General features: G+C 42.1%; 4 protein-coding genes and 1 long non-coding RNA gene across 19 annotated transcripts; 4 read left to right on the top strand and 1 right to left on the bottom strand.

Moving 5' to 3' along the window:
* Window positions 1-43,593: 43,593 nt before the first annotated feature.
* On the top strand, window positions 43,594-228,042 carry BTRC (beta-transducin repeat containing E3 ubiquitin protein ligase). 13 transcript variants are annotated; one of them, XR_004346243.1, is made up of 17 exons: window positions 43,598-43,726; window positions 96,694-96,801; window positions 139,003-139,080; window positions 155,938-156,027; window positions 199,115-199,346; window positions 202,640-202,826; window positions 207,780-207,876; window positions 208,527-208,664; window positions 209,136-209,254; window positions 211,071-211,320; window positions 211,817-211,935; window positions 213,145-213,255; window positions 215,115-215,193; window positions 221,159-221,351; window positions 223,339-224,157; window positions 224,472-227,081; window positions 227,407-228,042. XR_004346243.1 is itself a non-coding variant. In XM_032608676.1 (15 exons), exons 1-14 carry the CDS (start codon window positions 43,679-43,681, stop codon window positions 221,318-221,320), a joined length of 1,818 nt encoding a protein of 605 aa, XP_032464567.1. In that variant the 5' UTR covers window positions 43,600-43,678; the 3' UTR covers window positions 221,321-221,351; window positions 223,339-228,042. The 13 variants fall into 13 exon arrangements, 1 of the variants encoding a protein (XP_032464567.1); XR_004346244.1 differs by having other exon boundaries at window positions 43,600-43,726; window positions 224,472-226,801; window positions 226,950-228,042; XR_004346250.1 differs by lacking the exon at window positions 96,694-96,801 and having other exon boundaries at window positions 43,600-43,726; window positions 224,472-226,801; window positions 226,950-227,081.
* Window positions 68,363-69,308, top strand: LOC116741890 (BTB/POZ domain-containing adapter for CUL3-mediated RhoA degradation protein 3-like). The gene has a single exon (XM_032609059.1). It carries the CDS (start codon window positions 68,379-68,381, stop codon window positions 69,306-69,308), a length of 930 nt encoding a protein of 309 aa, XP_032464950.1. The 5' UTR covers window positions 68,363-68,378.
* A 5,218-nt stretch (window positions 228,043-233,260) lies between the features above and the next one.
* On the top strand, window positions 233,261-238,611 carry LOC116741725. The gene is made up of 3 exons (XR_004346254.1): window positions 233,261-233,373; window positions 237,878-238,033; window positions 238,507-238,611. It is a non-coding gene; the product is annotated as an uncharacterized LOC116741725 (long non-coding RNA).
* Window positions 238,612-248,183: 9,572 nt separating this feature from the next.
* Window positions 248,184-256,663, bottom strand: POLL (DNA polymerase lambda). 3 transcript variants are annotated; one of them, XM_032608683.1, is made up of 9 exons: window positions 256,586-256,663; window positions 255,598-255,738; window positions 254,566-254,860; window positions 254,242-254,404; window positions 253,566-253,883; window positions 252,644-252,817; window positions 251,953-252,081; window positions 249,515-249,683; window positions 248,196-249,066 (listed from the first exon to the last, which is right to left on the bottom strand). In XM_032608683.1, the coding sequence occupies exons 2-9, from the start codon at window positions 255,710-255,712 to the stop codon at window positions 248,702-248,704; spliced, it is 1,728 nt and encodes a 575-aa protein (XP_032464574.1). In that variant the 5' UTR covers window positions 255,713-255,738; window positions 256,586-256,663; the 3' UTR covers window positions 248,196-248,701. The 3 variants fall into 3 exon arrangements, with proteins under 3 accessions (XP_032464576.1, XP_032464574.1, XP_032464575.1); XM_032608684.1 differs by lacking the exon at window positions 256,586-256,663 and adding an exon at window positions 256,274-256,549; XM_032608685.1 differs by lacking the exon at window positions 252,644-252,817 and having other exon boundaries at window positions 248,184-249,066.
* Window positions 256,664-256,705: 42 nt separating this feature from the next.
* Window positions 256,706-279,137, top strand: DPCD (deleted in primary ciliary dyskinesia homolog (mouse)). The gene is made up of 6 exons (XM_032608686.1): window positions 256,706-256,801; window positions 265,141-265,221; window positions 270,843-270,967; window positions 271,312-271,445; window positions 277,993-278,095; window positions 278,810-279,137. The coding sequence occupies exons 1-6, from the start codon at window positions 256,738-256,740 to the stop codon at window positions 278,912-278,914; spliced, it is 612 nt and encodes a 203-aa protein (XP_032464577.1). The 5' UTR covers window positions 256,706-256,737; the 3' UTR covers window positions 278,915-279,137.
* The last annotated feature ends 345 nt before the right edge of the window (window positions 279,138-279,482 follow it).

Raw genomic sequence — 279,482 nt, forward strand, 5'->3', positions numbered from 1 at the left:
CCTTCATGTCTAGAGCTTAGAAAACATACTTTTGTCTGTTCCTCCAACTCCTCAACCTCCCCAGTTCCTACCTCCCCTTGGAGGCCATGATCCAGCCCTGAGTCGCCACCCTGAAGAGGCCCAGTCTATCTGAGGGAACTGCTCTGAGCCTCCTGGGCCATGACCAGCTGTTGGAGTCTGAGCCCGTCTTTCCTAGGGAGTTTTGAATGAGGGTCAGGCCCACATACTCCTGAAGTCTCTTTTCTCCTACCCACATGTAGGTACTCACCAGGCCCACTTACCTGGGTATGAGGACCAAGTCTGGACCTGGAGATGCACAAGGGCAGCAGCTAGGTGGAGGAGATCTGAGGTGTGGCCTTGAGTGAGATGAAAGACCAAAGCCTCCTAGGCTAGAAACATTCCACTTCCTGCCAGCATGGCACCTTGTAGCCTGGTTGGAAGTGGGGGCGGGGGTGTGGGTAGGCAGAGCATAGGCAGGTGGGGAGGGTGCACAGTAGGGGCAAGGGGAGGGCGCTGACCAAGGAAACCAACATCTCAGTTGCTGGCAGCTCAAAGTTAGGAAACTAGAAGGAACCCAGAGGCTTCAAAGTTATACCCTGGGGCAGAGAGAACATCTCCTGAGGGGCCACCTAGGCATGCAGTAGAAGGAGCTAGAGAGAGAATGGCCTTGGTTTGAGGATGATCTTATCCAAAAGGAAGGTAAGACTGACCAGGTTCTTCAAGAAGAAAGAGGGCCAAAGAGTTCCCTTTGAACCCTTACTGAGGTATGAGTGGCTGAGAGAACTGAAGATCTAGACTCTGGGAAGCAGAGCTGGGATCCCAACAGAAAGGAGCCCACATGCTTGTAAACTAGTACAGCTACAGAGAGGCAGGGTAGTGGAATGGCAGGATGGCACTTGTCTCTCTCACCCAGTTTCCTGTTGTTGGTTTTAAGAAACCTGGGGCTCAGAACATCTAAGATGTAAGGCAGCAGGCACCTTACAGATCATCTAACCTACGCCCATTTTACAGATAGGGAAAGAGAGACTCAGGGGAAAGGGAGGCCCTAGCTCTGACTGTACCGCCATCTTCAGTCCTGCTTGGCCATCTTCCAGCTTAGTTCTCAGACCCCAAATAAACTTATCCTATGGAACCCCAGGCTGTTCTGCCTCTCCATAGATTTGTTCCCAGATTAAGTGCCCCCTGCCCCACCCACCCTATTGCTGCTCTAGGTTTAGATCCCTCTGGGTCTGGCTGAGCAGGGAGCCCAGGTTGGGAAATCTCCCCTCTCTTTCCTATTCCAGACTGGGGTTTCTTCGGGGCTCCCTTTGCAACTTGACCTGTCACTGTCTTTCTATTAAAATCTCTTTCCCACTCTGCCTCTGCCTCTGCCTCTCCCTCTTTCTCTCTTCTCCAACCCTCCCCCACCCACCACCTATCCCTCCTCTAGATAGAGCCCCTGAACTGCTGAGATGAATCTGTGAAGCTCGTGGTTCTGGCCTGTGTTCCTGGTAATTGAGTTGTGCTCTCTGGTCATGACAGGGGAGTGGGGGAGTGGCCGCCTGTGGTCCAGGTCTCCGCCCTGCCCGCCTGGCGGGCCATCTTAGCCCACCCCACTGTAATCCAGCGGAGAGGGTGAGCAGGAGAGAGGTGGTGATGCTTCCTCTTCCCTAGTCCGCCTTCTCCAGCTCTCTGACCCCCCTCTCCCCCTCCCTGCTTCATCTCCGGCACAAATCACATGGTGACAGCCCCATCCAACCTTTGGGGAAGGGTTTGTAAATGTGTCTTCCTTAGCTCTGATCTCCAAATTGTTCCTTTTATTGCATTTGTCACGGTGAAGATTAAAGTCCCTGGGTGGCCTGTACCACAAATCACAGAGTCTGCTCAGGGAGCAACCGCAGGTTGGGAACCAATGGAGGGGTCTGAGCCCTGTTACCATGTGTGTGTGTGTGTGTGTGTGTGTGTGTGTGTGTGTACACGCGCACTCACAAGCACACACTCCTATCTGTGCTGTGGACTTGTACCCAGGAATAGGAAGATGTGCCCTTGTTATTGTCATTCTGAGCTGTTGGCCCCCTTTATAGCACAGTTTGTTACCTCTTCCTCCAGGCTGTCTTCCGGGATCACTCTGCCCATTCCATGGTGGGCATTGCTGTCTCCACTGATCTCTCCTTTATCTTCCATTAGGCAGGAGGGGAAGCTGTGTTCACATCACAGATATTTCAGAATATCGCTCTGGATCTCTGGCTGCATCAATCGCTAGATCGTATCCTGGGAACACTCTGAATGGGTCAAGGGCAGCTCGGCCCAAAGCCCTCAAACAACCCGCATCCAGGCCTCCGAAAAACAGCTGACCTTACCCTGCCCTAGCACCCCTAGACTCTGACTTTTTTCTCATCCTGGAACACAACTTGGTACAGAGGGGGCACAGCTGAGACGGAGGAGACACAGCTGAGGGACCCAGAGGACAAAAGCTCCCTTGTACACATGCACTGAAAAACAGTCCGTTTCCTTCCCCCTTACGAGGTAGGCTTCCTGCCTGTCCCTCATGCACATTCATAACATTCAAATTTATGCCGTAATCTCCACCACTCCATATGTATGAGCCTTTGATGGGTGTTTGGGTTTATGGGATGCACCCAGCCCTCCGTTCCATCGCCCGCCCACCGCCTCCAACCACTGCAAAGACACTTGTACATAATTGACATCGGCAGATTCTTTCATTATACAAGATTTAGCATCTGCTTGGGGATTGCTCGCTCCTCACTCACTGTAGATGACTTTTCCCTGCCTTTCCTATTATCAATTCAAATTAGCCCCATTTCCACACCAACCATTGCAGCATTTACACTTGACAGTGAGGAAACAGGGAGGTTGTAATGGGCTCCTCAATTATTTAGGCCCAGTTAGGCCAGGACCCAGAAAGCCTCGATAAGGGGGTGTGTGGAGGTGTGGTCATCATAGCGGGGAGGATAGGGTTGCCACTACTTGGTCTTTGTTTGGCCTTTTTACAGCCCTGCACCCTCACTTTCCACCCTGGGGAACCCTTCCTCTCCCATCTGGGATTCTAAGGGGTGGGGTAGTCCCTTCCTGCCCCTGCACTCAGCAGCAGCTTTTCGCCCTCCACCCCACCTTCCCCATCCCCCCACCCGCATCCTCTATTTGCTCCACATGTGTACCTAATGGGCTACCAGCATAAACCAAAGAAGAGGTCATTAGCAGCGGCCAAGCTGACCCCCCTCCCCTTAGGATGTTTGTCTTCAACTGAATTTCTGGGAAGATTTGAGGTGATGGGCCAGGAGTTCAGAGATAGTGGCCGAAAAAAGAGACAGACGTCAGGGAAAGACATTGAAATCGTGCTATGGAGCCCTAAGAAGAGAGAGGAACACAGACCCAGAAATGGAGAGACGTGTGAGAGCCTAACGGAGCTGACAGCGATGCCGCTGGAGCCTGGGGAGAAGTCACAGGGAAGCAAAAGGCTTGGGCGAGGCCCTTTCTCAGACCATGCTGGCTGTGCAGAGCTGTAATTGGGTCAGTGCTGACCCCCCACTGGCCTGCCTAGTCCAGGCCCGGTCTCCTGTAATAACTCTTGGGCCATTCAGGTGGCTATTGAGGAATCATGGGCCCCCCTGAGCCCACTAAATGTCCCAAGTACAAGGCAGAATCGCCAAGTCAGCGTGGCGCTGGGCCTAGGTCCTGATTCCAGTCAACCCATCTCAAGGGGGGCCCTCCCTCACCCCTCTCCTTGGTCCCTCCCCTTTCCTCTCTAGCCCTCCAGCCCCTCTGCTTCCCCAACCCAGATCGGTTTCCTAGTGCAGTCGTGGGGGGAGGTGGCAGGCAGGGTCTGAGAGGCTCTGGGATTAGAGGTGTCTTTTCCATGCTCGGCTTCTTCGGAATCAAAGAATTCCTCTGTCTGATTGGATTTACCCTAAGTCACGGGCGTGTGGGACCTTCTTTCCCTCAGCAACAGCTGGAAACAGCCCTAAATATGATTAATTAACGCTGTAAAAAGCTCCGGACACAATTAAGATTTATGTGTGTGTGTGTGTTGAGTGGGGACAGGAGTTGGGGGAGACGGGTGGATTACCAACTACCTCTAGGGCCCTCCAAGGAGAATAGAGTGACATTTCCTCAGAGGCATTCCTTTGACACCCATTTCAGGGGTCATTTTATCCAGCCTCCAGCTTTTGAGCAGATTAGCCCTGTCCTCTGTCTCAGGGGTAGTGGGTGGTTTCTGCTTTATTCCTTGATAAGGGGCGCGGTTTCTGGGGCAGGTGCCTCATCTCTCTTTCCTTTATCACAAGCAGAATGTTCTCTGCCAAACCTCAATTCCTCTTGCTGGGTCATTCTAGGGATCAGGGACATATGCACAAATCCCAACATAGCTGCACAGACACAAGCCCAAAGGGATGTAAAATGGGAACCTCAGAGGAAGCTGAATAAATGAGCTGCCAGCCAAGCTTCCTGCCCTTGGAGGTATCTCGCTTTCATCCTCAAAGACTCATGCCTCCAAGACAGGATAGAGGTCATCTCTTTGGACTTCCCCCTGCATCTCTAAGATGACAAAACCTTATTCGATGGGTCCTCTCCTGCCTCCTGTGTGATTTGGGTAATCATTCCCTAAGATGTGGACATCCCAGCTTTGATAAGATGCTGGTGATGATCAATGTTATTTATAATCCTGAAAGGGAAGGAGACAGGAGCACAGACAATTCCCAACAGTGAATCATATGAAAATCAGTTCTCAAGAATCTTTGAAAGAGCCCTTGATTTTAATTTATTTTCTTTATTACAACTGATTGATCTTCTGTTTTGCTGAGATGACTGAACCTAGGAAGAGGTTGCCTAGGTTCTAGCACTAATGGCCAAAGATGGAATGGACCAGAGGAGCTTGGAAAATTCTCAGGCTTGGCATCCCCTCTCAGGATCCTTCTAGAGTTAGTGGCCTGAGTGCCTGAGGCCTCTGCTTTATGGCTTAGTCCCCAGGGGAGGGACCCAGGCAGGCTTAGGGCTGCTGAATGGTCCTTGGGAGAGGGCCATAACACATCCTGATGGAGTTTATGACAGGCAGGGACCTAAACCACTGGGACTGTAGTTTGACTTCCTGATATCAATGCCAAGGAGTATGTGGATACTGCTTGTCAATCCCCTACCCCAGTACAGGCTTGTTGTGAGGGTCAAAAGCAAGAGGGGCATTCCAGGGGCCCCGGATGCATGTGTGTTGGCTCTACCATATGGATCAACTGTGTGGAATGCTCCCCTACCATTTCCATTTACACTCTTTGGGCTCTACCCTGGGTATCACCACCAGGGAGAGAGGGGAGTGGGTGTGACGACGTGAGCAGCAGACTTGGGTCCCAGTGGGCAAACATGGAAGAGGAGGCAGGGGGTGGGAGGTTGGCAAGAGGTGGGCAGGAAGGCAAGCTGGGGATGAGCAGCTCCTCTGTGGGTGTCCTATGCTCTGCTCCTTTGGGTCTGATAATGGTGTAGACACAGATTGCTCCATGCATCTTTGTAGGTCAGTGTGTCTTTGCACGTGTTATATCTCTACTCTGTGTCAATACTTTGTGACCCTATGGCTAGGGATAGGTGTGCCACCAGAAAGATCAAGAAACTAGGGAGTTACCCAGTAGACCCAAATCAGGCCCACCTGGGTCTTTGGTTTGCTGAGCACAGTATTTAAAATAAGCAAACAAACATGAAATTGAATGCCTTTAGGAGAAGCAGTGCTTTTGAGCCACAGACCCCACCACTCCCTATTGCCTTTCACTGGTGGTGTCACATTTTTATAATCTGCCTGGTACTGCAGTCTTGAGTCTGTGACCTCTTGAAAAGAAGGAGATATGCTACTATTTCCCCATGAATTGTCTCCTGAATAATTAGTTTCCTTCAGAGACAAAGGCTGGAGTCCAACCACCAGACTCCCTGGGAAGGAGGGGTACTGGGAACCACTTTTTTTTTTTTTTTTGCAGATTCAGGAACACTTGTATTGAGGGAAGGAAACAAGTCCCATCTTTCTATGAGAGAGAGGTTCAAGATCATACAGATGCAACTGGAACCCAGGCTGCCTCAGTGGGACTCTTTGCACACTGCCTCTTCCCTTTACTAAGTCAGTTCTGAGCTGAGGATGAGATATGAGAGAGGCAGAGGGAGAACAAACTCAGAGACACTGAGGGATTCACTAATTTCAAGCTGGTGTGTCCTGGACATGGGCCCCTGCCAGAGGATGGAGAGGGGTTTGGGCTGACACCCTGATGGGATGGCTATTGGGCAGACTGGTTGCTCAAACAGCCCATTCTGTGGCCACACAAGAAGGCAGAGCCCTTCCTGTCCAGTTTCATATCACTACCCTGCTCCGTCGTCCATCTTCCTGGGAGAAAGGGAAACTTGGGAGCCCAAAGGAAGGTAGACTCTATTTTGTTCTCAAAGCTTAGAAGAGGTACCTGGGAATATGTGAGGCTTGATTTGGGGCTTGGGTTAGGACTTGTTCTTTGTTCCTGCTCCACCTTTGCAATCAGCCTTCCAGAACTCTCAGTGGATCCTGTAGGGTAAGGCCCCCGGGGGGACCATAGTAGGATCAGATCCTCCATTCAGCCAGCAGCTTCCAGAGTAGGAATCCTGATACAAGGCTTTAATTTGACTTCCAAGAAGCCTAGGATAGAGATGAGAAGGGACTAAAGGATGCTTATGTAAGGGGGCTGGTATTTTGTAGTTATCATTTATTGAGTGTTTATTTTGTGCCAGATAGTGGACTGGGTAGTATTTTACATATTATATCTCATGAATTTTACCTACTATATCTCAATCATCCTCTGAGGAAGGTACTACTTACTATTTCCTAGTGCTCAGATAAAGGAAATTGAAGGTCTAGGAAGTTAAAAGCCACACAGTTTTTTAAAAAATTTATTATTTTTTTATTTTTGGCTGTGTTGGGTTTTCGTTGCTGCACGTGAGCTTTCTCTAGTTCCGGCGAGCGGGCACTACTCTTCCTTGCGGCTTGCGGGTTTCTCATTGCAGTGGCTTCTCTTGTTGTGGAGCGCGGGCTTCAGTAGTTGTGGCACGCGGGCTCAGTAGTTAAGGCTCGCAGGCTCTAGGGCGCAGGCTCAGTAGTTGTGGCACATGGGCTTAGTTGCTCCACGTCATGTGAGATCTTCCTGGACCAGGGCTCGAACCGCTGTCTCCTGCATTGGCGGCAGATTCTTAACCACTGTGCCACCAGGCTAGTCCCCACACAGCTATTCAGTGGTGAATCTGATTAAATTTGAATTTCACATAAACAATAGTTTATTTTAGCATAAGTGTATCCCAAATATCCCAAATACCCAAAAAAGCATGGGTATACTTATGCTAAATGTGTTGTGTATCTGAATTCAGATTTAACTGAACGTCCTGCATTTTCTCTGGCAGCTCTAGGGTGGGGCCCTGCTTTCTGTCCCAGAAAGCCCTGAGGGAAATAGGCCTCAAGTAAAAGGTGGCCTGAGCTCAAGACTGCTCAGGCTGCAGTGACATCCCTTTTCTCTCTTCCTGATCGTGGCTGATACCTCCCAGAGCAGTCGGGGCTTGGAGTCTGGGCTCACCTACCCCCCCCCCACCCCCACACCCCCCACACCCCCCCACCCCCCACCCCGGCTCTGTGCTGTAGGAGTCACAGGTCCCACCCCTTCACCAATCAGTAGGGATAGGCTGCTCAATAGGCAGCGGCAGGCCACAGGTGGGGCGCAAGCACAGCAGGGATCCCTGAAAGAAATTTAAAATTAAAGAAAAAATTTTCAAGAAATGTGAGATGGCAACAAAGCGACTAAGCAGTCATCATGGGAAAAATTAAAACTTCCTGACATTAGTTGTCCGGTTTAGCACTGAATTTTTTTTTTTCCCGGTACACGGGCCTCTCACCGCTATGGCCTCTCCCGCTGCGGAGCACAGGCTCCGGACGCACAGGCCCAGCGGCCATGGCCCACGGGCCCAACCGCTCCGCGGCATGTGGGATCCTCCCGGACCGGGGCACGAACCCGCGTCCCACGCATCGGCAGGCTGACTCCCAACCACTGCGCCACCAGGGAAGCCCAGCACTGAATTTTATACATTGGGGGTGGCGTGGGGTGGAGTCAGTTGGAGAATCCGTCAAGGTTTCCGGCCTCTGAAGGTCTAGCGCAGCCCGCCCTCCAGGGCGGACCTAGCTCTGGGCCGGCCTGGAGGGTGGAAGATGGTGGGAACTACTCGTTGCCCCCATCCCCAGGATCTCGCGCCCGCTCTCCCCCAACCCAACGTCAGGCCTCGGTCTGGGCCCAGGCCTTGGTCCTGCCCGAGCTGCCACTCCTTCCTCTGCAGCTCCGCGCGGCTCCACCCCGGGCTCCATCGCCTGCTCCAGCGCTTGCTCAGGCGTCAGTTCGCTTTCGGGCTCCGGTTCCCACTCCCGGCACAGCTTGCTCAGCTTGCTCGGGGCGTCTCCCTACTGAAGAATTATGTTGCATGAAGCAGCCGCCACCATCTTGAACTGGCAGTGAACTTTGCTTTCTACATATAAATACAGATAGCAATCACACCCCAATCAGCGCTGAGGCTTCAGGGCATCATCTCAGCAACTCTAACTTTCCCATTACGATAATGTGATTTTCACTCAGTCTATAATATCACCAGCCATGAATAAAGCAACTGGCTCTTTCTGTCTCTCTCCTCCCTCCCCTCTTTCACTGCCTCTCTCCCACCCTCCTCGGTCTCTTTTCTTTTCCTCCCTCACTCCCTCCTCTTCTGTCTCTCTCTGCAACCCCTCCTGGGGTCAGCCTCCATCTCTATCTCTGCATCTCTGAGCATCTCAGCCTTCCTCTCCCAGTCTCTCTCTCTCTCTCCCTCCCTCCTCCTCTGGGACTCACCTTCCCTAAATACTAAAGACAGGGATTTGCAGTGCCCCCAGGGCTCAGTTAAGTTCTGTTCCCCAGCTCTGCCCTCATCTGCCTTTGCCTGAAGGTGAGAAACTGTGGGGTTGGAGGTGGCAGGGTAGCCTGCAAGGCTTTGGGGAGGGTGGAGAGATGGGGAGGGGAGGCCAGGAGTTGGCTGTTTGCCTCCCCTCTTTCTCTTTCCTTAGGTAACAGGATGGCTCTCTGCAAGGATTCCCATCAGGAACTTAAGGATCCAGCAAGGAGAGCTGAAAACTGCCTTCTTAGGAGAGGTCCTGGAGGTTTTCTGTATTTTGGAGGCCCCAAACCCGATCAGATTCCAAGTGCCAGACTATTGTGAGTAGATACAACTGGTGAGAGGGTGCTCTGGAGAGGCCTGGGGAAAAGGAGGAGTTGGCCCAACCTTCTAGGGCTACTTCTGAGTACACTGGGTTGTGAACTTGGCAGAGCTATCCAGGCTGGAGCTGCCTTTGCCAGGACATGGCTTAAAAGTCCACTGACAGCCTTTATCAAGGTGTCAGAGCTCCTGGAAAGGCCTTCTCTTGCCTTCGTGGGTATTCTCTAAGATGGTGGTGGTGCTGGTGGAGAGATTGTCTATGCTGGTTGTTCATTTATCCATCCCCCTGGGTTTGTATTCCAGTTCTTTCACCTCCTAGCTTTGAGGCTGCGGACAATGCTCTTAACTTCTCTAAGCTTCAGGGATCTCATCTATAAAATGGGAATAATAATAGTACCTATCTAGTGAACAAAATAATGTATATAAAGTGCTTAATACCGTGTTTGGCACATTGTTCAATAAATGTTAGCCATTATTATTACTATCGGCAAATATTGAATAATCGCCTGCCATATATATTAAGCAGTACACCATGGAGATTATGAGCCTGGGTTTTTGGAGTCAGATTGAGTTTGGGTCCTAGCCTAGCCACCTTTCCAAGGCTTAATGACCTTGGAAAAGTCACTTAGCCTCTCTGAGACTCAGTTTCCTCATCTGTAACAGCAATAATAATTATCCTTACTTATAGTATTGTTGTGAGGGTTACTCAGGCTAAGATAGTGCTGGCACAGTGCTGACGTATGGCAAGGGCTCTAGAAATAATAGCAATTAAGGGTCGGGCATGGCAGATCCAGCCATGAATGAAGCACACACTGCCCTGGGTGTCCTGGGGTTATTCCCTGGGCTCTGACTCTTTCTATTGTTCTGGACCACTGAAGGCCTTGACCTTTCACTTCTGTCTAGGGTGGGGGTTTGCTTTAATTTCTCTGGCTGTAAAACGTGGGCTTGCACCTTTTCAGCTGCCCACCTGGCGGAAAAGGGGTGGGACTAGGATTCCTGCTTAGCCCCTTCCCTGGGTAAGAGTGGTGAGAGAAGCTGGCTTTTGAATGCGCTGTCTTAGGCAAAGATGACAGTGTCCAGAAGGCGACTCTTGAATGTGCTCCCTAAGGCAGGGGTGACAAATTAGAATCAGACATCTGCATTCTGTCCATTGCTGTGTTTCTAAGTGCTTATGGGTTGGTCGGTTTGTTTGCTTGCTTGCTTTTAGTTTTCCTTGGTTTCTCTCTGAAGATCCCTTTGGAGGTATTCCCAACCTAATCTCAGATGAAAGAAAGGAAAGAAGACTCTACTCACGTCAGTTGGGCCATGAAGTCCAGACAATCAGAGCTTCCAGCTCTGGGGCCCGGAGAGGCAGACCCAGAGGAGGAACCTAGGGGCACAGTTTCTGGCCAGCGGTTTATTTGGGTCTCTTTGCTCATACCTAGCCTCTCTGCTTGGCTCCAGGAGAAAGGAAGCTACCCTTCAAAATCCAGAGCCATAAGCCAAAGCACTCTTAACTAAGTGCTTTAGCCAGGGGAACTTAGAGTCTGCTCTCCTCCCTCCTCACGTCTCTTCTCAAAGGCAAATAAGACATGGTCCGATTCTTCCAGATACCACAGTCCAGTGGGGGAGTCAGGCATGAAAACAAAGAAGTAACATAGAGTGAGAGACAACATAATAGAGACAATTACAGGGTGCAGTGAAGACAAAAAAAACGGTGGTCAGTTCAACCTGAGGTAACATTCAGGTAACGCTTCCTAGAGGAACTGGTGCTTCAGCTAGTTTGTAAATGTGGGCAAAATGGGAAGGGGAAGAGAAGGAAGGGCATGTAAGGTGGGGGAACAGCATATGCAAAAGCCTTGAGGCATCAAACAGCCTGGCACATTTGGAGAACTGCTGTACAGAAGGTGGGGTAGAGAGGTCACTTTGGGGGAGGCCAGGGGAAGGGGACAGATAGTAAAGGGCCCATGCGAAGTTGTGCTTTTATCCGGAAGGGCATTAGCAGTGGAATGATTTGCATTTCAGAAAGATAGCTCTGAGGATGATGAAAAGAAGGGGAGAAGGATGCAGCCAAAAATGCTGGAGGCTGGGAGACCAGTGAGGAGGCCCTTACAATTGTGCAGGCAAGAGACAAAGAGGACCTGAGCTGTGACAGTGGTGGTGGGGGTCCTGAGGAGTGAGACTGGGGAGAGCCTTACGAGGCAATTGACAGGATTTTGTACCTGGTTGGATGAGGGAGGTGATGAGGGAGAGGATTCCTGGATAACCGCCTTAGGTGAATGGTTGGGAGTGACAGAGATGGGGAACAGAAGGAGTAGAATGTGTTTGGGGAGAGTGCAGAATACTGAGTTCTGATTGGGACTTGTACTTGGGAAACCTAGAGTACATCTCAGTAAAGATACCCAGGAGGTTAAGGGACTATTAAGAACAATTTGACCTCCATACATTTGGAAACTAAGATGTCTAGTAGGGAGTTGGAAATACGTGTGTGTGAGAGAAGTCTTGTCAGGGTATATGGATTTGAGGGTCACCAGCATATGAATGGTAATTACAGCCATGGGAAGGAGGTCAATTACTTGGGAAAGACACATGAGGAGAGGGACTTCCCTGGTGGTCCAGTGGTTAAAAATCCGCCTTCCACTGCAGGGGACGCGGGTTCGATCCCTGGCTGGGGAACTAAGATCCCACATGCCGCGGGGCAACTAAGCCCGTGCGCTGCAACTACTGAGCCCGCGTGCTCTGCTGCAACTAGAGAGAAGCCTGTGCACCGGGGCGAAGAGCCTGCACGCAGCAGCTAAGACCCAGTGCAGCCAAATTAATTCATGAGTTAATTTTTTTAAAAAGCTGTGATGTTAAACAATTGCAGGTGATTATTAAAAAAAAGAAAGACACGTGAGGAGAGAAGGCCAAGAATAGAGTCCTAAGGAGTATCAACACTTCGAGGAGCGGTTTTCAGCCTTGGCAGCACATTTCGATGAACCAGGGAACTTGAAAAACACTAGTGTCTGAGCCCCACCCCAGACCAACTAGATCTGAATCTCTGGAAATGAGCTGTAAAAGTTCCTCAGGTGATTCTAAAATGAAGTTGGGGCTGATAACCAATGACTCAGAGGGAGGGCAGAGGAACAGGGCTAGCAAAGAAGGCTGAGAAGGAATGTTCAGGAAGATAGGAAGAGTTTCAAGGAGGGAGAATTCCAAAGCATCGAATGATGCAGGATAGCAACGGTTGAACCCTACCCAGCACTTATGCTATGTTGGGGACTTTACATGAACTCACTGAATCCTCCCAGAGACTCGATGAGGCAGGTCCTATTATTACCATTGTCATTTTAAAGATAAGTAAACCGAGGCACACGGATATTAAGTACTTGCCCAAAGTCACATAACTAGTAACCAGAAACCAGGATTCAAGCCCAGGCAGGTGACTACCTGAGTCTGTGCTCCTAACTGCTCTGCTAGACCACCTCTTTTGCAGAGGGCTGTGTGAGGTGAGCACTGCCCGTGACTTTAGCAGTTAGCTGGTCCGTACAGCCTTCAAAGGGGGCCAGCTGTTATCTTCTCTCTTCCCTTCTTTCTGTCTCTTTCCCTTTTTTCTCTCGTCCTTTGTTACTAAGGCAGCTGCCTCTCACCTCTCTGGCCTTCCTCTGGCTGATGGGCCAGGTGGAGCTGGTTCTCCTCCCTCTTCGTGAGACCACATGTTCTGCCCCTTACCGGGTGGCCACAACTGTGAGCACATGGCTGGTAGCCTCTTCATTCATCAGGCTGAGCTGAGCATCCTTTTAAGTCTCCACAGTTTGGAAGGGGGTGGGGAGTTGGGGTGATGCAGAAGAAATAGAGGCTCTTACCATCCTGGGAAGTAAGTCTTCCCGGGAAGTTGATGCCAAGATAGACCCTGAGGAGGAAAGAGACTGGAATCCATGTTCACATGGAGGGGATGTGAGACTAATTAGACACCTGGGACGCCCCTGTGCGCAGCTCCTGCCTGACTTCACCAGGCCCGGAAGCAGTGGTTCTCAACTAGTCTGCATGTTAGAATTTTAAAATATACCACAAGGACCACCTTCAGAACAACTGGATCAGAATCTCCGGGGGTAGGGCTCAGGCATTGATGGGTTTTAAAAGCTCCCCAGGGGATTTTAAAGTAGCCAGAGTTGAGAAACACAACCTCAAGAAAAGAGGTCTGGATAAGTATGAAAAGACTCTTTCTAACCTTCACTTAATCATTTCCTAGCTGGTGGGCTTGGGCAGCCCATCGAACCTCTTTGAGCCTCAGTTTTCTTATATCTGTAAAATGGGGATAGTAACCTTGACCCTGCCTACTTTATACAAGTTGTTATGATGCTCAGGTAGACTGTTAAATGTGGTATATTTTGTTAATTATATAGGGCACTACATAAAAGTGAGGTGGAATTAACCTATACAGACACTAAAATACAAATAAGCACACAAGGGACTTCCCTGGTGGCACAGTGATTAAGAATCCGCCTGCCAACACAGGGGACACGCGTTCGAGCCCTGGTCCAGGAAGATCCCACATGCCGCGGAGCAACTAAGCCCGTGCGCCACAACCACTGAAGCCCACGTGCCTAGGGCCCATACTCCGCAACAAGAGAAGCCACCGCAATGAGAAGCCCGCACACCACAACGAAGACTAGCCCCCGCTCGCCGCAACTAGAGAAAGCCCACGTGCAGCAACGAAGACCCAATGCAGCCAAAAATAAATAAATAAATAAATTCATAAAAAACAAAAACAATGTGTATCCCTGGTGGTGCCTGCCAATGCAGGGGACATGCGTTCAAGCCCTGGTCCAGGAAGATACCACATGACGCAGAGCAACTAAGCCCATGCGCCACAACTACTGAGCTTGCGCTCTAGAGCCCGCGAGCCACAACTACTGAAGCGCGCATGCCTAGAGCCCATGCTCCGCAACAAGAGAAGCCATCACAATGAGAAGCCCACGCACTGCAACGAATAGACCCCACTCGCCGCAACTAGAGCAAGCCTGCACGCAGCAACGAAGACCCAACGCAGCCAAAAATAATAAATAACTAAAAATAAATAAATTTATTTTAAAAAGACCCCAAAACAAATAAGCACATGTGTTCACTTGGCACAGTAGGTGCACTTGAGTGAGTACACACACATGTACACAAGACTAGACAGCTGCTGGCTGGGTTCTGAAAGCAGAGCCGTGGTTCTCTAGACTTGGCCTTTTATGTTTTTAGCCTTCAGAATATGCCGTTAAAATATGGAGAGATGATCTGTGTGCGTGCGTGTGTGTGTATGAGTGTATGTGTTTAAATGATTGCTAAAGTGTGGCATCATTTGAGTCCGCCTGTCAGCCTATCGGAAGCGTCATCTATAACCTTCACTGTTTGCAGTTTAATCTCCCCTGCCTCCCTGAGGGCCCTGTTCTGACATTTTAAACCCCATAAATGACAGTAGTGCTCTTAGCGATTTTGAAAAAAGCCAAGCATTTGGAAAAAACACACATAGACACATAACCCTAAATTCCCTTTCCCTGAACACATGCTCACTCACGCTCATAAGTGGAATCACAGACCTGCTCACACCCTTGTACTGGCCAATTTAGAAGTCACAGATATTGGCCAACATAAGTGCACATGCGTGATGGCAGGACACAGATGTATGAAGGCGCAGCCGTGCATCTGGTGCCTGTGTATGTGCTCCAGTAGACACACAGCAGACACACCTTTCTGCTCTCATCCTCAAGTCCTATCTATTCCTCTGCTCCTTGGCCTTGAAAGAGAATGGAAGAATCCAAGGTCCTTGGAAGGCTGGTGCTGGGAGCAATGGGGTGACATGGGAGGCTGAGGGGCCCCAAATCTTGGTTTAGTGTTAGGCAAGGTTGTACATTAATAGGCTCAAAGTCTCCACTCTTAGAAAGCCCATGGGTAGAGGGGATAAAAAGCAAATTGTACCCTGCCCTACCAGCAACCAGAGAGCTCACCACATTTGGGGAACTGGAATGAAAAAAGAAAACCCAGAGATGCATATTAAAGGGTTGAGCATGTGAGTATAGAAGGACATGGTATAAGATGTTGACAGTGAGCTCCATAAGGCAGGGCCCTGTCAGCTCCTGGCTGTATCCCTAGGGTTTACAACACACCAGAGGCTCATCAGTACTTGTTGAATGAATGATTGAAAGAATGTGTAAGCTCTAGGGTGAGTAAGTAGTAAGGGGAATGTGTGTGTCCATGTGTGTGTGTTGTGTGTGTGTGTGTGAGAGAGAGAGAGAGAGAGAGAGAGAGATGGAGATGGGGATGGGAGATTAGATAGTTAAGGACAGTTTCTTAGAAGAGATGACTTCTGATCTAAGACTGAAATAGAGGGGTCCACATCATATGTGATATCCATTTATTCCAGGGTAAGTGGCTGGTTTTTATTGCTCTGGACTATCTCTGACTTTGCAGCAAGGTCTCCCTACTCAAAGACAAGACAGACTTTTCTCCTTATATGTGAGGCAAATGTACCAGCAGAGGATAGGGACTCTGGGCAGCCCTGCTTGATTCTGAGGGGCTCTGTGGATTCTTCGTGGCAGAGCTTGCTCTTATGGCTCTCCTTCTCACCACCTCAAGTCATCATGCACTTTAACGAACTTGTTTCCATGGCAACCAATTAGTGTCAGAAAATGAGGTCTGTGACATCAGGATGAGAGTGGGGTGAGAAACCTCCATCTTCCATATTCCTGGCTCCCTGCTCAGTGTCTGCAACCTTGTGGGAGGACGCGGGGAAAGCTCCAGAAGAGAGATGCAGGACGTTGTTCTCCTGAGGAGCACAGATTCGGGGTCAGGCAGGGCCCAGGAATAGGGACTGGGTTCGAGATCTGATTCACCTGGCAGTGTCCCTACCTGCCATTCCACTCCAAAACGCTGACAAGGCTGTGGGCCCAGTAGTGAGACAGTGTGGGAATACTTAGAAGGGTAACAATAATCTGGGACCATTGCCTGTTCCCTAAGAGAGAGGGATCCCAGACTTTATTTGGGAGGCTGTAAACATGGCCCAGAAGGAAGGAAATCTTAGCTCTAGGAGAGGAGACCCTCCCCTTAGGCCTCACTTAAGACCTGTTGCCACCCCCTAGGGATGGATGTTTTGGTCTACAGGAGGAAAGTACATGCTTTAAATAAAGAGTAGGAAGCGCAGCTAGAAAGGCATCTGGAGAATGTAGGAGAGAGAATCCAATGGGCACTTAGCTCACTGATTCTTGGTGCAGAGAATGAGTTGTGGGTAACAGAACTGCACCAATCTGAACCCCTAGATCCTTAGGACCACAGCTGGCTTTCTGAGGGAGTCTGGCCAATTTGGGAAGGTCATTCTAATCAGAAGATAAAAGGAAGAATGCAAAGGACCTTGTCCTTAGGAGAAAAAAGAAGGCTGGATGTTCATTTACTGGACTTCCAAAGTATGTGAACCTCATCACACCAGCTGGGCAGGCTCTGCTGTGAAGATGATGGAGAGGACAGTGATGATGATGAAGGTAAACGGCAGCAGCTGTGTTTCTCATGGCACTTTACAAAACACTTTCATCCTTGTAGTAGCCCAGTCAGCAGGTAGGCAGGAATTGAATTGCCTGCAGGTTGGGTCTGGAAGCAGACTCTGGGGTGGAGATTACTGTGCGGGAGCTTCACTGGGGAGTGCCCTTGGGATCATCACAAGTGCAAGGGATGGAACTGGAAAGAAGCAGGACTGAACAGAATGAGAAGTTGAGCTGTGCTGCAGTCTCAAAAAAGGCCTTAGTGGACCACAAGGAGGGCTCTGAGGCTGGAATGGCCCTTCAGGACTGTCCCAGGTCGGGGAGAGGGGGCTGGGCCTTCATATGCTGGGGATGACCAGGCATTGGATGCAGGCTGCCCAGGGGAAGGGCATGACCTTAAGTGAGGCAGCTCCCTTTCGACAGAGACAGCTCCAAGGAAAGCTGCCAAGCCAGGGCAGCACCTGGAGACCGTCCTTGAGTACTGAGGGAAGCAGGGCATTGCAGCGCGGCCTCCACAACAGCAGTTACCACTTTCCTTTTGAAGATGAGGAGACTGAAGTTCAGAGAGATGCAATGACCTGCCTCGGCATACAGCTGTCGTACAGGTAGGGTTGGAGTTTAGTTTCAGCATCGAAGTCTTAAGCCTTGGCTTCATGGAGAAGGGATTTCAGTGTAAAATTCTTCAGTGTGACTGCATGAGTAATTCATTAAGGGAACCCTCTCGCTGGGCTCCATGGAGGACAGGCCACTGGAGCTGAGGGTGCCTGGGGTGGGAGGCCGCAGGGAAAGCTCCGTGCGCTGTACCCGGGCAGAGTCAGGGTGCAGCGACCCTGTGCCAGGCCTCCTGAGAGCCTGCTCAGCTCTGCCGAGGTCCAGGGAGCCTCCTCCCCCTCTGGAAAGGGGAGACTGTGGCTTTAATCCTTCCCAGCGCTGAGGCCACAGAGCTGGCTGGTCTGGGCCATAAGAGAAACTTTCAGGGGTCCGGCCAATGGTCAACCTCCCTGGCCAGTCCCAGGGGCCACCAGCTGCCTCAGGAAGGCCTGGCAGAAGACTTTTGTTTGCTGAGGGATTGACAGAGGTGAGAGAAGGAGTGGGCAAGGTGGCAGAAGGTGAGAGATACCAAGGCGGAGGCCAAGAGAACAGAGAGGGGGCTGACGCTCTCAGAACTGGCCACCCCACAGAAACAAGCTGAAGGAAGGCAGTCCCTCGGCTGGGCCATCTATGCCCTGTTGAGGATTCCGGAAGTCTCCGAAGAGTGTTATGAATACGTGTGGTAGGGTGGGGGTGGGGCCATGACAGGATCAGGTGAGCGTGGGAAATGGAAGGCCACCTGCACGTTGGAATTGCTGGGTCCGCAGGCTGGGAGTGACAACGGTTCTTGCTCTTGTTTCTTACAAGTGTCCCTGGCTAGGAGGTGGGAAAGAGCCCTGAGCCACTAAGGGGGAAAGACCCAGAGATGCCAGAGGCAAAGGGACAGGAACCTGATGGCAACTTGGGAGGCTCTGCCAGGGAGACTCACACGGATCTACTAGCCTCTACCCAGTTGCCCTTTTGCCCTGAGGGCCATGGGCATGTGCCCCAGGGACCCGGTCCTTCTTGCTCTTTTCTGGGAGGCAAGAGTGAGTGGCTGGGACTTCCTTGGTGGCATAGTGGTTAAAGAATCCATCTGCCAATGCAGGGCACATGGGTTCGAGCCCTGGTCCGGGAAGATCCCACGTGCCGGGGAGCAACTAAGCCCATGAGCCACTACTGAGCCTGAGTGCCAAAACTACTGAAGCCCACGTGCCACAACTACTGAAGCCTATGCGCCTAGAGCCCGTGCTCCGCAACAAGAGAAGCCACCGCAATGAGAAGCCCGCATACCACAACGAAGACCCAACGCAGCCAAAAATTTAAAAAAAAAAAAAAAAGAGTGAGTGGCCACAGCTTCTGTCCAGGAGACTCTGATCAGAAAGGAATTGTTGACTTTTGTTTTTTTTAACTCTGTCACCTTGCCCTTCCCCCATACATTTCCCTTCATGACCTTGTGACTCCTCCATTAGGTCTCCTTTCTTCTTGCTTCAAGCAAAAGCCAAGCGCGAGGGCTGGGGGCCAGGGAGGGAGGCGAGGCGGCAGAGAGGCTGAGCCAATCACAGGTCTGCAAGGTGCAAAGCAATCAGCGGAGCCGCTGGTGAGCGGGTCACTCAGTAGTGTGCACATCAGGGTGAAATCCTTTCAGCTCTTCGCCAAACCCCTAGTGAAAGACAATCAGGCTCGCTGTCACCGAGCTAATTCTGTCTATATAAAAGCAGTAATGAAATTCACGGCAGGATTACCCTCTCCATCCAATGGGCCAGCGTCACGGTGACATATCTCTCTTATTGCCCGAATGTAACACACCATCTAATTTACGTCGTGTAGCGAGCAGGAATGAAATGTTCATAAAGAATTGCTGCATCTCGTCACCTTAACTGCGGCCTGGGGCTCTGAGGCATCTGTCAGGGAGAGGAGCAGGAGGGAGGGCGGGCGGGGCTCAGGGAGCAGCAGCCGGGGGCAGGGGTTCTGGGGGTGGTTGTTTCTCAGTAGAGGCAGAGGGAAATGGGGGCTGGGTCAGGGTAGGGAGAAGAGTGGGAAAGGGGGCCACGGAGGGCTTTGGAGAGGCAGGGATAAATAAGGGTAGGATGGAGTGGTCTGTAGGGAGTGATTGGAAGTCTGTGTAAGTCTGGGGAGCCAGAGAGTTTGAGAGAGTGTGTGTGTTTGGGTGAGTTTGGGAGGATAAATGACTGCCTGGTTCATTGGGGAAATGACCCTCTAGGTGCTTCCCAAATACTGCGGGGCCCCTGGTAGTCTCTCTCATTCTCTGGAAGTGGAAATCCATCCACCTCGGAAGGCTATCAGAACCAAACTCTTGGGTTTGTGAGAAAGAAGACCTTTAATAGAGGTGAGCAAGGAGCAGACAGACACTGGGAGCAAGTTTACAAACCTAGCTCTCTATGGCTCCTCTGGCTCCTCCTCTGCCCTTCAGGACCTGACCATCAGCTAGCCCTTTCTCCTCCCCTCTAAAGTGTTTTACCCATCCATCCTTTTTTTTCTGTCTCCACCACTGCAGTCCAAGGCCACTGCCATCTGTTGCCTACCTAACTCCACACCCCACTGACTGCTCCCCCGCCTTGCCCTCTTGCCCCCTCAACTCAGCCAGGCAGTGATCATCTCACTACTATCACCCCTCGACGTGAAACCCCGTTATGGTGTCCCCTTGCTCTTAGGACAAAGGCGAGAACCCACGCCTCCGACTTCTTTGCCCTACGCTCTCAGTCTCACGTTTTGCTCCAGCCATATTGGCCTTTTCCTGTTGCCTGAACGTGCCATGTTCTAACCAGCCACTGGGACTGTGCACAGGTTTCCTCTCCTTGGAAGACGCCTATCGGCGGGAGCAGCAACACCCCCGCGTGGCTTTAACACCCACTCTCACTTCTGATGTCAGCTGAAGTGTTGCGGCCTGGAGGAAGCCTCCTGTGAGTACCCACACTTCCTTACCTTGCTCTTTGATATGCTTTCGTGTCGTCATTTACTTCCTTTACAACAAAGACCACATATTGTAAGGAGATGTTTCCTTTTGTGACTATCTGATTACAGCCTGTATTTTCCCACTGGACTCCGAGCTCCATGAGGGCAGGGACCCTTATGTCTCCAACACCTGGTACAGTATTCAGGGACATTGTAGCCGCTTGATAAATATTTGTGGAATGAAGGAATGAGGGGCCTGCACAACAACTACAGGGCTAGAAACCCTGCTCCTTCTTTCTTCCATTCATTCAGCAAACATCTACTGAGTGCCTTCTGTGTGCCAGGCACTGTCAGAGGCACTGTGGTCACAATGCTAAACAAGTAAAGACACAGTCCCTGCCCCTGAGGAGCTCACAGTCCAGGCAGGGGGACAGGCAAGCACCAAAAGCAACCGGGGCACTAAACATGTCCTGTGCTGCTTTACTCCGGAGACGAGCCACATCCCACTGTCAGAGCCCCTATGAGGAGGGGCTGATCTTCTGGGGCTATACAAAATTCCCCTAGACACAGGTCAGACACCTTTGGGGGGAAAAACTAGCAAAAGAAAGCAATTATATATATATATATATATATATTTTTTTTTTTTGGTATGCAGGCCTCTCACTGCCGTGGCCTCTCCCATTACGGAGCACAGGCTCCAGACGCGCAGGCTCAGCAGCCATGGCTCACGGGCCCAGCCGCTCTGCGGCATGTGGGATCTTCCCGGACCGGGGCACGAACCTGTGTCCCCTGCATCGGCAGGCAGACTCTCAACCACTGTGCCACCAGGGAAGCCCAAGTAAGCAACTATATTAAAGAGACATAATTGGATTTCTCTTACTAGTGCTAACAACAACGAGAAGCATTTATTGAGACTCAGCTATGTGCCAAGCACCTCACAACGACTGTGACTCCTATGGATTATTTTCCCTGGTTTATAGATGAGGAAACTGAAGCCAACTGAGTTATACAGCTTACCCCCAAAGGTCACACACCTGGCACACAGTTAATGCTTAATAAATATTTATTGAGTGAATGAATGAATGAGAAGCTGGTAAGTAGTAGAAAGGGCAAGCATTAAACACAGGCTTCTGGCTCCAAAGCCCCTGGGCTTTCTAGTATTCATTTCAGGTAACTATTTTTGGACTCTCAGGGGCTTCAGTATTAGAGAAATAACCTGAGGTTGGACTCTGGATCTATGCTTCCTTCCGACCCAGACCCTAGTCTGAACATCCATAGCCTTCCCGCAGGTACACATGATACCTCAGATACCAGAGAAGATCAGACCTTAATCCCTTTGGGGAAACACCTATAACGTGAACCCTTTCCAATCCTGTCCTGTCTTTGTCCAACACCCCAGGCTTAGGTTAGCTTATCAAGAAACCTAGGAAGGGGGCGTTCCCTGGTGGCCTAGTGGTTAGGATTCAGGGCCCCAGGTTCAATCCCTGGTTGGGGAACTGAGCTCCCATAAGCTGCCCAGCACAGCCAAAAAAAAAAAAAAAGTCTAGGAAGGGATCTTTTTGGGAGATAGAACATCATTCTCATGTGTATATAATCAACCACATCTTACACTATGTCTCTTGAGCCTAAGCTATGTGGTCTTTTCTTATTGATTCAGACATATTACTCACCAGATGATCTATATCTATATGGGATGTTGTGTGTGGACATGTGTTCATGTATGTATACATACACATGTATCAGTAAAGCCATCATTTCATTAGCTCTCTCATATCCCAGTGGTATCTATTCTCTGTGTATGGAGACACCTGAGTCTGTACCCTGAAGTTCCCTTCCCCACAGACGTCTGGGGATATGTGTCCCTGAAGCTGTCTTTCCCTCTTGCTTCTACCCTCCACTCCTAAAAACTATGCATGACCTTCCAGCTAATGCTGGCAGGACACAGAGTGGGATTATGTGCCATGTGTTTCCTCTTATTTTGAGGAAAGTTCTGCTCCCTGGCAGTGGGTAAATTTCTCTTTATCAAAGAGCTAATGCATGGATGTATCATCAAAGAGATAATATATGCCTGGCACACAGTAATCTCCTAATTCATGCTAGCTATTAACATTATTATAGCTCATTTGTCCTCCCTGACCAGAGGGCGTCCCTCCTTCTCCCCACAGCTCTCCTTGGGCTGGAAGTACAAGTAACCATATCCATTCCTGCCAGGGAGCTGTGTGAGGCTTGGTGAACTTACAAGGATCTCCTGGGGTGAGAGGCTCCGGGCCATTGTCATCTATATCTCTCAGTAGGTTAAAAATCTCACACACCCTTGGCAGGCAGGACTCCCTCATATTTTTTTAAAGTTTCCATAAAATAAGTCTCAGGAGTAGCCTTAGACATCGCATCCAAAACCTTAAACTTCTAAGACACAGATTGTTTCCTAAACCCATCCTCTTGCAGCTGACATCTTTCCTCCTAGACTGGACCTGAGGCCAGACCCACTGGCCAATGCCCACCAGAGAAGAGCAATTGCAGTCATGACACCTGATAATCCTAACTCCTTTCCTTTGGCCCAGGCGGCCTATCCTTCCAGCTAGTGATCTGTTTTGTGGCTCTGCCAGGAGCTGACATTCTAAACCAGACCCACTTCTTCAGGTGAAGCAAGATATCATTCAAGTTGGATACAGAGCATTCAGGAGCAGAAGCAGGGGAGGGTGGGAATGAGAGAGAGAACAGCTATTGAAAAGAATCAGGATTCTCTGGACAATATCAATCCTTAAATTGACATCAGGCATTCTTTTCAGGGTCTCTGGAAACCCAGGGGTTTCCTCTGTACCTAGAGGTGTATTAAGATAAAGATTTGTTTGATTGTTTTTGGACAGGCAAGAGGGGGAAGGAAGAGTCTATGGAACAGATAATCTAGAGGAGGTTGGTGATGGATTGAAAATTGAAATTCAACCCTGTCAATGTGTTTATTTGATTTCTACATTTTCCTCCCCCCTTTATTCCCACTCCTCCTCCCCTTCCCCCAGACTGACATAAATGAAACCCTGATGGCTATTTCAACTGCAACCTTTCATATCCAGGGAAGCCTGAGCTTCCCAGCTGCCAGCCAGCTCTGATCCTCTAAACCCAGAGAGACCAGTTGGTCAGAGTTCTCAGGGATGGCAGACCCCAAGTGCAAATTTGGCTTCTGCCACCAACAAACTCTGATCATGGCAGGTCACTTAACTTCTCTGGGTATTGGCCTTAATATTAACTTCCTCCTCCCACCTCCACACACACCACCCCAGGTGAGAGTAAGAAGCATCCTGAATTTCATGAAAAATGATTCTAGAAATTCACCTTTCCATTTCCCAGTATAATCACCAGATCAGAATGTAATCCCCATGAGGATTAGCCTGATCTGTGTGGGCCAGTCCTCTTCACTGTTGGCCTGGGCAGCTGTGTAGTCATCAGCCAGCAGAGAGAGTGCGAGTGGGTGGGTGCAGCTCAGCCCTGCTGCTGAGTGCACGACCCATTGTGATAACAGCAAAGATAATTTTCCAGCTTCATTGCTTGTCTGAGGGCTTTGTGTGTACCTCCAGATACCACATGGTTTAAAACTGTGTCAGTCCAGGGAGTTCCCTGGTAGTCCAGTGCTTAGGACTCTGTACTTTCACTGCTGAGGGCCTGGGTTCAAACCCTGGTCAGGGAATCCCACAAGCCAAGTGGCACAGCCAAAAAATAAAAATAAAGCCGTGTCAGCCCAAAGGAACTGCGTCCAACCTGCTTAGAGTTCAGTATGATGGCGAAGGGATATCTAGCATGTAGATAAAACTCAAAGGCCCTCAAAATGGAGACTAATTGATGACTTGAAGGAAAAGGCGTAAATTCCTGTTAAGTATGGCTCAACTCCCTTGCTCTCCAGGTCCTCCCAAAGCTAGAAATTTGGTTTTGGTGGTCATTACCTGCTCAGTGTCATTAAATTCTCTGGTAATCTGCAGGGATATGTAATTATGCTATAGTTAGTGATTGTTCACTAAGTAAACCCTTGGTGTAGTTACCATGTAAGTCAAAGGTATTTACAGGGTATTTTTTCTGCCTGTAACTCAAAGCCTTACTGAAACAAATTGGAATTGCCTTCTGGAGGCCGTTGTTATAAATTACAGACCCAACATCTGTCCACATCTGCAATGTCTAGACAGCCTGTCTCAGCTACAAGAGAGGGGAGAGATGAACGAGGAAAAGCAAGGGAGACATGAGGAGTGGCAGAGGAAATCTCAGATTCGCACAATTTTTCTCGGCAGAGGTTTACCCAGGTGATTCCTGTGCTGGCTTCTGAAATGGGTCTGAATCTTCAGAAGCCTAACATCAAGCTCTGGAGGGTTCAGGACCTGACCATCACCCCTGAGTGGGTTGGCAATGCAGCCACTTCCTTTGGGCCACATCTCTGACCCGACAGGCTCTCAGGTCACAGTGGAGTCTGGAAGTTACAAACACAGGGACTGATCACGTCCAGGTCAGGAGAGTTGCCTGCTTCTCCAAATTCCCTCCATCCCCTCACCTGCTCCTCCCTGCCTCTCACCCCCACCTGGCTTAGCTTTTGGGGGGTGAGGTATTCATTTGCCTGCCTTTCCTGTGGTCCCTCTCCTGCACCCCCATAAGGAGCCTGCCCATCAGCTGAGTGATTGTGTTTTTTTACAGTTCCTAGCACAGACCTTCTCATTTATATGTAAAGCAGCCATTAGTCATAGCTCCGTTCCCACACACTGCCTGATGTACAATCACGTTTTGCAGCGGATGGATCTTTCCACACAGCTGCTCTGCTATGAATAATCCGTCTCCGGGCCCATAAATCAGAAAAAAATCATGCACCTCGTTCGCCTGATCCTTACACAAAGTCATATATTTTACATGAGGACGAGCTAAATATTCATGAGTCTTAAAGGCTTTTTTCATAGGCACTTGTTGGGGTTGTTTTCTACTATTGGGGGGATACCAAGGTTGTATTTAGGAGAACCAGGGATTTTAGAGAAGAGAGAAGAAGAGGGGAAGGAGAGAGAGAATCTCTGTGTTTGAGTGTGTATATGTGTGTGTGTATGAGAGAGGGAGGGAGCGAGAGAGAGAGAGAGAGAGAGAGAGAGAGAGAGAGAGAGAGAGAGAGAGAGAGAGAGGAGAGGAGGGAGAGAGAGGTTGAGATTCCAAGCTTATCTCTTAGTCTAGGAGTCATGTGGGACAAAGGATGCTCATGTGAGGTCTTAAAAACATGATATATACTTGTTCACCTGAGCTTCTATCCTGCTCAGAGCCATGAATATTGCCTCCCTGACCTTCAAGTTCATTTCATAACCTTTGCCCTCTGACCTGTGCAGCAGTGACTTTGGCCCTTCTCGGTGTAGGGAGGTGCCTGGGAGCCCCACCCTGATGTGATAAAAGCAGAATTCAGGGTGAGGGAGGAGAGACGTGGGAAATGAGCAGATACAAAGAAAACCATTCTGATGCTAACAAAGCCTCTGGACCCACACACAACTTCAGGCCTCCAGAAGCTTCCTGGGGTTTTTGTTTATACCCCATTCTGGTTCCAGAGAGCATTTAAGGTAGTTTTCTTCAACCTCTGCTTTATCTCCATCCCCTGGTCTATTTCCCTCCACTCACCCTCTTAGCCCCCCAGGCCCTGATCCCTGCAGTCTGCTCAGAGGGCCTACGTGCTCTGCCAGGATTACTCTCTCTGCACAGCCCTTCCAACTCCCCCTCTTTTCTGAAATGCAAATTTTGACCCCTCCAAGAAGCCTCCTTCCACTATACAGAGGAGAAGGAGTTACTTGCCTTGCCATGCAAGACCCGCTTGCTTTCCCTAGCTAAACCACTTATCATACCAACTCGTCTGCTGGCAGGTACTTTTTCATTTTATTCTGGCATTCGCTCAACATTTGTCTGTGTGTTCAGTGACGCTGTCTGTCTGACTCATTAATGCTGTGGTCTGCAATGGAGATGATGATGTGTCCTCACTTCCCTTGAAAGGGTAGAAAATTCTTCATCCTGGATTTCACTGACTAGATGAAGAACATATTGCTATTTCTAGGTAGATTTCTTGGATTTAGCTTTAGATTTGGAAACATATATAAGCTTCTCAGACCCTTTCTGCCTTCAGCGGCTGATGATGACTTGTGTTCCAGTAGCTGTCCTCAGATGAAGAACTGTCCCCACACTGTAGTGGCACCTCTGTGGAGAAAATCACTTCTCTGTTTAATCACTTCCATGCCTCAGATGGACAAACTGAGGCATAACCTTGGCAAACTACTTTCTCAAGACAAATCAAGAGGAGATGATAGGAAGTTGCAATTGCATGCTAGTTAACTTTTATGATTTTGACTCAGGGCATCAAGTTTTTCCCACCAACCCCCAGGGTGAAAGGCCAGGCATCAAAGCCTTTTCCCATTTCTCCAAGTTCCACGGGTTTATCCTCTCTGCTACCCTTTGCTTCTCTGGCTCTCAATACACTTGCTAATGTTCAGAAAGAATTAAAAACCTGCCAGAGAGGAGGAAAAAGTCCAAACTATCACAGATGGTCGACTCGCAAATTTAATTTAAAATCATTCTTTATTATCCAAAATATTAAAATTAAAGCTATAATGCCCAAAGGAAAACACAGATTAAAACCCCCTATGTTTCACAGCCTCTTCCTCAGGGGGTCCCCAAAACACTGAGTAAGAATGCTTTGAAAAGAAAGCAGGCATGCAGGAGCAAAGAGCCAGCTGTAGATCATTGAGCCAAACTCTCAATGAGTGACCCAATCAGCTTCCCTTAAAGCCAAACACCAACTGTTTCATATGCAATTAATGATTGCCCTGGCAAATGAAAGTGCATCAAGTCATCACAGGCATCATTGAATGAGAAGACACACAGCAGTCACAGGTAGCTCATCCCTGGCATCTACATAATGATATTACCAGGCTAATCTAGGCTCAGAGATTTAATTCTGCAAAACACCATGCACTAAATATTTATATTCATAAAAGGGCTAAGGGGGGGAAAAAGCCCATGTGCTCCCTCTAGGCTCCCCATTTGTCTAGAATAGGCTGCTGGCTCATTTGCTGGGGTGTATGGTTGGGGTCAAGGGCATCAGTCATGTGTCAGTAGAATTCCAGTGTTTCTGGCCCCAACTTCACCCTTCAAAAAGGTTCATTGCTGGATTGGGTATTTAGAGGTACCCAAGAGAAGGCAAAGCAGAAAAGGAGGCCCCCTCATATATCAGCTGAAAAAGGGGCAGTAGAATGGATGAGAACGTCTGTTCTCCTTTCTCTGGTGCAAAAAAAAAAAAAAAAAAAAATGTCCAGAGAAAGACCAGAGACTGTTAGACTCATTCCTTACAAATTTCAAAATTTCAATTGCAGATATAGTTCCAATTTTTGGTACTACCACACTTGAACTGTAAAACTGAAGAAGAGAGTCTTTCCAAATAGTCATAAATAAACCAATGCTGATGGAAAGAACAAGTGTTTTCTTTGGCTTTTTGGATTTGTCTCCATTTCCTCTGCTGGAGCCTAATTCTGAACTATGGCCCTTATTCAAATGTTCTTTGCAGTGCGCTCCTGGGCCTGACACCTCCAGCATACAAGGCACAGGACCTAACTTGGCTTGGCCTCAGGGGTTGCCAGGATCATTTCTGGGTCCATCCTGGAGACTCTTCCTCTCCTCTCCCCACTCCCATCTCAAACCCAATTCTTTTTTTTTTTTTAATTGAAATACAGTTGATTTACAATGTTGTGTTAATTACTGCTGTACAGCAAAGTGACTCAGTTATACATATATATATTCTTTGTTATATTCTTTTCCATTATGGTTTATCACAGGTTATTGAATATAGTTCCTGACATTGTTGTTTAGCCATTCTATATATACCATCTGCTAATCCCAGACTCCCACTCCATCCCTCTCCCACCCCTCTTCCCCTTGGCAACCACCAGTCTGTTCTCAATGTCCGTGATTCTGTTTCGGTTTCATAGACAGGTTCATTTCTGTCACGTTTTAGATTCCACATATAAGTGATATCATATGGTATTTGTCTTTTTCTGACTTACTTCACTTAGTATGATAATCTCTAGTTGCATCCATATTGCTGCAAATGGCACTATTTTGTTCTTTTTTTTTTTTTTTTTTTTTTTTTTTTTTTTTGCGGTACGCGGGCCTCTCAGGCCTCTCCTGTTGTGGAGCACAGGCTCCGGACACGCTGGCTCAGTGGCCACGGGTCGCGGGTCTAGTTGCTCCACAGCATGTGGGATCTTCCCAGACCGGGGCACGAACCCGTGTCTCCTGCATCAGTAGGCAGACTCTCAACCACTGCACCACCAGGAAAGCTCCCAATTTTGTTCTTTTTTATGGCTGAGTAGTATTCCATGGTATATATGTACCACATCTTCTTTATCCGTTCATCTGTTGATGGACATTTAGGTTGTTTCCATGTCTTGGCTCTCGTGAATAGTGCTGCTATGAACATAGGGATGCATGTATCTTTTTGAATTATAGTTTTGTCTGGATGTATGCCCAGAATTGGGATTGCTGGATCATATGGTAATTTTATTTTTAGTTTTCTGAGGAAACTCCATACTGTTTTCCACAGTGGCTGCATCAACTTACATTCCCACCAAGAGTGTAGGAGGGTTCCTTTTTCTCCACACCCTCTTTAGCACTTGTTATTTGTAGACTTTTTAATGACGGTCATTCTGACCTGTGTGAGGTGGTACTTCATTGTAGTTTTGATTTGCATTTCTCTAATAATTAGCAACGTTGAGCATCTTTTCATGTGCCTATTGGCCATCTATATTTCTTCTTTGGAGAAATGTCTCTTTAGGTCTTCTGCCCATTTTTCGATTGTGTTGTTTGCTTTTTTGTTGTTGAGTTCAAACCCAGTGCTTTTAATCCAGCCCCCTCTGCCCTTCTTTCTCCTTGGCAGAAAATGCAGATGATGGAGCCTGTCGGTTCCCTGTGCACACCATGACTTGGAGCCTTCAGCAACTTTTCCAGTGCTCTGCATATTATAATGGAGATGAGATCAGCTAATAAAAATGACTTTGGTTACAATCCAAAAAGATTAACCAGCCTTAAGTGTCTCACGGCTATGCATTACACTTTTCAATTTTCCTACAATTAAGCTAACGACAAATACTATTGACAAATAAACTGCCAGATCTGCTAGCTGAAGCCCTGCCATGGCAAGAGTGTGTTGTTCTGCTGCTGAGTGATTGTCTAGCCATTGCCTGCTTGTAAGGTCCAGCCTGTGAGTTCTAACACGCTGGGGCACTGGCACTCTGGCTGCCTGGCTGAAGGGGCTACGAGGAATGGTTGTTGGCTTTGCTTTTAAAAAATAATTTTTAAAAAGGTGATAGGGCTTCCCTGGTGGCGCAGTGGTTGAGAGTCCGCCTGCCGATGCAGGGGACACGGGTTCGTGTCCCGGTCTGGGAAGATCCCACTTGCCGTGGAGCGGCTGGGCCCGTGAGCCACGGCTGCTGAGCCTGCGCGTCCGGAGCCTGTGCTCCGCAACGGGAGAGGCCACGGCAGTGAGAGGCCTGCGTACCCCAAAAAAAAAAAAAAAAAAAAAAGGTGAAAATTCTGACTCTTGCCCTCCTGCCACCTCTGAAGAATATTCCTGGTTTCCACTGATTTGTCGACCTCCTGCTAGAGAAAATCCAAGGTGAGGAGACCTATATTTTCGTGAGGCACAACTACAACTACAACTCATTAACTAATATGGAGTCACAAATCCAGGGCCCAATATAACTAGACCTAGCACTAATAAAATCTGGGGATGTGCCCAAGTGTCTCAGTGAAAAACCCCTCCCACACAGATGCTGCCAGAGGTCTATGGAGGTCAGACTTCACCCTGCCTGACTGCCCTGGCGTTGGGAAGAATAGAAAGCTGCAAGATGTTTTGGATCCTGTCTATAAAGCTAAGGTCCAATTACTTCTCCAGATATTTCTATTACGCAGTGTTGGAGAAGAAGACAGCAGGAGAAAGGGCTAGGAGAGGAGAACTACAAAGGGAATAAAGATTATTGTTACCATTTAATGAGAGTTTACCATGTGCCAAGCACTGTGGTAAGTGCTTTCACTCAGTAATTTACTTAATCCTCATAATAATCTTATGAAGTAGACCTGCATTTTACAGCTGAAGAAACCAAGGCTTGGAGAAGTTAAATAGCAGTTCCAAGAATTGCACGCAAGTTTTGGTTGCAGAGCCTGTGCTCTTTACCACAAAACCAGTGAAAACTGCCAAATGATTATAAGTATAGAAAGTATCTTTCTATAACAGAATCTAAATTCTGATCTAGGGATTTCCCTGGTGGACCAGTGGTTAGGATTCTGTGCTTCCACTGCAGGGGGCATGGATTTGTCCCCTGGTTGAGGAACTAAGATCCCACATGCCACGCAGTGCGGCTAAAAAATTAAAAAAAAAAAAAAAAAAAAAGTTAAATAAATAAATTCTGATCTAGGTTAGAAACAGGACATCTAGCCTCAGTCATGCTCACTTTGATACAATGTTTGATCTTCATCAAAATCAAGAAATATCTGACAAGAACCTAAGCTCCAGGGCCAAATGGGAGAGTAAGAGAGTGTTGTTTCTCCAATTATGAGAAACAGAGGACAGTCTTTAAATCATTGGAGAAGCTTGTTAAAAATGCATTTAAAAATGTTAAATTCATGGGCCCCACGCAATCTTCTTGATCAAAATCTCTGAGTAGGAGGCTCATGAGTCTACTGTTTAACAAGCTCTCCAGATGACTATGCATCCCCAAAAGGAAAACTGAAACCATGCACCTCAGATTGGGACTTGAATCCACGTGTCAGGACTTGAAACTGGCCAAAACCCACAGTCTTCCAACTGAGATCACACACCTGGTTTCAGGACTTAATGAAGCTCAGGTTCTCGATGTCTCATTGCAGAAAGAATTCAGTGAGCGACAAAGTGATAGGTAAGTAGTGGATTTATTTAGAGAGAAACACGCTCCACTGAGTGTGGGCCATCTCAGAAGGTGAGAAAGGCACCAGGGTATGGGGTTGTCAGTTTTCATACGAGTGGGTAATTTCATAGGCTAATGAGTGGGAGGAGTATTCCAGGTATTTCAGGAAGGGGTGAGGATTTCCAGGAATTGGGCCACTTCCCAATTTTTGATCCTTCTGGTCGGTCTTGGAACTGTCAGGGTGCCTGTGGGTGTGTCATTTAGCTTGCTGATGTGAGTGTATACTGAGGTTCAAGGTCTAGTGGAAGTCGACTTGTCCACCATCTTGGACCCATTTGGTTCTAATCAGTTTATGTCATGTACTCGGCTATGTCATTCTTTCAAAGGTTGTGCCCTGCCCCTTTCCCTCCTGTTTCAAAACCATTGACATGAACTATGAACACTGCCCTCAAATAGTTTCTAATCAAACCCAAGTCCCCTGCCCTGGCATCCAGGCCACTAATCTGACCCTAGGCAGCCCTCACCTCCTTCACTGTCCCCCTCCCTTCAGTCTTTCATATATACCAACTGCATTTCTTCCTCCTGTCTGTCTTTGTTCTGTTTCACGCTGGTCCCCTCACCTGTGCTCGCCCCTCAATCTGTGTTTGGGTTTTATACACCGTGGCCTGCTATGACCTCTTTTTCTCTCTTCTCTACCTTTTTAAAATGTAATTTTTATTTAAGTATAGCATACATACAGAAAAGTACACAGATTAATAAGGTTACAGCTCAATGAATTTTTTCAAAGTGTATATACCCATGTAGCCAGCATGAAGTCTCTCTCTTTTTTTAAAACACAAATTTGACTCTAAATAGCACTGAAGAGTAATTTAAGTCTTTAGTCTCTTAAAGGGGCAGCAAGAAAGGGAAATTCCACCGTACATCACTCTTTAAAGACCTCTCCTTATAGAAGCTTCTCCCCACCGAAATTTCTCTCCCTTCTTCCCTTCCTTTTTTTCCTTTCACACGTATTTATTAGGCACCTACCGTATTATGTGCTGGGTTGATAATGATGAACAAGATATACCTGGGTCCTGCTTTCATGACACTTACAGTCTCGTGAGGGAAACAAATGAAACACAGGAAGGAAACAATAATTATAAATAGTGACAGTTGCTCTGAAGGGATTAACTGGATGCTCTGATGCCTGGAGCGTGAGGAGGTGAGGGGAGAGTCTGAATAGCAAGGGCAAAGGCCCTGAGGTGGGTGGGACACACCTTGGCTCAAAGCAGGAATTCTTTCCTTTCTCCTCTGACTTTGGTGGCCTCTCTTCAGCCCTCTCCTCCCATCTTCACAACCTCTTCTTTTCCACCAGAAGTTTTCTACCTTGTCTGCCTCTTTTTATAGGAACAATTCACCATTTTCTCTCTTACAGCATAATAAAGGTTCATCAACACAAACCCTGACTGTTTAGTGAGTTAGGGAAGGGGGAAGAATGTGAACTTGCACTTTCTTTTTTTTGGTTGCATTGGGTCTTCGTTGCTGCACGCAGGCTTTCTCCAGTTGCAGCAAGTGGGGGCTGCTCTTTGTTGCGGTGCGCAAGCTTCTCATTGTGGTGGCTTCTCTTGTTGTGGAACACGGGCTCTAGGCAAGCAGGCTTCAGTAGTTGCAGCACACAGCCTCAGTAGTTGTGGCACACGTGCCCTAGAGTTCACGGGCTTAGTTGCTCCGTGGCATGGGGGATCTTCCTGGACCAGGGATCCAAACCGTGTCCCTCCATTGACAGGCGGATTTTTAACCACTGCGCCACAAGGTAAGTCCCCGAACTTGCACTTTAATTTCTTTGTTTCTTCCTTTGTTTCTTTCCCTGCTTCCGTCCTTCCTTCTGAAACCGTGCACCTTAGATTGGGACTTGAACCCACGTGCCAGGACTTGAACCCAGCCAAAACTCAGATTGGGACTTGAACCCATGCGGCTGGGACTCGAACCTGGCCAAAACCCAGTCTTCCAACTGAGATCACACACCTGGTTTCAGGACTTAATGAAGCTCAGGTTCTTGATGTCTCATTGCAGAAAGAACTCAGTGAGAGACAAAGTGATAGGTAAGAAGTGGATTTATTTAGAGAGAAACACGCTGCACTTAGTGTAGGCCATCTCAGAAGGTGAGTAAGGCACCAGGGTATGGGGTTGTCAGTTTTTATAGGAGTGGGTAATTTCATAGGCTAATGAGTGGGAAGAGTATTCCAGCTATTTCAGGAAGGGGTGGGGATTTCCAGGAATTGGGCCACTTCACACGTTTTGATCCTTCTGGTCGGTCTTGGAACTGTCATGGCGCCTGTGGGTATATCGTTTAGCTTGCTGATGTGAGTGTATACTGAGGTTCAAGGTCTAGTGGAAGTCGACATGTCCACCATGTTGGACCCATTTTGTTCTAATCAGTTTATGTCATGTCCTCAGGCTATGTCATTCTTTCAAAGGTTGTGTCCTGCCTCCTTCCCTCCTGTTTCACTTCCTCCCTCCCTCCCTCCTCTTTCATTTTCTTTCTTTCTTTCTTTCTTTCTTTCTTTCTCTTTCTCTCTCTCTCTTTCTTTCTTTCTTTCTTCCTTCCTTCTTTCCTTCCTTCCTTTCTTTCTCCCTTCCTCCCTTCCTCCCTCCCTCCCCCACCTTCTTTCTCTCTTTCTTCCTTTCTTCCTTTTTTATTTTTTCCCCAGAAATGTTTGAACAGGATTTATCTACCTACTCATTGGAATCAACACTCAGTCCATCCTCAATGGAGTTGTCCCTGATCTAAGTCTACAGGAAGCCTCTGAGTTGCCTCCTTTTTCTGGTTTCTCACAGTTATCACTGAGACTCACAGAGGTGTTCTGTTCAAGAACTCAGAGGTTTAGAATCAAGAGGTCTCATCAGTGGATTTAGCAGCTACACTGCTTTGTTCCCGAGCTAACACTGTTACCACCTGGCATTAAAGGGAGGGGACAGCACAGTCTGTGCCCGAAAGAGTTTGGCTGTGAGCCATTCAGATTCTCACCTACCAACAATGACTTGATATTGTTTCAAGCACAAACAGACCTGAGCACTCAAGTGTGGCCCTCTGTCATCTGGCTTTCTTCCCCTCGACATCAATGTGGGCCCTTTGTGCCCTCTGACCCTAGAGTGAGGCAGAGCAAGTCCTTCTACTAGTCTCTTCTCTCCCTTTCCACCTCCACCACACAGCGCATCCTCAGATCCTGTTTCAATACTGTCTGCCACGGTCTGGCCTCTTTTCTGAAGAACTGCCTCAGTCAGACTCCCTGACAGGTGACTGAAGTAGAGAGAATGTTGGGAGGTGAGCCCTCATAACAAAATAATTAGATCTTTCAAAAGCCCAGCTTTACAACCCTTTGTACTTTTCCAATATTATGTGATATAGCATCTAATTCTGTTAAATTCCATGTTCTAGAGAAGGTGAATTAAAACAAATTAAAAAAAAAAAAAAATAGGGCTTCCCTGGTGGCGCAGTGGTTGAGAGTCCGCCTGCCGATGCAGGGGACACAGGTTCGTGCCCCGGTCCGGGAAGATCCCACTTGCCGCGGAGCGGCTGGGCCCGTGAGCCATGGCCGCTGAGCCTGCGCGTCTGGAGCCTGTGCTCCGCGACGGGAGAGGCCACAACAGTGAGAGGCCCGTGTACTGCAAAAAACCAAAAAACAAAAACCAAAAAACAAATAAACTACTGTTCCATACTGAGATTCAAGTTAAGGCCTCAAAGCCAAATCTTGGTATATGAATCTTTTTATGTCCTCTCTCTGTCCCAGTCCTTGACAAAATTCTGTCCAGTCCTTATCATTGTCATCACCACCATCTAACATTTACTGAGTCCCTACCATGAGCTAGGGCCTGGGCAAAGTGCTTTATGTGCATCTTTTCATCCTGGTCCAGCTAAACCTGGACTGCTAAGCCTGACCCAGGACAGTGGTTCTGCAGGTCGATCTCTAGGGCTGTGCTATGAATGAGGCAGACCCTCAGGCCAGCACTGGAGCCAGCAGGGAGAACCCAGGGACTGGGGATAAAGTTTAGATATGTTGCTCTCTGACAGTTGGGACATGGTTGGGATAATTCTCTGACAGAGACTAGAGAGTAGAATTTGGTCATGTGTCCATTTAATAACTAGGAGAATGATACTAGCTTAGGATAGGGGAAGTCTGAGCTCAGGGAAACCTTTTTTTTTTTTTTCTGGTCTTGAAATTTTTTGCGTGTTTAATTTTTTATTTTTATTTTTTGGCTGTGCTACGCATCATGCACAATCTCAGTTCCCCGACCAGGGATCGAACTCTCGCACCCTGCAGTGGAAGCGTGGAGTCTTAACCACTGGAGCGCCAGGGATGTCCCCTTATTGAAGTATAATTGATTTACAATGTCATGTTAGTTTCAGGTGTAGAGCACAGTGATTCAGTTATATATATATATATATATATATGTATACATACACATATAGGTATACACACAAACACATATATATAAAACATATATATATTCTTTTTCAGATGGTTCCCTGTGCTATGAGGTAGGTTCAGGAAAGCTTTGAGATCAGAAGTCAGTAAGGAGCCTTATGACCTTATATATTGCAAGCTACCCACATATTCATAGCTGAAATGATATGAGATTTGTATCAATATACTCCAAAGGATGGGGGAAAGAAGTTGGTGGTGGTACAAATGAAATATAAGTGGCCATAAGTCAATATTTTTGAAGCTGAGTAATTGTTGCAGGAGAAGGGGGAGCAAGAGAATGGTCATGTCCCAGGTCTCGGACTAGTTCCTGGGATGGGCCACTAAGTGAGGGTCCTTGGCATCGTGCAGGGAAGAACTCAAGAGTGAGCCATAGTAAAGTGAAAGCGAGTTTATTCAGAGCCCACATTCCATAGGCAGAATGTGGTCCATCTTAGAAGGTGAGAGCAGGGACTTCCCTGGTGTCCCAGTGGTTAAGACTCTGTGCTTCCACTGCAGGGGGTGTGGGTTCCCCCAAGCCACACAGAGCAGCCAAAAAAAAAAAAAAGGTGAGAGCACCCCTGGGGTATGGGGTTGTTAGTTTTTATGGGCTGGGTAATTTCGTATGCTAACAAGTTGGAGGATTACTCCAACTATTTAGGAGAAGGGTTGGGGATTTCCAGGAATTGGGCCACCGCCCACTTTTGGGCCTTTTATGGTTAGCCTCGGAACTGCCATGGTGCCTGTAGATGTGTCAGTTAGCATGCTGATATATTACAATGAGCATATAACGAGGCTCAAGATCTACTGGAAGTCTAATCTTCCAACATCATGGGCCCAGTTGGTTCTAACCAGTTTTTGTAGTAGTCTGTTTTTCTTAATGGCTGTGTCATTCTTTTAATGGTTGTTCCCTGTCCCCTTCCCTCCTGTCTCCTAATGAGTAGAAGGAAGTTCACTATATTCTTCTCTTTATCTTTCTATGTGTTTGAAAGTTTACATAATCGAAAGTTACACACACACACACACACACACACACACACACACACACAGAGTGCCCTTTCTTTGTGCGCATGTTTACTTCCAGGTGTTTTCTTTTCCTCCCTCCTTCCCTTCCTTTCTTCTCTTCTCTTCTCTTCTCTTTCTCTATTTCTTCCTTTTCTTATTGTTAGTTGCTTTGTTATTGTTTCTCAAGTAAGGTGCCTTTATTTATTTTTTAAATGGCAGCCAGTTTTGGCTGTGGTAAGGACAAACCAAGTCAAATGGGGCCACTGAGAAAACGGTTCCTTGGACCCTAGGGACAGTAGTGGTAGAAGGGACAATCATCGGACAGCCCCAAGAAGACAAATATTCTGGGATAGGGAACTCAGACCTAGGTGAAATAGGAGAGAAGGGGGAAGGGCACAAACTTTAAAAGAATGACATAGCCCAAAGAGATGACATAAACTGATTAGAACCAAATAGGTCCAATATGCCATTGTAACACATCAGCAAGCTAAATGACAAACCCACCAGCACCATGACGTTCTGAGACTGACCATCAAAGATTAAAAAGTGGGTGGTGACCCAGTTCCTGGAAATCTCTGCCCCTTCCCCAAAATAGCTAGAATACTCCCCCACTCATTAGCCTATGAAATTACCCGCCTCTATAAAAACTGATAACCCCATACCCTGGTGCCCTTCTCACCTTCTGAGATGGCCCACACTCTGTCTGTGGAGTGTGTTTCTCTCTAAATAAATCTGCCTCTTACCACTTTGTCCCTCACTGAATTCTTTCTGCGATGAGACATCAAGAACCTGAGCTTCATTAAGTCCTGAAACCAGGTGTGTGATCTCAGTTGGAAGACTGGGTTTTGGCCGGTTTCAAGTCCTGGCACATAGGTTCAAGTCCCAATCTGAGGAACATAGTTTCATTTGTATAGCTGTCCTGGCTCCCTCCTCTAAACTGCTGCCCCTCAGAATTGTTCCCCTCAAAAATTGTCTCTTGGGACTTCCCTCATGGTGCAGTGGTTAAGAATCCACCTGCCAATGCAAGGGACATGGGTTCGAGCCCTGGTCTGGGAAGATCCCACATGCTGCGGAGCAACTAAGCCTGTGCGCCACAACTACTGAGCCTGCACGCCACAAATACTGAAGCCCCTGCACCTAGAGCCTGTGCTCTGCACCAAGAAAAGCCACCGCAATGAGAAGCCCATGCACCGCGATGAAGAGTAGCCCCCACTCATCACAACTAGAGAAGGCCTGTGTGCAGCAACGAAGACCCAACACAACCAAAAAAAAAAAAAATTATTAAAAAAAAGTTGTCTCTTGCTATATGGAGGAGATTGCATTTGATTTAAGGGGTTATTCTTCAACATCAAAGTTCTGACTCTACCTCCCCCACAGCCACCCCCCAGTCTGTCCCCAGACCTCTCTTGGGCTGACAGCCTGGCTGTCTGGATTACTCTCTGTTTATCTACTGATTAATGTGCCTCATGTGGAAGCTTCTTTCAGCTGCAAGGCCCCAGGGATTTCCCCCTCCCTGAATGACCTGCCCTGCCCTGCAGGGCTGTCTACATTCCAGATCTCATCTTCCCCCACACCCCCATACTGTTGCCAAGAGAGCCCTGAAGTTAGTATATATTTTATGTTTTGTTTCCCTTACAAATAGAAAGCTTCCTAAAGGCAGGTCCTCTCTCTTGAGATTCATTTCTTTTTCTTTAATATTTTATTTTTGGCTGTGTTGGGTCTTCGTTGCTCTGCGTGGGCTTTCTCTAATTGCGGCGAGTGGGGGCTACTCTTCATTGCAGTGCACGGCTTCTCATTGCAGTGGCTTCTTTTGTGGAGCACGGGCTCTAGGGCACTTGGGCTTCAGTAGTTGCAGCACGTGGGCTAAGGAGTTGCAGCACGCAGGCTCAGTAGTTGCAGCACGTGGGCTCTAGGGCACACAGGCTTCAATAGTTGTGGTGCGCAGGCTTAGTTGCTCCACGGCATGTGGGATCTTACCGGACCAGGGATCGAACCCATGTCCCCTGCAATGGCAGGCAGCTTCTTAACCACTGCACCACCGAGAAGTCCCGATACTATTGTTAATAAATGCATTTAGGCTCTGGGGTTAGACTACTTGCAAGAGAATCTGTATTAGTTATCTATTGCCACATGACAAATAACCCTCCAACTTAACAGCTTAAAATAACAACAAACATTTATTATCTCATATGGGTCAGGAATTCAGGAACAGTTTAGCTGAGTGTTCTACCCAGTGTCTCATGAGGTTGTGTTCAAGATGTTGGCTGGGTCTGTAGTCACCTGAAAGCTTAACTGTGGCTGTTGGATCTGCTCCAAGATGCTTCACTCATGTTATTGGCTATTTGGTGCTGACTATTGGCAGAAGGCTTCAGTTCCTTGCTCTGCGGACCTCTCCACAGGGCTGCTTGGGGTTCCTCATAACTAAGTACCTTGTTTCCCCCAGAGCAAGTACTCCAAGTTAGTAAGGCAGAAACCACAATATTTTTTATAACCTAGCCTTGGGAGTCACCCTCCATCATTTCTGCAGTATCTCATTGGTTAAACAAATCAGCCCTATTCAGTATAGGAGGGATGTGAATACCAGGAGGCAAGAATTATTGGGTGTCATCTTGGAGGTAGACACCACCACGTCTTTGTTCTTCTTACTGCATTGTATCAGGGACACACAATTTCAATTTGCCCCATTCCTGATGATGTTCACCTTACTTTTTTTTTTGGCCGTTCTGTGTGGCATGCAGGATCTTAGTTCCCCAACCAGGGATCAAAACCGTGCCCCCTGCAGTGAAAGTGTGGAGTCCCAACCACTGAACTGCCAGGGAATTCCTGATGTTGTTCACCTTGATTGCTTGTTTAAAGTTATATCTACCAGGCTTCCCCACTGTGAAGTTACTCTTTTCTTTTTCAAATCATTAAGTATTTGGGGAGACATATGTCCATTATTCTTTGAGTACTTCTTTGTGTTCTGGCACAAAATGTTCTAGGCTCATCTTGTATTTTCCTTGTCCTAGCTCTGGAATCAGTTATTTCCCCAAGGAACACTGATTTCTTTTAGTGGAGAATGGTACTTAGAAGCTAAGATCTGGACGCTAAGTGTACTTATTGTCACTGGGTATTGCTGCTCCAAGACCCTCACAGTGGGCAGAGCTAGAGAATGTATGTATGTAACCAATCTCCCATTGCTGCTGCTAGCTTCTTCCTTCACCTGGATGCCCTTACCACACCAGTTGGGCTCCAACACCCCATGCCAGATCACCTCTCAGCATGGACACCAACTTTGTTCTGCCCTATGTAATAGTTTTAGGACTAAATTATTCAGGAAGGAGAAGGTCCAAACTGAGCCCATCTTGATTGTATATGCAAATTATACGAAATTTAGAGCTATTAATTGTTAACATTTATTGAGTACTTACTATGTGCCAGGTAATGGTCTAAGAACTTTCCATGAACCTTCACACCAGCCCAATGAGATAGGAACTATTATGGTCCCTGTTTTGCTGATGAGGCATAAAGAGGTTAAGTAACTTGCCCAAGGTCACACAGTTACCAGTGAGATATAGCAGAACTGTTTTATTGGACTTTTAGAACATATCCTTCAAAAGGAGGAGGTATCCTGTGTCCTCCACAGCATTTTTCTGCCGTAGGCCCGGAACACAGATATTGCTAAATGTCCTCTGGGGACAAACTGCCCCCAGCTGAGAACCACTGGTCTAGAACAACATTAATCGAACCTAAGGAAAGTTACTTCTTGATCGTTTGTGCTAAGAATGAAAGAAAGGGGGTAAACATAATCCAGAAGGGCAGAACATGCAAAACTCTCATTTCTTTGTGCAGCAGAGATTGCTGGTTGCCTATTCCAACACCCATTAGAAGTGCATTTCTTTAACCTTTCTCCTCCAGCTCTATGCCCCACCTGCCTTTGCACCCATACTCTCTCCCTTCCATTTCTGTCACTGGAGGCTAATCCTTCCAACTGGATTTCATTCTTTTTTTTCTCAGGACCTGACTCCATCATTACGCCCTCCTCTTTCTTTTATCTTCAACCTTTCTCTCTCTAATGGATCCTTTCTATCACCATTTAAATATGCTCAAGTCTCCCACTTCTTCTTATTCCCCAAGTTTTAATTTTGGAAATTTTCTTTAATTAATTTATTTTTAAATTTTTTATTTTTAATTTTTTTGGGCTGCACTGCATAGTTTGCAGGATCTTAGCTCCCTGACCAGGGATTGAACCGGGGCCCTCTGCAGTGAAAGCACAGAGTCCCAACCACTGGACCGCCAGGGAATTCCCCATATTTAGTATTTTATTTTATTTTATTTTATTTTATTATTATTGGCTGTGTTGGGTCTTCGTTGCTGCACGTGCGCTTTCTCTAGTTGCAGTGAGCTGGGGCTACTCTTTGTTGCAGTGCGTGGGCTTCTCATTGCGGTGGCTTCTCTTGTGGAGCATGGGCTCTAGGTGCGCAGGCTTCAGTAGTTGTGGCTTGTGGGCTCTAGAGCGCAGGTTCAGTAGTTGTGGTACGTGGGCTTAGTTGCTCCACGGCATGTGGGATCTTCCTGGACCAGGTCTCAAACCCGTGTCCTCTGCATTGGCAGGTGGATTCTTAACCACTGTGCCACCAGGGAAGTCCCCAGAGCAGAATTTTAGAGTTTAAAAGATCTTAACCTCCCACCCAAACTGAACCCTCCTAGACAATCCTGCCTCTATGTTTTCAGACAATATGGTCATCCTGCCTCTATGTTTCCTTTGTCAGGACAGCTCTGATTACTAGAAAACTCTGAGTCTGAGTCCTATGTTATTACAGTGTGGTTCAGGGAAAATAGCACAGGCCTTGGAGTCAAGCAGATTTGGGTTTCAATCCTGATGATGTAATTTGCTGTATGACTTGAGCAAGTTATCGCCTCTCAGTCTCACTTACTTCATCTGTAAATTAGGGATAATAGTACTTGTTTTTACAAAGTTACTCTATATTTGAGATTATGACTGTAAAACACCTAGTGTAGTGCCTGGCATAAAGAGCTAATAAAGTGACAGCTGTTATCATCATCATCATAATTATTATCCCACCCAGTGGTCCTAGTTTGCCCTATAGAGCTATATACATATGCATTTCAGTACTTTCAAATACTTGAATTTAGCTGCCATGTTATTCCTAAGCGCTCTTTTTTCAGAGTAAGCATCCATCAATATTTTTTCTTTCAGTTATCTTGTCCTTGGCTACGCTCCTGCATATGATGATTATAGAACATGGTGCCCATAACTGAATAAAGTACTCCAGGTGTGAGGACTTCCCTGGTGGCGCAGTGGTTAAGAATCTGCCTGCCAATGCAGGGGACACAGGTTTGAGCCCTGGTCCAGGAAGATCCCACATGCCTCGGAGCAACTAAGTCTGTGCGCCACAGCTACTGTGCTCTAGAGCCCGCGAGCCACAACTACTGAGCCCACGTGCCACAACTACTGAACCTGTGTGCCTAGGGCCCATGCTCTGCAACAAGAGAAACCACCGCAATGAGAAGCCCGTGCACTGCAACAGAGTAGACCCCACTCGCCGCAAGTAGAGAAAGCCTGCACGCAGCAATGAAGACCCGATGCAGCCAAAAATAAATTTATATAAAAAATTAAATTAAACAAAACAAAGCAAAAAACCCACAAAGTACTCCAGGTATGGTCTTAGTGCTTTAAAACAGAGTAAAACCATAAAACTCTATTCCCCAGACACTAGTCTCTTCAAGTTGCCTAGGATTGCTTTAGCTTTTTTGGCAATCATGTCACATACTGCCTTAGTCCTATGAGAAGTTGCAGGTAGTTTTCATATGAATGAGTTTTGAGTCTTCATTTTGCAGTAGTGTAAACCTTTTTTTTTAAAATTCAAGAGTAAAACTTTTTATTAACTTAAAGTCTATTATGTATTAGGTATTGTGCTGAGTTCTGAGGATGTAGGGGTGAGTAGGACAAAGTATCAACATACTAGAAATGTAAGCTCCATAAGACTGGGTCTATTGTGTTCACTACTGAATCCCCCCCATCTCTTGGCACAATGTCTGCACACGGTTATATGCTGTTTGTTGAATGAAAGAATGAATAAAATAGTTTACAATGGAAAACTTCCTTATAACCGAAAAGGTATTTCCCTAATTCACTTATTTTATAAACTCAGGTATTTTGTACAGCGTATCACTTTTAGCCCAACCCTAGTGTTTTTTCCACTTAGGTTAAACCCAATTTCCAAAATAAATTCGTACTGGCCCTTTTAAGGCCAAACTAAATACTTACATGCTTTATTTGCTGGATGGCCATTATATTCCACCATTAAAGCCCTTTTGCAAGTACCCATTTAACCCTTAATGCAGGGCTTACATCTCAGGGTTAGCAGTAGAGGCCATGGTTTCTGAGTGCTAAACACCCGAGAATTTCCTGAGCCGAGTTCTATTCGGCCCTGATTTACTGTGGATTAGAATAAGGTGACAGGCAGAAATGTGCGGCGATGACTTAGGAAGACCTTGAAATTCTGCATTAGTCTATAAGGTGCTGCCAGGTGCCCATAGGCCAAACGTCTCTGGGTTGAAATCCGTCCCGCAGACGCCAGACATATGAATTTTGGGGGCGTCCAGTTTTCTACAACCACAGTTAGGGAGGCCCTAGGACCTTTGTCCTCTCACAGTTTTTTCCAGTATTTGGGCTACAGGTGAGGCACTGGTCGCCATCTTGATATCAATTGCCAGGCAAGACGCCACTGGCGTCGCTCGGTAACCACGGAGACACCGCTGCCCCTCCCATTTCCCAGCCCTAGAAGCTGTAAACTACGATTCCCATACGCTGATTCTCTACTTGACTGCCCGTTGTCTAGATTCGGCTTGTCAGCCACCGCGACCCTACCGCAGTGAACCGCGGGAGTTGCAGTTCGCGGTGTGGCCTCATTTTTTGCGGCGGGAAGTCCCAGAACTACAAATCCCGTGAGCCAGCGGGCTCACGCACGCGCACGGAACAGCTGATCCTCCCTGGCCCCCCTGCGGGTGCCTGAGAGGTAAGAGGGCGGGGCGAAGGAAGAGGAGGCGGGATCCGGGCTCTGCGTTGGTTGCGGCCTGGCACCAAGGGGGCGGCCTCGGCGGAGTGCGGACTCGGTGGCCGTTGACGAGTATGGACCCGGCCGAGGCGGTGCTGCAGGAAAAAGCGCTCAAGTTTATGGTGAGGAGAATGTGCAGGCCGGGGAACGGTGGAGGCGGTGGCGTTGGCGGCGTCGCTCAGGCTCGGGTCTGGGCCGCCATCCCGCTGGAGGAGGGGGCAGGGGGACCCTGGGCCGAGGCCGGGGCCGGGGGCGGAGGCGGCTGAAGGGACGGGACGGGAGTTCCTGGGAGGTAGGAGGGGTTGCGGAGAGGACCGGGAGGTGGGGGCAGCAGCTCCGCCATCTTGTGGATGAGAGGCCAAGTGACAGCAGGAGCTTAATCGGGGAGGGGCTCTGGGCGGCGCGCAGGGCCCTGGAGGGAAAGGGGCGTAGGGACAGTTACTGAAGAGCGGAGGAAGCCAGGAGGAGAGACGCCGTGAGGCCGCTGGCAGGGCCTTCCTTGTGTGAGGGTTACGGGTGAGGCCCGGGAGAAGAGGTGCATTCAGGAGTGGGGAAGGGGAGCGCGGGATAGTGGGAGGAGAGATATTGGGAGTGGGAGGTGGGTGGGAAACGGGCAGCGCTGGGTGCAGCTGGATCCAAGGTTAGAGGAGAAAAAGACAGGGCTGGTGGGAGACATAGATTTGTAGAGTTAGGTGGGAGAGAGAGCCTTTGCCTTCAGGGTACAATCCCAGCTTGGCCAAACTAATATTGACAAACTCTGGAAAGGACTAGGCCTTACTTAGGAAGAAAAGGACTGGGGATGGGGATCTAGCGCTATGATGACAGTCTCTGGGAATGGAAAGGGGTTGACTAGGAACCAGAATTACAAATATCAGGAAAGGGGCTACATCCTCTAGTTTGAAAGGAGAAAACAGGAGAGGTTCATTGGCTGGGGAAACCTAGGTACAGGAGATTAGGGGCAAAATTAATAACTAATAGGGTAAAACAAAACTTAGTGCTAAATTGTAGAGATAGTAAAATGAGGGGACCGGATGCTGTACTACTTTCTGGGAAAGGAAAGGCCATGGAGAAGCCAAAGACCCATAAGAAGTGATAAGATCAATGGAGAAATTCAGGAGATAAAAGGGGGAATGCAGGTAGTGAGGAATGGCTGATGTCAGGATTGGTAGTTTTGAGTTTTAGGTTGAAGCACAGTATGAACTTGGACTGGATTTTGTGGGTGTGTTTAAATCCTTTGGAATCTAGTTCTTTAACTTTGAATCATGCTTTTCTGTTTTTGATATGTGTATGTTTGGCAAATTTGTGGAGTCTGATATTTGATGCTTTTAATCTGATGCTTCATTTGTATATCCTAGATGTAAAACCAGACTTTGTGGTTACAGAATGATGGGTTGCATAGACTTACTTCTGTCTTAGCAGGTGGCCATAGAGACGTTGATATTACTTGCAGTCTAGTTTTGTTTTTTCCGTAAGTAATTGTAACCTGTCACTCCAAATCTTATTTCTTTTGTCAGTTATTTTGTGTCTTTGCCTGAGATACCCAAATTTAAACAAACATGGACACTAACCTAATTGAATTTAGGCTTTAAACTGTCCCATTTACAAGAATACTGGTTAAATTTACTATGACTTTACTTACTTTGTATTAGTACTTTCAGAAACACCTAACTAAAGTTCAAGTGTATCTTTAATAAAATTCTGTTAGGCCTGAAGAAGGTTCTTGAGTTTCTACCAAATTCTAAAATATTAAGAAGAGGCTTTGAAATTTTTTTGGACTATAGAAGTGAGAGGAAGTTGCTTTGTATCTACAGCCAGCTTCTAGAATTGAGTCAGAAAAGTGGCAGTTGCTTATTTTTGTTTTCCTGCTTAGAGATTGACTCAATCCTAATCTTGACATGTATCAGGTTTATGGAATAATGTGGTTTGAAGATCATAAAGAGACATTATGAGATCATCTTCTTTACTCCCCATTAGACGTCAGCCTAGGAACATTTTCAACCAATTGATCTCTGCTTGGCACCAGTGAGTTGTTTTGATAATGGTCTCCTGATTGAGTTAAAGTTGAGCTAGAAATGGCCATGTAGTAGTTTACAGCTTTTGGGACACCACACATTATTAAATGTTGAGTCAGTTTCCATAGGGAGAAACCAATTCTTCTTCAGTTTTACAATAGTTACTTTCATTTTTGACCTTGCCTGCTATTGTGGCTGCTGTTTGAGCAAAGGCCAACTGGAAGAGGGTCACCAAGAATGACACCTTAGGGCTTCCCTGGTGGCACAGTGGTTGAGAGTCCACCTGCCGATGCAGGGGACACGGGTTCGTGCCCCGGTCCGGGGAGATCCCACATGCTGCAGAGCGGCTAGGCCCGTGAGCCATGGCCGCTGAGCCTGCATGTCCGGAGCCTGTGCTCCGCAACAGGAGAGGCCACAACAGTGAGAGGCCCGCGTACCGCAAAAAAAAAAAAAAAAAAAAAAAGAATGACACCTTAATAACTGAAACAGAATGGAGAGTTAGAGATTTTGTATTCCTTTTTAGCTCAGTAACAGTCTTATTATGAATCTGAGTAAGTCACAACTTGCCTTTGATCCCATTTACCCTGTTATAACATGTCTGTTTCCTTAGTCAATTGAGATAGGAAGATATTTTGTGTTTGCACCTAGTAATTAGTGCACAGTACACACGCAAGGATTATCCTTTTAATAAAATTGAAGTTGTTGATAGTATTTGGCTTTATTTTGTCCTTATCCCTTCCTTCAGTTGTGAGTTGTGAATGATAATTTTTATACCGATGCCTGATTTCCACTGTTTAAGAAAATGTAGGGCTTCCCTGGTGGCGCAGTGGTTGAGAGTCCACCTGCCAATGCAGGGGACACGGGTGCGTGCCCCGGTCCAGGAAGGTCCCACATGCTGCGGAGCAGCTGGGCCTGTGAGCCATGGCTGCTGAGCCTGCATGTACGGAGCCTGTGCTCCGCAACAGGAGAGGCCACAACAGTGAGAGGCCCGCGTACCGCTAAAAAAAAAAAAAAGAAAATGTAAAATTTGTTTAAAATAGCAACATGAAATGATATTCTCTTTCATGAATTTTGTTCATTATTATATTGACATAGTACTTTGATTAGAAATTTTATAATAAAATCTTATCAATGAGACTGGTAATTCAGATTTGACCATAATTCACACATGGTCTAGACTTAAAGTTTACCTTTGGATTTTTGAGATATATCTATCTGTCTATTCTTCTGTATCCTATCTGTCTATATGACAAGTTGAGGGATGAATTTGAAGGTTTTTTGTTTGTTTGTTCTGTTTTTATTTTTGGCTGCATTGGGTCTTCATTGCTGCACGCGGGCTTTCTCTAGTTGTGGCGAGCCGGGTCTACTCTTCGTTGTGGTGCACAGGCTTCTCATTGTGGTGGCTTCTCGTTGTGGAACATGGGCTCTGGGTACACGGGCTTCAGTAGTTGTGACACACAGGCTCAGTAGTTGTGGCTCGTGGGCTCTAGAGCACAGGCTCAGTAGTTGTGGCGCACGGGCTTAGTTGCTCCGTGGCATGTGGGATCTTCCCGGGGCAGGGCTCGAACCTGTTTACCCTGCATTGGCAGGCAGATTCTTAACCACTGCACCACCAGGGAAGTCCCTGAAGTTTATTTTTTTTTTATTTTTTTATTTTTTTGCAGTATGCGGGCCTCTCACTGTTGTGGCCTCTCCCACTGCGGAGCACGGGCTCCGGGCGCGCAGGCTCAGCGGCCATGGCTCACGGGCCGAGCCACCCCGCGGCACGTGGGATCCTCCCGGACCGGGGCACGAACCCGCGTCCCCTGCATCGGCAGGCGGACTCCCAACCACTGCGCCACCAGGGAAGCCCCCTGAAGTTTATTTTTAAATGGACAGGATAAACCAATCCCAGGATCTTAGAACTGGGAAAATTTGACGCATGCATGAAATAATTTTAGGACATATAAAATAGTTTTTTAAAGAATTGAAAGATAAGTGAAAGCGTAAAGGGTAACTTGCTGTGTAACAAAGATAAATCTGTGGTTGACTGATGCATTTTCTGTTTCACTTGGTGTTGGCTGGGGTGCCAGCGTTTCTGGAATGTTCAAAATGGTCACCTTCTGTCATGGCTGGCCACTGGATGAAAGTTCAGCTAGCAGTAAGGCCTTCTGTCCTCCTTTATGTGGGCCTCCTTTCTCCAAATGGCCTTTCAATTTCCTTAAAGCATGATGCCTGGAGTCTAAGAAGGAGCATTCCTGGAGATAGGAAATAGAAACCAGTCAGCCAGTTCTCCTAAGTCCTAGGTTTGGGAGTTGAGAATGTTGCCATTGGTCGAAGACAGTCAAGGCCAGCCCAGAGTCAGAGGGAGGGAAAATAATCTCTACCTGTAGACAAGAAGAGAGGTATGCAGAAACAGAGAGAAACTGCTGGGGGCCATGCCCTTTTGAGAGTGGCTACCACAGATGCTATTCTAGTTGGATGCTCAGGATAAAAATACAAATGGGATCAGCCAAATTTGTGGGTAATAACGCTAGGAATGCTTTGGAGGCATCTCTTTTTTGAGGTTAACTTCTTAAGGAACTAACATGATCTCCTGCATGACTTGTCTTAATAATGTTACTGTAGAGATAATACTGAATGAATTGATAGGATTCAGGAACTTTTCTTTTTTGCCTGAGAACCATATGTATCTAAAAGCAAGAAACTGCATTTTAAAATAAGTATTCAGATTTCTCACTATGTTGGGCTTTTCTTTAAATCAGTGAGATTGATTACCAGCTGGTTGGATGGACATTTGAAACTAGTTCTTAGTTTGTCAGAATTTCTATATATCTGTTACCTGTTCTCAATTTAAATTAGCCTTCAGTTTCTTTTCTGAATACTCATATAGGTATTGGGGTATGGAATTACAAATTAATGATAATTCTCTGCGCTCATTTTCTTGATTCATGTTTGTAATGTACATAATAAATTATTGGAAGTGAATTATTAGATTGGAGTAAAAATTCTTCTACTTTGAATGATTACCAGAAATTTTTTTTTTTTTTTTTTTTTTGCTGCATGTGGGCCTGTCACTGTTGTGGCCTCTCCCGTTGCAGAGCACAGGCTCCGGACGTGCAGGCTCAGCGACCGTGGCTCACGGGCCCAGCTGCTCCGCAGCATGTGGGATCTTCCCGGACTGGGGCACGAACCCGTGTCCCCTGCATCAGCAGGCGGACTCTCAACCACTGCACCACCAGGGAAGCCCTGCCAGAAATTTTTTATTGCTAAATTAGAAAATGAACTTTCAAAGGAGACTACTTGTTATTCTATATTTTTTGTGTATTGTTTAAATCCTAAAAGAAAATAATTGGTTAAGAATTTTTTTCCCTTTCTAAAGGGAGATGGTACATTATGCAAGATCTTGATCATGTATAGATAAAATTATTTGTGGTAAATGGCATTACAATTAAAAAAAGAATGAGAATGAAGAAAGAAAAAAGGATCTTTGTGTTATTAAAATATTTTAAAATACCATGTGCTTTCTAGCAATATTTTAATACAGCATGAAGGTGCTTTCTAAATGTATATAATAAGAATTCACTGTGGATAAAGTAGAAAATATTTACCAATGTTTAACAACTTGGTCACTATAAAGAAAACTGCTTTCTTCCTTAATAAATCAATCCCAGCATCCTAACATTGGCAGTGGAGGAGGGGAAAATCTCTATGGGAAAGGTCCACCTGATCTTACCATTTCAACTAGTATTCCGTAAGATTCACCTTGTACTGGGGAATCTCTGGATAATTCCCTTTAGATTTCTGAAGCCTGATTGAAAACAGAGCTAGAACATTTTACAGAAGACTCAGAGATAACAACAGAAGAATAGATACTGAGAGTAATTTTGAACTAAGAATATGATTTGTTCTCTGGGGCACTACAATCATAGTTCCTGGATTGCCTTTGTATGTGGCCAGGGTGAGGATGGGGAGCAGGGGAGCAAAAGCCACAGAGCTGGGAGAGAATTCCTGCCTGCTTAAGGTGAACACTTTGAGTTGGAACTTCCTTCTGAGGTCTTGCTCCTTTCTGAGATTTGGCTCTCCCTTCAGGGTATACTTGCCTTCCTATTCCTAGGCTTGTGACTGACCTGACCTGACTCTGTCTGTGTCAATAATAGGATAACCACAGTAGAAATGGGAGGGTTGTGTTTATTTATTTTTCTTTGTTTTTTTTTTAAATATGATCAGCCATGAATAGCTAATATGTATTTACTTAGTGTTTACTGTTTGCTATTCTAAATTCTTTACATATACTATTATTTCACTTAATCTTCCCAATAATCCTGTAAGATAGATTCAGTACTATTGTTACTTCCATTTTCAGATGAGCAAACTGATTCCAGGGAGGTTAAGTAACTTGCACAAAGTCTCTCTGCTGAGCAAGAAGCCTGAGATCAAACCCAGGCAGTCTGACTTGAAACCCTCACTTGCACTGTGTTTCATCCTTGAAGAGCAGAGAAACAATGGAATATGATGGCACATTTCTTTGCTGGTCTGATGGGCCGGAGTGGAGAGTTACTGTCCAGACTTATATATAGATTTATTTTATTTTTTTTTACCTTTTTTTTTTTTGCGGTACGCGGGCCTCTCACTGCTGTGGCCTCTCCCGTTGCGGCGCACAGGCTCCGGACGCGCAGGCTCAGCGGCCATGGCTCATGGGCCCAGCCGCTCCGCGGCATGTGGGATCTTCCTGGACTGGGGCACGAACCTGTGTCCCCTGCATCGGCAGGCGGACTCTCAACCACTGCGTCACCAGGGAAGCCCTATATATAGATTTCTGATCATTTGAATTACTGAGGAAACGGAGTTGTCACGGTATCATTGTATCAATTGGCTATTGCTGAGTAATAAAGATCCACAAAAAGTCATGGCAATACAATGATAGTTATTTATTCTCATGAATATGTGGATTTGCTGAATATTGGATGACATAGACTGAATTTTGTTGGGTCACTCTGGATTTGGCTGCTCACTCAGGACTGTTCCACATGTTATTCTGGGACTCAGACTGTAGAGGCAGTGACTTCCCAGGCAGAGCTGTCCTCATAGCTATAGTAGAGGCACAAAAGAGCAAGCCCAGTTGTTCAAGTGCCTTTCAATCATTGGTTGTATTATACCAGCTGATATTCCATTAACCAAAGTAAATCACGTGGTCAAGTCAAGAGGTGGGAAAGTATACTCTGCCCTTAGAAAGAGTGGAAGAGAGAGCAACTTGCACAATAATTTACTATAGTAATAATAATCTAGTATACTTGATTTATAGAAGAATGATAAAATGCTTACTATTACAACTATTGTGCTTTCTTTCTGCTCTCCCTTGTTGGCACTATTCTGACTTGCACTTTCACATTTTGGTTACTGAACAACACCTAATGGTTGGATACTTCCAGAATCACAATTTAATACAGCAGGTGTCTTTGTATTATGTCATGTAGAAAAAAAAAAAGTGTAAAGAAATAATCAGAATCTTGACTTTAATCCACAGTGATGCCCTGCAAAGTTCATCAGTATCACAATTCTTTTTTTCTGTACTTGGGAAGGATAAGGTTGATGTCACTCGAGTAGCATTTGTAACAGAATTTGAACTGTAACAGAATTTGAATCAAGGTCATACATAATGCCCTTGGTATTACGTTCAGAGCTCTTAAACTCCTTCTCTGAACGTAAACTTAAGGCTGCAACGATATTTTCTGATGTCTGGGGGACTTTCAGGCTTTCACTGAAAAGTCATGGAAACAGAATTGTAGCATGTGGATAATGTTTTTGCAGCATGGACATGTAAATCCTTGTACTTCTTAGCAAGTTCCACACTAAACGGTTAATGTGCTTTTTGTGAAATGTTAGATTATGGGTAATATTTCAAAATATTTGGCATCTGAAGATGTATTAGGAAACACACAAAAAAAGCATCACTTAGGTGATTTTTTTCTTTTTCTTTTTTTTTTTAAGAAGATGTTGGGGGTAGGAGTTTATTAATTAATTTATTTTTGCTGTGTCGGGTCTTCGTTTCTGTGCGAGGGCTTTCTCTAGCTGTGGCAGGCGGAGGCCACTCTTCATCACCGTGCGTGGGCCTCTCACTATTCACGGCCTCTCTTGTTGCGGAGCACAGGCTCCAGACGCGCAAGTTCAGTAGTTGTGGCTCACGGGCCTAGTTGCTCCTCAGCATGTGGGATCCTCCCAGACCAGGGCTCGAACCTGTGTCCCCTGCATTAGCAGGCAGATTCTCAACCACTGCACCACCAGGGAAGCCCTGACTTTTCTTTACTATATATTCCTTAATGTTTTCTACATTTTTGACGGTGAATATGTATTGTTTTTAATCAGAAAAATTAAAGTTTAATATATTTAATGTATACATTTATAAAACAAGTACCCCAAATGAAGACCTGCGCTTGAACATGGACTACAGTGTAGCAAGTGTACTGGCCAGTGGACTTACAGTGGTGGCTTGAATAGACAACTGGCTCTGAGCTCATTTTCTTAACTGAAAAGTCTTAATTGTTAGTCCTACCTAGTTAAGAAGGGTCTCTCTTTCTCTCTTTTTCCCCCCCTCTCAGTTCATTTTAAATTGTAAATTGCCATGTATAATGTGTTAATTGATAAATTATGCTACTTAAACTCCTATATGTATCCAAGTTTTCATTGGAAATTTAGAACTCTATGGTCCTAAATTGTGCTGGAGCACTGCATTTTCCTGTTAAGTAGTACTTGACAAAATGAATGAGTTGACAACTGAAAACAAGGCATGCCGTGTGATTTGATAAAAATATAAACATAAACCGAGGGCAAAACATTATGTTACACGTGGAGGGAGCTGGTTATGGGGGCAGGAGGGGATGAAGACACAAAGTTAAGTATTATAAAACTTCTGTCTTCCCTAGAACTTCACAGTCTGTTGAGAAGATAGGCATTTATAAATATCTCTTAAGGCACACTTTGGTAAGTGCCAAAATAGAGGCACAAAGTGCTATAGAAGTTAAGGGAGGGGAAATTAGTTTTAACTGGAAAGATCTTTGGAAGGTTTGAAGAAGAGAGCTTCCTATTGGTCTTGTGGAATAGATAGATTTTGACAGACTTGTTTCTGAAGTGGGAAGTTCCAGGAAGAGGGAGTAGTTTAGGTAGAGGCCAGAAGATCAGGAGATGGCCAGCACAATGTGAGTATATGTGTATGATTTGAACATAAGGTGAATAGCAGACAAGAAGGAAAAGATAGATTGGGAGCCTAGGGAGTTTGGATTGAATCCAGTTTGTATTTAAGAATAATATTATAGTGTACTTGGTATGTGTCTATATAAGCTTTTATTGAAGTAAAATAAGTATACTTTTTAAAGAAATCATAAGTATACAGCTCATTGAATGTTTACCCACTGGTCACTTCTGTGTAACTATTATCTTATATTTGTAGATTACTTTTTGCCTTTACTGGTTTTTAACTTCACATAAATGGAATCACTCCAGTATATATTCTCTAGTGTCTGGCATCTTTTGTCCCACATAAGAAGATTCATTCAGGTTGCTGTGTTAGGTGTAGTATGTTCATTTTTATTGCTATGCAGTATTCCACTGTGTGAATATACTTCAAATTTTTAGCCATTTTATTGTTGATGGACGTTTGGGTTATTTCCAGTTTTGGGTTACTGTGAATTGTGCTATTATGAATAATCTTGTACTTGTCTTTTCTTGTACATATGTACATATTTCTGTTGGGTATATACCTAGGAGTGGAATTGCTGGGTCATAGGGTATGAAAAATGTTTAGCTTTAGTAGAGTCTATGAATTTTTTCCATTTCATACTTTCTACAGCACCATATGAGTTCCAGTTGCTGTACATTCCTGTAACATTTACTTGCTACTGTCTTTTTTCACTTCAGCCATACTAGTGGGTGAATGGTATTATTTGACTGTTTTAATTTGCATTTCCCTAATGACTGCTGTAATCAAGCACCTAAAAAGATTATTGAGGTTTTTGGCTTTTTAAGGTTTACTGACTGTTTAGATATCCTCTTTTTTGAAGTGTCTGTTCAGGCCTTGGTCATTTTTTTTTTTTTAATTGGATTGTCTGCCTTCTTCTTATTGATCTATTCCCTATATTCTGAAAAATACAATACAAATCTTTCAACAAATATATGGTTCTTTTGTAGGAATGTGTGTTTTGTTTTCAGATTTTTTTCATTTAAGAGATCAGTAAAAAAAAAGTCACAAGATTTTGTGACTACAAAATACCTACACAGGATTTACAGGGTTAATGGTTTTTTTTCTTACACAACCAATACTTGAAGAAGAAGCACCACTGTCAGCACCATTTTATAAATGAACGAAGGAGATTTTTAATGCCACAGAAGTAGAAAACACATAATCTCAGAATAAAGGAAACTCTTTGAGGTAGGCAAAATAATGCCTTCCCCCCACCCCCCATCCAAGATAGACACTCTAATCCCAAGAACCTGTGAATATGTTAAATTGCAGGGCAAAGGAGAGTTAAGGTAACAGATAGAATTTGGTTGCTAATCAGCTGGCTTTATTTTTAATTTTTTACCATACCACGCAGCGTGCGGGATCTTAGTTCCCTGACCAGGGATTGAACCCGTGCCCCCTGCAGTGGAAGTGTAGAGTCTTAACCACTGGACCGCCAGGGAAGTCCCTCAGCTGACTTTAAAATAGGGAGATTGTCCTGGATAATCCAGGTTGGGCTCAGTGTAATCACAAGGGACCCTAAATGTGTAAGAGGGAGGCTGAAGAGGAGGTCATAGTGATGACGTGTGAGAACTCAATCCACTGTTGCTGATTTTGAAGATGCCGTAAAAGAGCCCTGAGCCAAGGAATGTGAGCAGCCTCTAGAAGCAGGAAAGGAAAAGCTAAGCCTCCAGAAAAGAACATATCCCCGCTGAGGCCTTGATTTTTGGCTCAGTGAGACCCATTTCAGACTTCAGAACTACAGGACTGTCAAATAATAAATTAATGTTGCTTTAAGCCACTAAGTATGTGGTACTTTTTTAAAGTAGCCATGGCAAATTAATAGTCTCTCTTAAGATAGTTAACCTAATTGGGGTGTGTGTTTGTGGATAAAATACACATACATATAACATCACTATATTTATTTTTAGTGTTTGGTAACTACCAGTGCAATTCTTTCTCTTTCTCTTAATATTTTATTTTGAATCAACTCAGAATTACAGAAAAGTTTCAAGTACAACACAAATGATATTTTTTCCTGAATCATTTGAGAGTAAGTTGTCACATCATCACCAAATGCTTTAGTGTATATTTTCTGCAAACAAGGACATTGTATATAAGACAACCATCAAAATTCAGAAATTAACATACAGTACAATTACAGATCTAACCCCTTAGATCCCATTCAAACTTTGCCAGTTGTTCTAATAATGTTCTTTTTTTAAAAAATATTTATTTATTTGCTTACACAGGGTCTTCGTTTCTGCAGGCGGGCTCCTTAGTTGCAGCTCTCCAGCTCCCTAGCTGCAGCACATGGGCTCCTTAGTTGTGGCAGAGGGCTCCTTAGTTGCAGTACACAGGCTCCTTAGTTGTGGCATGCGAACTCTTAGTTGTGGCATGCATATGGGATCTAGTTCCCTGACCAGGGATGGAACCTGGGCCCCCTGCATTGGGAGTGCGAAGTCTTATCCACTGCGCCACCAGGGAAGTCCCTCTAGTAATGTTCTTTATAACAAAAGAGTCTAATTCAGAATCACGTACTGAAATTAGTTGTCATGTCTCCTTAGTCTCCTTCAGTCTGGAACGGTTCCTGTCTTTAACTTTCATGACTATGGCACTTTTGAAGATTATAGGCTAGTTATTTTGTAGAATGATTCCTCAGTTTGGGTTTATCTGGTGATGTTTCCTCATGATTAGATTTGGGTCCTGTATTTTTGGCAGAAATACCACAGAAGTGTTGCTTTATTTTACTTATTGCCTCCTGTTGGGTGACACATAATTTTTGTTTGTCTTACAACTTTTTTTACTTGATTAAAGTGGCACCTGCCAGTTTCTTCTTTAAAGCTAATGTTTTTGTAGTAAGTATCTTGTGGGAAGGTACTTTGAAACCATGTAACTATCTTATTCATTAGATTTTCAATCTATTTCTAACAGAATGAGTTTATGAATTCCTGTTTTATTTGATGGGTTATAATACTATCTTTTACTTATTGCCTACTATTCTTTTTTTTTTAATTTCTTTTTTTTTGGCTGTGTTGGGTCTTCATTGCTGCACGCGGGCTTTCTCTAGTTGCGGCAAGTGGGGGCTACTCTTCGTTTAGGTGCGTGGGCTTCTCATTGTGGTGGCTTCTCTTGTTGTGGAGCACGGGCTCTAGGCATGTGGGCTTCAGTAGTTGCAGCACGTGGGCTCAGTAGTTGTGGCTCGCGGGCTCTAGAGCGTAGGCTCAGTAGTTGTGGCGCACGGGCTTTGTTGCTCCGCAGCATGTGGGATCTTCCCGGACCAGGGCTCGAACCCATGTCCATTGCATTGGCAGGCAGATTCTTAACCACTGTGCCACCAGGGAAGCCCAATCATTATTTCTTTTGACACTTAAATTGTTCCCTGTTTGGCCAGTGAGAGTGCTTTCAAACTGCTTTCTTTGTCTTTGTTATGTATTTCTGTCATTCTTTGAACATTGTACTTTTTTCCCCCAGCCCTGGAATCAGTGATTTCTCTTTTTTTTTTTCTGGTTTCTTTTAGGAGAGAATGATATATAGAAGTCAATATCTGGGTGTTAGGTATACACATTGCTATTGGGTGTCACTGCTCCCAAGTCCTCTCACTGGACAGAGATAGGGAATATATGTATGTGTAAACGTGCATACACATGCGTGTGCACACACGTATCGCTATTTTAATTTTATCTACATATTTATTTAAAACCATGAGTTCACACAGGTATCTCCAATTCTAGTCTAATACAACAAGGTTTATCCAATAATTTGCTTTCCATAATTGTAACTCCCTTTTCTGTTAGTAAGTTGGCTCTCATTATCCTCAACATAATTTCTTTTTTTTTTCAACATAATTTCTTAATCAATCCCCCCTGTATGTGACCAGTCTCTCCTGTTGCTGCTGTTCCTGACACCCATCATGTGGATGCCATCCTCACCTTATCAGTCTCCAAAATCCCATATTAGGCTGCTGCCCCTAGCCCCCATTAGAAGACCCTTCTCATTTCAGGCTCTGATACTGTGCACTAGGTTGCTCTCCTCACTCCATTTGGACTTGAGCACCTTGTGCAGGGCTACTAAGGCTGCCATATTCCTGTATAGACATTCTCTTTATCCTGCTAGGGTTCTGACATCCTGCTGTAGGTCACTGCAGATCCCTCCATCCCATCTCATGTACACACTTGTTTTCCTTGACCCTCACTAAACTGAATACAGATTTTTCACTTTGTAAAACTGAAACTCTGTACCCATTAAACAGTCCCTGGCAATTGCCATTCAGTTGCCTTCAGTCCCTGGCAACTGCCATTCTACTTTGTTTCTATGAATGTGACTACTCTAGATACCTCATAAATGTGGCACCATACAGTATTTGTCTTTTTGTGACTGGCTTATTTTTCTTAGCATAATGTTCTCAAGGTTCGTCCATGTTAAGGCATGTGTCAGAGTTTCCTTCTTTTTTAAGGCTGAATAATATTCTGTTGTATGTATACATCACATTTTGTTTGTCCATTCATCTCTTGCCAGACACTTGGGATACTTTTACCTTTTGGCTATCGTGAATAATGCTGCTATGAACATGGGTCTACAAATATCTCTTCAAGACCCCAAAACGCTTAATTTTTTTTTTATCTTGATCTTTTGTTGACACTTTTATGAATTCATCAGTTTTCCATCAGAGTTCTGAAAATGCTTTTTCATTCAGTTCAGCAGTATAGTCAGTTACCAGAAACCTGTACTTGTCAGAGTCTTTTCCATGAATATTTTACCTTTTACATTTAGATGTACAGTCTGTCTGGAATTTTTATGTTTGATGTGAGGTAGAGGACAGAATTCAGTTTTGTTTTGTTTTTCATCTGTTGTGTTGCATGGTCACTTTTGTCATATACCACCTGTCTATATATGTGTGTGGGCTTGTTTACAGGACTTTTCTGTTCCAGTGGTCTATTTATCCTTGTGCCAATATCATACTTTCTTAATTACTATATTGTTATACCAATTCTTGATATTGGATACTGAATGTCCCTCAGCTTTTGCATGTCCGTATATATTGGAATCAGCTTAATTTCCACAAAACATCCTCCTATAACTTTTATTGGAATTGCATTGAATCTATATATAAGTTTGGGGAGAACTGAGATCTTAACACTATTGAATTTTATAATCTATGAAAATGGTATATCTTTCCATTTTGGGGGTCTGTAATTTCTCTGTGTAGGGGCCTTTATATATCTTTTGTTAGATTTATTCCAGGTATTTGGTGTTTTTAGATGCTATTTTTAAAATTTAATTTTCTGTTTGTTGTTGAGTGTAAAGGTTTTTTAAAACCCGAGCTCCATGACCTCCATTCAGTATAAACACATGGGAGTACTTTTTTCTGAAAGGTCTATAATTTACGTCTGAATCTGATTCCCACTGGGGGCAATAACAACAAAGAAGATTAGAAGACCACTTTAGTTATTTGACTTTGAGTGGATTGGACTAGGGACGGGGGGAACAGACAGGCAGGGAGGCTGCTTAAAGACTATGTAATAGTCTAGGCAAGAAGCCACGTGGGCTTGAGCTAGGGCAGTTGGTATGGAAAGAAGGAAAGATATTCAAGGAATATTCTGGAGATACAGTGGGTAAGGTTTGCCTGGAGTAGGCTAGGAGAAAAGAAAAAGAGAAAAGAGAAGAGTAAAATATGGCTGGTGTCAGGCGTGTTCAGGGCGATTAGTTAAAGGGAAGGTTGCCATAGCAGTAGGTATGGCAAAACAAGTATTTGGTGGGTAAAGATATTGGAATAGTCCCTAACTTTAATAAGGAGACTAAATTTAAGATATACATATAGGGTTTCCCTGGTGGGGAACCAAGCAGATAAATATCCAAGCAGATTTGGGGACTCAGAGAAGTTTAGAAGGGCAGGATATAATTTTAGAGGGGAAAATAGTGACAAGGAGTCTGGGTGCAGGTATTCTGGGGAGATTCAGTAGGCAGACAACATCAGTGAGTACTGAAAAGAGGCAGCAAATCCTCTGTTTCGAGTTTGGGCTCAGAAACAGAACTGGAATACCCAGCAAGGAACTAAAGAATTCAGTCTACTCATTAGTGCCCACTGCAGTAGTACTATACTTTATTATTTGGAGAGCATGTTAACATGTAGTGCAGATTCTCAGCTCCTCTTCCCTCCACTTAATTTAGTAGACCTCAAGAATCTGCATGTTTAACAGGCATCTCAGTGTTTCTGATAGAGATATTTTTCAGATCACACTTTGACAAAATGTCTAGACTGCTGTGTCCTGGCCAGTGTACCAACACAGAGGGAGTGGGGGAAATATTGTGCCTAGAGCCAGAGTAAAAGGTGAAGCCTTGTACATGGGGAACATAGCAGGAAGCAGCTGAGTTAACTGGATTCAAGAGTGGAGGCAGGTCGTAATCATTTTAGTATGTAAGTATGTTAAATCAACATGTTGTACACCTTACACTTGCACAGTGTTATGTCAGTTATATCTCAGTAAAGCTGGAAAAAAACGGTGAAGGCAGAATGAGACAAACTTCATGGCAGAGGCTTAGAATCGCTTTGAGTTCCAACTGATTAGTAATAAGTTGGTTTCTAAAAACAATTTACTTCTGGGTGCTGTTTGCAGCTGGAGAATTTGGTGAACCATAGGGGCAGAAAAATTAACAAGATAATGCCATTTATAAGAGATATATCTAGTAGAAGAGCAATAGCAACATCCCCAAATGTGGCCACTCTAGGTATGTTAAAATCACGTCACAATAAACTGGTAGTCCCTGCTGGTGCTATGAAAAAGTTGTGGATAGTTCTCACATTACTTTTATTGTTAATATTCCATGACCCTATTACATACATGAAGATAAATGACAACAGACTACCTCAACAGTTGTTTCATAGTGCTCTTAAGGTAATGTCTTGAGGTAATGTCAAGGAATGAAGGGAGAAGTTTGAGGAATCATTGAAGTGTTGCTTAAAGCAATAGGCATAACTGAATGGTAAGGAAATTTATGACGAAAGATTCGTCTTTTGTACAATTACATAGACTAGAGTTGTTCTTTTGAGCAGGGTCCTCAACCTGACCTCAAGTGAGAGGCACAAAGCCACAGGCTTTCTGGTGAGTGAGAAATTGTCTGAAAAGGTCTTTTTATCTTCATCCCTTAGATTAAAAGCAGCATCAGCCACAGCATCAGAGGAAGATGTAATTGATACAATTAAATGAGGTAAATGTGAAGCAGCTTTCTAGTCCATAAGGATATAGTGGTGGTAATACTTTTACAACAATACTCTAGTTCAGGGCTTCCCTGGTGGCGCAGTGGTTGGGAGTCTGCCTGCCGATGCAGGGGACACAGGTTCGTGCCCCGGTCCGGGAAGATCCCACATGCCGCGGAGCGGCGGGGCCCGTGAGCCATGGCCGCTGAGCCTGCGCATCTGGAGCCTGTGCTCTGCAACGGGAGAGGCCACAACAGTGAGAGGCCCGCCTACCGCAAAAACAAAAACAAAAACAAACAAACAAAAAAACTCTAGGTCAAAATAATTCACACAGATTTCCGAGGTTTATTGAATAGACATTCCACCCCTATTCCATTTTACTGTTTAAACGTGTATTTATTCATGTCTGCTGTGTGCATGTTTTTGGTCTTGGTTTTCTCTTTAAAAAATTAACGTTTAGTAAAATTGACTTTTTTTTTAGTGTACAGGTCTCAGAATTCATGTAACCACCACCACTATCAGGATACACAACAGTTCCATCATCCCCCAAAAAACTACCTTGTACTATCTCCCCATCTTCCTAACTCCTGGGAACTGTGATCTATTCTCCCTCACTTTAGTTTTATCTTTTTGAGAAAGTCATTTAATGGAATCATACAATATATAATCTTTTTGTACTGACTTCTTTCTCTCAGCATAATGCCTTTTAGATGATTCGTCCAAGTTGTTGCATGTATCAATAGTTCATTCCTTTTTATTGCTTGGTAGTGTTCCATTGTATGGAATACGGCCAGAGTGGCCGTAACATTTCGCATTACCACAGCAATGTATGAGAGTTCTAGTTCTCCATCCTTGTCAGCACTTGGGATTGTTAGTATTTTTTATTTTAGCCATTCCAGTAGGCATATAGTAGTATCTTATCGTGGTTTTAATTTGCATTTCCCTAGTGAATACCTCAGTTCTTGATGACTTTATCTGTTGGGCTCAAACACAAAAGCTAGTCATCCTAAGAAGAATCAGAAGAATGGTCATTAGAGTGATGTAACGTTCTGTGAAACATTCTATGAAAGACTTTTGTTAACATTAGCATTCTATGAAAGACTTTTTGTAAATATTTTAGAAAGGAGTTTGTGCTAATGAACGTTCATGGCTTTTCAATGAAGTGAGGGGTACTTTGAAACCTAGTTACAAAGTTTCAAGTAAGCCCTGTGGCAGAATGAGAGAGTGACTTAAGAGTGTTTTTTTCTGGTGGCATTTGGTCTTATGTAGAGCACTTGTGGCTTTTAGACTGAGGAGATAGGCAAATGAAAAAGAAAAATCTCTTGATTACCTGATAGTTTTGTTTTGTTGGCACCGCGTAGCATGTGGGATCTTAGTTCCCCAACCAGGGATCGAACCTGCGCCCCCTGCAGTGGAAGTGCGGAGTCTTAACCACTGGACTTTGTTTTGATGTTATTAGGCATGTCAGTACTTTTCTTTGATACCAAGTCCTCAGTTAGGAAATAGCCTCCGGATTAGAACTTGTTTCCCTGGGAAAATATAGTCCACTTAGAAGCAGTTTCCAGGAATGTATTGGTGCAGAAATAGACAAAGTAGTGACTCATGTGTAGCATTCAGTGTAATTTAGAAAAGATGACTTAAGTAGAGGAATATTGATGCATCTGTTTTTCAAATTGCAGTTAATTATAGTGACAGCTTATAAGATCTACTTCATTCTTTCTTGGAATCTTGCCTAACTTAACAAATTTAGGTTAGAAACGGACAATTTAAAAGTCAAATAGGGCTTCCCTGGTGGCGCAGTGGTTGAGAGTCCGCCTGCCGATGCAGGGGACACGGGTTCGTGCCCCAGTCCGGGAAGATCCCACATGCTGTGGAGTGGCTGGGCCCGTGAGCCATGGCTGCTGAGCCCGCGCATCCCGGAATGGGAGAGGCCACAACAGTGAGAGGCCCGTGAACCGCAAAAAAAAAGGTCAAATAAATTATTCGAAAAGAATCCTGCCTTATCAAATCATGCTTCTAAAGGTTTTTCACACCCTCCAGTCTTATCCAGGTGTGATGTTTTGAAAATTGTTTTGTTTCAGTTTTTATCGGAGTTTGAGAATAGAAACTCCTTTTATGCAGGTATGTATCATCTTTGATTATACGGTAGTCCACTGGATATAGTCCCTCTACTTGACATATACCTACTGCATCAATAAACTGTGTGATCCTAGATATGTTTATATGTGGTCATGTTAAAAAGTGTTTAAGTATTCTTAAATGTGTTTTATCAATATCTTATGGAAAAATACTCATAATCTTTTGAAAGCATTCATGTTAAAAAGAATTAGAAATGATGTTTATCTCATTTGGAACTCTTTCTCTTTCAATGTATCATTAAAGTGCAGGTACAGTATATAAGAGTTCATACCATAGGATCAACTGAGACTTTGGTTTAAATATATTACAAATTATACACGGAAGCCTGCATAAGATCCTACATATTTTTTTTTCCAAAGAAGCTTATTTAAATGGTTCTGTTAAGTGTAGGAATGTAATGATGATTATCTTTTTAATTAAAATAAGAAATCTTTGTTTAAAGTGGCATTCTTTTTTTACGGCCTGTTACAGTCTCTGTAACAATCATTTCTTAAGTCTGAACATTTTATTTCCAGGAATCCATTTATATAAAGCTATGTTTAGACTTAATTAAGGAACAATTCTTACAAAGCTTGTAAATAGCCAGGAAAAAAGGGACCGAAGATAAAACTGACATTCACATTTAACAAAATGATTGTTACAAGGTATGTAATAAGCTATAAAAATACAATAAATCTCTTTTTATAAGAGTTCATATTTTTTGGTTCTTGTTTTCAAGGGTATTTAAGGAGAATATCAAAGCTCTGGAAAGTGACATCTGTTTTGCTGAATGGACTAGTGATAACTTCTTTTGTCTCTTACTGACAGTATCGGGAGTTCTACACGTCTTCTTGGTGTGCTTTCTTTGAAAATACCTTCTAATCAGTTAAGATTGGGATGTAAATTTTATATTGTGCCATAGTGAAAACAAGACCTAGTTCTCATCTCACTTATACTGCTTTCTAGAAGTTAGACAACTTTGGGCAAGTTGCTTAACCTCCGAGTCTCATTTTCCTCATCTGGAAAGGTGATAATTGTTTCGATAATAATTCAATAATAATTATAATAATTATAATTTATAATTATATAATCATTTATAATATAGTTATTTATATTATATAATTTAATCATTTATATTATATTAAATATAATATAATTATTTATATTATATATAATATAATTATTTATAATTATAACTATTATATTTTTTATTATAATTATTAAATAATTATTATAATTATTATAATTTTGAAAATAATTCTCTTCCTACTTCAAAGAGTTGTTGTGAGGACTAGGTGAAATTATAAATAGTGAAAATATTTTGGAAGTTATATATAGGACTGTGAGCATCCAAGCTACATTTCTTTGTCTCTCTAACCTTGGGTTGTGGTAGCAGTAGTAATAATAAAATAGCAGCAATAATGGCAGAAAACACTTATAGCTCAGTATGTACAGTGTAGGATTCTAGGCACTCAACATATATTAACTCATTTGATCCTCTCACCTTATTAGGTATGTATTATCCCTGATTGTTATTATCCCTGATTTACAGACATGGAAACTGAGGCACAGAGAGGTTAAGTTACTTCCTTAAGATCATACAGTTGGAGGGACCCCTGGTGGTCCAGTGGTTAAGACTCCACACTCCCAGAGCAGGGGGCCCAGGTTGGATCCCTGGTCAGGGAACTAGATCCTGCATGCCACAAGACCCGGTGCAGTCAAATAAATAAATAAACAAATAATTAAAAAAAAATCATACAGTTGGAGAAATATGGATTTGAAGAGGGGAATGGGTGGTATCAATCATTTTTCAAATCTATAGAAAAATTGAGAAAAGCATTCATATATCCCTCACCTGGATTGGCCAAGTGTTAACATTTTGCCATATTTGATTTTTTTCCTCTCTGTATAGCTATACTTTCCTTTCTAAATCATTTGAAAGTTGTAGACATCATGATATTTCACCTCTACTAAAGCATGTATTTCCTAACACGGGCACTGTCTTTCATAACCACAATGCAGGATCCCACTCAGGAGATTTAACAGTGATTAACATTTTACTATTCAATATATAGTTTACATTCAGATTTCCCCAATGGTTCCAGTAGTGTCCTTTATAGCCTCCTTTTTTAAAATTCATGATCCAGTCACATGTTACACATAGTTATGTCTCTTTAGTCTCCTTTAATTTACAATAGTTCCCTCGTCTTTTTATTCTTGAAATTGAAATTTTTGAAGAGTCCAGGCAAGTTTTACAGAATGTCTCTCATTTGGATTTGTCTGATTGTTGTCCATGGTTAGATTCAGGTTAAAAAATTTGGCAGGAATATATGTTGTAGTTTCTCAGTGCATTACATCAGAAAGTACACGATGTTATTTTGTTCCTTTATCAGTGTTGCTAAGTTTGATCATTTTATTAAGGCTGTATTCACCAGATTTCTCCATTGTAAAGGTATATTTGGAATTAATATGTGCTCAGTGGAGTGAAACTTGGAAACTGTGTAAATAACTTGTTTCCCAGCATTGTTTCTCCCTATAGTTTTGGCATCCACTGATGATTGTTGTGTAGAAATTGTAAAATCAGCCCATTTATTTTTAGGCAGTTCTAAGTGTTTTTTTTTTTTTCCTTCTTGACTTTGAAATGGTGACTGTTTCCTATTTTGGGAAGATAATATGTAAACTTTGTCATTTTAATTTTATTTTTTATAAATTTATTTGTTAATTTATTTAATTTTTGGCTGAGTTGGGTCTTCGTTGCTGTTCTCGGGCTTTCTCTAGTTGTAGTGAGTGGGGGCTGCTCTTCGTTGCGGTGTGTGGGCTTCTCATTGAGGTGGCTTCTCTTGTTGCGGAGCATGGGCTCTAGGTGCGCGGGCTTCAGTAGTTGCAGCACACGGGCTCAGTAGTTGTGGCTTGCGGGCTCTAGAGCGCAGGCTCAGTAGTTGTGGCATACGGGCTTAGTTGTTCCGCGGCATGTGGGATCTTCCTGGGCCAGGGCTCGAACCCGTGTCTCCTGCATTGGCAGGCGGATTCTTAACCACTGCACCACCAGGGAAGTCCCTTTATTTTTGTTTTTGAACTTAGCCTAATTAAAATTTACTTTTTACATTCTAATTTATAGGTTATATGCTTTATAATTTTTATCCTCGGTGGAAAACACTGCTAACGCTGCTTAAATAATTGGGTTTAGTTTTTAAAGCCTTGTGGTACTAAAAGCTGCAACAGAAGTTCCTGGAGGGCTTGCGTTTTCCATTCCATAGGCCTGGGGTGGAGCCTGAAAATCTGCATTTCTAACTAGTTTCCAGATGATGCCGCTGGTTCTGGGATCACACACTTTGAGACTCACTGTGGCTTTTCTAGGCCTTTCAAGGCGATTTGCTCATAATTATTTGGGCTTTTTTTTTTTTTTCTACTTGTTTGTTTTCTCTGGTAGACATGAGAGTAGTGTGGTTATAGTATAGTGGAATAAGTTGAAGTTTGTATTAGTTAATTTTGATAAATGTTGGAAAAATTATGGGAATTGGCTAAATTACTGAATAGTATCTCATTAATCTAATTCACAATTGTGTTGTAATGAAAATGGCTGTAGGCTGTTTTAAAACTTACTGTGACATTTATATTTTTTGGGATTTTCTTTACTTCGCTTAAACACTGATCCCTTAGTTTTGACCGAATGAGATGTCCATTGTGGTCATTTGGGGCTTTCAGGATTTAAGTGATCCCTGCATACATTTCAACAACTTGGTTCTGTTAGGTCTGTGCAATTAGTAAAGCAAGTGGCACATTTGTTATGTCATAGAGATATTTTTGCTTCTATGGAATTTGGCCAGATTGTCCTCCTCCCTTGCTTCCCCTATTAGAAATGCTATAAACATCAGAAAGAAAAGGATGACCTTACTATTTGTTTCCCAGACTAAATCACAGCCTTGAAGCAGCTCTTTACTTCCGAATAAAAAGTTTAATTTCACGCCCTGACTAGTGCTTGTACGTGCAGGTAGATATTTATTTTATGCAGCTAAACTGGTCTGCTTTTGCAAATTACTTGCCAGTCAGCAGAGCTATAATTTCTTATGAGTAGTTGGTGGTAAATTATAGTTCTTATTAGTAAGCTTTGTGTGTGTGTGTTTTCAATATGTACTTATGAAGCAGAAGTGGGAATCAGTCAACAAACTTTGACCAGACTAGGATTTGACTAGTAGCTTTTTTCAAGGCTCAGGGATTGGGACTCCCCTGGTGGCTCAGTGGTTGAGAATCCGCCTGCCAATGTAGGGGACATGGGTTCTAGCTCTGGTCCAGGAAGATCCCACATGCTGCGGAGCAACTAAGCCCTTGCACCACAACTACTGAGCCTGCGCTCTAGAGCCCACAAGCCACAACTACTGAGCCCACGTGCTACAATAACTGAGCCCGCGTGCCTAGAGCCCGTGCTCCACAACAAGAGAAGCCACCGCAATGAGAAGCCCACGCACCGCAATGAAGAGTAGCCCCCGCTCACTGCAACTAGAGAAAGCCCACGCGCAGCAATGAAGACCCAACACAGCCAAAAATAAATAAATAAAAAAGGCTCAGGGATTGATGAATTTGGACTAACAATTCCAATTAATTATGTAAACCAGTAAGAAAGAGTGAGATCTTGTTTTCAATTGATGTGAAAATGTACCCAGAACCTAGAAAGAATGATGCCTGGTAGAAAGGATTAAAGAAGAGATTCTCTTTCTTATTGAGAAATAGAATATGTTGTAGTTAAAATTTGAGTTTTGAAATTGGAGGGCACTATTTTTTTATTTTTGGCTGCATTGGGTCTTCATTGATGCACGCAGGCTTTCTCTAGTTGCAGCGAGCGGGGGCTACTCTATGTTGCGGTGCACCTGCTTCTCATTGCGGTGGCTTCTCTTGTTGCCTAGCATGGGCTCTAGGCGTGCGGGCTTCAATAGTTGTGGCGCACGGGCGTAGTTTCTCCGCGGCATGTGGGATCTTCCCGGACCAGGGCTCGAACCCGTGTCCCCTGCATTGGCAGGCGGATTCGTAACCACTGCGCCACCAGGGAAACCCTGGAGGGCACTATTGGGCTGAAGTTTTAATTGAAGCCATGAAGTTTAAAAAATTTTTATTTTAAAGTGAGACTGACTTTTATTGAACTTGGATTAAGAGAAAATGCCATGAATCAGAAGGAGACAAAGTTCTACTTCCTTAATAAGTGGGTCAGTTATTTGCTTTGACTGAGATGTCACTAATTTTGTGTGGGCTTTGAGTCTAGAGGGGTTATCTAAGTCGAGGCTTCATAAACTTTTTTGTTCATGGACCTCACTGAAAATCTTTTGTATGTCATGAGATACTCTCCCCAGACATGCACATGAGTATACCTTTTGTACATGATTTCAAGAGGTTCAGAGATCCTTGAATCCTATCCATGGGTCCCGATCTAGCCTTATTTTAGTGTTGTTACATAATGTATTTTAATTTAAAATTTGTTGTTGATAATTACCATTTCAACATAAGTAGTTGTGACTTTAATAAGGGTATGACTATCAGGTCTGAGCTTCATCATAAAATGGCATTTTGAGAAGCTAATGAAATATTATGTTATTTGGTAGTATCAGGAAAAAGGGTACAGACTTGACTGGTGGGTATCAAACATCCTACTGGAATGTCCTGTTCTTAATTTTCTAATCCCCCTAGCCACCCAGGCAAGCAGCCACAATTTATCCCTATCTGTGATGATAGAATTTTACTTGTCAGGGATATATGGATAGTTACACTTAATACTTTATTTGCTATCCTACTGATATTTCCATGCTGTTTCTACTTTTATCAGTTTTATTAAAGAAAGAGTATGACCAAGCAAATGCCCAGCAACGTCAATTTACCCTAGTAAGTGCACTTTACATCTAGGAGATTGGGAATACACTCTTGTATCACGGTGAGCCTTAAACACTGTCAACATGTTCAGTTATTTAGACTCTTCAGCTCTGGGAGGGCTGGGAAACATCGTTTTCCCTTTTTCTTCATCCTCTTAAGGTATCAACACTGGGAATCTGTCCACCTACTTAGCTCATTCAAAAAACAGTGGTTTGCGGTCATTTTAGATCAGTAGTAGTACACTTTGGGCAAAAGGCCTTGTTTGAATCATAGACTATGACTTCTTCCTTTTAAAAATGAGCGAAGGCCTCGCCTCCGCCTCAGGCTCATGCGAGCTGGGTGTTTCCTGTGTCTCTCAGTCCGGGTTTGGAGACTCCAGTGTCCTCCAGCTTTTCATGGAAGAGATATCAGGAGAAAGTGTGGTGAGCTCAGCAGTACCAGTGGCTGCGACCCACACCACTTCGTTCAAGGGCACGAGCCCCAGATCCAAGTACATGAAGCTGAACGTGGGCGGAGCCCTGTACTACACCACCATGCAGACGCTGACCAAGCAGGACACTAGGCTGAAGGCCGTGTTCAGCAGGTGCATAGAGATGCTCACGGACAGTGAAGGCTGGATCCTCATTGACCAGTGTGGGAAGCTCTATGGTACGATACTCAATTACCTTTGTGACGGGGCGGTCCCCTTGCCCGAGAGCCACCGGGAGATTGAGGAGCTGCAGGAAGAAACCAAGTACTACCTCGTCCAGGGCCTGGTGGAAGAGTTCCAGGCAGCCCTGCAAAACAAAGATACTTATGAGCCTTTCTGCAGAGTTCCTGTTATCACCTCATCCAAGGAAGAACAGAAACTTATAGTGACTTCAAATAAGCCAGCCGTGAAGTTGCCCTACAACAGAAGTAACAACAAATACTCGTATACCAGCAATTCTGACGACAATATGTTGAAGAACATCGAACTGTTTGATAAACTGTCTCTGTGCTTTGATGGAAGGGTCCTGTTCATAAAGGATGTCATTGGGGATGAAATCTGCTGCTGGTCCTTCTACAGCCAGGGCCACAGGATCGCTGAAGTCTGCTGTACCTCTATCGTCTACACCACGGAGAAGAAACAGACCAAGGTGGAGTTCCCTGAAGCCCGGATCTATGAGGAGACCCTGAATATTTTGCTGTATGAGGCCCAGGATGACCGGGGACCTGACAGCGCGCTTCTGGAGGCCACAGGTGGGGTGGCCGGTTGCTCCCACCACCTGGACGAGGATGACGAGCGGGCGGATCTACATTGCCCAGATCTGTTGAAGGGGCAGGCCTGTTGTCCCTTCAGCTGATCTGTGGTCTGGTGCTTGTTGGGACCCCGCAGGGTCTGACCAAGGGCAAAGCTGCCCCTTCCCCTGCCCTCCTTGTTGACCCACTCCATCCTGGGAAGGCCGCCTGGCCTGCTCACAGGCATAGTGCGCAAACCACTGCCCGGTGGGCTCCATTCCTTCCTCCTCGGCCTTCTGCCCCATTAAGCGGGGCTTACTGCCCCCAGCGGATGCCCTGCCCTTTGCTTAGAAGAAATTAAACACGGCCCCAGACTCTGTTCTGGCGTTCAGACAGGACCACCGCTCACACCAGCAGCCTCAGGATGGCTCGCCTGCTGTCAATGTAGCTGTCACCTGGAAATCCCTTCCTGTCTATGCCTCTGATTCTTACACAGTGTGGAGCGGCCTTCAGCGAGTAGACCAAGAGGACGTGCAGATCCCTTTGGGTCCAGTCAGTGTGTGTGTTCATGTTAGTTTAAGGGACGTGTGCGACTGTGGATGAGGATGTGTGCCCGTGGGGCCTGGGTGGCCCGCACTGGATCCTTGCTGTCTGCACGGCGCTTGTGTGGGACGGACGTTCTCGGTTACCTACCTCCCTGTCTCCTCTGTGTCCATGACGCACAGGGGGAGTGGTGACGAATGTGGGTGGTTGAGACTAGGCTGGTAGAGTAGTTCCAAGGAGATTCGGTTGTGTGTTAAAGTATGGATGGGCTTTTTTTTTAAATATAAATTTATTTGTTCATTTTTGGCTGGGTTGAGTCTTCATTGCTGTGCGCGGGCTTTCTCTAGTTGCGGCGAGCAGGGGCTGCTCTTCGTTGTGGTGTGCAGGCTTCTCATTGCGGTGGCTTCTCTTGTTGCGGAGCACAGGCTCCAGGCGTGCGGGCTTCAGTAGCTGTGGCACACAGGCTCAGCAGTTGTGGCTCGCGGCTCTAGAGCGCAGGCTTAGTAGTTGTGGCGCACGTGTTTCATTGCTCCGCGGCATGTGGGATCTTCCTGGACCAGGGCTTGAACCCGTGTGCCCTGCATTGACAGGCGGATTCTTAACCACTGCGCCACCAGGGAAGCCCAGGATGGGTTTTGTCTGCTCTTCGAGGGAAACGTTACTGTTTTATGCCAAAACTATTAATACAGGCAGCCTTTGATAGAGTGTGTTCCCAAAAAACGAGTTTATATTTTGAAATGGTTTTTACTGCTCATACTTTGTACATCCTGCCTTACTTGTGACAGTTGTATGCCTTTATTTTGTATCCAGCAACAAAGCCTACAATAAAACTTTAAAACAATCATGACCGAACCTAAAAATCATGTATCAGGTGGATGCTTTTTAAACTGTTGTGTGGGAAACTTTCATATTAGGCCATTTGGATTTTATTAAGTGCTAAGGATGGGACTTAAATAATGTTTTGTAAATATTTTATACAGTTTAAGTTTTAAACACCAACCCTGCTGTTTGGGTTGAACTTTTTTAGAAAATTAAAGTGAATGTCAGTTGTGATGTTTTCTGTAGGATTGGAAAAGCCATCATGTAAGTTCTTTTTTTAAAATGTTTATGTGAAGAGTAACTTTGTGGAACAGTCTGATTAGCTGGGGCTTCTACACCTTATGACCAAACGTTTCTGGCCGTCTCTCTACTTTCACATTTCCTCCAACTTTGCACTTGTAGTTTATAGTCTTTGCTTCCCTGGGATATGAACAAGTTCTTGAAACATTCCATGGTGAGTGATACTGTTAGTTGCATACAGCCATGAGCTGACAATGACAAAGTGTGGGCTGGTCCAAGCTCTGTTATCAGACATATTTTACAAGGAACTGATTTCTTACGTGAGCACTAAGGGCAAACAAAAGTCAATATTTGTATTTAAGAACCATCCAAGTAAAACACTGGCCTAAGATTTGGTAAAGAGTAAAGTTTTATTACACTGTAATAACTTAAAATGGAAAAAGCAGAACAGCTTTGGGTCCCTCGTAATGAGGTTTTTTTCAAATAAGTCATTTGATTGTGGTGACTGGGTGCCTCTGCCCACAATGGTTCGGGCCTTGCCTCTCCATTGTCCTCCTGCAGTGGTTTAGTGGGGCAGTCGCTGTGCAGGTACCACGGCCCTCCCTCTGGAATGTGTGCTCTCTAGGTCTCCACCCAGAGTCATTGTAACATGTGTGTGTCACTAACCTGTCTGTCTCTTTGTGCCATGGAAAAAAACACTATGAGCTTCAGAAGTAGTCATTGTATGTTATACAAGCATCTGTGGACATATATAAAATAAAAGTTATATAACACTTCTACTTAAAAAAAAAAAGAGCAAACTGAGACCCAAAGAGGTCATGTGACTCGTTCAAGGTTACAGTTGATGACAGCCTGGATTAGAGCCCACATTTCCCTAATCAGAGCCTAGTTGGTTAACTTTTGACTCTTTTTGTTTTGTTTGTGGTTGAGCTTGTGTTTCTTCCACTGGATGTGATTGATAGATGAATTGAAGGGTGTGTGTGTGGGTGTTTAATTAGTGCTTCTATGACTTCTTTAAGAAAGCCTTTTCTACCCTAAGGTTATGAAAATAGTCTCATATTTTCCACTAGAAGCTTGATAGTTTTGCCTTTTACATTTAGAATGTTAGTCTCTCTAGAATTGATCTTTGCGTTTGTGAGGAAGGAATTTCATTTCATTTTTTTCCATATGGATTTCCAGTGTCCCAAGCATCATCTACTGGAAGAATATGTATTCTCCACTGATCTGCAGAGCTACCTCCATCATAAACCATGTCCTTAGGTGCATTGGTTTGATTTTGGATTCATTATTCTGTATACTTTTCTATTTATTTATCCCTGTATCAGTACCATGCAGCTTTATTCACATAGCTTTATAATAAGCCTTGATATATAGAAGTTAACTATTGATAGAAATCAAAATATGGAGTTATAAAAATATTTGTTTTTGAATATGTAAAACATGCAACACAGTACAAAATTCAAAAAATACAAAAGGGTATATATCAGAAAATCTCTTTACTCATCTTTGTAGCATTTATTTTCCCTCCCTGGAGACCACCACTTTTTCTTGTTTCTTGGAGATTAGTTTAAATTGGATTCTATAAGGAGTTTTCTGGAAGACACCTACCATGGATTAAATACTAAAATTTGAAAACCTTTGGTAGGGAAGATGGCTTTTTTGTTTGTTTGTTTTGTTTTTTAAATGTTAAGAGGCAATGGTGTATAATGAAAGAGCACTCTCTTGAGCCAGATGGTTTAATAACCATTTGACCCTTAGACAAATGCTGGAGTTCCTTAGCCCTTGGTTCTGTTTCCTGTCTATACTTTCTTCCTATTTCTCATCTTGTAAAACAGCGGTAATGATAAACCACACATCCTACCTCATGAAGTCAAAACCACACATCCTACCTCATGAAGTGAAAAACACTGTTTTTCAGTTTTGATGTCCATATGATAATTTTTCATAAATGAGCTTTTTTTTTTTTTTTTTTTTTTTTTTTACATTTGGCTGTGCCAGGTCTTAGTTGCGGCACGTGGGATGTTCGTTGCTGAGTGCAGGATCTTTGTTGCAACAGGCAGGATCTTTTAGTTGCAGTATGTGAACTCTTGGTTGTGGCATGTGGGATCTAGTTCCCTGACCAGGGATTGAACCTGGGCCCCCTGCACTGGGAGCACGGAGTCTTAGCCACTGGACCACCAGGGACGTCCCTAAGTGAGGTGTTTTTTTTTTTTTTTAATTAGAACAAATTTGAAAAGTAGAAAAAATAATCAAAAAACAGTGAACGAATGAGGGGCCATAACTGCCAACCCCTTTGTATTATGGAACTCCCAGTCTGCCAGTGGAACAGTTGGTTCGTAGGTGACACATTTGACTGTCTAATATCAGATCAAATGATGGAACCATTTTTTGTGTATGGTGTTAAAGAATGTTCTAGCTTCATTTTTTAACATGTAGCTGTCCAGTTTTCCCATCACCATTTATTGAAGAGACTGTCTTTTCTCCATTGTATAGTCTTGCCTCCTTTGTCGTAGATTAATTGATCATAGGTGCATTGGTTTCTTTCTGGGCTTTCTGACCTGTTCCATTGATGTATATTTCTGTTTTTGTGCCAGTACCACACTTTTGATGACTGTAGCTTTGTAGTATAGTCTGAAGACAGAGAGCCTGATTCCTCCAGCTCCGTTTTTCTTTCTCAAGATTGCTTTAGCTATTTGGGGTCTTTTTTGTGTCTCCATACAAATTAAAAAAATTTTTTTGATCTAGTTCTGTGAAAAATGCCATTGGTAGTTTGATAGGGATTGCATTGAATCTATAGATTGCCTTGGGTAGTATAGTCATTTTCACAATATTGATTCTTCCAATCCAAGCATATGGTATATCTTTCCATCTGTTTGTGTCGTCTTCAATTTCTTTCATCAGCATCTTACAGTTTTCACAGTACAGGTCTTTTACCTCCTTAGGTAGGTTTATTCCTAGGTATTTTATTCTTTTTGTTGCAGTGGTGAATGGAGTTGTTTCCTTAATTTCTCTTTCTGATCTTTCGTTGTTAGTGTATAGAAATGCAAGAGATTTCTGTGCATTAATTTTGTATCTTGCAGCTTTACCAAATTCATTGATTAGCTCTAGTAGTTTTCTGGTGGCATCTTTAGGATTCTCTATGTATAGTATCATGTCATCTGCAAACAGTGACAATTTTACTTCTTTTCCAATTTGGATTGCTTTTATTTCTTTTTCTTTTCTGATTGCTGTGGCTAGGACTTCCAAAACTACGTTGAATAAAAGTGGAGAGAGTGGGCATCCTTGTCTTGTTCCTGATCTTAGAGGAAATGCTTTCAGCATTTCACCATTGAGTATGATGTTAGCTGTAGGTTTGTCATATATGGCCTTTATTATGTTGAAGTAGGTTCCCTCTGTGCCCACTTTCTGGAGAGTTTTTATCATAAATGGGTGTTGAATTTTGTCAAAAGCTTTTTCTGCATCTATTGAGATGATCATATGGTTTTTCTTCTTTAATTTGTTAATATGGTGTATCACATTGATTGATTTGCGTATATTAAAGACTCGCTTGCATCCCTGGGATAAACCCCACTTGATCAGGATTGTAAAATTACAATCCTTTTAATGTGTTGTTGGATTCTGTTTGGTAGTATTTTGTTGAGGATTTTTGCGTCTGTGTTCATCAATGTTACTGGTCTGTAATTTTCTTTTTTTGTAATATCTGTCTGGTTTTGGTATCAGGGTGACGGTGGCCTCATAGAATGAGTTTGGGAGTGTTTCTTCCTCTGCAGTTTTTTGGGAGAGTTTGAGAAAGATGGGTGTTAGCTCTTCTCTAAATGTTTGATAGAATTCACCTGTGAAGCCATCTGGTCCTGGACTTTTGTTTGTTGGAAGAGTTTTAATCACAGTTTCAATTTCAGGACTTATGATTGGTCTGTTCATATTTTCTGTTTCGTCCTGGTTCAGTCTTGGGAGTCATTCTTAAACACCACCACAAAAATAAACTGAAAATGGATTAAAGACCTATATGTAAGACCGGGTACTATAAAACTCTTAGAGGAAAACATAGGCAGAACACTCTTTGAAATAAATTGCAGCAGTATCTTTTTCAATTCATCTCCCAGAGTAATGGAAATAATAACAAAAATAAACAAATTGGACATAATTAAACTCAAAAGCTTTTGTACAGCAAAGGAAACCATAAACAGAATGAAAAGACAACCCACAGAATGGGAGAAAATAGTCTCAAATGATGCGACTGACAAGGAATTAGTCTCCAAAATTTACAAACAGCTCATGCGGCTCAATATCCAAAAAACAAACAACCCAATAAAAACATGGGCAGAAGACCTGAATGGACATTTCTCCAAAGAAGGCATACAGATGGTCAGTAGACACATGAAAAAGATGCTTGACATCTCTAATTATTAGAGAAATACAAATTAAAACTACAATGAAATATCACCTCACACCAGTCAGAATGGCCATCATCAAAAAATCTATTATATAAACAGTAAATGATGGAGAGGGTGTAGAGAAAAGGAAACCCTCCTACAGTGTTGGTGGGAATGTAAATTGGTACAGCCACTATGGAGAACAATATGGAGGTTCCTTAAAAAACTAAAAATTAAAAAAAAAAATTAAAAAAAAAACCCTAAAAATAGAGTTACCATATGATCCAGCAGTCCCACTTCTGGGCATATATCTGGAGAAAAACATGGTCCAAAAGGATACATGCACCCCAGTGTTCATTGTAGTACTGTTTACAGACATGGAAGCAACCTAAATGTCCATTGACAGATGAATGGATAAAGATGTGGTACATATATACAATGGAATATTACTTAGCCATTAAAAAGAATGAAATAATGCCATTTGCAGCAACATGGATAGACCTGGAGATTATCATACTAAGTGAAGTAAGAGAAAGACAAATATCATATGATAGCACTTATATGCAGAATCTAAAAGAAAGATGACACAGATGAACTTATTTTTTTTTTAAATGAGGGAACAAGTGTTAGTCTATATTATAAAAATCAGAAAACATTAATTTCTTTTTAATATCAAATTAATTTTAATAGAAGTTTAATTTTTTTCCCCCTGTACACCAAAGGATCATCCTGCCTACCTCCTGGCATGTGCACTTTGGAAACCAACTGGTCTAACACATAGGAGGAAGATGCCTTATGGTAGAATTGAGTTCTTTGCCTTTCACATTCTCTTCAAATTTCATACATCATTGAAAGGCATTTGAATGAGAAAACTAATCTTTAAAACAAGCATAGCAGTATAATGCAAACTTCTTCTACTGTATGTTGTGCCCTTCTAAAACTAAGTATATGCTTTGGAATCCATACCTAGGTCTTCCTTTATTCTAATGTTATAATAAATAAATTAAAGATTTTACAGAATATGGACATTGTTTAGCTGGACAAAAAGATGTTTCCATTTCAATTCTCTTTGGAAGATTAATATTCTTGTAGGGCTAGGGGTGGAGATTGATGACTAAAGGTACATTATAATTTCTTATTAAAGAAGATGACTCTTTGATAACTTATTTTTTTATGATAATGTATTCTTTCAGTTTGGAAAAGTTATTCAGAATGGTTCAAATAGCAATAAAATTATTTTTAAGTTTTGGAAATTGGACCTTTCCAGATCCAATTGCCAGTGACTGATATAATTAAGCTTTATAAATCACTACATTGTACCTTGGAATGTAGAAGTACATTTAGATCTCTTGTGTATATATAGAATTCTTACCTCTTAAAATCACAGGACAAGTACCATTTTGAAGTATTCAGTTCGCCTGGCTTGTGGACTTCACTTTGCTTATATTGGGGACACTAGTTTATTCATGAGATAAGGGTTTTTGGTCCTTTTAAATACTCAATTATATATCTGAATGAACTCTTTGACCAGCGCAGTAGTATCAAAAGTAAAGCTAAAAGCAGGTTCTTCCCCCACTCTCCTCCTCTCTACAAACACACAGAGATCACAGACTCACTAATTATGAGTAGAGCATAACTACTTATCTTAGGAACAGAGAAGAGAAATAAGGAAGGCCCTAACCTGGAGAGAGTAAGGGTTTAAATTCTTACCACTTTGGACAGGATATAGCACTCGAGAAGAGTTGGTAGGGGCATGTCCCAGTAGCCTGCAAGTCCCTATGGAGTGCGTGGCTAGACATTAGGGCAGGAATAGCAATTCCACCAGTGAGTTCCAGCAGGTGTGATAGCAATAGCATAGATCTGAATGCGTGTCTGTTCGCGGCAGACTGCCCTGGTGATGAGGCCAGAGCCTGTCTTTTGAGAGGTATTCTGGATGAATCGTGGCTGTTACCAAGAATGCCAAGCCACACATGCACAGATAATTCACCAATCCTATCAAAGTGCATCACAAAAATCCAGTCTTGAGACTCCAATTTCAACAGCATTAGCACCTAAATTCACATTATTGCACTATAATAAAATTACATCATTTTGCTTATAGCCTAGGACCTACTGGCTTCAGCTAATTTATTAAGTCATTGCAAGGTAACAGTTACTTGGGAGTTTAAGCCTTAGAAAGGATTTTCTTGAGGTTCCCTACCAGTACTATGGAAAGAAGAAAGCAGGGTTAGAGAGAGATGGGCTTTTGTGTACGATTTTAGCCCAGTTTGTTGGTTTCATTTTCATGTGAGAGTCTATCCAGGTTGCCCAGGATTGGAATCCATTTGGTGCTAGTTTCTCTCCTTTTCTGTCAGTACCCTCTGTGCTGCCATTCCCCCTCTCTCAACCAATCCTTTAAGTAGTATAACTACCCATTTGCTCTAGCTACCTTTTTTTTTTTTTTAATTATCATTGTTTTGGAGTTCTCATTTTCTTGTATGGAAAAGATTCTGAAGAAAAGATCTTGGACTACCCTGGTGGTGCAGTGGTTAAGAATCCGCTGTCAGGGTTCATTCAGCCTTGGTCTGGGAAGATCCCACATGCTGTGGAGCAACTAAGCCCGTATGCCACAACTACTGAGCCTGCGCTCTAGAGCCTGCAAGCCACAACTACTGAGCCCCCATGCCGCAACTACTGAGCCCCCGTGCCGCAACTACTGGAGCCCGCATGCCTAGAGCTCATGCTCCACAACAAGAGAAGCCACCCTGGTGAGAAGCCCTTGCACCGCAACGAAGAGTAGCCCCTGCTTGCCATAACTAGAGAAAGCCCACGCGTAGCAGTGAAGACCCAACTCAGCCAAAACTAAATAAATAAATTAATTAATTAAACAAAAACAGATCTTGATCCAGTCATTATTTTTGCTGTTTACATTTGCCAACCCTCTCCTCTTTTTTTTTTTTTTTTTTTTTTGCGGTACGCGGGCCTCTCACTGTTGTGGCCTCTCCCGTTGTGGAGCACAGGCTCCGGACGCGCAGGCTCAGCAGCCATGGCTCACGGGCCCAGCCGCTCTGCGGCATGTGGGATCTTCCCGGACCGGGCCACGAACCCGTGTCCCCTGCATCGGCAGGCGGACTCTCAACCACTGCGCCACCAGGGAAGCCCTTCCTCTTTAGTCTTTAAAAAAACTGGCTAAAAACCAAATTGTTAAATTGTTATTTCAGAGGTTGGAAGAGTAGTGGAATTTTTCTTTAAAAAATGAACTTAAGAAAATGATCCTGCTATGATCCTCAGGTTTGGTTAAATAAATCATCTTTTTCAGTTCACTGCAAACTACAAAATTTATTAAATTATCTCAGCTGTGATTAAAATTAAAATGTGTCTTGTTACATTAATATGTGAAAATTAGTTCAATCCTATAAAAATACTACATATTATAAATAATCTTTTAGATGCCTTAGGGAACTAAGGGGGATCTTAGTAACATTAGTAACATTTGCATATTTTCTCCTCAAATAGTAATATTTCCATGTTTTGTTTATAAGCAATAAATATATATACATATTCATGGATATTTATACTATGGGAGAATTTTTTTGGGGGCTGTGCTGCTCGGCTTGCAGGATTTTAGGTCCCCAACCACGGATCAAACCCGTGCCCTTTGCAGTGGAAACGTGGAGTCCTAACCACTGGACCTCCATAGAATTCCCACTATGGGAGAGATTTTAACGTATCTTGGTCAGCTGATCAAAGGGCTTAAAAGATCTGAATTTAGTGATTTAAGCTATTAAATTAAAATAACCTTTTGCATATACGGAGTCCTGTTATAGCAAATACTGGTACAAGAAATGGTTGTAACAATTGATAGTTTTTTTTTTTTTTAAAACACACTTTTATGTAGTGACATGATGGTCCTAGTAATGGATATGGTGATCTAGTAGCCAAAATATTTTTAAAAATTTGTGTTGCCGATTTAGAACAATAAATGCTTTTCTTTGTTTCTATAAATAGGAGTTTTTATAAATACCCAATTTATACTATAAAAGAATTTGAAGTGTATGAACTTCTTCAGGATTCTACTACCATGGAAAGCCTTGAATTGAAGGTAAAGATTTTAAAATGGAGTTTACCTAGTATAAAGCCCACTACTTAGAGTTCTGGTATTCCTAACAAATGATGTTGGATTACCACATCAAAGTATGCAGTATAGAACTGTATTCATTCTTTATTTTTCTACTTGGGACAGGTATTAATGAACAGTTTGCCACAGCTCATAATCATGATGATACTGCTATCTTTTGCTTGGGGAAGTCTGTGTAAAAGTAAGTCACTGCTAATGGTAGATAGTCTTTAGGTTTCAGGTATCAGGTTTAAAAAAATTTTTTTTTTTATGATGAAAGTTCCTATCAAATTAACTCTTCCCTCAAAAGATTTTAAAATGGATTTTTATTACTTAAATAAAATTCTTATGTAAATTTTGTTACTTTCTTCATGGGGAAGTCCAGTGTCCTTAAGAATACAATCCTAAGAGAAAGTTGTTACATATTGGAGAAAGGCAGGATGATTGTGTTGTTATGGCAACTCAAATGGAGAAAATGAAAACAGCACAGATAAGCTGCATCCTGTTGTCATAGCAACCACAGTTGTGAAAATAATTAAAGCTGGTCTAGAAAGGATGTACTGCAGCCTTAGTCAATCAGAAGTATGTAATGTAAGAAAGGACAGGGAGAATTGGTTTTAGACAGAAGTTAAATCCCTCTGGTGCCACAAGTTGCTAGTATCATTGCATATAGACAGATCTCTGTCCTTTCTAATTATATTTCAACTCAGTTTTATTGCCTCAGATCATAATAATGGTAGGAAGGAAAGATAAATACAATAACTATATGAAAAGCTTGTGAATAAAGCTTTTTTGGTAGCACATTTAGAAGGAAATTGAAGTCACAAAATTTTAACTGAAAGTGGCTTTAAAAGAACAGTAAAATGTTTTCATTTTCTCCTCTTTCCCTTCTCTTTTCCCTCATTTCTTACCCAATGCTTTATTTTCATTCTTTTCTATAATCTCTTTTCTGTATCATTTTAGTCTTAAGTGTTGAACTGCAACATAAACGCGTAATGTCATGGCAATTTGTAAAGCATCAAATGAAGCATTGTGACTGCAGATGAACAGACGGGTTTGGTGATAATGATAAGCATCTTGTAGGTGAAATTTGTTTTAGCTATATCCTTCAAACTTTCTCTATAATCAAAGCTTCTTAATTATTTTAAATGCCATTATTTCTTTCCCAACTTCTATTTGCCCACCATAGCAAAATATTTCTTCCCAGTGGAGTGGAGACATGTTAGGAATGAAAGCTGTGCTCTTTGTTCAGCATCTGGCTGTTTGCACAGGTTTTTGTGGTAATAGAATCGGAATCTCTGTGTTAGAGTATTGATCTGCTGCTTGGTAGGTACTGTGTAAAAGAAGTATCTCAGTAACAATGTGTTAAAGTGGTTTAAGAGCAGTTTCTATTACAAATGGGGTGGAGGAAGATGGAGTTCTGCGAGACTGGACACATGCTATAAATATCCATAAAACTGAGGGGTTGATCTAAAAACTGTGGTGTTGAAATTCCCATACTTCTTCCACATTTAATTGCAAATGATTGAACACTACCTGAGCATGAGTACATGAATGCCGTTGCCCTTTTGCCCTTTAGTAAAAGTTTTTATATTTAATGTTCTTGTGTTGTAGTTGGAAACTGTGGTGTGTGAATGTAAGTCAGTTATGAGAGATAGTATCGACTGACCATAAAAACAGTGTTTTAAAGTAATCCATTGAATACTTTCAGTCAAAATCCAAATATTAATGTTGACTTGCTTAAATATAAGTTAATTTTCATAAATAGGCTCTTTAAACAATGCTTAATTTTGCCTGACTAGAATCTGTCCTTTGGTATAGGCATAGGGAAGAAAGTTCTTACGTGCAGGCTCAGCGGCCATGGCTCACGGGCCCAGCCGCTCTGCGGCATGTGGGATCCTCGCGGACCGGGGCATGAACCCGTGTCCCCTGCACCGGCAGGCGGACTCCCAACCACTGCGCCACCAGGGAAGCCCAGAAGATTCTTTTTAAAAAAGAGAAGATGGGGAAAGAGAAGAGAGAACTAGAGTTTTTTTGTTTTGAAAGATTTGTAAAATACTAGTCCCTTTTTTTTTTTTTTGCGGTATGCGGGCCTCTCACTGTTGTGGCCTCTCCCGTTGCGGAGCACTGGCTCCGGACGCACAGGCTCCGTGGCCATGGCTCACGGGCCCAGCCGCTCCGCGTCATTTGGGATCTTCCCGGACCGGGGCACGAACCCGTGTCCCCTGCATTGGCAGGCGGACTCTCAACCGCTGCGCCACCAGGGGAGCCCTACTCATCCCCTTTATGCTGTTATTTAGTAGTAGTAGGTCATATGTGACTCATGTGACTTAGATCAGACAGCTTAGGCTAGTAAATGGTTCAGGTACCCAGCAAACACGTCAAAGATTCCTTCAACAAGTTAGCTAACATTTTGTAAAGGAGTTAGAAAATGAAAGCCTACCATATGTGCCTGTATAGTGTTATGCCTAGATATTGTAGCGCACTGGGATATAACAATGCATGAATTTGAATCTCCCTTTCTCTTAGCTTATCTTGGAACAGAAATTTTTGGGGCTAGTTTGTAAATCTGTAAAAACGTTTTATATTAGAATCTGATGTGCTGATTTTAAGATTGGTGTCTAAAAGTGGACAGTGTCATCATCACATCAAATGTCAATGTGCATTTGAGATTTACTAGTTTGCATCTTGGCTTGTGCTAAGTTAGATTGTAAGATCAGGTAGTTAATTTTCTTGGAAGAAGAAAAAAATTAGCTATACTCATCACTCCCCAGTTCACAATTTCTTGTCACATTTCACTTGCTCCAGAAATATTAGTTTTGGAACCTTCTTGTGAATATGTAACTCTTAATACTGATGTCCTGAGAGAAAGGGGAAGAATTTCTTATCTAACCTAAATAATAACCACACCATCACAGAATATGTCCTCACAAACGCATCAAGCAATCAGATAGCCAGTAAACCTATTCTGCTAAATTCCATAAACTGAATGGGGAGGGTAGATTATGTTCATTTTTGTTTCTTACTTGGGAACGTGACACCTGATCTTTGAAATGGTTATTTATTTCATATATTGTAGCTGCCAGTCAGCCAGCCATTTGCAAATAGTGAAATAAACACACTGCTGGAAAGGAGTTTCTTCTCTATGGGTCTGTGGTGCCCAGGAAGTCAGATGTAATGTGGTTCCATTTATTTATGTAGGCATTTATTCTCTTTCTAATGAGCAAGTCGTTTTCTTTTCTCTATTCCTACACAAAAGTTAAATAAAGGAGTACCCAAGGAGGGCTGGGATACTTGGTTTGTAGTAGTTGAAATACCGTTTGATATCAGGGGATCTTTTCATAAAGAGAGTTTCCCTCTCAGTTAAGAAGAAAGCCCCAGAGAGCACTCCCTTTTGATCTCATTGTTAGAGCAAACATATCTGTAGAGAGGGGGATGTTCCAGAAGTCCAGTGTGAGGATTTGTCTCATCATCCTCCACCTCCCAATCAAAGGATTTTACTCTGTGGCTTCTTTTGCTCTTTTTGCCTGTGAAGTGAGGGATAAGAGCTAATTGCTCATATGGCAGCCAGCCTGCCTTAATATGTGGATTATTAACATGATACTGTCCTCTGTTGAGTCATAGCAACTGCTGTGAACAAATGTGTAAATCCATACTGGAAAAAAAGTGTTGCAAATGCCTTTCATCAAAATGGAAGACTGCTTCAACTTCTGTTTACTCCTCTAGTTGCAATCAAGCTTTCTTTTTCTTTTTCCTCTCTTTTCCCTTTCTCCCCTCCCTCTCTCTTTCAGAAATACATAAAGCCTAATCCTCCCAATGAGTACTGTGATCATTTGAAGTTTGTGTATAGGCCAACCCCATCATCAAAAATCGTTGTGTAACCCCATGATTCCCAGGCCTCAGCTGGTGGCCTAGTTATTTCAAACAATATTTAATGCAATAAATTCTAGTGCAATAAAAGAGTTTGGACAGTCCCTTAGAGCTTATTGCAGTGGGATTTGACTTGATTTTAAGAAAATGAAATGCCGGTATAACCAAATAATTTCTTTGTGGCATGATTTAAAAGGCCTTTAAGTACAGGTATAGGAGATTGAGTTTGTAAAACCTAATCTGAATAATTGCAGTTTTATTCTTACCGAGTAAATGAACACTTCAAAAATATAGGAATTCTCCTTACTTAGCATAAGGTGATTTTTAATAATTAGCAAAAGAAATGTAAGTGAACAACCTTACTTTTTGTACTGTTATGGGGAGAATAAAGATACCACCTGGCTGTATGCATAAATTTGTTTACTAAGTTGGTTGATTACTGTAGATGGGTCTTAAAAATGACTTTTTGGTACAGAAAACATGTGGCATCTAGGTATTATGATGCCATGCTGCCTGCTAATGTTGAATATTTTGTGTGATTTTTTTTTTTAAAGAAAATTGTTCTTACTCATTCAAATTCAACAGTCTTACAGTAAAGTCAGCCATAGACCAAATATTCAGGACTTATGTTGATACAAATGAAAGAAAAATACAACACAAGTATTTGGTAATTAAGAAAACCAGAATGTCAATGTTAGAAAAATTTGGTCATAGTCTTGTACTCTGGAGTCCTTATCTTAAGCCAATAACTTTAAAGATCTTTTGTTTTCTGTACTGAAACAGAATAGTGAAAATGTTTTTATAGAAAGTTATGAAAAAGAAGTATGTATTAATTTGCTTTGGGTCATTCTAATCTCTCTGGTAAATTCATAATTAGGAAGGCCTTTTTAAGACTGTGTTCTAGTCTCACAGGTACACAGCTTCTCCATATCTGGTAAATTTAAATTCATATGTGAGGAGGTTATGTTTTTTTAAAGCATATTATTTACACAATTCACTGGAATGGGTCCTTTGGAAGTTGGCTGGCTCTCATGTAATTATGTACTTCGTAACCCTGCGTTACACAGCAGTAGGAATTCAAGTAAGAATAATTTACTACTTATGCATAGTTATTAGAATTTTAAAGCATTTGTGCAAAATTCTAGTTTATCAGAGTGTTATATTTGACTAATTGCATACTTAATAAATAATAATGAATAAAATTTTAGAAGGCAGCCAGGTTTGAATCCTAACAGTTCTAAATAAGCATCAGGAGCTGCTTCCTCCTCTCCCCCTTCACCTTATCGTTTAAAGGGATTTCCATCCCTTTAGGCCAGATTTTGTAGTGAAACTAATAATTACTGTTAAAAAAATCCATATTAGATGTGTTAAAGATAGACTTAAATCATAGAATTATGGAATTTTATTGCTGCAAGATGTTGTTAGAAATATTTTAATCTACTCCATTTTACCAGTGGAGAAGCTGAGGCACATGGAAATTAAGTGAAACTGCTCAAGATCTTACAGTTGGTTTGAGTACAAGTCTGCACCTTGTCCTGGATTAGTGTCTTAACTCCTGGATTAGTGTCACACCTATTCTCAGTTGTTATGATAATTCAACAGTTCACTTCACCAGGGATTTCTTGAATACTTCTGCTGGACTAGGCAGTGGACTAGGCATCCAAAGATTATAAGAAAAGTGTGAGTTTATATGGGCTAACAATAATGATATCAAACTAGTAATATTTAAATTCTAATTTATCTAGTGTTTTTCAATGTTTATAAGTGTTATAAATGTTTAAAGTTGGCTGAGCCTTTAAATCTAAATTTTCTACTAGATTATAATTTCCTTTAAGGCAGGGACTCACTTGCTTTTCATAACATTAATCCAGTTTCATTTTGGAATGCTTAAATTAAAAAAATTTTTTTTTTTGAGCATTGATGACATTGTTGGAATAAGTGTAGCTTCCCATGGTATCTACTCTGGGGATAATACTCATTTCAGAATTACACTTTTTTCTTAATTGAATACTTTTGATTTCAAGTTAAAAATTGTCTCAGTTTCCGCCTTAAGCAAGAAGGAGCACCTATTTTAAGGGTACAGAGATAGCTCATGGAACTAAAGGGGAAGATGTCAGGCACCACAAAGACATGGAGCCAGGCATTGGAACACCTTTAGTGCTCAAGGCAGCCACCTTGTATACCTGGGATAAATCCCACTTGGTCATGTTTTATAATCCTTTTTATATGTTGCTGGGTTTTATTTGCTAGTATTTAGTTTAGGACTTTTGCTTATATATTCATGAGGAATATTGGTCTGCTAATCTCCATTCTGCTACTGAGACTGTCCAATGAGTTTAAAAATTTCAGTTATTTTCAGTTCTTATATTTCCACTTGGTTCTTATATATATCCGTTATTTCTTAGCTAATACTTTCTATCTTTCCATTTCTTTCAAGAATGTTTGCCCTGAGTTATTGGAACGTTTTTATACTATTTATTTATTTTTAAATAATTAAATAAATTTATTTATTTTTGGCTGCGTTGGGTCTTCATTGCTGCATGCGGGCTTTCTCTAGTTGTGATGAGCGGGGGCTACTCTTTGTTGCAGTGTGCGTGCTTCTCATTGTGGTGGCTTCACTTGTTGCGGAGCGCAGCCTCTAGGCACATGGGCTTCAGTAGTGGCTCTCGAGCTCTAGAGTGCAGGCTCACTAGTTGTGGTGCATGGGCTTAGTTGCTCCGAGGCATGTGGGATCTTCCTGGACCGGGGCTCGAACCCATGTCTGCTGCATTGGCAGGTGGATTCTTAACCACTGCACCATCAGGGAAATCCTGGATTATTTATTTTTTGTATTCCATTTTATCTCCTCTGTTGGCTTAATAGGTACTTTTGTTTTGTTTTAGTGGTTGCTCTAGAGAGTACAATATGCATTTAGAAATATTTACTGAGGGAAATCCCTGGCAGTTCAGTGGTTAGGACTCGGTGCTTTCACTGCCAGGGCCCAGGTTTGATCCCTGGTCAAGGAACTAAGATCCCGCAAGTTGCATGGCATGGCCAAAATAAAAATTATTGAGGTGAAATTCACATAACGTAAAATTAACCGTTTAAAAGCAAACAGTATAGGGTCATTTAGTACATTCACAATGTTATGCAATCATCACCTCTATCTAGTTCCAAAACGTTTCCGTCAATCCAAGTAAAACTTATTCATTAAGCAGTTTCTGTCCATTTCCCCCTTCCTCCAGGCCCTGGCAATCACTAATCTGCATTCACCTATTCGGGATATTTTATATAAATGGAATCATAAAATATGTGATCTTTTGTATATAGCTTCTTTTAATTAGCATAATGTTTTTGAGGCTCACCTTGTATCAGTACTTCATTTTTATGGCTGAATAATATCCCATTGTGTGTATATACCACAATTCATTTATCTGTTCATTTGTTGGTGAACATATAGGCTGTTTCTGCCTTTTGGTTATTGTGAATAAGGTTGCTGTGAACATGTCTGTACATATATTTGAGTATTTTCACTTCTTTGGGGAATATACCCAGGAGTGGAACTGCTAGAAGTGGTCACATGGTAATTCTATATTTAACTTTTTGAGGAACTGCCAAGCTGCTTTCTACAGTGGCTGAACTTTTCATATTCCCACTAGCAGTGTATGAGGGTTTCAGTTTCTCCACATCCTCACCATAACTTGTTATTTTCTGGTCTTGTTTTGTTTTGTTTTTAATTGTAGCTTCAAAAGCTTTTGAGACTGGGTAGGACTTCAATGATAAAGATACTTCCAGTCTATCTGGATCTCCTGGCATGCTTTTTTCCTGAGGTATCTAGATAGCTCTGGGTTTTTTTTGTTTTTGTTTTCTGTTGCCATCCTAGCGGGTGTGAAGGGCATCTCGTGGTTTTGACTTTTATTTTCCTAATGACTAATGATGTTGAGTCAATGTTTTTTTTTTTTTGTCAATTTGTGTATCTTCTTTGGAGAAATGTCTTATTCAAGTCCTTTGTCCTTTTTTTTTTTTTTTTTTTTTTTGCAGTGCGTGGGCCTCTCACTGTTGTGGCCTCTCCCGTTGCGGAGCACAGGCTCCAGACGTGCAGGCTCAGCGGCCATGGCTCATGGGCCCAGCCGCTTCGCGGCATGTGAAATCTTCCCGGACCGGGGCACAAACCAGTGTCCCCTGCACCAGCAGGTGGACTCTCAACCACTGAGCCACCAGGGAAGCCCTAACATTTTTTTTAAATGAGAAAGATTTAAAGATATTTACCCACATATTTGTATTTCTGGAACTTTTAATATTTTTGTGTGGGGGACTTCCCTGGTGGTGCAGTGGATAAGACTCTGCTCTCCCAATTCAGGGGGCCCAGGTTTGATCCCTCGTCAGGGAACTAGATCCCACATGCATGCAGCAACTAAGAGTTTGCATGCCACAACTAAGGAGCTGGCGAGCTGCAACTAAGGAGCCTGTCTGCCACAACTGAGACCCGGTGCAACCAAATAAATATTAAAAAAATTTTTTTGTGTGGATTGTATCTGTTATTTCCAAATATATTTGGAAAATATATGCTTTCTCTCCACTCACTCTCCTGGTTTTCTTAATGGGATACCAAATTATACATTTGTTGGACTGCTTGCTTATTTCTCATGGGTCACTGAGGCATGATTCAATTTTTTCCAGTCCTTTTTCTCGTAGTGCATTATTTTGCATATTGCTATTTCTTCAGATTTACTGATCTATTCTTCTACATTGTTGTAGTTAGCTGTTAATCCCGTCTCATGAAATTACTATTTCAGACATTGTATTTTCCTTTTCTGGAAGTTTTATTTCATTCCTTTTTTGTATCCTACGATTCTAGAATCATAGAATAGCTGTTGTTAGACTAGCTAATGTTAGAATAGCTATTTTAATGTTTTGGCCTGCTAATTTCATTTTTTTTAATTTAAAAAAAATTTTTTTAAATGTTTATTTATTTATTTTTGGCTGCATTGGGTCTTCGTTGCTGCGCGCAGGCTTTCTCTAGTTTCAGTGAGCGGGGGCTACTCTTTTTTTTTCCGCAGACAGAAATGAGTTTATTGCATTAGAAAAAATACCAAAGAAAAGCAGCAAACACCTCCGTACTCCAAACAATTATTAGTTTGACTTCAAGGGTGAAAAGGAATCTCAAAGGTACAAACTTTATTTCTGGGAGGGGGTGACAGTCTCCTCCCTCCTCCTCCTTCCTTGTCCCTTTAAACCAATGGACCTCGATAGAGGTGTCCACCTGTGTGATATAATCACACACGTCTTTCTCATCCTGCTTGCCTGCGCACACCCGTGTGGAGCTAGCTGGTCAGAGTGAGCAGGCTCCTGAGGTTCTGGGATAGACAGAGAAATGTGAAGATGGGGCTGGGGGGGTTCCTAGCCTGAGACCAGGTTTCCAGTTAGTGATGGTGGGACTAGGGTCGGGGAGGGAGGGCTTGCCTTCCTGCAGAGCTGAGAAGACGGCTTATTGATCCCTCCTTCTTGCCGGGGGCTACTCTTCATTGTGGTGAGCAGGCTTCTCATTGTGGTGGCTTCTCTTGTTGCAGAGCACGGGCTCTAGGTGTGCAGGCTTCAGTAGTTGTGGCACGCTGGCTCAGTAGTTGTGGCTCATGGGCTCTAGAGCGCAGGCTCAGTAGTTGTGGTGCACGGGCTTAGTTGGTCCGCGGCATGTGGGATCTTCCCAGACCAGGGCTCGAACCCATGTCCCCTGCGTTGGCAGGTGGGTTCTTAACCACTGTGCCACCAGGGAAGCCCAGCCTGCTAATATCATTATCTCTGTCATTTCTGGATCTGCTTCTATTGACTGATATTCCTCCTGATTATGGGACACATTTTAATGCTTCTTGTCTCATCTAGTAATTTTATTTTACTTATTATTTTTACTTTTTATTTTTGTGTGTGTGTGTGGTACGTGGGCCTCTCACTGTTGTGACCTCTCCCGTTGCGGAGCACAGGCTCTGGAGGTGCAGGCCCAGCAGCCATGGCTCACAGGCCTAGCCACTCTGTGGCATGTGGGATCTTCCCAGACCGGGGCACGAACCCGTGTCCCCTGCATCGGCAGGCGGACTCTCAACCACTGTGCCACCAGGGAAGCCCTATTTTATTTTTATTATTATTATTTTTTGGCCACGCTGTGAGGCTTGAAGGATCTTAGTTCCCCAGCCAGGGATTGAACCCAGGCCCATGGTGGAAACACCCGAGTCCTACCCATTGGACCGCCAGGGAATTCCCTCATCTAGTAAGTTTAGATTAGACATTATGAATGCTACATGATTCAGTGTTTGTATTTTGTTGTCTTTTTAAAAGAATGTGTTGAGTTTATTTTGGCCAGTAGTTAAGCTTCTTGCAGTTTGATGCTGCTGTGACTTGATTTTAAGCTTTATTAGGATAGGTTTAGTGTAACCTTTATACTAGTGTAGTTTATCCCTACAAGTGAGGTGTGAGCTTTCTGGGGCTCCTACTCAATGTCCCACATGTTCAGTTAGGCTTCTGCAATCTGGCTGGTCAGAACAGAAAAGTTCCCCAGCTCTGTGTGGGTTCTAGGAGCTGTTGAGCTTATAGCTCCTTCATGGTTTTTTGCCTGGCCTTATGGAGTTTCACCTTATACAGACAGGACTTAGTGTTTAGGAATAGACTTAAGGAGTCCCCTGTTCAGTTATCTAGAGCTTTTTTCTGCATAATTCTTTCTCCAATACTCTGACTCACCAATTCTAGTCTATTTAGCCTCCTCACATTCTGTTCTCTGTTTCCTCAATAAATGGGCCTATTTTGCTCTTCTTGGAGTCTCCTTTCTCATGCCACAGACTAGAAAGTGCTTTGAGGTTTAAGACTTGAACAGTTTTAAGGATCACCTCATTTATTTCCTGTCTTTCAGGGATTACAGTCTGGTACTGCCTGTTGTCCAATGTTTTCAAATATACATTTCATGTATTTTGTCCCTTTTTCTTTCAGTCTATGATGGGAGGGTAAGTTTGATACCAGCTACTTCCTTATTGTAGTAGCTGAGGTCTAATGTTCTTTTACTTAGAGCTTCTATTTTATTTAAATTGAATGTACTGGAAGTCCTCACTTTGCATGGTTCTGATATGCACAAATTTCAGTTACTACAGTTTAGTTAAATAACACCAGTACCCCAAAACATGGTTCAAATTTCAGTTATCAGAGTTTATTAACTGTAATTTTTGTAAAGTGCAAACTTCCTTGCTAGCTCTCCAGTCCACAGATGACTATGTGGAAAACAGATGCACATCATGATCAGTCAGTCGCTTTCAGTCTGTTGATTAGTCACATACATACTGCACAGTGTGCACTTGTGGGCACGCCTGACCTGGGTCCTCTTTAAGATCTCCTACAAGACTATAATGAAGGTACTGGCCAGGGCTGAGGTCTCATTTGAAGGCTTGATTGGGGAAAGATCCACTTCAAGTTTACGTGGTTTTTGGCAGAATTCCTTTCCTCAAGGCTTATTGGAGACTCACTTCCTAGCTGACTGTTGACTGGAGGCCACCCTCATTTCTTGCCATGTGAAACTCTCCAGTATGACTCCTTGCTTCATCAAAGCATGCAAGCCAAGAAGGCAGTAGAGTCTATTAGCAAGATAGAAGTTTCAATCTTATATAGCCTAGAAGCAAGGTATTAGGCTATCCCACACTCAAGGGGACAGGATTACTTACAAGTGTTATGAATATCAGGAGGTGGGGATGACTAGGGGGCATGTTAGAGTTTGACTGCCGGTATTATAATCCATTATCATCATTATTTATTCTGATGTTCAATTTGTCGCAGAATTAGCCTGTGAGAACCTTTTGCACTGGCCCCTGTATCATCTTGCCATGTCTTCACCATTTTTGAGTACCACAAGATGATACTCTGAGGTCATCTTAAACTTTACTTGCCCAAGTCCTGGAATTAGCCATGTTCTAAGGAGCTCTGGTTCCTTTTAGTGGAGAGTGATATTTGGAATCATTAACTGTACTCATTGCTATTAAGGTGTTACTGTTACCAGACCCTCCCAGTTGATAGAGCCAGGGGGTGTGTTTGTGTATGTATGTGTACACACACATATACATACATCACTTACCTAGAAGTTGTCTGTCTCTGTTACGAAGCTTTGCATTCATAACATCTTCAGTTGTAGTTCAGCAGCATAGTATTCACTCTGGCTTTCTTCCTTTCTATATTTGTAACTCTTCTCTGATGAGAATCCTTGCTCTTATTATCCTCAATATTTGATCTACCCACCTAATTTTAAAAAAAATAAATTTATTTATTTTATTTATTTATTTTTGGCTGCGTTTGGTCTTTGTTGCTGTGTGCGGGCTTTCTCTAGTTGTGGCAAGTGAGGGCTACTCTTCGTTGCGGTGTGCAGGCTTCTCATTGCAGTGGCTTCTCATTGCAGAGCATGAGCTCTAGGCATGCGGGCTTCAGAAGTTGTGTCACGTGGGCTCAGTATTTGTGTCTCATGGGCTCTAGAGCACAGTCTCAGTAGTTGTGGCACACGGGCTTAGTTGCTCCATGGCATGTGGGATCTTCCCAGACAAGGGCTCAAACCCGTGTCCCCTGCATTGGCAGGCGGATTCTTAACCACTGTACTACCAGGGAAGCCCTTCCCCACCCCTCATTTGATGGATCTTTCTGTATAACTCATCTCCCATTGCCGACATAGCTCTCGCTCCATTTCCCACCCCATACTCTTTATGGATGCCTTCCTTACCCTTTTGGGATCTATTTGCACTGGGCTAAACCCTTCCACCCTTCTCTCCCTACTGAGTCTGAAACTCTTTGCTGGGCCACTGCCCCTCACCCCACTGGGTCTGAATTCAGTGCTGTCCACTACCCCTCCACTCTGTGAATGTCTTCTTCTGCCCACTTTGGAAACCCTCACTGCCCTGCCCTTCCCGGTCACGTGGACATGCTCATCATCCTGCTCACGGCCACTTCAGTCCCCCATGTAGAAGCTCTCCTCACTTCACTAGGGCTGTTGAACCCCATGCCAGGCCACCCTCTTGTAAAGGTTTTTTTCTGTCACCCTACTTGGGCTCTGAAACTCTATGCCAGGGCTTTTACCCCTCAGGGACACCTTTCTCACACCAGTTGGACTCCAAAAGCCTGTATTGGGCCATCGTTGCCACTTATACCACTCAGTTTGATGCCCACTTAGCTTGTATTCACTTAATGGCTGTTGAAGTTCATTTTTCAGTTAGGAAAGGAGATGAGGGAGAAGAGGAATCGAATTTTATTTTTCATATTAAAAAAAATCTCGCTAGTATTTTTACAGCAAATGCTTTTAACCTAGTGCATTGTAGTTTATACAGAAGCCAGTGTTTCCCACATCTATGTAATGCTTACAGGTTTATACCCATGCTTTCATGCCATATTTTTACTCACATACTAGAGGTTTATTATCATGTTTATGATTTCTGAGCTTATCTACTCCACCCCCACCCCAACACCCCAAAACCCACAGGTGGTTTTCAATTTACATGTGTCTGTCAGTGCTACCACCATTCTTCCAGTCATTCATTTGAAATCTTGGGTTATTTCTGACTCATCTATCTTTGTTCCTTTCGTCAGTCAGTAAGTCCTGTTGATCTTTCTCTTTATGTAAGTTTGTCTTCTCTTTGCCCCTTACTTTGATGATTAACATGGCCACTTGGGTGGGACTCCTTTTCTTTAGTTTCTAAGTCAGTCCAGTGCCCCTAAACCACCTTTGGCTCCACATTTTTTAATAAATGAACGAACTCCATGTGTGACTTTTTAAGTGCCTTTTTTTTTTTGGCCATACCGTGGCGACATGCGGAACTTCCCCAAGCAGGGATTGAACTCATGTTCCCTGCAGTGGAAGCACAGAGTCAACCACTGGACCACCAGGGAAATCCTTAAGTGCCATTTTTACGTGGCATTATTCTAGGTAGTCAGATATCTAGTTTGAATCCCATATTTACCACTTGCGTGGTACCCATTCACTTTTGGTAATTTATTTAACCTCTCTGGATCTTTTTTATTTACTAGATTGTTTTACAGGTGAGTAAGATAATGAATCGCGAAAGAGATTTATCCAAAATGCATACCTTTCAGCCTGGTAAGATCAGTCTCAGTAAAATAAACAGTGTTATTTTATCAGTATTCTCACTGTTCTATAAGCAAAAACTGTTTCCTTACTTCTCTTTGATATGTAGCTTTCAATGATCACTTGCTATTAAGAGCACAGTTATTGACCATCTACTATGACCACATACTGGAGATTAAAAAAAAAAAGACATGACTCATATCTGAGAAATACATTATGATAGAGGAGGCAAACATATAATTAATTTACATACAGTAACAAGTGCTACAATAAAATTAAAGACTGTGTCTGAACTTTTTAAAAATTAGAAATTTTAACTAAACTTATATAGCAGCTATTGTCTAACACAGTTTAGTATGTTATTGTATTTTTCCTTGTAGTTACTGTTTGTGTTAATTTATCTCCCTCAAATAGAGTGTAAACTACTTGAGAATAGGTCTTTATAGTGGTAAGTGTGGATTTTGGGAGACAAACACATTGTGGTCTTATTTCTGCCACTGACACTTAGTCACTGCAACTTCTCTGAACTTGAGTTTACTCTCCTGTTAAAGTGAAAATACTAATAATTCTTTGACAGGATTGTAATGATTAAGTGAAATAATGTTTTTAAGGATCTAGCACAATGACTGGCAAACAATTTATGCCTGATAAATTTTGTTTCTCCTCTCCTTGTACTCCACTTGTGTCTGTTCTGCTAATGAACACTAAATATTTGATTAATGGATGAATTTATTGATTCAATGATCTGCAGTTCATAATGGCTTCCCAGAACATTTTGAAATGCAAGTGGCATTCATGGAAGCCTGTTCTTGGTAATGATGGCACTTTATATTTTTTTCTTTTGTACTTGAAGTTTTTTTCTTTAATATTTATTTATTTGGCTGCACTGGGTCTTAGTTGTGGCATGCAGGATCTTCAGTTGTGGCATGCGGGATCTTCAGTTGCAGCATGCAGTTCTCTTAGTTGCGGCATATGGAATCTAGTTCCCTGATCAGGGATTGAACCCAGGCCCCCTGCATTGGAAGTGTGGAGTCTTAGCCAGTGGAGCACCAGGAAAGTCCCTGTACTTGAAGTTTTTAGATCCCTTATTTTAATTTTACCAAAACCTTGTGCAGTAAGGGTAGGCAGATATGATTATCCTATGTGACAGTGGGAGTTTCATTTTTGAAGTGAGTGAACTAAATTGGGATTCTTTTTTTAAAATTTATTTATTGGCAGGTCTTAGTTGTGGCATGGGGGATCTTTCTTTGTGGCACGTAGGCTTCTCTGTAGTTGTGGTGCACGGGCTCAGTTGCCCCACAGCATGTGGGATCTTAGTTCCCTGACCAGGGATCGAACTGGCGTCCCCTGCATTGCAAGACAGATTCTTAACCACTGGACCACCAGGGAAGTCCCTAAATTGGAATTCTTAAGAGCCAGTCATTGAATTTGTATAGGTAGAGTGTGAATGTATTACATGGCCTGTGGAATACTATAGTTCTCTTGGCCTGAATTTTTTAGTTGATATAGTAGTGAAAAGGGAATTCTTCTATTCCATGGCTTAAGGATACATAAACTCTCAATGCAGCAATCTTTTTATTGTTCATTATTATAGCTTCTTTTACTCTTAGAAGTTGACCAACAGGGACCTGAGTTTAGGAGATTTTGTCTTTCAGCTTTCATATAGTAAATGCTAAGGCCAGCCCTTTGCCTGCAGGGCCTTCTATCAGTGAAGAGGAACTGTGGCTTTTTCCAGGCAGCCAAATAGGGGGAGGAGTCAAGATTTTCAGTGTTCTTTGTGAAAATGAATTTGTGCTGTTGAACCTCATGGGTATTAGATACTATATTCTCCTTAAAGCACTGCAGGCCCCTTGTTGCAACATTTCAATCTCTTTTTCTGATTCTTTCAGGTAGTAGAAAACATGTTTCAGGCATTTAAAAACATGCTGTGTATGCTTTTTAAAAGCTGGTAAACTCATTCAATTGATTAACAGACTTCAGTTGTAATAAATTATTGGCCCACCGTTTTTTGGAGTACTTTGCAGCATACTGTCCTTATATCAGTTATAGATAGTATGAACAATGAATATCATATTTTGTTTCCTTAATATTTCTCCAACTAAAGTGTTTTAAGAAGAAAAAAAGTCCCACGATGATAGTAAATATTTCAAAACTTATAAAGTTTAGTATTATGTGTACTGACTGTTACATTTCAAAATATTTTTCTGTTTTTATATGTGCTGTGATCAGGTATTTAGTTTTTTAGTATTATTAGACTGTAATAGCACCCAAGTTGATGGACAGAGCTTCAGCCTGGGATACATTGAGGGAAACCTAAAGATAGTAAAAATTCTTCTAAAAGATACAGTGTTTCATAAAGCTACAGGAGGAGTACCACTAATATTGTTTAATTAGTACTACTAGAACTCATAATTTCTACCTTGTTTTTTGTTTGTTTGCTACTGAATACACTATATGTATATTCACACTTACACATTTGTTTTTGTTTTTTTAGAAGGTTTTAAGACCAGCAGCTTTTGGGGTTCTCTTTTTTTCCTCTTTTTCTGTCCCTGTCTCTGCTTCTTTCTTTCTTGTTGTTTTCCCTTCTGTTTGGATTGCTTCCTGCCTCCTCCCTCCAATATTCCCACCCCCCTTAATCCATCTGGAAAGATGAAGAGGCAGCTGCTATGGTAACTATGCATTTTGGTTAATAGCAGACTAACAAGACACATAAAACATATGCAAACTGTGCAGAGTTAGTTGCTGTCAAAGCGGTAGGGGTATAATACTTTATCTTTTCCTTCTCCCCACCTTCTAAAAAAAAACTTTAACTTTCCTGTTATATTTTGTCTTCTAAGTTACCATTTCTAATATTGAAATGCTACCATGAATAATTCCTTTTTTCTGCTTAGTCTGCACAATATTTCACTCTGTGGTGAGTTTATGGGAGATGAGTTGAGGTGTGTAGAGGAAAAGAGTTGATTAATTGGGTTAAGAAGTAGATTTCCTGGGCTTCCCTGGTGGTGCAGTGGTTGAGAGTCTGCCTGCCGATGCAGGGGACACGGGTTCGTGCCCCGGTCTGGGAAGATCCCACATGCCGCGGAGCGGCTGGGCCCGTGAGCCATGGCTGCTGAGCCTGCGCGTCTGGAGCCTGTGCTCCGCGATGGTAGAGGCCACAACAGTGAGAGGCCCATGTACCGCAAAAAAAAAAAAAAAAAAAAAAAAAGAAGTAGATTTCCTTTAGATTCATACATGGAAGGCGAACAGGGATAAAAATTTTTATTAAATATTTGGCTTCTTGACCTATAACTTTTTCTTCTTGCTTTTTGGCCACTTAGTGTCCCTTTTGAGTTTCCCTCTGGGGTTAGAACTAGTTAGTAGTATGTTTCTTGAAGATGTGTCTATCATAACGGCAAGCTGCAACTGGAATATTGTAATTAGCCAAGCCTTGAAAATTCCTGTAATCTGTGCCATCCTGTCTCATACTGTCCCATCTCATAGTTGTCCTCTCTCTGCAGTGCTCTATGCCCAGGTCTCTGTGGCTGGGCTGCTCCAGCCTGGCGGACAGCATGCCTTCGCTGCGATGCCTGTATAACCCAGGGACTGGCGCACTCACAGCTTTCCAGGTACTTTCTCTGTCTCTGTGGGTTATTTGTGGTCATTAGTATGTGTGTCTAATTAATTGGTGTGTCTCTCCTTCTTTCCCATCCTTTACTTACGTTCACTTTTCTCCTTCATGTTGCCTATATTTCACATCACTCAGTTCTCTAATTTATAATGTAGATCCAGATCCATCCACTCTTGAGACATTTTTATTATCATGATTGGTTTGCCAAAATTGACATAGCGCAACTTGACTTGTTGGTTTTCATACCTAGTAGAAGTATGATAGTGAATAAATAATAATAATAAATAGCATTTATTAATAATATTAATAATTAATTAATAGCATTCAATATGTAATGTTTGCTCTGGACCTACATAAAGCCAATTAATCAATCAATTAATTACAACCAGTTGCCTGGGCACCTTCTTGTGTTTTTCTTGTGATTACTAAAAATATAAAGTGCTCAATTCAGAGTGTCTCCTGGCTACCATACTATTATATATGTATGTGTTTGTATATGTTCTTTTGGGTTTTTTAAAATAAATTTATTTATTTATTATGGCTGCGGTGGGTCTTTGTTGCTGCACGCAGGCGTTTTCTAGTTGTGGTGAGCAGGGGCTATTCTTCTTTGTGGTGTGCAGGCTTCTCATTGCAGTGGCTTCTCTTGTTGCAGAGCACGGGCTCTAGGCGCACGGGCTTCAGTAGTTGTGGCACGCGGGCTTCAGTAGTTGTGGCATGTGGGCTCTAGAGCACAGGCTCAGTAGTTGTGGTGCATGGGCTTAGTTGCTCCATGCCATGTGGGATTTTCCCAGACCAGAGCTTGAACCCGTGTCCCCTGCATTGACAGGTAGATTCTTAACCACTGCGTCACCAGGGAAGTCCCCAGTTACTTGGCTTTAATGAAAATACTTACTTTAATGTAAGTATTTTAGTGATGATGCTGCTGGATATTTGTCCTTTGCAAAACTTCCTTTGCTTGTCTTATGAGATACAATATGGTGAAGGGCATAGGCTTTAAAATTAGTTAAATCAGAGCTTATATACTGTCTGTCACTAGTGGTATGATCTTGAGCAAGTCATTTTCACCCTAAATTCATCTGTAAGTGGAGACTATAGTAAGGGCATGCAGTAAATAGTTGCTGTTATCATCCTTATCTTTATTGTCATTAATATTATTGCTGTTAATGTTAGAGAATATTGATATCCTGAGAGTATCAATTTATTTCAAACATAGTATTTTTGTTTGTTTGTTTTTTACTATATATCATATTGATGAAGTTTTGGCTCTCAAGGAACTCAGTCTAGCTTTTTGGTTTTTTAAAATCTTATTGGGGTTGCAATGAGTTTCACCAGACTGCAGTCTGAGATAACAGTCCCTATAAGACTTCCCTCCTTCAGATACCAGTTGTAAGGAGGGACCCCCCCCCCCCGCCCCGCCCTGCCTCAGGTTTGGTAACTCACTAGAAAGGACTCACAGAACTCACTGAAAGCTGTTATATTCACAGTTTATTACAGGGAGAGGATACAGGTTAAAATTAGCAAAAAACGAGACATACAGGATAGAATCTGGAGGGAACCAAATGTAGAAATTCCTGTCATCCTCTCCCCATGGAATCATGGATGGCATTACTGCCTCTGGGCCACTGTATGTGACAGTACACACAGGATATTGCGAATCAGGGAAACTCACCCAAGCTTTTTGTGTACAGAGTTTTTATTGCGGCTCAATTACAGGCTGCTCACATGGCTGACTTTTAGTCTCTAGCCCCTCCTGTAGGTTACACTAATGCTTTTAGTCTCTGTTCCTTCTTAGGATTGGAACTGAGTGTGACTCAAAGCCCCCATCATGAATCACATTTGTCCTGTGGCCAAAGCCCCCAGTCAAAGTTCTGTTAGGTAAGAAGTTCCAGGGGGATACCACCTGCCAGTAACCAAGGGGAAAGACCAGGCCTGTCTTTGGGTAAGATTAATTCTTCAGTACACAGGGGTCATGTACTCCTTTGAGAATCTGATGAGAACTACTGAACTTAGAAAAGTACTCATGACATATAGGCAAAGTTTTATTTATAAGTTTTACATATTATGATTATTATATTTATATTATCTTAAGCTATTAAATTACTGTTTATTTTTTTAACATCTTTATTGGAGTATAATTGCTTTACATTGTTGTGTTAGTTTCTGCTGTATAACAAAGTGAATCAGCTCTACATATACTTATATCCCCATATCCCCTCGCTCTTGCGTCTCCCTCCCACCCTCCCTATCCCACCCCTCTAGGTGGTCTCAGAGCACTGAGCTGACCTCCCTGTGCTATGAGGCTGCTTCCCACTATCTGTTTTACATTTGGTAGTGTGTATATGTCAATGCCACTCTCTCACTTCGTCCCAGCTTACCCTACCCACTCCCCGTGCCCTCAAGTCCATTCTTTACGTCTGCGTCTTTATTCTTGTCCTGCTTCTAGGTTCTTCAGAACCTTTTTTTTTTTTTTTAGATTCCATATATATGTGTTAGCATACAGTATTTGTTTTTCTCTTTCTAACTTACTTCACTCTGTATGACAGTCTCTAGGTCCATCCACCTCACTACAAATAACTCAATTTCGTTTCTTTTTATGGCTGAGTAATATTCCATTGTATATACATGCCAGATCTTCTTTATCCATTCATCTGTTGATGGACACTTAGGTTGCTTCCATGTCCTGGCTGTTGTAAATAGTGCTGCAATGAACATTGTGGTACGTGACTCTTTTTGTTATGGTTTTCTCAGGGTATATGCCCAGTAGTGGGATTGCTGGGTCATATGGTAGTTCTATTTTTAGTTTTTTAAGGAACCTCCATACTGTTCTCCATAGTGGCTGTATCAATTTACATTCCCACCAACAGTGCAAGAAGGTTCCCTTTTCTCCACACGCTTTCCAGCATTTATTGTTTGTAGGTTTTTTGATGATGGCCATTCTGACCGGTATGAGGTGATACCTCATTGTAGTTTTGATTTGCATTTCTCTAATGATTAGTGATGTTGAGCATCCTGTCATGTGTTTATTGGCAATCTGTATATCTTCTTTGGAGAAATGTCTGTTTAGGTCTTCTACCCATTTTTGGATTGGGTTGTTTGTTTTTTTGATATTGAGCTGCATGAGCTGCTTATATAGTTTGGAGATTAATCCTTTGTTAGTTGCTTCGTTGGCAAATACTTTCTCCCATTCTGAGGGTTGTCTTTTCGTCTTGTTTATGGTTTCCTTTGCTGTGCAAAAGCTTTTAAGTTTCATTAGGTCCCATTTGTTTATTTTTGTTTTTAATTCCATTTCTCTAGGAGGTGGGTTAAAAAGGATCTTGCTGTGATTTATGTTGTAGAGTGTTCTTTGTTTTCCTCTAAGAGTTTTATGGTGTCTGGCCTTACATTAAATTACTATTTAAATTACATAACCCCCAAATCCCCCAAACTAATAAGTTCTATTAAGGAAATGTTGCAGGAAGGGGGACCCCTTCTAGGGCCTGAGAGTGGGCTCTTGTCTAACACTTGGAAATGAATTGTCTGAGGAGACACACGTGCTGACAAAGCAAGAGACTTTTTGGGAAGGGGTGCCCGGGCAGAGAGCAGCAGGGTAAGGGAACCCAGGAGAACTGCTCTGCCACATGGCTTGCAGTCTCAGGTTTTATGGTAATGGGGTTAGTTTCCGGGTTGTCTCTGGCCAATCATTCTGACTCAGGGTGCTTCCTGGTGGCGCGCGCATCATGCAGCCAAGGTGGATTCCAGTAGGAAGGATTCTGGGAGGTTGGTAGGACATATGGACTGGCATCTCCTCTCTCCTTTTGACCTTTCCCTAATTCTTACAGTTGTTGATAGCTTGTCAGTTTCTGCATTCTTTACCAGGATCTCCTGTTGTAAGGTACCTCATGCAAGTGGTTACTGTCCGGCCTGGCCAGGGCAGGCAGTTTCGGTCAGTGGTTACCCTAACAGAAATGTGCAGGGAGCCATAAGAATATATTAAAGAGGAACGTGATTTAACCTGAGGGTGGGGGTAAGGAAGATCAGGTAATCAAGGTTTGAGTTAAGAACTGAATGATGAGTAGGGATTAGGCAAAAAAGGAGGTGGGGGAGAACATTTCAGGCCAGTTCAAAGGCCCTGAGGACAGGTGGGGTTTTGTGCATTTAAGGACTCTGCTGGGAAAAAAAAAAAAAAGAAACCTATCATTTCAGAGAATGAGGAGAATAGAGGAGAATAGAGTTAGGGAAGACTGGGGAAGCTTGATCATGGCAGGATTTGTCGGCCATTGAATGTTTCATCTTGATGCTAAGAGTACTAAGCTGTTGAAAGTATTTTTTAAAATAAATTTATTTATTTATTTATTTTTGGCTGCATTGGGTCTTCGTTGCTGTACGTGGGCTTTCTCTAGTTGCGGCAGGCAGGGGCTGTTCTTCCTTGCGGTGCGCGGACTTCTCATTGTGGTGCTTCTCTTGTTGCGGAGCCTGGGCTCTAGGCACATGGGCTTCAGTAGTTGTGGCTCGTGGGCTCTAGGGTGCAGGCTCAGTAGTTGTGGCGCACAGACTTAGTTGATCTGCGGCACGTGGGATCTTCCTGGACCAGGGCTCGAACCCGTGTCCCCTGCATTGGCTGGCGGCTTCTTAACCACTGTGCCACCAGAGAATTTCCTGTTGAAAGTATTTAAACACAAGTTTGACCTGATCAGATTTGCATTTAGTTGTATTACTCTAGCTATCATAATTTCAGTAATTGAGGAAAGAGATGTGGGTAGTTTGGTTTTGATGTCAGGACTCCTTTGCACTCTTAAAAATTATTGAGGACTCCGAAGTGGTTTTGTTTATGTGGGGTATATCTGTTGATATTTATTATATTTGAAATTAGAACTGAGAAAAATTTAAATATTAATTTATTCATTAAAAATAACTGACTAAAATAGCTACAATAAATCCATTATATGTTAATGCATATGAATGTTTTTATTAAAAAAAACCTATTTTCTAAAACAAAAATTTAAGACTAGCATTGTATTACATTTTTACAGTCTCTTTAATGTCTGGATTAATAAGACAGCTGGATTCTCATGTCTGCTTCTGCATTCAGTAAGTTGTGATGTGGTGTTTTGCTTGTAATACCTGTAGAATTCCAGCCTCACACAGATACATAGTTTGAAAACATAGAAGTGTTTTAATATCCTTTTCGGGTAGTTGTGATTTCTTAAAGATTAGTTGTAGTATAGAATCTGAAAGATATCAATGAACTTCTTGTGCTCTATTATATTAAAAGCATTGGTCTCAGTGTTTTTAACGAATCATGCTGGAACAGTTGGACATCTATATGCAAAATAATGAACCTTGACTAGATATATTGCACCATATTCAAAAATTAACTCAAACTGGATTGTAGACCTAAATATGAGCTAAAATTATAAAACTACTAGAAGAAAATGAGCGAGAAAAAAATTCGTTGTGACTTCACATTAGAAAATATTTTTTCGAGAAGACAAAAAACATGAACCATAAAAAAAAATAAGTTGGACTTAATCACAGTTTAAAACGTCTGATTTTTAAAAAGATACTGTTTAGAAAATGAACAAGTAAGGCACTGACTAGAAGAAAATATTTGTAAAATACATATTTGATGAAAGACTTGAATTCAGAACTCTTACAAAACAATAAATAATAAGATAAACTACCCAATAAAAGGCGATTAATGAGCAAAAAATTTGAATGGATATAATACCAAAAAAAGATACACAGACAGCAAATAAGCACATGAAAAGATCCTCTATATGTTTAGACATTGGGGAAATGCAAATTCAAACAATAGGAAGACACTACATTTCCACCCACATGCTTCTTCCCACCCTGGAATGTGGGGCTGGGAATTCAATAGATCCTAGTAGTTATTGTATCCTAGCTTAATATGAGAAATGTTAGGCTAGAAAATTCTTTGAAAGCAGAAGCAGTCTCTTACACTTATCCATTGACCTCCTTTTTAGTAGTTGGGGCTCAATAAAAACTGATGATTTGAACTATGTTAGGTAAGTGCAACTAAAAATTGTACAAGTCAAAATCATCTGACTTGGACACCAAGATATGAAGAACAATTCAAAATTTCTTTCAGCCTAAAACAATTTTGAATCTAAGGCCAGTAGGAAAGATTTGTGAACAAAATTACCATCACTGTCAGGGCTTTATTTAGTCTTAATCAAAAAAATCAACAAATATCTATTTTTTAAAATATTGAGCCCCCTTATAAATTACTGTACTTCTGGAGTATATTGGAGACAAATTGATTTAGAGATTTTTGCTGAAAAATTCAGAATAAATTGGTGTGTGGGCCTTGAATTGTATTGCAGGAGTGAAATTGTGTGACATAGGCAGAAAAGAGATGCTTAAAAAACATCTTAGAAAAGAAGCCCAGAGGCCAGTATATGGTGTGTGGTGGTTAAGAGCCCTTGTCAAACCCAAGTTCTTGTGTCTTACGCACAGTAAGGCCAAACAAACTGAACTGTCAGAATTTGGAGCAGAAAAAGGTTTATTACAAGGGCAAAGCAAGGAGAATGGGCAGCTCTTGCTCAAAATTTGGTGGGGAGGACTGCAGGGTGTGTGACCTTTCTCAGATTGGTTGGTAGTGTGATAACAGGGTGGTGTTTCAGGAATCTCAATCATTAGCCTTCTGGTTCCAACCAGTCTTGGGTCCATGTGGTAGTTGCTTAGCTTGAAGTTACCATCTTCCCCCTGGGTGGGGGGGCCTTAGTTCTTGTAGATGAAACTCAGAGATGTGTATCAGATTGTTATGTATATCCCTTGAAGAGAAACAAGGACCCTGCCCCATTGCTGCACTATCCTTTCTTGACCCCTTTCCTTTGTTTCTTCATTTCCTCACTTAATTAGTAACTGTTTGAATCTGCCCATTGGAACTCAGGGAAGGTCTAGGAAGCTGAAGCCTTTTTTTTCTGCAAACAAGAAAAAGGCTTTTGTACCAGGGAGGGCCCTGTAGGGTTCTGCTCAGTTTCACCCTGGCACCAGACTGCTTGAGATTTGAGCCTGGCTCTGTCTACATGTAACGTTGGGTACGTACTTGACTTCTCTATACCTCAGTTTCCTTATCAGTTAAGTAGGGATGATAATAGTATCTATCTCATAGGGTTGTTGTTAGGGTATGAGTTGACTTTTATTAAGTCCTTATGAAACCATGCAACTCAGATAGAGACTTAAACCCACTGTCTTTTAATTGAGATTACACACCTGGTCTCAGGACTTAATGAAGCTCAGGTTCTTTATGTCTCATCACAGAAAGAATTCAATGAGAGACAAAGTGATAGGTAAGAAGTGGATTTATTTATAGAGAAGACACACTCCACAGACAGAGTGTGGGGCATCTCAGAAGGTGAGAGGCCCTGAAATATGGCTTGATTAGTTTTTATGGGCTGGTTAACTTCATAGGCTAATGTGTGGGAGGATTATTCCAACTATTTCAGGTGAAGGGGCAGGGATTTCCAGGAGTTGGGCTACTGTCCACTTTTTGGTCTTTTATGGTTAGCTTCAGAACTGTCATGGCACTGGTGGGTGTGTCATTTAGCATGCTGATGTAGTACAATGGGTGTATAATGAAGCTCAAGGTCTACGGGTAGTTGACTCTTCCACCATCTTGGATCTAGTTAGTTCTAACCATTTTTTGTCATATCCTGTGGCTATGTCATTCTTTTAAAGGTTGTGCCCTGCCCCCTTCCTTCCTGTTTCACTTAGAACAGGGTCTGGAAGAGAAATGGGTTCTATATTATCAGAAAACTGCACAGAGGACTAGGTTTGGAAGCTTTCAGCAAATAATGTTTCACCTTGGTATAAAACAGTACACTGTTGAATTAAATCTCTTTTTTTTTTCATACCTTACAGCCCAGTTCTGTATCATAGCAAAGCCTACACTTGGTTCAGGTATTGAGAAAATTTTGCTTTCCCCAACATTGCTATAAGTATGAATGTTTATTTTTCTTTTCTTATCTTCGGAGAAATCATTAAGTTCTCTGTAGCAAAAATGGAAGAAATGGGCTTATATGCTGGCTTTACCAACAGTTTGTTCTGTCAGGTTCATTGTGCACAGGTGCTCAATATTGCTGATTGACTAATTGGCAGATGTAGACTTAAGTCTAGTCTTCCCTGTTTCCACTACTAGAATTAAAACAATCTTAGTACATTTGTATCTTTCTTGCTTGGGTTTTGCCTTATTTAGATTTTTGTTTATGTAAAAATTACATACAGTAAAATATACACATCTTGTGTACCCGTAGATGAATTTGACAAATGTATACATTTGTGTAACCTCACTCTCAAGATATAGAGCATTTCCATAATCTGAGAAAGTTCCTTTGTATCCCCTTCCAGTTAGTACCCATATCCCATATGCAATTACTGTTCTGATTTGTCACTGAAGATTAGATTTGCCTGTACCTGAACCTTATATAAATGCAGTCACAGAGTATACATTCTTTCGTGTCTGTTTTTTTTTTTTTTTTTCTGGCCGTGCCACACGGCATGCAGGATCTTAGTTCCCTGAGCAGGGATCATACCCCTGCCCCCTGCAGTGGAAGCACGGAGTCCTAACCACTGGACTGCCAGGGAATTCCCTGTGTCCTCTTGATCAGCATAATGTTTTTGAGATTTATCCATTTTGTTATGTTTATCTGTAACTTATTCTTTTTTATTGCTAAATAAATTCCATTGCATTAATATACTACAATTTGTTTTTCCATTCATCTATTGGTAGACATTCGGATTGTCCCTATTTTTGTCTACTATGAATAAAGCTACAGTATACAGTTTGTATGTCTTTTTGTGGACATGGATTTTTATTTCTCTTGGCTTAATGCCTAAGAGTGGAATTGCTGGGTCATAGAGAAAGTGTATTTTTAACTTTAAAAGATATAGTTCAAGTAATTCTTCAAAGTGGTTGTCCCAGTAGGAATACTCATTTCTACTAATATTGCTGAACATGTTTAAGGAAGTGACTTAGTAATAGTTTCATAGTATTTTTTCTTTGAAATTATCACAAATGTTTAGTGCATTTGAAGCACCTTCGAAGTAAAAATTCTGTGACAATAGAAAAGGAAGAGCCATAGAGTTGTTGCTGAATATGTTGTATTATCCTCAGTATCTCACATGGAAATGGCAACATTGGGGTGGTTTGATTATTGACATTACAAACCACACATTTTAAACTTCCCTGGTGGTCCAGTGGTTAAGCCACCACGCTCCCAGTGGAAGGGACATGGGTTCGATCCCTGGTCAGGGAGCTAGATCCCACATGCTGCAACTAAGAATTCACATGCCGCAACTAAAAGATCCTGCATGCTGCAACTGAAGATCCTGCGTGCTGCAACTAAGACCCAGTGCAGCCAAATAAATAAATAAATATTAAAAAAAAAACTAGTGGTAAAGAAGATGCTGTAAATATTATTTAAATAGATTCTTTGAGGACCTGTTTAGTTTGAACATATTTTCATTTCCATCATTCCATTGTTTTGTCCTGGAAAGTCAATAGGTGATTAAGAGGATTTCTGTTGATTAACAGTGGGTGTATTTTGTGTAATCATTTGTTTATCCTCAGCAAATGGCAGTCGTAATCTGTACTATTAAATGAGACTGAGCAATAGAAAGTGCTTAAAAATAGCTGAGTAATTCAGATCCTTTATTTTCTTTAGACATTAAAGAAGAAGAGAAATTCTAACAATAAGAATATAGGTTGGGACTTCCCTGTTGGTGCAGTGGTTAAGACTCTGCGCTCCCAACGCAGGGGGCCCGGGTTCGATCCCTGGTCAGGGAACTAGATCCCAGAAGCATGCCACAACTAAGAGTTTGCATGCCACAACTAAGGAGCCAGCAAGCCACAACTTAGGAGCCTGTGAGCTGCAACTAAGGAGCCCGTGAGCCGCGACTAAGGAGCCTGTGAGGCGCAACTAAGGAGCCTGCTGGCCGCAACTAAGGAGCACATGTGCTGCAACTAAGGAGCCTGTGAGCTGCAACTAAGACCCAGCACAACCAAATAAATAAATAAATATTTAAAAAAAATGTACTAGTCAGTGCCTTAAAAAAAAAAAGAATATAGGTGGATTTATATGGCCTTAGAATATTTTAGGTGTCAAGTATAGCTAGTAATTTTAAGGAATTTTTGAGCTTGAATCATATAGTATTTTAATATTAGCTAGGGTCCCTTGTCAAAGGTTGAAATTGTTGAGGATTGACTTCAGGAGAGATTATGTAATATATTTTACTGTTTAAGAATACTTAGATTTCGGGGAACTATATTCAGTATGTGATAAACCATAATGGAAAAGAATATGAAAAAGCATATGTATATGTATAACTGAGTCACTTTGCTGTACAGCAGAAATTAACACAACATTGTAAATCAACTATACTTCAATAAAATTAAGAAAGAAAAATACTTAGAAGTCTACTAAATCTTACCATCTGCTACATGAAATGTTAATGTGGAGCAATACTAGGAAAATTAAGCATTATTCAGAATATACGTATATATACATGTATGGAAGCCTTATTTTACATTTGAGGTTTTAGGGGAATATGGATTATCACACTGAATGTAAATGAACATGTAAAACTTATTACAAAACAACACTGTAAGGAAAATTACCCCATGACAAAAATGCTTACTTACCAAAGTCCTAATTGACCACCCTCCCACTGTATATAAATCATCTCAGTACTGCATAATTTCTATTTAATAAAAACTTCAGTTCCTTTTGAACGCTCCCAAAGACATTCTGTGAAGCCACCATTACCTGTATACCAAAACCAGATGAAGACACTACCAAAAAAGAAAATTACAGGCCAGTATCTTTGATGAATGTAGACACAAAAATTCTCAGCAAAGTATTAGCAAACCGAAACCAGCAACACATAAAGCCATGACCAAGTTGTATTCATCCCAGGGTCACAAGGATGGTTCAACAGTGTCATACTAATCAATCAGTGTCATACACCACATCAACAAACGAAAGGACAGGGACTTCCCTGGTGGTCCAGTGGTTAAGACTCCGTGCTCCCAATGCAGGGGGCCTGGGTCTGATCCCTGGTCAGGGAACTAGGTCCCGCATGCTGCAACTAAGACCTGGCACAGCCAAATAAATAAATAAATATTAAAAAAAAAAAAAAAAAGAAGAAGAAGAAAGGACAAAGACCACATGATCATCTCAATAGACACAGAAAAAGCATTTGATAAAATGCAACATCCATTCATGATAAAAACCCTTACGAAAATGGGTGTAGAGGGAACATATCTCAACATAATAAAAGCTATTTATGACAAACCCACAGCCAATATAATACTCAATGGTGAAAAGCTGAAAGCCTTCCTGCTAAAATCTGGAACAAGACAAGGGTGCCCATTCTCACCACTTCTCTTCAACACAGTATTGGAAGTCTTAGCCACAGCCATCAGACAAGAAAAAAAAAAGGTATTCAAATAGGTAAAGAAGAGGTAAAATTGTCATTATATGCAGATGACATGATACTATATATAGAAAACCCTAAAGACTCCACACAAAAACTACTACAACTGATAAACAAATTCAGCAAGGTAGCAGGATACAAGATTAGCACACAGAAATTGGTTGCATTTCTTTACACTAAAAATATCAGAAATGTAAGCAAACAGTCCCTTTTGAAATTACATCAGAAAACAAAACAAAAAAACCTTAGGAATAAACCTCACCAAGGAGGTGAAAAACTTATATGCTGAGAACTACAAAACATTGATAAAAGATATTAAAGATGATTCAAAGAAATGGAAAGTTATCTCATATTCTTGGATTAGAAGAATTAATATTTTTAAAATGGCAACACTGCCCAAAGCAATCTACAGATTTAATGTGATCCCTATCAAATTACCCATGATATTTTTCACAGAACTAGAACAAATAATCCTAAAATTTATATGGAACTATAAAAGACCCAGAATTGCCAAAGCAATCCTGAGGAAAAAGAACAAAGTAGGAGGCATAACCCTCCCAGACTTCAGACAATACTACAAAGCTACAGTAATCAAAACAGTGTGGTATTGGCATAAAAACAGGCATATGGATTAATGGAACAGAATAGAGAGCCCAGAAAAAACCCCATACATCTATGGTCAATTAATCTTCAACAAAGGAGACAAGAATATAAAATGGGAAAAAGAAAGTCTCTTCAGCAAGTAGTGCTGCATGTAAATCAAAGAAGTTAGAATATACCCTCACAACTTGTGCAAAAATAAACTCAAAATGGCTTAAAGACTTAAACATGGGACTTCCCAGGTGGCCCAGTGGTTAAGAATCTGCCTTCCAAAGCAGGGGACACGGGTTCAATCCCTGGTCAGGGAATTAAGATCCCTGGTCAGGGAATTAAGATCCCACATGCCTCGGGGCAACTAAGCCTGCGCACCACAACTAGAGAACCTGTGTGCCGCAACTACAGAGCCCACATGCTCTGGACCCCACGTGCTGTAACTACTGAGCCTGCACGCTCTGGAGCCCATGCACCACAACTAGAGAGTCTGCGCACCACAATTACTAAGGCCACACACTCTGGAGCCCACACGCCACAACTAGAGAGAATCCCACGTGCAGCACTGAAAGATCCCGTATGCTGCAACTAAGACCTGGTGCAGCCAAAAAATAAGTAAATAAATAAATAAACATCTTAAATGTAAGATATGACACCATACAACTCCTAGAAGTGATCATAGGCAAAACATTCTTTGACATAAACCTTATCTACCAATGTTTTCTTAGGTCAGTCTTCCAATGCAATAAAAATAAACAAATGGGACCTAATCAAACTTACAAATTTTTGCACAGTGAAGGAAACCATAAACAAAAGGAAAAGACAACCTGTGGAATGGGAGAAAATATTTGCAAATGATGCAACTGACAAGGGCTTAATTTCCAAAATATACAAACATCTCATATAACTCAACAACAAAAAAAACAAACAACCCAATTGAAAAAGGGCAGAAAACCTAAATAGACATTTCTTCAAAGAAGACATACAGATGGCCAATAGGCACCTGAAAAGATGCTCAACAGCGCTATTAGAGAAATGCAAATCAAAACTACAATGAGGTACCACCTCACGCCAGTCAGAATGGCCATCATTAAAAAGTCTACAAATAACAAATGCTAAAGAGGGTGTGGAGAAAAGGGAATGCTCTTACTGTTGGTGGGAGTGTATTGGTGCAGCCGCTATGGAAAACAGTATGTAGGTTCCTCCAAAAACTAAAAATGGAGTTGCCATATGATCCAGCAATCCCATTCCTGAGCATATACCCAGACAAAGCTATAATTTGGAAAGATACATGCACCCCTATGTTCATAGGAGCACTATTTACGATAGCCAAGACATGGAAGCAACCTAAATGTCCATTGAGAGATGAATGGATTAAGAAGATGTGGTATATATATATACAATGGAATATTAGCCATCAAAAAAATGAAATAATACCATTTGCAGCAACATGGATGGACCTAGAGATTATCATACTAAAGGAAGTAAGTCAGAAAGAGGAAGACAAATACCATAAGATATCACTTACATGTGGAATCTAAAATATGATACCAATCAACATATCTACGAAACAAAAACAGATTCACAGATATAGAGAACAGACTTGTGGTTGCCAAGGGTATGGGAGGGAAGGAATGGGAGTTTGGGATTAGCAGAGGCAAACTATGTATATGGGATGGATAAACTACAAGGTCCTACTGTATAGCACAGGGAACTATAGTCAATATCTTGTGACAAATGATAATGGAAAAGAATATGAAAAAAAAATATATATGCATAACTGAGTCACTTTGCTGTACAGAAAAAATTAACACAACATTGTAAATCGAGTACAATAAAATTTTTTAAAAATTCAGTTCTTTTTTGTGCATATATTGACATTTGACCTATGTTTATCCTAGCTATACTCCTTACATTAGGAGTTTGCATATAGTGAGAAGTCAAAAATGTTTTTGTGGGGCTTCCCTGGTGGCGCAGTGGTTGAGAGTCCGCCTGCCGATGCAGGGGACACAGGTTCGTGCCCCGGCGCGGGAAGATCCCACATGCTGCGGAGCGGCTGGGCCCGTGAGCCATGGCGCTGAGCCTGCGCGTCCGGAGCCTGTGCTCCACAACGGGAGAGTCTACAACAGTGAGTGGCCCACGTACCGCAAAGTAAATAAATAAATAAATAAATAAATAAATAAAATTAAAAAAAAAAAAAAAAAGTTTTTGTTTTGTGTGTGGGGAAACCCTACATTTTCATCTGTTTATAAAACTAACTTATTGTTTATAGTAGAATATGTAAACTATTTGGTAAATATGTAAACAAGAAAGTATCACTCATACTTCTACTTTAAGGTAATCATCAATCAATATGCTAGTTTCCTTCAGTCTAGAATGACTTATCCATTTATGCATGCATGTACACACACAGGCATGCCCAGGCAAATATAATTTTGTTTTAAAATATATTTATTATTACCATTTTATTATAAAAATTATAAAGCAAAATAAAAATTTAATAATTATAGAAAATACAGAGAAGTAGAAAAAAGGAAATATTTTAATGTCCTCCCAGATATTACTATTTTATTGATAGTAATACTTTCTGATTTTCAACTTTATTCTGTACTTAATTAAATTCTATGTTTGTCACCTGGTTACATTGATTTTGGTCACTCTGTCCCATGTAAGTTTTAGCCATTTCAAATTCATAGTTCTCCAAAGGTGCTGTGTTCTCCCATGCTCTGTGTCTTTGCATGTCCTGTTTTCCCTACCTGGAGAACGCTACTGAAAACACTTATCTTCCCTTACCCCCTGCCTCCCACTTTTATCTACCTGGCTAATTAAATTCCACAGTTCGCTCAAGTTGTTTCACCTCTAGGATAAAGGCCCTCACTGATCTTTTCACTCACCCGCCTTAACGTAGTCAGAGCATCTGTACCAACAGCATGCAATAGATACCTCTGTCATAAGCACGGATATGCTTATTGTGATTGCTCAGTTCCTTGAGAGCAGGACTATATTTTGTTTATATTTCCAATGTCAAGCACAGTATAAGTGCTTGATACAGAGTATGTGCTTTATGAATTTTTGCTGAATGAATGAATGGACTTAGATAATTTGAAGAAAATTATTAGATAACATATATAGGGTGGGACTAGAGAAAGCATTGAATTGCTGGGGGTACCTGCACGTACATACACACAAGTGTTCTGTATTCAGAAAGAAGTCATGATAATTAAACAATCATTCCAAAGACTACACATTTACATGGAAAAAAGGAAAACATGCTGAGTCTGATTTATGGGCAGATTTATACCTTTGGCTTTCATACAACTCACACTACGATGATCCCTTCTGAATTGGATTTTGTATGTTGAATTTGGACTCTTGTTGATGAACAAATGCACATTTCAAGCTATTAAATAGTGGCCCTGCCAGCCAGCTAACAGTTCAGTTTCAATGATGTCAACGTCTTTATCTTCACAGCAGTGTGTTTGTACAATTATTTGACTTTTATTGCATTTTACCCTTATTCTATACAAGAATAGACACTGGGAGAATTAAAATGATCATAGTGATAAACTACAGTCTACAGAAAGGATGGAGATCATTAGGGACACTGAAAGTGACCCTTTAGCCTTGATTGAGAACAAAATTAAAGTATATGTGCAAAATGTTGGAAATATATTATTGAAGATCATTTATTAAAAAGAAAGTATAATTATGGATTTTAAAACATTTTAGCTAAAATTGAAACTTATTGTTCAGCTTCTACCCTTTCAACTTTTATGTATATTTAACTAAGAAAAGTTAGAGATGACCTGAATTTGATGTATTTTACTTTATGCTAGAAATTGTCTTGGAAGAATGACACCATTAGGACTGATTTGTCTTTCAGGATGCCTACTTGGTTGTTCTAAATACTCTGTTTTAGTTTGGTAATAATAGATTCCTCCATTGCTAAGTATTTTGATGTGTTTGTGATGCAGGTAATGTTCATTTACAGGCTAATTTGCAACATTACCTAATATCTAGATTAAACAAGATCATCTTATTGTGAGATGATCGGATTTCCTTAAAAAATTTTTTTTTGTTGTATTTCCTGATGGATCTGAAAAATTAAACTTTTCACTCCACAAAGAGGGCTTATTGCTTTTATGTTGAATAATGTCGGATTTTACCTAACTGCCCTAACTTAACATGACCCCTAATGGCAGAAGAGAGAGTATAGGTACCCCAGGGCGCCTGGAGTTGCCCCAATATAAGAAGCACAGACCGGAAAAATCAAATTGATGAAAACTTTAAGGGTGATGGGATCCTCTGTGGATGTACTGTCCTTACCAGAGAAATTCTTCCTGTGGGCAGTTAAGGCTCACCTGTATCCTCTGGAGAGGTACATATTACTTTCTTTATATTTCAAGATTACCTTCTTCTTATTGCCATCTGTGTGCTGAGTAGAGGCCAAAGTACCACAGGAGTTCCTTATGTGCTATTCAGGAATCATTGTTGGTTGTTTTGTGACTGCCTGCCACAGCCATTTGTACCTTCTTTCACTATTGTGCTGTTTTATGTGGTAGTGTTTTATTGTCTTGCTGTCCTTCCTTGTGTTAGTTTTTAGACTTGGTATTTTATGTGGACTGTCGGGATATGGAATCTTGGTAGACAGGCAGCATTTAGGAAACTGTCATTTTTCATGATGAGAGAAACCCAGGTTATTTATGTAGGCCTCATTGTGGGGGAAAAAAAAAAAAAGACCAATCTCTTGACTGTTTAGCCGCTTAGGCCTCTGAGAATTGCAGTACTTTACCATTGTGGGGTGATACCCATGAGTTCTGTTTTTCCTAAGAGTGATGTTGAATAGCTGTGAGATTTTCTATATTCTCTGGCTCAGTCCTCTGAAAACCAAGTCTATGTTTTGAAATAGTTATTTGGGCCTAAGATGTAGTACATCATCATGAAACGGGATTTTGCAGTGTACTTTTCCCTGCTGGGTTGTCTGTCACCTGCGTTTTAAAGTTCTCAGGTGTACCATTCAAATTCTCGAGACCTTTGTTGCAAACCTAGTATCTATGGCTTGGTATGAATTAAATTGGAATTCTGTACCCAGTAAAATTGACATAAAAAGAGTAAATTCATTTTTACATATGATCCTTTAGCAAAAAGTTCACATCTTAACCTGATTTGATCTAATTTTTTTGTGTTAAAGATCATAAACAGAAGAGAAGGTATACAGGGATAAGTACTCGTTTTATCTTTTTATGTTTCACACACACAAATATATATTGCAGTATTTAAAACTAGTTTATGCACAGCTTTTGTATATGAACATGAGAAGTTTTATATTTGAAAGAAAGCACATGATTAGTTTTACTAAAATATAGTTGCTATTGTTCATTCCAGTTTCTACCCTTTGCATGAGCTGTGTTTTGGGGAGTGCCTGTTTCTTTACTGGTAATAAAACATAAGGGAAATTTCTAGTATAATATTAGTATATTTCCCCTAGATTTTTACATTGTCAGGTCATTAATTTTTTTTAAGCATTTCAGTTGTAGCATAGTGCAGTCCTTTGGGGAGAATTGGTAAAATGAGGATAAAATGGGTACAGGATTCCAACAGCTTGAAGATAACACAATATTTGACCAAAATCTCTTTTGTATTCCCTACTCTGGTTCTATTCCAGTAGTCTTGGAAATGTGCCTGCAGACTATTTACAGTGAGATTATAAAACTGAATCATGATTTTGGTGAATAGAAGCCAGAGCATGTGGCTCCAGCACCCTAGCTGGCAGTAAGCTCTCCCTAGGTTTATGAATGTAGTTAGATGGCCCCCAACTGTTTACAAGACAGCAGAGGTGAGATCTTTGATTGACAAGTCAGAAATGCATTAGATCATTCTCTCTGTCAGTCTCTGGTTCATGCTGTTAAAAATGTCAGCCTCCAAGTTTGAATGGCAGCCTGAGGGCCTTAGAAGCTTTTTGTTTTCAGAGATGGAAACACAAATTGGATGTGTGCCTGAGCGCTTCATCCTGGGCTGTAATTTCATCTTTTAGCTAAGAACCACAAGGTACATGAGCAAAGCACCCTGTAAACAATAATACTGTGGAAAAAAAATAAACAAGGTCGTGTTTCTGGTACGTTGATCCGATGGTGTCCTGACCTCTATCACGTTGAACATCTCCACTCTGATTGCTGTTCCCTTTGGCATTACAATGAGAGAAAGAGAGACTGACATAGGAGGAAAAGATTTAAAGTTGCAGTGTTGTTGCACATTCCTTGTATTGGCTTTGAAATATTGAACTGTCAGAATGTGACACTTGGTTTTTTAAGCAACCTTTCTTGTTTGAGGTGTTTGCAGTTCATTCCTTTATCCCCCATTTGTCTGCTTTCATTGATAGGTTTGGAAGTAGTTGCCTTAAATGCATGAAAAGGGACAATGTTAAAGAGAAGTGGTGCTGATGGAGCCAACAAATAAACTTAATACTGGAACATAAATGCAGGCTGTGAGGTGTGGGCAAAAGGAGACTAAAGCTGGGTTAGTAAACTAATATTGGGGTTTACGGAATACATTCTATTCTAAGGAGGAATCAGCTTAGGTCCTGGTTCTGTTTTTGTGGAGGCAGGAAGTTGGGAAGGTGGTAGTGGGTAAATATAGGAAATGGAGTGACATAGTTTGTTAAACTGATAGCCTTCTATATGGCAGTATTGCCAGTCAAATAAAAATTAACCCAGCTATGTTATTTATTCCTCTGATTATTCACAGTTTTGGCAAGTGGTTCATTATTGAAAGCCTTAAACGTTTGGCAAGAAAAAAATACCTTTTTTTTTAAAAAAAGTGCTGAATTCATATTTATAGTAAGAAGGTTGATGAATAGATAATATGTAAGAACCATTGTGTTTGTGTTTGTACAGCTTAATGGCACATGAATAGAAAATTTTTGTTGAGAAAGCCAAATCATAGATTTCTTGGAAAATATATTCTAGTAATAGAATGAGTTTTCTATTGCTATTTAAGTTGCAGAATATCTTAAAACAACATATTTTATAGAAAAAAAATTTCTTTCGTTCTAAGAAAACAGCTCTATTGTCAGATATGTGCTTTTATCTTAATTCATTTTGGGTGCCTAGACCTTACAAGTAAAGTTTTGAGTGAGAATGACCTTTTGGAATTCGTCTGGAGTATGAAAAAGTAGGAGTTTGTGTTGAAAGTACTTGAATTAACTCTTATTGATGCTTTTAAAGCACAGCTGTTTAGCTTAGTCTTCTCCCTCTGCAAATGTGAAAGGCAGGAGCTATTCTCTATCATGAATACATAGTGAAATGCACTGGAAAAATGGGGGTAATCATTCCTGACATTTCTTAATTCCCTGCTTTGAGGGCATGCTAGAAAGAGGAGATGGTATTTGTAAAATAGTGTCCTGTTCCCTTGTACCCAGAATTATGTCCTCACTTACCAAGTACAGCACAGAGAAAGCAAGGCAAAAGGGAGGGATATTGAGAATTACTTACTGTTGTTTTAAGTATTGCTCTATATTTTTAAAGCATAAATATTGATGTAGATTTGCATTTAAGCTGTGAGAACCCAGTGTCTTGACTCAATGGGGGAGTTTTCAAAAACCATTCTTCTAGAAATTGATTTCTCATTGGCTGATACCTGAGGATAAGTCAAAACAAACCATTCTTTTCAATCTTGGAAGAACAAGAGGAGTGCAAGTGCTTATCTAAGAAATAAGACTAGAAATATCTACATTTATGGGACCTCCTAAATCTTAAAACAGAGAAACTGTACAAATTTTCTTCTTCCTTGGTGTATTATCATGCAGCAATCACTATGAAAATGCCTCACAGCCCATGGGCTTTTATACAGCCACTCCTCCATAATAATGATTAGCTTCATTACTTAAAGTCCAGGCTTGCATTATAAGCAAAAATTAGTATATTCATAGAACCATAGAATTTCAGTGTTGGAAATGATGTCTGAAGGCCATCTAGTTATATATAGGAATCCTTTATGAAGTGTTTTTGGCAAGGGGCCATCTAATCTCTGCCAGATCACTGCCATTATTGGCAAGCTGAACTTCTTGAGGCATCTTGCTTTCTTCTTCACTGTTGGTTCTGTTAGAAAATTTTCTCTCAAGGAGTCAAACTTCTTACTCACCTACCATTTGTAGTAATACAAAGTAATTGTTTTCTTTTTCATGTATTTATATGTTTGAGGATAGCTATCATGTTGCTTATATTTCCTGTGCCCAGAGTGAATATTCCTGGTTCTGTTAGTATTTCTTTGGAAAATGCTAATAATCATTCCTGTCATTTTCATAACCCTGTATTTTGATGGAGAGTGTTAATCATTCTGATTGTCCCTCCTTATGAATGCATTCCATCTTGGCAGTGTCCTTGTTACAATGTGGCATGCATAACTAGAGGCAGTGCTGCAAAAGTGTAGAACACAGTGACGCATCTTGTTTTGAACATAATTTGGGTTATATAATTTAATTACTGCAGCCTAAAATTGAGTATATTTCTTTGGTGTAGATGATGGAAAAATCTCTAGGAACTTAGCCTGAGTGTGTTTCTTCACCTTTTCTTTGAAGTCAGAAAAGCATATGTAAGTACATTGATAAATGACATAATGTAGTGGCATATTTGAGTGGTACAGGTATTTTAAACCTAGCTCCAGTTCTTGAAGATGGTGAACATCTGCTTAGAGGTATTGTAGAGCTCCACAATGCACTAATTGAATTACTCTTTTCTGGAGTTGCTGACTGCACTAATTGAATTAGAATCAGTGTGTGTGTGTGTGTGTGTGTGCGTGCGTGCGTGTGTGTGTGTGTGTGTGTGTGTGTGTGTGTGTGTGTAACTGAGATAATTCCAACCTTAACAGGAGAGACTGGGGGAGATATGAATGATGGCGTGTACTGTGCTGCTATCTAATGGCAGCGCATGGAAGTACTGCCTGGTCTCCAGGGAAGACAGAATGTAGTCATCTGATCTAGCGTGACCTTAGTCTAACCCCATCCAGTTTAGTTCAAAAGGTCTCAGGATGTATTTTTGTAGTTCTAAATCTAAGAAGAAAGAATGTGATTAATTTACCTATTAAGAATTAAGATATATTTTATTAGGCATAAAGTTTTTTACAAAGTATTAAGTCTCAAATATTCAACTGAATTAAAAACTTCTAACTTCTAATATCAGTATAATTGGTGAAAACAAATCCAAATGTACTGAGTCAATGGGTCATGTTCTTTTTCATTTTGCCTTTCGTATGACATAAATGTAAAACAGAATTACCTTTTAAAACTTCTTAGCATAACAGAAAGTAATGATATAGGGCTTGTGTTCTTAAATAAAATTTCTTTCTGATTGTCAAAATACTGAAAGTCAGTCAGTCAATTTAAGGGTGTTATCAAATTTTACTGTACATAATTATGCTTATATAAAAATTTTAAATTATTATAGGAAATATTTTAATTATAGCAGTCTCAGAGCAAGTTTTACAAATTTCTGCTGCTCTAGTTAATTGTTTAAAATTTAACTTTATCACAAATTTGGTCAAGTTTGAAATTCTCTGAAGTGAAATAGGTAATTCTTCCTTTTCTAAAAAAAAAGAACCCATTAATCACAATTTAATGATTTTTGTAAAACATCATGAAAATATAATTCTGTACAACTTTAAAAGCAAATACACTGAGGACAACTCAGCAAGCATGAACTGTATTTTGATTCAGTATAACTCTAGGCATTCTAACTTATAAAATAACCCTTAACAAAAAAATACACATGTATAATCACTTGATTTATAGAGTGTGTATGTGGACCTGAAATACCACTTTAACAGTAGAAAAGTGCTACTGGATACCTTTCTTGTATAAGTTTCAATCTCTTATATATGGTCTTCATTATTAAAATAAAAAGTAAGTTTTAATGTTCCAATATTTCATAGGCTAATTTGGTTTTTATTGTAGGATTGAGCTACTTAGGTTTCTGAGCTATACAAATAGCATTGATTAATAGGACTAAAACAGGGACTTCCCTGGTGCTGCAGTGGTTAAGAATCCACCTGCCAATGCAGGAGACACGGGTTCAAGCCCTGGTCCGGGAAGATCCCACAAGCTGCGGAGCAACTATGCCCGTGCGCCACAACTACTGAGCCTGCACTCTACAGCCTGCGAGCCACAACTACTGAGCCCGAATGCCACAACTACCTGAAGCCTGCACACCTAGAGCCTTTGCTTTGCAACAAGAGAAGCCACTGCAATGAGAAGCCCGCGTACTGCAACAAAGAGTAGCTCCTGCTCACTGCAACTAGAGAAGGCCTGTGTGCAGCAATGAATACCCAATGCAGCCAAAAATAAAATAGATAAAATAAATTTAAAAATTTTAAATGACTAAAATATATGATACGCACTCTTTATATCTGCTTTCAAGGGCATTTTACTGATTTAGAAAATGTATTTTGATGCCATGTAGATTTAAGGCTTTACAAATAACATTGCCATTCCCAACTAGCCACAACTCAGTTTAATTCATGTATAGAGTACCTTCTGTGTGCCAGGTACTGTACAAAGTACTGGGCATAAATTAAGATTCAGACCCTGTCCTCAAGGAGATTATAGTTATTTATTAGACATTTATTAAGAACTTATGTACCAGGCACTATGTAGATAATTTGAGGGACTACTGCTGTGAATAACCATTAGTTTCATGTATTTTTCCCATTCATTGAGCTAAGGTCTGGCTTAGTAGCAGGTCTAAGGAAGCAGTATACTTATTTTCGTATCAGATATAGTTCATCTCAGCAAAAAGAGTGATCTTAAATGGTTTTCCCTTCTGCCTTTACATACCTTCTAAGGGAGCAGTGATGTTTTTGATAGCTTTACATGTAGCTTTAAAAAGAGATGGGTAACATTTATTACAGTGCCTCCTGCTGGTAAATCATAGATTTTCAACCCTGTTGTCTCCAAAATTTGTAGTGCCCACTTGTGGTTTGGTAGTTACTTCAGGGTTTCTTCTAAGGCTATGAGTGGGAAGGAGTCTACTGCATACAAGGTATAAAGTACTTCTTTAAACCGTCTATTTCTAGAACTTAAATTGTCCTGGGACCAGCTCTTGATATAAAAATTCATAGAAACCTGTTTTTCACGGAGTGTGGTAACTCCTTGCCATAGTGCTGTAGTGTTAAAATTCACATTGGCCAGGTTGTTCTGTAAATTAAACACTGACAGCTGCCCTCAGGGGAACAGCCAATGTATTTATGATGATGTGCTGATTACACAAAATACACTGCAAGCAGAAAACAGCTGCAGAGAACAAACCTCTTAAAAAGAATACAATTACAAATAGCACCCTCAGTATTTCTAGTGGTGAGTGTAGAATACAGCATGCTAATGCAGGTTTCTTACTTAGTCTGCCTGAAAACAAAAAATCTGAAGGAGATAAGTTAAATTATGGTTGGTTGCACGTGTGCCCACATTAGCAATGAACAAATTTTGTTTCTGAAGAGCACAGCTATGGGTGCACAAATATAAGGTGTGGAGTAATTTTAACCCCCCCCCCCTTTTTCTTGTTAGTAGGCTTTATTGGTGCCTTTCTCATATATAGTAGGGCATGGCCTTGAGTCGATAAGAGTTTGGACATTTGAAGGATATTACACAATTGACCAGGAGAGTATCAAAAATTGTGTTTTAAAAAATTCAGTAGGAATTCCATATGTTAGGGCTTGGATATCAACATTTTGTTTGGGACTTCCCTGGTGGCACAGTGGTTAAGAATCTGCCTGCCAACGCAGGGGACACGGGTTCGAGCCCTGGTCCGGGAAGATCCCACATGCCGTGGAGCAACTGAGCCCGTGTGTCACAACTACTGAGCCTGTGCTCTAGGGCCCGCGAGCCACAACTACTGAACCCACGTGACACAACTACTGAAGCCCACACACCTAGAGCCTGTGCGTCACAACAGGAGAAGCCACCGCAATGAGAAAACCACGCACCACAAAGAAGAGTAGCCCCCGCTCACGGCAACTAGAGAAAGCCCACGTGCAGCAACAAAAGACCCAACGCAGCCAAAAGTAAATAAATTAATTAATTAAATTTTTAAAAAAGACAAAACATTTTGTTTGCAGATACACCTCTATACATTCATTGTTATAATGGCTTTGAAGACGTTTGCCCTTGGAATTAATAAAAGGAGTCACAACTCTGTATCTGTGGTAAGGTCTCTGATTTCTTAGATTCTGTTTTTCAAGAATTTGGTGTTTTAGGACACTACAATAGCTGGGTGATTACATATTTTTAGGAGAATCAATTATCAGGTATGTCCCCTTTCATCCCTGTATGTTCGTGGTCATGTGCAGACAGGTGAGATCAGAAAAAAATTTAGTTGTCCTTGTTTGAAATTCTCTGTTACAGTTTAGGGTCTGTATTTATAAAATATTTCAACCGCTGAGCATGCTAGCTTCTGTTTAAATCAGTGGAAAATATGTTGATCTTCCAAGACATGGATTTACTCAAGCCAGTGCTAAGGTGTAGCAGGGGGATATAGTTATTGGAAACAGTTCACTTCACCTGCCTGAAACTAAGAATCAACTCTTCAGTATATGGATCACTGGTATGTAATAATCGACGATTATTGGTCTGTCTGTTGGTCTCTTTTTAAATCAGTTTGGAACCTCCTGGAGTTATTTTCTTGCTCTGCTGACATCAATCCCATGTGGCAGAGGAGTTGTGTATAACCACTTTGGTTTAATCAATAGAATAATTGATAAACCAGATAAGATTTAAACTGATTATAGCCCCAACAGAATTCCCCAGAGGCCTCAGACTCTCTTAATTTTGACATGTGTGTTTTGTACCCTGAGGATGAAGTGCAGTTTGAATTATCTGTTTTTATTTGCTTAATGATGGGGAGGGTGTTAAAGTCAAATGTTTAATTAACCCAGCCATGGGCTGCGTTGTCACTTACACACAGCTGATTGAGATATCTCATGGAGAATGGTGAATAGGAATGATAATGTGGCACTGGGATGGAAGATTGCTTTTTCAATCTATTTGCTGGGTCACTGCTTTGAATGTCTTATTGGATGAAAGGCATTCAGCCTGGAGAAAAAATTCAGCATTTAAGTACATTTTGTTCTCTTCTCCCCCTCTAACCCCCCCTGCCCAGAAGTTAACTAAAACAGATATGTTCTAGGTTTAATAAGCCATTCATGTACTAGTAAGAGACCAGGGTAGTCAGTAGCCTCAAGCTACATAATTTCCTGTGGAACAGAAAAATTGTAGTAGCCTCCAAGGTATTCTAAATGTGAGCTCTTTTGTCCCTCACATCCCTTGTCCCTTGCCATTATTGTGGAGTTGTCTTTGGTTACTTGTCTCTTGCCTCTTTCTGCAGTGTTTGCTTGATATACCCCTACCTCTAGGGCCACAGGCAGACCTTTTTCTCCTACAGAAGCATATTCTCCAGTACATTTTTGCCATTTCATGCAGCTGGCTTCTATTTGGTTGTATTTCTAATCAAATATTATAGTGAGATTGTTGAACTATTTAAAGAGATGAAAATGTGAAGCATATAGATTCTTGCTCCCTTTGCTACTGCTATTATAAAACAGTTGGTTCCATGTATATTTTGTTCAGAAGCAGTTTGCTTTCTGTATGAACTAAAATCTAGGCCAGGAAAGATTCTAATAGCCCACATATCAAAAATGCAATTCAGGCAACTGGAGTTTTAATGACTTGCTACCCACAAAACATTCCTTACTAGCTTTATAATCAATGTAAAAATCTTTGGAGGCATATGAGCAAAACTTTAAAAAATTTTTGTCATGACTTTCCTTTTTTGTAGTTCTATGCTTCTTCCTTTTATCCCCCAAAGATCTAAGCCAGGAATTTACTAATTTTTTTTCTTTGCTTTAGTCATTTGTATTCCAGAGAGCACAATAGGGAGAAGGATACAAGATTGATTTTTGTGTGTGTGTCCTCTTGAAAGCATAGTCTGGGGCATGACTACTTGTGTGTGTGTGGGGGGGTGTGGATTTACAAAGCAACAGAAGCATGTAGCTAGTTTTCAGGTGCATTTTGGACTTTTGCAGGTCAAGGCAGACCAGAGGAGTAGCTTATCTTGAGGGACGCAAGTAATAGACGAAATATAGAGCAGCTATTTCAGGAATCATGTAGGTCATTTAATTATCCATTATGATTGAGTGGCTAATGCTCTTTTGGCAATTACATGACCTCTGTTATTCTTGAAAGCTTTCCAGGCCCCCGTGGGTCGAATGACCCACCAGTCAGTGCTTGCAGACTTTATTCCACTCAAAAGGAGAGGAGATGCTGGGCGCTACTGGCATTTAGAAATGGCTGTGCTTTCTTTACCAACCACTACCCAGAATATCCTTTGTACAGCAGTCAGTGATAGGCAGCTGGTTTTGAAGTCTACCATTGTTCCTTCCTTGTATGCAGAAGCACGAGGTATATCGGTTTCCACAAGAGGGAATTGTGGCAAACAAACTTTAATACCAAAGTTGGCCATTATGGTATTCACAGGTTCTGTACTGCAAAGAACAAGTACTGTGGTATTAAAACTAATGTTTGATATCTCTCAAACCAATCATTCATTATCAAACTCTGAAGTTAGTGATTTTTTCATTCCATAACTCAACAAAATAGCATTGACAATACTAATAACAGATTTTTTTAAAGAGATCATTGATTAAATCAGCCCAATCTGAATTGGTTAATCATTATTTATTCAACTAAATAAACTTAAATAATCATGCTTATATGTGGAATCTAAAAAAAATGGTGCAGATGAACTTATTTACAAAACAGAAGTAGACTCACAGATATAGAAAGCAAATTTACGGTTACCAAAGCAGAAAGGGGGTGTGATAAATTAGGAGTTTGGGATTAACAGATACATACTACTATATATAAAATAGACAAGGATCTACTGTATAGCACAGGGAACTATAATATCTTATAATAACTTACAATGGAAAATAATCTGAAAAAGAATATGTATATAGCTATATCTGCATAACTTTACATGTGAAACTAACACAACATTGTAACTCAACTACACTTCAATAAAAAAAAATCATGCTTAAATGATTATCTAATTTTAAAAAAGCCACTCTAAAATTGAGATGCTGATCCAAGATGGACTAATTCTGCAACATTTAGATGAATGTTTCTGACCTTTTTTCTTTAATCAATAAAGGATCATTAATATTTCTAAAGAAAATTCTTTACTCCTGCTAAAGGATAGTGAAACTTTTGCTTTTTATAATTATAGTGACTTATCAAGTAATTCTGAGAAAAGAAAATAACGTGGGTTTCTTGTGATTCTTTAGATTAAGAACAGTTATGGCATGGAAAGTAATGACATCACAATCAAACTATTTATAGGGTTTGTTGGAAATGTACAAACAAAATTCTATATACTTAGCAAAATGGAAGATTACTATATTCTCTAGTGGTCCAATAATTTAAAACCACAGGCTTAAGAGAAATAATTTTGTTAGAATAATGTACAAACATATCCTTTAAGTAGAGACCATTTGCATTGTTATAGAAAAAATAATCTATTGGAGAAAAAGAAAAATCTTTTTAAATTTGTTACTTACACATCAAAGAGCATTGTTAACAACAGCCCTACAAGGTTGTTTGTCCCTGGGGTAGTAAAATTAGCTATCTTTCCAAATAAATTTATCAGACCACTCTTGGTAGAACTCAAAGTTGATCTGTTTTTCTTTTTTTAAAAATTTTGTTGTTTGGTACAAATGAAAAACTGAAGACATGACTTGATGTTTATAACCTTTGACCCTTCAGAAATGGAAGCCTTCTCACTTAAATTTTAAATCCTTTAGGCCAGTACTACCTTGGTATCTGGCTACTTAGAGACCTATGAGAATGTAGTCAGTGTGAATTATATTAGTTGTTTTCTGTTTAAAAACATATTTTCCCTCATTATATATAAATATATGTATATATATTTTTTATTTTATTTTATTATTATTTTTTTTGCGGTACGCGGGCCTCTCACCGCTGTGGCCTCTCCCGTTGCGGAGCACAGGCTCCGGACGCAGAGGCTCAGTGGCCATGACTCACGGGCCCAACCGCTCCGCAGCATGTGGGATCCTCCTGGACCGGGGCACGAACCCTCGTCCCCTGCATCGGTAGGCAGACTCTCAACCACTGTGCCACCAGGGAAGTCCTGGATATATATTTTTTTAAATTTCTGTAGTGGAGATGAGCAGAAAATGAGAAAGCAGAATTTACACTAAAAGCAAAAGTAGAGCTTAAACTCAAGTATCCTGAATAAGGAGTATAATTTGTCTAGTTGGCACTTTTAAGAGGAAAGCAAGGACCATAAAGCAAAGTGTGATGTTTGATTTCTTATTGGTAAGTTGCTATTCTTTAAGGCATACCCTTCAAGACCTGTGTTGGACTGTGTTATTCACCCTTGGAAACCAAAAATCTATATAAGTAAATGAGTGGAGATGGTATTTGTAATTTTAAAGACCTGAAAATTCATTAAGACTTCGTATAATTAGTGGAAATGTCCACAGGATAATAAGCCCACAGAAGAATAATTTCTTAATAATAATAAGGAAGAAGGAGAGTGATTAAAGAAGGGATAGTGCATAATAGAAATATACACCTAAATACAAATCTTAACCTAACCCAATCCGATTTCCACAAATTTACTTATTTACTTGAGATGGTTTTATTTTCATTCCAAATGGATAGATTTGGGGATAAGTTTATCAACTGTAAAGGAGCCCAGATTTCTTCCTCAATATTGTTGAATTGTAATAAAATGGGAGCACTAAAGCAGGGAAGATATCCAAGGTGTGATGAAAGTCATTTAGCAGAAAAAATTCAGGAACAGGAATGACAGAAATAACTATTCTGCAGAGAGAACGGATTTTGGCATACCTCCTAAGGGTTCTATAGTTCTCAACCCCATTTTGAGAAATCAAAAAGATCTACCGAAAGCAGATGTCTCTGAGTTACAAAAATAACCAGATGTCCTTATTAGTAGAAGCAAATGTTTGCCTCTTAATTCACACAGAACTATATGCATAGGATCACTGGATGAAATATTGTGTAAATATGGCAGCAAAGAAAATTGTGGCATGAAAGGGTTTGTCCTAAACATGTAAGCATAAAGGTTCTATCTTGAAAAGGGAAAAAAATTATTTTAGATTCATGTAGATTTAAAGGTAAGAGAAGTAAATTAAACTATTTATACTTCTGTTCACTGTGATAAGTGAGATTGGTTTTTTTTATTATGTATGTCTTTCTATCCCAAATCCTCCTGGTGAACCTTTATTCATTTTACTGTGCTTGTTTAGCTACTCTGTGCATTTTCATTGTATTTTAAACAGTGAAAGCATACGTATGAAACACATTTTTTTCTGAATGAATGATAGTCATCTTGGTTCTGTCAAGAAAAAACAAACAACCTGCAGTAGTATATAAATGCCCTCTTTGCAAGCCTACTGGGATTTAAAAAATATTAAGCCACATTGTTATAAATAGATGTAGTTTGGTGACTGCATTGGGTTGTTAAGCAGAATAAAAGGGGAAAAAAAAGGCAAGGTATGAAGTTTTTCTGTTTGTTTTTAAATCAGGCCTTAAGAGTCAAAAAAACCTTTAGAATTAAATTGGACTCTCACTTCTGATGTGGAGCATGTTAACATAATTACAAGCTCTTTTATATAGTACTTATAGTCATTGCTAAGTTAATGTTCAAACCTTTGATTAAGAAGTTACAAAGCTGAATGTGTTCAGACAGCTGTGTAATAGTACCTCTCCTGTTCACAAAACAGAGAACTATTTTAGTTTTTTTTCCTGTTCCGCATATTTATTGATAGAAATCTCTCCTCCTATGCTAGCTATGTTTTTAATAGTGAAATATTAAAATGCTGTATTATGATACATTCTATAACTTGAAAGTTAACAAAAGCAGCTTTGCTCCTTCATGTCCTTGCCTTGTCACTCCCTGGTGCTGTTCGACTCTTCCATCCTTATCAGAGTATCTCAGTGCTTAGTTGAGCTTGTTTATCTTAAAAGAGCAGGGGCAGGCTTTTAGGGAGTAAGCTGCATGTTCCAGTATAACAGGAACCAATGCTGTTTGACTTGAAAAACATTTCATCTCTTACATTAACAGCCCATGTCACTGTAATAGGACTACAGCCGGGCTGTTGTTCAGTTTTCTATTATTTTAGCTTTGAAAGAACTGTTAGAGCTGCTCCAAAATCTCCGTGTTTAAAATTGTATATTGGCGGTCCCCCCAGGACTCGTAAGTAAACAAGGTGATGTGTGTGGCCAGAGGGAACATATTTTGTTAGCTTTGTTTTAAATAAGAACCTTCTCTATCTAAAGATGGTTTTTGTCTGATCCCTGATAGTGTGCTGCATGACTTAGCTTTTGTAAATTGGCACATTGTTATTAATGTGTGTGCTCAGTAACTATTCATTATGAACTTTATATTTTTTCTCAAATAATGAAGCATTTAGTTTTCTCATGAAGCTTAACTTCAAATATTCTGCACAATTTCCCTAAGTACAGCAGTTTGTACAGCAGTTGTTGGAAACCGGCAAGCAAGAATCTAAGGGGAGTGTTTGTTAGACTTAAGTATTATTTAGTTTTACTTTAAAATATTCAGTTATTGGTAATTTCTATGCCAGAAATAGTTTGACGTTGGAATCAGGTAGCAGTATCTAAAGAATAGAAAATAAAGTTTGTAAAATCAGGTGGTTCTCTTCCTTTTTAAGAGTACCTCTTATTGTAATAGTGATAGAATGGCAGCTTATTGTAGTAGTGGTGGAATGGCAGCAATTTTACTCCTTCCTTTCTTCCTTCCTCTACCTATTTTTAGGAAACTAGTTTGTTTTCCTGTTCTGATGTAATACAGCATTGCTAGGCCACCCAGCACTTTCCTTGCATTTAACCTAAAATACATACATCAGCCAACACAAGCATAATTGGTTGAAAGGCAGCCATCTATCTGGGGAGTTCTAAATACTGAATGTGTCATGCACTTTGACATGACATATCTGTAATATCTGAATACAGAAAGCACTTTTTGCATTAGCTATAGGTGTTAAGGCAGTAGTGTGTTTTAAGAATGTCTGCTGTGCAAATTCTGGCTTGTGGGGTAATGACAAGTGTTTGCCTGCATAGACAATATATTTTTCCTCTTGAGGTCCCCACACACCTAGTTTCCCTCAAGCTCATCATCTCTGTCAGGTTAATCAATAGGCACCGTATGGCAGAGGGTCAGTAATCAGTGTCATCGTGCCTTTAAATCGTGTTGAAAATTTGCTTAAAGCCTGGGCCAATTAACATCGAGATGATGAATGGATGGGAAGATGGAAAGAGCCTGACGCTCAGGGGCTTTGTGAGGAGGAGATGCTCAGCTGTTGAGCAGCAGACACCAGCGAATAAAATCAGCCATTCATGTGAGCTCAGTCCACCCACTCTTAATGATAATGTCAATCTAGCAAAATATATACACATTGGAGTTGTCACAAGTTCATAAATCAAAGGAGTTTGTCAAAGGCATTCAGATTAACGAGGCAGCAGTAATAACAAGTCAAATTTGCATAGAGAATTGCTCGAATCTCAGTAAATTATGATCCTGTTTTTCATTTGATTATTTGCTAATGTCTCAAGAGGGAGAATGATTATATTAGCATGCAAAATCTACTCCAGAAGTAGAAATCTGAGGTATAGAAGACCAGCACACTATGACAATTAATCAGCTTCTGCATACTAGCATAAATGTACAAGGCCCAGAAATGAACTTCTTTTTATTATTATTTCTCCTTGCCACTGATCCAAATGGTTCAGCTTGACAGAGACTTTATATTGCTTTAACAGTGTTTTGAATTGTGCCTGCAGGCAAGACATAGTTATGCAGCTATAACCAACCTATCCATCTGCCAACCAGATTGGAATTCTCCTATCCAAGGCTTCCATTAACCCCCACTGACAGCTCCAAACAGGATTAAGAATTTGCAAGCATAAAAAATAGTTGTTCTTTGCAAATATACACAATCCCTTTGCATCTTGAGAAAGGCTGCATCTGTGTTTTGTAATTAGTGTTGGACAGTGTAGCAGAGGGAAAAACCTACTTGGCGTTTTTTGGACTTTTGTCATAAGAGAGTAAGGCAGTACTAATGGAAGTTCTGTGTTTGGTTGTCCCAGAGAGTGCTTTCCATTCTATCCGGTTCCTAGCCCTGTGCTTGAATTGGTGTTATTACTAGAAAATATCACTTCTTGAAAGGTTTAACTAGTGGATCTTGTTGAAGGTGAGCAGTATAGGGAGGCTTTGATGTGGCTGTGGTTTAATAGAATATGTCAAATGATAAAACGTGCTGGAGAAGCAATGTGCATGAAAACATGCTAGAGAATATTATCTTATGAGGACACTTGAGGCCCTCCCTAAAATAAAACTGGTACTTGAATGGGATTCTTCAGTCAGCTTCTGAACTTAAATGACCTAAGTTTTCTCCATTGTATTCTAGAAGAATTAATTAAAATTTGCTTAAACACACAACGCATGCACTACCCCCCTGCCACACACAGTGTTTTGTCATTTTCATTGAAGAGTTTGAATGATTTTTATTTATGTAGCTAAATCATCTTTTAACCTTGTAGAAGAATAATTGGTCTTGTTTGTTTGTTTTTTTTGCGGTACGCGGGCCTCTCACTGTTGTGGCCTCTCCCGTTGTGGAGCACAGGCTCCGGACACGCAGGCTCAGCAGTCATGGCTCACGGGCCCAGCCGCTCTGCAGCACGTGGGATCTTCCCGGACCGGGGCATGAACCCGTGTCCCCTGAAACGGCAGGCGGACTCTCAACCACTGCGCCACCAGGGAAGCCCTGGTCTTGTTTTTGAAAATTACAAATCATACATATTTTGAGGATATAATTCGCTCCAAATCATGTAATAAGGTAATGGGAAAAATATTAATCCAATTAGTAATTTACAGGTCAAGCCCATGTTATGATGTTTGCAACTAGCTATGGAAATTGGTCTCAAGATTTTTCTCTTCACATGGGTTGTCATTTTACATGATGATGAACAAGTAATTCAAAATCATAGTTTTAATTCACCACGATTTACCTGCTTTGCTAAAATGATACAATTTTCCTGTTACAGAGACCATTGAATTCTCCCAGTGAAGAATGTGGCATAGGTGGAAAATGTTACTTCTAGTTTTAGAGCTGGTAATTTTATTTTTAACAGATGTCTATTCAAACAGGCTCAGGCTCTGTTGTACCATCCAACCTTGAGCAAGATGTTTACTCAAAGATTATTATAAGTCATTATGAGTGGCTTGACTTTTCATCACTGTGTAAATTAGTTTAGTTTTTTATTTGATTATATAATCAACTCTTAATTATCCATGTCACCAGGAGTTGTGTGTTCGAATAGATAACTGAAAACAGTAAATAAGCCACTTACTAGGTTGTGGAGAATATTGCTCCCGCCATAAACATCTGAAAAGTTAGGAGTGCTTTGCTTATCAACAGAAGAACATTTCCTTGTTAATGAAGGGTTGGCAAACTTTATTTGTAAAGGACCAGATAATAAACATTTGAGGTTTTGTGGGCCATAGGACCTCTGTCCTGACTACTCACCTCTGCCATTGTAGTGTGAAAGCAGCCACAGACAAGGTAATGAACAAGGGTGGCTGACTTTCAATAAAACATTATTTGTAGAAACTGTATTTAGAGCAGGAGCTGGCAAACTCCTCCTGTAAATTATACTGGCATTAAAGTTTTGGGATGGGGACTTCCCTGGTGGTCCAGTGGTTAGGACTCCACGCTCTCAATGCAGGGGGCACAGGTTTGATCCCTGGTCAGGGAACCAGGATCCCACGTGCCACGTGGCATGGCCAAATAAATAAATAAATGAATAAGTAAAGTAGTGGGATGATAGGACTGTAGTTGGGCTATCACTTTGAAGTTTCTCTGCTATGAAAACCTTTTTTTTTTTAATTTATTTATTTTTGGCTGCTTTGGTTCTTCGTTGCGGTGTGTGGGCTTCTCATTGCGGTGACTTCTCTTGTTGCAGAGCATGGGTTCTAGGCACATGGGCTTCAGTAGTTGTGGCACGTGGGCTCAGTAGTTGTGGCTCGCGGGCTCTAGAGCACAGGCTCAGTAGTTATGGCACACGGGCTTAGTTGCTCTGCAGCATGTGGGATCTTCCTGGACCAGGGCTCGAACCCTTGTCCCCTGCATTGGCAGGCAGATTCTTTTTTGTGTGTGTGTGCGGTACGCAGGCCTCTCACTGTTGTGGCCTCTCCCGTTGTGGAGCACAGGCTCCGGATGTGCAGGCTCAGCGGCCGTGGCTCACGGGCCCAGCTGCTCCACGGCATGTGGGATCTTCCCGGACCGGGGCACGAACCCGTGTCCCCTGCATCGGCAGGCAGACTCTCAACCACTGCGCCACCAGGGAAGCCTCATGAAAACCATTTTTAAAGCTAGCTGGATGGTGTAGGTGTAAGGTTCCAATTATTTATTAAGCCCTTATTATCTGTATATTATGTAATGTGTTGGGAGGTAGAGGGAGCCACAAAGACTGCCCAATAAGCTTACAGTCTTATTGGGTAGTTGAGAGTAACATGCAAAACATTCATCTATTTAAGTGCCAAATTCTGTGGACCAAATAAAAATGTTAGGGCATTTCCAGTAAAATAAGGTGGAGTAGTTGTATGGTTTCTTAGAGAAGACAGTTGAAACATTTTAAGAATGGGTAGGACTCAAATCGATTAAATAATTGGTTTATAATTCTAGACTAGCATTAAGGACCCTTCTAGCATGGAAATTTCAAGACCAACTCACATGTTCATAAGACTGTGAAGAGACTTGCTTAACTAGGGCAGAAAAATGTACATTGAGGGAAGTAACTTGATATAATGTAGCAGAAATTCTGGAAGGTCTTGAAAACCAGGCCTAGAACTTCATATTTAATTTCATAGAAACAAAGAGCCACTAAAAATTTTTGAGGAAAAAAGACCACCACGGCAGTAGTGGTGATTAAGAAAGATTAATCTGGGCTTCCCTGGTGGCACAGTGGTTAAGAATCTGCCTGCCAGTGCAGGGGACACGGGTTCGAGCCCTGGTCCGGGAAGATCCCACGTGCAGCGGAGCAACTAAGCCCGTGTGCCACAACTACCGAGCCTGTGCTCTGGAGCCCGTGAGCCACAACTACTGAGCCCACATGCCACAACTACTGAAGCCTGTGCACCTAGAGCCTGTGTTCCGCAACAAGAGAAACCACTGCAATGAGAAGCCACTCGCCGTAACTAGAGACAGACTGCAGCAACGAAGACCCAACTCAGCCAAAAATAAATAAATTCATTAATTTTAAAAAATTGACTCTGAGGATTTAGGTCTGGGATAGAAAGAAAAATTGAGAAGAAGAGAGCTAGCCTAGAATGGGTGAGAATGGTAAAGAGTGCTTTAAATTTGGATATGTTGGACTTCCCTGGTGGTCAGTGGTCCAGGGGGTGCAGGTTTGATCCCTGGTCTGGGAAGTTCTGCATGCCATGCGGTGCGGCCAAAAAAAAAAAAAAAACCCACAACAACAAAAAATAAATTTGGATATGTTGATTTTGAGACAGTTTAAGTTTTTTTTTAAAAATGTGATTCCTTTTTTTTTTTATTCACCCCCATGTTACTTCCGGAAACATTTTAGCCAAAATACATCCCTGAGATCTAATGCATGGGCTTTAGCAGTATTTCACTTTGACTTTTTCCTACCCAAATTTCTGTTACCATATCTGCATGTCTGCAGATGTTATAACTCTAATGCTTCCAGTTTGAAGTTAAATTCAAAGTTGTCAATGAGGCTTTTATTCTGCCCTTTAAAGTTCTAACCTAGTGAATGCTGAGTTAAGAGATAAACATTCAAGTTAATATAAAAGGTAACAAGTTATATAGTATCTTTTACAGAAATATTTTCATGTAATGCTAATATTTATACACTATTGTTAACTGCAGGACTTACAGACACATTCTGCAAATGATTTACTATAATGAAATGTTCCATCTGAGTGTTGTGAATGAGTTGTTCTGAGCAGTCAGGTTTTTCTAGTTGGCTCAGGGTTAAGAGGTAGAATATAACTTTTATTTTTATTGAAGGAATTTTTTCCCTCAATTTATTTTTCATTTATCTAACTTCTGTTTTTCCATTTCTTAACATATTTTCTTCTAGGTTTCATCTGTTTGGTTAATTTTTATTTTGACAGATTTACAGAAAAGTTGAAAGAATAGTACAAAAATCCCCTTATACTTTTTTTTTTGCAAAAATATTTATTTATTTGGCTGCATCGGGTCTTAGTTGTGGCATGTGGGCTCTTTGTTGACGCGTGCGGGCTTCTCTCTAGTTGTGGCATATGGGCTCAGTAGTTGTAGCACACAGGCTCTCTAGTTGTGGCGTGAGGGCTCTGGAGCGCATGGGCTTAGTTGCCCTGCAGCATGTGGGATCTTAGTTCCTTGACCAGGGATTGAACCCATGTCCCCTGCATTGGAAGGCAGATTCTTAACCACTGGACCACCAGGGAATCCCTTTATACTCTTCACACAGATTCTCCATATGTTAACATGTTACCGTGTTTGCTTTATCTCTATCATACACACATATATATACTAACATCCATTTACTTATATTTTCTGAGTTCTTTGAAAGTTAGTTACGGACATATGTCCTTTTACCTCTAAATGTTTCTGTTGTATGTTTTCTGAAACCAAGGACAGTTCTTTTAAGTAACCACAGTACAAATGATACAAATGAACTTATTTACAAAACAGAAATAGACTCACAGACATAGAAAAGAAACTTATGGTTACCAAAGCAGAAAGGTGTGGGGGGGTGCTGGGGGGGATAACTTTGGAATTTGGGATTAACACTACTACTTTATATAAAATAGATAAACAATAAGGACCTACTGTATAGCACAGGGAATTATATTGAATATCTTGTAATAACCTATAATGGAAAAGAATCTGAAAAAAGAGTAGATATAAATGTATCACTGAATCACTTTGCTGTACACCTGAAACATTGTAAATCAACTGCTTCAATTAAAAAAAAATGACAGTACAAATTGTCAAAATCAGGAAGTTGAATGTCTAAACAAACTTTGGTACATCCATACAGTGATACTACTTGCCAATGAAAAGGAAAGAACTGCTGATATATGCAAGAACACAATGAACAAATGAATCTCACAAATGAATGTATTATGTTAGGTGAAAAAAGACTCAAAAAATTACATACTATATGATTCATTTTATGACATTTTAGAAAAGACAAAATTATTGAGACAAAAAATAAATCAGTGATCACTGGGGAAAGGGGGTTTGGGAGGTGATGGGACTGCTTTACATCTTGATTGTGGTGGTTAACACAGCTTTATGCTTTTGTCAAAACTCAGAACTATACAACAAAAAATAATAAATTTTTCCATATGTAAATTTTAAAAGCGGGGAAACAATCAGGAAATTAACATTGATACAATGTTATTAGTTCATCCATAGACTTGTTTCATATTTTTCCAATAATGTCCTTTATACAAACCTTATGTCATAATACCCACTCAGTAATATCCACTTAATAATTACCCATCAAAAACAGTTAAAGGGTGGGGAGGAGAAAAATTGTGGATATAGGCTAGATAGTTATTACTCATCCTGTTAGGCTCAGCTCACTTATTTTTCACTGTATAATTCAGTGCAGAGGAGTTTACCATCAATTTTGTTTCAGCCCCTCCCCCCCAATAACCTCAGATCACAAACTGCATTCAGTTACATCTCTTTAGTTTTCTTTAATCTGAAAGCAGTTCCTTATGACCTTGACATTTTTTTAAGTACAGACTAGTAATTTTATAGGATGTCCCTCAATTTGGGCTAGTCTGTTGTTTTCTCATGATCAGATTGAGGTTATGTGTTTTGAGCAGGATGACCTCAGAAGTAATAATATCAATAATATCAATGACCTCAGTATATCATATCAAGAGACATATAAGGTTAAGGTGGTATCTACCAGATCTCTCCACTGTGAGGCTACTGTTTTTTTCTTTTGTAATTATTAAGTATATTATGGAGAAATATTTTGAGATTATGTAACTCTCCTGTTATTTGTCACCCACTAATTTGTGTGGTAAGTCTTACTTGCATCTTTTAGTTACCCTTAAATAGAACTTACTGGACATAATGTAGCTTGATGACCCAGGACATTTGTGAACATTGCTTATTGGGATGCATCATAGTTAAAAGATACAAGGAATAACTGTGCTACTGAGCTCTCCTGGGTGATGTTGGAGAGCACAGGCTTTGAGAGCCAGTTGAGGTGACTGTTAGTTATACACAGCTATTTCATCATTCCTGGCCACCCTCGACTGTAGAGCTATTACTTTCTTATCACTGGCTTTCTGGCTCTCCTCTTCACTATTAGTAGCGTACCTTACTCCTTGCTCCTGATATCATGACTGTTTAATGTCCCTGCTCCTATTTTATGCAAGAGGGTTGAATTTTTTGTATTGATTTGTTTCTCATGGTGGATGGTCCAGTAAAAGTAAAAAATGAGTAGAAAGAAGTTGGGAAAAAAGAGTAAAAAATGCTGGGTTAATCTATCAAAAAAGAACTAGTTATAACAATGTTTTTCTCTTTTTCCTTTTTGTTAATGTTGAGTTACTTTAAAAAAAAAACACAACACAATATATAATATATATATCCTTTGCCCTGATGGGGTGGAGAAGGGAAAGGAGCTCCTCTACAGCTCTATGTTCTGCTCTCAGGTAGTAATTATCCTTTAGCTCCCTTCATCTTTTAATACCTTAGACATTCTTATAATACCCACTCAATAGTTTACTATCTAAATCAGATAAAATAGAGGGTCAGAAGGAAAAAAATTATTGATGTGGGCTAGATAGCCACTACTCATCCTCTTAGGTTCAGATCACTGTTTTTCACTATGTAATTTAGTATAGAGAGTTTGCCGTCAATTTTGTTCCATCCAAAGCACCTGTAGAGTAAAAATGTGATTTATAATGTCTTCAGTATAAAAAACTTCCACCAAAGAGTAATTAGGCTTCCAACTTTATTATAATGGCATTTTAAAAAAACAATTAATTTTGAAATATAGGACCTTACATTTAATTAAACAGGTTTAGGTGATCTGAAATGGTATTTTATTTAAAGGAGGGTGTAGAACTTTATGGTCTGGGAAATAGTTACTTGCAAATTATACGTTTAAAATTGAATACTGGCTTAATTGGTTACAGTTAAAATTGAATATTGGCTTAAGTTTTTATTATATAAGACATTTAATTTTAGCATTTAAAACATTTGATCTGTACTTTTTTTTTTTAAGAAAAGTTAAATATACAATTGATTTTATGGGTTTAATGTTGACCTTTCCCTTCCTTTGATTCTCTTATAATGGTGTATATTGCTAGTTTCCTTATCTGGAATGCTTTATTTTATTTTACTTTAGTTTATTTTTATTTTTAAATTTTTTTGGCCACACCACATGGCTTCCTAATTCCCCTACCGGGGATGGAACCTGGGCCCTCAGCAGTGAAAGCATGACTGACGTCCCAACCACTGGACCGCCAGGGAATTCCCTGGGATGCTTTATAGTCATTAACTCAACCATATCTCTCCTTCATTTTTTTGTAGATAGTCTACGTTCCTTTTTCCCCCAAAACAGAGAGAAAAAGCAGAATTCTAAAGTTATTGAGCCTCTATCCCTTGCTTGTAACATAGCATTTTTTCTTCTTCTTTGTCCCTAAAATTGACCTTTAAAGTGCTCATTACAAATGTAAAATTATCAAGTTAAACCTCATAAAAAATTTCTGCCCAAAAGGACCTTAATGTACTGGCCTGTCAAGGTGACACACAAGGCACACAGATGTTAGCCACAGAGGGCCTTTTGATACTATATGTATGCTATTTATCCTCTAATATCTTTCAAAATATAATATTTGATACAAAGCAAAAAATTCATAATATCTAAATTTAAAACACTGTTATGATCCTATATTCTAATAATGATTTCCTACTTGGATGAAGTTTTTCAGATAAACTCATATGTTGGATATAATTTCTGGATCTAAAAGTAACTCCTCAGTTAGAATGTGATGAATATATGTAATGTAATGAGTAAATCAGCTGCAAATTCTAAAATGTTAACATTACACATGTAATTGTGGAAAATAGAGCCCAAATAATGTGTACTTGGATTTTCTGTATTTTATCTTGCAGAGAGTGATTTACATGTGTTACCAGATTTTTTAAAATTATTTTTTAATGTGATAAAATACACATAACATAAAATTTATCACCTTTAACATTTTAAAGTGTACAGTTCAGTGGTATTAAATACATTCATAATGTTGTGCAACCATCACCCCCATCCATCTCCATAACTCTTTTCATCTCGTAAAACTGCAACACTCTACCCATTAAACAATCACTCCCCATTCCTCCCTTTTCCCAGCCCCTGGTAACCAACAATACTTTGTTTCTATGATTTTGACCACTCTAAGTGTCTTATATAAGTGGAATCATACTGCATTTATCTTTTTGTGACTGGCTTATTTCACTTAGCATAATGTCTTCAAGGTTCATCCATGTCGTGGTTTGTGTCAGAATATCCTTCCTTTTTAAGGCTGAAGATTATTCCATTGTATGTATATACCACATTTTGCCTATCCATTCATCCCTCAGTGTACACTTGGGTTGCTTACACGTTTTCGCTGTTTTGGATAATGCTGCTATGAACACAGACATAAAAATATCTCTTTGAGGGCTTCCCTGGTGGCACAGAGGTTGAGAGTCCGCCTGCCGATGCAGGGGACGCGGGTTTGTGCCCCGGTCCGGGAAGATCCCACATGCCGCGGAGTGGCTAGGTCTGTGAGCCATGGCCGCTGATCCTGCGCGTTTGGAGCCTGTGCTCCGCAACGAGAGAGGCCACAACAGTGAGAGGCCCGCGTATCGCAAAAAAAAAAAAAAAAAATCTCTTTGAAACTCTGCTTTCAGTTTTTTTGAGTATGTACCCAGAATTGGAATTATTGGATCATATAGTAATTCCTTTTTTTAAGTCTTTGAGGAACCATACTGTTTCCCATAGCTGATGTACCATTTTACATTCCCGCCAAAGGTGCACAAGGGTTACAATTTCTTAGCATCCTCATCAATGCCTGTTATTTTCTGTTTTTTGTTTTTGATAGTAGCCTACCTAATGAATGTGAAGTACCTTGTAGTTCTGCTGTTCATTTCTGAAATGATTAGTGATGTTGACCATCCTTTCATGTGCTTGGTGGTCATTTGTATATCTTCTTGGATAAATGTCTATTCAAGTCCTTTGCCCATTTTTTAATCAGGTTCTGTTTTTTTGTTGCTGAGTTTTTACAACTTCTCTCTATATTCTGGATGTTAATCGTTTATCAGTAAATGATTTGCAAAATTTTTTCCCATTTTGTGGGTTGGCTTTTACTCTGTTGATATTTAGAACTCTGAACTCGCTTGCAGTTGAATTGTTTATTTCCCTCTTTTTAAGTATTTAAAAATCTCACTGATGTTTTAGGGCCTTCTAGCTGCTGTTTGAAGTGATAATGGCAAGAGTGGACTCTAATCTTAAACTACTGATAAATTTTATTGCTTTGAGCTAACTAAGCACTATGCTCTTTTTAATAAAGAAAAGAAAATCAAATCAGAGAAAAGAGGAAGAGAAATAACTAATTGTTTTTAGGATCCAGACACGAGAACTTGGACCAAACATTTAGTATGGTTTAAAACTAATTATTTAAAAGAGAAGGCAATAATCCTGGTTTAAGTTGTTATCAGCTAAGTATAGACTGGAGCTTTCTTGTGTCCAGTGCCAAAGAACAATAAACTAGACTTATAATGAATATGATCTGCTAGGCAGTGCTTAAATATAGATGAAATACTTTTCCACCTAGATCCCTACATATATTTATTTATATACATGGGCATATGTTTTCCTTTACATAAGTGTATGTCTGTATGTATATAAATCTTCAAATGAACAAATGCATAAATATACACAGTATTCTAGCTTACAGAATTAAAAATGTAATTCAGTTTACTCCCACAGAATAAGATTGAAGATAATGAGAACTGAATTAAAGCTTACTTTCTTTCACAGAATTCCTCAGAGAGAGAAGACTGTAATAATGGCGAACCCCCTAGGAAGATAATACCAGAGAAGAATTCACTTAGACAGGTATGAAATTCAGTCTTACTTAAAAAGCTACCAACAACAAAATAAAAGATAGGAAATCCTCAATTTGCCATTCGTTAAGTACTGGAGCTTAAATTAAGAGTACTCTGAAGTTGGTCTGGCTCTAGCCATCAATTTCAGTCAGTTACATTGTTTTCCCAATCATCTAAAAAATATCCTAGGTATACAAGTACAGGGCAGTCAATTGTTTATGTGTAGTGAAAACAAAATCAAAGAAAAAGTTTCTTGTTTAGCAAAAATAACCTGAAGTGCATCTTAAGTGCAGGTAGTAGAATAGTTCTCTTTAAACCTTACTTTTCTATTAAGATTTTTCATACATTAAAAAAAATAATAAAAGGGATCTACCTATGATGAAGTTAGCTCCTCTTAGTCTAACCAATATTTGTTTGCTTTTTCTAGAAGTAAAGGCCGTTATTAATGACAACTTTAAAATAATTTTTACTCACCACGGTGCCCCCACTCCTCAAACTTTTTCTTTGAAAGTTCAATTCCATGGTGCTCTGTTTTTAAAAATTAAAATGTTCAAAAACATTTGGTCAAAATATTGACTTTTCTCACTGCCTGTAGCAACCTCTAACATCTTCCATCCCTCACTGGCAACAAAAACAAGTTCTTACAGTATTGCCAGCAGTAGTAAAAATAATTTTATTTTACTTGCATTTATGGCATTATTCTAAGAAAAAGGAGAATAGATTAAATATTTGCTGAGCACCTACCATGAACCTGATACTTATTTTACTTCACTCTCACAATAACCCAGTAAAGTTGCTAGATATGATTTCCATTTTATAGATGAAGAAAATGGAGGCTGAGAGAGATTCGATGACTTGTTTATTTAGCAAGTCAGTGATTTGAAACCCAGATCTCAGTGTTGCCAAAGCATTTCTACTTCTGCCTTCTAACTCTATAGGTTGTAGACAGTGTTAATTTAGGGGAAAAGTAGTTGAAATTGTGACACTCATTTTTTATTTACTTTTTTATTTACTATATGTTAAAACATTTTTGGATGGGCAAAATTTCTTTTATAAAAATTGTGTGGTAAGTAGAATTGAATCAGTTCAGGAAGCTTTGTTAAATAGCTAAAAGATCAGGGATTGATATTGTTCAGTTAGAGCTTTAACTATTTGGAGATAAACACCTGTCTATAAATCTAAATATATAGGACAAAATTGAATTAAGATAAATTTGGAGGTGGAAACACTCTGCCCCACTATACAGAAACAACTGTCAGAAAACAATGACATGACAAAAAGTTTTGGCAACTTTATTTAAGCTAACAAACGAATTTTCACTCTGCAAAGTTATAAATTAATTTTAATAGGCTGATCCAGATGGTCCATTTGGAAAATGGATAGGCTGATCTGTTGAAAATTAAACTAAATTTATCTCTCTCATACTTCAAACCGAGGCAAGAGAGAGAATCGTGCCTATTAAGTCCAGCACATACAGATGGACCAGCAGGTCACACATGGGACTAATCTGATTCATTTAAAAAATAAATGCATACATTATTGAATCATTTTATACTTGCAAGATCTGTTGTGTGCAGTATTTGAAATAATGTTTTTTTTCATTGCTTTTTTAGCAGGTTCTCTTTACCCCCTCTGCTTTAATATAACAACCGTTTTGGGGTTTGTTTTGTTTGTCCTCCTAGTGCTCCAAACTGATTTTTCTAATATCTGTCATTCAGTGTTGAGATCCAAGCTCTGGAGATTAATTAGGTCATGAGGCTTTTCCCCCTCCTTTCTTTGTAAAGGGTTTTATCTCCATTCTCTTTGTGAAGAGCATGAACTCAATGTTCTTGGAAAGAGAAATGGCCTTTAGAAATGGGGAAGTAGGAGATCCTCCTGGGGCACTCGGAGTCTTTTAGCTTCTGGGTGTTTTAACAGCCCCATGAATGCAGATTTGTAAATTTATTGCAGTGCCATCTGTTTTTTTGCTCGAACCAGATTACTGTTGGCTTGTGTCTGTCTATTGTGGTGGTCACTCCCTAGGAGCTTGCCCTCTCAGTCTTAGGGATGAGTGATGAATAGCAGGGGTCAATAGAAGCGGGTCACAGGGCAGCTGTCCAGGATTGCCCTGAACTTGATTACCCCACCGCCAAGTTTTTTAATGTAGGATGTAGTATATAAGCTGTTTAAACTCCCTCTTTTCGCTAATGCATATGACAATAATGAAGTGCCATTTGCTCCCCCCACCCCACCTTTAGTCAAGTTATTATAGATAAAAAGATGTCAAAGCTGCCTTTTACCTAGTGTTGATGTAAGTAGGATTTGCATCATGTGGGCCAGTCCCTTGAGATTCTTTTGCAGACTATTTCTAATGGGGTTCCAGGAACTCTTTCACCACTGATTTTAAAATGCTAAGTTATGTTCTAATAAATTTAATGTTGTTTTAATTTTAGAGTATATATATATTATTCTAAAGTATAGTTTTACCATTGTTGATGGCATATGACCACTGCCTGTTAAAACTTGGAGTTATTTAACTACTGGAGGAGCTGAAAGAAGTATTACCATTACAGTTCTTACAGACATTAAAAGGGTAAAAGGGAATATTACAAATAACTTTAAGCCAAAAATTTGGCTTCTTCCATGATATGGACGAATTCCTTGAAAAACACAACTTACTGAAACCAAAACAAGGTGAAACAAAATTTGAATAGCCATATGTCTATTAAAAAAATTGAATTATCAAAAGGCCCATATGGTTTCCTGGTGAACTCTATCAAACGTTTAAGGAATAAATAACACCAAAATAGAAAATAGAGAAGGAAAGAACACTCCCTGACTTGTATTATGAGGTTACCATAACCATAATTCCAAAACTTGACAAAGACCTTAGCAGAAAAAGAAACTATTGAAGGAGAAAGTCACGAGACATTACTCCCTGTGTCACCAAGTCATTTTGTATACCTGCTTTTCCATTTCATTTCCAACATCAGAAGGCAGTAGAGTTCAGGGCGGGGGAAAGAAATGCAATGTATTCTTTAAATTTTCTAAGCTTTTGAATAATCTTCTGACATCTTGGCATTAAGTGTAAACATTTATTTAAAGGACGTACAAAGTAGTACAATTTTCTTTTTACTTTTATTCCTAGAATGTGAAGCCAAGAAAACCATAGCAAATGTGTTCATAGCTTTTATTCATATCTGCAAACAAGGGCAAAGGCCTGGGAGGATACATGAAAGTACTCATTACTTTTTGAAAACATAACCTTACAACATGCAACTCCTTCTTTGCTTCACATTGGTGCTAATAGGATCTGTCAACCCTGCCTTTCTCTGTAATTGAGTAAATTGTGACCTCTGTCTAATCCTTCTCCCATCCCCCATTCCCTTTGTGTATGTGTCCACTTACCATCCTGAGAACGTGGGTAATGATAAATAAAGCATTGAGTAGTGCTCTCTCAACTCTTTGAAAGCAGCATGATGCCAGCCCTCTAGTTATATTTCTTTAAGTGTTTACGTTTTTCTGTATTCTTTCTCTTGTGTAGCTGGAACCCTGGGGATGCAAAGCCATGAGAGAGGCCAAGAAGCTAACAAAGTAGCTGTCTCCCTTGTTAGCTTGTTCCTTTATTCTTTAAAAACAAGATAAAAACCATCTGGCTCAGGGCATTACATTTTCCTCCCCCATGCACCTCTATAGATGGAGACTACACCTGCAGTGAGGGTTTACATTGATTAGGGAGGGAGCAGTAATTCAAGCTTCCATCCTCTTCAAGGATACTTTGCAGTCTTTAAAGGTGCTGACCCACTGAGTTAAACTGTCAAGGGAGGATAAAAAAGTATCTTCATCCCAGGAGGTAACAGCTGCTAGGTTTTCAACACCTTGCATGCTGCTGGAAAAATGTCACAATTGTCAGCTGAAAGAAAAATGACTCTGTTGTCATCTTCTGTTAATGACTGGGCCTTATAAAAGGCACTACATAAGCCTTTTAGAAGGAATAAGTAGCTGTTTTCCTTTCCTACCACCTTCCCCCACCTCTCCCCCAAATTCCTATGTTGTTCTAAACATTACCTTGGAGTAGATGCACAAAAAACAGCGGTGAAGAACTTAAAAGTTAAAACAACCCAGCGTAAGCATGGAGGTCTGATTGGCATAGCTCCTTTATACAGCTGGCTGAGTAGGAGGAACAACCACGTCACTGACACAGAAAATGACATTATTGTGTGTATTAACAAAACAACAACAACAAAAAGTCATTCATAAGCCAGTGAACTGAGAGAAAACATACTGTATTTCTGCTCTTTGGAGGACAATTTGTTTTCAAGCAGCATCCAGTTGGGTAAATACCACGACATTTCTTTTTTCAAGAGAGCCACTTCTTTTCTTCCTTTAAAAAAAAAAAAGGGAGAGAAACTCACTGAATTTTACTTCCTTTGATAGCTCTGTAATGTTTGTATATAATGGCATTCCCTTCTTTCTAATTTGATTGATGAGGGGGGAAGGTTTAATGAAGTCCCTGATATCAGGCAGACAGGTTTTTTTCCTATTTGTTTTAGGTTAGTCATTTTAATTGTATTGAGTAATTAGAAGGTACACACAGCCAAGGGAGCTTTGTTCTGATAATTGCTCAAGAAAATCCGTTCCCTATCTGCCTTTGCTTTGTGTTAAGACATTTCTCCCCCTAGTGGCAATAGTAAGCACTTTGTCTTGGCAGTAGGCAAGGTGTAATTGCAATATGACAAACTATGCTTCAGGGACTATCTTGTAAATACTTTAGTTTGGGGTTTGGCATTATTTCATTATATATGTGTGTTTTTTCCCCCTAATAAACTTCCTACCTCTTTTTTTTTTTCCTGAAGTGCTTTGGGCTTTGGATGGAAAAAAATTGCCTGAAATGTTTATTAAAAAACAAACAAACCGTAGTGCATTGTGGATAATGTTTTGCAGCTTGACTTAATTTTAGTCATCTGTTTTAATTACCTATTTATAAAAATGCTTTTGCATTTGTAGACATTATTTAATACTTTGGAAGAAGCACCTCATTTGAAATAAATAAATAAATTGTACTTATTTTAAATAGTCCATAAAAAAGACCTTGAAGTTAATTAATGTAGGTCCCTTAAGTAAGACAAAAATGATCTTTCCAAGTCTGATGAAGTGATTTGTTTATTTAACTTCCCATTTTGGCTGAATCCTTCAGAGTCTAATAACTTTTTTTAAAAAAATGGTTTTTGCAATTTGTGTCTAGCTACAAAAACCCTTCTTCAAAAACAAGCAATCTAATAACGAGCTTTCTTTAAATTACTTTGAGGAAGGAAGACTGTATAGGGGGTTGGTGTTTTGTTTTATTTTTATTTCAGTGTAGTCATTCTTTGATAAATTGTGTAATCGCTGACTTAGTAGAAAAAATATTATTGAACTCCTGGGTTGTAATGACCATAAAAAGTGTATTTTCATATAGAGACTTGAGATATTGTGAATAAATTATAAAGGAAACAGCTTATATGTTGGTTGAAGTGCATATGGGCCTAATTTATTTTGTGTTCAGTGCTTAATCTGGATGTACCGTTAAAAAGGTGGGAGGGGCTGTTGTATCCAGTTGTGTGAATCCTTAAAAAATCTGCCCTAAGAGCAACATGGAATGAGATCAGATACAACTTTGCATCTACTGAATGAGATTTGGTAGCATCATTGTGGCATTTTTTAAAGCCCAGTTCCACCTTCCCTAGATGTCACTTTTTAGTTTGCTTTTTCTATCCCACATTCCTACTGGGGACTTGATTTGATGTTTTTATTTTATATATATATATATATATATATATATATATATATATATATATATATATATATAATGAAGGTCCCTGTGTACCCCCCCCACCCCCTAATTACTAACCATTTTCATTATAACTGTATCTTGTTTTGCTATACGGCTGCTGAACAGATTTCTTAAGCAGCTTTTTGCAAGGTTAAAAGAATGCAGCCTGGTAACAAGTTTGTGTCATTTTAAATATATACCTTCTAGTAAATAAGGAGAAGTCTGGCAATCAATCCCTTTTAGTGTGTTATATGTTTCACCTGACAACTAAACCTTCTATTGATTAGCCATTACTTTGTTAGATAATCCTATGTCATTGAATCCATTGTAAAAAATTAAACTCTTTAAAATGTTTTACCCTAGCAGCAGTGTGAAAATTGAAAACTTGTTCAAAATTACAGCCTGCTTTCACAAAGAAGGTAGTTTTCAGCAAGGCATCTTACTGGTTTATGCTTATGTGCTTTATATGCAATATAAAAACATATTAAAGTACTCTAACACAAAACTCTCTGTCTCTGGTTTAGCAATGAAGCTACCTTTTCAGATGTTGCCTGGGTACAGAACCTATCTTGCCTGTGGCTCTTATACTCACTAGTTTATTTAGCTGGAAGGAGTCTTATAATAGTAAAATACTGAATGTAAAATATTTGATTCTTTAGAAAGCTTTTTTATTTCAGAGTGGTCTAAGGACTGTGATCAGTTTTGGTTTCCTAATCTAGGTGACTTCCTTTGGGGAAAAAGAAGATCATATACCCATTTTACAGATGGAATGTCTAGAAAATAAAAACCTATATATATCCTTACTCTAGAAACTCCCGCAGGTTCCCTAATGTTCCCCTGAGTGTGTTATACTCATTTCTGAGGGGAAAAGGAATTTTGGAGGAAAAATTAGTTTTCTACCTGCCATGACTGTTTTATTCAGAAAAATAAAATAACATTTTTATTAATTAACTGGACAGACCTCTAATACTTTATCCCCTAAATATTAACTGCAGACTTTTATATTTTCATTGAAATAAAGTTTTCATGCAGTAAATTATATAGATATTAATTGCATAATCAATAAATTTTTGATGTCTTTACAATTGTGTAACCACCACTCCAATCAAGCTATAGGACATTTTCATTACCCAAGAAAGTTCCCTTGTTCTCCTTCCCAGTTTCCCCACCCACAATGAATCAAACATTGATCAGCTTCCTGTCATAGATTAGTTTCGCCTTTCTTGAATTTTATGTAATAGAATCATCCATGTTGGGGGTCTCACCGTCACTCAGCATAATGCTTATGAGGTTCATCTATACTTCTGTGTTTATCAGTGGTTTATTCTCTTTTATTGTACAGTAAATTCCATTGAATAAATATACTACAGTTTGTTTTCCATTCTTTTGATGGACACTTGAGCTATTTCCGTTTTTATAAATGAAGTTGCTATGAATGCTCTAAGCTTTTTTGGTGAGCATGTGTTAAATACTTTTTCATGTGCTTTTTGACTATTCACATATTTTCTTTTGTGAAGTATCTGTTTTTTTGCCATTAAAAAATTGCATTGTCTTCTTTATTATTGAGTTCTAGATAGTCCTCTGTCAGATATGTGTTCTCACAGTCTATATCTTGCCTGTTTATTCATGGTGTGTTTTGATGAAAAGTTTCTAATTTTTGAATGAAGTCCAGTCAATCAACCCTTACCCCATGATTATGAAGATATTCTAGGTTTTGTTCTAGTGATAGAAGCTTTATAAGTTTTAGCTTTTACCTTGAAGTCTGATCCATTTCAAATTAATTCTTAAGTGTACTGTGAAGTAGAGTTTGGGCTCATTATTTTCCCCATGCTTTTTTTTGACTGAAAATTTTTAAGATAGTTTATTTATTTTTTCCTGCAGTTTATTGTTAACATTTTATTGTGCTTATTTTCTGATTGTTTGGTTGGCTAGTATTTGTTTGCTCATTTATTATTTATATTTTTTATTGAAGTATAGTTGATGTATCATATGTTACAGGTGTACAGTATAGTGATTCACAGTTTTTAAAGGTTATACTACATTTATAGTTATTTTAAAATATTGGCTATCTTCTCTGTGTTGTACAACCCCCATACTTTTTTATTCAGTTGTTTTGGAACCATCGTTGAAAAGGCTTTCCTTTCCTCCATTGAATTACATGGGTGCCTTTGTCAAAAATCAGTTGGCTGTACAAGTGTAGTCTATTTCTGAACCTCCTGGAAAAGAGGCTGCTTGCTGCTGTATGCAGAGCAAAGGGTAACAGTGTCTGAGGCACTGACCAACTCCTACTTCATGTCCCTGCATGACACAGAAGATGAGCTCAAAGTCCTCTATTTTTTTTAGAGGTATCTATCCTTGCACCAAATATTACACTGTCTTGATTGTTGTAATTTTAATAATTCTTGAAATCAGGTAATGTGAGTCCTCCACATTTTAATTTTTAATATTGTTTTGGCTATTCTAGGTACTTTTACACTTCTATGTAAATTTTAGAATCAAGTTAGAATTTCTATTAGAAAGAAGTCTGTGGGGTGTTGATTTGGATTTTTTTTGAAACTATATATTCATTTGAGTAGAATTAACCTCTCAATAATGTTGAGTCGGGCTTCCCTGGTGGCGCAGTGGTTGAGAGTCTGCCTGCCGGTGCAGGGGACACGGGTTCGTGCCCCGGTCCGGGAAGATCCCACATGCCCCGGGAAGATCCCACATGCCGCGGAGTGGCTGGGCCCGTGAGCCATGGACGCTGAGCCTGTGCGTCCAGAGCCTGTTGCTCCGCAACAGGAGAGGCCACAACAGTGAGAGGCCCGCATATCGCAAAAAAAAAAAATAATAATAATAATATTGAGTCTTCCAGTGTGCAGACGGGGTCTGTATCTCCATTTGTCTTTTTAAATTTTTCTAAGCAATGTTTTTTAGTTTTCAGTGTACATTTCTTACACATAGTTTGTTAGATTTATTCCTAAGTATTTAATGTTTGTCAATGCTATTGTAAACCTTTCTCATTCTCTGTTGCTATATTATATAAATGCAATTGGTGTTTGACTGTTGACCTTGTTTACTATCATTTGTGAATAAAGAGAATTTTATTTTTTCTTTTCCAACCTATTTGCCTTTTGTTCTTTTTCTTGCTTTATTTGAATGGCTAAGGCCTCCCTATAATGTTAAATAAATGTGGTAAGAGGACATCTTCGCCTTGTTCCCAGTTGAGAGGGAGTATTATGTCTTTTGCCACTAAATATGATGTTAGTTGAAATTTTTTAGATGCCCTTTATGGGACTGAAGAAGTTCCCTTTTATTCCTACCTTTCTGAGGTCTTTTTTTTTTTTAAATCATGAATGGGTGTTTAATTTTGTCAAATTCACCTCCCCATTCTATTAATATGGAGAATTACATTAATTGACTTTATTAAGAAGTTTTGTGTCTGTGTTCATGAGGGGTATTGGTCTGTAGTTTTTTTTCAAATGTCTTTGTCATGTTCTGGTGTCAGGGTTATGCTGGCCTTATAAAATGAGTTGGGAAGTCTTTCCTTCCTCCTCCATTTTCTAAAAGTGTTTGTATATGATCCTGATGTTCTTCTTCCTTAATATTTAATAGAATTCACCAGTGAAACTGTCTGGGCCAGAAGTTTTCTTTGTGCGAAGATTTTTTTAAAATTTATGTGGAGTGGTTTTTAATAATTGCGACTTCTTTAATAGATATAGAGCCGTCTAGATTTTCTATTTCTTATTGTGTCAGTTTTGGTAATTTGTGTCTTTCAAGAAATGTGTCTTATTTTATTCAACAGATTGTGAACTATTAATATATTTTATTTTATTTTAATACTCTTCCATTTTGGGCCAGTGAGAGCCCATTTAGGCTGGCACCTATGCTCCTCTGATGTATGTCCAACATTCCTTGAGTGTTTCCAGGTTCATCTTGTATTTACCCTGTCCAATCCTGGAATCAACCATTTCTCCAGGGAACTATGGTTCCTTTTAGTGAAGAATGATATTTAGAAGCCAAGATTTAAGCATTAACTTTTATTTTACATCTATATTATATGTTTTGAAAACCATGAGTTCACAGTGATACCTCCAGTTCCAGTACAGTGACACAGAGTTTGTTGTAGATTTCTCCCTCTACATATTTGTAATTCTCTTTTCTAATGGTAAGAAACCTGGTTTGAGTTTTTTCCTTTTAGCACTTAAAAAAATCATGTTCCCCAGGGAATTCCGTGGTGGTGCAGTGGTTAGGACTTGGCACTTTCACTGCCAAGGGCCCAGTTCAGTCCCTGGTCGGAGAACTAAGATCCCACAAGCTGCGAGGTGCAGCCAAAAAAAAAAAAAATAGTGTTCCCTTGTCTTCTAACCTTCATTGTTTATGGTGAAAAACCTGCCATTATTTATATTGTTACTCCCATGTATGCAGCATCCCTTTTTTCTTTGGCTGCATTTAAAGTTTTGTCTTGGTTATTGGTTTTCAGCAGTTTTGACTGTGTTGGGCCTAGGTCTTGTTTTCTGATTTTGGGTTTTTTTGTATTAATCTTCTGGGGTTTGCTTATTTTAGATCAGTAAGCCCATGGTTTTCACCAGATTTTAGAAATATTTGGTCACTATTTTTATAACTTTTTGTGCCTCATTCTTGCCTCTCTTCTGGGTCTCCAATTACACAATGTTAGAGCATTGAAAATTGTCCTACAGGTGGCTGAGACTCTGTTCTTTTTTCTTTTACTCTTTCTATTCTTCAGATTATTTCAGTTGAATCTGTCTCTGAAGTTCATTGGCCTTTTCTTCTGGCATCTCCAACCTGCTTTTAAGTCCATCTCGTAAATTTTTAATTTCTAGAATTTGTTTGGTTCATTTTAGTTTTTTATTTTAAGGGTGAAAATTTCCATCTGTTTACTCATTGTGATTGTATCTTTCTTTAAGTTGTTGAACATATTTGTCATAGCTTCTGTAGAGCCTTTATGTACTGATTCCCATAACTAGATCATCTTGGGGTCATTTTCTATTGATTTCTTTTTCTCTTTACTATGGGTCCCATTTATTTTCTTCTCACGTCTAGTGTTTTTGATTGTATAGTGAACATTATAAACAATACATTGTGGAGACTGGTTTCTTTTATCTTCCTTTGATTATCTTACTGGCTGACCACTGTGACTTCATACAGTCTTGGTTTATGTTTGTTAGGGCAGGTGTGTTTTGGTTTTGACCTTAGTCCTGAGGCACATCCCTTAGTCCTGAAGACTTACTCTTTAGTCTAAATGCAGAGTCTTTCTAAGTTTTCAATGGAAAGTTTGAGACACTTATTAAGCCCCTCTAGTTTAGTAGGAATCAAATTCAAAACCTGTCTCCCCTCATGGGCCGTAGCTGGAGTCTCTGCTCAGATCTTTCAGTCTTCTAACTTTTACTTTCCATTGGAATATTTGGAGTCTCCCATTTATGTAAGTAGTTTGAGGGTTAGCCATGGATTTGAGGGAAATTTATATGCATGTTTTGATGCTTCATCCCTGCCCTGTCTCTTTCTATTTTTCTTCTCAATTTCTAGCCACTATGGCTGCCCTGAACTCCATCTTCTGACATCTCAAGCTGGTAGGCTGTGGCTTTCTAACTGAATTTTAGTCACCCTGCACCAAATAGCCTAGTGAGTACCCTCAGGGAAAAAGCACGTAAACATGGATCTTACCCAGTGTGATTCTCCTTTTTCAAAGTCAGTCCAAATCTCCCGCCAATTTCTGCCTACTTTGGGTCAACCTCTAGTGCCTTTGTTATTTTAAAATATTTTTTCCATAGTTTGTAATTGTTACCTGAGAAGGGGTTAATCTAATACAAACATCTCTGCCATTATTGGAACCAGAACTCTTTGACTTAAAGTTTTATTTTATTTAGTATATATCAATTGCTTCATAAATGTCTTAAAAACACATTAAGTTTCATTTTTTAAAAATTGTGTTGTCAGAGGCTTCCCTGGTGGCGCAGTGGTTGAGAGTCCGCCTGCCAATGCAGGGGACGCGGGTTCGTGCCCCGGTCCGGGAAGATCCCATGTGCCATGGAGCGGCTAGGCCTGTGAGCTGTGGCCGCTGAGCCTGCGCGTCCGGAGCCTGTGCTCTGCAATGGGAGAGGCCACAGCAGTGAGGGGCCCATGTACTGCAAAAAAAAAAAAAAAAAAAAATTGTGTTGTCAGATGACCTAAATCACAGCAAGATCCTTTTTGACCCACCTCCTAGAGAAATGGAAATAAAAACAAAAATAAACAAATGGGACCTAATGAAACTTAAAAGCTTGTGCACAGCAAAGGAAACCATAAACAAGATGAAAAGACAACCCTCAGAATGGAAGAAAATATTTGCAAATGAAGCAACTGACAAAGGATTAATCTCCAGAATTTATAAGCAGCACATGCAGCTCAATATCAAAAAAAACAAACACCCCAATCCAAAAATGGGCAGAAGACCTAAAGAGACATTTCTCCAAAGAAGATACGCGGATTGCCAACAAACACATGAAAGGATGCTCAACATCACTAATCATTAGAGAAATGCAAATGAGAACTACAATGAGGTGTCACCTCACACCAGTCAGAGTGGCCATCATCAAAAAATCTACAAACAATAAATTCTGGAGAGGGTGTGGAGAAAAGGAAACCCTCTTGCACTGTTGGTGGGAATATAAATTGATAGAGCCACTCTGGAGAACAGTATGGAGGTTCCTTAAAAACTAAAAATACAACTATCATATGACCCAGCAATCCCACTACTGGGCATATACCCAGAGAAAACCATAATTCAAAAAGAGTCATGTACCACAATGTTCATTGCAGCACTATTTACAACAGCCAGGACATGGAAGCAACCTAAGTGTCCATCAACAGATGAATGGATAAAGAAAATGTGACACATATATACAGTGGAATATTACTCAGCCATAAAAGGAAATGAAATTGAGTTATTTGTAGTGAGGTGGATGGACCTAGAGTCTGTCATACAGAGTGAAATAAGTCAGAAAGAGAAAAACAAATACTGTATGCTAACACATATATATGGAATCTTAAAAAAAAAAAAAGGTTCTGAAGAACCTGGGGTCAGGACAGGAATAAGACGCAGGCGTAGAGAATGGACTTGAGGACATGAAGGGGGGAAGGGTAAGCTGGAACGAAGTGAGAGAGTGGCATGGACTTATATATACTACCAAATGTAAAATAGATAGCTAGTGGGAAACAGCTGCATAGCACAGGGAGATCAGCTCGGTGCTTTGTGACCACCTAGAGGGGTGGGATAGGGAGGGTGGGAGGGAGTCACAAGAGGGAGGAGATATAGGGATATAGGTATATGTATAGCTGATTCACTTCATTATAAAACAGAAACTAACACACCATTGTAAAGCAATTATACTCCAGTAAAGATGTTAAAAAAAAAATTGTGTTGTCGGGACTTCCCTGGTGGTCCCGTGGTAGAGAATCTGCCTTTCAATGCAGGGGATGCGGGTTTGATCCCTGGTCCAGGAACTAAGATCCCACATGCCGCGGGGCAACTAAGCCTGCACGCCACCACTACTGAGCTCGCGCGCCTCAGCTAGAGCCGTGTGCCATAAACTACAGAGCCCACGCACTCTGGAACCCGTGTGCCACAACTACAGAGCCCACTTGCCCTGGAGCCTGCGTGCCACAGCTAGAGAAGAAATAAAACCCACACGCCACAACTAGAGAGAAGCCCACACGCCGCAGTGAAGAGCCTGTGTGCCACAACGAAAGATCCCACATGCCTCAACGAAGATCCTGTGTGGCACAACTAAGACCCAACACAGCCAAAAATAAATTAAATAAATCTTTTTTTTTTAATTGTGTTGTCTGTACATGAATAGTGTTTGTGGTATTAGCAGTTGCAAAAGAAGTACTGAACCTGAGTCCAGAATGTATTAGTACATGTCCCAGTAGTGCCTGTACACTAATGTCAAATGGTCGTTTATTCTTTTAAAATACGTGTTTGAAATAATTTCAACTTAAACAATATAAGAATAAAACAAATGAATAAATTTTTAAAAGTTTAACTTGTTTAAATGGAAAACCAAATTTATAATGTTATTTTTCCCTATTTTCTTAAATTTTATTCTTGTCTATTTACTCTTTTCCAAAGAATGATAATTGACCAAAATGAATTATTTAAAATATCTATGCATCCATTGCTAATATAAATAAATACATAAATGAATAAGTAAACAGACGGGAAGAACTATAGCACTTCCTTAAGAAGAATTCCGATTAATAGATGTAGATGGAAAGAGAAATTTAAGTCACCATTAGAACACCACAGTAAAAATGACAACAGGCAAGATCCACCAGTATGCTACAATTAGCAGGCAAAAGTTGAAGCAGAAGCAAAATATTTGCATAGTCTTCAAGTATTTCCCACAATATATTTAGTAATTTCTAAAGGAAAAATAATAAGCTTATAATAGAGAATCTTGGCAGACACAACCTTAGGCAAGTGGTCAAGGTTAATATCACCAGAAACACTCAGCAACATACCTCTTGACTTGATGCATTGAGAAGGGCATATCACCTCTGTTGTATCCTTCCCAATAATGTATAACCTCAATCTGATCATGAGAAAACATGAGACAAACCCAAACAAAGGGACATTCTGTAGATTAATCAGTACTCTTCAGAAGTGTCAGAATCGTGAAAGACAAGCAAAGACTGAGGAATTGTCACAGGTTAGAGGAAACTAAGGATACACAGCAACTAAATGCAATGTGGGATCTTGGATTAGATCCTGAACAGAGAAAGGATGTTAGTGGAAAAACTGGTGAAACTCAAATAAGTTCTTAACTTTATATTGTACCAAAGTTAATTCCTTAGTTTTGATAAATGTTCTGTGGTTGTGTAAGACATCAACATAAAGGGAAGCTGGGGGATTTCCCTGGTGGTCCAGTGGTTAAGAGTCCAGCTTCCAATACAGGGGACGCGGGCTCGATCCCTGGTGGGGGAACTAAGATCCCACATGCTGCAGGGCAACTAAGCCCATGCACTGCAACTATTGAGCAAGCCCACGTCCTGTAACTAGAGAGCCCACGCGCTGCAACTACAGAGCCCGTATGCCACAACTAGAGAGGAGCCCGTGCACCACAACTAGAGAGGAGCCTGTGCACTGCAACGAAAGATCCCATGTGCCACAGCTAAGACCCGATGCAGACAAAAATAATAAATAAATAAATATTTCTAAAAACATAAAGGAAAGCTGGGGAAGGGTATACAGGAACTCATATCTATTTTTGCAACTATTCTGTAAATCTAGAATTTTAAAAACTTGATTCTTTCCTATTATTGGTTATAAGAGATCGCCCACGTCTTAAGATTTTTCTCTTTAATTTCAACACACATATTTATAAAAATAGTTCTCAAAGAGTGTTCTTAGACCAGCATCATTAACATCAGCTGGGGACTTGTTAAAAATGCAGATTCTCAGAAGCTCTGGGGATGGGACCCAGCGATCTGTGTTTTAACAAGCCCAGATGATTCTGACATGCACTATTGTTTGAGAGCTGTTACATGTACTATCAGTAAAAACTTAAGACTAAAAGGAAACATTTTAATTTAATATATTGGCAAGTTTGATTACAATAAAGTATAACCAGTGTTTTTTTTAAATTGTGGTAAAATACATGTAACATAACATTTACCATCTTAACTATTCTTAAACATACAGTTCATGATATTAAATACATTCACATTGTTGTGTAATAGTCACCACCATTCATCCGCATAACTCTTTTTAAAAAATTTTTAAAAATTTTATTTTTGGCTGCATTGGGTCTTTGTTGCTGCGCGTGGGCTTTTCTCTAGTTGCGGCGAGCTGGGGCTACTCTGTTGCGGTGCGTGGGCTTCTCATTGCCGTGGCTTCTCTTGTTGCCAAGCACAGGCTCTAGGCACGTGGGCTTCAGTAGTTGTGGCTCACGGGCTCTAGAGCGCAGGCTCAGTAGTTGTGGCACACTGGCTTAGTTGCTCCACGGCATGTGGGATCTTCCCGGACCAGGGCTCGAACCCATGTCCCCTACATTGGCAGGCGGATTCTTAACCACTGCGCCACCAGGGAAGTTCTATCCACATAACTCTTAACGTCTTGTAAAACTGAAACTCTGTACTCATTAAACAGTAACTCCCTATTCCCCACTTCTCCCAGCCCCTGGCAGCCACCATTCTATTTTATGTTTTGACTATCTAAGTGGAATCATACAGTGTTTGTCTTTTTGTGACTGGCTTATTTCACATAGCATACTGTCCTTAGGTTTCATCCATGTTGCAGTATATGTTAGAACTTCTTTCCTTTTTAAGGCTGGATACCATTCTACTGTATGTATATACCACATTCAGATGAATGCTTATCCATTCATCTGTCAGTGGACACTTGGGTTGCTTCCACATTTTAGCTATTGTGGATAATGCTGCTATGAACATGGATGTACAAGTATCTCATCAAGACTCTGTTTTCAGTTCTTTTGGGTATATACCCAGAATTGGAATTGCTGGATCATATGGTAATTCTATTTTTAATTTTTTTGAGGAACCGCCACTATACTGTTTTCCACAATGGCTGTACCATTTTACATTCCCACTAACAGTGCACAAGGGTTCAAATTTCTCCACAGTTTCTCCAACACTTGTTTTCTGGTTTTGTTTTGTTTTTTTAATAGTAACCATCCTAATGGGTGTAAGGTGGTATCTTATGTAGTTTTGATTTGCATTCCTCTCATGATTAGTCATGTTGAGCATCTTTTCATGTGCTTTTTAGCCATTTGCATATCTTCTTGGATAACCTCTGTTCACGTCCTTTGCCCATTTTTGAATAACTGACACCCCTACTTTTCGTATATACAGTAAAGTCACTGCTGCTTACATACTTGTTCATGGGCACATCAGTGGCACTTTTGGGCTCTCACTTTCTTTACTTCTCCCTGTCTACCTTGTCCCGCAGCTCCCATAAATCTGGTATTTACACATAGGATCTATTTGTGTGCTGATTTTGAGAAATAAGGCAGAATTTGAAAACTACACGACAGTATTTCAGTATTTAAACCTATTTCCAAAAAATTCTCTTTACAGACCTACAACAGCTGTGCCAGACTCTGCTTAAATCAAGAGACAGTATGTCTAGCAAGCACTGCTATGAAGACTGAAAATTGTGTGGCCAAAGTGAGTAATATTACACATCAATATGTATTATACCACATGATAATAATGGTTTATCTATAGACATCTTTACTCAGTATTGCTATTAAAGACTATTATAGGATTTTAAAATATTTATTTATTTCATTTTTATTTATTTGGCTGCGCTGGGTCTTAGTTGCAGCATATGGGATCTTTGTTTTGTTTTTTGTTTGTTTGTTTGTTTTTTTGCTGTACGCAGGCCTCTCACTGTTGTGGCCTCTCCCGTTGGTGGAGCACAGGCTCCGGACGCACAGGCTTAGCGGCCATGGCTCACGGGCCTAGCGGCTCCACAGCATGTGGGATCTTCCTGGACCGGGGCACGAACCCGTGTCCCCTGCATCGGCAGGCAGACTCAACCACTGCGCCACCAGGGAAGCCCCATACAAGCTTTTTATCTTTAGTTGGGCATGCAGGATTTAGTCCCCTAACCAGGGATTGAACCCAGGCCCCCTGCATTGGGAGCACAGAGTCTTAACGGCTGGACCACCAGGGAAGTTCCTATTATAGGATTTTTAAAAAGAATGTAGGAGGCATCATTTTATCCAAAGCAGATTGCAAGTTGGAGTTTCTTTCTCATCAGTTGCAGCAGAATTTTTTGATTATGTGTTCTGGTCACACTTTAGTCTAATTCACATTTGTTGCTTGACACTAATTATGGATTATTACAGATAAGATTTGTGTGGGACTTCCCTGGCCGTCCAGTGGTTAAGACTCCTTGCTTCCACTGCAGGGGACACGGGTTCGATCCCCGGTTGGGGAACTAAAGATCCTGTGTGGCGCGGCCCAAAAAAAAAGATTTGTATAAAAAAATATACAGTTATTCTCATAAGTTTGGTGGTGGTTTTAAAATGTAATAAGTATAGAGTACACCATTGTAGGATTGAGAAATATGCTATAGAAAATCCAATTATTATATCAATATTATTATTTATTGAGCAGCTATTGATAAAAATACCGCTTTTGGTGATCTTGATCTAACTGGACAAGTATGTTTAATCACGCATATGGAGCTTCTTGTTTCTTATGTATAAATGTGTGCCATATCTATAGCCTAAATACAAAAATAATCTTATGTATTAGAGATCTTACAATCTAATAATTGTATCAACTATGCCTCACGTTTTCTATCTCTAATTACTCAGGAACTTTGACTGAAATTTAGATTTCAGCCGTTTAAATTATTCCAGGAGTAAGCAGAAGTACAGTACGGGCTCTGTTTCTAGACTTCTACTCTGCATATCTGCAAAATTACTGCCTTTTATAGTTATTCAGGGATTTGTCACTTTTACAACATTCCCAACTTTAACTAGTTTAATCTATTGTCTAATCTAGTGTTTAATCTATACACTCAGGGTCTCTGTTACTGTTATTATTAGAGCCAGGTCGGTATCATGTGTTTTCAAAAATCAAGGAACAGCAATTTTTTTTTTTGCGGTATGCGGGCCTCTCACTGTTGTGGCCTCTCCTGTTGCGGAGCACAGGCTCCGGACGCGCAGGCTCAGCGGCCATGGCTCATGGGCCCAGCCGCTCCGCGGCATGTGGGATCTTCCTGGACCGGGGCATGAACCTGTGTCCCCTGCATCGGCAGGCGGACTCTCAACCACTGCGCCACCAGGGGAGCCCCAGCAGCAATATTTTTTATTTTGTTTTATTTCTTAAAACATGAAGTAGTTTCAGTTGATAAAGGACATACTTTATCAACTGAAAATATATCATACAAAATAGAACCATTGGAAATATAAGAACCATTGGAAATATTATAATATAATATATATATAACCATATAAGAAATGTCGGAATTCATTAAAAGTTATAGTGAAAAAAGGTAGAGTTAATCAGTTCAGTTCTTAAATTAGAATGTCTTAATAATTTACTGCAAAATATGAATATTATAAATTAACGTGTATTTATTTTTCAGTCATACAGTCACAACTAGCCAAGTGCTGATTGACCCTATTTTTTATCTAGCATTTGTACATTGAGGAGACCAATAATTTGGGCCTTTGAAAATAATCTTTTTCCTTTTTGGCCATGCTGTTCTCAGTTTCATCACAAGTGGGTGACTTCTGGCTAAACAAGGTAAAATCTTAGCATGAGCACCGATCCAAGGACAGGGTGACGATTTTAATGAGTTACATTGAGAGCTGGCCAAGTGAGCATCTGTTCCTTTTGTTTCTCAATACTTTGTAAGCCAGGATCTCTAAGCTACATGGCTATGTTGGTGTATGTCTGTATGATGGTTTTATTTTTTCCTCTCCTACCTTCTACTTTAGCGGTGCATGGTTAGAAATCTTGTGGCATCTGGCACAATGGTATAATTTCTTCTATGCTCTTGAGTGAGGAAATAAATTTGCTCATTGCTGCTGTTTCCGTTGCTCTCAAATGGTGACCCTCTCATCCCATTCTTGCTTATTTTAGCATTATTCTGCCACCTATATCCTTTCATCATCTCCTTAAACACCCTAATTTAATAATGATTTCTATCATTTCCTAGTTTAGGAACCCACCTAACTTTCTGATTCCTTTTATTGGCCCATATTCATCTTCTGGTTCATTGCTTCAGATCTGAGCCAAATAATCAGTTGGTCAATGGCAAATAAAAACATGTAGCTGAAAATTCTCTTTCTTGCAACAGTCTCCAGTGAAGTGCCAATAACATAGGAATAGGAAGAATTTTCCCTTTTTTATTTACATATGTTATGTGTATCTCATGATTCTGTGCTGCTTCTACTGGCCTCATTTACTGCTTGCCCTTTGAAAAGTAATGACTTGCCATTATTTTTGTAGGTCTGTAAGCTTGTCCCTATTTCATGCTCTTCACCTTTAGCCCTTAACTGGATAGTTTCACCTGCTATACTTGATATGGCTGCATTGGTTTTTAACTTGGTACAAGTATGTGTTGTTGATTCAGATTGTGCTCCAAAGTGGCCTTGAATGTCCACCTCCATGGGGAGCCACTATAATATGGTGATATCAACCATTTTGGTCCTCTAGTTCAAAACAACTAATTCTGATAGGTGTGACTTTGGTTTGGGTGGAGATGGTAATTAAAGTCTAAGACCTTATTATTGAAAACTGTTTATATAAGACATTAATACCAGTTAGTCCCTTTAAAAACAGCAATCCTGTTATGTTTGGACCCCTATAATATATTGTATGTGACTTCTTTGCCAGAGATATCTTAAAATAAATGTTTTATAATAGGTGTATGAAAAGAGACCCTTAGTCCTCTTCAGAATACAAGAAGACAAAGTTGTAAGGCAAACTACAGCCACCCTCGGTTAATAATCTTCTGAATCTCTGACTTGAAGAATGAGTCTTAAGAAAATATTTTAAAATAAAAATGGAGGAAGGGTCATTTTATAGTATAACTTAATCCAAGTAGTATTTGGAGGCATTGAGATGTTTTTTATTTCTTCCAAAGCCTTCCTTCTTACTAATTATAGCCCTGTAGTTCATGAGGTTTGTGTTTGGAACATGATAAGCTCTGTGTTTATTGTAGCTTTAAATGGACAGTCATTATTGACCTCCAATTTAATCTTTAAAATCAATAATCATGTTGTACCTAATTGTCAACCTTCATAATGTTTTTTAATTGGTAAAGAAAGCTTACTGGAAAAATAAAGAGCATTAATTTTTGTTATATTTTTATTGACTTCAAGTATTATTGAAAATTTTTGTTTTCAGGCTTTTCCCTAATTTACCCTTACACACACACATACACATACAGTTAAAACTGAGTTGTTTTCGAACACATCTGCCTGGATTCCTGCCTAGGTCGGAGAAGTTCTGCCTCTTTATATTTAGAAAATAAACCCCTTCCATAGTCCTTTGTAGATGTGTTCTGTATTGTAGTTGTTGTTGTTATTGTTTTTACTTTAGACTAATAATCTTTTTGCAACTGAGACAGAAAAATGTGATGTTCCTTTCCACTCACTCCAGATTTTGATAGAAGACTTGTTTTATTTATTTCCAAAATTATATCCGCAGGAAACAAGCTGTTTAAATTCAGATTATGCTGAAGCAAAATGGTCCTGGTATGAGAAGCAACGTGCTGTTTTACGAGCACAGAGTCCCCTTTCTCATAACTGATTGATAGTAAATATTTTCCTGAAGAATTATTGCCAACCATGAACAGTGCAACTGTTTCACTTTTTTCCTGTGCTACTTGCTGTACCAGCCATTGTCGGTAATTAAGATCTACAATTCACAATGCAGACATTTGCACTTCCTCTGGGTCTGTGCTATTTATAAGGCATTTCAGCTGTTCAGAGTTTCTTTTGAGTTTTAAACTACGTGTTAACAGACTTCTTTAATATACTGTTCCACAAGTAGCATGTCAGATGGTCCATTCTGCACACAAGCTTCTCTGTTGGGTCTAAAGAATAGCTTTGTGGAGAATATATTAAGATTTAACCATATCATTGAGGCTGATGTGGTTGGAAAAACTGAAGTATAATGTTTTATACATTAGGCTTATTGCTGTATTAAAGGAGGCAGGAATTAAGTTCAGAAGTAATGTTTTTTCTTCCATCTTTAAATATTTATATGAATTAGTGAATGTTAATGGGGATTACAGAGAGGTTCTGAGAAATACTAGTACAGTGACTTTTCCAAGCTCACTTTGAAGTAATAATAGAATCAAGAATCCTCATTATAGACAACAGTTTGTATGTTTGTCAGATTAAGGATATGAGAATACATAACCTTCTAGATGTGCATGATATTTAAGAATACAAACATGGGGCACCAAAATGGATCAGCAGATTGACTGCACATTTGTTGTGTAATCAGCTTCAGGAACCCTAAGTAGCATATGCCACTGGAGGGGAAAGTGTAAATAGGAATCCTGGTCTGTATTAAAATTGGTAAAATTCAAAGTCATTTTCAACCATTTCAGCAAAGTTAATTAAAAAAAAAAAGTTAGGACCCCGGTGAGAATCTTCATGAATTATAGTCTAGATTCACAGTAAATACTTGCACAGTCTCCTTGCTACCTGCTCTCATTGTTAAACATACAAGAAAAAGAAACAAGAAACTGAAAGCTGTTAACAAAATACGTTAAACTTTTGCCCTGAATGGGGATCAGACTGACTGTTTTTAAGTCTGAAGTCAGAGGCGTTGATTCTGCACATTGGCCGCCAGCATCTTCCAGCAGAGCAGATCTGTGGAGAAAGGCAGGACACAGGTTCGGTGCTGATTTCTTGATGGCTCCTTGAATAGACAGAGCTTATAACAAAGACTTTCCAAGGCAGTTTTATTTGCCAAAACCTAAAACTTTCTGTAGTTCTTTTGAACTACAGTGTTTCTGTAAACTTTTTCCCTTCAGTGAACTCTTTATGAGCCTTTTTTTAGATAGCAGCAGTGGTTCAACTGTTGGGAACCACTGATATATCTGACTGAGGTGCTTCAAGATGCTAGAACCTATTCACATTTCTATCTAGCCAGGGAGCTAATAAGATTGAGTTTGTCTTTGTGGGTTGATCTAGATTAGCATGAGATGAGCCCAGTCATTGTCTCCCTCAGTGAAAAAGGAAAGGTTGGGAGAGAGTGGGATGAAGGAAGAAAGTTTTTCATGAAGAACTGACCGCAGTATTGCCTGCTGATGCATGTCGGATAACCCACACCAAGAGATCACATGGCTTCTCCAAAAGTCAAACGATCAATTCGCCTCGTTTTGGCTCTGTACTTAATGCACAAACAGTGCGATCTGCGGGGCTGTAATTGCATTGTTAGGGCCAAGGAACAAGCCTGTGCCTTTTCAGCAGACAGCTGGCAGGGAGAGAGGCATGTTGTTAGGAAAGAGAGAGGCAAGGCAAATAAAATTACTGCTAACGCTCAGAGATCGGCAGGAGTCCTACTTGCCTAATCTTACCGGTGGGAGCAAGCGGCTGTTGTAATCCAATTATAGCAGCATAAGCAATTTGTTAGACACTCCGCATAATGTAACAATTTCCCAATAAACTCTGACTTGTAATAACGTCGGCAAGAGTCCGCATAAATCTGCCCGAATGGTGGGGGCTGGAGCGTTAGGCTGGGGGATTGTAATTGGCGCCATCAGCACGTTTTGCGGAGTGCAGTATGGTGCAGTCTTTAGTGCAGGAATTTTAAGGAGAAAAGCGTGGCACACGTTTCTTAGAAAAAGAAAAGTAGCCATTAAAGGGGGAGCAGCAAGAAGGGCATATTTTTGCCTTCATATTACCTAGGAATCTTAGTATAGAAAGAAAACAGGAGGAAGCCATGTTTCCTTCTAATACTAAAAAGGGGAATGGGGGTAGAATGTGTGGATTAAATTCCTTTATTTAAAAGGCATCAGTTTCCATTATTTATACCCTCCTTCTCCAGCCCCCCAAAATGCTGTTCAGGCAGCATTTAGCTAACATTTTTACAAAATGTTCTCAGCTAGGCAAGCCTAGAAATGCCAAATTAACATATATTTTCTTCTAGAGTTTAGCATTTTCTTTACAACAGGAAAATATATTTTCTTTGTGCCCAGGACAAATCTTTTAAAGATATTATCTCATTGACTATCAAACCTTTGTGTAGAATTCTGTCTTCTGCTTTAAGAAACCATCTCTTACTGAAGGGTTTAAAACCCAGATTGTTTGCTTAGCTGGCTTTATTATGCTTCTTATTTTCCAATTCTGAAATATATTGTGAATTTCTGTGATACTAGGATTAATAATCCTTCTTGTTGATCACTTACATTGTATAAGAATACAGTTTTGGGGCTTCCCTGGTGGCGCAGTGGTTGAGAGTCCGCCTGCCGACGCAGGGGACACGGGTTCGTGCCCCGGTCCGGGAAGATCCCACATGCCGTGGAGTGGCTGGGCCCGTGAGCCATGGCCGCTGAGCCTGCGCGTCCAGAGCCTGTGCTCTGCAACGGGAGAGGCCACAACAGTGAGAGGCCCACGTACCGCCAAAAAAAAAAAAAAAAAAGGCTACAGTTTTTATTATTTAAACCTATACCTATATAATCATTATAGAAACCATTTTGATTCCTAAGTCATAAAATTGCTGCTTTAGAAAAATATTTGTTGTTGTGTTGTGCAAAATAGAACCTCCGTTATTTATTGATTGATTAGCATTTGTAGTCACAGAATAGAGTTTCTTATTATATAGGGTATAGGAGGTGAAGAGTGCTCACATATTCGAGTTAATAGACAGATTTTCATGCTACTGTGTGTGTATTAAATGTTATCTACTTACGCCAACCCAACTGTTCATTGTTGTTAATTTGTGTCAAAACCAAGCTTTTAAAATAAGGACAGGATTCTTCAAAATACCGTGTTGCTGTGGGTATTATTACAATAAATATTTACTTTCAGTATAAACATTTCCTTCTACTGAAGCAAATGCTGCCTTGTTTGACTGGAGCTACATCAATAATCTACAGTGCCTCTAATAAAGCCACTCAGTGTCTGGGTTTAACTAATGGCTGATTTTCATGGCTTTGACAGTGAGCTGTGTGCGTTATTTTCTCCTGATATTGTAAAAATAATGAGAGCAAATTAGAACAATCAGTTTACACAGATAGCTCCTGATTGGAGGCGACGGGCAATATGGTAGCAGGTAATCCATCTTCGGGCTCCTGTCACATTAACTTCAGCAGTGTGAAAAGATCAGGTGGGGTAAGCAGGGATCCTGCCCAATCGGAACACTGAAATTAATGAGAAGAGCATTGTTCTGTGATCAACCTTTTAATTAGCAAGACTGGAAATGTTGGGAGTGATGAAGGCAACACCACAGCTGCACAATGCCAGGCACAGTTCCTTAAAAGGGAATGAAAAAGAAAAACCTTTGGGTTTCACATCATACTTTGTTGCTGTATACAGGCATTTTGTTTCCACTCTAGAGCTGGTTTACAGACTTTAAGAAGTACTGCCTATACACTTGAAACTAATATAGTGTTATATTGCCAGTTTTACTTCAATTGAAAGAAAGAAAGAAATACTACCTACTTTCCAAAGTATTGTCACAGATATGGTTGATGTATTAATGATCTGTAGACAGTAATTCTATCAAGGGTCATTTAGAACTTTACAGTTTCTTTAGCATTGCACTCTGGGTTTTAACCTTTGATTTTTTTAAAAATCAGGTAACCAGAGAAATTAAAATTTTAAAAGGTCTGCCTTCTCAGCCTCCTACCACCCCACCCCTCCAATATAGAGTTTTCCTTGCAAGTAGCATGCGAGTTTTCTGGTTTGGAGGACTTCTGTCACTGAATTATTCAAAAGAGGACCCTAATGCAGGCAGTAAGCTATGGCATATTTAAGTTCTGTTCCTTTCCTGATTCTGTTTATTAGGAAATTCACTATTTGGTTTTTTTTCCGTATGTCATTGACTTCTGTATGTGGGGGACTGTGTTATTTCAGTTTATATAATTGAGAATTGACTATCAATGAATGGTGTTTATAGGAGGAAGAGGGGGGAAAATCTATGCAGTAGCTGAGACTAAGGGCTGGTTCATCCACTTAAAGCTCAGTTATACTAAAATTGTAACCATGTTAATCATCCCTGAAATATTGGAAAATATGGTATTAGGCTGTGGAAGACATTAATGAGCCAAATTTTCTCCACCAAATCAGTGCCTGTTTTCTCGGCCACCTTTGACAGGCTTTGACTATGGGAAGGTATATGAGGCCACCAGGATTTGCAGTATTTTAGAGTTTATATCTTAAGTTTAGTGGCTTACTGTAAAAGCAAGTAATATAGGCTATGTAGATGAATCCAGATATCTTCCAAAGGCATATAAAATAAATTTTTTTTCTTAATATTAACAGTCAGTTGTCTTAGGCACTTATTTAAAGTATTAATACATAAAAGCCAGTTTATTAGGTACCCATCTGAGTATAGAATTAACAGGAAAGAGCCTAAAGTATAGTATGAAATATTCAGGTGTAAGCTAATCTTTTCTCATCATAGTTAATAGGACTTTTAAAATAATATATATAACTAACAGAAATTCTTTATTGCAGCCCTAAGCTACTGTATTTGCAGAATATAAGTCCCTGATATTTACTTCTTTGCAGAACTCATAGAACAAAGGCTCTCCACTTCCTCCTAGTACCTATCTCCCTACCTTCCTTTCCCCTCTAAAACTATTTAGTATAGCTCTAGCAATTCTGTCAGAAACCCGATTTTTTGTTTTGTTTTGTTTTTTGACTAATAGCTTTTCCTGAAAATATTCATTAAGACTTAAATGTATCAGTATTTTAAGATCAGTGACTTAATACTAAGTAGTCTCTAGGACTTCCCCCCTACACTCTATAAGAGAATGGTGCTACTGTGCATATTAGTATTTTAAAGCCCACTTGTTGGAATTTTGCGTGATAACTTTTCTGCATTTCTTAATCTGGAAGAGATTTTTAGTCTTACTGCTTTTATGGATTTTTGTGGCTTTTCGTTCTCTTCTCTCTTAGTGACAGTTCCAGAAGCCTGGGCTCATAAGCTCTCCATAAATAAGTATGTTCTTAGTCATATGGTATAAATAGATCACTTACAAAGCTTGTGAAACCTGAGCTCTCCTTTTGAACCTTTCAGTACCCATGAGCTCAGGATTCATACATGTAAAATTTTATTCTTGTGTCGTGAGTTCAGCTTCTTGTAAGGCAAATGAGCTATGAATTTAAATGTTCTCTATACCAAGTTTCTACAAAAATAAAATTGTGTTTTTCCATTTTCCTATGATTCTGGAATTCCATCTGACTTATCTTGCCAGTATTTGTTCTTGTTGTTAGAGCTCTTTTCCAGTAAGATTTGTTTCTTAAGATGAGTGTTAAAATAGATGTTTCTTTTTTTGAGGGCATCTTTTTTGTTTGTTTATAATAGTAATAACAGAAATGTCTAACTGGCTGAATGACCAAGAAACTCCCTTTTAATTTCCTAACAGAGCTAGAGTTGCCAAGTCACCTTAAATTCTACTAATCCAAAATCTCATCAGTAGGGTTCACTTTAGAGAAATTTTCATTAGTCTAGTCCTTTGGATCTCACCTAACACACCCTTATTTAAAGTTCTTATGTATGGAACCAGTTTTATCTCTGAGGATGGGATAATCTTTTCTAAGTTCCTCATCCTCCTCATTTATTAGTTTGGGGTATATTCCTATACAAGGAATTTTTAAAGGTCCATTTTCTTTCTCTTGTAACTTCAGGATGGAAGATATTTATTTTTACTTTTGTACTACTCAAAAGTTTGAGGAGGAGAGAGAGAATATGTTAATATTTATTAAGCCCCTGTGTTTAGGCACTTTTGTGCTAGCTATGTTGTCTGTTTCAACCTGATGAGATGGATGATACTATCCCTATTTTACAGATAAGGAACCTGAAGCTTAGAGAAATTAAAACTTTTCACATATCTAAGCTGTAGAGTTTTGAGTCATCTCTCTGACTTCAGAGTCCTTGCTCTACTGCATACGGGTTGATTTTTAAGTAGTATTTGGAGGCCCTGTGTATCTCTTCTGTTATACTTGGTCTCACACTACAAAGCACCTATAGCTTTTCAACATTTGATTTATATAGAACATTTGACATCTAGCAAATATTATTTCTTCATCTCCCCCATCCCCCCACCCCTTACTGCTTGTAAAATATCTTGTTCTGCCTGAACTGTGGCAAGACTGTTTCCAGAAAATTTAACTAACTGCGTTAAATACTCTGGGTTACCTAGTCAATAATTCTATGCAATTTTAAATGCTTACTCAATAATAATCACCTACCTTGTAAACATAGATCTTTAAAGGATTGAAGATGACCTCATGTCATTGGACTTATTATGAGTATGGTAACACCTTAGTATGAGTCCAGTACAATTCGTTCAAGGTGGTAACCTTACCTTAGTAATTGTTTTAGAAATTGTTTTGGAATACAAATCTCCTTTGAATTGCTGTATCAGGATTTACAGTGTAAGCATATATTGGCAGTCCTTTTATACCAAAAACTTATTTTTCCTGGTTAAACTTGGTAATTAGTTTTATCAGTTAAAACAAAAAAATGTCCCTTAGGGCTTCAAAGCCCAGGCTCTGTCTGATTACACTTTAGTAAATATTTTTTGTAAGTATGCATGCTTTTAAATAGTTTGGTGATTGTAAAGACATGATGAGGGTATCAGAATTAATAGATGGACCTTGAATCCCCTGTTTCAGACAGGAAAGAGGAGGATTGGGACAGGAGTGAGTAATTAAGAAACAGGTTGATCAAAAGCAAATGAAAACAAAAAGCAAATAAACATGAATATTATTCTGTGGTGTGTGTGTGTGTGTGTGTGTGTGTGTGTGTGTGTGTGTGTGTGTAAAATCTCCCTGGATATTCTCTAATGGAAAGAATAGAAATTTTTGATAGTTACAGTTGACATATAAATATATGTAAGAAGCACTTGGTCACATGGAGCACTAAGACCACGACAAACAGAAAATTTTAAGTATTTCTAGAAGAATGACCATAAGTTTAATTATGCTTTATACCTCAGACATCACTTCTTTAACTTTAGCCACATTTTCTTGGAATATCTAATAGCATAAGAAATTTAATTATAAAGATTAAAAAAACAAAAAACTTTGGAGCAAGCCTAAAGGGAAATACAGAGAGAAAACCATGTTTAAAAAGAGATGGTTCCTACAGTGTTAACTATGGAGTGTGTAGCGTGACTCTGTAATGGAATATCATGGCAGGGGGTATAATACTGTAAATAAGATGAATATGCCACTTGTGGATTAATGGGCAACCTAAAGAGTGGCTTTATTTACATCTATGTGTGAGGTTCATTTCCAGTTTGTGTATTTTTTCTTATTCTTGTAATTGGAGTACTTAAAACCTGATGGTTTAATTAGGAAACTTAAAATCAGTTTCCTTGAATCTTAATATGTGTGGGGTTTTGTTTTGGTTTGGGGTTTTTTTGGGGGAAAGGGGGTAGGATTAGTATAATGTCATTTTTGACTTTAAAATTGATCGGTTGAAGGAGTTTTCTTTTTTTCCTCTAGGTAATACTTAAGGAGAAGAGGTGGGTTCTGAATATAAGTCCAAGAAATACAACTACTTTTTATATTTTACGTTTTGATAGGGAATAGGTGTAGACATCACATTATAGATTATAGTAGATTCCATTTGCGGTGATAAAAGGATATGGGATGCTTTTCAAAGGTTTGAGTACTGAGTAATGTAAACTTGAATACTTCTAGCCTGGGACACTGTAGGAGCCACTATCTCAACATTATAACATGAGAACATGCAATAAGAGTAGATTCTAAGTGAGAGTTTTATATAACTTATTTTTTTTTAATTTATTGAAGTATAGTTGATTTACTGTTTTGTGTTAATTTCTGCTGTATAGCAAAGTGTTTCAGTTATACATAAATATACATTCTTTTTCATATTCTTTTCCATTATGGTTTATCACAAGATATTGAATACAGTTCCCTGTGCTATACAGTAGGACCTTGTTGTTTATCCAATTCTATATATAATAGTTTGCTTATATAACTAATTTTTTACTCAGCTGTTAAGGTTGCTATTGGTTTCCACTTAATGCTATTATTTAGTGCTCTTGAAATTTCAAATTTTGAGATTTAGACTATTTTTTACTCCCTGTTTTCTCCCTCAATTGAAAATGTGTGGTAAAAGTTACCTATAAAGGGCAAATTATATGCAAAACTAAATTGCCTTCATTGTAGAGTCTGAATAGGACTGATTTTCACTTGCAGAAGGTAGATTCTCAAATTATATTTGTTGGGTCTGATATATATTATTTAAAGTATTAAAAGCCAGAGATTGTGTCATCAAATTATACAGCATTTGTGCACCATTATTTATTGAATGTTTACAATGTGCCAGACACTAAGGGTTAAATATACGTTCTCACTTAAATCCCCACAACAATCTCATTAAGCATACAACCCCATTTTATATATAGATTAACCAGAACTCAGAGAGATCAAGCAATTTGCCCAAGGTATGTTGCAGAACTAGAATTTGAACCCAGACTGTCTGACCCCATGGCCATGTGTTTTCAATCATTGTGTTTTGTGAATTTTAGTACATAGAAATTAGGGCAGATGTAGCAAATGTGAGGGGATTATCTAAAAAGTTCTCTATGGTGCCTATTAAATGTTAACAATTTATTAACAAATAGCCATGATTTGGAAAACACAGAAGTATGCAAATTGGTTATATAAAATCATGATACAGTAATACATTTTAGGTTTGTGTTCTCCTCTTACACTTATAGTATTTTCCTTTTCAGCATTCTATATGAGATGATAAAAATTAAAAATACCTCAATTAGCAACCACAAAAAAGTAAAACTGTTAATTGAACCTTGTAATCTCCTCTTACTGTCTGTTAGGCTTTTCTTTTTAGGCTTTGATTGTGTGTAATAAAACTGTTGCTTAATTAATGCCAGAATTCTGAAGTCTTTGGATGCCACAAAAGAGAGTGAAGTGGAGAAACCAAGAGGCAGCATCGAATAGCTTTTCTGTTGTGTTAATTTAGATCTGTCATTCTTGTTCTAGTTCATGATATATGGCTCCCAGTAGATACTAGGTGAATTAAAAGAGAAGCAAGTAGTGGATCCTGTCTCAGGAAAAACACAAATGATTGAAGCTCTCAGTAGCTTAATGAATAACTGTTTTCGGATAATATTTCACCCCTAGTTTGAGCTGCCCTTGGAATGAATGTGGCTGTGTTAATGTGACCAGCAGACATAATGCAAAACCAAACCAATTGGTAACTTGGCATTATGGCTTTGTGGTATGTGCAGGAGCGATCCAGTACTAATGTCCATGCCGCACTGTCTTTGGCAGAGTGGTGCTTGTGTGTAACCAGAGCATGAGAGAGGAAGTCATCCTGACTTGTATTAATCTCCATTTAGAATGCTAAAAAAAAAAAATTTCCCTTGGAAATTGTTAAAGTTTCCTGTAATTGTGGACACACTTTTTGAGGGATCTATATGCTAAGAAAAGGTTGATAGGAAATGTTTGTTCCTTATAATAGTTCAAAAAATGTTTCTTTAGAATGCAGAATAATGAAGAACACATAATAGTCTTAGCTAAAATGAATTTATTTTTTAAGGTGGTTCTTTATATTCTCTTCTTTTTCATTCTCCTTGATTCAAGGGACTTATTAATTAGCTGGCTTTATATTTGTATTTTAACAAGAGTGTTGAAAAGCAGTGTTTCTTTCAGAGAGGGGAAGATTTGAAACCCAACAATGAAAAACGAAGCCCCTTTTATTTCTGGCTGCATTCTCAGATAGTGTGTATTATAATCATTGAACTTTTAGAGACTGCTCAAATGCTGCCTGAAATGTGTAGGATTACAACTTTATAACTAAATTATACTTTCTGGCATATCCAAATGTGAAACAGACATTGCTGAGTGGAAGCACTGATGACATAATTTCCATTGGTTAAGGTGTCAGTGGAGAAGGGAGTTTACAAGCATGGGCAAAGAATACAGGCTAATTTGAATAGGTCGCTATTGTCCAGGGGGTTATTTAATGCTAATAAATACTTGTTTTAGAATGGATGGAACTAGGTTAAGTGTTACAGCCAAACCTTCCTCTTCTCCACGGAAGAGCAAGGTTCTCCTAACACTGACCTACTTTGCTCTTGTGTGGTATATAGGTACAGTATATAGGTATGAAGCCATGAAGAGAAAAATTGATGAAGATCAGAAGAATTTTTAGTAGGAAGTGCTTGGTAGCATGCTTCTTTGTTGGTGAGACATAATGTTGCCACAAATCATGAATAAATGTTCCGAATTCTCTAATATTATAGCAGTTATAACCATTTTTAAGCCTCCTTTCTAAGTAGATATTTCTCTCCTGGCTTTCTGTATTGTGAACTTCACAAAACTGGCTTAGGCAGCCTATTAATTATTCATATCATAGCAACAATTAAAGCAAATTAAAAATAAAAATCGCCATATTGCATTTAACCGTGGGCAGCACCAAACTGTGTCAGCTCTGTAAAGCCCTGTGATGTTTCCTTAGTTAAAAGTGCTAGAGGGAGCTCTAACCTTGTTCAGAGTAGTGGCATATGGGAACAGTTATCTGTATGTGGCCAAAGGGTTGTAAGTGAAGATAGAGGCTAAGGCTGTGCCATGGCAAAATTTAAATCTTTTTTATAGAACTCCCTGTTTCATTTATATCAGAAAATAAGGGTTAGGACTATGTATCTGTAACCAAACAGGACTTTATTCACCCTTATTTTTCTTTTTATGAATATAATAATGTGTTCCTAATACAGTATTCAGGAGACCCTGAGTTTGGCTCAGTGAATTTTCACAAAGTGAACAACACATCTGAGTAACCACCAGCAAGATTTTTTTTTTTTTAAGCAAAGGAAAGGAAAAGAACCTGACCAGAAACCCACTCCTGCCCTCTTTGTCATTCCCCTCCCAAGGGTAGCCGTTATCCTCTCTGCTAACATCATGTGTTAGTTTTGCCTGGTTTTGAACTTTGTGTAAATGGAATCATACAGTATACATTCTGTACTGTTTGACTTATTTCACTCAACATAGTTTTTTGAAAGTCATATTATTGCATATACCTGTAATTTGTTTATTCTCAATGATGTGTAGTATTTCATTATGTAAATATACCAAATTTATGTATCCACTTTACTGTGGATGAACATTTGGGTTGCTTTCAGATTTTGATAACTACAAAATTTTTTCGGTATATATTTACAATGAATACACATATTCTATTGTGTATGTAACTAGGAGGGCAATTAGAATGTCCTGACAGTGGTACCAATTTATACTCTTTCCAGCAGTTAATGAGAGTTCCATTGTTCCTTTTCCTCACTACACAACACTTGTTGTCTGGCTTTTTCATTGAAGCATTCTGGTGGTGTGTAGCAGTATCCCATTGTGGGTTTTTGTGTTTTTTCTTAATTGTGGTAAAAAAAAAATTTATAGAACATAAAATTTACTATCTTAACCATTTTTAAAGTGTACAGTTCAATAGTGTTAAGTATATTCACATTGTTGTCACGTGTTTTTAAATTTAACTTTCCCTTAACACTTAAAATTGAGCGTTTCTTTATATGTTGATTGACCACTTAGATGTGAAGTGCCTGTTCAAGTCTTCTGCCCATTTTTCTATTGTGTTTTATATATTTTTCCTAATGATTTGTAGGAGTTCTTTATGAATTCTGGATATAAGTCCTTTGATACATGTGTTAACGAATATTTTCTCCTACTCTGTGACTTGCCTTTGCACTTTTAAAATGATGTCTATTGATGAACAGAGGTTCTTAATTTTAATATAGTCCAATTTATCAATCTTTGCCTCACATAGTTCTACCTAAGAAATCTATGCCTACTCCAGTGTCATGAAGATATTCTCTTACGTTTTTTTTCTAAAATTTTTATTGTTTTTTACCTTTAACGTTTAGATCTGCACTCCATTTGATTTTTGTGTGTTGTGTTAGGTAGAGGTGAGAGTGCTTTTTTAAAAAAATGTGATATTCGGTTGACCTAGCACCATTTATTAAAACATGTATTTCCTACTATACTGCATTGTTTTCTTTGTCATAAATTACATGACCATATATGTATAGGTCTTTGTCAAATCTTGAACTCTGATAGTAAGCCCTCTAGCTTTGTTGTTATTCTTCAATATTACCTTGGTTATTCTTGGCCATTTGTATTCTCATATAAATTTTAGAATCAACTTATAAGTATTTAACATCTATGTGACCTTTGCATCGCCTAATATAGTATTGGCACATAGGAAGTCCTCAATATATTTGTTTAAATGAGATAACTCAGTACACACAAAAATTCCCTAAGTTGTAGTTTCCTCTGATTTCACCCAGAGCCTTTGAGCCTGGCTCTGCTGAGCTTCTCTTACAGTCTAATCACATCTTAAATTTTCTTTTTTTCTTCACAATTCTATCCCCAATCACATCAGCTAATGGTGGCTAGACAAGTTAGCATATTTTAAAATATTCCAATTCATAATTCCCCTTCCTGGGGAATTTTGTATGGAGTTTCAGTTAAAACTACTTTCAGAGTTTGGTGGGCAGGTCCTGATACAGGCCGAATTGCTCTGATGGTTTCTACATACTAGCAAATGAAAACAACTACCTTTATTAGGCATTTATGTGCCAGACCCTGTGCTTAGCATTTTATACATAATCTCCTGTTGTTTCTTTTAACAACCCTGGGAAATATGTGGTACTGTTCCCCTTTGCATGTGAAGAAATTTGAGGCTTAAGGAGGGTAACTAGCTTGCACAAGCCTACATAGTTTGTACATTGCAGACATAGGGCTTGAACCTAGGCTTGTCTGGTACTATGTAGTACTGCCTCTAAAATCACAGTTCCTTTTACTTCATCTACAAGGAGCCCAGGCTCCTTGCTATTATCCCTAGGAATATATCCTCCCAAATGTCTTGATTCTGTCTTCTTCCCAACCCTACCCAACATAGTCGCTGCTACTGTCTTAGTCCATGTCCATTCTGCTATCAGCCTACTCTTCCAGCTTTATTTATTTACAATGTAGGCCCATTAGATTGCTCAGTATTGAAAAATAGTATCACCATGGCAGATGGTGCCACAAATTATGTTTGTAACTTCCAGTGAAATTTAATCTTTCAAATGGAAATTGAGGCCCAGTTCTTTTTCATATATCTTTATTTAATACAGTAGCTGATGTATCACCTTGGCCTTGAGGACACTTGATGGCCTTTGGAATTGACAGAAAAAGGTCTCTAAGATACAGCAGGCTATGGGCTATCATGCTGAAAATTAAACTGGCCGAGAACAGCAGAACCTTGATAAAGCATTAAGAGGATCCCAGTAGGTTTTTCATACCTATTTGCAGACTCTTCGTGTAGCCCTGCTACTTTGATTTGGCCCTAAATAAGACAAGTTGGTATATTAAATTGATACAATATTTTATCTCCATGCAAAATAAAGGAATTTTTAATAGAGATACATTCATTTATTAATAATTTTCTTGAAAACCTTCCCTTAAATACTGGGAACTATGGAGAAGGTGGGTGGGGAAATGAGAGTAAATTATGAAAGAAATGAGGCACATTGAGACACAAAACCTCAAGACATCATTAGGTCTTCAGGTCCTCGAGTCAGCCCTGAGAAAGGTTAACACCGTAAAGTTTTAAATTCTTGATTATGGAATATTTTAGCATGTAGAAAACTAAGAGAATAATAATGTTACCTGTGTACCTGTCACACTCAGAATGATAACATTTCTTTGTATTAAAAACTCAGTTGTTGCAGAAAAGTTTGACTTATTCTTGGGATTTTGGAATATATTGCCTGTCCAAATAATATTATGAAAAATATTTCTTTTTACTTGAGATGTGTACTTAAACTCTAATATGTTAGTTTTTTAGTAAGAAAATGTGAAGAATGATTCTTTTTAAATGTATTCCCTCAGCTCTATTTTAATTTACCATGGAACTGAACCATAAACTCAAAATATAAAAGCCAGACTGAGCCTGAGATTATTCCATCCACCCACTCATTTTACAGATGAGATCTCAAACAGTAGAGACTTATCTAAGATCACATAGCTAATAAGTGATGGGACTAGGCCATCATGCTGTCTTACTTTTGCTGTGGGGCTGTTCACATGTGAATCAACTATAAGAAAACTTTTCATAATGGTTTGTTTCCAAAGCATCAAATTTCCAAAGCCTCTGTTTATTCCTTAAACAGAAAATGGAAATAGAATAACTTCAAAACATTTGGCACATAGGAAAACTTCATTGGAAAAAATTGTTACCCTTGCATTTCATATTTATAGTGCTCCATGTGAGCTTAAGCCACACCCAGGTGAAGTAAAAAGTTGGGTAGTAAAGCAGGAAATGTCTTTATAGAAACTATTTCATCCTTTAAGAAAAGCCAAGTTCTGCAAAGAAAAGATACAAGTCCTATTTCTAAATTAAGCACATAAACAGTATGGAATTAACTATCTTCCTGATTTTCATTTTCTCATCCCACCTTCACTCCCAACAAACACACACAGAATCCCTGGTGGGGGTTTGTCCCATTTTGAAAAAGAAAATTTTTGTGACACCCAAGATTCAGTATTTCCTCCAAAACACCAAAAATCTGCAGTCTCTGGCCCACAAAACCCCATAAAAATAGTGCCCATGTGGGGGAAATGTAAATAACCTTCAGACAAAATCACAAAGTAATCATTTTTCTGCTAATTTTTGAGAAAAAGAAGGGTGGATGCTGATGACAGCTGGAATTTCAGTCTGACTTCTGCCCTAGCTATGTCTTTGCTGATTACTAAAATGAAGTACAAAGTCTGAAGGAAGCAAAATGTACTCTGTACCCTACAGGATGTAGGAATCATCCTGTATTTACTGTAGAAATCAGTAAAGTGGATTTTCAAAATTAGGGTACTGTACTGAGAATCTTGTTACCATTCTAATAATTTCCTTATGGTTCTTCCCTCACTAAATTTGAATGTTATGGGAATATGTTTTGGCAATTGCTCTGAAAGATTGAAAATGAAAAATAATTGATGTTCAAATGTCTTTTATTTCACATCATAAAACATATTTCGAGGTCTTCCTTTTGCTCTTTCCTGTCTTCACCAGTTGTTAAATGTCACTCATCATTAGTTCAGTTTTACCCTCATTCTTAAATTTTTACATAGTAATATTTTATATATTTTATTACATTAAAATGTTGAAACTAATCTTAGAAAACAGTGGATTAAAGGTTATTAAGTTAGAGTACTTAGGGACAAGCATCAATGTAGTGATAGTAGCATCCTTGTTGGTACGAGAAGGGGACTCCAAATATGTTTATAACCACAAAGCAATTTACCACTACTCCCCAAAAGCAATATCCACTCCTTACATTAGCTTGGATTGAAATTTCAATTTACCTGATATTTTTGAGCTGCTGCTACATATCTGTATAGTTACGGTATATATCTAAATGGCTTATGTCGATCTCTGTCCTTCAGAGTTTAAAATCTAGTTTGAACGTGAAGGTTGCTGGGCATATATTATTGTAAAAGTGAAGAAGATTGTATTTAATAAAATTATTAAGCTAATAAAAATCAGCAACTATATACATTGCAGTGTTCTCTAGTTAAAAGCATAATGAGAGCTAATGCCCTTACTATGTGCTGGGTACTGTTCTAGATGCTTTTTCATATGTATTATTTATATCCTAACATTAACCCTTCCAATTAAGTACTGTGAGAATCACCATTTTACAGATGAGGTATTTGAGGCACAGAGAGGTTAAGTAACTTAGCCAAGAACACATGGTAGTGCTCGGATAGAATCAGTGCAAAATCATGGTATTATTTTTTTACGATATTCTATTACATAAACATGAACTCCTGCAGAAAGACATTTGAACTGGCTTTGGTGTAGCACTTGTGGTCTTGGTGGTCATGTAAGCTTCTTTTGGCTATAGAAAATGTCTTTATCCTTTTATACAAAATAGTCCTAGTGTTCTGTATTTAGTCTTAGTCATTGACTTGGAGCTTCATTGTTATTAGAAAGCCAAAGGTCCAGAATTTCATTTTAGAAAAACTGTACACTTGTAACAACTGCATTTTGAAATTTAGTGTGAACTCTACTAACTTACATGAATTTGAGCAAGTTATTTTGATCACCTCTGCTAAAAAAAAACAGATGCTGCATCCAAACTAAGCTTTTCCTGGATAAATTAAGAAGACAATTACCCATGTATTCCAGAGAGAAATGTCTTTTGTCCCTTGATGCTCCAGGGGTTATTAAAGTTTTACCTGCAGATAACCAAGACTTCCAGAAGTTACAAGTCATTTACTTCATTCACTGCAGCTAAGAGAGGCCTGTGCTGCTGCCTCATAGGATTATTTCTTGCTGCATTTAACATGCATTAACAAGCATTTGGAAAGAGTTGAATTTCTTCTAGAAAGCCGAGTTGGCTTCTTGAGATCCTAACCCAAAAAACCTTGTATTTTCCTAATCCAAGTTTTAGATATAGCTTCTCAAAGGCTTTCTTCAGGAGCAAGTTTTACCAAGTCATTGAGACCTTTTATTGGACCCAAAAATGTAAGGATTAGAACACAAAGAGGAGGAGGGTAGTTTTTTCTTCTTTATTTAAAACTGACTATATTTTTTCCCATGTCCTTTTTTTTTTTTTTAAACATCTTTATTGGGGTATAATTGCTTTACAATGGTGTGTTAGTTTCTGCTTTATAACAAAGTGAATCAGTTATACATATACATATGTTCCCATATCTCTTCCCTCTTGCATCTCCCTCCCTCCCACCCTCCCTATCCCACCCCTCCAGGTGGTCACAAAGCACCGAGCTGATCTCCCTGTGCTATGTGGCTGCTTCCCACTAGCTATCTACCTTATGTTTGGTAGTGTATATATGTCCATGCCTCTCTCTCCTTTTTAATTGCGTTTTAAGTGTGTCTCTGTGTTTTCCTCTGGCAGCCAGTGCCTCTATCATTCCCTGTTATTTATTGGTAGAACTTAGCTTTCTGATGCTAAAATTAAGGGAGGATGTGAGGGAGAAGTCAGGGAGAAGTGTCTTAGTTAAAACTTTCTCCATCACAGAAATTTTATTTTGGTAATATTAATATTATTTAACATCCAGGTGAGCAACCTCTATCTGAGGAAGTTTACAGAAAGAGCAACAAGATTCCAGACAATTAAACTTTATTATTCTGCCCAAAACATTAAGTAGTGGTTTAGAAAAGTAGTTTTTCATCCCCTCTCCCTCTTGATGTTTACTGTATGGGAGAGGACCTTTTCATCCAACAGGCATATTGCTTTTCTTGAGGTAGGTGAGCTTGGCAATGTTAGGTCCCTTTTGCATTTGGTTGTATTTATTCCTTTCCCCCTCATCTCTCTCCACCTCATCCCTACTCTCTCCCTCCATCTATTTCCTTGCCCCTCATCTCTTTTCCCTTTGCCATTTCTTCCTATCCATGCTATCCTTCCCATCTTTTTCCCGTCTCTCTCCTACCCACTCTCTCCTGTTCCCCATCTTCAGTCACTTTCATTCCTCTCCCTTCTCACCTCTCCTCTCCTCCTTGCTCTCTCCTTTCTCCCTGCCTCCCTTCCCTTTCTTCCCGCTCTTCCCCTTCCTTCTCCCTCCTCCTCACTCCTTCCCTCCTCTCTCTGCCTCTTCCTCCTCTTCTCTCCCCTCCTTTCCACACTCACAATCACTTATAATTCTATATCCTATAGGATCAGATCTTGACTTCTCTGAGGTGTTCAGCAAAGGAGATAGATTTTGCCTGCTCTGATTAATTTGATGTTATAGACAAAGAATTCTCTAGATGACACAGAAACACTCTCCCACATATCAAATAATTGACTAATAATTTTTTTTTAGACCAGAAAGATATATATCCACCAAAATGTGAACACTGTTTATTTGTTGATGGTGGAAATTATGGGCAATTTTTATGTTCTTTGTGTTTCTGTATTTTTCATATTTTCTAAAGTTTGTCTATTATAAATGCTGTATTTTAAAAAAATCAATTGATCTTTCTTTGCTTGACCCCAATAATCCTGATTTAAAGAAAGAAAACCAAAAAAAATGAGGAATCAAATTTGATCCTCTAGTGAATATGAACTTGATTTGCCATCTTTTTTGTTTGTTTTTTGCGGTACGCGGGCCTCTCACTGTTGTGGCCTCTCCCCTTGCGGAGCACAGGGTCCGGAAGCACAGGCTCAGTGGCCATGGCTCACGGGCCCAGTCGCACCGTGGCATGTGGGATCTTACCAGACCAGGGCACGAACCCGTGTCCCCTGCATCAGCAGGCAGACTCTCAACCACTGCGCCACCAGGGAAGCCCCTGATTTGCCATTTTGCTATTCAGTTTTCCACATCCTTTCAACTTTCAAAATGGTGGCCCCTTGATTGCAACAGGAAGCCTTCAGCTGTTGGCGCAAACATAGCAGATAATGGATGTTAAAAACAGTCTCACAAGTTAGGCTTAAACTCTAAGTCCTACAAGACCTTTTCTGCCTTCCTCAACCTTTCCCAAAATTTAGTTCATATTTTGTTGTTTGTAATATTACTATACTATGAGGGTGGTCAGTTTAACAGAATTAGCAGTTTATATAGAGATTTGTTTTGTTTTGGGGGATAGAGGGGACTGACACTGGTGAGCAGCCATTCTATTATTTGTTATACCTTGTCTATTGTCTTTGCTACCGTTGGTTATAAAAGGCTTAAAATTCATACTGTACTAGGCCATGGTACCAATTCGCTTGCAGTTAAACGTTAAAATTCCAAGTTCAGATTCAAGTTTGACCAAAAGAAAAAAATTCCAGACTGTTTCCTTCGCAGTTGGCTAGCTTAGGTGTGGAAGGTGAATGTAAGACTAGATGAAATGTTCTACACAAAGTTATGCATTTCCTAGCTATAGTGTACTTGTTTCAGAAAGGGTTAAATGGTGTAGTTAGTAAATGATTTTCTAGCTGCAGGGGTTTTTGAAAAGAGATCTAGGAATTCTGCAGTTAATTGGATTCTGCAGGCATGGACTTACAGTCGTTGAAAAAATTTGAGTGAGTGAAATTCTCTTGCTTTGCTCCTAGGTATAGTTCATACAGTGTCTTAGAAGTCCAGAATTATTTTTTTTAAGGATCTTATGCCTGTTTGTGCTGGTTGGACATTTTATATGATAAACATGACATTTTGAAAGATTTTACACAATATATTCCCTTGCTTTGCCCTTCTCCCTGTTTTTTTTTTCCTTCTTCCCTCATTTCCCCAAGTCTGCATCACTGGTGCTTTTCCTCATTTTTCCCCATCTTGTGAGCAAAGTCTTAACAGTACGTAGAAAGTTAACTGCCTGGAGTCTTTTAAATATAAGTAACACGCAACCAGTAATAAGCTGTCGGTTGTTTTTTTGCTGCCTGCAAAGAAACATAAACACAGCGCTCATTTCTGGCAGGTTTTTACTGTCAGAGTTTCTCCTATTATATTTATCTTACAATTTGCCAGGGGGTGAAGTTATTAAGTTTTAGCAGCAGCCATCGATCAAGTTCACAAGTTAACACGATAAAGGCTCTATGCCGCTCCGATCCAGGGAAATGATGATCCTCACTCGGTAATTAACTAAATGAGAAAGTTAAATCTTACTTGAGAGCTGGGAGAGATGAAAGAGAGATGTTTGTCAGTTTCTCAGTGGAAATTAGAAGCAGTTTTCTGCAATTCCCTAAGCTGCTGCTCTGTCATATTTTACATAAGCACTGGGAAAACGTCTTGTAATTAGTGCTGTCATGGAGGATTTTTTTTTTTTTTTGCTGAAGGATGTTGGAATAATTCATTAGATTATCAAGAAAGGCTTGTGTCCTGAAATGATTAGCACAGTGAAATTTAAACCATTAACGATAACAAGTTTAGAGCTTGCTGCAGTGCAGAGGCACCCGGGGTATGTCTGTGCCTATTTCAATCATTTCTTATAATTAAACATTATGTCCTTTTTTTCCCCCCCATCACTAAGACCCATCCAAAAATCCTTTTAAGGTGGCACTGTCTACATCAGTGCGTTTACCAGCCTTGGAGGTGTGCGTGGTTAGTAGCTATCATAATGCAGCAGTAAATTAAACTGCTGTGAGCTTCTTGGTTTAGAACAAAAGAACCTATCACCCTGGAAGCTATGAAATTGCATGAGGGAACCCACTACAGAAACAAGAGCCCCAATTTGAAACCTAAATATCTTAAGTGACTATCCTATCCCTCAAAAATCCAGAAGTAATAAAAATGGCTTTGTTGTGATTTTGGTGAATTTTTTTATATGGCTTTTCCTATAATTAGTAAATAGAAAAAAAGATTGCCAAGTGTCCAGTCTTTAAATAATCATTTATACCCGGGCATTTGTGAATTCATTTCCTGGTAAGTTTTATTTAAAAGAATTGGAGTGATTGCAAGCTTTTTCTTGTTGGTTATTAGAAACCAGTCAAATTCATAATGTGAACTTTCCTTCTGCTGACAAGTCTGCCCCTTCCTGTCTTCCACGTTCACTAATCAGATCTGACATATTTATGAGTTCACCTAATATATAATCATATTTAGTAGAAGCTGTTAAAATATTAATACAATAATCCCACTGAGAAAAGTGATGCTTACTCCTGTTGAAATGTTTGTCCTGTTCTATACATGCAGCCACCATTTTCTTTTCATTTGCACTCTTACCTGAGGCGCTCCCCCAAAGATAAGGGACTACTTCTTTGGTCACTGAAAGTTACAGAGATTTTTTAAAAATGGAAAACTGGAAATGTTAAAAGTTATGGTTCCACTTTTGAGTATTCATTACCTTTTACTCTGCATGTTCAATTTATGGCCAAATTCTTTCAGTTTCTCTTGAAACTCACTTGTTAAAAGATGCTTAAGTGCCAGTGGACTCTATTGAACCTTCTGGGTCCCTTTTTCTTTTCTACCCTAGCTCTTTGTAAGTTCTAGAGCTGTTCTGGATCTCCCTGCTATCACCATCTCCATCCTTAGGTGTGCTTACTTATTTCTTTCAGTCCTAATCAAAATGTAGACAATATCATTTCCTCTTAATTTAACGAAGACAATGTTGACTTTTTTTTTAAGAGATATTTTTACAAAGAAATCAAGGGAAAACAGTAGGAAAACACTTTGAAATCAAAGTTTTTGTATTCTTATTTAGCTGAAGCCTGGCAATAACCAATAGAGAATAGTACAGACCTAAAAACTCCTCCTCTTTCCCATGCAAAAATCTTGAATGTTTTACCTTGTTTCTCCTGGCCACAAGGAGCAAGAACCCTGGTTTTATCCCTATCCAGGTTAATGTACCAGATTAAATATTTGAAGGATCGGCCCTACTGAAGAAGTAAATCACTATACTGAAATAAATGTGTATTATAACCTAGATTTATAATTCTCAATTATATAAAAGGAGGGCTTTTCTCCTCCTTCCTCTCTTGTGAGGGTAAAATACCTTTCTTCTAAGCACTTCCTAATCTACCTCTTCTAACCTTAGCCATGATCACTTCTTGCCTGGATTATTTTATCAGCTCTAATTGGTCTTCCTTCCTCTGCTCTTTCAACTAGCCCTTGTTATCCCCTCCCCACTGCCCCAGATGCCCCCCACTCCCCTTTCTCTGTGTGGTACCTAGTATAAGTATTTCTAAAGCATAAATTAGATGATGCCATATTTAACTATCTCTAAACCTCCAGGGGCTCTCCTTTACACTTAACAAGAAATCCAGACTTCTTACTGTGACCTGGAAGGCCTTACATGATCTGGCCCTGCGTCACCTTACTAACCTCGTTTCCCACCACTTTCCCCCTCATTCAGTTTGCCCCACCCATACCAGTCACCTTTCTTTCTTTCACTTGAATATACCTTTGACTTGTTCTTCCTTCTGTCTGGGAGGCTTTTTCCCCCAGATCTTCACAAGGCTTGACTCTCATCTTTCAGATCTCAGCTCAAATGTTACCTGCTTCAGCATCATTTCATAACCACCTCAGTTAGAGTAGGTTGTACTATTCACTTCCTGTTTTTTGTTACCTTATTTTGTTTTCTTCACAATACTTACTGGTTTCTGAGATTAAAATATTTATTACATATTCTCCCTCTACTCCTCACCAGAGAAAGAAACTTTGTCTACCTGTTCACCAGTTTCCCTAGCACCTAGAAGAATGCCTAGCACAGACTAGTCACTCAATAAATGGTTGTTAAAAATTATGGTTACCACGGATAAGGGGGGAGGGATAAATTGGGAGATCGGGATTGACACATACATACTACTATATATAAAATAGACAACTAATAAGGACCTACTGTATAGCACAGGGAACTCTACTCAATACTCTGTAATGGCCTATATGGGGAAAGAATCTAAAAAAGAGTGGATATATGTATAACAGATTCACTTTGCTGTACACCTGAAACTAACACAGCATTGTAAATCAACTATAACCCAATAAAAATTAAAAAAAAAAGTAACACAGGGAGGCCCAGGGCAGGCCAGCTCAGGCCAAGACATCACTCTGATCCCACCCCGGTAGCCCTGTGTCCCCTCCCTGTATGTGTGAAGGTGGGGGTTTATGTGGGATTGGTCTTCCTCAAGCAAGAGCAGGCTGATGAGGGGTTAGAAGTCTGATGGGCCAATTATGTCCACACCCCAGGTCAAAGCTGGCTGGGCTGGATGTAGAGAGCCCAGGCAGTGCCCTTCTACCCGAGGTTTGTCACAAGCCCTCTAGATGTATATCCTTTCTCCTAAGTGCATATCGGAGCAGACACAGGTCTGTGCCTGATCTGGGAGCAGAAGGTCAAATGGGCAGAAGAAGCAGTGATAAGATACTGGCCAGGCAGGGCTCTGACACCTCCGGGCCAGGCCAGCTGCTGGTCACTGTCATTGCAGAGCCCCACCCCAGAGACTGGTGAGGAGCTGCTTGATGGGGACATCCAATTCATCTGCCCAAGTGAGGAGCCAGTGCACCACACTGCCAGGGAGGGCCAGTGCAGGCTCCCGGTGAGTGTGGCCACTGAGGGTTCATTAGAACCAGGGCCCAGAGGTGAACAGGAAAGGCCTTGGCCTCGAGCACCACCCAGGCTACTCCCCAGGATCCTGTCCTGGGCTCACAGGGAGCTTATTAGCACATCCGGCTCCAACATGGAGCACCGTGTCAACCTTCCCTTGAGTCAGCTGTAGGACCTGGAGTCCACCGAGGCAGAGTCTGAAGCTCCAGCAGGAGACCCAGCCCCAGATGATGATTCACCACCTGGGCAGGGAGAACCCGCCGCTGCTCCTGCAGGAGACCCAGAGCCAGGTCAAAATTCACCACCCCTCCAGGGAGAACCTGCACTAGCTCCTGCAGGAAATCCCCACCCGCCCCCGCGGGCAAATCAGGCTCTTCACCACCACCATTGTCAGCTCCTGACTACACCATCAACCTGCTACCCCAACCCGAAATTTACTTTCTTTCCTCAGTCTTTGTGTTTGAATGATTTGTAATGTTATCTTTTTCTTCCCTGTTATTTACGGCATTCTGTACTTTATGTTTTAAGTGTAAAGTAATAAAATTTAAACATTTTCTATTTTTTTTTAAAAAATGGTTGTTGGTTGATTGATAACACTGAAGTTCCAGCCTTAGTCAGAATTCTTGTCCTATCCCTCTTAGGCTGCAGCCTTATCCCGAGTACAACTTTTACCCATTTTATTCTTACATTCATTCATCATCGTAATCATTATATCCCTTTCCCCCCACCCCGCATGGGTTTCAATGCCAGAATCTTTCCTCAGAGTCCTTCTTAAGACCAAACAGAATTCTTAAATATCATTTGCATCTCTCTAGTCATCAATATTATTCTCTGTATCTAGTTCTTGCACCCCCAATTCCAAATGTTGTCCTATATCTGGAACATTTTCCTTTCTCTACTTAACATACCCTTCCTTGTGATTAACGCAGGGTTTACATGCAAACTAGAAACATCTGTCATCTTACCATCAAGTTCAGCCAGTCCATGCTGTATCTTCCAGCCTACACACAGTACCGTTAGCAAAGTCAGCACACTTAACGTTGCCGTGGTGGTGGTTAGGCTAGTTGGTGTCTGCAAGTATATATTTTTCCCTCCTGGCCCAGGCAGCAGCTTCAGAGAAATTCATGGTAATTTTGAAAGTGATGCTTTAATATATTTTCAGGGAGGGAAATGTTAGCCCTTGGCCTTTGAGGACTAAGCTGAGGACAGTCGTATAAATACTTATTAAGTCCTTTCATTTTGTGTGTTTGTCACCTGACGGCTTCTTTCTTTCTTTCTTTTGGAGATAACTGTTCATTGTAAACAGAAAAGCAGAACAGGAGATGTGCAGGGGTGGCAGAAAGTTAGTGTTACCATTAAACTGAGGTTGTTTGTCAGCTTTCCTAGACATTTGAACAGTAGTGGTTGAGTCATCAGGCTTTTGCTGGGAAAGCCAAATCAATTCTACTGCCACAAGTAACCATTACCGTCACTTCCATACACTCTAATATACAACCTTTTGATTTTTTAATACTTGAACTTTTTCACTGTACCCCTGTGGATTTTCTGAGATTCCCAAATTGAAATTTTGCTGCATTTACTTTAGACATTAGTAGAAAATCCGTAAGGGAGAAGGATAGAGGGAAGAGGCTTGATAACAAAGACCTTTATCTCCAGAGTTCTTTACAAATATAATATCTTAGTTATGAATGAAATTAATATTACGGTGGCATTTATCCTTAGGAATATGCTATCCTTAGAAGTTCTTAAAATCTATTTTATTAAGGTATAATTTACATACAATAAAATACACCCATTTTAAGTATCCAGTTCGATGAATTTTGGCAAATGTATATACCTGTATAGCAGTCAACAATATAGAGCATTTTCATTACCCCCAAAACTTCACTGGTGCCCTTACCCAGTCAATCCCATCCCCATATCCAGCCCCAGGCAACCACTGTTCTGTTTTTATCACTATAAATTAGGTTTGTTATTCCTAGAGTTTTATATAAGTAGAATCATAAAGTAATATATTCTTTTTGTGCCTGGCTTCTTTCATTCAGCATGTTTTTGAGATTCATCCTTGTCATTTTGTGTATCTGTAGTTTGTTCTTTTATTGCTGAGTACTATTCCTTTGTACAGATATATCACAATTTGTTTATCAGTTAAACTCTTTTTTTTTTTTTTTTTTTTTTTTTGTGCTGTACGCGGGCCTCTCACTGCCGTGGCCTCTCCCATTGCGGAGCACAGGCTCCGGACGCGCAGGCCCAGCGGCCACGGCCCACGGGCCCAGCCGCTCCGCGGCACGCGGGATCCTCCCGGACCGGGGCACAAACCCGCGCGCCCTGCATCGGCAGGCGAACTCCCAACCACTGCGCCACCAGGGAAGCCCTATCAGTTAAACTCTTGATGGGCATTAGGATTCTTTCAGTTTGGGACTATTATGAAGCAGCTATGAACATTCATGTACAAGTTTTTGTGTGGAATTTTTTTTTTCCATTGGGAAGGGGTAAACACCTAGGAGTGAAATTCCTGGGTCATATGGTAAATAGATATATAACTTCGTAAGAAACTGTCAGCCTGTTTTGTAAAATGGTTGTGCTATTAAACATTACTGGCAGCAATGTATGGAAGACCCAGTTGCTCATCGTTGTTGCCACTACCTAGTATGGTCAGTCTTTTTAATTTTAGCCGTTTTAATAACTATGTAGTCGTGTCCCGTGATTTGAACTTGCATTTCCCAAGTGACTCATGATATTGAACATCTTTTCATGTGTTTATTGGTCATCCCGTATATGGATCCTTTTTTGTGAAGTGTCTGTTCAGGTCTTTTGCCCTTTCAAAAAACAAAACAAAACAAAATAGGATTACTTATTTTCTTTTCTTATCGAGTTCTAAGAGTTTTTAAAAAATATATGTTTGTTCTTTCTTGTTCTTTTATGCCTTATCTATGAAATGTTTGCCTATCCCAATAACACCAAGATTTTCTGTTTTCTCCTAGAAGTTTTGTTTTCTTCTAGAAATTCATCTCCTATGTATAAGTCCAGAATCCACTTATGTTAACTTTTTTTTTTTTTAGATTTTTAAATTTTATTTATTTATTTATTGGCTGTGTTGGGTCATCGTTGCTGTGCATGGGCTTTCTCTAGTTGCATCGAGTGGGAGCTACTCTTCGTTGCAGTGCGCAGGCTTCTCATTGCGGTGGCTTCTCTTGTTCTGGAGCAGGGCTCTACGTGCACGGGCTCAGTAGTTGTGGCTCACAGGCTCCGGATGCGCAGGCTCAGCGGCCATGGCTTACGGGCCCAGCCGCTCCGCGGCATGTGGGATCCTCCTGGACCGGGGCACAAACCCGTGTCCCCTGCATCGGCCGGCGGACTCTCAACCACTGCGCCACCAGGGAAGCCCGCCGCTAATTTTTTAATAAGATCTAAACTAGAGAACAAGGTTCATTTTTTCTATATGGATATCCAGTTATTTCAGCATAATTTGTTGAAAAACACTATCCTTTACCTATTGAATTATCTTGGCACCTTTCTCAAAAATCAACTGGCTATATATGTGAAATTGTTTGTGAATTTGCTATTCTGTTCCATTGATCGACATGTTTGTCCTTACACCAGAGCCATGCTATCTTGATTACTATTACTTTTTTTTTTTTATAGACTATACTACAGAGTTCCATCCATCAAGTTACCACATGCTGTAGTTTAAGGGTGTGATTCTTTTTTTTTTTTTTTAAATAAATGTATTTTTTTATTTTTAGCTGTGTTGGGTCTTCGTTGCTGCGCACAGGCTTTCTCTAGTTGCGGTGAGCAGGGGCTACTCTTCACTGCAGTGCGCAAGCCTCTCATTGCCATGGCCTCTCTTGCTGTGGAACACAGGCACATGGGCTCAGTCATTGTAACTCGCGGGCTGTAGAGCACAGGCTCAGTAGTTGTGGCGCATGGGCTTGGTTGCTCTGAGGCACGTGGGAGCTTCCCGGTCCAGGGCTCAAACCCGTGTCCCCTGCATTGGCAGGCAGATTCCTAACCACTGCACCACCAGGGAAGCCCGATTACTATTACTTTATTGTAAGTCTTGAAATTCATTAGTGTGAGTCCATCTTTGTTTTTATTTTTCAAGATTGTCTCAGCTAAAGTTTAGGTCTTTTGCACTTCTGTCTAAATTTTAGAATCAGCTTGTCAGTTTGCCTGCTAGATTGATTGATACTGCATTGACTTTATAGATCAACTGGAAAGAATGAACATCTTAACAATATTGAGTCTAATTTGTGAACATATATTTCTCCATTTATTTAAGTATTTTAAGTTTTCCCTCAGCAATGTTTTGTAGTTTTCAGGTGTTACACATATGTTGTTAAACTTATTCCTAAGTATTACATTTTTTAATGCTACTGTAAATTGTGTAGGCAGTTTTTTTAAAAATACGTATTTTAAAAAATGAAATAAAGAGACCTTCAAGATGGCGGAGGAGTAAGAGGTAGAGATCACCTTCCTCCCCACAAATACATTAGAAATACATCTACATGTGGAACAACTCCTACAGAACACCTACTGAACCCTGGCAGAAGACCTCAGCCTTCCCAAAAGATATATATTTTTTCTTCCTTTTTCTCTTTTTGTGAGTGTGTATGTGTATGCTTCTTTGTGTGATTTTGTCTGTATAACTTTGCTTTTACCATTTGTCCTAGGGTTCTGGCTGTCCATTTTTTTGTTTGTTTGTTTGGGTTTTTTTAGTACAGTTTTTAGTGCTGGTTATCATTGGTGGATTTGTTTTTTGGTTTGGTTGCTCTCTTCTTTCTTATTACTTTTTATTTTTAATAATTATTTTTATTTTAATAACTTTATTTTATTTTACTTTATTTTTTTCTTTCTTTCTTTTTTTCTCCCTTTTCTTCTGAGCCGTATGGCTGACAGGGTCTTGGTGCTCCAGCCAGGTGTCAGGCCTGTGCCTCTGAGTTGGGAGAGCCGAGTTCAGGACATTGGTCCACCAGAGACCTCCCAGCTCCATGTAATATCAAATGGCAAAAGCTCTCCCAGAGATCTCCATCTCAACGCTAAGACCCAGCTCCACTCAACGATCAGCAAGCTACAGTGCTGGACACCCCATGCCAAATAACTAGCAAGACAGGAACACAGCCCCACCCATTAGCAGAGAGGCTGCCTAAAATCATAATAAGGTCACAGACACCCCAAAACACACCACCAGAGGCGGTCCTGCCCACCAGAAAGACAAGATCCAGCCTCATCCACCAGAACAGAGGCACTAGTCCCCTCTACCAGGAAGCCTACACAATCCACTGAACCAACCTTAGCCACTGGGGGCAGGCACCAAAAACAAGGGGAACTACAAACCTGCAGCCAGCGAAAAGGAGACCCCAAACACAGTAAGTTAAGCAAAAAGAGAAGACAGAGAAACACACAGCAGATGAAGGAGCAAGGTAAAAACCCACCAGACCAAACAGATGAAGAGGAAATAGGCAGTCTACTTGAAAAAGAATTCAGAGTAATGATAGTAAAGATGATCCAAAATCTTGGAAATAGAATGGAGAAAATACAAGAAACGTTTAACAAGGACCTAGAAGAACTAAAGAGCAAACAAACACAGATGAACAATACAGTAAATGAAATTAAAAATTCTTTAGAAGGAATCAGTAGCAGAATAACTGAGGCAGAAGAACAGATAAGTGACCTGGAAGATAAAATAGTGGAAATAACTACCGCAGAGCAGAAAAAAGAATGAAAAGAACTGAGGACAGTCTCAGAGACCTCTGGGACAACATTAAATGCACCAACATTCGAATTATAGGGGTCCCAGAAGAAGAAGAGAAAAAGGGAATGAGAAAATATTTGAAGAGATTATAGTTGAAAACTTCCCTAATATGGGAAAGGAAATAATCAAGTCCAGGAAGCGCAGAGAGTCCCATACAGGATAAATCCAAGGAGAAACATGCCAAGACACATATTAATCAGACTATCAAAAATTAAATACAAAGAAAAAATATTAAAAGCAGCAAGGGAAAAACAACAAATAACATACAAGGGGGATCCCCATAAGGTTAACAGCTGATCTTTCAGCAGAAACTCTGCAAGCCAGAAGGGAGTGGCAGGACATATTTAAAGTGATGAAAGGGAAAAACCTACAACCAAGATTACTCTACCCAGCAAGGCTCTCATTCAGATTCGACGGAGAAATTAAAACCTTTACAGACAAGCAAAAGCTAAGAGAATTCAGTACCACCAAACCAGCTTTACAACAAATGCTAAAGGAACTTCTCTAGGCAGGAAACACAAGAGAAGGAAAAGACCTACAATAACAAACCCAAAACAAGGAAAATGGTAATAGCAACATACATATCAATAACTACCTTAAATGTAAATGGATTAAATGCTCCAACCAGAAGACGTAGACCAGCTGAATGGATACAAAAACAAGACCCGTATATATGCTGTCTACAAGACACCCACTTCAGACCTAGGGACACATACAGAGTGAAAGTGAGGGGATGGAAAACGATATTCCATGTAAATGGAAATCAAAAGAAAGATGGAGTAACAATTCTCATATCAGACAAAATAGATTTTAAAATAAAGACTATTACAGGAGACAAAGAAGGATACTACATAATGATCAAGATATCAATCCAAGAAAAAGATATAACAATTGTAAGTATTTATGCACCCAACATAGGAGCACCTCAATACATAAGGCAGATGCTAACAGCCATAAAAGGGGAAATCGACAGTAACACAGTCATAGTAGGGGACATTAACACCCCACTTTCACCAATGGACATATCATCCAAAATGAAAATAAATAAGCACAACCTTTAAATGATACATTAAACAAGATGGACTTAATTGATATTTATAGGACATTCCATCCAAAAACAACAGATTACACTTTTTTCTCAAGTGCTCATGGAACATTCTCCAGGATAGATCATATCTTGGGTCACAAATCAAGCCTTGGTAAATTTAAGAAAATTGATATCGTATCAAGTATCTTTTCCGACCTCAGTGCTATGAGACTAGATATCAATTACAAGAAAAAAATCTGTAAAAGATACAAACACATGGAGGCTAAACAATACACTACTAAATAATCAAGAGATCACTGAAGAAACCAAAGAGGAAATCAAAAAATGCCTAGAAACAAATGACAATGAAAACATGACAACCCAAAACCTATGGGATGCAGCAAAAGCAGTTCTAAGAGGGAAGTTTATAGCAATACAATCCTACCTCAAGAAACAAGAAACATCTCGAATAAACAACCTAACCTTACACCTAAAGCAATTGGAGAAAGAAGAACAAAAAAAAACCCCAAGTTAGCAGAAGGAAAGAAATCATAAAGATCAGATCAGAAATAGATGAAAGAGAAATGAAGGGAACAATAGCAAATATCAATAAAACTAAAAGCTGGTTCTTTGAGAAGATAAACAGAATTGATAAGCCATTAGCCAGACTCATCAAGAAAAAAAGGGAGAAGACTCAAATCAATAGAATTAGAAATGGAAAAGGAGAAGTAACAACTGACACTGCAGAAATACAAAGTATCATGAGAGATTACTACAAGCAACTATATGCCAATAAAATGGACAACGTGGAGGAACTGGACAAATTCTTAGAAAAGCACAACCTTCCGAGACTGAACCAGGAAAAAATAGAAAATATAAACAGACCAATCACAAGCACTGAAATTGAGACTGTGATTAAAAATCTTCCAACAGACAAAAGCCCAGGACCAAATGGCTTCACGGGCAAATTCTGTCAAACATTTAGAGAAGAGCTAACACCTATCCTCCTCAAACTCTTCCAAAATATAGCAGAGGGAGGAACACTCCCAAACTCATTCTACGAGGCCACCATCACCCTCATACCAAAACCAGACAAACATGTCACAAAGAAAAAAAACTACAGGCCAATATCACTGACGAACACAGATGCAAAAATCCTCAACAAAATACTAGCAAAGAGGGCTTCCCTAGTGGCGCAGTGGTTGAGAGTCCGCCTGCAGATGCAGGGGACACGGGTTCGTGCTCCGGTCCGAGAGGATCCCACATGCCGCGGAGCGGCTGGGCCCATGAGCCATGGTTGCTGAGCCTGCGCATCCGGAGCCTGTGCTCCGCAACAGGAGAGGCCACAACAGTGAGAGGCCCGCGTACCGCAAAAAAAAAAAAAAAAAGTACTAGCAAAGAGAATCCAACAGCACATTAAAAGGATCATATACCATGATCAAGTGGGGTTTATCTCAGGAATGCAAGGATTCTTCAATATACACATATCAATCAATGTGATAAACCATATTAACAAATTGAAGGAGAAAAACCATATGATCATCTCAATAGATGCAGAAAAAGCTTTTGACAAAATTCAACACCGATCTATGATAAAAAAAACTCTCCAGAAAGTGGGCACAAAGGGAACTTACCTCAACATAATAAAGGCCATGTCTGACAAACCCACAGACAACATCATTCTCAATGGTGAAAAACTGAAACCATTTCTTGTAAGATCAGGAACAAGACAAGGTTGTCCACTCTCACCACTCTTCTTCAACGTAGTTTTGGAAGTTTTCGCCACAGCAATCAGAGAATGAAAAGAAATAAAAGGAATCCAAATCGGAAAAGAAGAAGAAAAGCTGTCACTGTTTGCAGATGACATGATACTATACATAGAGAATCCTAAAGATGCTACCAGAAAACTACTAGAGCTAATCAATGAATTTGGTAAAGTAGCAGGATACAAAATTAACGCACAGAAATCTTTTGCATTCCTATACACTAATGATGAAAAATCTGCAAGAGAAATTAAGAAAACAATCCCATTCACCATTGCAACAAAAAGAATAAAATACCTAGGAATAAACCTACCTAAGGAGACAAAAGACCTGTATGCAGAAAACTATAAGACACTGATGAAAGAAATTAAAGATGATACAAACAGATGGAGAGATATACCATGTTCTTGGATTGGAAGAATCAATATTGTGAAAATGACTGTGCTACCCAAAGCAATCTACAGATTCAGTGCAATCCATATCAGACTACCAATGGCATTTTTCACAGAACTAGAACAAAAAAATCTCACAATTTTTATGGAAACACAAAAGACCCCGAATAGCCAAAGCAATCTTAAGAAAGAAAAGCAGACCTGGAGGAATCAGGCTCCTGGACTTCAGACTATACTACAAAGCTATGGTAATCAAGACAGTATGGTACTGGCACAAAAACAGAAATATAGATCAATGGAACAGGATAGAAAGCCCAGAGATAAACCTACACACATATGGTCACCTTATTTTTGATAAAGGAGGCAAGAATATACAATGGAGAAAAGAAAGCCTCTTCAATAAGTGGTGCTGGGAAAACTGGACAACTACATGTAAAAGAATGAAATTAGAAAACTTCCTAGCACCATACACAAAAATAAACTCAAAATGGATTAAAGACCTAAAGACCTAAATGTAAGGCCAGACTCTATAAAACTCTTAGAGGAAAACATAGGCAGAACACTCTATGGCATAAATCACAGCAAGATCCTTTTTGACCCACCTCCTAGAGAAATGGAAATAGAAACAAAAATAAACAAATGGGACCTAAAAGCTTTTGCACAGCAAAGGAAACCATAAACAAGACGAAAAGACAACCCTCAGAATGGGAGCAAATATTTGCAAATGAAGCAACTGACAAAGGATTAATCTCTGGAATTTACATGCAGCTCATGCAGCTCAGTATCAAAAAAACAAACAACCCAATCCAAAAATGAGCAGAAGACCTAAATAGACATTTCTCCAAAGAGGATATACAGATTGCCAACAAACACATGAAAGAATGCTCAACATCACTAATCATTAGAGAAATGCAAATCAAAACTACAATGAGGTATCACCTCACACCAGTCAGAATGTCCATCATCAAAAAATCTAGAAACAATAAATGCTGGAGAGTGTGTGGAGAAAAGGGAACCCTCTTGCACTGCTGGTGGGAATGTAAATTGATACAGCCACTATGGAGAACAGTATGGAGGTTCCTTAAAAAAACTAAAAATAGAACTGCCATATGACCCAGCAATCCCCGTACTGGGCACATACCCTGAGAAAACCGTAATTCAAAGAGTCATATTCCACAATGTTCATTGCAGCTCTATTTACAGTAGTCAGGACATGGAAGCAACATAAGTGTCCTTCAACAGATGAATGGATAAAGAAGATGTGGCACATATATACAACGGTCTATTACTCAGCCATAAAAAGAAACGAAATTGAGTTATTTGTAGTGAGGTGGATGGACCTAGAGTCTGTCATACAGAGTGAAATAAGTCAGAAAGAGAAAAACACCGTATGCTAACACATGTATATGGAATCTAAAAAAAAAAAAAAGGGTTCTGAAGAACCTGGGGGCAGAACAGGAATAAAGACGCAGATGCAGAGAATGGACCTGGGGACATGGCGAGGGGGAAGGGTAATCTGGGACGAAGTGAGAGAGTGGCATGGACTTACATATACTACCAAATGTAAAATAGATAGCTAGTGGGAAGCAGCCGCATAGCACAAGGAGATCCGCTCAGTTCTTTGTGACCACTTAGAGGGGTGGGATAGGGAGAGTGGGAGGGAGTCACAAGAGGGAGGAGATATAGGGATATATGTATATGTATAGCTGATTCACTTTGTTATAAAGCAGAAACTAACACACCACTCACTGTAAAGTAATGATACTCCAATAAAGATGTCAAAAAAAAAGTGAAATGAGTATAGTGGTTACCCTTAGGGGTAACTTGAAAAAGGGAGCACAAGGCAGGGCTTGTGAGGCTTGTGATAATCTGTTTCTTCATCTGGGTGCTAGTTACATAGTATGTTTACCTTGTGGAAATTCATCAAGCTGTACACTTAAGATTATGTACTTTTGGGCTTCCCTGGTGGCGCAGTGGTTGAGAGTCCGCCTGCCAATGCAGGGGACACGGATTCGTGCCCCGGTCCAGGAAGATCCCACATGCCGCGGAGCGGCTGGGCCTGTGAGCCATGGCCGCTGAGCCTGCGCGTCCAGAGAGGCCACAACAGTGAGAGGCCCGCGTACCGCAAAAAAAAAAAAAAAAAAAAAAAAGATTATGTACTTTTACATATATTATACTTCAATGAAAATTAAAATAGAAAAAAATATATTACATAATGAGAACGAAGGATATATTTAAAGAGAGAGAGAAGGCCTAGCTCCAGCAGTGTCATAAATTCATTGACTGTTGATTTACTGAGCACTTTACTGTATGCCAGGTGGTGAACCAATTAAGCATGGCTTTTCTTAGATTATTTTATTTGATCTTCACAAAAACCCAATGTAATAGATTCTATAATTAGCCCCATTTTACAGACAAGGGGAACAGAGACTCAAAAAAAATCAAGTTATTTATTCCATGTCACACAGCTGCTAAATTAAGGAGTTAAAATTTAAAACCAGGTCTTTCTACTGTAGGGCCAACACTCTTAAAACAATGCGGTATGGTGTAGTAAGAGTACTCATGTAAAGTGATGATGGATCTGAGGTGTATGTCTTTCTACCTACAAGGAAATACTCTGTTTTGAGGGGTGGTGACTAGAATGTAGTACCAGCAGACAGTTGGCAAACACATGAACTCTCAGGTTATACTTCATTTCTAATAAACAGTGTTTTAGGTCCCATTTATGACTGGATCATTGAAAGTATGACAAAGTCTTGACTGAACTTAAGCTCCTGTGGTGGGATAATCAATATGTGAAATCCTTAGGCATTTTTATCTGTTAATGGTCTGATAGCTGCTGATTCCATTTTTATAGATGGTTCATTTAAAGTATAAACAGAATAATTTCATTACTTTGCTGATTATTGTTTTCTGTTACTGGCGTTTCTGGTCTTTAGCAAGAATACAGTACTCCGGTGGCATCCAACTCCAGTCCGTTTCCACCTTTTAAAAGATAAAAGACAAATATATAAGAGATGATGGAGTGAGAGGTTTTGGATGTTGGGATCAGAAGTGGCGTTTGGTCAAGCTTCTAAACCCACCTATTTATTAGCTCTCAAAATCTTACTCCATATTTCACAAGTTTTCATTTTCTGAGATACAAACAAATAACCTACATAAAACAGCCCGGAAGTCCCCCAAGGCCCATGTCCAACAAGTTTCTTATTAATCATTTTTGGTCTTATAGACAACCGTGGCATTTATGCTAAAAAACACCCAACTCTGTGTACACCAAGGTTTGCTGTTTATGGTGTCCACTCCTTCTATGTAAATAGAATGGCTTGGGATTTCCCTGGTGGTGCAGTGGTCAAGAATCTGCCTGCCAGTGCGCCAATGCAGGGGACAATGGTTCAATCTCTGGTCCGGGAAGATCCCACGTGCCGCGGAGCAACTAAGCCCGTGCACCGCAACTACTGAGCCTGTGCTCTAGAGTCCGCAAGCCACAGCTACTGAGCCCGCGTGCCACAACTACTGAAGCCCTTGCACCTAGAGCCTGTGTTCCGCAACAAGAGAAGCCACCACGATGAGAAGCCGGTGTACCACAACAAAGAGTAGCGCCCGCTCGCCACAACTAGAGAAAAGCCCGTGCGCAACAGTGAAGACCCAACGCAGCCAAAAATAAATAAATTTTTTAAAAAAAAAATAAAAAGGAGAATGGCTAATGCCATTCTTGGAAATATACTTTCAGCTGTGTATCTGGAATCATTTGTAAGAGGCCTACAGGTAGGAGTTAACCTTTAGAAATTAAGGCAAGTCTGTGCCTTTAATAGCAGAAGTTGATTATCCAAATTTGATACAGTTTTATGGCACATTCATTATGTCTAGGCAGGTATGAACTCCACAGTAGCATGGGTCTCCTTGCCACACTGGGTTTGCCTCAGTCAAATATGCCAAAGATCCATCAAGTTACTTTGAAAAGTACAATGCAGGGGACGCGGGTTCAATCCCTGGTTGAGGAACTAAGATCCCACATGCCACGGGGCAACTAAGCTCACACGCTGCAACTACTGATCCCGCACGCCACAACTAGAGAGAAACCTGCACGCCGCAACGAAAGATCCTGTGTGCCGCAACTAAGACCTGATGCAGCCAAAAAAAAAAAAAGTATAAGTACCTAGTTGTACCTACCACGTTGTGGTTATCCTCTAAAGAAAATCAACTTTTAGAGCAAAAATTTCAGTTAATTTCTGAATCTTACCCCAGTGTTCCCCAGCTTCAGACTTGAGTATGGTCCTTGTCTCCTTTTCCCCCCTCATACCCCGCATTCAGCCTATCAGCTAATTCAGTTGGCTCTGCCTTCAAAGTGTATGTTGAATCCCAATTATTTCTCACCACGCATGTAGCTACCTTACTAGTCCAAAAGATTGTTGTCTCTTCCATGGACTACTGTGAAGTAATCTGTTAATTAGTCTCCTAATTTCCATTCATGTCCCCTGCAGCCTATTCTCCACATAGCAGTGATCCTTTATAAGGTCTCAGATTGTCATGCTCAGGCTATGTGCTTCTCCATGTGACCTCTCTCTGCATAGATTCTCATCCTCCAGACTTCCCTCTCCAGCAGGGTACTCTGAATTTCTTACATGGTGGCTCAAGGTTCTAAGATAGAGTAAGCAGAAGTTGCCAGGACTCAGAAGTCCCAGAATGTCACTTTCTCCACATTCTGTTAGTCAAAGGCCAGATTCAAAGGCTAGGACAAACTACTTCTTGATGGGAGGAACAGAATTTATGTTCAGGAAGGGATGGAATTGTTTGGGGCCATCTTTGGAGATAGCTACTACCACCCAAATGACCTGGATCATCTGGCTTGGACTACTTCTTCAACTGTATTTCTTCTTGCTTTGCTCACTTGGTTCTAGCCACCCTGGGCCCTCCTGTTGTTTCTTGAACATGCCATTTAGACTACCATCCAGGACCTTTGCTCTCAAAATGCCCATTGCCTAGACCATTCTTCCCCCGTGTAACAAAATGTCTAGTTCCCTCATTTCCTTCATGTGTCAGTTCAAATGTCATATCTTCAGGGAAACTATCTCTGACCCCTTAGACTTAAATAATTGTTAGGTTGTTTATTAATTGCTACATAACAAATTACTACAAACTTAGCAAGTTAAAATAACACCCATTCATTAGCTCACTGATGTCTAGGTCAGAAGTCTGATATAGCATGACTGGGTCCTCTGCTCAAAGTATCACAAGGCTGAAATCAAGGTGTCGGCTGGGCTGAATTCTCATCTGGGGAAAAATCTTCTTCTCAGCTCATTGTTGTTATTGTTGTTGGCAAATTCAGCTCCATGCCTTTGTAGGGTTGAGGTCCCCATTTCCTTACTGGCTGTCTGCTGGGAGCTGCTCTCAGCTCCTAAGGATGACTGAATTCCTAGTCAGGTGATCCCCTTCTCTTCTGCAACCAACTGGAGAAAACTCTCTGCTTTTAAAGGGCTCATGTCATTAGATCACACCCACTGGAGTAATCTCCCTATCTTATGGTCCTGATTTGGGACCTTAATTAAGTCACGGCAGTACCTACATGTTTGTTTGAATAACTGAGAGAGATGCTTGTACACCAGGGGTCAAGAATTTCTTGGGGGACCATCTTAGATTTTTGCCCGTCACAATAGCATATATTAATTTTTCTATCCCTTTATCCTGTTTTATTTTTCTTCAAACTACTATCTGCATTATATTTTCTGTTTGTATGGTAATGTTTTTAGCTTGCTGTACCTACTACAATGTAAGTTACTGATGGTAGAGACTGTATTATTTTTGTCCTAGGTGTTCCTAGCACCTAGGACAGTGTTTGGCACATTATAGATGCTCAATTAATATTTATTGAATGAATCAATTAATATAGAAGACTTTATGGCATATAATTTTGATGACAGCAGAGATAGGATTTTGGGGTGGTTGGGGAGATGAAAAGGGTATATTGAGCATTGATGTTATTTAAGCTTTATCTCCAAAGGTACCAGGGTCTCAAATTATTCATTGGCTTTTCTTTGCATGGAGGATTTCTTACTTGACTATTAAAAAATAAGCTGTGGGCTTCCCTGGTGGCGCAGTGGTTGGGAGTCCGCCTGCCGATGCAGGGGACGCAGGTTCATGCCCCGGTCTGGGAGGATCCCACATGCCGCGGAGTGGCTGGGCCCGTGAGCCATGGCTGCTGGGCCTGCGCGTCCAGAGCCTGTGCTCCGCGATGGGAGAGGCCACACCAGTGAGAGGCCCGCATACTGCAAAAAAAAAAAAAAAAAAAAAAAAAAGTTGTGAGTAAGTAATTGTATAAATGCCCAGTAACTGGTGTATACAAGAAAAAGCAAATTAGCTTTTTTGCTTGCTAGTAATAACATGCTTTCATCAGTTTTCATCTGTATATCTCCAAATAATGCTCTCCTACAAACTTTTGGAAATGGATACCTTGTCATCCAGCAGTATTCTTGATTTACCAACTTGCTGTGGTATTTCTGTGGCTTTTTCCATATAACTGCTGTTTGCAAACTTCCAATTACTAATAGAGTAACAGAGTGAGCTCCATCATATAGACATATATAACATAGCATGCCAGACTGGAAAATTATATAATTTCTCTTATTTTCAGTACTTATATGTTTCTTTCAATTCACCTCTTCTACAGACAAAACTTGCCAATGGCACTTCCAGTATGATTGTGCCCAAGCAACGGAAGCTCTCGGCAAGCTATGAGAAGGAAAAGGAACTGTGTGTCAAATATTTTGAGCAGTGGTCAGAGTCCGATCAAGTGGAATTTGTGGAACATCTTATATCCCAAATGTGTCATTACCAACATGGGCACATAAACTCGTATCTTAAACCTATGTTGCAGAGGGATTTCATAACTGCTCTGCCAGGTATGTCTACAGATGTTTGTAAGCCATTAATTTGCCTGGAAGATATGTTACAATGGTAATCATACTAAATCTACAACTCTATTATCTCTCTATTTAAAAAAAAATCTTTGTTGGCTTAATTTTTACAAACTGAGCATTTAAATTGTACCTTCTTGGGATATAAATACAAAAAATCAAACTCTATAAATAATAGACTCCTCTTTCCCCTCTCTTCTCCCTGTCTCTATTCACCCTATTTTTACTCACACGTAGGTTTAAATAAAATCTTTTCTGAGGTGTTGTCTGGTTTGAGATGTGTCTTTTATAATGTGTCTTAGTTTTAAGGTATATTAACTAATGTATTTGAATTTGGATTTCTATGTGAATTTATCAACCGAATATTTACATTATAGGAATGAATAAGAAACATTTTTAATTGAATATTTTAGAAAGAAGGGTATCTCAGGAGCCTTGTTGTGATATTAAATATGTAAATGCCAGGGTTTACAATCTCACTGCTCAGGAACTATATAGCTATTATAAACTATATATTTTTAAATATATATATATATTTGTACATACACACACAGACACATATACACACACACACTTAAAATACTTTGGAGAGTGCTGTGGTTGTTTCACTGAATGCTTGATGGTGATCTAGGATACTATGTAGACATCAGTATTTGGGGGAAATGCTGTCTCAGGAAAATACAAGTTTCTCACCTGTGTTAATAGCTTATTTTAAAAGAAAAATAGTATAAAAGTGAGTGAATCTCTAAAATAGCTTATCTTGTTTTTATTTTTATTCAGTTGTTTCCTGATTATAGCACTTATGGGAAATTTAGAAAATTCAAAACAGTTTAAAATATAAAAATAAAATTTACCAGAACCCTACCATTCAGAGAGAACTACTAATATGCTATTAATATTTTTCCTAGGTGTGTATATTTCCCTCATAAGTGTTTGTAACATTTTTTTCTTACTGTATTCTCTTAATGTGTTTTTCTAAGTGTTGGTTCTTTTAAAAAATAATTTTTTTATAGTATTTGTATTACTTATGGTGATTGAAGCACACATTATTTAAACCCTTTATTGAACATTTAGGTAGTTTAAAATGTTTTTTGCATTATAAACTGTGCTGTGGTGGACATTCTTATTCATCTTTTGGGCATCCTAGGGAAAAAAATACCAGAAGTAGGATTTCTATATTAATTATGAACATATTTTAAGGCTTCTAATACATATGCCAAACTATCCTCTAAGAAAAATATACCAACTTATACCTTCCCCCCAAACTGCATGTTACCACTCTGCTTAATCTTTGCCAATTATATCTTTTTAAAAATTTGTTTTTCCAAAATTGGAATTTAAATTGCCCTTTAAAATAAAAGAAATGCCTATTTATATCTTAGAAATAACCATTTTCAAGCTGAATTTGTTCCTATATCTTTTGTTAAGTAGAATAGATTTCTGCCCCTTCTTCACTCATTGGATTTTATTTTAGCCATAGGCAAACAGTTTTCTTTGTGCGAACAATCTGTGTGTACCTCATTACTGTGCTCTTCCCAATCACTGAGACATGTTACAATCTCAAGCATATACCACTAAGAATTGAACAGGAGATGATTAAACTTGTGTATCCTTTGCCTAATAACAATCTCTGACGTATATCTGCTGACCACTTCATAAGACACTAAATCATCAGTCTAATGCTTTATGGCCACTTTAACTTATGAACCTATACCATCTGGCTACATTTAGTAAACCAGACTACTTCAAAAAATGCCTGTAATCCATTAATGTAATGGGTTTGTTTGGAGTGTTAGGTGAAATTACTTCCGAAGACTTATTATAGGGACATAGTGAAAGATCAGGAGCAGTTTCATGCCAGCCATTAAAAACAGGAATGCATTTTGGGAACTTCTGATGGTGTAGAAAGTTTCAATATAAAGATGCAGAAATTGTGCCATTACTGTATTTTGTATGATGAACTAATTATTATATCTTTAATTGGCTTATAGTCATGTTTCTTTAATAAGAATTAGGTGATGAATGCCTCCATCTGCTTGTGCTTAAATATGAACATGTGATGCCAGCCAAACAAGATCCATTTAATGCTTTCTTTTCCGAATCTGCTGAAAAATGTGACTGATATCCATACAATTTTTATAATTAAAATAACGTTTAAGCACATTTGGATTTTTGCTAATGGCATCCAAATGTGTCTTTGTATGATTCAGGGGAAAGACACAAAATGAAATGTGGTATTCTCTCTCCTGTGTGTTAAGTTTGTGCCTAAGGGAATCAGAGTATGAAGGAATCTTTCTGCACTATTTAAGTCTTTAGCTAACCTCTGATATGTAACCTATAAAGAGAAATAACTTTGAATGTTTTTGTCTCACGTTTGAGTTAGAACAGCAGCCAAAAGTTAGTGTGAATATCCTATTTTATAGGATTTGTTCCTCTGAGGCCCCAGTACAGATTTGGGTAGTAGAGAATAGTAATTGAGAAACCCACCCAGTTAACACAGTCCAAGATCTACTTCCACTGTTGTTCTCTGTATATCCTACAAAAATAGTCTCTGAAATTATAAGTTATCTATTGGTCTGGGATTTTTTTTTTTCCTTTTTTGGCCAACTGTCATTTAGGCTTTATAGCAGCAACTGTTCTCAAGTATATTTTTTAAAGATCTAGAATTAAACTCATACTTGAACTTAAACATACCTCTCGGTCATTCCTCTTGGAATGTTTCTATACCAGTCTGTATTTCCTTCTTCTCTCCTTTCTGCATGCCCAGAATTCTATAATCCAGAACATTCTGCTTAGTGCCTCTCCCCCAGTACATTTAAAGGATATTTCTTTTACTGAACAGCTTAGGAACTGCAGCAGTAATAGAAACAGAATGAGAAATGGACCTAATATAGAGAATTGGGGTGTGGGGGGTCTGAACCATAGAGTTTGAGATGCCATCCATAGAACATCCCCTAGTGCCGAAATCCATATAGATAGATGTGAATTGTTTCCTGGAATCCTTTTTATTTTTAATGTCTTGGGGGGTTTGCTGGTTGTTAGTTTTCACTTCCTTATCTAAAGGAAGATGGAAAATACTGTTCATTTCTGTAACCTTATAGAAAAATTATTGACACTCATTTTACCCCAGTCTGTTTGAAAAAGAAACTGGACCACACTAGGGACAGTAATGTGCCTTCATAGCAGAATAAATGCTGTTCTGATTTAAAGGACCTTTTGTAAAAAATCATTCACCACTATCTATGTTCTTTTTCTTTGCCTCCTCCCCCCACCGAAAGCTCGGGGTTTAGATCACATCGCTGAGAACATTCTGTCATACCTGGATGCCAAATCACTATGTGCTGCTGAACTTGTGTGCAAGGAATGGTACCGAGTGACATCTGATGGCATGTTATGGAAGAAGCTCATCGAGAGAATGGTCAGGACAGATTCTCTGTGGAGAGGCCTGGCAGAACGAAGAGGGTGGTGAGGCTTTTAACGTTCTTACTGTTACAGAGCTTCAGGACCTGGCCTTCCCGTCTCTGGAATACAGTATTATTGGGAGCCATGAGACCACTTATCTTTTGATACAGTGATTTTGCTGTTTTATAGCAAAAAATGTTAAATAGTTGTTCGTGTACTTGACAGTTTTTCTTCTGACCAGTCACTCATAAGTGACATAATAATGTGTTAATACTGCTTTGCAAAAAATCATAAAAAACTGGCCAGCCATTCTATTTGAAGCGTTCTGTTCTCTGGGCAGAGATTGGTATCCTGAAAAAGGGCTTATGGGCAATTTATAAGGCAAGTAGATGGCTTTGAATCACACAGAAGCCATCAGATCTAGCTTTCCCCTAAAATAATCCAGAACAAATAATTATTTTCTTTTTCAGATTTCTTGCCTTCAGCCCTTGCCTGTGGTGTTTTATCATCTTTGTAATCAAAATTATTTTTATGCCCAACTAGAATAAGAACTCAAGCCATCAGAAAGAGGGAAGATTGGAATTTAGTATAAATCATTGTTTCTTTTTAAGACTCTTATATTTTCTCAAGATTTTACTGCTTAATCCTGAATCCCTTAAGGCATTATATAGTTAGCAGCCCAAGAGATAGTCACCAATTTTGTTGTTCTCTTAATGTAATGGTACCATTTCATTAGAACTTCTGGAAGATGTCTTCTATATATAATTTTCTCTCAGAGGATGTCTCTATAATGTCACTATAAGAAAGTTGGGTGTGAATATTTTATAAATAAAATAAAGGTGACGTATTAAATGTTTTAGTTGGGAGATATGTACCAGCAGGCATATGTATGCTCAGTGATATCCTGAGCAATTAATTTTATGAATTGTTTATCGTGGATCATAAAGAGATACAGAACAGTTAAGAATGGAGGATCAGCTTTTCTTAGCAATTTTCATAGAAATATAGTCAGCTCCCTTACTTTTTTTGCATCTTTGAAATTCATTAAAGCATAATAAACATGATGACCTCTAAACATTATACCAAGTGCTTCAAGAGATTTCTGTCATTCTGGCTTTTAGGAAGACTTTAGAATTTCTCCCAAATTCAATTAAATTAGGAAGCAAACGCCAGGCAGTTTTGGGCTATGTAAAAATTGCATAAGTGAAAGTTATTATTTCTCCTTCCCAAATATGTTTTCTTTATTCTCACTTATTTCACTATATAGAAAACTAGAAATCTTACCTTTCATAACTAATTTCATAATTTGGAAATAAACTCTTTATATTGTATAAAAAAACAAAAAAGTATATAGTTGTATGGCATTCGAAGTCCATCATTTTGCTAAGCATGCCAGGATGAGCCTTAGAAATAGAGGAGGCAGTTGCTTACATGGGAAAATTTTAGGGCAGCTAGGAATATTCCTCCACCCCTCAGGGGAAGAAAAAAAAAATGAAAAGAAACTCCCCTCCAAATAAGTCCTGACCTGAAATTTCAGTTGTAGAGACTTATTCCCATAGCTATAAAGGTTTTGTTCCCTGTTAAAATGTACTTTGTTCCCATTTGGACTGTAAATGACAATAAGCCTTTATCACACCTTGAGACTTTACAAAGTCTCTTTTTTTGAAGGCAGGGAGAACAAGAAGTAGATGGACAGGTCTTGACACATACGTGTGAAAATGCCAAAGATAAATGTAGGCTCCACAGTTTTGCTTAGGGTTGGCACTAAAGATCTATTATGTTAGTTACACAGAAGAAAAAACCAAGTAAGATCATTGAACCAGACGGCTTTTTGGCCTTTTAAAAGGGTGTGTGAAGGTATAGCTGAGAAATAATTCAGGATTCAGCACCAATTATCACTCTTCCCTCTATCTCTTCAACCACAGAAACCCATTCCTGCTCTTTTGAGGATCCTTCAGAGTTCTGACTGTATTCCTTTGTCTTTGGCCATATTTATCAGCTTGATACAGACCCATGAAATTTCAAATATTTGTTCACCCCATGAAGATCGCCTCCAGTATCCCCTTCACATTCTGTGGCTGCTTATTTTTACATGTTGCCTTTCTTCCTGTGTTAGTTGTCCTTCCCCACTTAAAAAAAAAAATTAATCTATGATCACTTTTTCATTTTTTTCTTGCAGGTTGTCTTAACCAAGCCTCCTTTGTCAATAAAGTCTGTTATACTACCTTTCCCCAAATACTGTCTTTGAAAGTTTCTTCCATTTCTTCCAACCAAAAATAAATAAATACAGTTTTCTAAAAAAGCTTTGGGTTTAATTTCCACTCTACTGTTGTATTTTATATCTAGATGAATTTGACACTCTGCCCCTAGGACATGAACTTTTATTTTCTCTCTTGAATAATACTGAATATTCTCTCTGCTCAGTAATGGTAACTCTTAAAAGTATAATAAAAGACCACTTGGGAAAAGTCCATTTTCTTAATCAGCAGATCACATTTTATGATAATATTCTGAATTTAATATTTAGCATTTATCATGTCCTCACACTCTCAGAAGTACTAGGCATTTCAATAGAAGTGGTCCCTGTTGTCAAAGAGCTTCCATCATAAAAGGTTTTGACTTACAAAATAAATATAGACTGAGAAACCAGTTTTCAACACTTAGCCACCCTTTTTTGTGGCACCTTTGATTCAAAGAAACTCAAATACTTTAGCAAGGTGTGATAAATACAGTGGGGTAGAAAATGAGATCAGAGGTTTGTATGATTTCTTTTTCCTTAGGGTATAGTTTCATTGCATATGAAGAAAATCCTGGGGTGCTTGTATACGATTGCCAGAGATTAAAAGGAGGACAGGAATCTCTGAGAAATGGTGGGCATTGAGAGACAATAAAGTAGTTAGGGCTTCCCTAACTGGTGGCGCAGTGGTTAAGAATCCGCCTGCCAATGCAGGGGTCGTGGGTTTGAGCCCTGGTCCGGGAAGATCCCAATGCTGTGGAGCAACTAAGCCTGCGAGCCACAACTACTGAGCCCATGCGCCACAACTACTGAAGCCTGCACGCCTAGAGCCTGTGCTCTGCAACTAGAGAAACCACCACAACGAGAAGCCCACACACTGCAACAAAGAGTGAGCCCCCACTCGCTGCAACTAGAGAAAGCTCGCGCACAGCAGCGAAGACCCAACACAGCCAAAAATAAATAAATAAATAAAAATTTAAGAAACAAACAAAAAAACCCACCAGAGATATAAAGTAATTAAGAGTGTGGCCTCTGAAGTCAGACTTAGATTCAAATCCCAGGTCTCCTCACTAGCTGTGTGACCTTGGGCAAGTTGCTTAGCCTCCCTGACATTTGATTTCTTCATCTGCCAAATGAATATAGTGGTTCTTACCTCATTAAAGGATGTTGACGTTGAAACTATTAAATTGTAATTATTGACCAGATTTTTTTTTTTTGCTGAGCTGTGCAGCTTGCGTGATCTTAGTTCCCCCACTAGGGGTTGAACTCGGGCCCCCAGCAGTGGAAATGCCGGGTCCTAACCACTGGACCGCCAGAGAAATTCCCTATTAACCAGATTAGAACCTCTTCATTCAAAATCGGTTTGCCTGCAATATGTTTATAGAATAATATTGTTCAGAGAAGTGTATCTTGAAGCCCAAATTATTTCATAATGTGTCTTGTTTGCCCTTTTCTTTATGTTGATATATCATGTTTCTTGTTCCTATTAGTCCCTTTAAAAAAAAAAATATTGTTTTAGCTTCTCTGTTGCAGATTATCCTTTTTGTATCAGCACAGAAGTCAGAGCCAGCTACCTTCCTGATAGGAAATTTTCTCAACTAATTTTCAAGGTGTATAATAGGAAGAGGGCAGGAGAGAAGTGTTCCTAGAGACACTGAACAATTAATTATTTTGTAATGGAGCTATAGAGGGAGGAGTGGATGACTGGCCCAGAGAAAACATGATTTCTCTGGTGCCAGGATTACACTCAGAGGCATTTCTGCCTATCTCCACTTTGCAAGGCACAGTGCCAATGAGAACAGCAGTTAGTACACCCATAGTGGGGTTTACTAGCTTGCACACCATGTTTGGTGGGTTCTTAACTTCAGGATGAGGAATTAAGTTTTTTACCCAGCAGGAAGTGATTGCCATTTACTGATTTTTTTTTGTAGCAAAGATCTAGCTTGGGATATGAGTATTCCAGAGATGTTCTGTCATAAGGAAGGAGATGCTAACAAATGTTGCTCACTGGAATCAAGGAAAGGCAATAAAATCCATGTATGTATGTACATAGCCAGGAACACACCTGTGAAAGTCAATTTTGTGCCTTAGACTGGACAGCACAGTGCTCTTAGGCATTTCTTTTTTTAATCTGCTTTCATAATTGTTGCTGGACACTCCTGTGGTCCCTTTGTTTTCTGTCAAAATTGCTCCTTTTAAAGCATAGCTACACTGATCACCAGCAGCCTGGGTGCCTGAGCCGCCAACACACCTTACCCCATATAACTGGAGACTAGAAAAAGTGATCTCTGTGACAGAGCCATTCCTGCTGCCCACAATGCTAGGCTCCACTGACACTGGCACCGCTTTACTCAGTGAAAAAAAAGTCTTTGGGGCATGTGCCTAGTTCAAAGGTGGTAGTTATCACTAACAAAATTTTCAAAAGGTAAGGCCAATGAACCTGTCTGTACAGTGGTCTGATAGTCAATAGATGAATTCTGAATGTGTGCATTCCATTTGTCTATTGACATAATATTCCTGAAGGCCTGACACTCTGATGTTCTATACTAGAAATCATCATGTTTTACCCAAAAGCAAATCAATGTTGGCAGAGTTCCTTTGAGCCCAGAAAGTTCCTCTTTGACATGGACTCTTGAAATTGAGCTTAACTTCACACCTCTCCAGGCTAGTTATGGAGATTATATGGAATGGTAACTGTGAAAACACTTTGAAGAAATAGGAAGTTCCTTGTAAATGTATAATATTATGATTTTTATTGGGAAATATTTGTTGTTTTTTAGGGGACAGTATTTATTCAAAAACAAACCTCCTGATGGGAATGCTCCTCCCAACTCTTTTTATAGAGCACTTTATCCTAAAATCATACAAGATATTGAGGTAAGAATCTATGTATATTTGGGTATTTGCCAAATACTAGAGAATCATCAACATTCTTCAGTAACAGCATTGTTAAAGCAAACCCATTAGGGTTTATTGTGTGGGTTAAAAATCAATTTCTTTGCAAGTGAGTAGGATAGGTAAAATATAGTAAATTCCCAGGCAAAAAAAATTTTAAGCTTTTAAAAACTGTTTACTGATAGATAAATAGATGAGAGAATACGATAACAGCAGTGAAACTGCTAAAGTTGCACTTATAAGCCATTATTCAAATATCTTCTTAATTGAGCCTCTGTGGAAGTTCACTGGTAGAAATGGCCACCACAAATGAAAGATGAGCACTGAGTAGGTAACCTCATGTGGTTCATAGCTTGCCCTCTGTTGGTGAACTGTCTCTTTCTAGCAGGTTTATTATTTAGTTCAACGAGTTATATACAGGAGAGTTCTAGGAAATAAATCTTTAATTACTTTGCACATGGAAAAATGTTTTACAGCGTTAAATAGTGGCTTTTTTAAAAAAATGCCTTAAGTTTTATATATCCAGTAGAGTAAAGCATTGAGCATTTGTCATTGGTTACCATGAAAGTCAGATAAGAGCTTAGTTCTAGTCCTCTCCTAATTATTGCTTCTTTACCATTCCTTCTTCTCAGACAATAGAATCTAATTGGAGATGTGGAAGACATAGCTTACAGAGAATCCACTGCCGAAGTGAAACAAGCAAAGGAGTTTATTGTTTACAGTATGATGATCAGAAGATAGTAAGCGGCCTTCGAGATAACACAATCAAGGTGAGGTCTCTTCAGTTATGGGAAGGTAGCAGAAGGGGTGAGGATGACCACAGTATAAAGCAATCAAGCATAAACTCTAAGCAGTATTTCCAGAAAGTAAGAGTTTTAGATTGTTTCCAGTCCAAAAGCCAAAATTTCCTTAAAGGAAAAATGCCTGCTTCCCTCCAGAAACGCATGCAAATGGATAGGGCTAGGGTTAAATTCTCTTCTTGAAGTGCACTGAATGGGCTATTACTCTTTTGGCCTTCACATAATTATAGGCTACCGCTGTTCCTTAATGAAAAGGATAAAGTCTGCGTTAGTACTGAAGCCACATATATATAGGTGCTTAGCTATACGTATAGGAAAGAATGCATTCCACACTACTCTGGGCTTTGATTCTTTTGGGGAATCAAACACATAATAGAGCCAGCAAGTCCCTGCAGCACCCCATTATCATGATGATCAAAAGGATCTTGTTTGCCATCCTAGATCTGGGATAAAAGCACATTGGAATGCAAGCGAATTCTCACAGGCCACACAGGTTCTGTCCTGTGTCTCCAGTATGACGAGAGGGTGATCATAACTGGATCATCGGATTCCACAGTCAGGTAGAAAATTTCAAATGATCTTTTGAACTCTGAAATAATCAGATTCACTCTGTTCTGTCTTAGATAGTAATTTTGTATGTATTTGCATGAACACAGTTATGAAACTTCATAACCAAAACAGAATAAACAACCAGCTCTCCCCATCACTGTGTCAGTCTAAAACTAGAAAACTTGATTTAGGAATGGTTACGGTAAGTTTACATTTTTGTACATTTAAGAAACTACAGGGACTTCCCTTGTGGTGCAGTGGTTAAGACTTTGTTTGCAGTGCCAATCCAGGCGGCCCCAGTTCTATCCCTGGTCAGGGAACTAGATCCCACGTGCCGCAACTAAGACCAGGCACAGCCTAAATAAATAAAAAAAAAAAAAACAATTTAATTACAAAAAAAAAGAAACTACATATTCTATTTTGATTTGGGGGAATCATCTATTACAGAAACTTGGTATACCTTGCATTTCTTACAAAAGCCACCTCATGGGGGAATGACATGAATGGAATGAAGCCTTCCTTTCAAGTGGTTATAACTGTAGTACAGGCATGCGTATCTCCTTTAAAATGTGTACAGGTGAGCAAAGCTCTCTCTTTGTCAACCCCTCCCCTGCTGTCCCTGCAGTTTTTAATTGCAAGCTTCACTCAGGGAGGGACCTTCAATTTCCAGAGGCATTAGTGATTTGATGACACAGCCATTATGCTGCTGGAGTCCACTGTAGCTTGAGTTCTGGGTACTAGCAGCACTACTGGAAACCTCTGTTAGGAATTTTGCCTTGAGCTAAAGGATTTAGCAAACATAATGCATCAAAAGTAACTTTAAAAAAATAGGGAAAAAAGCAGTTAACTGCATTGTTAGATTCTCTGAAGTTAAATGTTTACCATTCCAAGTTATCCTCTGTGAATAGAAAAGGCCATTCCTGTTTCTTGTCTTTTGACTTAAAGGCACAGCAAATTCTGTTCTTAGAGTTATCAACATTTAACATTTATTGGTGCTTGTGGAGTGCCTCAAGGAAGCTGAAAGATTGTAAAGGCTAACATCATTTATAGGACAAGGGAAAAAATGATTTTCTAAAAGAGGGTTAAACTGAAAAAAGAAATACAATGTGTTGTAAAAAACAAAGTAAATATACAAAAATAGAGTGATCAAAGTAAAATATACCTTCACAAAAAATTCTCAAGCTATCCAAGGGTCGCACACTCTGCTGTGAAGCCCATATTGATATTGGGATGGCTGTTCTTGATCCCTACACTCATTTAAAGCACAGAAATGGGGCCTTACATTTAGAGTCTAGATAATTTTAGGCCTTGATCTATGTGGTGAAAAGGTCCAGCATCATCAAACTCACATCCGTAGTACTAAGTCAGTCTGTTAGGGAAGCTTCTTGGCTTATGTCAGTCTAGGACCTGAGGGCTGTCTGTGGGACCACCAATGCTGTAGTTATTAATCAGATTCCCAGTTTAAAATGTAACAGATTGAATGTTAGAAGGTTTATGATAATCTTGAAGTCTGTGGCCAATGCTCTGGTGATGGTCGCTGCAACCTCATTCCAGCCCCCTGAAACTAGCCCAGATTTCACATTGACAGCATCCCATCCCCTTCCTCTTCCTTCTCTCCCAGTCCAGCCCTCTGTCTACCACTTCCCCATGGTCCATCAGTACACTTTAACTCAGCTTAACTTCAGAGCTGCAGAAGGAAAGTAGGGTGTAACATTAACTATGAGAATAGGGTGGGAAGGGTGGGGAGTGAGGTGGTCCAATACTTGTAATAGATTGTAGCATGAGCTCCTCCTCAATCTCGGATAACCTTAATGTTGTTTGTTCCAGGGTGTGGGATGTAAATACAGGTGAAATGCTAAACACATTGATTCACCATTGTGAAGCAGTTCTGCACTTGCGTTTCAATAATGGCATGATGGTGACCTGTTCCAAAGACCGTTCCATTGCGGTGTGGGATATGGCCTCCCCAACTGACATCACCCTCAGGAGGGTGCTTGTTGGACACCGAGCTGCAGTCAATGTCGTGGACTTTGATGACAAGTACATCGTTTCTGCATCTGGGGATAGGACTATAAAGGTAAAAAGGCATTTTTCAGTAAGTCCCCAACTTAGAAAAAGGAAGTTCATGTGGAAATCTGCTCAAGGGCAGTTTCATACTTAACCCTCACTGTAGAATACTTAATATTTAAATCAAATACTAGTTTATGCGTAAAAAGGTAATGAGTGAGATAGGTTGTGTGACAATTTGAATTAGGTTTTTATTCCTATAAATAATGGTGAGTATGAAAAGGGCAGGGGTAAATTTAGGTTCAAGAAAATTTGTCTGCAAGACCAGACTAACCCCATAAGAGTACATCAATTTGAGGATTCTCATGTGATAGCAGCCAGCTACAAATTAGCCGTATATTACTATGAATTAAACTTGTCATTTTTTGGTTTGATTTGGATTGGTTTGAAAAGTTGAATTCCCCCTATTAGTTCAGTCCTATTTTCTGCCTCCCAAAAACTCCAGTTGCCATAGATTTTACTAGTGAAAGCACCAGATCAACTGCCAAATGCTATTTTTATTTCAGGTATGGAACACAAGTACTTGTGAATTTGTAAGGACCTTAAATGGACACAAACGTGGAATTGCCTGTTTGCAGTACAGAGACAGGCTGGTCGTGAGTGGCTCATCTGACAACACTATCAGGTGAGCAGCAATTGCCCTTACCCAGAAGGGATCACTATTATCCTGCCATTCATTGTTTGTGCACAGATCAAACAGATTTTCAACTGTGTTAAGTTTATAATAAAACATTTTTCAGTTTCTGTAGCTTCTTACAGATCAAAAGTTTGCCCCAAGCAGAGAGGCAGCATAGCAAAGCCTTTTGTTGATGTGTTTCCTTCCTGTAATACTTTTTTATCACCATATAGACCTATTTAAAAAGAACTGCTTGAAAGAGGAAGTGAGCAAGAGAGATAAAAATGGAGGCTGAAGGCCCTTCTCTTTAAATTTCTCCTGTCTTCAGTTGAAAAGTGCTAATAAATAGCTAAAGGCCTTTTCTCTTTGCCACTGTTCTAAAAAAAGAAAAGAGATTTGTTTCCCTGCTAGAAATTGTGCATTTTGTTTTCTTAGCATTACATAATTAGCCAGGGAGTTACCAGTCTTTGAAATTATGAAGAAATTATGAAGAATCCACAGTTGAAGTACTTTTTGGTATTTATCCTTCATGAAGATGAATGACACTCATATGAATAGAATTTGGAAGATTTATCAACCCTCTCCCCCTCCTTCAAAGAGGTACTAAGGAATGAAAAGGCCATTGAAAAAACAACAGATAGATATTGTTACATCTAAGGAAATTAGCATTCCTAGAAATCCTTTGGATTGGTCAGAAAGCATACATAATTTAAATTAGTATATAAAAGTTTTTGAGAACTTACTTTGCATTTCCATTACATGAGAAAAACTGTCCTGGACAGTGGGGTGACAGTGGAGAGTGTCCTCAGTGACAAAGGTGGACATACTTTGTGAGGGCAGGATGTCACTGATAACTGCGTCTCATTCTTATTAATTGTGATTTTAGGAAACATTATTTTTCTTGGCTTGGTCATTTCCTTCATAGGCAACTGTGTACATTGAATTCATCTTTTATATTCCTTGGTGACCCTGATTACAGAATTATATGAAGGTTGGTGCTTTGAAAATATATACTGCATATTTGAACTTAAATCGTACATTTTTCTGCTTATACGGCAGAAAAGAAATAAATTACACTGAAAGTAACACATTTGTGTATGAGTGTTGATTGATTTTATTTTTTGGATATTTTAAAAGATGTATGAAGTATGTTATTATAACATTCCAAGCTTAGAAAAGAATACCTGAAAATTCACTTGACTCAATTTTCTCTTTTAGATTATGGGACATAGAATGTGGTGCATGCTTACGAGTGTTAGAAGGCCATGAGGAATTGGTGCGCTGTATTCGATTCGATAACAAGAGGATAGTCAGTGGAGCCTATGATGGGTGAGTTTGCTAACAGCGTTTTTTAAAAATCTGCCTGTTAATCTCTCCTGCCTTAGAATGTTAAATATAACCTTTCCTTGTCTCTAAAAGATTATAGATATCACAGAAAAAATCTGATACAATATTTCTTGTGTCTAATCCATATATTCACCTCTCCTTTGTTTACTCTTTTCTAAAATATGCTTCCCAATCATTTAATTGTACTTGTTTGCTCATGAATTTCATTAATATTTTGGCTTTTTGGTTATATATTTATCCGTTTTGCCGTATAAAGCAAAGAACTGGGTAAACCCACTATATCAGGATATGAATATAAAATAGTGACTTATTAATAAAGCTGAAATGTTGGAGGGCAATATCTTGAGGGTGGGGTGGCGCTTAGTATGGTACAGTCTTGAATTTTTATCCCTCTTAGTGATTCCTAAAAGTACAGCCCTCTTGTCCTCACTTCTAGCATTTCAGTCACAATGAGTGAAGTAATCTTTACTTTCCTTCAGTCTGATTTCGAATGGTCATAGAGTCCATTCATGTTGTGGATAGATCCCATGTCCAGCAATGCTAATAAGCACATAGTAAATTCTTACAAAAGTGTATTCACTTATGAAGTGCTCTCTATCATTTCTCCTCATCAAGGTGCCTGATTTGGGGAAGTAGAAGGTCACAGTTCAAATATTGGCAGCTTTTTATTTTATTCTATTTTATTTTAATATTTATTTATTTAGCTCTGCCGGGTCTTAGTTGCAGCACGTGGGATCTTTTTAGTTGTGGCATGTGGGATCTAGTTCCCTGACCAGGGATCGAACCCAGGCCCCCTGCCTTGGGAGTACAGAGTCTTAACCACTGGACCACCAAGGAGGTCCCTGGCAGCTTTTGTAAATATCAGAAACTAACTTACAACATTATCTTAGTTTATGAGCTGGCTATACTGATATATTAAGACAATTCTTTTTTTTTTTTGCGGTACGCGGGCCTCTCACTGTTGTGGCCTCTCCCGTTGCGGAGCACAGGCTCCGGACGCGCAGGCTCAGCGGCCATGGCTCACGGGCCCAGCCGCTCCGCGGCATGTGGGATCTTCTCAGACCGGGGCACGAACCCGTGTCCCCTGCATCGGCAGGCAGACTCTCAACCACTGCGCCACCAGGGAAGCCCGACAATTCTTAAGTAAATGTTAAGAGACCCACTTCCTCTGCTTTGAGTCAGCCATCACTGTTCTACCCTTGGGAAATTGTTCAGGGTATGATGACATGTTCCAGATAAGTCCAAGGTTGTATTTTCTCATTGCCCTGGTTTTGATCTATACCCACTTTTCTTGGGTTTTGTCTGTTATTAATACTTACCTTGAGGAGACATGACCTATACTTGATTTATAGAAGGGCTATACTTTTCTTATTTAAATCAAAATATGAGGATTTGCTTATATCAACTCCAGAGCTCTTAAATGGACCCCAGTCCTCTGATATGTGTGACGTGAGCCATTCTTAGAATTGACCAGAAAGAAGATGCCTCAGAGTTATAGGTTTCTACGTCTAAGTGATCTCTTCTATCATTAAGAGTTCTAATGTATGGATATAAGAACTCCTTTTGGCCCAAAGTATGGTGTAACTTTACCATTCACTCTCTTCAGTTTGGTTAAAGCTAACCTGTTTGTCGTTTTTAGGTTAATCACGTACATTTTCCACTTTTAAGAATGAATGCAAGGACTGAGTCTCCAAAACAAAAAAGTTTTTGTATATTCCTGTGAGCTGCACTTATAAACTATCTTCGCCGTACATATTTATTGCCGTGACTTTTTACTGTTCTTCCTGTGTTCCCTTAATTTTGCTTTTAACTAAGATTTTTGTCCCCTTTTTGATCTTTAGAAAAATTAAGGTGTGGGATCTTGTAGCTGCTTTGGACCCCCGTGCTCCTGCAGGAACTCTCTGTCTACGGACCCTTGTGGTAAGAGCCTTATTGTTTAGAGGGGTTTGGGGAGCAGGAAGGGAAAGAAATTAACTGATGTGCTGTGGAATACAGAGCTGGATTTGATAGCTAGAACTTCACAAAGCCTACTACTAAGTGGAAAGGCAACCAATACATGACAATAAAATATGTTTATATAGCTGCCTTTCATCCAAAAGTGCTTTAGAGACTGTATATGGAGAAGAATGTGGCAGCTGTTCAACAGCTGCACGGCAACTCTACACACAGTTTAGTACAGGAAGTGAATAAGAATTCTCTATCCGCCAGAAACAGTAGGGGGTACTTAGGGAGAGAGAACATAATTACTCAATTGGAACCTGTCCAGAATCTGAGGACCTGCACACCTGTGCCTGCAAAAAGTGCCAGGGGAGTCTGTGTGAACCCCCTGGTCAGCCCCTGAGTTACGCTTCCTGTTTAAGGCATGCCGTCTGCAGCAATTTAAATCTCGTCTCTTTTATACTAATATACCCCCTTGCCCAAACATCTTGATATTTGGGCAAAGAAGTGACATAGAAGGAAGAATGTCACCTCAAAAGCACCAAGTTCTTTATCGTGGTGTTAGCCAAAGGCCCAGATCAGAAAATGGCTTAAGGTTTGAAAGCTGCTTCCATTAGAAAAAGATTAAGTGGGACACCAGGGTGGACAAATCTTTTGCACATTTCAGGGAAAAGATGAGAGCAAGCATTTGAAGCCCAGTGTTCTGAATCCTGACTCTCAACATTTAGGCAGCCTCTGCTTTGGAGAAGAGGGAGATGCATTTCTTTGTCTTCCTTGTTGGATTTAAAGCTCATTCTTATAGCACCAGACCTGCTTTACCTGCATGTTTCACACATGGTTTTTAAAGTGTGTGCTTTAATTCATTTGATTTTTGAAGTATAATTTACATACAGCAAAATTTGTCCCTTTTTTAGTGTACTTCTATGAATTTTGCAATTGTGTAAACACCACAGTCAAGATATAGAACATTTCCATCACCCCAAAAATGATACCCCTTCATATTAATCCCCTCTCCTCAACCCCTAGCAACTGTCCCTATAGTTTTGCTATGAGTGTCATATAAATTAAATCATATTTATGTAGCTTTTTGCATTTGGCTTTTTTCACTTCTTTTGAGATTCATCCACATTGTTGCATGTGTTAATACTTTGTTCCTTTTTATTGCTGAGTGGTATTCCATTGTATGGATGAACTAATTATTCATTCACCAGTTTAAGGACATGTGGAATGTTTTCAGTCTTTGGTGATACTGAAAACATTCCCATACAGGCTTTTGTATGTACATTTTTTTCTTTCATTTCTCTTGGGTAAATACCTAGGAGTATGATTTCTGAATATATATTTAAATTTAAAAGAAACCACCAAGCTGTTTCCCAAAGTAGCATTTTGGGAGTTTGCAAATGCAAACCACTTTACATTTCCACTAAACAATGTGTGAATGTCCAATTTTTCCACATCCTTGACAGGAGTTGGTGTTGTCAGTTTTTAAAAACATTACAGCCATTTGAGTAGGTGTGTAGTGGTTGTAGTTTTAATTTACATTTCTGTGATAGCTAATGGTATAGAACATCTTTTCATGTGCTTCTTTTGAAGTGTCTTCACATCTCATCCTCATTTATTTATTGAGTTGTCTTACTAAGTTTTTAAAAACATTTATTGTGGTATAATAGACACACAATAACATGAGCATATTTAAGTATACAACTTGCTAAATTTTGACGTATTTACAAAACAGTGAAAACATCACTTCAGCCAAATAATGAACATATCCTCATGCCCCCTATTACATAGTAATCCCTCCTTCCCATCCCACCCCACTTTTCCTTGCTCCTATCCCCAGGCAGCCACTGATCTTCTTTCTGTCAGTATTGATTAGTTTACATTTTCTAGTGTTTTATAAATGTAATCATAACAGTATGTACTCTTTTTTGCCTGTTTCATTTCACAAAGCATAATTATTTTGAGATTCACCCATGTTGTTCATATAGAGCAATTTTCCTTTTTGAAAATTGCTGAGGAATATCCCATTGTATGGTTATATCAAAATTTATTTATCCATTTGCCAATTGATGAAAATTTAGGTTATTTCCAGTTTGGGCCTATTACAAATAAAGTTTCTATAAACATTTATGTACAAGTCTTTGTATGAACATATATTTTCATTTCTCTGGGATAAATCCTAGAAACAGAATGGCTAGGTCACACGGTAAGCATATTATTAATATTTTTAGCAACTGCCAAACTGTTTTCCAAAGCATTGTACAGTTTAACATGGTAGTACAACTGTGCATGAGAGTTCCAGTTACTCCATACCCTCACCAATACTTACTACAGTCTTTTTTGAATCCTTCTAATAAGTGTGTCATTGTACTGCATTGTGATCTTAATTTTATATCCCTAATGTTAATAATGTTGAGCATCTTTTTTTTTTTTTTAAAGGGGGACTTTTAAAAAAAATTTATTTATGTTTGGCTGCATTGGGTTTTCATTGCTATGTGCAGGCTTTCTCTGGTTGCAGCAAGTGGGGGCTACTCTTCGTTGCCATGTGCAGGCTTCTCATTGAGGTGGCTTCTCTTGTTGGAGGGCACAGGCTCTAGGCACGCGGGCTTCAGTAGTTGTGGTACACAGGCTCGGTAGTTGTGGCTCGCAGGCTCTAGAGCACAGGCTCAGTAGTTGTGGTACACGGGCTTAGTTGGTACACAGGCTTAGTTGCTCCACGCCATGTGGGATCTTTCCAGACCAGGGATTGAACCTGTGTTCCCTGCATTGGCAGGCAGATTCTTAACCACTGTGCCACCAGAGAAGCCCCAGTGTTGAGCATCTTTTCATATGTTTATATGCCATCCATATATCTACTTTGCTGAAGTGTTTGAATGTTTTGCCCATTTTAAAAATTGAGTGGCTTTCTGATTATTGAGTTTTAAGATTCTTTTGCATATTCAGCATACAAGTCCTTTGTTAGGTATGTGATTTGCAAATATTTTTTTTCCAGTCCATGGTTTGTTTTTTTATTCCCTTTAAAGTATCTTTTGAAGAACAGAAATTAATTTTGATTAAGTCCAGTGTGTCAATTTTTCTGTTAGGGATTATGTTATTAGCTATTATATCTTTAAAAAAAATTTATTTGCCTAATCCAAAGTCACAAAGATTTTCCCCTCTATTTTCTTCAAGAAGTTTTATACTTTGAGGTTTTACATTTTAGTCAGTGATTCATTTTGAGTTAGTTTTTGCGGATGGTACAAGGTATGGATCAGAGTTCATATGGATATCCGATTGTTCCACCTCCATTTATTCAGAAGACTATCCTTTTTGTCTTCGTCTTCTTTTTTTTTTAGATTTTTATGTTTTATTTATTGCTGTAGAACAACTGCCTGACATAGAGAAGATGCCATTAATGGCTTTGGAGATTTGTTTCCCCTTTTTCTTCTTAATAGCAGCTTTGTCAAAAACAAATTGACCATATATGTGTGGGTCTACTTACGGACCTACTCAGTTCCATTGCTCTTTTTGTCTATCTTGATGCCAATATTATGCTATCTTGGTTACTGCAGCTTTTTAATAACCCTTGAAGTCAAGTAGCGTTAAGTCATTCAACTGTGTTCTTTTTCAAAGTATTTTGGATTCTTTGAATTTTCATGTGAATTTTAGAATCTGTTTGCCAGTTTCAACAACAAAAAGTCTGCTGAGATTTTCATTGGGATCATGTTGAATCTAGATAGATTTGGCAAGAATTGACTTCTTAACAATATTAAATTTTCTTTTAAATAAAGACCATTTATTTAGGTCTTTTAAAATTTCTCAGCAATGTTTTATAGCTTTCAATGTAAAGGTCTTATACATCTTTTGTCATATTTATCCTTAAGTATTTATTTTTAATGCTATTATAAATGGTATTTAAAATTTTTGATTTCTGTATTGTTCACTGCAAGTATGTACAAATACACTTCTTTTCCAATCTGTGTACCTTCCATTTTTCTTTTTTGTTTTATTGTACTGACCATCAGTACAGTGCTCAAAAGAATTGGTAAGAGTGGGTGTCCTTATCTTTGGGAAAAGGCATTTGGTCTTTTACCATTTTATATATACTTTTATATAGATATATGTTAGCTATAGATTTTTCATAGATACATTATCAGAGGATTAGGAGGTTCCCTTCAGTTCCCAGATTGCTGAGAGCTTTTATTAGGAATGGATGTTGGGTTTTTTTGTTTGTTTGTTTTTTGCGGTATGCAGGCCTCTCACTGTTGTGGCCTCTCCCGTTGCGGAGCACAGGCTCCGGACACGCAGGCTCAACGGCCATGGCTCACGGGCCCAGCCACTCTGCGGCATGTGGGATCTTCCCAGACCAGGGCACGAACCCGCAACCCCTGCATCGGCAGGCGGACTCTCAACTACTGTGCCACCAGGGAAGCCCTGGATGTTGGTTTTTGTTAAATGCTTTTATCTGCATCCATTGAGGTGACCATATGGTTTTCACCTTTATTCTGTTAATTGCTGTATTACATTGATTTTTGATATTAAACTTTGCATCACTACAGATCCCATGGACATTAAAAGGATTCTAATAAAGGAATACTGTGAACAACTCTATGCCCCCAGAACTGATAACCCAGATGAAATGGACCAATCCCTTGAAAGATACAATCTTCTACAACTTAGGAAGAAATAGACATTCTGAATAGACCTATACCTCTTAAAGAAATTTAATAAATAATTAATAACCTTCCAAAACAGAAAGCACCAAGCCCAGATGGGTTCACTGGTGAATTCTATTAAATGTTGAAGGAAGAAATTATACCAATTCTCTATAATTTCCTCCAGAAGATAGAAGCAGAGTGAATACTTGGTACCTAATTCTGTGAGGCCGGCATTACCCTAATACTGAAACCAAACAAAGATATAACAAGAAAAGAAAACTACAGACCAGTATGTCTTATGAACACAGATGCTCATCTATCTAATGAGCTAATTTACATCTTGTAAAGAATATATAATAGTGCAGCCTCTATGGAAAACAGTATGGTGGCTCCTCAGAATATTAATGATAGAATTACTGTGTGATCCAGCACTCCCACTTCTGGGTGTATATCCAAAAAAATTAAAAGCAGGATCTCAAAGAGATCTTTGCATACTCATGTTCATAGCAGTATTACTCATAATAGCCAAGAGGTTGAAGCAACCCAAGTATCCATTGATAGATGAATGTACACACAAAATGTGGTGTGTTTATGTGAATATATATATATATATATACACACACACACACACACACAGAGAGAGAGAGAGAGAGAGAGAATGGAATAGAATAGAATATTATTCAGCCTTAGAAAGGAAATACTGTCACATGCTACAACATGGATGAAACTTGAGGACATTATTCTAAGTGAAACAGGCTTATACCTGCTTATGAGAGCCAATTGTTAGACGTTCATGAATTTTGCAAGCTGGTTGAGCTCAGATGGGTAGCTTGAAATTAGCCAGGATAGAAATTTTTAGACCATAAAATGTGCAAATGCTTTTACAAATTGGGGAGAGTTAATTGATAACTATATACCAGCACACTAGTTATTATTGCTCATCGGTCCTTGGCCTCTGATTGTAAAAGAATCCTAGAAATACAGGGAAGAGGATAAACCCAGGGAGGTACTGAGGAATGTTCTCATTCAGCCTAAGTCTAGGAGAGTTAGTAATGAGAAACTAGTGTACTATTTGACATGTATCAGCTCTAGTAAATATTACTTTGATTGTATACGAAATCAACTACCCAATATTTGACTTTTCCATCCTGCCTTTAATCCAAGTTAAGGTTTTTCTCTATATTCTTGAAACAGCTAAATGGTAGAGAAAACTATCAGCATAGCCTTTCCATAGACTCCTTTTGACAAGTTGCTGAATTTGTGTCCTTTTGATTTTGAGTAGTTCAAAAGTTTTGTTTCTGCTTCTTTAGGAGCATTCTGGAAGAGTTTTCCGACTCCAGTTTGATGAATTCCAGATTGTCAGTAGTTCACATGATGACACAATCCTCATCTGGGACTTCCTAAATGATCCAGCTGCCCAAGCTGAACCCCCCCGCTCCCCTTCTCGAACATACACCTATATCTCCAGATAAATAATCATACACTGACCTCAGACTTGCCCAGGTATGAAAAAGAATTGTGTACATAGCACTGTGGGTAGGAAATGGAACATTGGTTGTAAGGTATTGTGAGTTCATGGAGTCTTCTCATGTCCTTTATATATCCAAGTTCTGTAAAGCAGGAGCTGACACCATGAGACAGGGCTGGGGGCTGCACATTGGACACTGCCTTTGGTTGAGGTAGCCAGCCTCAGTTCTTAGATGATTCTTGAACTAGATCTAGATGATCCTTGTGTAGTAGAACTAATATCCCTGCCTCAGTAATCTAGTAGGATTTTTAAGAAAATAAAATGAGATTTGAATCAGCTTCAAAACTAAGAGTACTGACCCCAAAGCCTATGGCTTTGTAATTCCCAGATTAAACTAGCACCTTTAATGGAGACCCTTTAACCCAAGTAGATAATCTAACGTGTGAAAGGAAAAATTTCTTGGTGAAATATCGGGCTGCCTTCTCACAGCTCTGCCTTGTCAGTATCATTTGATTGTAAAAGGTAGCTTTTCTTTTATCCTTATCCGCATTCCCTACTGCCTCCAAAAAAGAAAAGAACTATTTTTTGACCTTGGAAGTAGCTCTGGAGTTGGTGAGAACTCCATATAATCTCCCACTCAAGTCTCCATCCTGTCTCTGGGGCAGGAAAAGATCCTAACATTCATCTTAATCTATAGCCATGGTATATTTAGGTCATACTTGGTGCCCTAACCAGTTCAAATATAGGTAATCACTGGTTTGGGAAAACTGTACTAGCTACTGGGGAGGATTGCCATTATTGTGATTTCTTGTTTCCCATACTTGCCTCCGTTCTTGTGCCAGAAGTACACATTTAGTACACTTTTCTGCACATCTTTCTATAGTGGTTCTTCTGACCAAGGTGTTTCATGCCCTGCTGGGCTCGCTTCAGTGCTCACTTCTCTCACAGAGGACGCACTGCTTCCTCAACCAAGGCATACAGACAGGCCTAGGTGAGAATCCTAGCTGCATGCCCTTGGGCAGATAACTTCCCAGAGCCTTAGTTTCCTTATTAGTAAAATGAGAGTTGCAATACCTACCACACAGAGCTGTTGTGAGGATCCCCTTGAAATGTTATATGTAAAATTCTTAGTGCTTAGCACAGTGTCTAGCACATAACAGGCCCTCACTAAAAAGTAGCCATTAATTAGTATTAATATTGTAGTCGTCGTGTACCTATCCCCTCCTTTTGCCAAAATTTTCTCCTCCTTAGATTTTGATGGCATTTTGTCATTTTTAATATTCTTCCTGGCTCTCTGATTATTTATGTCTCCTTCTTTCTCTCACCCCTAAAACATAGACATCCACTAAGAGTCTGTCTCTGGCTTTTCTTCCTTATCTGAGTTCCCTGCTTTGGCTGCCTTATCTCTTCCCGAGGCTTCAGCTCTCATCTCTAATTTGTATCTGTAGTCCCAACCTCTGCCTAATCTCCAGGCCACATTTCCAGACACCACCTACACACCTGTCCTTGAAGGTACTAGGAGCACTTCTAGAGCACACATCTAACAATCAGGCTCTCCCCTCATCTACACTGCCAGTCCCCTCCAGCCAAGCAACCAGATTGGCCTCACCTCACTCCCCAACTTTTGTTGGTGGCACATTGCGTTCATGGCTACTAAGGGCTGGAGCCTCAGAGCTGTCCTTGCCCGCTCTACCATTATAGGGAGCAGCTGAAAGCTTGATGCTACACCCACCATAGTCATAATCTCTAGATATCAGAGTCACTCTACAGCCCTGACCATGTCAGTGAGCCCTGCCGAGTCACTCTACAGCCCTGGCCATGTCAGTGAGCCCTGCCGAGTCCCCAAACAGGCCATGTAGCCTTTGACAGAAGCTCCTGCATGGCATGGACAGAAAGCGGGCATTAGGAAGGACCTCTGAGACTTTCCCCCAATTGACAGCTAGTTTAATATTCTTTTGCTCTTAGAGAAAGTGAGAAATATAGGAAAAGGGATTAATGACTATGTGCTCTGTTTTCGCACAGGACTCATTAAAGTTGCGGTATTTAACGTATCTGCCAATACCAGGATGAGCAACAACAGTAACAGTCAAACTACCACCCACTTTCCCCGGACTAGCTGAGGAGCAGGGCTTTAAGACTCCTGTTGGGACACAGCTGGTCTGCAGTCAACCCAGGATGGTTTACTCAGCACAGCTGACTGCTTCCGTGCTGCTATCAGAAGATGTCTTCTATCTTTTGTGAATGATTGGAACTTTTAAAACCCACCTCCCCTCCTTCTTTCCTCCTGCACCTGTTTTTTCCTCATTTGGTTCCAGACAGAGATGACATAAATATATTTAGTGTTTTGCCAGAATCTCTCTTGCTTTGCCGTTAAGCAGAAGAACTAGTTTCCTATGGAGCCTACTGGGAGACAGCCGCTTCTAAGGGACAGGGGATACAACTTCAAGCCAGACGGCACCCAGTGTCTCCCTGTAAACTGCAAGAATACCCAGCACCTGGCAAGATCTGCCCAGCCCCACTGTGCTTATGAGGAAACAGCTGTCTTTGTAGCCTCTGGGGCAAGAAAGAAAGAAAACAAGAATGTACACCCTGGAAGATCTGGGCCTCTTTCCTTCTATCTCTTTCTCTGTTTCTGTCCCTCTTGCCCCTTCTCCCACTCCCCTTCAACATGTTTATCTGCTCCACCTGAGAAGAAAGAGTATGAAGAAAGTATCCTCAGTTATCATGAGGCAAATGAGAAAATGCAGTACTTAGAAGAGTTAAGTACTCTTCAGTCAAAATTTCAAACCCAGGCTTTTGCTGCAAGTGACCCTATGTGGCGACGATGGATTCTCAGACATGGTACTGTTGTCGTATTTGCACCTCTTCTCTCTTCTCCTTGTAACACCCACCCACGCCCCCAAAACAAAAGGGGGGGAGGGGCAGAAATTTCCTGGGCTCCTTCAATGGCCACATCTTTTCTGGACTCAGCAGTCTCCTCAATTCCATGTAGAGTTGGAAAGGAGTTGCTGATTGCATTTCCTCTCATTAACAATTAGATGTGTAATAAAAAGCGTACTTTATCTTAAATCACTGCTAAGGCTCAGCCTACAGAAGGGGTTGAAATGGCCAGAGCCATTCTGCATAATGGTTCGCATCTCTGATTTCCTCATCAGGGCCTGCAAGTACCCAGGCGTGCCTGTATCTTTGCCGAGACCACGATCAGACTAGCTTACCAGGTGGTCAAGACTAAAAGGTGATGTCTTTTTCATTTAAGCCAGTAAATATTGTCTCTCAAAAATCAAGCTAATCATCTCCACCTTGCTCTGCAGAACCTTCCTTCTGCTTTTCCAAACCTGGTATTTATGAAAGGCAGAACTGCCAGAGAGAGAATCAGGGTGAAGTTTGGCACACAGGGTTTATTAATGGCACAGAAATGCCTTCTCTTTCCTTTTCTTCCTTCTCTTGGCCTTATTTTACTCTCCACTCTCCCCAGTAAAATTCCTCTGGCAGTTGGTGAGCAACATAAATAAATGGACTTCAGGAAGAGCCAAGGCTTACTGGCCACTTCAAAATCAGCTATAGAGGCTTCAGGTGCAGGGCACGTGTGCCCCCCAACCTGGGGGCACAGGGAGTACTATCAGTATGTGCCCGGCTTGTTTCCCTGGGCAGGAATGGGCCTTCACCAGCCATATTGTGTGGCACAGACACACCCATCAGTGGGCACAGGGCAGTCTCCAAGTCTTCCCTTGGAAGCTGAGCAGACAGGCCCATTGTTTCCGTTATATCAAAGCAGTTGAGTAAAAGAAAGGCCCCTTTTAACCAGCTGCTGTAAAAACTTCAGAATGGGATCCTGTTGCAGGCAACCTCAAAGCCAGGCCACCTTTAGTTGGGGGCGGGGGCGGGTCATCCTCACTCTTTTCTCTGCTTTTCCAGAAGGAATCCTCTTCCCAAAATATGCCCAGACTGAATCTTGTTACGTACTGAGAGGCGGGTTGTGCATATGCATTTTCCCTTTCCTGCTTTATGAGTGCTTTTAAGCTTTTAGTTCCAGGTTATAGTCAGAAAACATTTCCCAGTGAAATGATTGTCATTGCTTGGGAAATTCTGGGTTGGCCAAAAAGTTCGTTCGGATTTTTCCACACATCTTACAGAAAAACCCAAAGGAACTTTTTGGCCAACCCAGTATTTTCTGAATATAATTTCCTTACCAAATACCCACATGCTAGATGTATGTCTTCTATTTAGCCACTATCAGGGTTCCTTGTCTATTGTCTTGACTGTGTGTGTGTGTGTGTGTTGACTATTAATGGCTTTTTGATTGGTTAAGGATTTTGCTATAGATGAGGCAGAGGGCCATCCCAGGTCAGGCATTAAAGAAGCATGGATTTTGAGCTATTTCAAAATATTGTCCAATAGCCATAACTTTACCAGTCCTTCTCTTATATGCTGCTATTCAGAAGTGGAACCATGGAGTATTCATTGGTCCCCAGGGTTTTGCTCTCTCATCTAGGTTCAGTTGAAGGTATGTTGACAGGAGCTTGTCCAGTACATCATAAATGAGATCAAGGGTGAACCCTGCAGTCTGGAGCCATTAGCTCTATGGAGGATATTTTCCGGGTTGTCCTCTGCTGCTCACGGAAATGGGAATGAAGTTAAGTGGTCTGAAAAACTTGTCGGTCACATTTCTCAGCTCCTGGGGGTCATTTACCAGTTCATTGTAGAAGAAATAATCAGGTAAGTAGAAGTTTGTTTCCAGAGAAGGTAAACGCCACTTACCATCTCTGCATGATTTCAGTGGGAATCGATTATCACTAATCCCCAACTGGGCTAGAATAAATATAAAGTTTGACCTTTTTAAAAAGACAAGAGAAATGAAGTCTCAACACCTCCAAAGGAATGGTAGAAAAGGAGCTGAAGGTGTTTCTGGGCTCTGAAATGAAATGTCCCCATTGTAGATTAGTCTCTTCTCACTAAAATTCCAATTTAGGCCTGAAAGAAACATCTCATAAAGATGGGAGGAATCCTGTTCAAAAGCAGGCAAGGAGCGTGTGCATGCCCCTGCACCTGGTTACTCTGTGGGCACTTGTGAGCTCTCTGTTCACACTGGGGCTCCTTGGACAAAACCAGCATGCCTTGCTACATATGTGTGTATTTCCACTGCTGAGAATATCCTTTTACTTTCTTAATGTGCAGTTTGAAAATGGACATGAATTGTGAGTGGGAGGCCTTTTACACTTGTCCCTTGGCAAAATTCTTTCCAATGACTCTTCACCAGAAACTTCAGAGATAGGGACTCTCTGGAATTCTATTGACAAGTAATAAAGTCTGTCCCTCATAGCTTGTTTCTGGGAAAGACCCTGGAATCCCTAAATCATTCTGTTTTCTGCTTGAGTAAGAAAAATCCTTTTTTATTTTTCTTTTGTAAAATCAAAAGCTGAAGAGAAGAAAATATGCACTCTTCTCCTTTGCTGTCTCCTGGTACCCATTGGTCTGAATAGCTGTGGTTGGTCTGTTTCTTACTTAGCACTTGGTTGTACGTGGAAACACAGGGCTGGGGGTGGAGTGGTGGGGGGAATATTGGAATAATTAGGGCAAAATTTTCTTCCCCAGAATTAGACACCTTTGTATTGTTGATCTTCTTGGCATCTTAGATGGTAATACCTTCCTGCCTAGAACAGCGCAGGCCAGAGAGGCTAGGCTGCAAGCTTGATTCTGGAGGAATCCGAAGTACTTCCAGGTGTCAAAAGGGATGCTTCGATGCCTACCACCTGTTTGATGATCAGGTTTGCCATATGACTTTAATCCATATTTCTGATCTCCTCCTCCATTTCTCTGAGTTCAGCAGACTTCCCCGAGCTGGAGAACAGAAAAAGGTGCCCTTGCTTCTTTTTGCCTTCCTCTCTTCCCTCCTAGAGTAACCCTCACTTCTACCAAGTGTACCTGAACCTGCAGGCTGAGTTTATCTCCCCAGGCCTCATCCACATAGCCGATCGCTGACAGACCACAGCCCCTTACGTTATTCACAGTCTCAACATAATCAGTGTTGAAAAGACAGCCATCTCTTAGTAGATTAAAGCTGAGTTTCTCTTCTTGTTACTTTACCTGTAGTTCATTTGTGACTTCAGAATCCTTGGAACTGAGGAGAGAAACCAAAAAAGCATGATTATGGCTGCTGATTTCAGGTGGAACTTAATGCATTGATATCCAGAAACCTCTTCTGTTGGAAATTGAGTACCTATGACCTAAAATTTCCTGGAGACAGATGACATCTGCCAACATCTCTCCAGCCCACCCAACTGGTTCCTGGGTGGCTGTGTGGGTGTTTAACGGTCAGTGCAGTAAACAGCATTATAAAGCTTCACCTCCCCTCTGTCCCTTTCTCTTCTTGGACACTGATGGAAAAGACCAACAGGAAAGGTTAGATCTCTGGGTACCAAGGATACTAACACTTTCCCAAATCAAGCCCAACGCAGACTGTTCTGACGGATGTTCACTGGACTCCAGCTATGGGGCAGGCCTGGCAACAAGTGTGAGCCTCCCTGAGAGCTTTCGGTTGGCTCAGCCTTTATTCTCTAGACTCTTCAGTACTGACTGCTTTGACTTTTGTGATTATGTTATGGTGATGTGTAGTCAATGTACCAATATGTTCACAACCTAGGATCATGGTAATACAGTGTGTTTTGTTTTGTTTTTAACTGTTCAGAAAAAAAGTAACTTAAATTACAAATATAAGATTAAAATGAATGTCCTGGGTGTCTTATCTCTTTACACCAACACGAAGAGGACAATGACTTTTTCAATATAGAAACTGAGGGAGTAAACAGAGACCTTTTGAAGGTAATCTGACATGAGAAAGCAATATTGAGAGAAGACAGGGCCAAATGGGTGTGAATAAGTATGGGAAGGGAACCCAGGCATACAATTAGTGTTCCATGTTGAATTAAATTGAAGCCAAAAGTGATGTCTAACTTGGGAACTGGTCACTATAGCCTTGGCCTACCAACCTGAGCTCAGAACTTAAGTTTTCCTCTGCCACCTCATTAGGTGAAAAGACTTGGGTTTCCCCGGCATCCCATTTGATCAGTTTCGAGATGGGAGAGCTCATATTTGGGAGTAATTTCAAGAGAGATTCCAACAAGCTATAAAAATGAAGGGAGCATTGACTGGGGAAACCCACCCTCCTTCCCTTCTTAAATCAAACCTAGGGAAGTGAGTACCAGGTTGCAGCCAGACCATTCCCTCCTCTCCTCCCTCTTCCCCTCTAGTGCCACAAGCAGGAACCTCAGCAAAAGTAACTCATCCTTGTTCTACATCTATGTATGGGCTTTTAGTAGTGGTGGTCCTCCCTGCCTGACAAGGCCCCCTGGCTCTGTCAGCCTTGTTGTGCCTGTTGTACCTGGATTGACAACTGCGGTCGTTAGAGCATTCTCAGACTATTAGATGACGGGGCCCCAGTGCAGAAGTATCCCTGCTAGAACAGGAGGCATGTCAGAGCATCAGGTGCACCTGACATTGTGCAAATGAGGAACCTGAGGAACAAGAAAAAGGGCTCCCCACACTGCCCAAGACCACACTGGAGTCTCCTCCCTAAGAGCTAAGGAGAGGGAAGGGGAGGAGTCAGTGGACACTCCTGGGGCCACTGGCATCTACTCAGTTGTCACTTGTAGGCTGGACTCCTGAGCCCAAAATTGAGCAGAGGCTGGGCCTGGGAGGGTTATGGGTCTCACCTTGAAACCCAGTGTCAAATCGCTCCCCTCTAGGAAGACTGGGGTCTAGGGCACACCCTTGGAAGACTCAGCCCTGAAATCACTTTCCTAAAGCAAGGCTGGGCCTGGAATCCCTCTCCCCTTGAAACCTATAGCTGTACCACCATCAGCAATGACTGAGGAGAGGAGACCTCTCTTCATCCTGATTGGCTCTTGCCAATTAAGAGCATTTTATTAGGCTGCTAATTAAAGGCACTTTGTTAGCAGCAGGAGAGGCCGGGTGGGTGCCTGGTGAGATGGAGCCGAAGCCAGGAGAAATCATTTTCCTCCCCCCACATGGAAGCTGAGCCTCTCAGGGAACCCTCTCAGTCCCCCAACCTCTCCCGCTGCACCTACCACACCCCTTGCTTTCAATTATTGGCTCTGAGGGGAGTGAGGTCATTACCAAGTCCAGGTGGAGAACCATCCCCTGCCTCAGACCAAATGAGGCCTTCGGGGGGCTGTCCTTGTCCCAGTCTCAGTGCACTCGTATACCTCCTTTGGAGTCTGGGTCCAGGAAAGGAGAAGCCCAGGGGGGTTGTGTTTGTTCTCCCCACTGGGGAATGGCCCTTGGATCCCCATCACTCAAGACTGTCACTAACTTGGGTCACATGGTATGAATCTCCATGCCCACTTCCTCACCAAAGTCTCAGGAGGTTATTAGGAAATGTGACCTTCCTATCACTTTTGCAAGAGCTGAGCCCACTTAGACCCAGAGTGGGACCAGGAAGAGGGGCTGGACCCACACATTTCAGACACTTAACCCTGCCTGGTCCAGCTGAGCACCAGGAAGGAAAGTCCCCTTCCTCCAACAAGAGAGGAGGGCCTGGCTATGACTTAGCACATAGGGGCTGGCATGCAGGGTCAGAGATACCCCCTCGCCAGAACCTTCCCTGTCCCATCTTGCTGCCCTCCTCACCCCCTCACTTAACTGCAGAATTAGCACCAGCCCAGGCTGGGAGGGCGGATTTATGGCTAGGCCTGCCTCCTATTTAACCCGAGGCCGGTCCAGGCTCCAGACACTAAATTAGATTTTTGACAATTAGAGAGACTAATGGGCACATAGCCATCCCCAGAGCCAAATATCCAGCAAGGCCATCCTTTAATATCCACCATTGGCCAGCCAGCCCCTCCCTGGCTGCCCTCCTCTCTCCCCTGGTGGGCATTTCCCTCCCACACCCTGTATCTCTCTACCCCGGCTCTGAATGCACCCCAGAGGTTTCTCTGGTTCCATCTCCCTCCATTTCTTACCCTCTCCTTCCCACCCCTGGCCCAGTACCAGCTCGGCTCTGGGGCTTTGCCCCTCCTTGCCGTCCAGTCACATCTCTCTATCTCTGCCTTCCCGAGGCCCATCCCTCTATAATCTTTCCATAAGCCCCTAGCAGACAGCAAGCCCCTTGAGGGCAGGAGTTTGTGCCCTACCTGTATCCAGCATGCCTAGTAACCAACGGGTGCTTAATAAATGTTTATCGTTTCCTGGGCCTGTCTTCCTGCCTCCTCCCTCTGAGTCCCTGGATCGCTAAGGCCTGCCCATGCTGCCCTCCTGGCCCCAGGCCCTGTCCTGGCTGTGCGCCAGCATGGGCTGGGTCCTCTTTCCTTGCAGCCCCGCAGCTCTGGCCGGTCTTGGGCTGGGCGGGTAATGAAATTGCAGTAAGTGGCGTTGGTGGGGGAAGCTGCTCACATTCACTCAGGCCGGCTCATAGCTCTGTCAGGCTGATTGGTCCTGAGTGGAGGCACAAACGGCCCCCCACGGACACGCTGAGATTGGTTATAAAATTACAAGCATTTGTTCTGCTGTCAGTGGCCTTCGCTCCCTCCCTGCCTGCCTGCCTGGGCTCCTCACCGCCCCCCACCCAGCCTTCTCTTCCCCTGGGGTCAGCCCATACACCCTGAAGGACCCTGGCCAGGGGCCACCACGCCAAATGAGGCCAAGAGGCTAAGGCCACCAGGCTCCCCAACCAGGCTGGCCTTCTTGCCTTGGCCCTGGGATTGTCACAGCTCAGGCTGGCCTCAGAGTGACCTGACCTTGTGCTCAGGGTTTCCTATTCTCTGAAGGTAAGTGTGGGTGGGGGCCCAGGGCAAATAGGCCTTGGAATCCAGACGCTCTGATCCCAGGTAGAGGAAGATGTCCCAAGCCCAGGTCTCCCTGGGTCTACCAGTGCCCACGACATTTGAGGGAGTCCAGGGCAGGGGTCGGGGTGGCTGGGAGGCTTCCATGCTAAAGGAGGGAGCAGCAAAAGCCAGGTTGGTGGGAGGAGTCCATCTCTCTTCCCTTCAGTGGCCAGTCCCCTGCCATGTACCCTAACCCCAGGTAAGGACAAATCAGCTCTCAGGACAGTCCTCCCACCCCTACCCCCAGTCCCTGGAGCCTGAGCCAGACCTAAAAGCCAGTTTGGCCCACCAGATGCCTGCTATGGTACCCTCTACAGACTGAGTCCCCTTAGCCTGGCCCTTGTACTCACCCTCTAGGACCAAGGGTCAGTCAGTCCTTCTGGCCTTTGCAGGGGCCCAATTACCCCAAAGCAGATGTGCCTTGAGATCCTGGTTTGTGATCTGGTGATACTCTCACAAAGCTACTCACTCACTGGCCCTGCTTCCCTGCCTGACAGACACACCAGCCAGTCCCTCTTACTCTGGCCTCTCAGCCTCCTTCCCACCCTCATTCCTCCAAAAAGGCCCCAGGCCCTGGCCCTTTCCTTGCCCCTCAGCTCCAGCCTCAGTCCCTGCCTGACTGTCACCGTCCTGTTGGGAAGCACCAGGGTGCCCTGCGACCAGGTGCCGGGTTCCCCAGCTTGGAGTGGGAACTTGAGGGAGCATCGTTTCCTGGCTGCTGCCTACAAGGTGCCTTCCTGCCATCCGTCATTCATTCTCAGCCCAGAATGTATTTGCTGCAATTACATCTTTAATTAGGGTGGTGATGGCTCATTGTTTAACAATGATGGATCAGATCCTCCTACTTACCTTCCTCCCTCTGTCCAGCACCCTCCAGGTCAGCTCTCCCCCAGCACTGGGGTTGGGAAGGGTGCACAAGAACTTGCCCTCTCCTAGGGACCACCAGATGTCTCCTTGGTCCAAAGTGGCCAGGTTGTGACAGGGAGGCAGGCTGATGTTGCCCCCATACACACACATGTCACCATCACCACCCAGGCTGGGCCCTGAGCCACACACTCATCTGAGGGGCTGACAAGCACAGAAAACCTCACAAGTGTTGGGTGTATGTGTGGGTAGCCCTAACTCCAGGCTCCCCTGTGCATCAACCAGGGTCTCTGGCAAGTTCTCCACTCCCATATACTTGTACCCACTCAGACCATAGGCCCAGGTCCAAATCTGAACGTGGTGGCTGTTCAATGACAGTGTTCAGTAAATGAACATGTCAGTCGGTAAGGGGAGATCTGCTCTGAGAGGGTGAGGCTCAGAGCTCCTCATTGGAGGCCCTGGGCTGGCTGGAGTCCATGGTGAGCAGAGGGGCTAGGATGGTCAGTGAAGGCCCAGGATCCTCCAGGAAGCCTTATGGGGTAAGATCCTAATCTGGGTTAAAACCCCAATTTGGCACCTACTGACTGTATGACACTGGGTGAGTTTCCTAACCTAAGTCTCAGTTTCCTCATTTGTAAAACAGATATGAAAGCGGTACCCTACCTTCTGTGATGGCTGCAGGTTCATGGAGACACTGCATGTAAAGCGAAGAGTCCGGGATAAGGTGGTGGCAGCGGCAGGGAAAGGTGGTGGCTGAGCAGCTGTGGGGAACCCATCTCTACTGGGGCTGGCTAATGGCACCCGGAGCTGGGAGGTAGCCTCCATCCTGGTTTGAGGAAGGCCTTACCCACTCCAGGCGTTGTTGGGCACAATGGTGGGGGTGGCAGGGATGTGACAAGGCTGGTGTAAGATTAGGTGCACAGCAGTTGCACAGGGCATCTTCACTGATAGGAATTGGCTGACCTCCTTTCAGAGGTGTGGGGGATCTTCCCCGGTGTGGTCAGGGTCTGGTCAGAGCAGGGTCCTGGCCTGATAGTACGGGAGGGGCTGAGAGGGACAGCCTGGAGGCCCAGCAGGGGAGCTTAGCCTGTACCTTATCTTTAAGGGGACTGGGCTTCAGGAAAGTGGGGAGGGGAGAAAGCTGGGGTGGGACCTCTATCCCTTCTATCTTTCAGCTCTAAAATTCTATGACCCCCCCCTCCATGGGGCCCTATTGTCTCCCACAGAGTTTCCTCACTCCCAGGGGTCGCCCCTCTGCATTCCTTCTTCCCCAGTGATGCTCTTCACCCTGCAGGGCCTACCCTCCTCAGTGTGACTCCAAGGCCCAGGCTGAAAGGATGAGCTGTACCTAGCGGTAAGTATGCGCAACATTACATATGTATATTGGAGAGTAAATAACCCCAAAAAGCGCCTTGTAAATAGACTCCAAGTTTATCCTTTATTAATGAGGCACTGAGTGCCCCGCTGTTTTAGAGCAGCGAGACTTTCATAATATCAAAACCTAAATTACACTTGCGTCTCTCATCCCAGGGACAAACATCTTTCGGCTTCGTTTTCAGAGTGAGTAAGCAGGGATTCCTCCCTGCCTGCCTGCCTGGGATTTTTGTTTGTTTGTTTTTTAAATAATTTTTTTAATTTTTTGTTGTTTTTTGTTTTTAGATGTTGGGGATAGGAGTTTATTTATTTTTGCTGTGTTGGGTCTTCGTTTCTGTGCGAGGGCTTTCTCTAGTTGTGGCTAGTAGGGGCCACTCTTCATCGTGATGCGCAGGCCCTCTCACTATCGCGGCCTCTCTTGTTGCAGAGCACAGGCTCCAGACGTGCAGGGTCAGTAGTTGTGGCTCACGGGCCTAGTTGCTCCACGGCATGTGGGATCCTCCCAGACCAGGGCTCAAACCTGTGTCCCCTGCACTAGCAGGCAGATTCTCAACCACTGCGCCACCAGGGAAGCCCCAGCCTGGGATTTGTTGGCACCTTTCTTTTACTGGAGGGAGGGAGAGAGGATGTACATACACGTGCATACACACACACACACACACACACACACACACACACACACACCCCGAGTTCCCTTAGCTTCGTGTCTAAGGCCTCAGGTCCCAGTGTGTGAGGGCCGCCTGGGATGCTTGCCTTCATTCCAGGTACAGAGTTTACAGGATCAAGGGGTCACCCCAGGCCCTGGGGTGTGGAAGTGGGGATGTGTCACTGGACCTTTACAAGCTCTGTGACCAAGCTATTCCCTATCTCTTAGCTTCAGTTTCCCTGTCTGCGAATGGGGATAACAATAGCTTCCTCCTAGGATTTTTGTGAGGACTCAGTTAATGGGTCAGAAGGGGGATTTGGTGTATAGCAAGTCCTTGGTAAATGTGAGCTGTGATGGTGATGATGATGAAGATGGTTAGTCCCCTCTTTGGAATGGGACACCAGTGTCTTCAGTTCCTGGAACACACCACATGTGGGGTCACAGAGTTCCAGCCTCATCTTGGCACCAAGGTCCTGCACTGACCATGGCCCATCTCACCCTTAGCACGTGCAAGACCTGACCTTCCAGAGGCCCCCAACCGTGAGCTGAGCCAGGGCAAGGAGCCTGGACCCTCTTGGCCCCCCTGATTCCCCAAGTCCAAGGCTCTTCTCAGACCCCTTGGGGATTGTGCCTACCCTACCCCAGTCCTAGACCAAATGGATTAGCTCGGCAGGTGGGCAGGCGGGTGCTGTGTGGGCAGGATTTACAGCCTGGCTGGCCAAGCTCCTGGTGCTCCGGTGGGCGTCATGTCGAATCTGTCCCATTATATGGACAGTTGAGTTTAATAGTCATTGTGTGCTTGCTCAGAGCCCAGCAAACATCGCGGGGCGACACCCCCTTCATGCGAGCCACCCGCTCCCCACCCACACAGCCCATCCATACAGTAAATTAAAAATATGAATCACTTCTCCCCACTGCCTCCCCAAACGCTCATCTTGTCAGCCTCTATGTTGCCTTCATTTGTATTACCTTAATTTAATGTTAATTATGGTCTTCATTTACAAGGAACAAGTGGGCCCTGCTCTGCCAGGGGACCTTCCCCCCACCCCCTCCCCCTCAGCCCACGAGGGAGAGGCTGGGGGAGAAGGGGAATTTGGGGGGGGGCTACAAAGGAGTAAGGAAGGGAGTTGGGAGAGGGCAGGAGATGAGATCTGAGCCATCAGTGGCTGATGGACAGTCAGAAAGGGACTAGGAAGACACCCCCCACACCCTGTCATCAATCATTTATTCATTCAACAGTTACTTATTGAGCACCTAATAAGTTGCAGATAACCAGGAAACAGAGAGATTGGGCAGGGAGTCTTCCACCCTAATAAGGGCTAATGGAGTACCCTCGGAGTCCCCTCTGCCATCCTGAAGTGAATGTGCTAGAAAGCAGCATCAGGAAGACAAGTCATCCATGCCCCAGGTGGGCTGGTACCTGACTCAGCCCAAAGGGCACAGGACATGGACAAGAGATCTTCTCTTCCTTCCAAGCTCCCCTTGGCTATTAGTGCCATCCCTACTCCAAACTGCTTCATACTCTTTCCAGGCCGGAAGTTCTTTCTGAAGTCTTTCCTGAGTCCCTTTTGCTGCAGATCATCCTAGGCCCAGAGCCAGAGTGGGGTCAGGAGTGGAAGGGTGACTCCCAGGCTGCACTGTCTCTGGAGGGTTGGGAGGAAGGCATTGTGTGGATCACCACTCATCACACCACCACTCACCACCTCCACCACCCAGCCCTCCTGACTGGCTCAAAGTCCTGTGTCTTTGAGAGGCCTGGGAGGCCTGCGTGTGACCGTTTTGGCTGTCCCTGTGCTGCCACATTCTGCCAATGGGACACACAGTCACATGTAGGCCTGTAGAGCCTGTGGGGGGGCTCAATAAATGTTGGTGGCTCACATCACACGTGTGCACACAGGGAGCTGGCAGAGGGCCACCTGCACTCAAGCTGCCATTAACCACGAACACCAGCCCCTCCCCCCAGCACACGTCTCCTCAACTGGGGAAGGGGATCTCCAGCTGGGAATATCTGCTTGACAGATGAGGCTGTTCTGAGTGTGTGTCTGCATGTGTGTCCGTCACCAGGGAGCCTTGATCCACACACAGGGACGTGTGTCTCCCCAATTCCGGTGTGCCCCCTCAGGTTCCGTGTGCCTGTGTGTATGTGCAGGAGCATGTGTCCAGCAGGCCCACGTGCGTGTGTGCGCACCTGTGCTCATGCACGCGAGGCCGCCCCCCCCCCCACCATCCCCGCCTGTCAGCGGCGCTGGTGACATTGGCGCAGAGGAAAGTGATGACAAATGCCCGTTATCAGCGAACGAGGCCGATGACAAATGGGCGGGCGCCCGAGCAGCCCCATTACGCTGTAATAACAGAAGATGGATGGTCTAGCGCCCCCCACCCCCACCCCTACCCGCCTTCGCCGGTAACGGGAGCCCATACGGCTCCGCCTTCCCGGGAGGGAGCCGAGCCGCTTGCTGGGCCGCCAATCACGGCAGGGCCCAGGCCGCGGAGCCAGGAGCCCACGCGGCTGCCCGCGGCGGAGGAACAAAGCGACGCGCTCGGGTGGGAGCGGGCGGCGCCCAGGGCATCCGGCCCGCCCGCGGCCAGGACACGCAGCTGTGCACACAAATGGCCTGCACACGCGCCAGCCGCCTGCATCCTTGCACGGTGCTCCTGCAGCTCCTGTCCAGGCACAACCCCCACGTCACGGGAGCACGGACACATGCTTTCCTGCCGTGCGTGGGCATACCATGTGCAGCCCAGATCCGGGTACACACCCACCAGCATAAAACCATGCACACACAGCCATGCAGACCCGTGCACCTGCGATTCATGCACGCGACTACAGAAACCACTTAGGTCTGTGAACACGTATGCTGTCAACATGCCTGCACATGGATGGATATGGGAATATGCACACACTTAAGTAGAAATGCTTATGCATGGACACAAACCCTTACACTCAGTTCTGTGCACACAATTCAGGGCCTCCAAACATGACCACACCCACACGCCAAAGATGCTCACAGCTGCATCAACAAATGTTAACTGAGCCCCCTACCACGTGTCAGCTAGGTGCTGTGGAGTTACAGTGATGACTATGGCACCATCCCTGGCTTCTAGAATTTTAAGTCTACTAGACGGGGCAAACGGCTGTGAGTGAAGGCAGAAGATTATTTGTGTTTTGACCCAAGTATATAGTATGTGATGTGAGATTTCCAACTGGAAAATCAGAAAAGTCTTCCTGGAGGAGGTGACTAAAGGAAGAGTAAATTTTCAAAAGGAACTGAATTTTGAAAAAAAAAAAAAGTGTGGAAATGTGAAAGTGTAGGGAGTGCTTGGGGCCAGGATACCTAAGGGGCCAATAGTCGAGGCAAATAGTGTGGGGTGAGTGCGGTAGGAGTGAAACTTCCCAGATAGACTGGGGCCAAGAGGCTGGAGCTGGGAAGAGGCTGGGGCAGGTCCAAATGAGAGACCAAGGAGCTAGTTCCTGACATAGAAAAGGAGAGGACTAGGTGTGTGACCTGGGCGGTCCCATGGGGGTGTGCGTTTAGAAGAGCCCTGTGCTTGGTTTAATGCTGTCTTGAAATTCTTTATAAATTTATAATAAAGAGCCTGCATTTTCATTTGGCACTGAGCCCTGAAAATTATATAGCCAGTCCTGGAGCTAGGGATCTCTCAGGTTGGTCGAGTAAGACAGATTGGGGGAAGAAGACGGTGAGTTTTGGGGGGCCAGAGAGTATATGAGAGTCTGAATATGGAGCGAGGAGTTGAGATGATGGGTAGTGTTTCCTTCTCTGGAGTGGGAGTTTGTGCCTTGCTTATGCCTCTACCCATGGTCTTTTCTACTCCACAGAGAGTCCACACACTGCCACATGCCATAGAGGTTCCTCCTAAAACATGTCTATGTACCCCCTTGCTGGAATATAAGCTCTCCAGTGTTGCCCCCATATCCTCAGGGCATGGAAAATGGTTGCCACGCAATACCCGTTTGTTGAAGGAAAAAGTGAAGGTATGCATGAATGAGCACATGCGAGTCCACATATGTACACACACTGGGCACCATGGGAGGGGTACGTGAAAGTACGAATATGGTGCCGCTACCCCATTGCCACTTCAGGGGTTGTTCTGTCACCCTGTGTCTACTTTAGGGAAAAACTGTCCTTGTCCCAAGGCCCCCTCATTGGGTGTCTCCTTTGCAGACAGAGCTGGGCAGGAGTTAACAGTGAGCCCAGGACCCTGGGGTGATGGACAGGGAGGGGCTGTGGTTTGGAGCCAGAGGATCTGAATTCAAGCCTCAGCTCCTCCCTTGGCTGACTGCTCCTCTCTCTGAGCTTTAACTCTTCATCTGCAAAATGGGACTATAAGATGGAAAAGCATTTATGCCAGCACCATGATGCTGACAGAGATAATTAGGGGAGATATATTCAATAAAGTCAGGTATTGAGAGAGCTGCTTCCTTCCCCCAAACTCTGGGTTCCCTAGGGTGTCAAAAATAGACTGGGGATCCAGAGGATGACCCAGGTGACCTCAAACAGGAGGGGAGCTGGCAGACTGGAAGAAGGATGCTTTGGTCTACTCTCAATATGAGCCAGATGATCGAGGAGCTGAGACTCAGGCCCTGCCTCCCACACACCCCTGCAGGCAGCGGCACATATGAGGCAAGGCAAATAGGAGGTGCCCTCCATGGCTAAAGTAAACACTCTGACTTTGGGTAGCTCGGGTGGGGAGAGGCAGAAGACATCTCCAGAGATACGGACCAATTGAGAGAGCCAGGTGGAGGCGGGTAAAGGTGAGTGCAGGGCACCAGTGTTGCTGTCTATTTCTTTCCCAGGGTACCCTGCCTTCTGCCCCACGGGAACTCCACCTGCTAACTTTGGCTTCCTAATATGTGACTTTCTCCGGTCTACAGAATGGGGGTGGGGGAGCATTTCCAGGAGCCCCCCTCTGGTCTCCCTCACCCTCATGTGACCCACTTTGGGTCTCTCCAGTATGTCCTGGTCCCTGTCTCCACCTCCCCTATTTCAGCTGTGTTAACCATAACCTCTCAGTCCCTGTCAAGAGGCCCTCGGGAAACCCCCGGCGGAAGGGGCCTGCAGCAAGAGGTACCGGGATTAGAGAGAAGATGCCGGGAGGAAAGCGATGGGCCAGCTAATGGGCCTCGTTCCTCCTCCCTCACCAGTTCACTTTTTCTGTAGCGTTATTGACCCGTCATTAGTTATCCGTCCAAGGTCGCCTGGCCTAGCCCAGCTATAAATCATGGAGGCTGGAGGGGGGCTGCTGGCAGAGCGATAGCTCCCGGAATACAGCGGAGAACTCATCCCCCAGCACAGTGCGGAGGAGGCGCAGATGGCCCCAGTCTCGGGAGAGCTTCCGCTGAGAGGGCTAAGCCCCTCTTCGTACCCACCCATCCCTCCCTCCTTCCCTTCCTCTTCCTCCATTCTCTCCTTCCATTTGCTTTTCCATGGCCACCTCTCCTTCCATCACACTTTTCTCCTCTCCCCATCTTTTTCTACTTCCCTCCAAGCTCTGTGTTCAAGGTTGGCGAGGTCAGGGGAACGGGGCGGGGGGGAGGGGGGTACCTGGGGGCGTACTAGTTCCCTTTCACTGGGTCGTCTCACCCCATCTGGTGTCCTAGTTTAGAGCTTCCGGGAGCAAGGACAGAACTCACGCAGGGGGAAACTGAGGCACAGAATTTCGACCAGAGGTGAGTATGAAAAAGGGGTCCCACCTGATTCAACATCAAAGGTCACCAGTCCTGAATCCGCGGACCCTGCTCCCTTGCCCGGTAATGGGGAGGGTCTACCCACCCAGGGAAGGGCGCGCCGGGCCACATCCCCATCGGCCGCCTCCTCCTAAGGAGCAAGAGGCCGCGCAATCCGGACACTTCCTGCCCCAGCTCCCACCCCGGAGCTCGGAGAGAAGCTACTGGGCGGTCCCTCCCCGGCACTTGCTGTCCTCTCTTCCACACCCCCATCCCCGGCTTTCGCGCGCGCCGGGCCTCTTGGCCGGTCCTCGCGCGCCCTCTGCTGGCGCCTCCTGAGAAGCGCTCCCGTCGGCCTACGTACTCTTTCCATCTCCAGCCCAACACACCTGGCGGCGGCGCCCGGCCTCCCCCAAGGCCCCGCCCACCGCCCTGATACACATTTGCGGTGCCGCCCCCGCTCGCAAGGAGGCACCCTGGAGCACTCCTCTATCCCTCCATCCCCAGCTTCTGAGCAGTCGCTGCCATTCCAGATCCCAGGGAAGCCCGTTTGCCTGTTCCAGAAGTGTGGGCGGAGTGAGGTCCAGCAAGACAGAACTTGAAGCTTGGAGTGGAGAGAGCATTTCTCTTGCCCGTGGAGCCACGTTCTGGAGGGGCATCTGCAGTCCGAGTCTGAGTCTATACGTCACAGGGCAGCAGGTGGGGTTCCTTCAGGGCATCCCCCTGGACTTGGCCCTGCAACTTCCAAAGGTACTTTGGTGGGGGAGGGTCGGGGAGGTCCTCAAGGTAGGGGGACCTTGGTGTTCAGAAGCTCTGAGGTGGGGGCTGCAGTCCTTGGCCCATGAGGTGGGAAGCTGGGGCTGCTCAGCGCTGCAGGACTGTTCTCTGGCATGGAGAGGAAAGACATGGCCTCTGGGGGCCTCTCCCCTGGGGCCAGACCCTAAGGGTCCTGGGCTTTCTCCCCATTAGGCAGCTTGGGAGGAAGAGGGACAGGCCAGGGGGTGATCCTTTCCACTGGGGTGTCTGGCCCGGTAGGTAGGGAGGGTGGCTTGACCAGAGGCCCTTGCCACACTGGCCCCAAAGTTCTCCAATACAGCAGAGTCCAAAGTCATGGTGTTGAGAGATGATTCCTCAGGTGAAGCCTGGAGCTGAGGGGAGGAGTCTCTCAGGCCAGGCCAGGCCCCCAGCAAGCCCTGTGTGGAGTCCATGTGGGAACAAGTCAAGTATGTGTGGAGCTATGAGAAGGGGGTCCAGTGTGTGCAGGGACATGTGTAGGAGCTGTGGGGGACAGGCTGGGCATGTGTAGGGATAGATGTGAGCTACAGAGCCAGGACCCTTGCCTCTAGCAGGGCTGGAGTTTGAGAGTCAATGACCCCACATCACTAATTCCCTAATGGAGGTGGGAGGTTAGGGGGTCCCATCTCAGGGCAAATGGGCATTTGCTGATTCAGAACTCCAGTTCTCAGGGGCAGGGATTGTATCCTTCACCATCAGCATCAGGAACCTCCACAGACTCTGAAAAGCTCAGGGCTCTTTGCTTTGTGGGAGAAACAAAGGGAGAGAAGTTAGCAGACAGCCCAGTTAGATCTGGGCTAGAGCCACTTCCATAGGGGGAGCCAGGGAAACCAGCTGGGCTTCCTTGGGTCACAGAGATCTGAGAATGAAACCCAGCTGTTCTCACATGCTGTGTGACTTAACACAAGTGAATGAATCTCTCTGGGCCTCTGTTTCCTCATCTGCCAAATGGGGATAATAGGGCTGTAGGGAAGGTTACATGATATAGTCCATGTGCAGGGCTGGGTTAAGGGTAGACTGGCCAGGCTCAGAGTCAATCAATAAATGCTGCTGGAATAAACCAGAAATATGGTGCAGCTAACCCAGGTCTCCTCAGTGGAGACTCTTTCCATAATTTGCAAAATGTCAGTTGGTCTTCCTCAAAATCCATGATGCTGGGACCTTCCAGTGGGAATCAAAAACATCTCCCGCCAGCACCCACCCAGGACCCATGAATAAATACTTTTTGAAAACTCTAGTTTGGGGGGAAGGGGAACTCGGTTTGAAAGCACATTAAATTATCAGCCATGCCCTAACCACATTCTAGAAGCCTCTGCCTATGCCAATTCCATAGAGGCTCCTCCTGTCAAGGACCCATTCCTGTGAGGTGAGCTTGCTACTCCTCATTACCCAGGGGTCCAGACTCCACCTGGCAGGAATCATGAATTTAAATGCTTACAAGAAAAAAAAAAAAAAAAAAAATGCTTACAAGGGTTTAGTCCCAGGTGAAACAATAGGGAGTGATGAGAACTTTGGCAACTAGGGAGCAGCTCCAGTCAATTGTTGCCATGTGGGAATACGGTGCTGGTTGTGGGGGGAAGTAGCATTTGGATAGAGCCTTAGACCTCTCCCAGCTTCATCTCCCTCCCCCATCGTAGGACCCTCCTAAGATACCCTTCCCCTAAGTCCTGCATATTAGGTTTCTATTGCTGCACAACAAAAGTGATAACAAATCACAACTTACTCCCTAAAAACAAGACCCATTATTTCACAATTCCGTAGACCAGAAGTCCAGGCAAGCTCAGCTGAATTCTCTGATTAGGGTTCCACAAGACCTAAATCAAGGTGTTGGCCAGGCTGGGCTCTTATCTGGAAGCTCTGGGAAAGATCAGCTTCCACACTCATTCTCATTGTTGACAAAATTCAGTTCCTTATGGTTGTAGGACTAAGGTCCCCATTTCCTTGCTGGCTGTCAGCTGGGGGCTGCTCCCTGGTCCTTGCACAAGTCCCCTTCCATCTTCAAAGCCAGCAAAGGTGTGCTGAATCTTCTGCTTTGAATATCTCTGCTGCCCCTTCTGCTAATAGCCAAAAAAACCTGCTTTTAAAGGGCTCACATGATTAGACCAGAGGCACCCAGATAATCTTCCTTTTGCCATATGAGGTAACATAACCACAGGAGTAACACCTCATCAGAGTTGAAGGCTTTACCCACACTCAAAAGGGAGGGGGTTATACAAGGGCAAAAGTCACTAGGGGATTTTCAGAGAATCCTGCCCACCACACCCAACCTTCAAGATGGGGTAGAAACAGCCCCCGCACCCCGACCTAGATCCCAGACTTCTGTGAGACATTGAGTCAGTCACCTCCCATTTCTGGTCCCGTTTCCTCACCTGTAAAATGGGGTAACGTGGTAGATAAAATCTAAATCCCTCCCAGGTCTCACATACTCATAATGAGGCAAGAAGATGGAGAATCTGACCCTTTGGACCACAGAGGCCCCACTGCTCGGGAACTGCATAACCCTTCCAGAAACACCCCCTGCAGGCCTTCGAAAGGGCCTTACCAAGAAAAGCAGTACAGCCACAGAGCACAGCCAAGATGCTTAGTGTAAGAGGCCCAGCCACCCTGCTGGGCTGGGCTGGGCTGTAGGGAAGTGGTCACTGCTGTTGGCCAGAGACTATGGGTGCCTGTGAGGCCCCACAGACTAGAATGGGTCCCCCCTAGAGTCTGCACAGGGTAAGGTAGCCTACACCTTGTTGGTGGGGAAGTGGGGTGAAGACCACGTACCCTGCCCCCACCTCTCAACTGGAGCCGACCTTCAAAATCCACCTCCCAAATCCATCCTGTCTGACCCCAGTCTCAGCCTCTGGGTACCCAAAAGGGCTTTCTCGGCCTCTTCCTGCCCCTTCCACCCAGACCTAGCTGGACAGGGGTAGTTGATACTAGCATCCCGGACCCTCTGGGCTGTTCCTGCCCAGGGAGGGGCCAAGGGTCTCAGGAGTCTCTCATCTGGGAGTCCCAATCAATCACTCCACATTCCCCCGCCCCCGGCTCCCCCCACAGTAACAGAGCTCTCTTCCAGGCTCCCCTCCAGCCCTCCCAGGCTCTACTTTCTGTTCTGCAGGCAAGCTCCCCTGCAGGGGTCACCACCCGCCAGGCTTCCACCAAGGCCTGGCAGAGGGGCTGGAAGGAGACCCTCCCCAACTGCATCCAAGCGCGGGAACTGGGTAAGAGGCGGGAAAATGAATATTAATTTATCATGATTAGGCAAATCCGGCAGGGAGAGCAGATTCCGGAGGAGGCTAAAAAGATGAATTTCAGCAATAAAATTAAATAAGGATGGACGGGCGGCCCCTCCTCCCTCCCGCTTTGCTGATCTCTCTCTTTCTTAGAATTTATGAGGCCAATTATGAAGATGAGGTTGGAAGTTCCTGCAACTTCACTAAATGCAAACGGCGGTCCCTGCTGTTCCCATCAAATTAATTAACCGCGCGCTATTGATGGCCGCTCAAGGCTGACGCAGGCGGCCGGCCCTGCGGCCGCCTCCAGGACAGGAGGACTCAGAGTCCGCAGCCCATTGGGCCTCTACCACCTTCTGCAGTCCCTGCCCAGCACCACAGGGGACTCCAAGGACTCCCCTTCCAGGCCCTGCCTGAGCCCTTGATGACCCTGGGGCATGCACACCGAGGTCTAGATTGGCAGACACACCGACACACACCCAGGTTGTCCACACAAGTGTGCAGATGCAAAATCATGAACCCGCAGCACACAAACACAGGGCCAGGGATGTACTTTAGGCACACAGGCAAATGCCCACGCAGTCAGACACAGGCACAGTGGCAGGTGAGCTGAGGGAACCGGAGCCTGGTGGGTGAGGACAGCAGGGCTAAGGGAGTCTCGCTGCGGGAGGAACATAATGTCTGGGGCCATGGGCCTTCTCCATCAGCGCCAGGCCCGGGTCCAGCAGAGCGAAGGGTCAGACAGCAGTTCTGAGCAGTGGCCCACTGCCTGGTGCCCGTACTGCCCTCCCATGGCATTCTCAGAGCCCTGCCCACAGTCCCTCCACCGCTGGGTCCTCTCCTCACCTCTGGGACATTTTTCAGTATTGTTCCCTCTTGGTCTTTCGCTAGGGCTCAGCTTCTGCACTGACCTCCAGTGTGGGGGACCAAGGCTTGCAGAGCCCCTGGTTCAGACTATGGGGATGAGGCCTGGCCCAGAGTCTCAGGCCAGTTTGGGGACTTCAGCCCTGAGGGTCCCCCTGTTCCAGAGCTCAGAAGCAGGGCTGCCCAGTGGCTCAGGTGTTCTGGAAAACTACCTGGCTGGTGTCCAGACTGAAGGGCAGAGTCAACAGAGGACTAAAGGTCTGGGGGCTGAGCCCGTTCTAGGCCTGGGGCAGCTGGTGTCTGCAGAGTATGGGTAGCAGCAAGTGCCTGAACAGCTGTAGCTGCCGTGTGAGGTTGATCTCTGGGATGGTGAGGAGGGCCTAGAAAGGGGGTCTCTCCTGTTGGGGAAGTGAAGAGAGGAAATGATGTCTTCTCCAAGCTGTCATTCCTAGTCCTGGCAAGAAGCATCCCATTCTGTTTAAAGGGACAGGAACTCATAACCCTCTTGTGGAGAAGCAGGACAAAGGGCCTGGGTTTCCCATTCCCAGCCCTTGGGTCCTGGAGGGCAGGACATGGCTGGACCTGTCCACCTTGTAGTGCCCACTCCAGGCCTGGGAAACCCTGGCCCTGTGCCCACACCTGCTCCCCCAAGAGCAGCCAGAAGCCAGGAGGAAAGTTTGGCCTGGTCTCGTTCCCCTTTCAGTGCAAGTCTTGGGCCAATGTTATCAATCCAGGCCCTGGGAAAAGATGAGGCTCCCGGGTTGGCAGGGCTGGGGCTGAGCAGCCTGGAGAGGATTGTACCTTAGGCACAAAGTGCAGGGGGAAACTGGGAGGCTCAGACTGAGCATGGGGCAGCCAGTCCATGAGGACTGGGCTCCCAGCTTTGCCTACCACCTGCCCCTCCCCTACTGCAGCCATGTAAGGAGGCCCCTCCCTTTCCCCACACCCCACTGCACTTCCAGGGACATCCTCCACCTCGCAGCAGGGCCTGCTCACACCCACCATCCCTCTGCTCACTTTGTACAAGGAAAGAACAAGACATACCCTGTCTACTGGTCCTCTATCGCTGCAGTAACAAATTTCCATACACTTAGTGGCTTAAAACAACGCAGTTATTACTAAACAGTTCTATTGTTTAGAAGTCTGACACAGGTCTCCTTGGAATAAAACTGAGGTGTTGGCAGGGCTGTGTTCTGTTACAGAGGCTCTAGAGTAGAATCTGTTTCCTTGCCTCTTCCGGTTTCTAGAGGTTGCCCACATTCCTTGGCTGGTAGTCCCGTTTCTCTGTCTTCAAAGGCAGAAACATCACATCTCTCTAACCTTCCTTCCTTTGTCACCTCTCTCTCTGATTGTAGCCAGGAAAAGTTCTCCACTTTTAAGGACTCATGATTAGATTGGGCCCACTGGCTAATCTCCTCATCTCAAAATCCTTAACTTTAATCACATCTGCAATGTCCTTCTCTTACCAAGTAGGGTAACATTCACAGGTTCCAGGGATTAGGCTGTGGACATCTTTGGGAGACCGTTACCCTGCCCACCACACCTGTGGTCTGGCCAGAGACCACTGTGGCTCAGGGAGAGAGTGACGATGAGCTGAGCTAGGGGCAGGAAGTAGGCCTGTGGGGCCCTTCCTCTTTGTTAGGGCCAGGTGGTGAGTGGGTGGTAGTTTTGGGGTGCTCAGTTGCTAGATAGGATGCCGATTCCCACCAGGGTTCCAAAATTCAGTCTCCCTTTTAGCAGGATGGGGCACTGGGTTGAAAGCCCACCCAGGAACCAGGCTCAGCGCTCAAGTGGCTGGGGAACCCCCCAACACACCCTTTGCTTAGTTTAGACTCAGAGGATCGCCCCCTCTGCCAAACTGGGCAGACTTCTCAAGACACAGAATCCTCCATTAGCTCTTCTCCTGGGCTCCTGTGCCACACTGAGCAGCCCAGAGGACACCACCCGCAGGATGGGTCTCTCTGGAGGGTGTGGGCACTCCTTTTTAACCCATAATTTCCTGTTGCCCTTACCAGGATGTGGGACCAGGAATTTGTACGGTTTGAAGGTGGTCTCCAGAATTCTGAGTCTCCTGGGGGGGGGGGTTGGGGGGTCCTTTCCCTCCTTCCCACAAGAGATGGCAGGAAAGGGGGCCAGGCCCCTGGTACCAGATCCAGAAGTCAGCACTATCCCTCCCTATGGTTCTGAAGACTTCCTGTGTGTAGGAAGGGGTTAATTGGCCAACTTACCCTGTGACCCACTGGTTCCCTCTTCTCCTAGCCCTGGAGGCCTTGCTCCTCTGGGTCTGGAGAGGCTGCTGAGCAGGCTGGAGCATTCAAGTGGGAAGCGAAAAGAGAGGAGCAGCAATGTTTGGACACGGACACCCCAGGCTTCGGACTTCTGTCAACTCCACCCCTTACTGGGGATGGTGGCGGGCACGGAGGGCCCAGTTGAGTAGACTAGCAGAGCTCCTAAGGGGGACTGAAAGCAGCCCTAACACCTGGGGGGCCCAGAGATGTCCCAGCTCCTCTTTTCCACTCCAGGCCCAGGGCAGCCACACCTCCCTGGGAGTAGAAGCTCCGAGGAGAGGCTCGCCCCTCACGAAAGCTTCTGGCCCTTTGATGTGGCTTCTCTGGTACTGAGCTGTGAAAGGGGCCCTCCAGACTCCCACGGCTTTTGATTCCTTCCCTGGCATGACCCATGCAGGCAAGGCCCCACGGCTTGGACTTCAAGGTTCTGAACTAGAGTTGAGGGGCCCATTCTAAGGTTGCTGGGATGTCCTGAGACCAGGCCAACAAAGGCCACCTCTGGGACTCTGCAAGTTACCAACAGATGCAGGACTCGGCACCTGCCCCCTCCCTGCCTCACTGCCAGCACACTCAGGTGGAGCCCATCTCTGCGGCCCGGGCTCCTTGGTGCTCCTCCAACGCAGCCACCTTCTCCTGCCTCTGAGCCCAATATTCTTTATATTGTACTTGGTACGCCCAAACCTTCCCAGTGCCCCTCTCCCCTTACCAAATGTTTCCTGTCCTGCAAGGTCCAGTCTATGAAACCATCCTGATGCCACTAGCTGGACCCTCCTAGCTGCTCTATCAAACTAAGCCCCTCAGCTTGACTTTCAGTCCTCTATCAGCCTGGCATTCTCCCGACACCCAGCATGTAGCATCCCCTCTAAAGCAGGTTCCTTAGTTGTCCCCAAACAGAGCTGCTTACCCCTCTCAAATAGGCTATTTCCTGCCAGGCTGCCCCTCGCCTCCTCCAGGCAGCCTTCCCTGACTGCCTCAGCCCTGTCAGTGGCACACAGGTCACCATTTATTTCTTCCTAATGAGCCTTGCCACCTTTGTTCATGTCCTCAGATAACCTGTTCTAGGGCAGGGTCCACAGGATATGCTGATGGGTAGACAGGCGCTCCTAATTCCCGACTCCATGAATTCTCCCTTTTAATGTCCACCCCTGCCCCCTTCTGAGTTGTTCAGGAGCTGACTCAGGCCCGGCCTGTTTGGCGAACAGTTAACTGGCCTCTCTGGGTTCCCATTCACCTCCTATCTCTGTCCCGGCCTGGGAGAAGAAAGGCAGGCAGAGGCTGCAGCAGCTCACAGACACACCAGGCAGGTTGAATGTCAAGTGCACTTTACTGGATCCCTGGGCCTTCCAATGCTATCCTCATCGCGCCTGGGGTGCCCCTTCCCTACACTGCCAGCTGCACAGGAAGTGGGGTGGGCGGAGGGAGCACGCGTGGAGTGGCTCATTCTCCTGCTCTGAAGGGTCTTGGGTGATGTTGGGCCTCAGCTGCGCGCCTCTCCCCTGCAGCCCCCATCCCATGCTAGACCCTCCTTGGGGTAGAGAAGGGGGATGCCTGGGCCTTCAGCACAGGAAGCTGGCTTCAAACCAGGCACCAGTTCCTGCTTAAAATGGGGCAGGGGGCCATGTGCAAAACTCTCCCAGGGGCAATGGTGAGTAGAAGGGGCAGCACCCTGTTCCTGTCAGGGAGAGGGCTGGGTAGCTCTGGGAGCCAGGCTGGCCTTTTCCATCAGTGAGTGAGGTTCAGCCAGCTGAGGCTGGAGGAATGGCCAGGAGGGGCAGCTGGTCCAGCTTGGCACCCCCTCCCCCAGTCATGGGTCACCAGTCCCGCTCAGCTGGTTCTCGGTAGGGCAGGCCTAAGAGCCTGAAGACATCCTTCTCAGTGGGGGTGGGCAGTATTTGGCCAAGCCCCACCTTGAGGCCTTGGGTGTCCCGGACCACAGCTGTGCTGAGCGCATGCTCCGACAAGCTCATGCCCTTGGTCTTGGCCAGAGCCCGCATGGAGCGGTTGAAGTGGGCAGAGCCAGTGAAGTAGAGCAGGGCACAGGCAAACTCGCTGTAGGGAACCACAATGATGTCCAGTCGTCGGTGCCGCCGCCCTGGCCCTGGGAGCTGGCATACACCCAAGTACTTCTGCTGCTGGCCGTTCTCCTCCTGGCTCACCAAGTCATCCGTCAGGAACCCTGGCCCAATACAGGAGGGCTGTTGGGAGGGCAGGGAGCCAGGCCCTGGGCTGCCCAGCCCTGGGCCGCCTAACCTCCCAGGCTTCTCCTGATTATCCTTGGGTCCTCTATTCCCAGCTCATCTACTTATTTGCTGGGCGACCTTGCCCTCTCCAGGTCTGTGTCCTTTTCTGTAAAACATGCATAGTAATTCTTCTCCAAGTCCCCCACAGGGGCACAGAACCATCAGAGGAGGCACTCAAACTGCAGCTATTACTGAGCACCTCTTGGGAGGTAGGGGAAGCTGATTCATCTCTTCCCTGAAGTGGCTCTGGCCACAGGAGAGAGGTGGAATTTTCATGAAGCAGCCTTCCCCTGCTTCCTGCCTAGAGATTGCCACTCTGAGGTTCCCCCTCCTGGGGGCCACTCCTCCCCTGCCCCCCAGCTCACCCAGGGGTGGGGCTTATACCTCGCTGCCGGAGGCTGTCCAGGAGGCGGCTGAAGATGCCCTGGTGAGACCGGCCGTCCGGGTGGGTGACCAGCACATCCACGTCACCGCAGGTTGCCTTCCCCCGTCGGTATGAACCACATGCCATGCACAACAGCCCAGGGTTGAAGGCCTGAGCTGCTTCCCGGACCTGAGAAAGGACAGCGAGGGGGGTGAGGCCTGTGGGCCTCAAGCCCTGCCAGGAATTCATCACAGCAGCGCAAGGGCCTTCCTTGACGCAGGAGCCCACACGCCCCCTCATGCCCCGAGCCAATCCCTGGATGCATGATCCAGCCTGAGGGAGAGAGCCCCAAGGAACAGAGGCAGAGCTCCACCCTGGAGAGTGGCAGTTCTCCACCTTGGCTAGGACAGAAGAGAAGAAAATGTGCTCACATCACCGGGGGTGGCCTGAGGAGAGAGATGAGAAGATGAGAAGATGTGCTCGGATTCTGAGGGAAGGCACCGCTCTTCAAGAGCAGAGAGACATATCTTCTCTGGGCTTCTGTCCCAACCCATGCACCCAGGTCTGTGAAACTCCACTGAGAACAAACGGCCGGGTGCCGAGAAGCCCTCAGCCAGGTCTCCACAGCCCCAGGTGTCTTTGGATTTGGAGCTAAAGGCAGAGTGTGTGAGTTGGGGCTTGAGGCCTGACAGGTGGCTGGCAGGGTGCCCCAGGCCCAGGCTTCGGGGGAGATGGAGCCTAGAAATACAGCTGCACGTGTAACAAAGGAAAGGAGGGAAAGCAAAAGGGAAGCACTTCTGAGCCAATGCCCACATCCTTACTTGGAGGAATGGGGCTTGGTGGGGAGGGAGCTGAGACAGAGGGAACTGTCAGCTGAAGGATCATCCCTCACTGAGGGGGGATAAGGCCATTAGCCTCCACCCCAGAAACACTGAGGTCTTTCATATGCGGATATCTCTCTCTCTCTCTCACACACACACACACACACACACACACACACACACACACACACACATACACATACACGCCCACTTCCTCCCCGGGACACTGAGATTTCTGGGGCCCTGGATACCTCAATTCTCCTGACAGGCAGGCTCTGCTAATCCCCTCAATTCCCTTCTTGAGCCTCCCAAGAGGATGGAGGAGGCCTGGGATGAGTAATCCCATCAAAACCTCCTAAGGCTGGAGATCTTAAATGGGGAGAGTGGGCCAGGTGGGGAGCCACTTCTGTTCCAGTGGGTCAGGGCTGGAGGCTCGCTGGGGCATTCTCTATGCCCAGATACCGTGGCTGAGTGACAGGTCATCACTAGCACCAAGGCCTGGCGATGGGTGGACAAAGGGGCTTGCCTGTCCCTCCCACACTAGCCTCAGAGTCCTGTGGCTGGGAGTAGAGCTGGAGGCTGATTTCAACTAAGCTGGGCCAGAGTCTCCAGGGAGTCCTACCCTATCAGAATCATAGACCAAAGTAGGAGCAAATCAGCCCCTACCCCTAATGCCAACTGAACAAATGTACCCTAGTCTCCCTCTAATTTAGGTTTTATATGAACTGAATCCCTAACCCAACTCTACACCAAACACTAATCTTGGCTGAACCTTATTTCCAGGACAATCACAAATTTTAACTAAAAGCATCCAACACTAAGAAAACCCTACTCCTAATTCAGGCCTAACCTTAACTCAGCTCTTGATCTAGCTTTCCTCTAACCCCAAACCTAGTCCTATTGGCACTGTGCTTCTACACCATCCCTAACCCAAACCCTGAACCAGCCTTGGGTGACCTGCAGAAGGTGTGTACTTCTGGAGATATAAAATTTTGTACATTTAAAAAAATTGTGGGGCTTCCCTGGTGGCGCAGTGGTTGAGAGTCCGCCTGCCGATGCAGGGGACACGGGTTCGTGCCCCGATCCTGAAAGATCCCACATGCCGCGGAGCGGCTGGGCCCGTGAGCCATGGCCGCTGAGCCTGCGCTCCGCGATGGCAGAGGCCACAACAGTGAGAGGCCCGCGTACCGAAAAAAAAAAAAAAAAAATTGTGGAGAGAAAGAGTCCATGGTTTTCATTAGGTTCTCAAAGAAGTTTGTGAATCAAAAAATGTTAAGAACCTCTGCCCTGATCACCCTAACATAGCCCAGTTCAAATCCCAATATCCTCGAGTAGTTCTGACCATAATCCATCCCTAATCTAGCCCTAACATTAACCCAGTCCTAACACCATTCTAGCACCTAAACCAGTGCTAACTCTGCCCGATACTGAGAACCCTACTGCAGAGAGCTAATGCTGCAGCCCTTTCCTACCTAAGCCAATTGCTCTTTCCCCACTAGTCCCAACCTCTGGCCCCCCATAGCTTCCTCTGCCTGCTGGGCTCCCCTGCTGAGGGATCCGGAGTTCTTGGCTTTGAGCCAGGCCCTGACGTTGTAGTAGGACCTGGCTCTCCTTACTGGTCTGGAACACCTGCTTACTGTCTGCTCAATCTCTGCAGCCTCCTCCCTGGGCATGCGATCCAGGAAGTCATCATAATGCTTCAGGCCAATGGCCTGCTGGGTAGTCAGAGAGGCCTGGTTTCGGATGTCTTCTAGGCTCCGGAAACCCTGAGAAAATAGCCAGATGGGAAGGCTATGAGGATCCAGGACCAATGAAGAGGCAGTGAATAAGCACACACACAAGGCTTCCATCACCCCCAGACTCCAAGGAAAGCCTGCGGCAGGACCAACCCCAGGAGCGGTTGGGTCTGTAATCAGTGGGACTTGGGAAAGGCAGGGGTCATGGAAGACACACCTCAGTCCAGCCCTGCCACAATCCTAAAACACTGGTTCATGACTCCATCAATCTGGGAGTGATTCTGGGCATGGCTGGGTTTGGGAACCACTGTTCTGGATACTCAGCCCAGAGGCCTGGTCTCCTCAGGAAGGCCTCTGCTGGTCTGGGGGACAGATCTTGTCTCTGCCTACACCACAGATGAAGCCTCAACGATATCAAGCAACAGGGCAGTTCTGAGAGCCAAGAGAGGGATCTGCGTGGGCCCTGGTCCCTTTGAGAAGTGGTCTCTCTATAGTCTGGGTTCATTCTCATCAAAGCACAGCGTAACAGGACTGTGGGACAGGAGCTCTAAGATACAGTAAAACTGAAGTGGGGGCTGGGACAGGGTGTGACCTGATGGTACCACATCTGGGCAGTCTTGGTTCCAGCTCCCCAGATGTTGGAGAAGAGCTCTAAGACAGGCACGCTTTCACTGATGTGGTCCAGCTTCCGCAGATGCCCGCTCTCCAGGATCTCTACGATCTTTTCAGCCATCCGCTTTCCAATTCCGGAGATACTGAAGGCCTCCTAGAGGAAGGGGAGGCAGAGGCAGGAAGGAAACTGACTCCTTTAGCAGATGTCTGAGTAAAAGCCAGTATGGCCGGTGGGCAAATGATAGCTGTATAAAGCTTGGGCAGAGCTGAAGATAAGAAGTTTGGATGGAATGGGCTGGGAAACTTATCTGCTGGTTCCCAGAGGGATGGAGGTCAGCACAGGAAGCAGAGGAAAGGCAATAATGACTATACGAGTCACCACTGCCATCATAACAGTGGAGCTAATATTTATGAGGCTTTACCCTGTATCAGGTCCTGCATTATAGGGGTCATCTCATTAAGTCTTCATGGGAATACTGTGTCTGTTACTATTCTTAGTCCCTTTTTACTTTTGAGGAAACTGATGCTCAGAGGGTTTAAGTAACTTACTTTAGGCAAGTTACAGTTAGTGAATGATGGGAACCAGAATTCAAACTCTGGTCTGTTGACCTTCAGAGCCTGAACTTTTAAAAAACTTTTTATTATGGAAAAAATTCCAAAGGAGAGAGAACAGTATACTGGACCCCAAGTACCCATCACCCAGCTTTTATAATTATCAAGATTTTGACAAGCTGCTTTCATTAATCTCCCCATTTTTTTTCTTTTGTGCAAGTCCCAAACATCAGAGAATCTTAATCACTCCACCTGATCCCCACTTGTGACTGGTGCTTCCACCGACCTCTGGCCAGTAAAGAAAAGACCCCCCCCAGCCCCCCACATACCCTCCCCTGACCCCCAGGTACCTGGTAGGAGGTGACAGGCTTGTGGAAGCTCTTGAGCGCATTAATGGCCTTGGCATAGCCCAGGGCTCTCCACTTGTCCCCCTGAACACTGTAGGCTTTGGCCAGCACTTCCAGCTTCTCTGTGATGTGGCGGTTGTAGTTGGTCGCCTTCTGGCTCGAAGGCTGTGCACAGACCCACTTATCCAGGCCCTCAGGGGCTGGGCTAGGCTCACCATCTCCTTCAAGGGGGGTTGGGGAGCGGCCGCTGATCAGGGCTTCCAGATCAGCTGTGCCAACCTGGGTCTCTTCCCCATAACTGGTTTCACCACTAGAGCCGGGCTTGACATAGGGAAGGAGAAGAGACAATAAGTTCATGCCCCCCATGAGGAGGGCTCCTCAGAGGTGGGGGCTGAGTTTCCTAGTCAGACCCAAGAAGGACGCTAGGTCTTCTGCAGCAGATTTGGGTTCCATGTGGCTTCCCCTAGGGCCCAGCCCTAGGATCCCCAGTGATATGTGGTGGATATGGCCTGGGCAAATGCAGGAGTGATGAGTGTTGAGAAGAGTTAAATGGCTTCACAGTAAAGAGAGCCCTCCTCTCTCAGGGGCCTGGGACATTCTGAACAACCACCAGGCTCTCCCTGTTTCTGTGATCTAGTTCCCAGGAGAAGAGAGCTGTGGGGCCAGGGAGGCTCCTCACCTGTGCTTGGAGGCTTGCGACTTCCTCTGCCCTCCAGGAAGGAGATACAGGTCTGGTGCGAGGAGGGGAAGGAGAGAGGACTGTCCTGAGCTGAGCCTCACTAGCTCCAGGAGGAGTCGAAGAGTCTTGGTCTGCTTTGCTGAGCTGTGCTTGATCCAGGTACCTGCAGGATGGTGATGGGAGGTTAAGACACCAAAGTCTCACGCTATCTCTGTTCCCAGTTCTTCTCTACTCTGAAATCATGGTTTTTTAATGTGTCCAATTAAGACGATGAGAGTTTAATAGCTCAAGAAAACATCTGAGGAAAGACTAGGACCAGCCTACCTCTTGGGGATGAAGATGCTGAATCCTGCTGTGTCCATGAGCCTTCTCTCCTGTAGGCACGAGCTCAGCCAGGCTGACTTCACCAGCTGAGCACCTGGGGGCAGCCAGGGCAGTCTAAGGAGGCGGAGGGCTCGCTCACAGTCCATGCCGTCATCCACCACGATGTGAGTGACCCCTGGGGCCTGGGCAGGGCATATCTGGCCACCATGCTGGACAATCTGCTTCTCAAAGAGTTCTGCCCGGGCTCGCCCAATGCCAGTGGGTACAACATGTGCCCGCACGGAGCTCAGCCACTCTGTGGAGGGGACATCCAGATACCTACTGTCATACTTTCAGACATGATCCCAATGAACCCTTCACAGTCCCCTCCCCCTAATCGTTTTCCTCCACCCAGACAGCCTGCCTTCTGGGGATTCCACCACAGGCATACAGTTAATTTCCTATGGGCCATCACTTGATGTAAGGGGCAAGGATTCTGATACGTCCTGTTCCCTGATATAACCTAGAACAGTGTCTGGCACCTTGTAGTTACCCTGTAAATCACTTCATTTGATCATTTATTCTTTCAACACATATTAGTAGACACTTATTATGTATCAGGCACAAAGCACATGTTTTGCCATTATAAGCCTCACAGTCTAATAGATTCCCCTCCCCCAACCCAGCCCACCATGTAAGCTTTTGCCATCTATTTGTCAATTTGGCTGCAAAATAACTTGTAAGTCTGGGGACCTAAGAAGGATCCCCTCCCCGCAGCAGCAGGCAACCTCCTAGAGAGCAAATGATTCTGCCGGTCATTTCCTTAGGGACCAGGGAGTATTTTCTGATTTATGGAGGTCTCAGGGTGGGGTAGAAGATAAAACAGCAAGTCGCCTGTCAAAGACTGGGGACCAAGCCTAGGACAAGGCAGGTAAAAACAAACCTGCAGGCTCTGGGCGGACAGAGTCAACTGCAATATCTGATTCTGGGCATGAACGAAGTAAGAAGCCTCAGGCTCAAACACATGAGGGTTCTGAGGCTGGGTCCACTCACCTCCTGCTGCTTCTCCGTCTTCCCTCTTGGGAATCTTTGCAAGTGCTTTTGATGATGGATTGGTATGAATTTTCTTCCGCTTGGGAAATGCCTTCAAGATGCCCCTGGAGTCCATTGAGGTATGGCTGGAGCCTGGCCTTTCTGTTGGAGGGTTGATCAGGGCAGCTGTCATGTGGAAACCCAGAACTGAGGCCCCCCAAGCCCTTTGACTATGAAGGTGGGGTCTCTACTGACCAGGCCTTGGGGACAGTAGCCAAGTTCCCAGGAGTCTCCCAAAACCCAACAGACCTTGGGTGGTTTAGCCTAGCTCTATACTCACCACTTTCAGAGTACTGGGGAAAATAAGGGGAAGAGTGGAACTATTGGGGGAACTTTTGATGGGTACCAAACGATATCATTCCTCAGGGAGTTGCTCTGAAGATTAAGTGTGCAGTGTCTGCTCCTGCTGCATCCCACTTCCAAAAGGCTTTACCAAAACGAGATGCCAGGCTAGGAACGGAGCTCCATCTTTAGGAAGGACTTGGGCTCCCAAAATGAGTGGGGACTCGGGGGGACCTGTATATAATCTTTCTCTACCCCCATCACACACCCGCAGAGGAAAACCGGGGTGGGGGATGGCAGGTGGAGATTAGGAGGCGGGGTGGGGGAACGCCCTGCACCTGCCCTGGTCTCGGACCTCTCAGCACGGGGGGAGCGCAGGCCCGCAGCTGCAGGGAGATGCACGACTGCAGCAGGTGTGGGGCGCCTTCCCGGATTGGGGGAGTCTCGGCCTCACAGCTGGGGGTGAAGAAGACGCTGGCAGGTGTGAGGCACCCGCCGTGAACGCAGCTGGCGCACGCCCGGGACTCCCCCAGCTGGGGGCCAGGCGAGGGACGGACTGTCTGGATCCTGCCCTGAAGGCTCCTCCCCACTCCCCAGGTTCGTTGCCGGATGGGGTCAACTTCAGGCCGGACGGGTCACCGGGGGTGGGCAGGAGTAAATTACTTACCAGAGCAGCCAATGAGAGCAGACGAAGGGCGTGAGGGGTTGCGGGGTGGGAACACGCAAGTGTCCAGAACTTCTTCCGGGTCAGCCGGAAGTGACCCTAGGCGGAAACGGTTGCCATGGCAGCGGCCGGGCACGCGGCTGGGCTGAGGGAAGATGGCGGTGACGGGTTGGCTGGAGAGTCTGCGGGCGGCAGAGAAGACGGCGCTGCTGCAGGACGGTAACTCGAGGCACCCCGCGAGCACCCTCGTCCTTTCCCCCAGCGTCCGGCCCTCCTCTCTGGCGCCTCCGGGAAGGGCCTCAGCCCAGGACGGCAGGGCTGGAAGGTCGCGGCCTCCCCCTAGGGCAGTTACCATTTGCAGATGAGGAAACTGAGGCCCAGAGAGATGAGGTGACTGGAACACACGTCTCTGGACACCCTAGTTTCCTGGACACCACCTCACTCCGCTCTGAGTTTTGTTACTAATAAATAATAATTCTTTTCACGTTCACTGTCATTTGCTCCTCACCGCTGTCCCGAGAGGTGGTTTTGACCCCATTTTACAGAAGAGGAAACTGAAATCCAGGATTTTAGATCGGCCCCAGCTCCCCGAGTCGGTCAGTGGTACAACTGAATCTTGACCTGGGATCCCATGAACCTCAGTCTGGAGGTTCTGTTGCTGAAAGCAGCCTGGTATCATAGAAAGGCAGGACACCTGGGCTCTAGTTAACGACTCTGCCCTTAATTTACCGTGGGCTTCCCAATCGGCCTCTTTACTTGTTTGAACCTCATTTTCCTCATCTGTAAAATGAGGTGGATGGATTACCTGTGTTGTCTCTGAGGTCCTTTCCAGCTGTAACGTTATCTTTGTAAGTGAACCTCTAAATGTTCCCTGGGTCTTTAGAGGAGACAAAGCAACCCCCTACCCCCACCTCGTGCTGGTCCTGGAAGAGGTGGGCATAGAGGTATGGATGGAGTTCTGACTTTCTTCCACCCTAGGACTGGCCAGTGCTTCAGGGTCCCTTCCTGGACTCACTTGGCAGCCAGAATGAATTCGGTCTGAATTCCTGTAGCTTTCAGGAAACCAGCAGGGACTGACATCCACAGGCAGAGGCCAGTGAAGAAACCTTGGAAATTGAAGTCAGCTGGTCATTTGCTCATTTATTCATGCAGTATTTAGGGATGCTTTTTACTGTGTGTCAGGTTGTGTGCTAGAGCAGATAGAAAGAAAAAGACACGTCCCAGGAGTTCACATAGTGGTCAGGAAAAAAATGTAAATAAACAAAAGCATGTGTGTTAAATAGAGGTTGGACTCTTCTATAAAATGCTATGAGAGCACAGAGGTGAAAATGATTATCTCTTTGAAGGAGGACCTGGCAGAAGAGGTGATGTTTATGGGTCCTAAAGGATGAATAGGTGTTTGCTAAGTGGAGAAGAGGGGATAGTTATTCCAGGAAGAGTGACTCACGTGTAAAGGCACAGAGGTGTGAAAGTATATGGCTGATTACTAGGGGCATAACAAAACATTTAGTGAGGCCAAAACATTCACCCAGTCATAATGTCTCCCTACACTGTGTAAGGTACTAGGTGCTAGGATGCAAGAGTGAATAAAAGGACGCTTTTCTCAAGCGATGAGGGGAAATGGTGGAAAATGAAGAGAGATTGCAGATAAATTGAGGTATGTTGTGATAGATCTCCTATGCCAAACCAAAGATTCTGAACATTATCTCATAGGACAGTGGGGTTTGTTTTTACTGTAAGAAGTACTTAACATAAATTTACCATTTTAGCCTTTTTTAAGTGTACAGTTTTGTGGCATTAAGTACATTCACATTGTTACGCCACCATCACCACCATCCATCTCCAAAACGTTTTCATCTTCAGCTGCAACTCTATACTCATTAAACACCAACTCCCCAGTCTCCTTATCCTCAGCCCCTAGTAGTCACCATTCTACTTTCTGTCTTTATGAATTTGATTACAGCAGGAACCTCATATAAGTGGAGTATACAATACTTGTTCTTTTGTGACTGGCTTATTTCACTTAGCATAATGTCTTCAAAGTTCATCCATGTTGTCGCATGTGGAAATGAGGAAATGTCGCATGTCGCTTGAGGAAATTTTGATTTCCTCCCTTTTTAAGGTCTGAATAACATTTTTCCATTGTATGTATATACCGTATTTTGTTTATCCACCAGTGTGTCGATGGACACTTGGGTTGCTTCCACTTTTTTTATTGTGAATAATTACTGCTGTGAACATGGGTGTACAAAATATTCTAGTCTCTGCTTTCACTTCCTTTGGTCAAAGGACAGTGTTTAAACAAATATTTCATCAGTCAGGACTTCGTTAAGTTTTTCTGTGAGTAGCATCACAAAACAACATTGTTAGTCCCCCCACCAAACCAAAATCAAAAGAAAGAAAACAAAAAAAGCCAAAGGTGTGTATATGCCTTGTCAAACCTCTTCTGTTGATTTATCCTCCTAATGTGTATGTGAGTGGGCGTAGGATGCTACTAACTTCCCACCAAGAATCACTTCTGTTGCTAATGAGAACCTAACACACTTCTTCATAAATAATTTATGTTCATTGTGGAAATAAGAAAAATAAACAAGTCACTGGTAATCCTACCATGCAGAGATAATCACAATTGACATTTCCATACAGAAACTTCCATATTTTTTCCATGCATACAAACTCATACTATATATATATTTTTTTAACATCTTTATTGGAGTATAATTGCTTTACAATGGTGTGTTAGTTTCTGCTTTACAACAAAATGAATCAGTTATACATATACATATGTTCCCGTATCTCTTACCTCTTGCGTCTCCCTCCCTCCCTCTCCCTCCCTATCCCACCCCTCCAGGCGATCACAAAGCATCGAGCTGATCTCCCTGTGCTATGCTGATCTCCCTGTGCTATGCGGCTGCTTCTCACTAGCTATCTACCTTACGTTTGGTAGTGTATGTATGTCCATGCCTCTCTCTCACTTTGTCACAGCTTACCCTTCCCCCTCCCCATATCCTCAAGTCCATTCTCTAGTAGGTCTGTGTCTTTATTCCTGTCTTACCCCTAGGCTCTTCATGACATTTTTTTCCCTTAAATTCCATATATATGTGTTAGCATACGGTATTTGTCTCTCTCTTTCTGACTTCACTCTGTATGACAGACTCTAGGTCTATCCACCTCATTACAAATAGCTCAATTTCATTTCTTTTTATGGCTGAGTAATATTCCATTGTATATATGTGCCATATCTTCTTTATCCATTCATCCGATGATGGACACTTAGGTTGTTTCCATCTCCGGGCTATTGTAAATAGAGCTGCAATGAACATTGTGGTACATGACTCTTTTTCAATTATGATTTTCTCAGGGTATATGCCCAGTAGTGGGATTGCTGGGTCATATGGTAGTTCTATTTGTAGTTTTTTAAGGAACCTCCATACTGTTCTCCACAGTGGCTGTATCAATTTACATTCCCACCAACAGTGCAAGAGGGTTCCCTTCTCCCCACAGCCTCTCCAGCATTTATTGTTTCTAGATTTTTTGATGATGGCCATTCTGACTGGTGTGAGATGATGTCTCATTGCAGTTTTCATTTGCATTTCTCTAATGATTACTGATGTTGAGCACTCTTTCATGTGTTTGTTGGCAGTCTGTATATCTTCTTTGGAGAAATGTCTGTTTAGGTCTTCTGCCCATTTTTGGATTGGGTTGTTTGTTTATTTGTTATTAAGCTGCATGAACTGCTTATAAGTTTTGGAGATTAATCCTTTGTCAGTTGCTTCATTTGCAAATATTTTCTCCCATTCTGAAGGTTGTCTTTTTGTCTTGTTTATGGTTTCCTTTGCTGTGCAAAAGCTTTTAAGTTTCATTAGGTCCCATTTGTTTATTTTTGTTTTTATTTCCATTTCTCTAGGAGGTGGGTCAAAAAGGGTCTTGCTGTGATTTATGTCATAGAGTGTCCTGCCTATGTTTTCCTCTAAGAGTTTGATAGTTTCTGGCCTTACATTTAGGTCTTTAATCCATTTTGAGCTTATTTTTGTGTATGGTGTTAGGGAGTGATCTAATCTCATCCTTTTACATGTACCTGTCCAGTTTTCCCAGCACCACTTATTGAAGAGGCTGTCCTTTCTCCACTGTACCTTCCTGCCTCCTTTATCAAAGATAAGGTGACCATATGTACGTGGGTTTATCTCTGGGCTTTCTATCCTGTTCCATTGATCTGTCTTTCTGTTTTTGTGCCAGTACCATACTGTCTTGATTACTGTAGCTTTGTAGTATAGTCTGAAGTCAGGGAGCCTGATTCCTCCAGCTCCGTTTTTCGTTCTCAAGATTGCTTTGGTTGTTCGGGGTCTTTTGTGTTTCCATACAAATTGTGAAATTTTTTGTTTTAGTTCTGTGAAAAATGCCAGTGGTAGTTTGATAGGGATTGCATTGAATCTGTAGATTGCTTAGGGTAGTAGAGTCATTTTCACAATATTGATTCTTCCAATCCAAGAACATGGTATATCTCTCCATCTATTTGTATCATCTTTAATTTCTTTCATCAGTGTCTTATAATTTTCTGCATACAGGTCTTTTGTCTCCTTAGGTAGGTTTATTCCTAGGTATTTTATTCTTTTTGTTACAATGGTAAATGGGAGTGTTTTCTTGATTTCACTTTCAGATTTTTCATCATTAGTGTATAGGAATGCCAGAGATTTCCATGCATTAATTTAGTATCCTGCTACTTTACCAGATTCATTGATTAGCTCTAGTAGTTTTCTGGTAGCATCATTAGGATTCTCTATGTATAGTATCATGTCATCTGCAAACAGTAACAGCTTTACTTCTTCTTTTCCGATTTGGATTCCTTTTATTTGCTTTTCTTCTCTGATTGCTGTGGCTAAAACTTCCAAAACTATGTTGAATAAGAGTGGTGAGAGTGGGCAACCTTGTCTTGTTCCTGAACTTAGTGGAAATGCTTTCAGTTTTCACCATTGAGGACGATGTTGGCTGTGGGTTTGTCATATATAGCCTTTATCATGTTGAGGAAAGTTCCCTCTATGCCTACTTTCTGCAAGGTTTTTATCATAAATGGGGGTTGAATTTTGTCAAAAGCTTTCTCTGCATCTATTGAGATGATGATATGGTTTTTCTCCTTCAGTTTGTTAATATGGTATATCACGTTGATTGATTTGCGTATATTGAAGAATCCTTGCATTCCTGAGATAAACCCCACTTGATCATGTTGTATGATCTGTTTAATGTGCTGTTGGATTCTGTTTACTAGTATTTTGTTGAGGATTTTTGCATCTATGTTCATCAGTGATATTGGCCTGTAGTTTTCTTTCTTTGTGACATGTTTGTCTGGTTTTGGTATCAGGGTGATGGTGGCCTCGTAGAATGAGTTTGGGAGTGTTCCTCACTCTGCTATATTTTGGAAGAGTTTGAGAAGGATAGGTGTTAGCTCTTCTCTAAATGTTTGATAAAATTCGCCTGTGAAGCCATCTGGTCCTGGGCTTTTGTTTGTTGGAAGATTTTTAAACACAGTCTCAATTTCAGTGCTTGTGATTGGTCTGTTCATATTTTCTATTTCTTCCTGATTCAGTCTTGGCAGGTTGTGCATTTCTAAGAATTTGTCCATTTCTTCCAGGTTGTCCATTTTATTGGCATAGAGTTGCTTGTAGTAATCTCTCATGATCTTTTGTATTTCTGCAGTGTCAGTTGTTACTTCTCCTTTTTCATTTCTAATTCTATTGATTTGAGTCTTCTCCCTTCTTTTCTTGATGAGTCTGGCTAATGGTTTATCAATTTTGTTTATCTTCTCAAAGAACTTTTAGTTTTTATTGATCTTTGCTATCGTTTCCTTCATTTCTTTTTCATTTATTTCTGATCTGATCTATATGATTTCTTTCTTTCTGCTAACTTTGGGGTTTTTTTGTTCTTCTTTCTCTAATTCCTTTAGGTGCAAGGTTAGGTTGTTTATTCGAGATGTTTCCTGTTTCTTAAGGTAGGATTGTATTGGTATAAACTTCCCTCTTAGAACTGCTTTTGCTGCATCCCATAGATTTTGGGTCTTCGTGTCTCCATTGTCATTTGTTTCTAGGTATTTTTTTATTTCCTCTTTGATTTCTTCAGTGATCACTTCGTTATTAAGTAGTGTATTGTTTAGCCTCCATGTGTTTGTATTTTTTACAGATTTTTTCCTGTAATTGATATCTAGTCTCATAGCGTTGTGGTCGGAAAAGATACTTGATACAATTTCAATTTTCTTAAATTTACCAAGGCTTGATTTGTGACCCACGATATCTATCCTGGAGAATGTTCCATGAGCACTAGAGAAAAATGTGTATTCTGTTGTTTTTGGATGGACTGTCCTATAAATATCAATTAAGTCCATCTTGTTTAATGTATCATTTAAAGCTTGTGTTTCCTTATTTATTTTCATTTTGGATTATCTGTCCATTGGTGAAAGTGGGGTGTTAAAGTCCCCTACTATGAATGTGTTACTGTCGATTTCCCCTTTTATGGCTGTTAGTATTTGCCTTATGTATTGAGGTGTTCCTATTATATTTTTTTCTTTCACCAAAATATCATAGTAATAAACTTAAAATTTTTTATATTCACATACATATGTACACATAGATTATGTACACATTCTATGTGTACATATGTACACATATGTACACATAGAATCTTGGGTACGGGAAGATATTCTAAGCACAACTTCTGGATAATAACCACAAAGGAAAAAACAGTTGACTATATAAAAATTAAACACTTGTTTGGGAAAACCCACCTTAAACAAAGTTAAAGGGCAATTAAAACAGAACATTTGCAACACATATGACACGTGCTTAATGTATACAAAGTTCAATCAGATTAGTAAGAAAAAGATGAATACCCAAATAAAATAGGCTAAGGCCTAAACAGGTAATTCACTAGAAACATGAACAATAAACCCTTGGAACATTGTTCATCCTTATAACCTTAAGGCCATACAGATATCCTAGTATGGTTATTACAGGATCAACTTTGGCCTCAAGTGAGCTTAAGCCTGGGCTGTCATTTCCTAGCTTTATGACCTTGGACAAGTTACATGACCTTTAATCCTCAGTTTTCCTTACTTGTGAAATACAAGTACTGGAGGCACATAGGATTATTTTGAGAATAAATGCAATAAAACATGTAAAGTGCCTGGCCCATAGTAAGCACTGCATCCTGCCTGCACTTAAGACTGGACTCCAGGGGAGAAGAGAGTCAGGCCAGATACCCTCAGCTACTCACAGGGAGCACCTTATACCCCACTCCTGACAGGACAACCTCTTATAGCTCTATGAGGCAAACAAATGAGTAAGGGTGGTGTAACCTAGGCGCCTACTGAGAGGCCCTGCAAATTTGGGGGTGAGTTTCCCCAGAATACAAATTCAGAATGACTCAAGGGAACTATGTCTCAGAGGAGTGAATGGACAGTGAAAAGGCTTGGTAGATAACAGTTGCAAGTTTTGGCTAGTGACTCCTTTAGCTGGTTAAGGGCCTTGGGGCTGTATTCATCAAGCATTCGTTAGGTACCTGTATACTGGGCATTGGTACTGTTATTAGTCTCACTGAGGAGCCTACCTATGTCTACTTACCTATCTGTAAAAATAGGGGAAATTATACAGTCACTTTTAAGAAAATGCTTAGTATTATATTACATACGTGGAAGAGCTGGTCTAAGAGACGCCATTGGGTTCTTCTGTGCTTTCAATAAAAGATGAAGCAATGTTCATTCATTCTCTCAATCAGTATTTAGGTGAGCTCCTAAAATATGCCAAATACTATACTAAGTGATAGGGAAACCATAGGTGGGGGGATAAAACCCCTCTTACCTTAGTAGAAGAGACAGGCAATAATCCAAAAATCACACAAATACATGTAAAAATCATACCAAGGTAAATGCTGTAAGGAGAACACACGGGGACTAACATCGTATGGATGTGTGATAGAGATGGCCTAGAGATGTACAGAAGAAGGCAGAGCGAGGGCACGGCTGGAGGGAGGCCTTGGTCGGGAAACCCAGTTCAGTATCCTGAGCACATGGGCTTGGTTTTAGGAACTGGGGAGAGAAAGATAAATATGATATCATTCTTGAAACAGATGCTTTTAAAAGTGTAGTATGTGATCAATGCTCCACTGTGGATATGAATAAAGCACCAGAGAGGCATAAACAAACAAGTGATGAATTTTGCCAAAGTGGTTAGGGGTGATAGTTTAGGAAGATTTCACAGTGGAAGTGACATTTGAGCTGGATTTTGAAGGGCAAGGAGGAGTTCAGCATTTGGGAAGAAGTTTGGAGCTATTGCTGTGGTAGAAGAATCAGCAGAGTAAAGACATGTTTAGAGAAAGCTTAGAAAGGAAGTGAGTCCCAGGACATGTCCTAGAGTAGTGGTGGGCAATGGTTGGCAAGGAGTTCGTGGGAGGCTCTGGGAAGGTTTTTTTTAACATGCCCAAGGCTGTTAGTGTTTCCCAGGTAGATCTCTTGACCTGCAAGGCCCAAGGCAAGAGGAGGCTCAGGGGTAAGGCACTCTCTGTTTTGTACCTAGGGAGAAGGAAGGTGCACTATTTGTTCCCAGATGGGAAGGAAATGGCCGAAGAATATGATGAGAAGACAAGTGAACTACTTGGTAAGTGACGGGGCCCCCAGTGGGCCCTTAGGAACACTTGGGGTGACCTAAGCACAGGTAAACACGCGTAGCTGAAGCTTCAGGGAGGATCCCAGCATCACATGTGGAAGCTCAGGGAGACTGAAGCCCTTGAGGCAAGATTGTTCCTGAAAATAATCTGAGGTCAGGGCTGGACACCAGAGATGGAATGGGCGTCCACTTGACCAGTAAACCTCACTTCACCCCCAGACAAATGAGAGAGTGAGTAATTCTTCTCAGGTGGGAATGGGCATGTAAAGAAACCGTTGGGAAAAAGCTTTACAGAGAAGGTGGAATTGGAAGTAAGCCTTGAAGGCTGAGTAGTGGTAAGGGCAGGATTTCCCTGCAGTTTTTTTTGTCTATTTTTTGGTTTGTTTTCTGAAGCCATATCAGAAACAAACAAGTATCAGAGGCGCAGCTTTTGACCTTGCCTCAGAAGTGACTCTATTAAATATGTCCCTCATTTTGGAGAAGGTCTGAATCAAAGGGAGTAGGAGGTAGAAACGGTGATTTTGCAGCATTGTCATTTTCATTCCTGCAGACCTTTTCCTCTAAGAATACGCTCATGAATAGGGGCCGTAGCACAGATTTCTGGGAATTATTCGATTTGTTCATTCTCTGTTCTCAGGTATGCACATCAGCATTAACCGACTTCCCAGAGCTAGGTGGCTGGTTCTTTGACCCAGGGCCTGAGGCTGTCAGCAGTGGGAGTTGGTCTCTTTATTAAATTTCACCTGAAATGCTAAGACCAATGATGGAATCATGGGCTGGGTTATTTTCTTGTCATTATTCTTGACTTTAATTTCTTCCTGGGCCTGATCGACAGGTAGTATTGGCGAGGGAATTTCTTTTTCCCTTTTTCTGACAGCTCATAAATGTCTAGAACTGACAACACGGATTACACTGGTTTGCATTCTCTTAGTCTCCAGTCTTAAAATATGTGTCCTGTGCATGTTCAGCCGCAGAGTGAAGTGTTGATCCCTTCTTATTATGAGCTGCTTGGGTTCCAGTCCCAATTGGTTTAGTCTGGTACTATTAAAAATCTTGATGTGTTTAGCATATGACACTGATTTGGTGGAAACCAGTACAGTAGTAATATCCTCACAAACCATTGTAATTTATAGCGCTCCCAGGGGGTGACAGCCTTGGAATGCCTAACAGGGGTGAGCTTATGAAAGCAGAGGTCACGTGGGCTGACCACCACTGTCACCAGGCCGGGGACTAGCGGCAGCTCTTCTCCCCCAGCCCCCAGCGTCACCTCTCTTCTCCACACAGAGCAAATAATACAGCTGTCGGGGCTGTGGCTGTAAAAACAAACAAACAAATAAAACCCAAGGCATCTTAGTTGTGCTTGGACATGAAATTAAAATGAGAAAAAGTCCAGGTCCCTTCATTTGTAGCATCCCACATGAACTTGTCATTTTCCCTCTTGGCAGGTGGAGAATAGACAGTGGCCTCCAAACTCCTTTTTCTTAAAAGTAGAAATGGAGGTTCATAGGAGAACGTTGTCTGACTAAAGTTTACCTAATGATAGCAATACCGTAACTTTTATTGGGCGCCATGCTAAGTGGTTTACACGAACCAACCACATTACAGCCCAGTGTGGTAGGTTACTGCTGTCTTCATTTAACAGTCGGGAAAAATGGAAGCTTCAAGAGGATAAGCACCTTGCTCAGAATCACACAGCTGGTTAGTTACAGAGCTAGGATTTAAGCCTAGGTCTATCTGATGAAGAACCCATGCTTTAATCCACAAGAACATCCTGTTGGGAGTTGAGGTCATTTAATCCTGTTTTCTTTTCTTACTAAATCTTGTTCTCCCCAGAATGACCCGGGTAGGGGCTGGAGGGAGCAGGACAGAGATGGGCGGCAAGGAACACCTCACTCAAACCACTGGGCCCTTTGAACAGCTGATCCTTTTCTTACCTGTCTCCAACCACCCCACCCTACCTCTGCCAGCTTGCAAAATACTGTTTGTTTTTCATTTTTAAGTATAAATAATCCCAGGACCTGAACTGACTTTCATTTGTGCATTCTTTGAAGCAAAATATGGATGGGGTTTTTGTGGGTGTAAATGGGAATAGTTTCCATTTTTTCAGCTAATTATACAAATTGGATAATTGGCCAAACTGGTTTTCTGTCCAAAAAACCCAGAAAGTAATTTACAGAGAGAATTACCGATAGTACATCTGTCTGGGTTGGAGCTCTTCCGGTCGGTGTTAATAAGCATAGTAGTGTCATAATTTTTTTCTGCCCTCTCAATGCTATTCATTCCCACCCCCCACAGTGAATGCTGTATGTGTATTCATAGAGGAAAAAACTGAAGGGCCCCATAACAATGATCGGAACATCAAACCAGCCCTAGAAGAACACAGCATGTCCAGGGGGGCAGAGGCTGAAGGGCAGGCCGTCCCCCAGCGATTACATTCGGATTACCGGCTTAATCTGCTTTGGTATTTGACCGCCAGCCTAACCACCCCAGGCTGCATTTGGAGGATATTGAGCACTTTCATCCCCAAGCACTTCACCGGCTTTATAAATGACCCACTCGATTCCCTTCAGCCTCCTCAGGGATGGGACGCGGCAGCTGTTTAATAGCCACATAGCAATGTTGCAGTGTTTTAGGGCAGAAAAGAAGAATCCTGCATCCAGTTTAAGCTGCAGGGAGTACTTAGGAAAGGGGAATGTAATTATCCACATTGGAAGTGGGCCAGGGCTTGGAGCTCTGGGGAAAGAAGCCTTTTAGGACCTCCACTTTCTAGCCCACCTGAAAGATGGGGCCTCCTTTCAGCAGTCTGGGACATCAGCCTGCTTCCTGCTGACTTAGGAAAAAGGCCCCAGGCGCTGCCTCCCTCATATATTCCCCATCAGACCCTTTACAGGGTCATTGAAAGTCTCCTTTCCAAGGACTGGCCCTGGCTCAGCCGGGAAGATATGACAGCGTCCCAGGGAGCTGCCTTGCACACACCAGTTTGGGTTTAACATATAATCAAATCAGAGTGACAGCAGGTGCAAACAGTCTTCTGTTGCCGCAGGAGCTGTCCTTGAGTTCAGGAACAAAGACAGGACAAGAAAGACAAGACAAAATGTATTTGCATGTGTGCATTCATGCCCACGTCCATGGGAGAAATAACAAGGACTTCACCGATTCATTTGTTGGATCTTATCTCACAAGGGAATGAATACGGAGGCTTTCTTCATACTCTAACAAAGAATTTAATTCCAAGGTGTTAAAAAAAAAAAAAAAAAGGCAGAACAGCCAAGGGTCCAAATTTCTGTGACCTGAGTGGCTTTCAAGGTCAGCAGTAAGGAAACCAGTAGTTGACTTTCCTCCTCCTTAGGGTACTCCTTGGGAAGGTTTCTGTTCCAAACCCAGTATTCCATGGATAAAAGAGTAGACAGGAAATCCTGGTATCGGAATTGCCTCTCCTGGCCACACTGGCATCGTGCCTCAGGACACATGACTTAACAGGGTCCATGATTACAGGACGCCTCACTTATCACGCCCCAGATAGTTAGGTTTTCATAACTTATCAACACATTTTCTAATAATTGAAGCTTTTCCTTTAAATGCTAAAATATAAAAAAGAAATAGAGCTTCATTTTTTTTAAGTGAACCTTTTAAAATATCATGTATGCTTATTGAATGTTTATAGAATACAAGTTAGCCTTTTACTAATGATTCAAATTCTGGTCTTGAAGTTAGGAGACCTGAATTTTAGCTGTGTTTTTTGCAAGTTAGTGTATCTTTCTGAGCCTTGGTAATTCTTCATACTCTCCCCTGAAGAGTGGTGGCAAGGGTTGAAGGAGAGCAGGCAGGGAAGAAGTGCTGCTTCCCCTTTGAAAAATACAGGTATTGGACTAGATGCTTTCTAAAGGAACCTCCACCTTTAAACTCTGTGATGACTGTGTTCTATTATATCGTGATTCTGTTAGGGTCTAAGGATGTTTGTTTGTCCTCACACCAAATGGTCCCACATCCTTTTTAGTTCTGTCGCTGCCCTTGATGTGAGCTGTCCCGTCATGCTGTTGTCAGTATGCCTGGGAAAAAATTAATTTCCTGCCTTATTCTACACATAGCATTTTATACATGTCTGAGAATCTGGGAGTGATCTTTCCTACAATAAAGAGTGAGATACATGGGTCTTGTCACAGGAAACCACCACTTAGAGGCATTTGTCGCTTCTGAATTTGTAACTGTGAACACTGCAACCCAGAAGGCTGGCTTCCAGTTAAGCAAAGTATTACATGAATAGATTTGGATATACTTCTGGTCACAGTCCATTCACTTAAGAGAGAAGAAGTATTTGTGAGAAAAAGAAAAAAGTTGCCTTTAAAGTATATTTCCAAGTTTTACCCTTCCTTATTTATTTGCATTGTAAACTTGGAAATGTGTTTCTAGGGAGAGTTTTTGGCCCTGAGACGTAATAAAATCACACTGCAGAAGGCACCAGACCTTATAAAAGCACATATTAAAGGGAAAATTCGAATTGTGCAGCATACTTTTGTGTTCAGCTTGTGTGCCTTACTTAGAGCAGTGAGGGTGTCTGGGTTTGGCACAGCTGCCCAGAAGGTCTCAAAGAAACCCATCCTGAGAATCACATTGCAGCTCTCACCACCCCGGCCCAGAAAAAGGAGCAACTGCGACAGGACGCCAGGCAGTTTCTGAGTTGTTTAGCTCCTCACAGCAGCTTCAGGAAGGCTGCTGGCCTGGAGCAACGCTGGGACTGCCACCTGGAAGACCCCCATTGCTGCGGGCAGGGAAGGAACAGAGGGGTCGCACTCGGGAAAGCCCCCTGTGGCCATGGGCGTGCTGACAGCAGTCACTGTGACAGGGCTGAGCAGGGTTCCTGAACATCCCAGCAGGGGCTTTCAGTTAGTGTCTACTGAATTAGTCTTTTCACTTAGAATTTCCATAAAGTATGTGGCTTAATTGAAAAAAAAAAATCTTATGCAAACATCTGGGTTGTAAAATAGAGATGATTATTTGCATTATAAAAGGATGATTCCACTCTACAAAAAATGTACATTAGATCTTTTATAAATAATGCATTTAAAATATGGTGTGTGCCTAAAATTTCCTGTAAATACAACTCTGGGACTTTTAAGCCATGTGCACCTGAGATGAGTGAATTTCTATATTTGGACTTTCTGAATCATGAGACAAAGCTGCCTGTCAGCTTTCACCCTCTTAATTCATTTTTCCTCTGCCCATTTTTAGAGGGAAAAGTGCATGTCACATTTTTGGGGATCCACATTTTCCCTGTTACTGGTAGCTACCCTTTTCCTAACATTCACATCTTCCCTTTGCATGAAGTCACACCTGGGGTTTTCTAAACTCCACTTGGTGCCTTTCAGAGCTTTGTTCTAATTCCTTTTGTCTGGGCACCCATGATATGGGCTTTACAAGTTGTCTAATATTGAAATACTCTCCTGAGATTTCAGAGGTTGTGAGGTCCCTGCTCAGATGGATAAAGCCAGTGTAAAAGCCTGTAGCTCCCACTTTTATCCTGTTCCAGTTACCTAATGTGATATTGATGATTCAGCAGAAAGAAGCAGAGTACCTTTCTTCCCTATAATCCCACTGCTTCCTTCTCTCCTCAGTGAGGAAGTGGCGTGTGAAGAGTGCCCTGGGCGCCTTGGGCCAGTGGCAGATTGAGGTGGGAGAGCCAGCACTCCCAGGAGCAGGGAGCCTGGGGCCTGAACTCATCACGGAAAGCAATTCCAATGTATGTCTGTCTGTCAGGTGTCTTGGGGAGGCTGGGGGAGTGGGCTGCTGGCCCTCGGGGGCAGGCGCCATGTCTTGTTCACCTCCTCATCTCCAGTGTACCCACCTGGACACAGTGCTCTAGAAATGTTTGCTTGAATGAGTACCCAAAGGGTTTTGGCTTAGTCATCCCAGGGCGAGGGCTCCAGGCCTAGAATGTCACAGCAATGGCAGTATCAGAGGGGAGCTGTAGGGAAGAGCTGAGGGTCTCCCATTGTGCCCCTTGATAGAGCTTTGTGGAGGGTGGAGCCATCCTTTCCCACCCCCCTCCAAGAATAGTCCTCAAGTTGGCTTTGCCTTCTGCAGCCCATCTTCATGCGCAAGGACACCAAGATGAGTTTCCAGTGGCGAATTCGAAACCTCCCGTACCCTAAGGATGTCTACAGTGTCTGTGTGGACCAGAAGGAGCGCTGTGTTGTCGTCAGAACAACGAACAAAAAGTAAGTGGCATGGTGGGCACCTGCCTGCTCGTGTATGAGCGAGGTGGGGGTGGGGTTTGACCTGAGGTTAGGGCTCAGATGGCTCCCCACCTCAGAGGGCAGAGAAGCCTGCTGTCCAGCTCTGAGGGAGGTAGGAGGGCTTCACTAAAGCCCTGTAGTAGGTGCTAAAAACTGACGGGCTTTCTCTCTGCAGGACCAGCTTGAATATTGTAATCAGTTCCACTGGGGCAGGGAAATTTGAACAATGAGTATCTGGCCCAGTACTTGGCACAGACTGGGGCTCAGTAAATATTTGTTGGATGAATGAGAGGTTGAGGGAATCACCCGGCCATTGCCTTGTGATCTTAAGTGGTTCTGCTGTAAGGTTATTGTGCCTTGACCTCTGGCTGGATCCAGTCCATGATGAACTTGGCCTGGTAACATCACTGTTAGAGCTGGCAGGGAGCCATGGCCTGGAAGGTGCACCTGTCTGAGGTGGCAGTTATCGAACTTTAAAGTACTGGTCTGGGAGCAGCAAACCTATCCCTCCCTGAACTGAGGGACAGTGAGCTGGTGCTTTGGCCTCTTGGAAGTCTCTTGCATGAAGTCTCTTGCATTATGTTTCAAAGGGGTTACTAGACTTCCTTTTGCTCCTCTTCTCATAGTCTGCTAGGGGAAGGCAAAATGTGGGGTTGAGGGGACAGAAGGTGACCAAAGTGGAGATCTAATCCTGGCAGGGCTGCTTCTGGGCTGATCATCTTGGAAATGCATTGATCTCGTTTGGGTTCCTGGAGCTCTGACTGATCACAGGAGAAGAGAAGAGCCCTGTGATGACTCGGTTGTGACCTGAGTCGGGGATTGCAGAATAGGACCAACTCCCATGAAATAGATTTGGGGCATTGAGATGGGAGGCTTTATGGGTTACTGGTCCACAGACTGAAGCCACCCAACATGTCTCATGGGGTGCTAAGCTTAGGCCAGAGGTGTCCCCATCCATCCACTGGTTTACAAGCAGTAAGGAGGACCCAGCTATTTGTCCATCTTCTCAGGTGGTGTGGTGCCAGCCTCCCGTCCCATCTCCCTCAAGGTCCGTGCCTCCCAGGCTCCCCTGGTGCAGCCCTGGGTTCTGCCCTCCTCTATGACCCCCACACTCTCTCACTTTGGCAGGGTTAAGTGGTGGGGAAGGGGTAGAGATGAATTAATTTCAGGATTATTGCTGTACACGCAGCCAGCAGCCCCTGAAGTGGGCCTTGTCTATAAATACAAAGTCATAATAATAAGGATTTGCATTTATAAAGCACTTTGAAGCCCTCAGATAAAAGGCAGTTTATTCCTGTTATTGTTCTCATCATTAACAGGAGTCAGTGCCTAAAGTGGAATTTAGCAATTTCAGACAACAGAGAAATTGCCTTTAGGAAAACAAACTCCGTGCTTCAGCAAACATTCCCTGGCGTAAGAGGCCCTGGGCCCAAATTAGGAACAAAAGTGCTTCTGATAGCACTTGAATCTGCAGCCCAGCAGTTTGTGCAGCTGGCTGCTGCCTCCCTTTTGTCCCCCAGAGGTCACTGTCGAATACAGATACCCAGCAGAAATGTGATTACCAGGGAGTGAGAAAAGAGAGGCTAGCTAGCTCACCAAAAATTCATCTGCAGGGAGATCCTCTGGGTCCCATCTCCTGTGCGTATTCAGCCATAGGTGGCGCTCTTGGCCAGGCGCTCCGTGGCCAGAGGCCCACTCCGGCGCCCAAGGCAGGGGGAGACATTTTTGAATTGATGGGTGAGGCCAGATGGGATGGGAGTAGTGCCCCAGAGTGAGCAGGGCCGGGATTGGATTCCCAAAGAGGGGAGAGGAGTATGTGAGTGCCCACTTCAGAGCCTACAATGAGATCTCAGGTTCAGCGGCCCAGCCTGGCTCAGCACAGCCTTCCTCAGGATCCTCTGCTGGGAGGAAGGTGAGAGAGGCTGCTAAACCCCTAACAGGCTCTTCTGAGCCTAGTGGCATTTTTATCTTCTCCCTGGAGTAGAAGATGTCCTATACCTTTACTACCCCGAAATATACAGAACTCAATAGCTATTCCTTTGAGCAGTGTTTAGCTTTTTCAAGATACTTTAAAAATCTGTTTTCTGATCATCACATCATCCAGTGGTGGACAGGGTATGTATTTTTATTCTTGTGCTATATATGAATGATTATCTATAAAGTCAGCATGATGAACTGACTTACTGAAGGGATAGTTAGTGATGGTTTCAGTGCCCAGGCCTCTTCAGTTTCCATCACACTGTGGCTTTTCTGATTTGACTTCCTTCACCTGGAGGTTCCATGCCTGCCCCGGTTCTGATATTCTGGATTATGGTTACCAGTAAAAGCCAGAGTTCCTTTGTCTATACCTGCCTTGTCTCTGAATAACTGGGTTGGCCATTTCTCTTGAAGGAATTGATTCCAGTGTATTATGTCCTTGGCCCCAGGTAATAGCAAGGGATGAATCAGGGAAGGAAGAAAGTGCTTTCCCAGGATCCCATTGTGGCACCATCTATTCCCAGTAAGAGTGTTTGTGCAGAAAGAAGGTTCCTAGCCTCAGCCTAGAAGCTGGCAGCTATAAGTTGAATGAGCTAGGATGTGGAGTAGGAAGATGTCCGCTTGAATCTGGCCTCTGCCACGTATTACCCATAGCATTTGGGGCAAGGGTTCCTCATATATCATAGGAGAATACTCATACGTACGTCACAGACTGTTTGGGGAATTATGAAATCGTATATGTACAAACACTCAGCCCCATGCCTGGCCTGAAGCAGGCCCTCAACAATTCTTTGAAAATTAGAACCTGAGGAGAGCTTGGCTGATTTGACATTGGTAATACTAACACTGTGGGAGTGTTAATAGGCATCTCTAGAAAAGAGGATTCTGTGGCCAGATAACTTTAGGAAACTCACTTTGGTAGGACTTCTGAGTGCCTTTAGTATGTGAATGTGTGCTGTGACTCTCTACGAGGGGCTCCTGTAGGCAGGGGTGATCAGTTAGCCTGGAGTGTTGATGTTTAAGAAAGAAGGGGAGATTTGCCGACTGATTAAGGGACGGACTGGCTAGAGGCTTCTCTGGACCACTCTGGCCAAGCCTGTGTGCAGGTGTGCAGAGCACCCACTGGAGGTGTGTGGGGCGTGGCCCATGTGACTCCACAGCCATCCTGCTTCTACTTTCAGCCTCCTCCAGAGTCTCTCTCTAAAGGCCTGGCTTCTTGTGCCCTTTCTCGGTGCACTAAAAGGGAGAATGGGTTGGGAAAGGACTGGGAATTGGGAAGGGGAGACAGCAGAGAGAAAGTGATAGGGTGCAGTGGATCATTTCTGAAATAGCCAAAGTGAAGGAGCTGTCCTTTTGGCAGAGTTTGAGAGAGGTACAGAGTTGGCCTGTTCCAGTCCCTTTGACAGCAACTTAAAGTTCATCTAGGGCAGCTCCTTTATTTTTAGAAAGGAATTTGGAGGAAGAAACTGAGGCCCAGAAGTTAAGTGGCCTGTCCAGAGTCACAGGACAGGGCCAGGGAGTCCTCCTGAGAGCCTTTGCTTCCACATACATCTTTTGGACACTTTTACATTCAGAAAGGAAGCCCACTCTGTGTTAGAGGGAGTGTCCAGGAGACCTGCAGGGTGGCAGGGTTCTGGGGGTGACCACCCCCCATATCTGCCCCACCCTTGGACAGACGCAGGGAACCTAGACTAGGTGGTCTGTTACTCTGAGGTGGGAATGTAGAGCGATGGCGGGGGGGTCAGGAGATTGGGGGGATTATCACTGTAATAAGGGTATCTCCCTTTACCAGTTTTATGACTTGGGCAAGATACCTAACTTTCCTGTGCCTCAGTTTACTCTTCTGTAAAAGAGGATAACAGAAGCAACCAACCTGAGAGGGCTGTTTTGAGGATTCAGTGTATGTTGAACACGGCCTGGCACAGATTTAGCATTCATAAATGTCACCTTTCACTGTGTGGCTGAGACCAAGGACAGTGAAGGCAGGTGAGAATGGGGGTTGTTGTGCATCAGCGAAAAGTCCAGGAACCACCACACTATAAAGGCTTAGCTTTCAGCAGAAACACAGGGTCTCCTCGTTCAGCGATATGGCCTGTTTCTTCTTCGTCCTTAAATCCCCAGCTCATAGTTCAAGGTCTGGGACACAGCTGACGCCTAAGAAATGGTTGCTGCCTACCTAGGGCTGCCTGAGGCTGCGCATTTGGACTTTTCCAGAAGCACAGTGGGTCCCTCTCCAGTCCAGGTGCTGGTGAGAAAGTGAAGCATGGTTCTTCTCAGGGCAAACCCCAAGGCCAGGGTTGGAGATAAGGGAGTGTGGGCTGCTCCCTGAGGAGAGAAAGCAGATGCCCCATACTCCCTTGAAGACTGCCCATCAGAAGCCCCTGAGGAAAATGGTTTAACCTCAGCCAATAAACTAAATCCATTAGAATACTCATAACAGAGCTGAGCCTCCAGACCTACTCTGCCTCCATCCCCCCACCTCGTGAGAGGTGATGGGAGTAGAACAGGGAAGCTGGGGTAAGTCATGCAACTCAAGTTCCCTTTGATCTTGTCATTGCTGTTGAGACCAAGCCCTGGGACTCTTTCTCCAGTCCTACTACCCCGCCTGGGGAATGTGCCTTGACGGTGCCCCTCTGAGAGTACACGGGTGTGTCCCTGTCCCCCCTCCCCAGCACACAGCCAGGTAGGCAGAAAGGATGTCCCCACGTTCTGTGCAGCAAGGGCTTACACAGGCCCCCTGGGTTCGGCTGAGCTGTGTGTGCCCGGCTGCTTCTCTCCCGGTTCTGCTTCTTGTGTATATTTGCAGGGAAGATGTTAACACTTCCTAACAAGCCTTTGTGTTCATCTAATCTCTGCTGTTTAACCTTTGACTCCCTCCCTATTATCAGTGTCTGCCACCTTTGCTGGCCAGACCAGAGGCCCCAGAAAGAGCCCTCAGCCTGGTCTGGCTAGGAAGAGGATGAAGCCGACATTCCACCCCGGTTTGTAGGCAGATGGATCACCTTTCCCTGGGGCAGAGTTTGGAAAATAAAGCAAACTTGTGGTGCCATTAGGATCCCCCAGCCCCCACTCCTTTTGAACTGTCAGCCTTTAAGTAAACATTCTTTTCCTGCCACGGGTCCCAGCACCTTGGCGGGGAGTGAGGAACCTGGAGGATAGGGGCCCTGAGAGCCTTCACTAAACTGAGGGATTTGGGCAGGGAGAGCAGGGCAGAAGTGCTTGCATTGATGTCAACTCTCCTGAGTCCCCAGGGCATCAGGGCTTTTGAAGTGGACTGGGGGTACCTGCCACAACGACCAGGCCCCTCTGACATATTAAAAGCCCTGTCCTCTCCAGGCCCCTCACTTGAGTTTGTCTGTACCTGTCTGCAGCGTTTCCCTGCCCAGCCACATACCCTTGCAGCAGCAGTGATGCCATGCCCAGGTGATAGGTCTGGTAGCCACTGGCCAGAGCCTAGGTCATACTTCCACCAAGGAAAATGCCAAACAGTCCCACTGCTAGAGGTGAGGAGGCCACTGCTTGTGCTCCAGTGTAATAAGCACCAGACCAGGATCAGGGGACTTTAATCCTGACTCTACTGACAACTGGCTGTGAAGCCAGGTGAGATATTCACCTCTCTGAGCCCGAGTTTCCTCTTTGGCAGAGGAGGTCAAATTACAGACATTATGGGTTGGATGTTGCTATCTGGGTTTGTTTTGTTTTGTTTTTTTAGTTTTTTGGCTGTGCCGCGCGGCATGTGGGATCTTAGTCTCCTGACCAGGGATCAAACCCTTGCCCCCTGTAGCGGAAGCGAGCAGTATAACCACTGGACTGCCAGGGAAGTCCCAGGGTTGTTTTGTTTTTCTACTAAAAGGGGTCATTAATCTCTGGACTGTCACCTGCCAATGAGGGAGACCGAGTGTGGTATGTGAAAATGGAGGAGTAGGGTCTCAGGGCCAGCAAAGTAGTCCAGAGCCCCAGAGATCCAGCTTCCTTGATGAGTCACATGGCTTGTTCTCTTAGGGATATTTCTCCTTGTGGATGTACTCCCCTCTCTGGCCTACAAGTAGAGTCAGGCTAACAAGGCCTTCAAAGACCCCCAAAGGAGGAAAAGGTAGCTGAGGTCCTCAGTAAAGTGCCATGTAAGTGCCAACTGTCAGTCCCTAGCTTTCAAGGACAGCCCTAGATTTCCTTATTCTGTTTCTTGTTAGCACACATATCCCATTTTCTTCGGGTGCTGAGGAGGTAGGGCTCGCCTGAGCCAATTGTGTATTCCAGGAGGCTTCTTCCACGTGTCTTTGGGAGGACTGAGCTTGAAGTATGAGTCAGTCTGACCCCTGGTCTAATCAAGGAATTATGACTGGCCCTGTTCCATTGCTGGACTGGCCATAAGGCCTTTTCTTTTTCTTCCAGGACCACTAAGCTCTAAAGTACTGGTGTTCTAACTGGCTTCCCTTCTTCCTCTTTGGCTGTGTGGGGAGAATTGTATAGAAGTTTGGCGTCAGAGGGCCTGATGCCCAGCTGTTGGGGTCACTTTGTTGGGTGTTCTCATGGCCTCTTCTTGTCCCCACAGGTACTACAAGAAGTTCTCAATACCTGACCTAGACAGGTATCAGCTACCTCTGGATGATTCCTCGCTGAGCTTCGCTCATGCCAACTGCACCCTCATCATCTCCGTAAGAGTCATTCAGACTTCTTGGCCACTATGTCAGGGAAAGGCTCCTTCTTCCCCTGCCCAGTTCCCATCCTACTGGAGTCCTCAGTTCCAGCCCCAGCTACTCCTGGGGTGTGCTTGCTAGAGAACAGGCCTGTCTGCCTCAGCATGGTGTGAGCCGGTGAGGGCTCAGGAGGAGGCTGATTTTAAAATCATAGCTGAAAGAGGATAGAGGGTGATGGGGAGGGGTAGAATCCACAGAACTGGGGTTCTAGATGGTCCAAAGGCCTACCCAGCCGTGTGACCTTCAGCAAGTCATTCAACCTTGTAGGCCTCAATTTCTTCATCTTTGAATAAAGGGGGTAGAAGGGGGAGAGAGAGAGGGGGAGAAGGAGAGGGAGGGAGAGGGAGGAAGAGGGAGAAGGAGAGGGAGGGAGGGAGAAAGGGGGAGGGAGAGAGGGAGGGAGAAGGAGAGGGAGGGAGAGGGAGAAAGAGGGAGAAGGAGAGGGAGGGAGAGGGAGAAAGAGGGAGAAGGAGAGGGAGGGAGGGGGAGGGAGAGGGGGGAGAGAGGGAGGGAGAAAGGGAGGGAGAAGGAGAGGGAGGGAGAGGGAGAAAGAGGGAGGGAGAGGGAGGGAGGGAGAGGGAGGGAGGGGGAGGGGGAGAGAGTGTGTGTGCGCGTGTGCGTAGAGAGGGGTGATGTGACTGAATCATGTCCTCTCCTTGGCTCCATCCACAGTACCAGAAGCCAAAGGAGGTCCTAGTAGCTGAGTCAAACCTGCAGAAGGAGCTGAAGAAGGTAAAGACAGCACACAGCAGTGACGGGGACTGCAAGACTCAGTAGCGGACCCCTGAGGCCTGCACTTCCAGCGCTGAGTGTGGGTGAGGCTCTTCCTGTAGAGGCCTCTGAGACGTCAAGCCTTGGGCCTTTCCGGCACAGGGGCAGCCTCTTTTCTCCCAGGAGCTGTCCAGGCTCTGTAAGAACTGGGCCTCAGGGCACCCCTAGCCCCTGAGTCGTGGTCTTCTCTCCTGAGTAAAATAATTCTGAGTCACTGTGGGTGCACTGCCCTCTTGTCCACCTCTGATGCTTCTGCCCCCAGGGAGGGTGCTGGTGATGACATTTCCTTCTCCTCTAGCCTAGGGACCTTCAATATAGAACCTTCCACATAAAGGGAGGTATGGGTCTTAGATGGAGAAGAGGATCAGGGAGCCCTTACCCCAGCAGGACAGGGCATCTTCCCCAACCTGTTTGCATAAACTCAGAGGAAAACCAGGCTGGAAGGGTCCCTGTGCTACCTTACCTTGTCTTACCTTGTAGACCCTAAGTGAAGGGTGAGTGAGGAAGAAGATTTTAAACTGCAGAAAACCTGGAAACAGCCCAGGATATTAAGATGCTGTGGGTGTAAAGCCAG

Source organism: Phocoena sinus, chromosome 16 (assembly GCF_008692025.1).
Source record: "Phocoena sinus isolate mPhoSin1 chromosome 16, mPhoSin1.pri, whole genome shotgun sequence".
In the NCBI taxonomy this organism is placed as follows: domain Eukaryota; kingdom Metazoa; phylum Chordata; class Mammalia; order Artiodactyla; family Phocoenidae; genus Phocoena; species Phocoena sinus.

What these genes read in the sequence shown, in the direction of transcription:
- BTRC (XM_032608676.1), top strand. Translation starts at nt 43,679, where the DNA reads ATGGACCCGGCCGAGGCGGTGCTGCAGGAAAAAGCGCTCAAGTTTATG. An exon ending in TCATCTGACAACACTATCAG is followed by an intron (nt 211,936 to 213,144) that starts GTGAGCAGCAAT and finishes TTTCTCTTTTAG; the next exon opens with ATTATGGGACATAGAATGTG. An exon ending in GTCAGTGGAGCCTATGATGG is followed by an intron (nt 213,256 to 215,114) that starts GTGAGTTTGCTA and finishes TTTGATCTTTAG; the next exon opens with AAAAATTAAGGTGTGGGATC.
- LOC116741890 (XM_032609059.1), top strand. Translation starts at nt 68,379, where the DNA reads ATGGAAGAGATATCAGGAGAAAGTGTGGTGAGCTCAGCAGTACCAGTG.
- POLL (XM_032608683.1), bottom strand. Translation starts at nt 255,712, where the DNA reads ATGGACTCCAGGGGCATCTTGAAGGCATTTCCCAAGCGGAAGAAAATT. An exon ending in AGACGGAGAAGCAGCAGGAG is followed by an intron (nt 254,861 to 255,597) that starts GTGAGTGGACCC and finishes TCCCCTCCACAG; the next exon opens with AGTGGCTGAGCTCCGTGCGG. An exon ending in CCCAGATGTGGTACCATCAG is followed by an intron (nt 252,082 to 252,643) that starts GTCACACCCTGT and finishes CTATTTTCTCAG; the next exon opens with GGTTTCCGGAGCCTAGAAGA.
- DPCD (XM_032608686.1), top strand. Translation starts at nt 256,738, where the DNA reads ATGGCGGTGACGGGTTGGCTGGAGAGTCTGCGGGCGGCAGAGAAGACG. An exon ending in GAAGACAAGTGAACTACTTG is followed by an intron (nt 265,222 to 270,842) that starts GTAAGTGACGGG and finishes TTCTCTCCTCAG; the next exon opens with TGAGGAAGTGGCGTGTGAAG. An exon ending in TCACGGAAAGCAATTCCAAT is followed by an intron (nt 270,968 to 271,311) that starts GTATGTCTGTCT and finishes TGCCTTCTGCAG; the next exon opens with CCCATCTTCATGCGCAAGGA.